The following is a 288358-nucleotide window of genomic DNA, read 5'->3' as shown; positions in this document are numbered from 1 at the left end:
GATAATGATCTTATCATCTGCAGAAACCTTTTGGGTAAGGCGGTGCAGGACAGTGTAAAATTTGTCTTTTTCAGCAGGATACTGATCTGATACTGTGTTTTAAATCTAGTCAATGTGGGAAATGGTAATTGAAATCACTATCAATTATTCTGTTTTCAGGCAGCACAAAGGAAAATTATTGTCTATAATAGAATGCAGAACAAATAATGAAAAAAGTACAGGTAGGTGTATTAAGTGATCTCTATATTTTTCTTTTCTCCGGAGAATTGTTACTTGCAAAAGAAAATTTACATTTTTAAACAGTTCTCATGGCTATATTGTGCTTCACCAGCCATCATAGACATGGATCCTCCCTTACCTAGAAAAGTTCTGATCACCAAAAGAAGATGCTCTCATAGGGAAATGAGAATGTAGGAAACGAGATGGTTTTTCCATTGTTGTCCTTCATATGGCACACAAAAAAACCCTTACATTCTGAAGAAAACAAGCATGGAGAATAATTTCTGGTATGTTCTCGTCCACCATGCATACCATGGGCTCTGGGCTTGTCATGTGCAGCCACTTTGCCCCATGACTACTTGGAAGAAATTTGTGGCTGTTCAGAGTTTCATCATCTTCTGCCTAGCAGATACTCTAGTCTCAGAGAAATGCCCTGTGATTTCCCTCAATAAAAGCCAGTGGAAATGCAAGATGAATTCAATCACAGAAGTAAGCTACATGTACAAATTACCTTGATCAGTCAGAATAAAGCTGACAGAGAACTGCTAAAACTTACCTCCTCAAACCAGCAATTAAAGTTTCATTTTGTGCACAAACACACTTATTAAAGTATTATGCAAAATACACACATTTACTGACTATCATCATAGATTATTTTACAAACGGTTAGGTTAAAATAGCCAACATAGACACAAAGAGTGGATTAGTTAATCATATTGTTGATCTTGTATAGATTAATCTCCTGCCATGGTTTTATTTGGAAGTGTAAGGCTAAATTTCTGTATCAAAACTTTAGTTTTCCTAAGCAAAATAATTAGTTGTGAAATATGGAGGACAATCATATCCTTTCCTTTCCTCTACTTTGCATTTGTATCTGACAAAAAAAAAAATGTTTTGTATAAATTTACATATATATTGCATTCATTCAGGAGAAATGTGTAGATTTTCATGAGAAATATATAGCATGTTAAGACAAAAGCTTTAATCAAATGAGATCTGAAATAATATACTCCAGGTCAATGGGAAATTTTGAATACATAAATGGCTGAATCAATTTTAATAATAGAGAAGAGGATGAGGGAATGAATGAAACAAGTGAAAATAAAGAAATAAGGAAATAAAGGAAATAATGAGAAAAAGAGAGAAGTATTTTTTAAAAATCCTTATTTTACACATGACATTACCATGACAAGGTAATTCCATAGCCTTCTACACAGCGTGGATGAACCCAGAGTCATTTTGTTATTGGCTTCCCTCTCTGGGATGGTATGGATCAGGAGGATTACAGAGGGGCCTGGGATTATTACCATTGCTCTCACAAACTATCACCAAAACTAGATGTGTGTTAGTGCTACATGGATGTTCCTCTGCTGATTGGGCAGGTCATTTGAAGGACTGTTCTAGGGCATCCTCAGCTGGTTGTTTCATGTTGCACCATTTGGGATGTGTGGGAGGAAGCAGGTCCAGGTGAGAAGCTCTTACTCAGCCAGAGCAGCCAGAGAAACACAGTCCCTTAGTGGAGCTCTCTCTGTGAAAGAGGAGACCTCAAAGTCCAAATAAGTACAAGCTAAATTAAAATTGACCTCATATTCAATTTGATGATCTTGGTGGAAAAATAGAAAGGTTCTTAATAGGTACAAATTACATTTGGCTGGGTAGCATCTACAAGGGTCTTGGATCTGGCAGAGAAGGGTGAATGGTGTTTTCTTAGTTTGCAACCATCTCTCTGCCTAATATTTTGTGATATTTCCTCTGAAATGCTAACAATTAATACCCAGGGGTTTTTGTTGATTTTTTTTGTTTTGGTTTTTGTTTGTTTGTTTTTTGTTTGGTTGGGTTTTTTTGCTCGGACTTCTGAATCTGTGAAAAAAATGAAACATGAGCCATGAATACAGTCAGAACAGAAACATATGCTGTTTGTGGTTTTTGTTAGCACCCTGATCACTTATTAGGATTTAACACAATTGATGATCTCAGGTTGCATTTCTTAAGACAGTAACTTTTACACTACAGACTACAAGCACTGTCCTGGCAACCTTCCTTCCTTCCTTCCTTCCTTAAAACAGACTCTGTACAAATGCAGTGGGGAAAGCTTTTTGTGTTTATTCTATCAGTCTAAACTGTTTCTCCTTTATTATATATCCCTTTTCCTTCTGCTTTCCTTTTACAACCCCCACTTTCAAGAATTATTTTTAAAATTCAAGGGTTTTTTTGTTTGTTTGGAGGATTTTTTAAGCTATTTCTAATAGATCATATTTGCTTTCCTGGATTGAAATAAAAAAATATAGAGATCAAGAGGTGTCATTCTGCAGCTCGGAGGTATAAATCAGTAATTAAAGCCCACTAGTTTTGAAAGATAGTAAATTATATGAGAAATAAGCACATAAAATGCAGGAAAGGCTTCTTTTCAGAAAGCGTTACCAAATAAAGCAGTAGACTTGCAGAAAAGAAAACATGATTGAGTCATGTTTCTTTTGAGGACAGACAAAATATGTTACCAATTTTTTAGAGTTAGTTTTAGAGTTTTGTTTATGAATGCCATTGTATTTAATTTCCTGCTAATTAAAAATTGTATCGTATATTGAATTTATATTAATAGCACACAGAAAAATAATAAAAGGTAACTAAATTTCATCAAGGAAATAAATGAGAACTTGTAGTCTGGATCATATCACAAACTCCAAAATTTGCTTTGTACAATTAGGGAAGAAATTGTTGCAGGCTTGGCTTTTGAAACCAATGGAGTGCCATGATTTTTTTGTTTTCAGAAAGGTTGATTTTGTATTTAAATGGAAACCACTTCAAACTATCAAGCATTTCAGCGTAAACTGCATTTTCTTCTGAAAAACATTTTACGTCTTATATTTTGAAAATCTCTGTTTGAGAGGTTTACTCTCAGGCACTGCATCTAAAGCCAGCCAGTAACAGAGCAGTACAAAAAAGGGATGGATTCCTGAGAGAAAGCACATTCTTAACCTGTTTGCCTGCTTAATTTGCTCACCTGCAGGTAAACTTGCTCTACAGGCACGCTAACTTGGATGAGTCTAAGCCAGATCTATCCTGAATGCTGAACACCACTTTATCAGAGTGTTCTGCTCAAACTAGTGTGCTCTGTCATGGATCTATGACCTCAGCAGAAAATGACAGCTAGGTCTGTGGGCTCCTTGTGGTAGATGAATGATGTTACTGAAATTCAGTAATCTATTAGAAAAATGAAATATGAATAATTCATATTGCTATTCAACCCTCAGCCCATTACCAATTTGGTATTTTAGCTTTAAAAATGCCTAATGAAGGAAAAGATTAGGAAAATAGTGAATCATTAGCCCTGCTCTGTTGCATAGGGCCTTAGAAGAAGGAAATGTCATTGGCTGTACCTTAATAGAGCAATAACAAAACAATTTTAAATTTTTCCAAAGCTATTTAAAATACATGTTGGTACTTATATAATATTTATTGTTTAGATTTAGCTCTGTAGTAGCACCTGATGAAATTAAAGGTCAGAATCCCAAAGTGCTCTGCATTGTAACAAATATACCATAAGAGACAGTCTTTTCCTCAAATGTCAGTCTAAGTAATCTTGACCAAAAAAAAAAGAGTATAAGGGGGAAAACAGACATTGAAGAGACTCATCCATGCTCATAGAAGTTAGGAGGTCTATGGCAGAACCAAGAGACTCTTCAATCTTCTGGCTGTTAATGCTGCACCTTTTTGAAATTCTTCAAATACTGTTTTGTTTGTTCTTTATAATGTTCTAGGTTTGACTCAAGATTTAAAGAAAAAGCCTTTCCAATAAGAGGGTTAAAGGCAACAGAGTCTCACTGTAACATGGCTCAATCAGCTCCTACTGTTTCCATGGACACACTAGTTAATGTTTGATGTTTTTTGACGGTGTCTTATTAGAAGGTTATTTCAGAGAAAACTGGAAAGGTGACAGGGGAGCAAAACTGGAACTAGAGAAGTACAGGTTCTGTGAAATCCAGTGGAGACTACTGATTTTATATGGGGTATTTATTGCCCAAAGAAAAAGATAGAATTTCTTTTATCTGTTCTAAATATTTTCATCTTTTACCTTTCATCTTTATTTTATTCTGCTGAATTATTTCGTACAAGTGTTTGAGCTCTCATTTAGTTGTGTAAAATGGGATATCTTGTCATCTCATTTTTAATCTCTTTTGATTCTGTAATTTGCAAAGGAGGAAGTAGTAATACCTGAAGTAAGCTCCTGGCAGTGGCTGCAGCCTTTTATGGCCCATGTTCACAGCTATATCCAGTCTCTGATTTCTTCACTGTCATCATTTACAGAATCAAAGGGAGAGTTAGCTTACTTCTGCTCCGTTAAAAAAATCAAAGCAAGTTCATTAAATTATATATACATGTACTTGACAGTTTGTTTTAGATGTTTTACTTTAAAACCCAGTGGAAAGTAGCTTGTTTTGGTATAATTAGCATTTAACTTGCTCCAAAAAAACTAAAAGGATATTGTTTTTTTAAAGTTATTTTTTACATTTCAGACTGCAATGTGGTCTCATTCCCAATATGGTGACAAAAATGAACCTTCCACATCATCTTGCAAAACAAATAAAATCTCACTAACACCTATTTTAATCCTGTAGAGCAAGAGATGATTTATGAGATGTTAAGTCAAGAGCCTTCTAGGGGGACCTAAGAACAGCCTTCCAGTACCTAAAGGGGGCCTACAGGAGAGCTGGAGAGGGACTTTTTACAAGAGCAGGTAATGACAGGACAAGGGGGAATGGCTTTAAATTGAAAATGAGTAGGTTTAAATTGGACATAGGATAAAATTCTTTACTGTGGGAATAGCGAGGCACTGCAACTGGTTGCCTAGAGAAGCTGGGGATGCCCCATCCCTGGCAGTGTTCAAGGCCAGGTCAGATGAGGCTCTGAGCAACCTGGTCTAGTGGAAGGTGTCCCTGCCCAGGGCAGGGGGGTTGGAACCAGATGAACTTTATGGTCCCTTCCAACCCAAACCATTCTATGATTCTATGGTATGATTCTATGACACACAACTCATTGCTCTACTTTGAAGAGCCTTTGAGATAAAAGGAAAAGTGGAAGTAATTGAAGGAGTCAGTATCAAAAAAAATTGTATTTGTATGATAAGATTAAAGATTGAAATTTAGGTATATTTATAGGGCAATGCTATCACAACAATGCCAGATGGGTTATGTTATATTTTGTAATTATTTTTCACAGAGGGTTTTTCTTCCTTCTATTTAAATAGTGAATAACAGTGTTTTTAATACTCTAGCAGCACAGCAATGCATGCCTCCACTTAACAAAAATCAGAAGGTACAGAGGAATGGTGCAGCCTTGCACCATAGATGACACAACATCAATTGCTTCACTTTAGCTCTTTGAATGAAAGCATCAAGTGGGATATGAAGAACTGGGAGACCATGTCCTCACTCAGCAGGAAAGGCCGGTGGGTGACACCTGACTTGTATATTACTGTTGCAGCCACTTTGGGTATAAGCAATATAAGCAGTATCACTCTACTCTAAGAGTTCCATTTTTCTTTGCCCTGCCTTCTTCTCAGCTCTTTCTCCACAGGTGAAGTGGGCTGTTTGGTATTCTCCTTGAACAATTCAGGATGGAAACTTGTTTCTCTGTTGTTTTGAGAGCAGTGGTGAGTTGTTGCAAGAATTCTATCATCAGCCAGGGGAACAAGGAGAAGTAAAAGGTGTTTCCAAGGATGAACCCTGATTCTATATGCTGGACTCACTAGGTCCCTGCAGCCTTGAAATAGCACTCTAAGCATTGAGATGCATACCTTCTCTTCAACATTACCTCTGATTCAAAATAATTTTTGGAGCACTGAACTTCCCCGCCATTGAGGGATATGGGAGTGAGGATCTGTAGTACTGAGCATCCCTTGCCAAGCAGCCAGTGGCAAGGAAGCTCAGGTCTCTGTTGGGAACCTCAGCTATTGAGACAGGCAAGACTAGATGGTGAAATGAGAGACATTGAGTCAATGAAGAGCACAAAGTCATACTAGGTCAGTCATGGCTTCATCCCCCTCCTTCCTCACGAACACAGAAGGTTTGGGCATCCATATAACTCACTAGTTAAAATAACAGTGGTTTAATGGGATAGAGTTTACAGGAAACTGAAATGTGCCTTAATAGGCTGGCTATGTGTGCTCTAGGGACCTTGGATAATTAGGATTTCCTAAGAAAGCAAGACAGCAGAATAATTGCATGATACTTAATGGAACATTTGCCAGCAAGAATTGACCTTGACTTTTCTGGAAACAAATTTTCAGTGCAGTTTCAAAGTGAAACCAAGTCTTTTTGTATTGACTGGGAATATTTGTCAACACTAATTTTAGAAAGGGTAAAATGCTGTATTTCATCTCTTACAAATCTCAAATGCAGAAGATGAAAAATTAAAATCTGAAACAACAAACAGTATGAACAAAGTAGTTAATCTGATCATTTACTGATTTATACACTTTAACTTTTTTTTATTGGAACTCATCAGTAGTTAGAATATTGTCATTTAACAGTGTTGTTTTAAAATAACAAAGAAAAAGACGTTTTTCTGTTGTCACACTGCCTACAATGTCATAGTTATTGCACATAATCAATATTGACCAGTTAAGCAAAAGATTTATTGCATGATAAATTAACATCCTTACCATAGTAACAGTATTTTGCCTATGTCCAAAATACCTGAATTAATTCGTGTCCTTTGGGAAACAACATTTTTTAAATTTACTGTACCTGTTGCTTACAGATTAATAAACATTTCAATAATGTATTTGATTGATGATTGTGATGGATATCATTTTAACCACTGTGATAAATATGAAAGCTAGTCACCATAAAAAAATGAAAATGTAATGAAAGGCAGGGAGGCTTGTAATAAAGGAAGGATAGTAAATGCCAGAAGTGTATTCCTATCAGACATAAATATAGTCATATAAAAGAGCAAAGTTAAATGCTTCAGCATTATTATAATTTCAATTCAGAAAATGAAATGAGATTGCTAACAGCAGCTACTGCTGAAAGGTGGAAGATGGCTAATTAATTTAAACTATCTAACAGTGATCTTAGAAGTTCACCTGGTATCCAGTCTTGTTCCCACTGAAGCCCATAAAAGCAAGATCAAGCTTTGATGGCAGTCCTGATATCAGTATGAAGTTTGCTCTGTTCTAAGGAAACAATTATGAAAGTGTAGTGGTTTGAGCCACCACAGAAACCCAAAATCCAATTTCCAGGCTTCCCCCACCCCTTCCCACAATTTTATCTCAACACCGAAGAGAAACTTTCAGGCAAGAGGCTTCTATAGGGGAAAAGGGGAAGTATATGTACATTTATTTCTATACAAATAAATACTGTACAAGCTAAAAGCAAATATATATAGAATATTACACACTTCTATCAGTCCCTTTGAGCTTCTCCCTCAATTCAGTCCAGGAAAAAACTCTTCAGGCTGATAGGTAACCAGTCTTTCTCTCATGGGAGTGTTCAGAGAACCTGATTCACTCCCCCCACCAACCTCCAGCTGTTTGCTGAAGTCTTTTCTTCCTCACGAAGTCCAAGAAGATAGCTCTGAGTCCTTTCTCCTTGGTTCCGTGCCATCTCTGCTGTGTGATTCTCTCTCTCATACCTCAGTTCTGTGCTGCTGTAGTTTAATTCAGCTTATCACATGTACGCATCTTGGAATCTTCATTCCTCCTCCGAGTTTTCGGGTGTCCTCCGTTTATATCACTGCAAGGACATCCTCCAGGCCTTTCTCTGGTCCGTCTCCAATTTCGCCTGGGGTTATCTCCCTGGCACTGGGCTGCATTCAGCCCATCCACTTTGCTCGGCTCCAATGCCGACCCTCCCCTCCACTTTACAGGGAGAGGTAAAAGAAAAATCCACCTCCACAGTCTAGCTGCAAAGGGGGGGGGGGAGAGGGCTTGGCTGCAAGGCCTGCCTCTCTCCTCTCTCCTCTCTCTCTCTCTCTCTCTCTCTCTCTCTCTCTCTCTCTTTCTCTCTCTCTCTCTCTCCCGCTTACCAGCAGTTTGTGAGTCTCTTCCCTCACAAACACACACTCATTCCAATGCTGCCTCCAACCCTGGCTTAGCCAGAGCTGAGGGCTGCAGGGCCCCCCTTCCCCGGAGGGGAAGAAAGGGGGCCCTGCCACCCCTGGGCCTTCTACACACACACACCCACGCAGCAGCAGACAGACAGACCGATTGCCAACAACTTCCGCCAGTTGTGCATATATGATTTTTCACAGGAGCGAGCAAGACAAGTGGTGATTTGCCCTCCAGGGGAGACTGCCCTGGCACCCAATCACCTCTAGGTCCCCCGGCTCCCAGGGGGGCAATTTTCAAACCATGACTGAAAGTCATAGGAAATGTTAGCCATCTCCAAAGCCTGTGTTTTTCTCATAGCTAGCCTGGGAATGTAGAAATTATTTGCATTACTGCATAGTTAATACTACTATGTAAAAAAACCATTTCCGTCAAAAGTACAAAACTATAGTTATTATAAATGGGATTTTTGACTAATTGAATTTCATCAAATAGCTTTGTTTCCATGGAAATGCATTACTTTTAACAAAATAAAAAGTTCTAAAAGCAGAAAAGCCCTCTCAGACATCCCCGTGTGTCCCAATTCTCCACTAGTCACACAATTCTCATCAAGCTTAATGCAGTTCATCGACAAGACAGACTGCAGTGCCTGTGAGAAACAGAGCAGAGAGCCCAGCCTTAGGGGGTCGTGAGAGGACTGGGTACCTGAGCCACTGCACCAGTAGTTCCCAGGAGACAGTATGGTTGGTTTCACATACAAAAAACAGTTTTCCAGGTCTTAGGTATTGGTGTTGTTGCAATAAAATACTTTTAAAGATGAGATCTAAAAAAAATGGGTAGTCCTAGTAACTGATAATATCGTTTAAAAGCCATACACCCAGCAGGTGACTTAAACCACATGCTTTTTTTTATCTCTGTATCAGCTGTCCCATGCTTGTAGAAAAGTGATTCATTTCCAACCCAGTAGAAATGTGATGATATTGTCCACATAAGTAGCAGAAAGTCATTCATTTCACTGAAGGTAGTTCCATAGCAATGCATTAATCAGTGTTTCTATAGAGTGTTCCATCACCAAAATCAAGTGATGATATGTATAAAAATGAGGAAAAGATTTAACAATACTTTATTCCTCTTTGCAGAAATGACTGTCAAAAATTGTCGTAGTGCTGAATTAGTACTGCAGTATATCATCAGGGATATGAAATATCTTAGCCCTGTAGTTTTTTGTGATTTTGAGGAGAAGAATTTTGCATTTCTAAAAGTTAATTAATTCATTACAGAGAGGAAGTTTGGAAGAAAAAGTTTAAGTGAGTCTACAGCTGGTCCCAGAAATTGGCATAAAGTTAGAAAGAAGCTTCTTTTGAAAAGAAAAATAAGCCAGTATTGTTTCAAAATCATGAGATTCCACTGATTTGTGATAGGTCCACTTTGGTCATACTTGAAAAGGTCAGATAAATATTTAAGGAAAATATTTCAGATGGTCTTTGCAGAATGCTGCCAGTTAGGCCAAATAATAAAAAAAATCTGACACAGCAACCAAAAATCAAAAATGCAGCCAGCCTCCCTGGCATGTTCGCTGAGACAGATGCATTCACAGCAAACGCTGCAAAGATCCACGACTCCTAGCTGTGTCAGAATAAAGTACAGGAATACTGTACTTGGGTACCTGAGCTTCAACGCTTTCCACTTTGAAATCACAAATTGTTAGTCTGAATGCTTTTATTGCTCAAGCTATCAGGTAGGAAGTCAAGTCCCTGGCCATTTAGTACTTCACAAGCCAAAAACACTGTGATCAAGAGAATGTGCAGCTTTAAACACTGAGATTATCACAAAGTAAGCTAAAGTCAAGGATGTTGTACCTGCAGTGGTACTGAAAAATGGCTAAGGTACATAAACCAAATGGAAATGGAAAGAATATGTTGCACACATATAGTCCAATAAGCCAGTGATGATCTCACAATTTCCACACGGTATTCCTTCTAAATTACTATTCATTCTCTTCAAATTTTGCCACTCTTTGCATCCTACAGAGTCTAAAAGAATTATTGGAAGATTTTGCAATAAATATTAAAGGCTGATGAGAATAATGCACATACTAACCAGGAAATAAGTGTGTCACCACTGTAGAAATCATCAATATTCTGCAAGTTGCAGGAGATTTGTTAGAGTATTTTACTGAAGAATATCTCAATACAGAGACACACTTGCAGTAGAGATTCTAATAAAGAGCGAATATTAAACAGAATTAGGCGTATACAAAACACTGAGCACTAAAAATTGTGTCTGCTTTCATAAAGTCATTTATGACCAATGCTGATAGAGCATCTCCCAGGGAAGGTAGCCAGTCATTTCAAAAGCTGTATAAAATAGCAGTCAGAGAGAAGAAAAAAATAAATAAGCTTATGAAATGACAAGCGATGTGCCACTTGCCAGCCTTTGCTGGCTCACAGCATGTACATCACAAGGAGTATACCTCATGTGTAAAAGGACAATACAAATTATATTACAAATACACAAGGTTATATTACAAAACCCCAAAATGAAGTCTACATGAAGCTGGTTTACAAAGCAGTGATACCTGCATATTCTGGCAGTTTCCATCCTCAGCAAGATTTGGAAGTGTTTAACTTCCCTTTAAAAACTGGAAGTTGTTCGCACCCTTCCATCATGGAATAAGTCAGACTCATCCTTCCAAGCAGGGTAGAAGTACTTTATAAAATTGTCCCTCTTGGAGTCTTGACAGTGGAGACAATGGCATTGAACGTAGAGAGCTAATCATGAAGTTCCCACCAGAAATCCTTCACTTATTTTTAGAAACAAATTACTGTGCTGATTTTGTGACTGGGACTTGTGTTTCCTGAATCAAAGTTCTCCACTGGACTTGTTAAAAGCAAAATTACTGTGTATAAATATAGCTAGGAGTCATGCCACTGCAGAAAAACCTGGGAAACACAGGAAGTACTTTTTGTGTATTTATTAAGATTCTGGGTGGATGCATATTACTTCTTGGTAAAATATCAAAAATAGTATTAAGGTGCAAAATGATGATGTAACTCATATGACATCCACATTTTTGAGCAAGACTCTCAGGTCATCTGAGCATCAGCTTCTGAAATACACTTTTTGCTTCCCTCTCTGTGTAGAACAAGGATCCATGAAGGGAGCCTCTGACTTGTATACTTTTTTTTTGCTCGTTTGATGATTTATTGTGGCCAGACAGAAGTAGCTCATTGTGTCATATGCCTCCCCCAAACTATTCTGCAGTTTGGTTTTTTTTTTCCTTTGGCAGTAGAAGTACAGAAAACAGTTCCAGAAATTACATACAGAAAAGGCTAGATAAAGCATTGATTTCTTTTGCTGCTGTTGATGGCCAATACACTGTTTCAAATATGAAAGAAACTATTACAAAAAAATCAAATGAAAAGGAAATGAGAAAATATGAAGAGTGAAGTTTGATGAAAATACAGATGCTACAGTGAAAGGTTTGAAAGAAAATATGATTTTGCAATTACATGCAATTACTTGTGCCTATATACATTAAATTACAAAAGTTGCTATTTTCTTGCAGTTATAAATCAGACAGAACTTATTTATTAGGAATTTTAATTATTCATTTACACACCTTTAGTCACACATAGATTGTATGTTTCTGCTGTACGGCTTTTTGTGATAGATTTTTCATATGAAATAGTCTCTTGGCCATGAACCTAATGGAAAATAAAATATCAATGCCTTCTTAATGTATTCATTCTGCCTTGTAATTGGTATTTACAAGCTAGTGCTTCATTCTCTTTCAGACAAAAAAAAAATATAATGGCAAATATTAAATGCTTCATAATTTGTATGCACCTCTCCTTACCACTGTATTCTTCTCTAGTTTAGAATTTAGCAGTGTGAGCTGTGTGGTAGATGGTTCGGATTGGTTTGCCTTACATTTTTTTCATGGCCTTTTGTTCTTCAGTCACAAATAACTTTTTAGCTTTTTTTTTCATGCTTAAGCAAATATTAACTTGTCAGCTGGTACCTAAATTTCACCAAGCTTTTTCTACTGTGTATAATTTTAAAACTCTTTGATGGCTAAAATGTGTGTCTACTGGAAAATGAATATTACAAACACAGAGTAATGTATTCCAACAGTGAATAATGAATAACTAATAGAAGATATTAAACAAGAAAGATGTCAAAAATGCAGTTTAACTGTCGTTAAAAGATCACACTCTCTTCCCTTCCTCTGTTGCAGACAGTATCCTATAGCCAACAGTAAAACTTGATAATATCATCTTTAGATGTAAAGAGGTGCTACTATTAGTTTCATCTCTTTGAGACAATATTGAAATCCTAATGAATACTAAAGGTTCCTTTGAGTGGTACAGCAATAATCAGATGTATTTGTGACTGAAAATTGCTTACTCTCTGTTTGCACAGATAAAGTAAATTATTCTGATTCTTAAATGACCATTTATTTTATATCTATGTATTCCTATATTCCAGGTACCTAAAAATGTTAAAGATTGTGAAACTAAGAAATCGTCCCTAGAATCTCAGCCCCAAGAGGCTGTAACTACATAGCCTTCCCATGTCTGGGAAGAGGACCACTTCTGAAAAAAATGTCAACTGCGCCTTTGAATCCCTTCTATGGGGTGCTACTTATCTTTGCCCATATCACTGTGACCTTTGGCACAGGAAAAAAATTCTGATTTCTGTGCTTAACAAAGAGCCTCAAGAGCACATTTTGTACCACAGTGAAGAAATGGTGTCATTCCATCACTGGCTCAAAAAGCAGCTGTATGCCATACAGAGGGTTTTTCAGCTTGTTAGAGATTGCAATGGATTCATCCCATGATTCTAGCACTGAGTATTCATCTCTATCAATATTTCTTAAAGGTATCTGTCAAGCTACTAATAATCCAACTACTTTTAATCAAGAAAACAACAGATGATATATTGATGTGTGCCGTAAGGCAGCAGTTAGATCATCTGTGGAGATACAGGGGAATCTGGGCTAAGGTCTGTTCATAGCTTGGTGGGAGAAAAATCTATATCCCCAAAAGATTTCATAGTTAGTGGAATATCAGTTATTCTGGGTGAGGTACCAGCAGATCTGAGCCCTTTGTATGTTGAACAAAAAGATTTATTCAGTTAGAGGCACACAGAAAGAGAACTTTAGAGATGTGCCAAAACTTCATCCATTTTACAGAGCTGGTCTGATCAGCCTTGAGAACAGGTGGCTGAGGGGGGACCTCATCAATGCCTGTAAGTATCAGAAGGGGGGTGTCAAGAGGATTGAGCCAGGCTCTTCGTGGTGGTGCAAACAATAGGATAAGAGGCAAGGGTCAGAAACCAAAGCACAGGAAGTTCCACCTGGATATGAGGAAGAACTTCTTTGCTGAGTCGGTGACTGTGCATTGGAACCAATTGTCCAGAGAGGTTGTGCAGTCTGCCTCACTGAAGATATTCCAGAACCATCTGGACACCATCCTGTGCCATGTGCTCATGACCTCACATGAGCAGGAAGGTTGGACCAGTTAACCCACTGTGGGCCCTTCCAGCTTCACCCATTCCGTGATTCCTGTGGGTTGCTGTTAGGCCTCCTTCCCTGCCCATTTCTAGCCATCCTCCTAGAAACCACAGCTGGGAAAACTTTGTTTTGAAAGACTCAGTAGAAGCTCCTGCTCTCCCCTGCCCTCCCCTGCTCTATCTGTCTGGGGAAAGGATGTCTTAAGGACCTTGTCTTTGCATCTTGTCACAGGTGCACCCTTCTGACAGCCTGGACTAATCTGCTCCAAATTTGTTCTGGGTTGGAACTGCCCTGCCCTGGGACCAGCTCTGTCTGTAAAGGTCCCATTCTTCCTGGTACAATGCCATACCTCAGGACTTCTTTGCCACTTGATATGTTAAATGAAACATATTGCCAGAGATATTACTAAAACTAACAATTACTTCTGTCAACTTGCCCTGTATTTTCAACTATGAGCTTCAACAAAATCTTATTAATAATTAATACCACAGACAAAATAACAGAAATAACTTTAATACATGTTTATACTCCATAGCTTTGAATAATTATCACAGTGAAGCTGTGGAACTCTATAAAAATCTAGTTAAAATAAAAGAAAAAGAGAACTGTATAAGAACTTCAGATTGAGGTCATGTTTCTCATATCAGCCAAAACAGTTCACAGATGTCAGCAATAACCAGAATGCATTTCAGTGGGCCCACCAAAATGAACTGTTTGGTTTGGACAAAGCATCTCTCTGTGAAGCACTGCAATTTAGCAATACTGTTCAGAATAATGATCTGAAAGAAAGTGTTATCTCAATCTCCAGCTGCAGGATAGAAGATTGATGTGAAACAGTTTTACAAATGGAAGTTATTTGAATGAGTGCTACACCACACTCTCCAGACAGCAGTGAAGGTCCACTTGAGCAAGATTTGGACTAGGATCAAATCCTAGTAGAAATCTAGAGGCGATAGTTTGATAGGTGAACAGAGCCTAAAACCTCTGGAAGATGCAGTGAAAATACAGAGGCAATGATTCCATTGCCATGGTATTCCATGGTGATCCATCATGACCTCAATGCTGCCAGGAATAGACAGGACAAGTATTGTCTGTTTAATTTAACACCACCATCTCTAGGGTAGAGGACCTTTAAATTGTGGTCTGAGCATAAGTCTGATGTCTATGTGAGAAGATGAATCAGATCTCTACTATGGTCATACTTCAGCTGTGTTCCCACGAGGACAGCACTATGCAGAGCACACCATCTCCCTCTACATTTGCTGAAGTCATTGACTTGAACTGTGCCCTAGGAAAACGAGGCAAAACCTGTGAGGCTTCTCTCCATGAATCTTATATATGTAAAAAATCACCCAGGAATCCTACTTTTATATGAGTGGACACGTTGAAAACTGTCTTAAGAGACAAAGACCATCGGAGCCTCTTGCTGCCTCATGTAGTCTCAAACACCAGAAAAACCCCAACATTGCTAAGGCTCCTGAAGTCTGACAACATGTCAGTTTAGTTTGAGACAGCTTTTCCTTGATTTATTACACTGCTTTCTGACCCATATGGAGTTCTAAAGGATCAAGAATAGATTCCTCACTAATTCTATCACAGTTTTCAAGCCTCAGGGAAGCATTTCTCCTTCTGAAGTCTCCTTCAAGTCTGCTGTAGAGCTTCCTCAGGAACAAAGCTCACCATTCTTTCTCATTTGCCAATTCTAGTAAGACCATAACCCATGGAAGAAAATAAGGAAGTCTTCTGAAGCTCATCGGTAATTATCATATGAAAATAGAAATTGTCCAATCTAATAAGTTCCAACAATTGTTCATTGATCTGGCAGGGTTTGAGTGTGTATGAAAATTTTGGTGTTTGAAACTTGAAGGTTTTCAGAGCGGTATGTCTCAAGAAATATCAGTTGGGTATATGTATAATTTAATTCAGAACTTCAAAGCTTCTCTATCAGCAGAAACCACTTCAGGAGAGAAGTATTTGTAAGACATTTGAATTATTCCTACAGTACAAATGGACAAAACGAAAACAAGAGGAAAAGGTGAAGTAGAGGAAGAAGGGAACAGGATGATAATAGAAGAGATTAACTAGACGATAATGATGAAAAGCAGATTATAATTTCTGATTATTTCATAACATGTTTTTATATGTATATAGTGCATTACATAAATATAATAATCAATACATTAATACACTGCTGTGATAATTTCTCCTCCTGAATATACTGACTTATGTAAGAATGTTTTAATATGACCGTGTTGCCATTACCTTATTCCCCAAATCACCATTCTGTACACCTGTGGTAGCCTGACATGGGTCTGGTTATCACAATATCTGAAGAAAGGATTATACTTATTCTCTTCATTTTTTGGACTTCTAAAGAGAATCACTAGAAACCAAATCAGGGCAGATAACTTCTGTTTGACTAATTAGAGAACAGATGGGATTAATACGGTTCTGTGTAATACAGAGCTTGCCTTGATATAGAATCTGATCTGTTGCTTAGAGGTGGCTATGAAAGTAAAATGAGTTGCAGGTTAACAGTAAATCAAAAAAAATGTGAAAATAGGGAGATTATCTGCTCTGTGTCTAGAATTGTACCAAAGAGCAGCTACTATAGCTGAGCAAACAGTGTAAAAAATACAACAGTATTTATTTCAACTTGGTTCAAGGTAGCTCACACAGAACATTTTGCATAAGACAAAATCTCTTCTGTCAAAAAGATCATAAAAAGAATGAAAAATAGATTGGTATGAAAGTCATGTAATGAAAGGAAATGGTGTAAAGTGAAAACCATTTTCACTCCTATGACCACTGGAACATAGACATCTTGTAACCAATAGTAACCTGGAAAGAACTGATGTGTTGAATATGTGTTCTGAATATGCAAGGCAGTGAATCAATCAAGCAAAGAATACTTTTTTTTCAAAAGGTATACTGGATATATCAGTGAATTAAACTATATTTTCCTTATGTTGCACTTACAGAAATTCCTTCAGAGAAAAGTATGAGCTTTAATATCATTGCAACTGGTGTTGCAACAGCTAAGACAACAGCGAAAATCCCTGTTGTTTTTTTCCAAACACAGCATCCTTACTTTCTTTTCCAGCTTTCATTGTATGATAATATTTCGAGTTGTTATCAACTCATTTAGTCAAAGAGACGTGATTTCAAGAACCTTTCATCTTGTGCTGCACCACAGGACGTACGCATCCCCAAACCCAGCTCTATAGGAGTTGCATGACCATGGGGAAAAAAGAAGAGAGATCTGTATCTAACAGCTCATGGGCTACATAGAATTAAATACTCCCCTGTTCCTTTTCACACAATTTGTATGTAGAGAAGCAACACAGAAGAAATATTAGCAACCAGTAGAGGTGATTGGAAAGTGTTCCTCCACAGTGAAGAGAATTTTATTATTTCAGTAGTTTTCTCTTTCACATCAGAATTAACATGTCCATAGTTGCCAGAAAACAATGAGATTTATGCTCCTCAGAACACCTGAAACAGCACATTCATTTAGAGTAGGAAAAAGTCAAAACTGAGACACTGGGTTATATCATCCAGAATAGGAATATAAACCCTGCTTTCAGGCATCATAGTTGAGTCTGTTGCCATCAGCCTATGCAAAAAAAAAAAAAAATGGTCTTACTTAACACGAAAATCTTGGCCACAGGAAAGAAATAACTTTTTACCACAAGCGCCAGTAAAAGCAGTCCATGCTACTAGGAGCCTAGGTTTCTATGGGCAGTATATTTAAGCCTCAGCCAGCTCTAGTGCACCAATAATCATTCTGTGCTGGTACAATAACTTGCAGAGGATTATTAAAGCACTGAGCCAGTGCTTTATACAGTTGTGTTTGAAAGGAAAAAAAATGCTATTGCCAGTATAGTTTATTTTATTGGAAAAAATATATAAATTACAGTACAATGCTTCCCTTTCCTGGCACAGGCTGTCTATACAGAAAAAGCATTTGCCACTAGAGCTGCACCAGCTTAGCTACATCAACAAACCTATTGTAATATATAAAATGCCTGAGACAGGCACAATCACTCTGAAAGCTCCTTCTGGGGCAAAGGTAGCCTTCATGGTCTCAATCTGAAATACATTCCTAACTTAATTGCAATTCAGTCTCTATAAAGTAATACATGGCACCACCACAATAGGCAAAATATGTTGAGAATAAAGCAGTCATGGTTACTAAAAAAGCCTGGAATATAAAGTCAAGAACAGGTGAATAAAGTGAACAGTCAAGACGAAATGCTTCATTCAGGTTACTGCCTATGCCTGTTAGTGCATTACTGGTCTTTGCACATGATTTTACCTTGGGAGTCTTTCAGTTAGAAAGCAGGTGGAAATGAAAGAAAAAAATCCTTTAAAAAGCAATTGAGAATGCAGCTTAGAAGACAATATTAATTCAATATTTTCCCCTCCCCTCTGTCTTTGAGTTTCACTGCTTAGTACAACTTCAGATCATAAGAAATTAGACTTTCGTTTAGTTTCCTTTGTCACCTGTCAGAAACAAATACTTCAAGGTCTAATGGAGATGAATAATGGAAATGTCAAGTCTCAGGTATATTCTTAACCAAATGGGTTGACTTCACTTTATTGGAAAACGTGATAAGAGTGTCGTGCAAGTCATTAATAAGTCTCTGGCATATGACCAGTCGTATTTTTCAGGTTTTCATGGAAATGTTTTCAAACATTAAATAAAAGCAGACTCTTAGTAATTTCTGCCTATTGATCCTTCTGTATTTATAACTTCTATTTAAAAAAATATCAGTCAGGAAGTGAGTGAAAACAAAACTAACTGGACTGGGACAACTAATCATACACAATGAGTAACGAACAGTTTAAAAACTCTGCCACTTCTGTGAAAACAGCCTGTACCAGTGGTGAATCAGTAAGAATTACTGTCCATGAGAAGATGCTTTGTTCTCAAAATCCTGCTGAGGGTCAGTGTGTTCCCAAAGTCCAAGATAAAGCAGTTGGGTTTAGAATAGAATGTTCCTTGGCTAAATATTTGTAAACACTTAGGGTCAGATATCATCTGCTTCACTCTAGGCTTGATTACTGAAATCTGTTTCCATAAGGCCCTGAAGAAGGACCAGAACTGTGTAAGCCTTTAAAACATCCCTCATTGCCCATCTATGTCCAGAAAGACCTAAGCTGGAATTTGTGATTCAAGTTCTTTTAAAATTTGGTTTGATGTTTAAATGCTTTTGGAAAACCCCAAGGCACTAACTATGGCCCTGAATAAACTTTTAGGCAATTGTATTGTGTCTGGCTGAGAGGGAGTTCATTTTCCTATAGCAACCCTCACACTACTGTGCTTTGCATTGGTAGCTAGAAAGGTGTTTTGGCTACTGCTGAGCAGAGCTGGCACAGCATCAGCACTCTCTCTTGACATTCCCCTCCATCAAGGGGCTGGGAGGGGACACAAGTTGACCAAAGGGATATTCTATACCATATGATGTCAGTTCAGATATAAAAGCTTAGGAAAGGAGGAGGAAGGGGAAGCATTTGTTATTTACAATATTTGCCTTCAAGAACAACTGCTACATGTGCCGAAGTCCCACTGCTTACTAATGGGAAGTAGAGAATAAACCTTGTTATCTTCCTCTTTGCTGGTGCACACACAAACTTTCACTTTTGCTTTAGTAAACTGCCTTATCTTGAGCTATGAGCCGTTCTCCATTTTATTCTCTCCCCCCTGTCTGACTGGGAAGGAGAGTGATAGAGCAGCTTGGTGGGCACCTGGTGTCCAGCCAAGGTCAACCCACCACAGCAATACAACTTCTGCTGGTTTCCCACTGTCAGAAGGCGTGTGGGGCTATCTTGGATGTGATAAATATAGGGTCATAACAGCAGCCATCCTTTTTCCTCAACAGAGTTGATACACTAGTTGATAGTCCTATGCTTCCCAGAAACACTTTTAAAGGAGGAAATAACTTTCTCTTGTGAAACTATCAGTTGTACTGGTTTGTACTATGAAGTGGGAGAAAGTGTCCTTCCAAGTTCAGTGTGGGAGTCATTCAAAGAAAGGAACCTATAAATGCAATAAATGCATAATAATTATGTGTGAATAAATAAATCAGATTAGTCTAAAATAAATCTTCTCTTTTAAATAAAGTACTTACTTTTTTTAATTACAAAGATCAAATTAAAGAATTTGTAATGAAAGTACTGTCTTGAATCAGAACCATAAATGTCAATGTCGGTAGAAATAACTGTGAAGAGACACATGACAGTACACTCTAGTATCAGAGTTCTAAGAGTGCATCATTTCCTTCTATAAAAAGTTATGATTCACAGCTATGTAAACATGCTTTTCAGAGGAAAGGAAGAATGGTTTCTTCTTCAGGAAGGATATTGAGGTGCTGGAGTAGGTCCAGAGAAGAGCAACAAGGCTGGTGAAGGGACTTGAGCACAAGTCCTATGAGGAGAGGCTGAGGGAGCTGGGGTTGTTCAGCCTGGAGAAGAGGAGGCTCAGGGGAGACCTCGTCACTCTCTACAACTCCCTGAAAGGAGGTTGTAGCCAGGTAGGGGTTGGTCTCTTCTCCCAGGCAACTATCAGTAAAACAAGAGTGCATGATCTTAAGCTGTGCCAGGGGAGGTTTAGGTTAGATATTAGGAAGAAATTCTTTACAAAGAAGGTAATCAGGCATTGGAATGGGCTGCCCAGGGAAGTGGTGAATTCACCATCCCTGGAGGTTTTTAAGATGAGACTGGATGTGGCACTTAGTGCCATGGTCTAGTAACCACAGTGGTGGACTTGATGATCTCAGAGGTCCTTTCCAATCCGGCTGATTCTATGATTCTATGATTTTCAGTTTGTCAGACTGCTCAGGTATAGATCAAAATGAGCCTGCTGAAGCAACAAGAACAACACAAATTTACCTTTATTGGTAACAGTCCACAATATTTATTTTGTTTTCTAAAGAAAAACTGGACTAAAAAAAATTGAGATTTTCAATGTTTTAAATTTTCTGGAGTGTTTCAGGATAAGTTTTGTTTTCCTTTCTTCTGAAAAGAATCACAGATTTGAATGGATATTTGGAGGTCAGTTGGCCTTGACAGTTGCTCAAAGGGCCAACTTTGTTTAGGCTTACATCACTCATCAACAAGAGGAAAAAAGACAAATCTAAAATAAGTTTGAAATCTGACAGGTTGCAATAAAAAATCCCTACAACAAGCAGAAGAACTGATGGGGAAAGTTACAGAGTTAATCCCCAGAGGTAGACAAAGAGTTTATAAACAGCTATAAAATGCACGTATACAAGGTGTGAACTATATTGTAATGATGATATCCTTCTAAAGTGTCATGAAAGACATGTCCAAAGATGTGGTGCAGTATTTCTAGGACTCAGAAAGGTATTTCTGCAAAAAAAGTAGTATACAACAGGGTCATTCAGCAGCTGGGAGGCATTGACATACCACAGTCATTTAATAAGCTTACAACATGTTGTTCCACCTCTAAACCTCAGATTTGTCATCTCATTTAATACAATAGGAGGGTTGGGTTGTTGTCTTATAAAATGGGGAGCAGAACACTTATTCCATTCTTCTAAATGCAAGGTTTTTTTGACTGTCTATGAAATTATTACATTTTGTTCATTTTAAACAATTCACAACAAACAGTGCTCTATGAGGCATCAGGCACTAGAAACCTCCAGTGGCTGCTAAAACCAGCAATCGTAACAAATATATTGGAAGTATGGCTATGCTAGAAACTTGCAAAATTTTGCAAAAGCTACTAAATATTCAGATTCCTTTTTCTTTTTTTTTCTCTTTTAACAGACTTTATTCCTGGTCAAAGCTGAATATAAATCTACAAAACAAGGGAAGGCTGATATTAGAATAGTGTATACGTGTCTGGTAAGTGTTTTAGGTAAAAGATACTAAAAGATGTGGAAAAAGATGGGAGAAAATGCTTGCAAAAAACTATAGGGTTGAACTCAGGTCTGGAATAAAAATACCTTACACTGACAGATTTAGAGCATACAATTTGTTGAGTCTGTCAGAAGAAACAGGAACTGGAACATAATTATAGCATGGAACTGCTTTGACAGGAAGAAAATAAGTACAAACACCTTTATAATCTCCAAAAAAAAGTACACCAACAAACAGCTGTTGTGGGCTGAAGTTAAGCAAATTAACATCTAAAAATCCAGCCTATATTTTTTAATTCACCTTCCAAACGAAAGGAATTGTATTGTGTCTGTCTTATCTGTCTGTCTATCTGTTTGTGCTTGAGTGTCTTGATAAATTGCCACCACATTTGGCACAGAAGTAGATTCATTATCTCAGAAGTCCTGTCTTAGAAATTACTAAGTCTCTGCACGATGCCAGAAAATAAGCAACTAGAACAGAAAGACTGTAGATTCTCCCCAAGGAGGGAAAGACACTCACTCAGCTCCCATCAGACACTAACAAATGCCTACTGGAAGAGTTGCTATCCATAAGCTCTAACTATAAGGAAAAGCTTATACTACAGCTTACATGCTACTAGACACTGAAGAATCTGAATTAGAGTTAAAAGTCCATAGGAACACAAGATGTCATTTCTTCTTGCAGAACTAAAACAGCTAAAAATTAGGATGATTAAACTCTGGAGAAAATTAGGCAGGTAAGAAATGCACCCCCTTAATTTATCAGTATTGCCTATGAGGTCACATCAGGTTAGGTTTTTTATATTTGCAAAGTAAGAGCATTTCTCCTGAACAGTCTCATATCTACACCAAATGGAATATCAAAGGATAGAGAAATGGAAAAAAGAAGCATCACAATTGAAGAGTCATTATGCCGTTTAAAAAGGTATAAGCTGTGCTTCTCTGAAAGGGGCTAGAAAAAATAGGACAATGGGCTATTGCCCATCTCAGTGAGATGTGTAGTCACGCACTGTAGTGCAAGACTGTAGTTAAGCTGTGGCTCATGTACTGCCCTCAGGTTTTCCTATGCACAGTGTATACACACTGCACATGATACACCTGGAAACAGGCAGCATCTGAACTGCAAATGTCTGGCAAAAAAGGTTTGCTGTACTCTTGTGTTCATGATTTAACTACAAATAGAGTCATAAAGGAATAAAAAGCTACTTTGTATAACCAATAGGTCAATGATAGGGGCACTCACCTGAAAGGTGAAGTACATAGCCAAATCTCTGTTGTGTCTGATTTAGAGCAAGGATCTTCACATGGCTTTTGCATCCCACTGAACGGTCCTGACCTGTAAATTTTAAAGACAGATTCACACTTTCCGTGTCTTCTCTCAGGTCAAAATTGTATTTAACTGCAAATTGCATCCAAATGCAATAACATCGGACATGAAGATTGCAAGGGAGATCTTACCCTGGGAAGACAAAGACTTAGTCTCAACTTTCAAATAGATCTCCCACAGCTCAGTTGAACACTTCAGCTGTTGGCTTGAGCAGGCTGCTAGGTGTGGTGTCACTTCTCTATCGCTTATGGAGGGTCTGATCCAGCTCTGAAGATGCCTATCAAATAAGACCTTGCAGATTACGAGACAAGGAGTGTCCAGTTTCAAGATCTTACCAAGATTTGCAGATGTGGATTTGACTGTGTGACTGTTTGCAAACTGCTATCAGGGACAACACTTCACATTCCTGGTTAACTGACAGTAAAGACAAGCCTTTTCAGCAACACAGTGGTGCATAAATATCGTACAAAGGCCAAAAAGCTACAGAGGCTGCCAAAGTTGTGAAACACATGGCATCTCCTCACTTGACACATCCCGAGACATTCTCCAGTATTGCACTGCATCACCTGAAATTTCATGTTAAATTAGTTCTTCCCAGAATACCTGTATTGTTCCTGAGGTATAGCTTTCCAAGAGACAGCTTCCTGATCTATCAGATGCTCTGCATTCGCAGTTGTGAGATTTTTGGCTCACTCTTTGGCTGCACTGAAATATTTCCTGCATGAATAAGCCAAATTTACTAAATATTTGAAAATGCCCTAAGGGAGCATTTAATCCTTATCATTATCTGTCTATAAAGTGTCTCATCCATGCATTGTATCAACTCAGATGATAGGTATATTTTTAAGATGATTGAAGACAGTACAGAACAGCATCCAGTCTCATCTGAATAGCATCACTACCCCTTGAAAACCCTTTGGTTCATGATTCCCTTTGACAGTTGCTTTGTGGAATTTTCTAGTTAGTGAGTTCTTAATCTATTTAATATGTGTATGAGTGACAATTATAATTCACCAATTGTTAAGTTTACCAACCAAACTTACAGTTTTCTCAGAGTGAACTCAGCATCATCATAGTCCTAGATTTTATAAAGATCCCTTACTCATTGTTATTAGAATGAACTGTTAGGTGAATTGATCCAAAAAGTCTTAAGTGGTTAATAGACTTCATTCCAAACACTCACTTGTAACAATAGCAATGAGGTTTCATACCTGTTAACCTTGAAGACCAATGTTTGCTTTACAGCCCCCTTTGTTTATCTTTCAACATTGTTCACTTCCAGTTTCACAGGTCATTCACTGACAAATACCTAGGGAACATTGCTATTGGAGAACTGTAAAATACCGAAGTAAAAAATCTGTGTTGCTAGGAAAAAATGGACATTTTAAGCCTAAAATGTTTTCTGATTTGAAGTAGAGACTATTTAGCTCTACTGTGTGGTCATTTTCCTTTGCCAAAATAGTATTTTAACAAGCTTCTCTCACAAACCATTAGGCTCCCAGATACTAGTTCTAAGTTTTCCACACACCTTGAAATATATGAAGAGAACAAATAGAATATTCATTTTATGCATCATGAGAGCTTGAAAGGAAGCACAGCAGAAAAAACAAAGAAACAGGAAGTGTATTACGAGTGTGGATTATTGTATTTTGCTGGTCCGGGATGTTAGTAGTGCCATCAAACAAAAGTGATTCCATCTAATGGGAGAGTTGCCTGCACACATGTTATAGGGCACATTTAACCAGTTAAGATATAAGGGGCATTATTTTAACAAAACTTTATGGAGATTGCCATTAAAATTGAAAAATAACTATACAAAGAAGAAACAAAAAAAGAAAACTAAAGGTCTTAGATAGCTGCCTCTTTTTTTCCCCAAGTGTTACTTTTTCCCAGATGATTGCCCAAATTAACCCACTTGGCTCACCACAATGAATTTTTCAAAAGGATCAGCTGATATGAGAATGTCAGTACTTTCTCTTCAGTGTTCCTAATGATGTCCAACAAAAAATACTGATGATATTTCCACAGTCACTAACAGCAGCCAGAGGATTCTTGGCAAAGCTTTAAATTATTGACTGAAAAGAGATCAGAAACCATTGTGCAGCACTCAGCAGCAACTGGTTGGAAAGATCTGATAAGTGTCAGTAAGGGTTAGATCAGGTCCAGCTTGCCTTTATAGTGTAATCAAAGTCCTATCTCAAAGTTTTGTCACAGCTCCTATATGAATGACAGCAACAATCTATTTTCATACAGATTTGTAGCAAGATTGCAGCCAAAAGACCAGAGCATTTGGGGCTTTCTTCCTCCTCTGATTGGGAGGTAGCGGTTTGTTTCACAGACTACTGATTTCTTTGCAACAGCAGTTCCATTAATATCTGTCTCTGCTTAAAAGGTTGTGCTTACCCCAGCCAAGAGCAAAATCAAACAGAAAAGGAAATAACACTGAAGATCTATCTGTGTGAATATTCCTCTCTATTTTTTTTTATAATAACAATGAAGAACAGCAGAAGCAATTTTTTCTTGCTATCAGTTTGACCTAATACAAACCAAGTGCTTATGGAAGAAATATAGTATTAGCTATCCAAGCATGCATTCAGCCTAGTTTGTTCGCTCCTGTGCCCTGGAAAAACACAGTGCACAAATGCAAACACAACTGTTTGAGAACTGGAAGTATCTCATGTACACGGATGGGTAGTAGTAACATGGAGAAAAGTATGCTCAAAAATGCATTTAACCTTCTTCTTGTCACCCTTCTCTGGAACACTGGCTTCACAGACGTTTATGACCCTCCCAAAGCAATGCACACAAATACTCGTGGAAGAAGCTTTGGTTGCAAAAATTTTCAAAGAAATGAGAGTCCTAGTACATGGCAATGTGCATCAGGCCTTGCAGCTTTCTGAGACATAAATGTAAGACACACTTACAGAAAATGAAAAGGAGAAAGAAAACACTCAGGTAGGGAAATTAGGATACTGTTTTATTTTCAAAATATAAATAAATTCTCTAATATCACTTTCATAATTTTTTATTGTCCTTGTACATTATCTCCAGTGGCACAAATGAAGTAACTCTAAATTTATAACAGAAGACACATAGCTTTGGCATTGAATTGGAAGCCAATGGAGAATTTCTTTTTATATATTTTCATGGGAGCATTTTCTCATGAGGCATTTATGAATTGATATTGAAATCTATTTGTGGATTTGGGAATCACTTGGCGAGGTAACAGAAGACCTCACTGATAGATCCTATTCTTGGATTACGGTAGTATTACAAAAATATTGTTGACAGAAGATGGTAAATGTCAGTATTCTCTTCAGTGCTTCTTTCTCTCTTGCACACAGAAATTGCCAGCTCTCTTTGTGGCTGCTCCTGTCTCCACAGTTCTTCAAAAGGCAGAGCTAAGGTAGGTAGAGAAAGGACAGGACTGAAGTCATATAAAGCTGCTACTATGTGGTTCCCATGGAACTTTTCCAATGGTGCAATTTGTTGTACTGTCCATTCCAGATATGACCTTGAAGACCTCTTCTTGTGGGATGGTATGAACAGCAGTAAAGAATACTTTCCACAGAGTGTGTGAAAATCCCTTAATTTCCCAATAGAAATTTACACTATCTTTACAGGCAATGGCAAATAGTCTAAGATAATGAAGAATCAGGGTTATTAGATTTCATAATGTCCATTTAGGCATGACTTCTGACCATGTGAGTCTCAGTATAGGGCTTGGTTTGTGACAGGTTTCTGAACTTTTTCTGGACTAATGACATTCTTTAGCACCATTGACCTAAAATGTTAATGGAGTTTTGTAAATTTTTCAAAATAACATTTTTGTATTACTACTATTTATTTTTAAAGTTTTCACAGAAAGAGATGAGTTTTTGTAAAAATCTTTCCCCTTATCTCTGTATGTGAAAGCATTCTCAGACATGATCCTTTTAGTAAATTTTCTATTAACCTATGCAGTCTCATTAGAATGCTTTATACACAGGTCTTGCTTGATTAGTTATATTGCAGCAAGCTGTCTTACCTCTGTGATTAACAAATAAATATTAAACCACCTTAGTCCCAAGGTATGTTACTATATTATTAATGGTTCTTGTTTGCCTGACCTTATAAAAACATAGTTGATTTTGTTGTTCCAAATAAGTATAAATAATTCAAGAAAGTGTTTTTCTAAGCAGGTTATTACCTACAAGGATGTAGCTTTTAAGACAGCCTTTAGTATAAAATATGTATAACTGCCACATATATTATTAACAGGTACCCAAAATTGTTAGCACAGTACCTTATTACCAGAAAAACAAATCAGAATTCTGGTATGGAATACTGCATCAGAAGAGATAGGTGAAAGTAGACAGTTTTTTTCTTAAATGTATCTGCTTTCCATTCATGGGAATTTAAACAAACATCAGTGTAAGGACTTCACGGTATATTGTCTCATTGTTATAAGTTTAGCTATAGCAGGAGAAAATAAGAACTTGTCTCACAGAAAAGGGAACATAAAATCATGCCTCACTGGAAGGGAAAATAAGCATATTTGCCATCAAGAGGACAATCTGCTATTTCATTTCTTTGATGCAGTTCATATTACGATGGTTACAGTGTCAGGATTAATTAGACCAGAGGGTGGTGTAAATGCCAAAAGAAGAAGTTGCTGTACATCTGTTCTAATTTATCTCGTGGATGTTCCTTCAGTGAGTAAGTGAAGAATGTGACTTGGGCCATCTGTGACCCAGTTAGAGAGAGCAGGATGGCCTGTTGCCTTGCGGGTGCCAGGACAGGAGCTTGACAAGAAGGTCAAATAATGGCCTGAAGAGTACTGGGGAATTTTGACTCATATGCAAACCTGTCACTGGAGGTAGGAGAGACTCTCAGGTGACCCCGGTGCCCTTGAAAGGGAACTAAAAACTGGATCTTCTCAGGCAATCCTCTCTAGGTTAATCTTCAGCGTATTAGCAAATGAACAGACACATTGATAAGTGTCCATTTATGGATGCAGAAATAGTGCCAGGAAGAAAGCCACTCAGAATCCCTATGGGAGGAGGAAAACGTGTTCTCTTAAAACATCTTTCAACAGGACTTAAAACACCCAATAGTAAAGAAGAAAAGATGGGAGATGACTCTTTTTAAAGATTCAATGTAAGTTTAATATTGACCTGTACTTTCAGCATAAATTTTATAAAAATGAGATGGGGGTGCTTTGCAACATGATATAATGAACAATGAGCAAAAGCTGTGTGTATTTGATTGGCTGTCTATGAATTTGAAAGAAAAAAGCAGACAAAATGAGTTAGCAGAAATTCCTTATTTGGTTTTCTAATGTTGGGCCATACAGAACTTGGGGAATAATGGTGAGGAAAATAGTAAAATCGTAGTCACCCTGAATATATGTCTTACATTCAGCTGCCTTACAGGTGCCAAAATTCAGTTAAATTGGGCCAGTAAGAATCTTTTTAGATTGTTCTCATCTGGTAATGATTAATAAAAATACTGAGAGTCAAAACAAAAGATATTGGGACAAAACAGAAAAGATTGAAAAACAATGATTTTAAAAAAAACAAACCATGTGAAACTGAGAAATTGTTACATAAACAGGCAACTAGAGATGAGTTTGTAGTAAGCAATAATGGCCGTCAGAAAGTCAGTGCAATTTTCTGTTCAATAAGCTAAAGGATCACATCCCAGGGTTTTCACTTTCCTCCATGTGTTAGGAAAGAATTTAGAAGGTATAATTAACATTTGTGGTTCTACATGGATTAGCTGAAGAGAAAAAAATAGTACAACGATGGAAAGGAATCAACTAATAAGGCTGTAATGCCAATAGGAGAAAGCAAGGTACTAAATTTTGTCAAAAAAACAATTTAAAAAAAAAAGAAAAAAAAGAGAGGGACAGTTTTTAATAAGGTATCCCCATGAATGGGCATAACTACAAAGGAACAAGATTCAAAACACTTAAGGATATGAAAAAAAGGTGGAGAAGAGCATAAATTACATGAAGCAGCAGGAAATTTAAGGATCAGTGTTGTGAAAAAGTGTCCCCCAAGTGGAGCCTGTGAAAGTGAAGAACAGCCTTTTCAGCAACTGCTGAACCATAAAAAGCTCCAAAGAAAGCATTAAAAAGACAGTCTGATGGAGTTAACAAGCTTTCATTATAGGTAGCTAAGCTAAATAATACATAACCAGAGGTCATTTCCACCACTATACTACACTAATTTTCTCTAGATCTTCACTTAATCGAACTAATGAAAAGTTGAAACTTTTATTCAAAAGCACATTGAAACAGATAGACTTAAAATTGTTCCAGGTAGCTGCTGCTTAACTATTAATTTGCTTTACTAGTACTACTGAGCAAAAGGATTAATAAAAGATTCTACTCAAAGAAAAAAAATGGGAACAATCTCTTGAATCTTGTCATAGGCTCAGAGGTAGAAAACAATCCACCCTTTTTTTCATTAAGGTTCCCAATTCACTCGAACCCCAGCAGCTCTGAATAGCTATGTTATAGTTTTATTCTTAATATCTTCCATGCATCAATAGCTATAATGGAGAGAGATTGATAGAAAGTGGAGATTTAGTAGCAACTCAGCAATTAAATTGCACAACTAGTCTTTCTTCTATTGTTTCCCTGTGGATACAATTCTGTTCATTAATCTGCATGTTGATTATAGCCCCCCGTGATATTGATCTACGTTTCGCAGTCCTGTGTTTGCAAGAACATGTAATTGCTACAGGTAGCTACAGTACTGCATACATGTTGGATTATCGCTGAAATATTTACAGCCAGAAAAAGAAATAAAAATATAGTGGTCCTTAAGCTTCTACACTTTTGCCATGGCAATATTTTCTTTTTCTCTCCACTTGCTATTAATAGAAAGAAAAAATAAACAGATTTAGAAAAAAAGGAAAAAAAACCACAACACAAAACGACCCCTTAGAAGCCATTTGTCTCGGAAAATCTCACAAACAATATTCTGTAATTCTTCAGCCAATTTTAGGTCTTTACAGCAACCTTTTCCTCTTGCTTAGATACCTCTGTGTGGACAAGTACAAGAAGGGTATTATTTGCCATTTATTCTCTGAGACATAGTGAAGGCATTTCTCTTCCTTTTGCATTCCAGTTTATTTTTTGTTCATTTAAAGAATCCACTCTCAGATGAAATAGAACATACTGCTTGAATTGAGCAGTTATTCTATCAGCTGTCCTCTCTGTTCATCTATACCACCGGATAAAAGACTAGAGGTAATAGCTCCTGGCTGGAGGTGGCCCTCACATTGTATCTGTAAGATAATCTAAAAAGTGATGTAGAGGGACAAACTGAAGGACAGACATTTTAAAGTGATTATGAAGGTGTTATAGAAGATATGCAGGAAAGGGAAAGATGAATCTTAACATCGAGGCTGCCTGGAAAAAGCATATAATGTAACAGCATATAACAGCAAAAGAAAAGCAGAATTGGGGTAGTCAAGCATGCGCAACTCAAAAGCCCAATTCTGTCCCTTTGAGAGGTGGCCCAGTATGTCAGCAAGTTTCCTCTGGTGAGGCAGAGGAAATACTCCTGGACTATTTTTCTTCCAGATTTCTCTTGTGATGAAAAGGGAATCACTGCAAAGAAGAAAGAAGTGTTGCTGAAAGGAGAACAGAAGGAAGAAAAATGACTGGAGAGAAGGAAGCAACGGATGGGGGAAAAAAAGGAAACTTGAAATAAATAGAAGCAAAGCACAAAAAACAGAGGAGGGAAAGTAACAACCAGAACAAGGAAAGGTTTTCTGTAATATCTGTCTTTAAGAATGAAGGGCAAACCCGACACAGTACAAAACCAGTTGGATTATCAGTAGGATAGCTATCTATGGTAAGGTACTAGCCCAGTCCTGAAACATTCATACATTTACGTTTTCTTCTGCCCTGAATCAGGAATAAACTGAAAAATCTCTTTTATTTTAATTATTTTTGAGAATTGCTAATAATACTGATACAGGCAATAACCACTAAGTTACAGTGCAGGTGTGAAAATTTGGGGGTTGGCATTCTTGGTTCTACTGGTTTTGTGCAGAGATTTGTACAAGGCTGTCATATATTTATGTGAGTGCCCTATAAGTATAATTCACATACTATGAGATCCTTATGTGAATCTCTTTCAGGGTGATTATTTGCAAAGATTATTCAATATCTTCTTTTGGTGCTATTCCATTTTATATGGATCTAAATTATTTAAAATATGCACTGAGTCAAGAGCTATGTGAAAGCTCTGCTTCACTAGCAATGAAGCTAATAGCTGAGGTGGTTTAAGACCATCTTAATCACTGCTTAACTCAACACTTCATCGGGGATTACAAATCAGGCTTGATTAAACTGAACCCATACTTTGGCCACTGGAGTTCATAGCTTGATGTCTTAATACCAGCAGCCTTTGGCAGAGAGAGAGAACAGGTAACTGTGGGCAGCAGCTTTCTAAGCTGCCAGAGCTGGATCCATCAGAAATTTTCTACCTGAGCATTAATTTTCAACCTGACAGTACTGCCACCCACCTGAGAAGGGACAGTCCCAAATTATATCACTTCCAGAGTTAAAGAGAACAGATATTTACCCCTTGCCTTGCTCAGAAAAACGTCCTATATTTATCAGGAGCTGGTTCTTGTTTTCACTAGCACTTCCTGGGGATTATTGAAAATTTTCCCAGAAAAAGCAGTTTGTTGAAACAGATAAAAATCCGTGGTGTGTTTACACTTCACTGAAGCAGTGTGTCTTGTTTTCTGCTTTCTGCCCAGCTCCCAGAGCATACAGACACCTTGAGCACAACAACAGACAGCTCTAAATGAGCTGGAGATTTTCTATGACAATATTTTTGTTATTAAATGTCTCTCTGTATTTATTTTTTCATTCACTGACTCTCTGATTCATTGCCAGTGATTCTCTGCCAGTGGAAACATCCACCACAGTGCATTGCTAACAGCACTCTGGCTTTAAACTCCAGCCAGACTCCACAGAGCTTAGCCGGCAGGAGCTGCCTGGAAAGTGCACAGGGTTTAGGGTCAGCATGGCTTCTGGGTGCAGCAAGGGCCGTGGCTGGTAGCACCAGAGAGCCAGACCCTGCAGGTGCTCTTTGGTGACAGGAACTGCCAGGGCTTTCACCCACCACTAATGAGCTTCTTCAATTCACACGTAGTTTTAGCTCTCTCCCACTAATTGCATTTTTTTCTCTTTCTAGATATGGTAATTTCCTGAGTTTTCAGCTTCTGTTCTGCATTTGGTTTAACAACTTCTTGTTCCTGCTAATTTTCCTCTGTTTTATTTCAAATCTTCATGACATTTTCCTCAGAGGTCATTTCTTCCTGATGTTTTATATTCAGGCATTCTCATTTGTTGGCCTAATGTTTGTTTCACGAGTCACCACTTGCATTATGATTTCTCTGTTATTGCCTGCATTTTTTTACTGTTATTGCCATTTCCATCAGCCTGACCTTACTCTCTGGGCTGCTGATCTCAGCCTCTAGAGCAGTACTTCCTCTTGACTTTGATCCTAAATTACTTCTTTTGTGTGAGGATCATTCAAGTGGCATTTGGAATTTAGATTTCCTGAGCTTGAAGTTGCAAGAGTAGTTCTTGAGAAAAAAAAGGCCACCCGAATCTGATTAAAGCCAAAAGGGTTGGACAAGCATGCTGCAATTTGTTCCTACATGAATCAGCCGGACAAAGCCATCCTTGCTCCCCCAGCTTCACAGAAGTGCCATGCCATTTTAGCACTGCTGGCAAGCCTCTGACTCCCACTTCCAGTGGCAAACTGCAGGATTAGACACCGTGCAGGGTCAGGATGGTTGACAGAGTATGGCCTGCTGTACACAAAAACATGCACTGTTTTACCTTGGCTACCTCCTTGCTCCTGACAGATGCAGCTTCCACTTCTCTACATTTAATCTTAGCTGTGCTCTGTGTTTTGTCATACAGCCTCTCTATGAATATGCACTTTATCTATCCTTTTATTTTTTATTTTAAATCCTTTTAAAAAACCCCAGCCAGCCTCACACCCGGAAGGTTGATTCACCATCTGTTCGAAGTGAAAAACATCAGGGTAAATAAAATTTGGTAAGGAGGCTTACGGTAAACAGGCCAAATCTTTCTAAAATGTTGGAGGTGATAACGCATCTTAATCATCCAGTTTTCTTTTATTGATCACAGCCATTTGCTTTGAAGGTTTAGTCAGTCCATAATTTTGAAACCTTTGTTCCTTTTCAGCTTAGACTACAGAAGATGTGAGTATGACTGAGAGACTTGAAGAGGGGGGAAGGAGAGTTAACAAGTTGAAGGCATGAGCTTTACATAAAAGCTAGTGTTACATATTTTTCCACATCAAAACACAAGGAATGGGCACTGAAATAACCTAAATATCTTTTTTATAAATAGGTGCCTTAGGGCTAGTGGATTTTAATCCCAGATGTGTGCTGCACATGGGTTGTCTTACCCCAGAAAATCTGACGCTCCTAATGCTTGCACATGTAAGGGCTAATTTTTATGCATTTTTCTGGGGTAGAGAAGTGTCTGGAGTTTTGAAACTAGACCTTAATTTGCAGACTAAAAAAACCAAATCTCAATTTGCCCAGAGTTGTCTTTCCCTTGTTTCCATTTTAAGGGGAGTTTCAGCCCAGAATTTAGAGGATTAAGTTCATCCCTTAATTATTGCAAGTGACCAGGCATTTATCTTCCAGTCTCTAACATATTGAAAATGATGCAATTTACTTGAGAATTTTAAAAAAGAAATCAATATGTTCCCAAGATAAACATACTGTCTCCTTCCTCACACTAGGGAAGCCAGTCAGGGGAAGTTAATTGCCTAGACCCGTCAGTGCGGAGAACAGCATTAATAAATGGGGTGTACTGGCTTGTATAAAGGACAGATGTGAGTTTTCTGCTCCACTGTACGATGAATTAATTCTCTCTCTTTTCTACTTTTTCTCAATCTATATATCATAGTGACCACCGAAGAGCTGCATTTACAGTCATTTTGGCAATGAGTTGCCAGAGAAAAATCCTGGCCACATCTTGTGCTGCATGTCTCCATCCTTATTCCTCAGACTTCATCCTCCTGTTTGATCAGTCTGGAAAAATGCTCAAGCATGAGACATAAATAATGTCTAATCTGAAGATGGGAATAGCTGAGCTGTCTGTCATTTACAGATACATTCTCTTTCACCTTCTCTCCCCTCTGTATTATTACTTAACCATGGGGACTACAGTTTCTGATTCTGTTGTCATCCCCACCAAAAAGCTTGCTGCAGAGAAAAGGTAGGATCCAGAAAAGAGTCCAGATGCAGTTTGGCAAGTCAGCTGGTGCTTCAGGCAACAGCAACTTGGCAAAGGGACTGCATCACTGTCAGCTCTAGTCAAACATGGAGCCATTCAGGACCACTGGCTTTTCACTTGGCTAAGGAAGGGCAAAACAGCACTCATGGCTCTCTGGCTCCCTGGTTTCTGCCCACCAGAGCTTGCACTGTCAAAGATTAGGGCAATTGAGCTTGTCCAGGGGGAAGGAGAGAGCTGGCATGCCTACCAGAGTTGCAAGGCTACTGTGGTAACCCTTCAGATAGCTCTCCTCTTTGTAGACACACTGCAGGCCAATAAAGCTACACATAATTGTGGACAGGAAAGGTATTAACTCAGAACATACTGATTATTTGGTGAGAATTTTCTGAACGGATGTCGTCAGCCGAAGGGGAGCATGGAAGAAGGCAAACTTTATCATATGGACAGGGGAGTTTAGGAGAACCTACCAAAGGAGTTGCTGTGCAGTAGCTATGTAATGTACAGTACTTTTATTCCCAAAGCCAAAGTGATTATCAGGTCCATTACCATTTTAGGGTTCGAACTTCTTCTTTTAGAACTCTTTCATCATTTTAAAAGGCATGACTATAAAATATTACCCTCTCCCTGCTTGTTTCACAGGTTCCATAGCAAAGTAGCCAGACACTATCAAAATATGCTGTTCTAGTAAAATGTAGTTTTATCAGAAAAAAAAGAATTTGTCTAAAATTATAGGAACCTCTCAGTCTGATATGCAGAGGATTTGTGCAGGCTTGGGATTTATGCAAGCACAAATCACATATCATGAGTCATATATACACATATACATATACACACACTCTATAGTATTTTTAAAAAGTCACTGTTTTAACATGTCCTTTTAAAGTTTCTGCTCACTCAGGAAAACATGTACCATTCACATTGATTTATTTGTTATTCTGCTCTAATCCACTGCTCCTCACACACTTGCCATGGTATGTCTGTGTGATCCTGCTACATGTCTGCAGGCTAGATAAGTTGTACAGTATATGTCTTGAGGCATTTACACCACATCACTCTTTCCAGATAATTCAGAATCTACTCTAAAGTCCAGCAAAATAAGTGGAACTCTTGGCAATTATTTTAGTGAAGTCTGGAAGAGGTAATAAGTACAAAGACTCTTTAAAAGATATATTTACAAAGAAATTGCTGAATATATCCATTATACTGTTTGAAGACTAGTCAGTGAAAACATGAAAAAGTCTGTGTCAGAAACACTTGGAAATCTTTTAAAAATTACATTGGTCTTTCTCATGTACTTGTCTATTGCAACACACATAGTTTATTTAAAATTAACCCTCCTCTCATTGCCTCACCTCCTCCTCTCTGCCCCTACCAGTGCTGAAACACTCACGCTAAGGTTTTCTGATGTGAGAGGGCTCAAACTCGCACCTCCCAAAGGTATCAAATTAAAGAGCTGTGGTCACAATTTCTCATTCTACAGAGGAAACATGAACATATCTCAAAGACCATCCTTTTTACCCTCTCATTAACACACAAAGAAATACATACTCACACTGGCATGTATTTCATTACAAACATTGGCCAATTTGTGTTGCTTTCTTTCCCTTTCACATTTCCTTTGGGAAAGTCACTGTCTTAATCTATGTATTTTTATATCCAGTGGGGTTTTTTTATTTAAGATGAGATTGAGTTCATCTTCTGCATAAACATTTTATTTACAGTGTTTTCTCTCTTAGGAAATTATATTAAATTTGAACTCTATAGCTGATAAGCCGTTATACACTGTAGAGTACTTGCTTGACATACACATGCACACACTTGTACATATACAAGGAGATTTTAGCTTTGCTACATATTGGTAGGAAAGAAGTAAATATTGACATTCTAGTAATTTCCCAAAGTCTCCAGTGAGGACTGGCAAGCTGTTGTGACTTGCACTGGACAGAAAAGAAAATTTAGTTGCATCATATAGAAGCGAAACAGTAGTTATCTCCCAACCCTAGGCAATATGTGCACAATAACTGGGCAAATACATCAGTGGGCTTTGTCATGTTTAATGGTACAATTACATCCCGTATTCCTAGAATGCATAGAATTATTAGATTATATTTAAAAAAAATAAACAAAAAAACAACCAAAAACTAGAAAGCCCCTCTTGCCAAAACCTGTAGCATATTGTCTGCAGTATGTCAATCTTTTCCCAAATAAGTAGATGGACTCTTTATAAAATAATTTTGCTTAATTCTAATGCTATGGAAAAGATCATACCTTCTTGCTGTGCCATCCTGCTCAAAATCAAAGCAAAAATTCATCCCATTTATCTTACTCTGATGATATCATTTGTCATTACAGCTCTACCTGTCTGTTGTCCTTCTGAACCATCCATTTTAATTGTTATAATAATTATCAGCCTTTTTATGCATTTTAGTTCTTGCCAAAAATTACAGAGCTATCAGACAATTTAGCTCCTTCCCAGGCCCAGCTCTCCTGATCTTACACAAATTGTAGCTCTGTGCCTTAGGTCATTCTTCAGCTCTCTTTTGAAGTGAAGTGACTCAGGAACAGGAGCCAGGTTGGAGTATAGCCCATAGTTCATAAGCACAGTCAGCCAGCTTTGGCTATCTCAGCCCTAAAAAAATAGCCCAAAAGGCCTTGTACCCCTCCAACTCCATCCTGCATCTCCCTGCCATGCCCTAGGGCCCATAGAACACTAACCACAGAAGAGAAAATGAGAGTAGCCTGGCAGTCCAGAACAAAACCTTGCATTATTCCAGATATTTTCCTTGAACAAAAGAAAATTAACAAAGAAAGCAAGCAGTTATTTCCTGGAACCATAATCATGCTACCCAGAGCCCAGAGGAGACATGAACCCAGTCTGTAGAACAATGAGAATGAATATAAAAGTAGGTATGATTTGGCCTGGGAGCTAGGCACGATTCCCTGCAGCAAATGCTTTTAGCAGTGTGGATGCAGCCTAGAGGTAGAAGATGTCTATCTTCTACCTCCATCTAAGATGTGAAGGTTTCTTGGAAACCAGACTGAACTGTCAATGGAGTTGTCTCCCACAAAGGAATTTTAAGACAACCACAGAAGAAAGGTGTGGATTTTCTGCAAGGCCCTCAAATACCAGTAGCTTCAGAAACTGACTTATCACCCTCAGAGGTAAGATCTTTGGTAACATGAATAGCAGTCATGGAAAAGTTACTTTGGACCTTGACATCATTTATTTCCTCCTGAATCCTTTACTGAGAAAGCTCCGAAGGCAGTCAGGATCTTGCTTCCTCTGTGCCATCATCCAGGGAAGTATCAATCATGGAGATTGCTCCTGGTGGTGAGCAAGAGCACTGTCTTGTCCAGAGAGAGTGAAGGAGCAAATCCAGAGTGAATTGTGGAGGTAGTTTTTGATTGTGTATATTACTGTTCCTTGAAGATTCAGTACAGAGACAATCTCATGTCTAACCATACAAAAATAAAGACAAACACCATTTAAGTTACTACTTGAAATGACCAGCAGTTAAAAAAAGGTCATTGACATTTTGCATTCTCATTTCAGGTGCTTAACTGGGAGAAAATGGAACTTAGGGTTTACTTTGAAAATTGTGAATAATAAAAAATTTGAGTAATTAAATTGTCAGGTTAATCAACAATATTGCAGTAGTTTGAACATAAATGTGTTCTTTCTGCCCTCTGTAATGTTTCCATACTGGTTTAATATCACCGGGTTTCAAAAGATTTTGTATATATAAATGGTGGCATAGACATAAAAATCATGAAGTCCGTTATCTTTACAAATAATGCCCATATAAAACCTATTTATGACTCATCAAAGTAAGATTTGATAATATCCTGAACACTTTCCATATTGTGATTGGTATTCATCTCCCCTCACATACTTGTATCTAGTCTTTTTGCACAAGCAACATATGCAATATATGACCTGACCTAATTTAGATATCCATATTACAATGACATGAACAACACCATGTTTTCCTCCTTTATCTATGAAAAGACTGGATGACTAATTGAGGTATACTTTTCTTATTGTCCCTGTTTGTGTAGTATTAAACTCTAAGTGCCCTAAACAGCTGCATAATGCACAGTCATAACAAAAAATCAAAGTTTAAATTTCGTCTTTATATAACAATAAAATCAGTTTTGAGGGAGTTATGTCATTATCAGTTTTAGGGGGATTATGTGTTACTTGCAATTTATAGATTTAGATCCTTTAAATTGTGTTATTCTTGTTTTGGTAAGTATGAATAAGATCAGTAACAGAATGGTTTTGTACTCTAATATCGTAGGTAATATTTTTGTGCCTTTTAGGACTTTACTTTTTCAAAGCATTTGAATATATAAGCAACCTATGATGACAGCCCTGAGCGTATCTTTGAAGAGAATTTCCCATCATTCACCCAAACCTTATTGCTCTTTGATTCACATCAGGGTTTAATACAGTAAAGCTTGCAACAGATTCCTTCTGGAGGAAACTGAGCCAGAAGATGCACTCCAGCAGCTAACAGGCATTTAGTCCATGGGAGCAGACCTGAGCTACTCTGAAACAAAATTCCTGGTATTAGGTCCAGTTTCTCTGTATAGAGCAGCTGCTCCTGACACACAAACGTGCGCACACACACACACAAGCACATATACAACACTACTTGTCAGTCTTAGCCAGTGACTCACTGTGTCACATTTTAACACTATACACTTCATGTAATGTAATTCTTAACCAAATAATTCTTCTTCTTTGTTTATGTCCATGCGATTAACAACTCTGGCAATTCCTGAAGAAGTGGCATTGCAGTTTTGCTTTACCATAAGTAATTTCCTTCAGTGTAGAGGGACAAAATATATGGACAGCAATCTTTTTGTGAGCCAAGGTGTCAGAATGCAACCTTCAGTTTCCTTTGGTTCAAGTGCTTTTTACCACTTGTATGGCAAAATAATTCATTTTATTAGGAAAACACGATGTTAAGTATTTGTAATGCATTCACACCTCAACCTGAACTTCTGAAACACTTTGCTTCCTTTCCCTCAATTATCCTATCAGTAGTAGAATATATTGCCACTGCTGCGGACTGTGCTTATACGCTCTCCTGTCAGGACTCAGATCACTCAAAATGTGGCACACTGCAGCACAAATTCTGTCTCTCCTTAAAGTAGTTGATCCCTAAAATCTGATTCTACCAGCTGACACCCTTCTCTCTGATGGTATCCATTGTTAATGCAATGGAAAAAATGTGCAGTGCTGTATTTTGACAATATATAGGTACAATCATTCCCCAAATGCCTTCCTTTGGCACTTCAGGCTGTAATTTATCTCATTTGGTTTCTTCTGCACCATATCATGAAGAGTGTGGAATTTCATTCATGAGTTTCAGCATGGTAGCATTTTGTTGCAGACAAGCTTGACAAAGGCTGTTATTACTTTTAGCTTAATTAGACTATTAATATGATTCTTGTGCAGTATTTCAATCACTCATTATTTTGTGTGATTGTTTTCTTTGATTGATTAAATCTCTAGTAATCAAAAATGTTGTATTTTAAGCCTACCACTTATTTTGACTACAATTCATTGTTAGGACTGATCGTTTAATAAATATCTATTGAGCAAGCTGCTCAGAATTCATGAAGTTAGATGGTAGTAGTTTTGTGTAACTCTCCTTCCAGGGAATAAAGAGAAATTTGCAATTAATTTCATGGGAAAAGAAGTAGGACAATGCCTAACAAGCTCTTTTGAATATCATGACTGTTTTGCCCAACAAAATGCAAGCAGAGAGCAATCCCTTTGAAAACTGTTCTCTTAGAGTCCCAGAATTATATGCACAAAGAAAGAAGAAAGAATACATTGAGGATCCCGAGGAAAGAACTCTGTAAGATCTACTCTTGGAGTGCCTGAAATGTATAATAAAAATGTGTCCATAGGCTCTGTAAAATCAACTTGTTTAATTACACTAATAATTGGAAGTAAAAGTTATAATGCCGAAGTGCTGCAGGGCTCGAGATTTCTTTTCATAAAAGTCCTTCTCTAGGGAAGAAGAATATAATTAAAACCTTTGTTTTTACAGAAAGTGTGGAGATCCAAAGAAAAATGGGAGTTTGAAGGAAAGCCATTATTCTTGATCAAAGTTATTTGATAGAAAATGGCAGTCTTCCTTTGCTAAATGTGCCTGCTTACAATGTAAGAAAAATGACTGTATTAACTTTTACTTTGCCATCTTGGTGTAGAAGACAATTGTTGTCTGTGTTGCTTATGATTAAATATTCTGAAATACTACTCTTGGAGGCAGATAACATTCTTTTGGTAAATTGGTTCTGTCTGGTAATGCCAGTCACTGGGAACATTTTAACAACTGCAGTCACAATATCACTGTTATTTCAAGATGCAATAAGTCATCATCCATGATGACATCTACTGTCCTTTGGGTAGGTTGGACTTGAACCCACGGCCTTCACCAGGTGTTAGTTAATGTAGGCTATAAACATCCAATGGGCTCAGTTGGTCTTTCAAAAGGAAAATGTGAACTAGGGCTTTTCTGCCCTTCACAAAATGTGAAAAAGTGTCCTTGAAGATTACCCCCAAGACAAACATATCTTTGAATTTGGCCTTAAACAGAAGTGGAATTCATTGAAATGATAATATTAGCATGTGAGTCCTCAAGGAGAGTAATTTCAGAATCACAGAATATTCTGAGTTGGAAAGGACTCACGAGGACCTTCAAGTCCAACTCTTAAGTGAATGGCCCGTAGAGGGATTGAACCCACAACCTTGACATTATTAGCATCAATTTCTAACCACAAGTCTTCTACAGAGACTCTGGAACAAGAAAGATTCAATTAAGAACTTGAAAATTACTATAGTATGAAGTTCACAGAATCACAGAATATGCCGAGTTGGAAGGCACCCATGAGGATCATCAAATCCAACTCCTGGCCCTGCACAGGAACATCCACAGGAGTCACACCATGTGCCTGAGGGTATCATCCAGATGCTTTTTGAACTCTGTCAGCCTTGGTGCTGTGACCACTCCCCTGGGGAGCCTATTCCAGGGCCCAACCACCCCCTTGGTGAAGAACCTCTTTCTAATATCCAACTTAAATCTCCCCAACACAACTTCAGGGCATTCCCTCAGCTTCTGTCACTGGTCACCAGAAAGAAGAGATCAGTGCCTGCCCCTCCTCTTCCCCTCCCAAGGAAGTTGTAGACTGCAATGAGGTCTCCCTTCAGTCTCCTCTTCTCCAGGCTGAACAGACCAAGTGACCTCAGCCGCTCCTCATACGGCTTCCCCTCAAGGCCCTTCACTGTCTTCATTGCCCTCTTTTGGACACTCTCTAATAGCTTTGTATCTTTCTTATATTGTGGTGCCAGAACTGCACACAATATTCAAGGTAAGACTGCACCAGTGCAGAGCAGAGCAGGACAATTCCCTCCCTTGACCACTTGACCTCCCCTCCTAGGACACGGTTAGCCCTCCTGGCTGTCAAGGCACTGTTGACTCATATTCAACTTGCTGTTGACAAGATTAGACTAGAAATATGAGCAAAATAATTGTAAACATCACGTGAGAACTGCCTGTGAGCAGTCTGAAGATCCTTGGTTCTGAGGCAGAATGCAGAAAAGTAGCTGCTCATTTGTCCTGTTATGAAAGCAACATAGTTAGCTTAGAACTATCTATAATAACACTTGTGTGGCTACAGTGCAAGCATACACTTTGATAGAAAGCCAGAAAGAGTTTTTAAATGAAGGAATTATCATAATTCTGATAGTGCTTTGAAGTGTTTCTCTGATCAGCAGCACTGCTCTTCCTGTGAGATCTCTAACCACTGAAATTATTGCTGCTTTGTCAAAACACTCTGGTTTGAAACAGATCACCCCGACTCTGGAAGAGGTGCTCTGCCATTGGATTTCTTTGTTTCTATTTTTCCCAAGGGAAAATGTGCAAAGATTTGGTAGGTATCTCCCTCAATGATGCTGGTGTCTCTTTCAGGTTGCTGTGGGGACCAACCGACTGAGAATCAACAGTGCCAAAAATTGTGTGAGTAACAGATGAAATTGTCAAAAAGTTACTAGTAGCTAAGTTGAACCATAAAAACAAAGTTAACTGGTAGTTCCACAGCAGAAATAGACCTCAGCCACCTTTTTCATTGACATATTTGGCAAATTCTAGGGGTGTCCAACCCTGAGGCCAGGAAGCAAGACCACAGAACTGGCTGCGAGCCCACCTCCCCACAGCACTCTGTGTCACTGAAAGACATCAGCTTGTCTGTTGCACACCCAGACAATGGCTCATTGGTCACCGGCACAAACTGATGGCAGGAACTCCTGGGAGTAGAGAGGCGGCAGAGGCCTCAGGGAGGGCAGTCCTAAAGCAGCTGCTTTCAATTTCATCTTCAGTCACAGCCTGGTTGGTGCCCTGTGCCTCTCTGAGAATACTGGGCATAAGCTCCCCCTCAACGCAGACTGTCTACAGGTAAAACCTCCTTTTCTAGGCCTCTGCCAGCAGAAGTAAATTTCAGTGGCAGCGCTTTTCCCGTGCCTAGTCTGTTTTGACTTTCCCAGAGACATTGCTCAGCATCCTCTCCATCTTCTTTGTAAAGCATGATGAAAAATTCTCACATTAGAAGGTATCTGAGAAGGTCGACTATTCAGGTTAATTAACAGTTCCTCAGTCAGCATAGCCACACATAGCTCTTATACATTCCTATTTTGCTAGAGTTACATCCTCCAAGGCCGATGCCTCTGCCAGTGATCAAGTATCTGAATTATTTTAATTTTCTCCAGTGATTTCTATTGACCATTTTCAGAAAATATATTACTCCTGATTCAAGCTCTGGATAGTGGTTTAAATCACAATTCTGTTATAACAATATTTTGAAACATTAATGTTAAATATGGAAATATTACCAAAAAAATATGGAGCATGTAATTACAAACACAATCAGGATGTTGTTGAATTCACTTACCACATACCTGTCAGACTCCACTCCATCTGGAGATAAGAAATCTCCAGCGTAGTAGCTATTCTTCTACCCCTCAATTTTCACATCTTCTTTTAACTTTCAAGTTAGAAATAGCAGTATTAACATCAGCTGATAAAGACATCATGGTGGTGATGGATGGAGTTCCAGAAACATATACTGGGGATATGACTAATTTCAGAGATTTACATAAATTAGGTAAAGAGGTTGTATTCAGTCTGGTGGAGTCTGTCTTGATCTCCCTCACCAAAGGAATCTCTCTAAGCTATGCAGTAATTTATCAGATGATATGGTAATTAAAGTAGTGTCAGCAAGGCATCTTGGCAGTCTCCACTGAAAATACACTTTGTAAATTTTTGCAGAGATACTGTTATTGCAGCCAGGATTGTCCACAAGAAGGCTGTACAAAGCTGGTAGGCAGAACTGTGATTTTTATTCAACCTACTGATAGATTTGGAGAAGATCCCTAAGACTTCAGGCAAAAAAGCTCTTCTTTAGTTTTGAAACAGAACAACTACAGATAAGTTCAAATTGCTGCTTAACTTAAGATGTGTTAATCAGTAAGACTGGGACAACAGAGCCGTTTGTACCTGAGGTAAAGAAGGGAGCCCTCAGCCATCTTTGAAGAGTGCAGCCCTTGAGCTGACAAGCCAATTACAGAGGGGAGGTAAAAAAAAAAGGCAGCTGCTTTCGCTTCAGGCTGTGAGATGGACTGGAGGGACCACAGTACTACACTGCGTCAGCAAATGTGCCTCAGAAGCCTGGGGATCCTACGAAATGCTTCGAAGGTCAGTTGTGTCCCTGTTGCACTGTGTTCTTTTGTAGAACACTTTGCATGAACATAAAGAGGTTGGGGAAGTGTTAACCTTCTGTTTCAATGTCAATATTAGTGACAGCTGGATAACAACTGCATCAGTAACAGCCTTGCCAACACACAAGGAAATTTTGGCAGATATGAGAAGGAAACTAGTATTACAAGTGGTACATAGCAAGTCATCATCTTCTTGCCCATCACAACATGTTAAAACAAGACAAATTTGAATTCACAAAACAACTTCTATCAAAGGCTCTCCAAACTTTTTCCCACTTTACAATACTCAGACCTCCCAATATCCCTTGGGGGGAAAGTATTATTATGCAAAGACTAAATGACTTGCATTCTGCTAGGGATAAATGATTTGCCTAAAGACACAGAGCAAATCAGTGGCTTTGATTTATAGCTCTGATCCGGCCTGACTGCAAGGGAAGACTTTTCTGGATTCACACAGAGTCCCACTGAAGTCTCCAGCCCCACTGGAGAAAGAGTCAGTGCAGGGTCAGAATCCACCAGAGTCTCAGTACTCAATCTAGGAGAAGGCAGTCACTCTTTTTCTTGCCCAAGGTACTGTTTGCAGAGTAATGCCTGCACTGTCTTTGCATTATGCATTTGATAGGAAAATTAAAAGAATATAATAAGAATACTAAAATGTTATAATGTATGTTTATATGCATTGCCAGTCTTCTTAAAATTGTGTTTGAGCAATCTAGCTCTATTATTTCTTGTTTCTATAGAACGCTTTACTAGCTAATTTTGCAAGTATGTCTGATCAGGCTCATTTAATTCATCATTTTTGTTTGACTCATTAATCTCTGCCTCTGCTTTGAAAGATAATCTGCATTTAATGGCTATGTTATGTAACACGCAGCAAGCCAGGAATATTTTGCACACTTTCATAGGGCAATATTGTAATGTGTCACCAGATTTATCTATGCATCAAGATCTCATTTTTAAGATGCTCAAAGTGTTTTCAATTACCAATAGGCTGAGTTTCTGAGCACTGCTGTAATTTGTTCCTGGGAGGGTCTGAGGGTTAGAAATCAGAGTCATGTAAGAGTGTTTCAAGGTATAACCACAATCACACACAAAGAAAAATGCAAAGATAAGAATAGATTAGAATTAAATTATAAGCTTTATATATTTTTATCGATACTTACTCACCCCAAAGCTACCACTTCTGGCAATCACTAGGTTAAGATTGACCATGGGGTGATTTCAGACCCTGGTAGCAGGGACAGTAAGTCCAGACCTTCCCATTCCCCCTGCTTCTTGCAGTTCCCAGTAAGGACAGCATGGTCCTTGCAACTCTGCTATTGGCAGGTAGGTACAATCCAAGTACAGTGGCAGATGTCAATCTACACACCTTTTACCTAACAAGTGAAGGTGTTTGATGTTCTTCAAACACCTTTTAAAGACACAAACTGACAGCAGCTGGAGAAATTTAATGATGCAACTGAGCAGTAAATCTGGCCCACTATTGATTTCAATTCACTCTTTGTAAGGTTTTCTAGACTGTAGAGGTAATGGCAGCACCGAGAGGGTATTTGCAGAGCACTCACCTGGGTCTGGCATTCCTTTTTTTTAACTTCATCCCATTATTCTTACTGGAGGATTCACCCTGTTCATTCTAGGAAATTTGGGATAGCTAAGCTATGGGCACTTCTTCTTTGCCCTTCGTATTACATCTAAAGGCCCATATTACCTTAACTTACATAAGGATCCAAACATTAAACACATAAATGATCAAAATACTTCAAGATAACATTGCAAATACTCTTATAGGCATTAGGACTCTTCTTATCTTTAGATATAATCATAGGAACTTCCTCTCCTTTAATACATTTAGGTTACTCATAGACTGGTTTAGTGATTGCTCTTTCATTTAAGATTTTCTCAGTTTTCTTATACCTATTCAGTGTAAATAGAAATTTTTTATTTTCATGAGGACTGAATTTCATTAACAAGTTGAGACATCTAATTAGAGCAATCAATTACCATCCCTTTAAACCCTGTTTTGTTTCTCATCTTGAATTCATTCCTATTTCTTAAATTCTTTCTGAGAATGAAAAACTATATCCAAAAAACTATATCAAACCAAAATTGGTAGATAAAGATTCTTTGCTCAATGACATTATGCTTTACAGTGTGATCCAATAGTAGTACTTGCTCATTTTGGTACTATAACTCATTGCAAACCTGTACTTGCTTTGCTCTGTCAGTTCCTCTAGGCTATTTTGCACTGATACTATTGAGATTTCCCCATTCTATGGAGTAACTGACATCTTGAATGATTTTTCCCAGAAGAATTTGCCTGCATTTAGTGGTGAATCTTATTGCTATCCTTAATAAAATTCTTTGGGTAAGGTCTCATAAATTTTCCCTGTTGTTACTGTTGTTAACAAGTCTGTCACTCTGTACATTTCATTAAGAGGCTGCTTTTTCCTTCCTTTCTGAGAAATCATTAATGAAGATAATAAAACTTGAGCAAACCCAGACATTCACTAGATATCTCAACCAGGTCTTACAGATTCCCACTTCTCATTATCTTTAGTTAACAGTTCTTCAGACAACTTCACTTTATGTGAACATGTTTGTTCCCTGGCCAATTTGAATTAATTTGGAAAGCTGCTGTCAAATGCTTTATTAAAATCCAAATAAATGATAGCTACTGGTCTGAATTCATCCAATAGTCTTCCAATTTTATCAAAAAAGCAATCATCTAGTTTATCTTACAAGCTCTGTACTTGGGAAATTCACGTTACTTAATACTGTTGCTTTCATTATCTTCCAGAACTCCAGAAATGCCCTTTTTTCCCCAACACTTTTTCTTCAGCAACCTAATGATCAAAGTTAGACTTATTAAAATTATTGCCCCTTATTAAAGGGCAACACTATGGCTGTCAAATATACATAACCATTGTATGTTGTCACACCCAATATTCTGAAGACAAGTAGTACGTAGTAATTGTTCCATTTCTACTCTGCCACTTGCCTACTATGTTTCTAATAATGGTTTGAAGTATGTGTAGAGGCTGCTTTTTGCTTGGTCAAAGGCAATAGTTTGTCTTTCTACATTATTTCCAGATTATTGACACTGCGCTGTTCCACTTCCGTGCTTCTCTCTCAATATCTTTCTTCACTAATTACTCAGCAGTTTGGTGCCCTTTTCCTGTACCAAATTAAAGTTGCATGTTAACCCAATTCTGTCCAATGCCTTTATTCAAGATCATGAGTACTTTTGTTATTTTTTTACCTTCCTACAATATTTTCTTTCTTCCTTTTTTTTTCCCTACAGCTACCTTGTTCATAACTTATTGCCACTTCACTGTAAAGAAATCATTGCACCACCTTATGTTTGCCACTACATAGTGCTTAAATACTACTACTGTTTTTATGATGTAAGAGATTACAAACTGAAAAGATCTGGACAATGTAAAGGATTTTCTGCACCAGACAACATCTTCCCTGCCAGGGCATCAGAGTCATGAAGAAATGATATTATTCATGAATAAAGGAAACCAGAGCCTTGCTCAGAGACTGCATCTGCTCTCTACCCTCAGAATACTCCAGGAGTTACACTAGTTTTAGCCAAAAGCACTACTCCATGTCTGTTCTTGAGTAATGTCATCAGGAAAAGGTCAAACCCTAAATACATACTAATTAAGTGAACAAAAGCTAATATCTCACATAATGGTGTGGCAAAAAGAGTCTGGGTTTAAATCAGGCTAAAGGGAAGAATCAATTTATGAACTTTGCAGCAATTATCTGCTACCAAATGATTGTCATCTGTGAGAACAGACAGTGTCTATCTTCAAACATCTTGATTGGGATATATTGCTTCCCATCTAACACAAGTGACAAAGATTTTGAAAAAAAAACAAAAACAAAAGTCCTGCTGAGACTCCCTTAGTTTGATGGTTGCTTTTTTGCATTCAGGTTCTGATCAACTCCCTGAGCTGGGCTTCAATCACTAATTTAATTTACAGTAAATGGAGTCAGTTTTTCCCATAAGTTCATCTTTCACTTCAGGTTATGCCTTAACATTTCCTATGTACAATATCCTACTACTGAAATTAATTATATTCATTGTTTCTATCCACCTTACTGCATTAGTTGCATTTTTTATGATGTGGTTTGTTGGTTTTTTCACCATGTTGACTAAAGGATCCTCTACAACTAACTCAGACACAGGCATCTATCTAGCAGACAACTAAACTTAGCAAGTTTGACACACATGGTAGGAGCCAGGCTCTTTTGAAGTAGCGCATTGCACTGCTTTGTCTCAGTTGTTTAAATCTCTCTGGCTTGGCTAAAATGGGACTGGATAGTACATTAATTGAATCATTACTGCGAGGACACATGGAAGTCCCAGTCCCGCTGTGCTTTCAGACCAGTGGATACAATTCTTCTGCCACCAACTCTGATACAAAATAGAAGTTGCTAGCACAATGTAGAGTAAGTGAACAGACTTACTTACCAGCAAGACAAACTCAATCTTGCCCAACTGAGTCAACTCTGTTTATTTGAGTTTATTCACTTGTCTATACATGCCTGCACTTAACTTGCTTGAGTTTGTAGAGCCAATTCTCATTACGCATTTCCTTTAATCTCTTGGTTTTAGCAAATCTCATTGCTTACTTCAATTTTTCAAATGTAGCTTCTATATCAGAAGCTGTAAGTTTAACATGTGTAGGAAGCCAGTAGTAGAATTCTGTCCTCTTATAACTTTAAAAAAATCACTTAGACATTTAAAATGTGTAGCACCATTTTATACTTGATTACAAAGTAGAATTGCTGAACACAAGTGAAATGCTTTTAAAATTGCAATTGGAATTGCGTATCTAATTTTAAAAATATGACCATTTTCCCATTTACTATATGCATTATTTTTGATTATTTAGCCTCCACAGAAATTCCATGTAGCTATATCAATTAAATATTTGCCCATTTTCATTTATTGTACACACAAAAAACAGTAAAATGCAAACCACATCCATGCCTTTGAAACTTTTGTATTAAGCAAGGTCACAGAAGAATGAATTATGTAAAGATAGATGCAGAGAGAGCTTTTATGAACCATGATCCTGATATTTTGTCTTCAGTTTTTTATTCATCTGACTATTTTTCCCAGGCTGAACTATAAGTTACTGAAAAATACTCTCAACAATAAGGAGACTTAAGAAGAACAAAAAAATTCCTGAGTCAACCATTTATCTGCTACTGAATTCTGTGAGCTAATCTTAGTTCAAGCAAGAGCTCCCCTAAGCAGTTCATATAGTTTAATATGGTACAAGTACTCTGGATACATGGTACAGTTTATGGCTTAATTGGTTTTAAAACTAAAGGGAAAAATCTGCAGCTGCAGAGCACACTGGGTGAAACCCTAACCAAGGCTCTTGGCCTGCCAGCCTAAGCCAGTCACAATAAGGCACTAAGAAGCCTTGATCTTTTACTGTTTCTCAAACTCTTCACATTTAGCTGTAACCATCAACCAGTGTTTATCTTCAGCAGAAATAACATCCTACACTTAGTGGTAACTACGGGAGGAATATTTTAAAGTGCATGTTTCATTAATCTTGGCTACTGACAATGTTTTTAACATAAAATATTGAGCTCTCTTCTATTGTGCTGGTTCCACTGGAGATTATTGTTAACTGCTTATCATTAAACTAGGCCTGTTGATGTGAAATAACCCTCTGTAGATAATTTTTTCAGTCTTTTAATTCAGCATTTAGCTCAAAGTGCCTTCTGTGTAAGCTTTTCTCAGAGCCACAATCCCAATTCTTGCTTGTGTCTTGTTTGTTTGGTTTTTTCCTTTCTCATTTGTTTTATCTTTTTTGGCTGGGATCTTCTCTGCTTGTCTTTTATAGCTGCAAAAATCTTCAGAAAACAATCAAGAAAGAACCCCTCCCCAAAGTGCCTCCACTTTCCAAGCTGACGTGTTGTCCTTTGGAGCAATCTACCTGCCTTTAGGGTTACTTACCTGCTTGGGTTAACCTGCTTTTGATATTAACCACACAAAACCTTACAGGCTTTTTGAAAGGGACATAACTGCTCTGACTTCCACTTATATATATGGAAATACATGCTGATTTTGTGCTAAGACTTCTATTATTACATCATTACTCTAACCTCCACAGAAATGTATTCGAAACATATCAATTAGCCAAGCAGATGAGTGCAATGAGAAAAAAGTGTTACATCCGTGACTGTAGAGCAGAAACAATATACACTTTTAATGGATATAAAAGTGTATCTCTGAAAATAATATCATTTCTTTAAAACCATATTTGTGAGCTATTTCATCTTTTTAAGGGCTGGATTCACATTTGTGCTTGTGCCTACTGCAACCTTTTGACAGTTTTATTGTTGAAAAACTCAAGGTACATCTCATAATTGTACCAGGAACATGCATTTATCACTGGCAACAGTTCTGTGCCACATGAAATGAATTACTGTAATAGACACGTCATGTAATAGCATCTTATTATCCTCCCCCACCTCCTCCTCTTTTTCTTAACCTTCTGCAATGAGCAGGTCAAAAATGATGGCAAGTAGAACAGATAAAATGATTCCTGAAAAAGTTCAAGAAGCAAAATGTTGCCTGCTAAAAATAATGCTATAGCAGTACAATGAGTAATTAACACTATGTTCAATACACTACATAATGAAAATGCCACACTAGGGCCTTGAGCCCTAATGCTGCTGTTCAGTCCTAGCAGAGTAGCAGAGAGTGGGGCACTTTGGTGGATCAGGCGCATGATGGTTAGCACCATGGAAGACTAAGGCTCCTAAAATCCTTCTGCCCTAGTTTCTTCACTGCCACCCTCTTATTACTGCTGAGAGGCAAGGCAAAACCTTAAAAATACACCCAGGCTCTACCTGCTGTTCCTACAGTTGCTGTGGCCAGAGAAGCAGACAGGGGAGGAGGTGATCCTCAGGAAAGAGTGCCTGAGGATGCAGTCTCGCCATGACCCTGCTGATGCAGTTCTCACTGAGTCTTCCACCATTAGTTCAGATTCTTATGGGTTGACTTCAGACAAATTGACAGAAACGTAGAGGACGGTATGGGCTAGATCCAGTACAGAGTTTCTGTAGTTTGACATCAGCCCCATGAAGCAAAAAACAACCACTGGTAGGGTGTAGGGTGCCTCCTTTTAATCATTCAGCAATTTCTGTTTACTTTAATTACATTTTGGCCAGAGTAGATGTAGCTGCTAACTCAAAGACTAAGTTTCAACATAATGAGGCTTTAATTTCCCGAGCATATCTTTATTATTTCACATAATTTCAGCCTTACCTTCATTATACTTTTTGAAAAATCTCTTTGTGGTCATTTTCCCATCTCATCCATAAGGCAGCCTCAGTCATGTCATTCTCAATATTGTTTGCCTAACATGGGGTTTACATGCTCAATTCTCAGAAAAGCCAGGATTGTCAACAGCTCACTGAATTGTTTCTTTTTACTCTCCTGACTCTGATAGCAGTGGGACTCTGTGCGGTGCCTTCCATGCTGAAGGTGCAGTTTAAACAAACTAGATATATTTTTGCTATGAATAGGAGGAAGCAGGAAATCAGTCAGCAAAAGCTGATTTTCTGTTATTAAGATAACAAATACTCCTAAGTCAATTTACAAGCCAAAGGCTCTAGCTTCTTTTCCTTCTACACTCTCCAGCTCAGCTGAGAAGCTTTCAAAGCAAATGGGTGACTTTAAAGTTCTGGTTTTACTGAAGACACTGAGCTGAGAGCAAATAAACAGCTCTTCATTTGGTCTTGTATGAAAACGTTCAACTTGAAAGCAGCTCAGCCACTGAACAAAATGCTGCTGATTGCAGTGGCCACAGTGGGGAAGAAACAAGCATGTTCTTTCTGATGTTTGATTCTGAGATGTGCTGCCTGTGGTATTTCAGAGGGAACTGCCATTTCTCCCTCCTCACATTCTCCCAGGGATGCTTCCAAGGTGGTCATGCACTTTGTCTCAACTCATTCAGCACTCATGGGGAGGTACATGTAGCAGAAAAAAAAGGGACAAGGTCCCTTCTAGGAGCAGTACATCCTAGCCTTTTATAGTTTATCTTACATTCCACTATACCCTCTTAATGTGAAAGCTCTCTATTGGCCCACAAGCCTCCTCCTCAGGCCCCCTGAACCTGATCCAGAACTGAACTCAGGAAAATGAGGTATGAAGGGTATGTCTCCATATTCTACTGATACCACATACTGGATGGTCCAAATTCTAGCCTCAGTATAATACAGTGAAGTGTTTAAAGGCAGGACACTATAAATATAGTCATTTAGGCCTCAGCTCTGCTTACCTGGGCTGAAAGCATCAAAGCTGTCTGTTGTGCTTTGCAAAATCAGGACCTTAAAAATTCCCTCCAGCTTTTCAGCAGACTAAGATGTACAGTACAGAAGAAAGCATCTTTATTGTTAACAAAAAAAAAAAAAAAAGACATTCTGGCTTTGAAAGCTGTATTTTGAAAAATACAGGATTGGCTTTTACTCCCAGTGATGTCAATGTCAAAGCTCCAATTGACTTCAGTGTGAACATGATTGTATCCAATGGTTAAATAATTGCACATATTTCACATCTCATTGTTACTGAAAACTGCTCTTCAAAAAAAGGAAAATAATAGCCTGGATTCAAGTATTCTATTAAAAAGTCATTTGAACTGCATTCTAGTTGAAATCACTTTTACCAATGAAAAGATCTTTTTGCTTATTCAGAATTTACATATTGGAAAAGCACACAAGACAGACTTTGCTCTCTATTCCAGTCTTAGTCTTGCCAGTCTTGAAGTGCTTAAGAGTACCTCCAAGCCCAAATTTTGTATTTTTCTGTGGTTCTCTGCTTTCTACTAGTCCCAGCATTTTAATATGTTTTGAAAAATTCTTCATGTCAGAAAATACTTCCTCTTGCATCTTTTTCATTGTAAAACCTCAGTTTATCTACTCAGCATTATGAAACTGTTATCTCAACTGAAACGGGAACACAATCAAAAGGCTCGGCATTATTTATCTTAGTTATTTCTCCACATCAGAAAATTAAGACAGTGATGAATTACGCATTACTATACAAAATTTTATTATCAGAGAAAAAATTCAAATTTTTTCTGCTTAAAATACAGAAGATAAAGTTCCTCTTTAAAAAAAATCCATTTAGTCAGTCCTTAGAGTGGAATAAAAATTTTATGTTGAACATATAGTGGTCCCATATTTATGTAGTCATTTTAAAGGCATATAACAGAAAACACTGTTCTGCTAAACTGAAACAGAAATCCATATATTTTATTTGGCTAATGGTTTCAATTGTAGATTAGTTCTATATTCATTAATTAACATTGTAAGAATAATTCTGCTTTTATTCCAAAATCCTAGGGTGCTCCAAAAAAATGAAAATGTTTGTTGAATCTGGCATTTTAGATATACTGAGAATCAGTAAGCATCTCCCCTCTATATGAAAAATATGTTTTTCTATTAAAAAAAATAGAGAGGAGAGCAGTTGGTTCTATATAAAGTTAAGCTGTGAGTTCAAATTCAGCAAAACCACATCACAATATCGTGCACCCGAAACCTGTGCAGAAACAAGTTTCCACTTAAATCACTTTCCGGAAAGACTAGTTCAGCCATATGCATGAGGTTGCAATGAGTATCCATTAATTTGAAGCACGTGATTAATCCCACAGACAGCAGTGGTCCTGCCTACATGCCTATATATTTGGTTGAGTCTTGGTCAACACAGCCTCACATCCTGCCTTACATTCAACTGTTTTGCTGAGTTGAAACTTTTTGAGTAAGATCTATAAATACAAATAACCAATGAACGCTTTGTCAATGCAAAATATCCAGAACTAGAAGCTATACATGCACATATATATGGTACATAGAGAGAGAAATATGATATTATGCAATCATCTATATTTTCTTTATATGAAAGCGACATTCTGATCTGGCAAACAGACATCTGTGTGAAACCATTTGTGAACGGTATCTAAACCGAACCAATTCCACCTCTTACTTGACAAAGAACTGAATTCCAAAGAATACAGATTTGAGAAGTGATGGAAAAATATGTTCTTCTAATTAGCGTATTCAGAATTAATCTAAAGCTGAGACAGAATTAACAGAGGACTCATCCGTTATAACCAGCATTAACAGCTGCAGGATGACTTCTTTCTTCTTAAAGTGTCAAAAGATCTTACATGTGGAGTGTCTTGGGAAAAGAATGAAATTCATCACCAAACCTTTATTTTCAATAGTATAATCCATTTATGTCATGGACATGTGTGTAGTGGAATAGATAATTAGTTTTCAGAGAACCGATTTACGTTTATCTTCTGCAAAAATAGAGCAACTGGACACCTTTCAACAAAACATCAGACAAGAAGCTACAATCTTTGTTTTTATAAGGCTCTGTGTCTCACCCACATCGAAGCCTGTTGTCTTGCGAACATAACAGCAACATAGCAAAATTACATTTACACATATAATAAAGTTGTCTCTGTACAGGGTAGTTATACAGTAATAACAATGATTTTTCCATCAGAAACTGTCGGAATTTTTTTTTTTTTTTGCAGAGTGTCTAAGTCCAGAGAAGTCCATCTCTGCTGAAATCTATTGTTTGCAGGAGAAGAGAGGGTAGTAGCCACACTTCACAGTACAGTTGTCCAAAAATATTATAAAACTTTATCACATTGGAACCAATCACAAAGTATTATTCCAATGAAAAGCAAAGGAAAACAAAAAACATTTGTCATCCAATATGTGATACTGAAAGCTAGATACAAATACGCAAAAGATCCTGTACACCAGCCGAGCCGTCACCTCAGGGGGCTGTTTTGAGACCAGTGGGTTAGATCCTCAGCTTTAATTCACATTAGTCACTTCAAGGGATCTACCTCACTGCACCAACAGAGGTTCTGCAGCCACACACGTGCTGTCAGTTTGGCTACAGATTACTTTGAAATTACATAAAGGAACATATTAAGTGCAGTGAAACACAACACAGAGAACTGAGACTGCATCTTGGCTCTTGGCATGATCCATTGTATCAAGGCTATCCTTATCAGGCAGATCCAAGTGATCCTACCAAGAAAATGTTGGGGCACTCTAGCAAAAGTCTCCTGGCTCATGACTGTCTGCTGCAGCACAGCCCCTCTGCTCTCACAAAGCTGCTCACCTCTGTGTTCTTTACCAACAACACTGATATTCTTAGGAAATGGCACACACAAAATAAGCAAAGCATTCTGAAATACTATTTGACAAGGTCAGACTTACTTTGCTAGTTACAAATCAGTCAAATATAAATGCCTTTTCTTCTGAGAAAGCACATTTGGTCTGATCCACAGCACTTGCTCATGTGGGTGATTCTCCTTAAAAGCATCTCAATGGCTCCATATGTCTTCTATAAATTCCAACCTCAACTATATTACTATATTCTGAGGTCAAGCTCAGAATCCTCACTGTCAGCATAGACACAAGATAGAACTAAGTGGAACCAGATTCTTCGAAATATACTTGATTTTAAAATTCTGTTCCAATTAGGGCATGTGGCCTTTGGTGAAAAATCCTTCTTCCCCTTCCTTCCCACTGAAAACAAAATTACTCATATCAGCATGGAAAGGAAAAGAGTGTCTATGTTCCTATTTATACCTGAAAATTAATTTTTGACTGTTTGAAATTACTTCTGAAGAACGGACACTAAAATATTCTAGACCTTTACAAATATTTTGGTTAACCCTTTTCAGGTGGGTTAGCCAGAGCTCAGGGCTTATGTTCTTTCTGGGTAACGCAGGTTCACTAGCTGGACCTTTGCTTCCTGCTAGCACAGGGCAATCATATTCATCTCTGAAGATCACCCAGAACCTGTACCCCGCAAACAGACCTTCTGTCCCTCCCACACAGCTGAAAGGGAGTTAGATGGAACCTCTCTGCATTTCAGTGGTTCCCAGCTAGTTTCCTAACCCAGGGGGTCTCATGGCAGTGGCAGGTAATACATCCAGCACTTTTCTGACTGCTCCATCCACAGCTGGGCAAACAGACTCTCTTCAGGCTCCTCCACAGCTGCATGGTCCTTTTACTCTTTCACGCTCATACTGACACTGTGCCAATATACCCTCCTTAGGGCAGGCAGCCTGATATGGTGAGTATTTGTAACAGGAGTGGTGTTAAGTGGATTATATACATAAACCATTTTCAAAGCCACAGCCATTTTCCTCAAAGGAAAAGTTGCACATTTGACTCAAAGTCTATTTTCAGTATCAGCTATGATCATGTGGAAAACCAAAACCTTATGACGCAGGTTTCTAAACAAAGGCACCCTCACCTGCAATTACTGGGTTCACTTAATTCTATCCAAATAGTTAGATTTTTATGGGAAAAATATCTCTATGGAGGATTTTTCACATTCACACACTAACACACACACATAATATATATAATTTTCATTTTTTATTCTTTACTACTAAGGATTTAATTGTATGGTTCGGGATCTTTGCTGTGCAAGTAACCTTCTGCATCATTAGATATGTTTCCTTTGGCACTCTAAATCTCAGTGAAACATCCACAACAGACCAAAAGCTACACGAAATTCATCTTCAGTTTCTAACATAGTACTGGAATTCTTGCTATATTCACTGAAAAGATCATCAAAGGTCACAGATTTGGATGTACTGGAGAAGACACAAAGTTTTTTTATCATAATAAATGTCCAAGTACTCCCAGTAATAGCAGAAGTGACATTTCATTTCAGAAGAATGTTTTCACATTGTTCTGTCCTAGTCACAATTAGTAGCTACTATCATTTTAACAGCTATTAGCAACGGATACATGAATTATTCTACCAGCTACAAAATAATAGGCCGAGATACTTTTAGTTGACAATTTTATAAAAATACAATAGACATTTTGTTATGCTGGCATAGAATCACGTCTATTCATATGTCTTCCTATATGATTTAGGATGACATATCAATTAATAACTGCAAAGGATCCTGAGTCATACAAAGGCTGATTATAGATTCAAGCCTCATCAAATCTCTATAAAATGAACTCAGGGCCTAGGTGAGGTCATGTCCACACTGCATTCACATTTTGCAAGATCTCCTCTCATTGGAAAGGATAACGTAAAATCCTGGATTAGAAAATGCTGAAATGTTTGGAATATTTGGCTTCCTAATCACAATCCAAATGATAAAAATTAGGACCATCTTTAGATAAACGAAGAAAAGGACTGGTAAAGGAGAAAGAAAATCAATGAAATAAATAGATTTTTCTAAGCAGACTGTATTGGAGTTTTCCATGAGGAATCAACTGTTCTTTAACATACAGCTGTGTGGAACTTGTTATTAAAAGAAAAGTCTCTAAAGGCATATAAACAAATGCAGGGTGTTTGAATATCACAGAAAACAGTTTTAATTTTGCTGGATTTAATCCATTTAAATTTAATCCTGATTCAATGTGAAACAGCAAAATACAAAATATAAAAAATAAAATAAAATAAAAGAGAATTATAATGGAAAAGCCTTAGTTAGAGAAATAATACCAACATTACTAGAATACAACAATTATAAGCAACACCTTAATACGTACGTATAATATATACATTTAGGGCTTGATATCTGTGGTAGACCAGTTGCTCAAGGCCACTAAAACATTAATGTACATCCAACACCAGCTAAGTGTGCAAGAATTTCAATTCAAATGATCAAGAGTGGAAATTTCTGTGCACTGTGCAAAATACACAGGCTGTGTATTTTGACTTTAGAATATAGTGTTAGCCTGTCCTGTATCAGTGGGAAGACCAGAAACTTTCATGCACATCCTGAAGACATGTGGTTTAATCTGTGGTTCTGAAAAAGAAAAGTCACCAAAGACAATATGGAATAAAATTGTAAAGGGACAGACCATTTCACACTTCTGTTCACTGAAATCCTCAAAGCCATTCATGTTTGAGGTCTTGGTTTTCTGAATACTCTTTGGATATAATTTTGGCCTTCATTATAGGGTAGAGGTTCTATTAAATAGTATTTGGTTTGCTTTTTTATTACAAAAAAATTTGCATGTGATTTCTCTTAGTAGAAATTAAAAATGTGATGCTACATACTGGCATTGAGGTTGAGTTTGGTCAACCATATAAAATAATACTTTGCACTTTTAAATGCCTTTTATCAGAGGATATTCAAGTGCTTTGCTAACATTAGTCAAGCCTCACAACACCCCTGTGAGGTAGGTAAAATACATAGGAGGAGGAGGATTTCACTCAGTTTTGACACAATATCTCTGGGTATTAGGTTCACTAGCACTGGAACATAGCACAAAGGTTCAGGGCTTACTATAAGGCAAAGAGTTACCGGTACAAGAGCACAGGATTCCCTCTTCTTTTGGTTATGTGAGTCAAGCTAACGTACTACACAGCACAGAACAGCTGAAAAAAAGCCCACGTAAGGATTTCATACACACCCAATCCACAAACAACACCCTCTGCACAGTAAAAGATACACAATGACAGGTGCGAGATGGGTATGACAGCTTAGTTATGGAATGGGTCTACTAGTTCTTGAGGAGCAGACTACAATGGGAATGAGAGCCCAGAAAACAATACTGTCTCCACACAATTCTGAAAATATCTGAAGATGCTTGAGTTTAGTTCTTTTGGCAGTAATGTTTCAAATAACAACTTTCTGGGGATAAGCAACTGCAACCGTAAAGCATGTTGCTAACTTCCATGCTTTGTGAAGGAAACAACCAGATAAAATGGCTGCTCTCTGGTTGGCCACATGTTCCCAATATACAGGGCCAGAATGTGGTCAGATGGTTGGGGTAGGCAGGAATGGGATAAAGAAACACTGTTGCACATTTACATTCTATCTGTGAAGCTGCTGTAATCTGCTTCCTGAAAACCCTCTGTAACTTTGTGGTTTTTTCCTCCACAATGTAGACATGAGAGAGAATTTGGCCCCCATCACTTTTATCCTCAACATTTAGGTTCAGTGGTGTAGACAGTCATTGTACAACTCCACTGGGTTACTGATCTGTCAGATTAAGGATTAAGAAGAAACAAACATGATTAAGAAAACTGTCATCCATCTACAACAGTCTATGTGAAATATAAGGGAAGAGAAAGAAAAACATGTTCTCAATATTACTCAGTACAAATAAACACACATACACACCCCTCACTTTCTCCATATTTCACTTTTCTATGATGGCATAAATGGTACATTCCATATTTGCAGAAGTATTGCCCACATAGAGAATCTGACCTGTCTATCGTACTAAATCACTACAGAGGCTGGTCTACCACATGCAAGACAGCCCTCTTGGGTAATTTTAAGTCTTTGCATGCAAGATATTCTCCCTTTTGTGCTAATTTCCTTTTGAATCTTATGTTTATTCATAATATTTGTGTACTATCAGCTACAAACCTTACTACTACACAGGTTGGGTAACATGGGTGACCCATTGTGAGTATCACTGCCTTGCAAAATAGCTGAGAAGAGGTGGTTCGTGGATTCTGTGAAATAAATGCGAAGTTCCTGTCCAACACTGCACACATTCACACCTAAAACTACACTGTTTCACTGATCAGCAGTTAACAAATATATAATGCAAGGATGATGTCCTCATTTTCTCTCTCTAACCCCCCTCCTTGACCCTTTCTCTTTCTCCTGTCTCTCACTATTTTGCTTATTTAAATATAGGAATATGGTGACTGCAGGTACAACTGGAAACTCAAAAAATGAGCTGGCATCCTTGTAATCATTAAGAGACAATCTGAGTGGTAGATGAATTGGTAGAAAGCAGGAAAGTTGACTTTACATATCATACTGCCCCAAGCTGGAAGCCTTCTGCATTTCCTTTTCCTGGCTTTCCCTTTGTTCATTGAAATACTGATTGTCGCAGAGTCTTTGTGCTTTGTATAATGCCCAACTTTGACGTAACTGGAACTCACATATAAAATGTGGCTGTTTACATAAGCATGCTAAAATACAGGCAGAGACAGTACAAGCATGCACCAAATAGTCTATGAAGGATTTTTTGTTTGTTTTTCTTCAACATTTACATGCATCATTTAATATCATGTTTGGTTCTGTACATTGAGGACTAGATTTCACAAACATTCATGATCTTGTCTGCTGAAAATCTTCTTGACAATTTCACAAGAGCTCAGTGTAAAAAGAAAAACCACAATGAAAAAAGAAAAAATCCTTTATCCCTGCAATCTGATCTTGTCTTGCTGATTTTCATGTCGAACACTTCCAAAATGTCTCTTCTTCTTGCAGTGCGTAATATTAAATGGTCGGCTGAAAAGATAGATTAGTGTGTCAAGGATTTTCTTAGCCAATTGAATAGTTCTTCCTTATAAAGCCTTTGCCACCGCACATTGGCTTCTACTGTTTCCACGGCGCGAGAGAAAGAGACAGCAGCTCCCCCTTCATAACTCTTTATAAAGTTCTTTAGCTGGAAAAAAAGGTTAACAGGTTAAATTTGCAGCAACTAAAGAAAGCAAATATTTCCACTGCACACAAACAAGTCAGGCATTTAGGACAAACCTCGATGATCACTGCAGAAGTAAATGCATTATTGGGTAGAAAGATTTAATAGGAAATGTAATAAGACAGCACACTGCCAATTAGATGTGATGCAATTGCTTCACGTTGCACTGGAAGATATTGACATGTCAGCGCTGGATTGCATTAATATTGTTACCTCCTTCCCTCCTACAGCTCAGCTGCTGCACTGAGTAGATGGCTGCTCTAAAATTTATTTCTACCTAACAAACCAAACTGTGAGCACTGGAACTGCTTCTAATTAAGGTTTATTTGCAAATATCAGCAGAAGGTAGCCCTGATGTCCTTTGGTTTTATCAAGCTTCACAATATATCTAATTTATTTTCATTTGCAGATCCCTTTTGATGATATAATGCAGGTCAGTTGTTGAAAAAAGGAAGGGATGGTTACAGTGTGAAGAGAATGGTAAAATAGCAAGTGGGCACTCATTTGACAATGTTTGAATGCCTGAAACATACCCCTTCCCTTACGAGAAAACTTTGATCTTTTTTCTGCAGACTGAAAACACTCCTGCTGTGTTCTTGTGTATACTCAAATTACAGCACCATCACCTGGATTATTATAGGTAATGGTGGTGTGTTTTAAATTACTGTTCTTTCTAAGTGAGAATTGCAAGGCTGATCTGCATAGTAGATCCCATGTTATGTTGACTTGTATAAAATTAGGTGGCGTTAGCAACTCTTTTGAATAACTAGTGAATTTCTGTTTGCTGGTGACACCAAATTCACCTTGATTATTAAATTCTGACTGCTCTTTGTGTGTGGGCTCAAAGCTGTAAAGGCTGATTCTGCAACTGTCTGATTCCCATCACAGTTAAAAGCATGGAAGGGACCTGCAAACTATCAAAATCAGACTTTACTTGATCTCTGTACTTTTTATACCAAAATATTTACAAAGGTTTAAAAGAAAAACCAGTTTCTTCAAGAGAAATATAAACAGGTAGCTTGCCAATGCTGTCACAGAGGTGGAAACTAACAGTACAAAAGGCTTCCTTGAGCAGGGAAGATGTTCAAATCTGGCCAGCACTGTCATTCCCACCTGGGTAATTTTGAGGAAACCAGCTGCAGCTCTTCCCTAAGTTCCTGAGGCCACTAGACTTGAGTGCAGACAAGTGGTTGGATGCAAAATATCATAATGCAATCAGAGTTCAAGTAATGATGACTGTGCTGCATAAGAACATTGGATCCATTTGGGGCAAGGTTGAGCAGCTGCTAAGCAGGGCTCAGCAAAACTGCACAACTACCTCAGTCAGGACAGATGTTAAGTTAAAATGAGAAATCTTTGCAATCTAAATAATAACTTTGCACTTAGAACAAATTATTCAAGTTAACAGCTTTTCTCACATGGAAAATACCGTAAGCAAGAGAAAAAGAGAGAATACGCTTCTACTTTCAACACTGATGTTTTCAAGGGCTGGCCTCTGCAGCATAAATTAATGTGGATAGAAATATCTCATCTTTAGTTTCTCAACCAATAGTCAAGAGAAAAAAACAAACCTTCACATCCAGCCAAGCACAAAGAGGTGTCTGCACAATCCCCCTCCTGACACCATCTCTACACGCTCGTGTGATTTTGCAATCTGCTCCTCATCCTTGTGCTGCCCAACTGCCTGGACAGCTGGGCCTTCAACTGCAGCTGAGCAACCAGAGTTTCTGGACAACCTTATTACTGTTCCTGCCTGACACCCTGCCTATGACAAATACAGCCCCACATGCAAAAAGTAATTTAAAAATTACCTCTCTTAGTTCTCCTTCAGTATTGAGGAATTCTGTGACCCCACTGACAAGCTTTGAATTCATAAATAATGCTTCTCCATACCTGCAAGGGCAAAAAGAAGATGCACAGAAAATTAGAAAGTAATCATCTGTAGGCAAGCAAAAAGGCATGGGACTGATTCTGGGGAATCAAGGAAATAGTACTGGAACTGGACACTGATATTTCAGTGTTTCATGATAGAACCCTAGACTGAGATGCTCTTGTAGGCTGAAATATTTGTAGTTATTTTAAGTCAGATGCTCTTAAGCAGAATGGGCTTTATTAAAGACACAAATGAGTGCTTCTGAGGAGGGGAGGACCAAACCACGCTTAACAGAACAGCTTTCCATATAATGACACCAAAATACAGATGCCAATGAAGGAGCAGAGCAACAACTACGGAGAAGTATTCCGAGGAACCCTTCTAGCTGTACCATTAAAACAGACTTTTTGAAATGCTGCAGCCTTCTCTGCATTTTTCATTCATCCACCTCATCTACATTACAAATTGCCTCTCAATAAGTGAACTGAATCAAATTTTATTGTTCCAGTACCTGATAATTAAAATAAATAATACTGATAGAGAATAATACTGCTAAAATAATCCCCTGGGCCATGATGTAGCATCTTCAAAGAACCAACCTGGAATGAAAATTTCAAAGCTTGGGCAAGGAATATTTAAAGCCACCAGCAATGATCTTCAGTAGACAGTTGCTTTGAAATTGGCCATTCAAGTCCTCCTGTTCACTTGTTTTTCCAAAAGTTTTTTCAATTCTCCAAATGAAGCATCTGCATGACTCCTGACCAGGCTACTTCTTAAGTCTTACATTTCACATTAAAATAGTTTGTGAGGTTTGTTGATGTGTTTTTTTTTCTTTTAGTCTCTAGCATGAAGAATATAATTCCATTGGAAAACCAAAGTAAGTCTTTTGCTCAAGTTAGATGTCATTCAGCATCGTAAAAACACTTGACAAATAGTCATCCTTACCTGTATCTGCATACACGTCCAAAGCAATATCTAGCTAATCTGAACATGACTGTTTTTAAGATAGAGAATCCAGCTCTCCTGACAGACGTGTAAGTATTACCAATAGACTTCACTGCAATCAAGTTTATCTGGGGAAAGAATTCAGTTCATCCTCCACTTTTACAAACTGATTTATAGAAGAAATTCAAAATTCAAAGTGAAATGAACTAGCACAGGCATGACTTTCTGTTTTGCTTCTATTAATCCCAAATTAATTACCCTTCAATGCTTAGGTATTCTAAGCTACAGTTCTTTCAAAAGGGAGAAAGAAAGAGAAGGAGAGAGATAACCAAAGTGAGAAGGATATAAAGATGAAGAGGGAAGAGAACTAGGTTCTCTTTGATAAGATTCTGTTTTAGGGAAGGTTTACACCATGTTGCTTGTTATCTTGAGCTTGTGTGAGGAGAAACACAGAGGTATCAAAAATCCTACTCCCTGACCACTAATACCTGAATTATTCACGGATATTTCAGCAAGTACATCTCTTTTCCCAAAACCTCAGTCACACTGGCATATATAGACATCCAGAGGCAAACATCTCCTATGGGAAGTACGGATTTCATGGTCCTTAAGCATGTTTAGGCTTTCTAACAAAGCCCTTTATTACTACAGTCTCAGGTTAGACATAATTGACTGTTTGGAAAATTGGAAGCTCCTCTTGATGGGGTCTTTTGACGAGGTTACCAATCCACTTTAGAAAAGTGACCTCATAAAAAGAGCTGCAGGGGTTTTATTTTTCTTGCAGCCTACCGTAGCCACAGTGCAAACAAGAAGTAACAGATTTTTCTCCACTGAAAATGATACCTTCATGCATACCTGTGCTGATTACTGTCCATTAGGCATACTTGGTAAAAAGTCAGCCATTAACAGCAATTTCTATACAAGCTCTGCTGGCAAAAATTCTAGAAAAGTCACCTTCAAAACAGTGTTTTGCAGGTGTGATACAGAAGAATAAATAGGAAAAGTGTTTGGTCTTACAAGTGTCAGTCTTCTCACCCTTAACAGGAAAGACAACAACACTACAGAACTAGGACCTTACATCCCTGAACTCCCTGGAAACACTCTGGAGACACTGGCTCTCCACCTGCACCTTTCCTTCTGTGGATGTAAACCTCCAGTTCTCCACATTTGTACTGGTTTTGCACTTGTGTAAACTCGAGAGGCAGCAAAGTCCATTTACTTTGCACAGATATAAATGCCTTCCCATATAGTGTCAAATTTTCAAATGCTGACAAATGATTCAGCACTTCAGAAGAAGGTAGCTGATGGATTAAATTTTCACACACAGACACACATGTGCACACAGGATGAAAATGCTTTAAGAAGTAGTGCATGCTCAGGTCACAAGAACTCAAGTATAGTATTTTCAATTCTCTTTTTTAAAATCGTAGCAGTCAGTCCCACAGATTTCTTACTAAAGACTTGTTAGGTAACTCAGGTTTTAAGTCACCTTTATAAATTATATGAGTGATTTTGAAGACTTTATCAGTATGTTCTGGACAACATGAATACAAGCATACTATAAAAATATGAAAGGTTAACAAGATTTTGTGGTAATTCTACCTCCTTGACATGCTGTGTTTAAAAATAGGAGGCAATAGCATTATAATTCAATCCCCCTCAGCTATTTCATATTACTACCTGAAACATCAACACCTTTTATAATAGATTAAATGGAAAATACCACTGAGATATGACCTTATTAAATTAATTTTTCATACAATGTGTTTTAATTTTAAATCAAATTAAATACTAAATTATAATTGTAGAAAAAGGATGCCTTGGGACAGAGTATACTTCAATCACTTCAACCATAGAATGGTTGGGGTTGGAAGAGACCTTAAAGGTCACCCAGTTCCAATTCCCCTGCCATGGGCAGGAACACCTTTCACTAGACCAGGTTGCTCCAAGTCCCATCCAACAGTACCTCACCACCCTCACAGTAAAGAATTTCTTCGTATTATCCTGCCCTCTTTCAATTTGAAGACATTACCCCTTGTTCTATCTCTAAAAGTCCTTCCCTAGCTTTCCTGTAGGGCCCTTTTAAGTACTGGAAGGTGCAACAAGGTCTCCCCAGAGCCTTCTCTTCCCCAGGCTGAACATTCCCAACTCTCTCAACATGTCTTCACAGAAGGCATACTCCAGCCCTTAGATCATCTTTGTGGCCGTCCGTGGCACTCTCTCCAAGAGGTTCATGTCCTTCTTGAACTGTAATTCCACAACAAAGCATATATTTTAAAAATGTCCTAGTGTGGTGAGCTTAAATCAGAACCCTAATCATAGAATCGTAGAACATTAAGGGATTGGAATGGACCTTAAAGATCATCTAGTCCCAACTGCTCCTGCCACGTGCAGGGACACCTCTCACCATAACAGGTTGCTCAACCCGGCTTTGAACACTGCCAGGGTTGGGTTATCCACAACCTCCCTGGGTAAGATGTTCCAGTGTCTAACCATCCTCACAGTAAAAAATTTCTTCCTAATATCTAAACTAAATTTCCCCTCTTTCTATTTGTACCCTTTACTCCTTGTCCTATCACTACAGTTCCTGACAAAGAGTCCCTCTCTGACTTTCTGTAGGTACCCTTCAGATACCAGAAAGCTGCTATGAGGTCTCCATGCAACCTCTTCTCCAGGCTGAACAGCCCCAACTCTCTCAGTCTGCCTTTGCAGGTGAGGTTCTTCAACCCTCTTTGTGGCTCTTCTCTGGACTTGCTCCAACAGTTCCATGTCATTCTTATGCTGGGGACACCAGAACTGTATGCAGTACTCCAGGTGAGGTCTTACAAGAGCAGAGTAGAGGGGGAGAACCACCTCCCTTGACCTGCTGGCCAGGTTTCTTTTGATGCAGCCCAGGATTCGACTGGCTTTCTCGGCTGCGAGCACACACTGCCGAATCATGCCGAGTTTTTCATCAACCATCATGGTCAAGTCTTTCTCTGCAGGGCTGTTCTCAGTTCTTTCTCTGCCCAAACTGTAGGTGTGCCTTGGACTGCATGACCCAGATGTAGGACCTCGCATTCTATCATGTCACTGTTTCACTGAACATTAAGGGGCAAAGTATTAGACTAATTCCGCCCTCTCAAAGTCTCACTTAAAAGGTTCTAATCTATGATTACAAAACAATATTATTTTCAATTTACATCACATATGTACAGCTTGCATTAACTGTTTCATTCCACTGCATTGAATCTTTCAGTGATCAATAGAAACTCAACTGGATGTCACTTTCAGAAAAATCAACTGCTACAATCTTCTTGGTGGCTCTGACTTGTGTTTGGAGATCAAACTGAATGAAGACAACACAAAGACAGTGTTGGGCAAAGAAACAGACTGTTATTTTCTTGTTAAAAAAAAGGACAATAACAGGTTTTTGATGAGATCTTGCTGATTGTTAAGAATTCAGATTACACAGTGATGCATTCCACGCAAGCGAAATAAATACAATTCAAATTCTAGGTGAAGTTAAGCTATTTAAAATTGAAACACAAAAAAGATTGGGCATGTGGCATAGTTTTCTAAATATTATCTACTTGTCTACATTGCTTAACCTTGTCCACATCTAAAATCACAAGTGTTGTCAAATGAACAGGCTTACTAAGGCAAAACACGACTACTGCATACGTGTTTACAGCAATACAGATTGTGATAGCTTTATGCCTAAACTCTCTATAAATCCCTGGAGGGACCTGAACAATTATTTGGCATCTGCACTGGGTTGCGTAACAGTAATGTGTCTGCCATTCAGTTTTCATGTAGAAGTCCAATTCCTGGAATAAACACACCAGGAGCAGAGAATTCTTAATTTTTAAACTCTTCAGCCCTCTTAAAGCTTTTTGGAAATGGCTGTCAAAAAGTATGCTCCTGCAATATAAACTTCCAAAACCAATTCCAGCTCAAATTCCAGCCTATTTTCCCAGATGAACTTCTTCTAAAATACCACTATACTCTAAAATATTATCCAAACTGGCATGAACAACTTTCTCAACTTCTAGGAAAGTTGCTCAGTATCTGAGTTTCCTTGACTCTTGATGCTGCGAAACCTCTAGAAAGTTTGTACCTGTATTCATCAGGCACTGGGATTTAGTTCCTTAAATACAGCACCTTAATTATACCATTTCAAATATTCTGTGGTACACTAGTTGGCTCCTCACAAGTCCAGAATGGAACATATCTCCAATACCTTTCCTGCCAACACCATAGGAGTGGCCTGCTGTGGAATGTCTGAAATTCTTGGACACCTGCCTTTAAGAACCCAAGCTTCATTCGAGTTGTGGTCCCTTCTAATCTGTCAGTATCAGATGAGCTGTTGTGCAACCTTTCAGGCCCTCAGGCTGTCCCTAAAGAACTAAAGAAATTAGTCATTCATTGAATTAATATAAAAATCTTCACCAAAAAGCATTTTAAAATGTTGACTGGGCTTCTGAGTACGAGCATGTAGCACTTGTTCAAAGAGAAAGAGAAGCAGGTGTAAGGAGCAACCCCGTCTCCTTTCTGTTCATCTATTTTTAATTCCAAATGTTGCTCCTTTATTACTTGAAACTCACCTGAAACACAGAGTGGAAAGAAAAGGGATGACACTACATTAGCATCCTTTTGAAAATGGAAATGTTTCAAAAAGGGTTTGGGTTTTTTTTTCCACAATTGAAATAACATTCTTAAAAAGATAATTTTTTCTATCAGACTTAAAATCAGAAAAACTACTTTGGGAACTGCTGCTTTTTATCTCTGTAAAAGTAGAACTGCAGCACTTGACATATAGGTAGAATTCATTATCATAAGCACAGACACAATAAAGCAATATATATACAGATGATTGCTAAGAGACAAATGTCTCTATGCATGTGTGTGATAATCCATGAATAAATGCATTTATGACCTATACGTATGTATTTCATATTTAGAGACATCTCTATTTATGCATGAAAAGAGAATGGACTACATTCAGGAACTTACATGAATACATGCGAATTATATCAAGATAAGAAAATGAAAATAAATTTAGATTTTTTATCTTTACCTAGCATTCAATATTTTCCATTTTTCTCTGAAAAATTTCCAAGCAAGATCCCTTCCATGTGGATTTCGAGCTACGTGGATTATCACATCAATTGCATCCTGATCCAGGACAACTTCTGAGTTGAGAGACAAATTCAAAAGTCTAGTGGGGGAAACAAGAAAAAAAATCCTACTTAGTTTCACCAACACAGAGTCTAATATCAGCACATCAGAAAACTCTCAAAAAAAAAAAAACACTGTCAAATGGTTTGTTTAAGTCTCCAAGTGAGTTCAGTGGTTTATTTCTATGATTCCAAAGACTGGACATGTTTATGAATCAGAAAAATCTTGATGTAAAAAGGATCTCAGTACAAGTTGAGTGGAGCTTTATGTATGTATTTTTATGAAATCTCTAAGATCAGACTGGTCAAGACACTTAAATGATATGCTAACAAAAATATCAGCAATTACAGGATTCAAACATTTCCAATGAACATGGGAAAATCTGGAAGTGAAAAGATATAATACGTGTCAATTTTTATATGTATTAATGCAAAAGCATAAGAAGGTTTAAACAGATAGTAAGTCTGTGTTTGAAAAGCAAAGTTCTTTCATTCAGACCAAACCTCAAGTGATGATCCATAAATTTTGAAGTGATTATTGGTAACAGATTCAGATATAAAACATTTTTGTACCTGTTGAGCAAGTTTCTGTCATCACTGCAAGTTAAGGCTTCTAATAATATTTTCTTCTCAGACACTGCTGTGGTGGAATGAAATTTCATCCAAATGAACTCCCATACATCTTCATCCATCAGTGAAACTCCTGTACAGTAGACAATGTCTCTCACATTGAGTGGGATTCTATAAAAGAAATCAGTCATAGCATTGTGGTGAATAATCAGCCTCCTGATATTGGAAACTAAGGAGGAACATTTATGAGACTTCAAAATTAATGTGCAACAGTAATCTTTTTTCTGAAAATTACACTTGCATCTCTTTACTGCCACCAATATCTTCCAGGCCATCCTAATGGACTTTCTAATGGGTAACACATGCTTGCCATTCTTTTCATAATGCTGTCATGTTATCAGGAGACTAGAAAATATGGTCATATAGTTCATCAACACATAATGTGCCACATAACCTACAGGTAACACAAGCTCTCCAAATTAGTACAGGATCTTATCATTCTCTTGCTGGGCTCTATGCCAAATCTGCTCCTCTTATCCTTAATACTGTTTTAGAACAGGAGCTGATCAGACAGAAACTCCTCCTTGCTTGTGCTGAAAAGTGCTCCATCTTCATATAGTAGCATACAAGTAAGGAAGGATGTTCTGTGACAATGCTAGTTAAACAAGGTATTGTCAGGAGTGAAGAAAATAGAAAGATCTGTTCACTTTCTTCAGCATATTAATAACAGTACAAAACCAGCTATGCCACAGGATGGTTGTGAACCGTGATTACTGCTCAATTAATATCAACTCAGACTACAGTTAAATGACAGCTTCTTGAAGACAAATTCAGACCTAGTATAGTATGTGCATATGTATCATTTTCTTCTAAAAAGATCTCAGCTGAGCATTCAATATCCTACCCTGCCTACCCTGTTTATGTTTCCTATACAAGCATAGAAGCTGAAAGTTCTGTGAGCTAAAGGGTATTCCTACAAGTAAAGCTAGACATTTCTCAGAGGAATATGTTTCTGATTTTCAGGAAAAAAAAAGACCACTTTTTGATGGTAAAAATTATACCAAAACACAGTTCTCTAGGTAATAATGGCTGGGCTGAACCACCTCTGGAACTTCATATGCAAGACCTCTTTAGAGAATCTAGAAGTACATACAGTTGCTGTTAATGTCTGTGTAGTAATACAGTGGGACAAAAAATGAAATGACTGCTATAAAACTTGACATCAGAATACACAACAGAGGAGAAAAAAAAGGTTACATCAGTACTTTAATTACAAGAGGATTTCACCAAAGTCTTATACACAAGACTGTGCTAATCCCAGTCAAGAACAAAGAGGTTCTTCTACTCCCATCTATTAATTCTCCAGCAAAAAATTCTTATATTGAAATGGAAAAAGACCTTTCTTTCACTCTGTGATGAACGCCTTTATTAAAAACTTAAGCTGATCTCTTTGGCCATGTTTGAGTCCCTGGAAAATGAAATCAGTGTGGCTTTTTGGCATTTCAAAGTTTTGGTCCCTCTTCAGTACTTCAGAAGGAAGCAGACAAGGTAAGAAACCATATATTGATGATTGTGAAGGGTTACAAACTGTTGCTTCCTCTCTGGGTTAACTGGTCCCAACAACTATGATGGATTCTTAAGAAAAAGAATAAAAAGAATATTTAGCTAAACTGAGGCAAAACTAGGAGGAAAGAAGTGCACTCCTACTACTATGGGCTGAAAAACTTTGGGGAACTAATGCCTCCTGCTTTTTTGTTACGCTTTTTCTGAGCAATAAGAAGTCTTGAGGTTGAGGCAAGCACAGTCCTCAGCTCAGAGGGTGTACCTGCTAGTTCAGATGCAGATGGTCATATGAATTTTGCTTCTGCTGAGCTGACATGGCTCAGGATAGTGCTGCTTTCCTGCAGAATTTTAGCAGAGTTCCTTGCTAACAGAGCCACAAAGGGTTGCCTTAACTATCACTGAGGTATTTTGCATTTGATGGATACAAACACAGATGTTTATTCAGGTCTAAACTCTCCCAAGCAAAACTGAAAGGATGGACAAGAGAAATGTAATCTGTTTAAAAGCTACTAGGAATATGAAACTTTTAACCATGCGCAGGACACACCAGCAATATTGCCTTCTAAAGCAAAATCAGAGGTGCAATGTCTCATCTCTACCATGAACTGCTTTCATCTACACAGGGCAGATTGGTACTACAGTGCAGATCCTGGCATGGTTTGAGGTCTTACTGGTTCTTATCTGACCATCAAATTGCTGTGTGCCTGTTCCAAGCACTGCCAGGCAATCAGCATTGCTATGGTTATGATCACACAGCTCACACAATTCCTACATGTCAAAAAATTCAGTTTCCACAATTCCTCCCCTTGATTCTTCCTATTATCTTCTAAGATTTTTTTTCTCTCAATGTTCAGATGACCTAAAAAGCCTGGCACTGAAAAAAGTTATTAACGCTCCTCAGATTTACCCAGAATCACTAGAATTTGACTCATGTGTGGTCTATGCAATTGCTTCTGTGGTTCCTATAGAAGTGATATGTCAAGACCAAGGAAACAAGAAAATCCTTAAAGTTGAGCAGATCCGTTAAAAGAAATAGGGTTTAAACATACATGGGCAGCAAAGGAAAAAAGTTACCACTTTAACCAGCCTTTCCATACTACTGAGTTTTGATTTTCAAAACACTGAGTTAACATTAGTAAAATGTGAGTTCAGCTGACATTTACAGAATTATCCATGTAAGCTAAGTGTTGAATTTCCATTTCACTGTAATGGAACTTGTACTTCTTACTTGGAAGTCTTATCATTAAGTGCTTGCAGCGATATTTCAAACATTAATGAATATCAACAGTTTATTTTTCTCCTATTTAACATTTCTTTCAAAAAGTGCATGTAAAGGCAAAAGGTATAACTGACTCTATTACATAAAGTTAAGAACACATATTTAAACAAAAGAACTCAAGACATGCCAACATTAAAGGAGCAGATATTTAGCTGCTGCCTTTGTGTTGAATTAACTCAGAATGAGGCTTAAAGTGTTCTAATACCTGCAACACTCAAAACTTTGGGTGAGCAATTACAGTAACATAAATATGCAGCCATATACATATACACCGCCTAGAAGATGAAATTATATTGTCATATTATCCTGATTTTCTAATCACTAAGTTATTTGTTCTTAAAACACAATTTTCTTACTAGCTTATGTCTTTTTTTTTTTTAATAGGGGATTTAATACACTGACAGCAGCCATAAGAACTTATACTAAATCAAAAGGACTAAGGGGTGCTATCCTGACTAGGGAATCAAACAACCCATTGCCCCAAATCTGTCTTGTCATTTGATACCTGAATATGAAGAACAACTGAACCCAGTCAAGCCTTATTTCAATGAAGGAAGAACTTAATATCTTGACACAAACACTAAATCATCTTTTTAGAAGCACATGTAGTTCTTTCTGAGATTTGATAGCAGAAATATTATCTTTGGTTTACTGCAAGACATGCAATTCGGCCAACAGATACTCTAAGGAACTATAAAGCACCTGCAAAAGACAATACTTTTTTGGTTAATTGTCCCATTAATTCAGGTAGGAACTCTAGGCTGGAAGGACTGTCACTCTATGTTTGCCAAGTACAGTCACAGCAGCAGAGGTACCTAGAAGCGGATGTCAAACCCCAGAATGGTGAGCATTCCTCACTTGTGAGGTTTTTTTTTTTTCAAATTTACAGTAAAACATATAAATTCAAGGGCCATCACCAGCAATTTTAACAACAGTGCAGTCAGTAAGCACAGGATCATTTGCATCTCTGGAAAGGAAGGAGGACCTAGGAAAAGTGATGGCGCTGACCCCATGACCATAGTCTAGATGTCACCATGATCCTTGCTAAGAAAACTCTACTGCCACAAAACATGACAAACTACTCTTGTGAGAGGTTTGTAATCAGGACTGTAGACAGGGGATTCTTCTTGTGAAAATGAAAATTGTTTATGAAAGTAAGAATATCCCCAAAGCAATTTCTCATTGCCCCAAAAGAGAGTCCTCTAATTCCATTTTCTCCATTTGTGGGGATTTTTGCTTTCTATCTCTTCCAGCCATTATGGGAGTGTATTTCATCATTATTTAAATATCTGAAATCTCCCCAGTCTACAGATTTTTTAGTATTATAACTTCATGAAAAATGTTGTTCTAAAATTGCAGTTCCCCTTGTTATATTAAACTTTGTCTGGGCCTTCAAGGCTGGTCTCTTTTTTAAAGAGCTAATATGATTGATGGATACTTCAGAAGAATAAAAATAAATGCCTGAGAACATCACTTTAAATGGCTTTTATTTGAATACTGATCCAATTTATTTAACTTTATTTTTCTTGCTTAAGAGATATGATGGTGAGAATGAAATATGTAGCTAGCAGAGCTCGTTTAAAAATTAAACACTTTGGGAAAAAAATTAAAGTTAGAAAAAATTAATTAAAATCGTGCTGTGCCTTTACAGGCATTTTTTTTCAGGATTGAATTATACAGCTCTACAATAGGCTAAGAATAATCTTCTGAGTTATAATTAATTGGTACATACTTGCTCCTATTTAAAGTATGTTCTAACAATTGAAGATACACTTATAAAATCGGACCATAATTGTGTATCTTCTGGGCAAATTGCGTTCTAATTTTTGAAAATGTAAATGCACACTTTAGACAGTTCTTTGATTAAGTAACAAATTTCAACACCATTTAGGGTAGTATTTGACAAAGACAATTAATCAGAAACATTATTTTTGCAACAATTTAACATTTAACTTAACCTTATTTTTCTTGATGACTATATTTATAGTCTTGTTTAATACGTTACAAGGCTCAGATAAGAAATAAGAACAAGGTATTAGTACTTTGTTAGCAGATCTTTAATACAGATTATATTGTAAGGAAGAGCACCACACAAAGTTTATTTTTTAACACATCAGTCCCAAATCTTTCACCCTCATTCTCTATTACAAACTCCAGGAGTCATGCTGCTGGCTCCACCGTGCAGAGAGATGGGATGATCCTCTGCCACAGTACATACCCAGTCTAAAAAGAAAGGGCAGAATTTCCCCTTGAAAATTGAGGCACAGAGCTGTGATAGGCTTCACATTCAGGTGCCTGTCACACATTGAATTTGGGGGACATAACTGAGGATGAGGCTACTGAGGGTGTCTGGGGCAAAGCTATGCGTGGTTCCTGTCCCATGCTTCAAAGCTTCAGGTATCATATAGGTCTGACAGAGGCAGGCAGAGAATACATCATCCCTCAAGTGATGGTTACTTCTATTGTTCCTTTCTGTTCCTATCACAGATACCCCGTAAGTGAATGTGCAACTAGCACGCTCAAGCTCTCCAAGGCTGATTTTAATGACTGAGTGATGAGTTAAGCACTTCTTTGTGAGACTAATCTCTGAGTAAATATGCCTTGTTTTATCCATTCTGGACAGTTTTTGCAATAAAAATACAGTCCTTTCTAATCAACTGATTTGCAAAGTTGTGGAGAGATCATTCCCAAATAATTGGAGACTAATCTATCTAAATTCCAAGGATTGCAAATTAATTACTGCTAATACATAATCACTACACACAGGCTCATTTTATTGTGATGACACACGAAAGTCAGAAAGTAAAAACACTACCTGAACTAGCTGCCCCATAAAGCCCAGTTTTGCCTTTTGAGAGATGACGTCCTCTTCCTATTTAGACATACACCCCAAATGGTCTTTCAGAGCACTAAGTCCTTGATTAACTTGTTCACTCAACAGTGTTTTCTTCCTCCTTAAACAGTTTTATTGACTAAAATGCAAGATTCTACTCAAATGTTGTAACTATCTATTAATTATTAAATCACTTCAGCAACATTGGCTCACATTAGCTGACAAAGCTCCAGTAACATTTCAAAATGCATGAATAGCTATGCCTGAATTCTTTTCAGTAATTAAAACTTCTAGGGGTTGAGAAGGCAGAAGAAGGGATTCATTTTATTGTTTTACATTTATCAGGCACTCATGTGTGAAAAAAATGAAAATAACTCTCATTTTTTCTTGTTTGCTGCTAATGATTTCCAAAAATAGCTGGTGGGCATCAAGCCCTTGAAAAAACCTAGTGCCTTCCAAAAAACTGAAAAAAATAATTAACCTGTTGGGCATGTTCTCACAAATACTTAGGTAGGTGGTTAAACTTAAGTACATTTACAAGTTGTTGCAAGACTGTAGCACTACTGTGTCCGTGAAGCACAGCAATAAAATTACCTATCTCAAGTAATTAGAGAAATAAGGGAGGAGGAAAAGGAAAGAAAAAATTCTCATTTGGAAAAACACTTGATTTTCTATCACCTAAGCCAGACTTCATTGAAATTACATCAACTAATGACTGGTAATTTGTTATCTACTACTCCCTCAGATCTATGGAGAGTTTCATTTATAGACATGTTACAGTCTCCTATACACTTCCGCAATTGTTTTTCTAGTGGCATTTCCACTGAGTAGTTAAAGGTGCCGCCAAGTAAGACCACTGCCAATTCAGGCCAGTGGATGGACATGAATTCATTATTCCGTAGAGGAAACACAAAACCTGAATGAACAAGTAGGGAGGTTCAGGAACTTGCAAATTAGGTTCATTGGTTATCTCTATCTTTCAAATTACGTGATGGAAGACATCTTACTTCATTACTTACGTCTTTCTTAAGACTGATGAGGAATTGATTAGTGTTCCTAACCATCACAGTAATGTACGAGTCTTTGTCATGGCAAACAGAATTCACATTAATACCCTTTAAAATGACATAAAGATGTGTTCTGACTTTAAACCCACAGACCAAACAGGAAAATTCATGGTTTATTCTCTTTCCAGCGATCTCTGGCCCTACCTCAGCACCCCAAGACTTCTCAGAACAATCTGGATAATTAGAGATCAGCACAGATTTAAAATATTTGTATTTGCATTCAGGATTGCCCGTCAGTCTCTACTTCTCTTCATGCATGAAGACAGACAAATGCAAACTTCATTAACCCATGGGCTACAGAATTGTTGCTGACTTTAAGTCTTATTCACTGCAGCAGCCTGCATTCCACTGCAAACTTCATTAAACCTGATCAGAGTGCTTTTGATGGAAGATTAATAGTAGAAATAGTAAAAACTGCATTAAAGCTAAAATCACTTCAAAGTCATATGAAGCCAAGACCAACCAAATGCATTTACTCTTAAGTTTTCTAGGGGCATTGAGGTAATTAGTTAAGGTACTTTGTTTCCATTCAAAAGGCAGCAACCAATAAATAGCAATGGTTAAATTTCTAAAGATGAAAATAAGAGCAAACTGAAAAGGCTATGACTAGCTAGCGCCTTCCCACAGGTCCAGTAACATCTTACAGAAACATTGCCACATAACTGTGTCTGATATAATACTCCCATCTCACTGTTCCACGTTAGCAGAACAGCATCACCATAGCTCTACTAACAGAATCAGAATACAAGTACTCCTTTTTCTGCTGAAGGCGAAATCAGCTGTCTCAGTTCAAAGTAGTTCTCTCACATACTCACATGTTTACATCCTGTTAAACATCCTGTTTAACTTTGCCTCAAGCAAGCATACATCCACAGCCAACTTTGCCAGCAGAAATATGTACGTGGCAACCTGTAGCTGTAACAGTAGCTGGAAGATACTCATGCCTGCACCCACAGACATATTTGCAAAAACATACTCACGTCTATGGATAGGTTATGCTTCGAGTCATCATAGTGTGTATTTGCATGTTACCTGCTATGTTATCTTCTGTCAGGAGTTTACTGAGTGCAGCTCTCCACACATTTTTTCTTGAACCTCAGAAATACACATTTACTCAGCCTAGCCAAGGCAGGAAGTCTGAAAGTGCTAATCCTCTTAGAAACATGTTTTTCTGTCAGAATAGATGCAGTGAAGGTTAAAGGGGTTAACAAGGCTGATTATTAAGCTCAGGCAGGCATGGAATGGTAATTCTGCTAATTTTTCAGGCTGAACCACAATGCTGTTATATCTAAGAAGTGTGAATAATGTATTTCTTCACACATGAAAGCTTCACAGGGATGAGCTTGGTTAAATGAAGATAGAAGCAAACATCTTAATTTTCAGCCAACAGTAGCTTCTCTTGTACAGCATTCTGTTGTTCACTGAATCCCAAACTACATTCCCAAACTACAAAGGAAATTTCAACATGGTTATATGTTTTCTACTCTGTTTGTATTCTTCTGGACATCAACATGAAAGTTTCAAGAGTTTCCATTGCTCCAGTACAGAAGCAGCATATATCCCAATTTAAGAGAGTGAAAATGTTTGCCTTAATTTTAACTAACAAGTCAGAAGAAAATACCGACTTTCAAGCAAAATGTGCTGGACCCATTAGACATTTGAAAAATAAAATTACTCAATTAATTGATTAAATGAATCACTGTAAGACATACCTTGAAGTCTAATCTCAGATTTTCAGTGGAAAGAAATAATCGCTTCTTTTTTAACAAGGAATAAAATATATCAATTCCTAAACTAGTAAAACCAGATGTCTCTTTAGCCTCTTCTAGCTCTGATGCTATGTGTTTGGTTTCCTCCTTGTAGAGTCAAATTTCTGTTTCAGTTACGTTCCCTGTTTTTAAGTTGTGTTTTGCCCTGAAAAAGTGGTAGTAAGCAATACCACCTAAAGCCCTTTGCATACTAAGGAGTTCTGTTATTTCAGCTGCTAAAGCCTCTCTCCCTCAGATGAATGCTCTCATCTTTAGACTGGAAAGCTGTATTCTTTCTCTTGCTAATGAAATAAATGCTGGAGGCAGAACTTCAACTAGAGGAAGAAAGTGTGTTGTAGTGTCTTAAAACTGTCCCAAACACCTCACAGACGGGTCATCAGGCTTGCCTTCTGCATGTGGCAGATACAGGGCTAGGGTACTAAACTGAAGCACAGTAAACTGTTGGAATCTCAGTATTACTGTTTAAAGCAGGGTTGAAGAGCAGCTTCTCTACCAGCTGTGTTTGAAAATAAGTAGTCCTTTTCCTGCTTTAGTGACACTTTTGAAAGGCATCTTTTGCAAGGACCCCATACTCATAGAGAAATCGCCATTAATGTATTCATTTGATACAGGTATCGTTCTACCTGTAGTGCTGAACCCTAAGAGGGACCTTTGTGCTTCACAATCTCATGCTGAGAGGCTCTTCAATGGTGGCTGCCACCAACTTCATTTTTAGAGGTTCCCAAATCCCCTTTTAGGAAGCATAACTCCAAGCATCTGATTGTGCCCTGTGAACCAGGCATCAAAAATGAAGCACTGCAACACCTAAGTCACTTTAGAAATTCAAGTCCTCAGAGCCTCTGACTTTCACCTTCATGCATAGAGGCTAATGTTGCAGATCACATGTAAGTTGTTTTTTTCAGTCATTCCATTAGAAAATCTGCAGTGCCATAGCTAGAAATCTAATGGCTTTTTCAAACAGTGCTGAAAACTCAAAGAGGACCTCTCGCTTTGTGTTATGAATTACCATTATTTTACTTGGTGAACAGTGGAAAATTATTTGCACAGTAAAGAACATATTATGAAGTACAAACACTATTTGATTATTGTGATTATTTCACTTCCTTACAGTGAAGAGTAGATGGTAATTAATTTCTGGACCTACCAGAATAACTATAATTACTAAAAACCACAGCAACCATAGGCATATGCTGGTAAAATAGTTAGATGTTACTGTATTTACTACCTGACACTTTATTCATAATTAAATGCTACAAGTAGAACAGAAAAAACATTTCAAAAGAACTTCTAAAAAGTCATCGATTAAATATGTGGCCAAAAAAAGTTATGAACTTTAGCATTTCTTCAGTACTATTAATTGTATACTCCGTGTTATACTTATTTGAACTAACTGCAGTAACTGCCAGGGAATCAAAAACCTTCTTTACATGATTTACCGCCTGTGCATTTATGTGGTATTTAATACCACATTTTAATTTAACATTACCCTAATTTTCTATTGATTAAAATCTTGGAACACAAGCCTAATTCGATAGTCTCTACTGCTTTGAAGAATTTGTGTTCCTTCCAACATGCACTGCTTGTGAATTAGCACATTGTATGAAACATCTCATGTTCCGGAATAAGGTTTCTGGGAAAGGATGGGTGGAAAAGTTGCAAATTAGCCTTTATTTTTATTCTCATAGTCAAACTCAAATTATATCTGTTTATAGAAATATCTCTGATCTCTCTGGAACACTTTTTTTTGTGTTCTGGCTATGCAAGACCAGGGTTTCTGCAATACATCAGTCAACTACTTGATTCTGTTTCAGAAAAGGGAAGGGCAAAAACAAGAACTTATAGAGTCATTGCTGATGTGGAGTGGAACAGGTAAAGTTAAATATAGTTTCTGTACTTGTCACCAACTTCTCTCACCAGTTGTCAGAGAAGTCTATAGAAAGATGAGCAGCATGAATTTCCCCTTCTTTGTGAGGAAACAAGCTCTGAGGGATTCCTACAGGGTCTGAGGTGGCTGTTTCCAGCAAATTCACAAACAGCTGTTAAGGGCATCAAACTGAGCAAAACGCTTGATCAATGAGAAAGAATACAAAATGGCACCTGTTGGATGTGCTTTCTGCATGTATCTTGTACTTATCTGCTTGCCCTTTGCATTTGAGATAGTTTTTGTCTCTGAAATGCTGTAAGAGGCAGAAGCATGACTCAAACACCATACTAATGAAATTCCGATTCTAGAATCACCATCGTTTTCTTGGTAGAAAAGCAGGGAGAACAGCCATAGCTTTACTTTCAGGTTTCAGCCTAAATTGGTTTAAACTGAGCAAAGGTGCTATGAGGTACCTCTGATTCAGCAAGGATCTGAATGTTCCTGAGAGAAAATTGCCATACCCCTACAAATGTTGTTACTGTGAAACACAAGCTGATTTTATGTCTCCTGAGCTGCTATTACTAGTAGTCTTTGTAATGTTATTTCAATTTAAGTAGATAGGAGAAGAGTCTTGCTCATATATTAGTAACATTCAGGATGTAAGAATGCTCGGAGACTAGCAACTGGTAAATTCTGGAGTGGGGGACTGAACAAATCCCGCAATCTTAAAAAAAACAAACACCACATCTCTTCTTTGCAAGCTGTGCCCCCATTTATCAGCTCATTGTCAACCTCTATTGTGTAATTAGGTTATTTGTTGCAGCTATTTTTCAAAACTCTGCAGTTCCTTTAGAGAAACACACTGTTTTAACTTAGTAGCTATTCTCCTTCTCTGCACTGCTGTTGATGCTTTTATCATAATACTTGTCATATGCTGGCAAACACAATCTTCTGCTACCAAGAATGGCCCCATTGAAAGGCTAAGATGAATCTTCAGATGGCTCCTTAAATTTATTCCTTTCCTATCTTGCTGTTGCTAGTAAAGCCATAAGCTTGTGTTTTGTTGTTTGGGTTTTTTTTCTGATGCCTCCTTTCTCAATCCTATTGGAAACGACGAAGACCAGGGCAGGTAGCTTTGCAGGGTGACAGCTTTTTAACACTGAATAATCGATTGATGTGCATGCTAATAGGTAATGCTAGGTTTGACTAACTAATTTTGCAAATGAATATCTAAGTAAATTACTTTTGCAGACTGTTTCCAATGATTGTTTCTCTTTAATCGCCTCTTTGAATAGCTTCATACTGATTGTTGCTGATGCTGCTAAGTATTCATATAAAACCCTCGGGTATATATTTCTTAGTAAATATATCTGGTATCATCACACACAAGAAAATCGTTCCCCTCACACACACCTTACTTAAAGGTACATAGTCATAGCTTCAAGCTCACTTTTTTCCCAAAAGTTTCAAAGCCATATAGGAATGCAATTTCCCTTCATGCTCAATTCATGGCTGGTTTTAAAAGTCACTCAGATACTTATGTAACTGGGTATGCCTCTGAAGGATTTTTAAAGATTACAAAGACAGACAGAGATATTATAATTGCAAACAAACACCTGATTAGCCCAAGATGTCTTTGAAAAATCCTGCATGCTTATATGGCTATAGAGATATGATCCTTTTGCAGAGCTAACACAAGACTGGGACTAACAATGAGAGACCTTTTTTTTTATCTTTCCTTTCTTATTTGAAAGTAAAATATTCTCCTTTAAACCAAAGTATCATGCAATGTAAAAATGGATACAGTGCAAATACTTCCACACCCACATTCCACATAATCAGAAAATTCATTATTCTTTCTCAAGAAGTTGTGGTCTTAACCTATACTTTGCACTTATCTCATTGTCCATAGATCACTACATACTTTAATATTTGTATTTTCAGTAATTTAATATTTCTTAGATGCTTGCCTTTAAAAGATAAACTTCATACACTATCCATGGCCCATGTTGTCTTGCCTCAGCTGAATAAACCTGTATCTGGACAGTCTTACATATGAGTTGTCAAACCGCTATAGTGCTGCTAACGCTGAAGGCATCACCTATCATATTATCTGCTCTCTGAAACCTTTCATGAGCTTCTCCATGTATTCCTGAATCACATTAATTTCCAAGTCTTCATCCTTAAATACTGCATAACATTTCTCTCATACACATTGTTACATCTCCTTCCTTCCTTCTCAGTCCTTCTGCCTCTAACCTCTCTCACTTCTTTAATAACTTAGCACCTTCTCTTCTCTTGCCCTGACATAGGTTTCATGTTTGTCTGCTAATGTGCTGTCACTCATCTTTCTCTCTTTAAATCCCTCCTTAAAACCCATCTTCTGACCTTCTGGCATAGAATTATCTGACAATAATTTATCAGGAGTGAGCAGAGTCTACGTGGGTGTCCCCTCCACCCACTCGTACATGCAAAGTCAAATAATTCATTCTGAAACCCCACAGACATTTTTAAATGACAGCCAGCAACCTCTGCTTCCTCCTGTACCATTCCGCCAAACAGGGCAGGGCAGACAGGGGCAAGCAGGAGAGGAAGAGCATGCCAGCTGTATTGCCTCTCAGTAGGAGAAATGTAAGATACACATTTCAGTTCCACTTACCGGTTCCTATTGCTAGAAATCCAATCCGAGATTAATGTTGCAGCCTGCTGGTGACAGTGTTTGTTACCAAAGCTGCAGGCCAACATGATGACTTCCCGACGCAACTCTCTGTCCAAATTAAAGAAAGCAATAAAGTTTCATTAATGAATGTGTTTGAATGTTTACAAAAAGCTATTTCTTATAACAGTGACAGCAACCGGCAGTCAGGCAACATATCAAAGATAATCAGCTTTACAAATCTCAGTTTCAACTTTATGCCTTCAGCTGCTGCAACAATTAAAGAAAGGTTGTGGACCAAAACCAGCCCCCATTTACACTTAGGCACTTTTCCTAATCTCCATGGTCACTTCAGTCCAAGTTCTTAAATATCCAATGCAGTCAGATATTAAGTTAGGGCTTAGGAAATCATGTTGTCCCAACTTAGGAAAGAAGAATTCATCTCATCTTTCTGCTCTCCCTCTAACCCAGAAAGGAAAAACAGAAGGGCAACAGAGCTAGGGGATTATGACATGCTGAAGATGACACTAAATTTTAGGAGGGTGCATTATTTCAACTACATTTCACAAATAAACAATAAAAAAAGAAATATAACAGTACTCATGTTGGTAGGATGCTTGAACAAGTGATTTGTTTAAATTGTTCATTGGCCATCCAAGCTTCAGATACATTGATGCAACTTGTCTTAAAATATACTCCTGAGGGGAAAAAGAAAAATATATTTAATGCTAACCATCATGTTTTTTTTTACTTGAAATTGAAATACTACTGACTATTGAGGTTTAACCCCTTTACCCTCAAAAAATAATGTCCAACTCCAAAGATTTTGATTTGCATTTAGCAAAGCAACTTGTCCACTTATAATCCCCCTTCACTGCTAGAGTAAGAATCAATCTGTAGAACAGCTATTTGATTAGATGCCTAGTATAAGACAATTTATTGTTAAAAAATCCATGAATTTCAAAAGTTTATTACATGCTATTTTGCAGTCACAATACACAGCTGAAAAATTGCAAGAGTGTCAATAGCTTAATTTTTACTCTATGGCCAATCTGGACTACATCTTGAATGTTCACTTTTAAAAGAACATTGTTTTAATATCCATAGCCATAGCAAAAACATTATCTGGGTACAGTCAATTGCCTTTGGAATACATAACAATGTGGCTGCAAATAAGCTTTGCACACTTAATGACACTATGCTATAAGTTTAGGTTCCCAGTATGCTTAAAGAACAAAATAAGCCCAAGATCTATTTTAGTGAATTCTACTATTTACACAAGAGACATACTTACATATTCTGAGCAGTTTTAAAGAAAACCACTGTCATTGTATTCAGCGTAATCTTTTGCCAGTGGAATTCAACATTTTGAAAAAGAGAACTGAGATATACAGAACTGCATATGAGAGCATCTATTTTATCATTGTAGATGCATGGGCATGTATAGATGACAACACATAAGAAAATTCATAGTGCAGCTTTTTCTAGCAGATACGTTATTCTGTGACTAAAAAGACTTTTTATTTCCTCTGCTATCACCTCTGCTTTCAAAATTCCTATCCGTAGTGATAAAACATAACCTAGCTGTGAATTTTACTGGTTTTATTTATTAAAATTGTGTTTTCTTTACACAACCAAGTTTGAAAGTGAAACAGGTTCCTAAGAATTTTTCTGTGCAGTTAACAACAGACTAAATATGCATATCATTTCAACATCATTTTACATTATGGCTCTGGTTTCATGTAGACCTACACTGTAGGTTCATAAAAATTTCCATGTGTCCTTATTAATCTGTAGTATATGTTCCACAAAAATAATTTTCCATGTCATCAGGTACCTCTGTGTATATGTGTGCGTGTGTGTACTTGATGATCCTTGTGGGTCCCTTTCAACTCAACATATTCTGTGATTCTGTAATATATATGTATGTGCTTCTACATACATACATACATAAATCCAGCTACTTCTAACTTCCTGCTGTCTGAGCATGGTGTGTACGGTCACACACACACACAAACAAATATACATTTAACAAGAAGCATCCTTATAGCATTTCAGGCTTTAAAAAGTTCCTCCATTTGAAGTCTTTATAACATTACATAAAGTTACTGTATGTTGGCCATTGAAAATACGTAGACTACATAAAATTCACAGTGAATAAAAAACCTAAGAGTTCGTAATAGTTACTGGCTGCGGTCAAATCTCCTGTACTTCATAAATGATGCTTCAGTGTAGCTATGATTTTTTTTACTATTTCAGATAACATGCTAAATATTTGTCATGTCTATCTTAATTATCTACTGTGAACTGTTACTGATGTCCCTTCAGATGCAATTATGAATGGGCTTTGACTCAGTGGTGATCTAATTCTTGTTAATTAAGGGAACTGCATTCAATTCACTATGGATTTTTTGATGAAATAATGCCTACAAATCTTTGCTTCAGTTGCATGTGTTCTGTTCAGTTGTGCCTGCATTTGGTGTTGCTGAGCCTGTGCATCAACCTAAATATCACCATGGGGCTCCTCAAAAGAGAAAATCTGGAAATAGAATACTTTGGCTTTTTTAAGTGAAATACTTTGTCATAACATTTTACAGGAGGGATAATTACCTTTCCCTCTACATGCCTCAAATAACAGTTATCACTGTTCAAATGCAAATGCACCAAAGCTTGATAATTGCTATGTTTAAATAAAGAATAATTAGGAAGAAAGTTAATATCCCTAGGTCATTTACAGTATCTGAATAAGGAACGGTTCAAGTCTTGGCAATAAAAGGAGAGAGTAAGAGGAGAAAGGAAGAAAAGCAAAAAAGGAAGGAAGAACAGACTGACGAAGAGAGGGAGGGGAAGAAAGAGAGGAAGAATTAGAGGAAGAAAGAGAGGAAGACTGTATGTCTTACATTGAAGATGTTGTAGTTTTCTGTGCGGTCCAGCAGTTTATCTAGAGGATAAAGAGCTCGGCTAGCAGCGTGCCAAGGCAGAAAATCTTTTTCCTCTGAAAGGTATCTGATAATCTCCAAAGGAATATTCTGAGGCAAATAACCAGCTCTGCACAATAAAAGAAGTTAGTATTAAATTGGTTTTCAGAAGACACACAATGAGGCAAAAATTACTTTTTTTTTTCCAAATGAAATTAAAATGCATAAAAACATGATAAACTCATCACACTTCAATGATATGAAAGTCAACCTTATAAAAATCAGCAACTTGCAGTCTCTCCCAACACATGCAAGCATATTGAATTGATGAAGCAAGGCATGAACACATATGAAAGAAAACTAGACAAGCTACCCCTACCTTGTAGGGATAGCTTGTGGTTATAAAAGACATGAACAAAAAGTAACTGACTTCAAGAAAAAAAAAACAACAAATCAAAACAAACAGAAGGTGTTGCTTTCCTGATTTGTAAGATAGAAAGCTGTCTGCATAAAATCAACAATCCAAGGCATTTTGCTTCAGAGAACATTTTTACTGGCTATGGACAATTGGAAAGAACCAGTGGTGAAGAAGCAGCTTTAGTTTTAGTTGTTCTCCAGACTCATTTCTCTCTCCTTTAGAGTTGCCTTGTCTTCTACCACCTTAAGTCACTTTGGAATGATTTATCCAGTGGCATCACTGTGGTTAAGGATGTTTCAGCACTTTCCACAATTTGTGGAAAAAACTAGGTTTTTCCAGATGTTTATAAACCAAGTGGTTAGAATTCTGTCCCATTCTTTTACAGTCACAAAAGACCTCTCCCTGAAGGGGAAAGAGTTTAGGAGGGGGGTAGGAAGGTTTAATTAATAGCATTGCAAGTAAAATGCAATACAGACACAAGCATTTGAAAGCTACTTTTAAAAACCAAGTACAGAAAACATCAAGCTTTAGGTTTTGCTCTCATTTTGTTTTTCAGAACAGCATTTTTTCTTAACTATCCAGATTGCAAAAACAAAGTACAACCCTGTGGGTGTGAACTTTCCAGAAACACATGGTCTATTCTTCGCCTGATGGATGTGTTTAAATCCAAAAGGAGTCATTTATCTGCCTAGAGAGGAAATAATGATTCTGTTTTCATTAAACACTTAAAATCAGCAAGGTGAATTCCAGAAACTTCAATATAACATAGGCTAAACTATTATATAGCTTCATAGACTAGTTTTTCTCCTTGGTTGTAAATATTCCTTTAATTTCCATCAATGTCTGGGGAGGAAATGCATGCTTACAGCAAACAAATAAAACTACACACATTATTTCAGAAATTGACCCATACACACATGTTAATATAAATTATCTCAGTTGTAATTGTATATAAAAACTACCTTGCTGAAATACTTGAAATAGATTGTTTTTTTGCAATGTGCATTGCATCTTGCAGGCCTTTGTTTTTCACACTCTCTATTGGAACAATTACACTTTGTTCCCTTCATGTTCTCAGCAAAGGAGTTCATGTGACAGTTTTCAAAAGTATCCATCCCATGTCATTATGATGACCCACCCTCCAGTCTGCTTGTCCATGTCATCTTTCTCCACATTTTGTCAGCTCTGTTTTCAACTCCTGTTACAGCACATACTCAAGCAAGAAAAACAAGATCACTTGGGGAGATCACTGTGTCAACTAAGGAACTGAGCAGATATGAAATGACAGTGCTGGAGCTTTTAGAGTAGGTGGTGGACAAAGTTCATTACATCTGAAGACAGGTTACTTCATTTTATAGGTCTCTCTTATTTCTGAAGCAACAGAATATCAGTAAGATGAGTTCTAGGTCATAATACTTTGTAGAGATTTGTAAACATAATTAATGGAGCCAGAAGCACGCTGGACTGATTGCAGTTAAAAATCTCGGATATAATGTTAGCAAAGAGGTAAATTAGCTTGAAGTTGCATATATATAATCAGTTCCTAATGGGATTTGTGATTATTTTTACTGATAATTTGATTGACATGAGAAAGTGTAGAGTAAGGAACAAGAAGAATAGCTCTAGGAAACATGCTGCTTAAGGAATAAACAGATTAATGCTTATTATAGCTGCACTAATGGACATTTACGTTCATGTTCTGAAATTAAATCTATCAATACTAAGCGTAAAAAGAAAATCACCACTGAAAAACAGATTATTTCTTTTTCAGCTTAACTTCTCCATAAAGACACATAAGAAGTGAACTCAGAGAAATCGATCTCTTATCCTGAGTTCTTCAGAGGTTCCTAATGAGTTTCAAAATCGTGATTCTTGGCTGATAGTACTCATCCTGTTCATAGCAGAAGCTGTTACTCTCATCACTCACTGCTTCTAACTTCCAAATTTATCAGCCCATTCAATTCTGCCTCTCTCACCCCCTGACCCCCCACTTTTCCTATTGTTTCCCCCTAAGAGTAGAGTGCAACTTACAAAAACAGATCAGGGCAAAGTGTGAGTTTTTTCTGTTTGCTCCTGACCCTCCTTTTCTTTATGGGAATGACCCTTGAAGAGCTTACGCACAGTATCATGAAAATCACACCCCTACACAGACATCAACAAACCAGTCCCAAGAGAAGGGATGGGGACGAGGGGAGGTTTTTTGGGGATGACGTTATTATATAAATGACAACAAATTCATCACTTCAGACCATGATTTTGAGGAAAAGTGGTTATGGTTGCTACAGTCAATGTTAAACTCTCTGTCAGCACAAGCTGGGCAGTACAGATGCTAGGCTGGACCTCTGAGGGAACTTGAGCAGAGGCAAATCTAAAATCTTCTTACAGTGGCAGTTAAGACAGAAGCATTGGAGAAAACACAAGTGCTTCAGGAACTTTACTTTGGCGGAATGTCCTTTATTGTACAGATGCTACAGAAAACCATGACAGCTCTATTCTTTTACCCTCAGCCACTAAGCCATGTTTATGAACTTCTTATTCCAAATATACTGTGCTACCAGACTATTTGTCATTAAATAGCTTCTGTCAAGAGGTAATGATAAGTACATTCATTGTGTCACCTTTTTGTGTAAAAAGTGGCATATGCTATAAATTATTAACTGTATACTACAGTTTTAAAAGCTTGAGGAGTATTTTCTTCCCCCCCTCCCAAAAAAAAAATCACACCAAAACCAACGAAAGAGTTTAGTAAGTGTATAAGGGTAAGGCCAAATACTAATTTTTGGCATTTGTAGTTGAGAAAATAGAATATAAGGAGAAATTCTCACACGAGCATAAAAGAGATAAACCATGAATGATAAAACGCATTAAAGGTTTTAGGACTTGTGTGAAGTGTCCTGGGAGGTACCATGACTACCATGGCAAGAAGGTCAGCAGAAGACAGAATCTAAACCAATCACCATGACTGTGTGGTGAGCTATACTCCAGTATTCTGCAACTTCACAAAGCACAGCAGCTGGTTTCTTAAGCTGTGTATTTTAGTATAAGCATATTCTTTTACTTTACACTGAAAGCTTGTCCAGTGCTAGGAGTGACATCAAGACTCCTCTTTCCCAAGGAATACTGCATTGAGCAAGATGCACTGGCTCACTTCAACAATGGCAAATCACCCATTGCTAGGATCCTCCTTCACTAGCCTGGAAGAACTAGGTTCAAGGATGGTTACACAGGATCTGGTCAGCAAAAGCATTTATGAAGCAGGATAATAACCAAAATGAGGGAAGAAGGCAGAACAGAGAATGAATTCGTTACAGAGTATCTCTGTAAACTTTGTTGGAAAAACATAGACCTGTAAAAATGTTGAACAGAAATGTTTAACACTTATAATAAGAAAAGTTATATATAAAAGTTATTATAATAAGAACCTTCCCATCAAAGGGAAAAACATAAAACAATTTCCCTGTCATATAATTGCCTGGAAATATTCACTCAAAGGTACTACAGAGTATAAGATAAGCTTAGTACATACTATACACAAGCAGCTTGATTTATTACTCTCTCTTCCAACAAAGTTACTGGAAGGTCAGTGACAGAAATCCTTATTTTTCTTGTGTCTTTTTAGCCATCAATCATATTGCTATCCTTAAGTCCAGCAAAATTACTATCAGATATTGCCTGTCAAAGTCCAAATGCATGAGAGTCAGGGCTAAGAGACAAGGTTCTTTTCTAGCTTAGCCATCTTGGAGAAAAATTGGAATATTGTCTGCCACTTGGAGAATAGCTGATTATGGGCTATACTGGAACCAGGAAACAAACAAACACCTCAGAAATACCATGATGTCCAAACTTATTTCTGGTCTAAAACAGTCACACTGGTTTTTTAGGTATGTCTCCAGTAGCCACCTGAGTATCTTAGCAAGCATGTACCTACAACCAAAAAAATTCTGTAGGGGAATCTGGTACAGTTTTGGCAAGTACCTTAACAGATAAAAAAGTCAAATAAAACAGTATTGATGCGTAAATAGTGGTTGAATGCATACTGATGTTCAGGTAAAACATTTCTCAAGGGCAATGTTAAACAGTTTACAAAACTTCACTTATAGTGTCTGAAATTAAAAGAACCTTAAGAGCTCATCTAGTCTCTCCCTACCCAAAACACACTCATACCAGTGCCATTCCTGACAGAAATTGGTCTAGTTTTGTTTATATAGGTCTCTAGTGATGGATATCCTAGGAACACTACAATTTCAGTACTCCTCTGCCAAGAGGCATGATTAAGAATAGCATAGTTCTGGTCTTTTTCCCTGTAAGTTTTCACAGAAGAGTACCAACAGGTCCATTTCATGTTCTAAAATGAACTGTTGTTCATGTAGCTTCATTATAAACTACATAAAGTAGACATCCCTCTTTATTGTATTTTAGATAAGAGCATTTTGATTCACATCATGGATCATAGAGAAAGCAGCCTAGACTTCAAACAGAGCCTCTACAAGCCATCTCAAAGCCAGCTTTCTCCATACCGAGTCATTTAAAACACATGACTACAAAAGCAAAATTTAACCAAAAAGATCACATTTGAGACATTTCATTGCTATATCCATTTTATATAATTGTCCTTACCCATAAGTTTATCAGAATGTCAATCAATCTGTAGCCATTCCTACACATGAGAGCATGTGTTAGAAACACAGCACCACATGAGGTTTTTCTAATTATCTGTGTTCCTAATTTCACAGTTGCCTGCCGAGCTAAAGAGGAGGACAGAACAGGAACACGGACTGGCAAAAAGATCTGGTTCAGTTATTAGGAACATTAGCCCTAGACAAACATCCTGGTTCAGCAGGTTTTTCATGCCTAAGGAGGCTGCTGATGAACTGTAGTGAAAAGGTGATATCTCATTTTTATGACAAGTACAGAGGTGGAAAAAGACCTTTCTAAAGTTATATATATATATATATATATTAAGTGGCTTATGATATCTTATAATATCATAAGCACCAACCCTTAGCAAGGTACTATCCCGCTTACACTGAAGAAGTTGGCAGGGTGGCCATTGCTGCAGAGAAAAGAGGCAATGAACAGAACAAGAAAGTACTGAACATGGTAATGAAATATCCCTCAAAAGAATTCCCGTTAAAATCTCATAGCAATCAAAAATAATCTTTAAATTACATGAGCCTTTAATGAGTCAGATAAAAGCAGAACATCTAGATTATATTATGAAACATCAGTGTGTATTCAGCTGCATTCTGACCTTGATTTGTTCTTTACACTGAGTCGCTGAACTTATGGACAGATCCCAGCACATTCATATTCCCCTTAGGGACCAAGTACCAAATGGTAGTGTAATTGCCAAGGGAAAATTATTACTCTGTTCTGAATTATTTCTATCATAAATCCAGCACCAGTCAAACAGACTCTGTTAAAAAAATGACAGGGTTGCCGTACAGTGATGAGAGTCCCACACACAAGGGCATCATAAATCCTTTGGTCCCACCACCCAACAAAGTCATTTTAAGTCTTGTGTTTAAATCAAAATTAGAAAATCCAAGCTGGCAGCAAACTGGTCTGCATTGTTGAAACAATGGAAATGAGGTGATTTACTTGCCGCTGGTTTAAAACTCCCACTGCCTTGTCTGTTTCTCATGGAATATGTAAAATATGACAGGCTTTTTTCCTGGGTAATTTTGAAGGGGTAAAAAGCAGCTCTTCAGAACGCAGATGTGCAACTCAGATTAACATCAGTTCTGTTTCTGTGCATGTGCAATATATGAATAATTAGACTCTACTCATTAACTCCTAAAGGAACAGTTTAAAGTAAGTTAGGATTCTTATTAATTGATTAATTGATTGTTTTACCTTAACAGTCAAGTGTGTGGATTAGAATAACTCCCAGAGAAACTTGGTGCCAATGAACATTCACATTTAACTGTATAAAGCTTTTTCACTTCTTCTGGACCTATCAAGGATTGGTGTCCCTATTGATGTATTCAGCATATTCTTTCCTACAGTGCTTTAACAGCAGTTCCTCGACAGCTGAGTAAAAACAGGTATGTTGAACCCTGACATGTAAAAGAAGCTTTGAGCAAGATGACCCATACAACAGACCCATACAACAACTCTTGTAGTCACAGATTTCACCTTCAACTTCTGCAAGACTGGGATGCCAAAGATTAAAAACTTATGATGACTGACATCCATGTGCAACCACGGAAGCTAGAGAAAGAATGTTTTCTCATAGAAAACTAATGGGCAATCTGTAAAAAAGGCCTTGTGATCTCCAGTATCAAAGAATAATTTACCTCATCCTCCCCAACCAGGGTTGGGCTGACTTAGGACCATGTAAAGGACTCTGCTTTTCTAAGACAAGCAAAGTGACTTAATGGAGGTACTATGATCTGTAATAGCTATGAACTTCCAGATAAACAGGACAGGAATGCACATCTGCTCTTTGAAAAATACAACAGCAACATTTGGCTTACAAGCTCATTTTAAGAACGACATTTAATTAGCATTCAATCGCTCCAATTTTAAAGGATTCAGAGAGTATGACAGTTTTAAGTGAAGCCTGCTTATTATTATGTTTTCTTACATGCAAAATATTTGAGGACTCTTCAAGTGGCATTCAACTCCATACAAGAGCATTTGAATCATTCTACAAAGAATAGTTCAGGTTCAATGTAATTATCAGAGTATAATGTGGCTTAAATTATCTTGCATAATTTAAGAGTTGACACATAAGCATGTTAATTTGAACTAGTCACCTTTCTTGAAAATAGAAAAAAAAAAATTCAAGCCCCTCTTTTGTAAAAATGCAAAAAAAAATCCTTCAAACTGTAGTTCAGAATCTCTTCTTTCCTCTTCTTCCCCATATGAAAAAAAATTATTAAAAAAAGAGTAGTGCAAGATGAAAAAGAAATAAACTTACTGCTAAAAATAAAGGCTACGCAGTCAGGTATGTTATGTTTTTCATCATTACGAAACCATGATTTTTGAGAAGTATGTAATTTACACAGTTAAATTAACTAAAGAAATTTGAATGTATTTCGGGGGCTAATAGACATCAATTTCAGATGATTCAATTATTATAAGTGTTATTTATTTTCTTTCTTGATGATTTTGTTGGAAAGGGTAGAATGAAACAGCTCTTCTATTCATTAAGTTGTCAACGGGTGATGGTATCTATGAGAGTATGTTTGAGCAAAACCAAAATTAAGTTAGTTTATTATTATGCACAATACTTTTTCATCACTCTCTTTTTTCCTGGTCTAATGTTCATAATTTGCATATCAGTCAGCCAAGTGAAATATTTGTTTAAAAGCTAGAAACTTCATATGGAAAGCACAGAAGCCTGATCTTGAAAATACACATACACTCCAAATTTTCTTTGCCAGAATATCTACAGAATTGGACATTCTTTCTCTGAAGGCAACTCCCTATAAAAATATTTATCATGAAATATTCTCTGAAATTCACATAAACCCTCATCTTTCATTTTGCGAGAAAGCAGACACAAACAATTTAAGTGATTTTACCAAGATCACCTAGGAAGGCTACAGCAGAAATACCATCTCAGGTTTTTCTAGTCTCTATGCAGTGCCTTAGTCATAACACAGTCCTTCCTGTCATTTATTGCTTGATTTCTGCGCAAGCATACTTCTAGCCGAGGAGGAAGGAGCTAATCTATTGTAACATTCAAGCAGATAGAGCATACAAAGACAAAGACCAGACCTCCCCTAGACAACAATTCTGGCCAACAGCAACTGGATAAGCACAAAAAGTAGGATCATTGCTGAGAAGCAATGGTGCACTCAGGTGAAAGCAGTAGGCAAAGAAGTGAATAGCCTATGGTCGCAGACTATTTTGTTTATGCTGATGAGGCATCTGTATTGTCTTTTCTATTTAGAAAAGTTGGTTCATGCCTTTTATTCATATATCTTTTGTTGATACTGGGAAAGGAGAAGGTATTTAGAGCAGCACTTCCAGCTTTTCAGGGTGGCTTATATTTGCTACCTTGACCAAGTTAGCAGAAAGGTCTTTTTGTCCTCTATACTAGTCCTGTCAGACTCTCAGAAAGAAAAGTAATAGGATTCTGGGATGAGGGTAAGGAGTCAAGGAGTCAAACAAGCTGCTTATTTTGAGAGGACAGGTGAGGGAGGTAAAGAAAGGGCTGATCAGGCAGCTGTGGAGAAGAAAAAGGGGTCTGTAGATGAGACAAAGGCACAAGGAATGGGTGTTTGCCAGGTGTGAGAGGATAGAGCCTCCACAGAATGGCACAGGTTGTGAGGCTCTACAAAGACTTCCCCCTGCCCCACCAACACAAAGATTCCTGAAGTCATATTTGCACTTCTTAGCTCGTTTCCAATACTTAAAGTTGCTAAGAAGCCTTCAGCAAGCTCCACTCATGACACTCCTCTTCTTGTTTAACCTCAAACTCAAGTTAAGTGCTTTCTTGAAGCATAATTCAGACACAGTTTAATTAACGTTTCCAAAACAAGTTTCACAAACTGTTCCCCACCTCTGTCATTACACAGCAGTCTCTGGCACTGCAACATGGATAGATCCATACCAAGCTGACTTCAGAGACCAACTTGAACAGCGACAATGAGTTAACAACCATTAGCTAAAAATAATTCTTTCACTCCCTTGCAACCGGAGTCAAGTTTTCCTGATAGTTTATTTTGGATTTGGCCAAGAATAGAGTTAATGTAGCTTACAGAATAAAACAATTAGTGCTATAATAGCTCAGAAGTAATAGAAATAATTGAAGCATAGGCAAATGTTGCAGGGACGTGACAAGACCAAGACCTACCCATGCACTAAAAACTCTGCAGCCAGATCTATAGGGCTGGTTTTTAGTATGTGCTGAAGAGTCTTCTCCAACTTCTTCCCTGGCTTTCAGCAAGTATTTCTATTTTCCAGGATGCTCTCACAGCACCAGCACTTCCCTGGAATGTGCTGTACAAATTGTTTTACTGCTTTTAGCTATGTAAGAGGATCAGATGCACAAATGATACATACTACAAAAGCAGAATTAACTTTTAGCGTGCTTAGTCTCAGGAATTGCTTTGATTCTTCTTGTACGAACACATGCAAATGTTATCTCCACATAACAAAATGTGTATCTCCACATAAAGCAGATATCAAGGCTGTGCTATGTCAGAGAACATATGGACTGACACACAGCATATGGAATGAATGACGGCTACCTTAAAATAATTGTAGCTTTCTATTTTCTCTAAAAAAAGGCACAGCTGCTCAGACCCACTGAGAGATATTTATGTCAAAGGAAACCAAACCACTTCCATAGGAAGCCACACCTAAATCAATTGCTAGTGAACCATCACCAAAATTTGCCTGACAGTGAATGGGAGTTACTGTCACATTTGCTGAAATAATTTAGATGAGACCTCATTTATTAAAATAGTAAATCTATATCACTATTAATCAAGTGTGATACAAATTATTGATCTAATACTCGATCCCTTAGCTGGTACTCAGAGGCACTAATTAAAGGACCTCTATAACCTATCTGTTGTTTGTCTCTGTGTTGAACTATCAGAAAATGCAATTGGGAGTAAAGATGAAGGCTGGAGTTAAACTCCAGTTTACTCATTTAAATGGACCCTATATAATTGTTTATGAATAACCCAACAAAACAAGGTCAACAACCCTGAATAATCGCTGTTTAGATATTGAAACATTTTGAAGTACATTAATTGGGCTAGATGAGAACCTCTATCTTTGTCACCTACCTATTATCCAGCCCCAGCAATTAAATGCCTTGACTTCTCCTGACATTACACTGAACAGGACTTGAAGTAAAACAAACAAGTGTAACATGGAAGCAATTAGTTCACATACCTTGAAATACTTCAAATGCTACAATAAATGAAATCTTAATCTCTAAGGAAGGAAAATAACAATGAAGATCACTTCAACTCCATAGTATAGTTTTGTTATGCACGTATTTCAACCATAAATTTCAATAAAACATTCCTCTAATTTAGTGGTAATAATTCTGGCTTTTATATGGAAGTGTATGAATTACAGGCTTGGTTACAAGGTAACTCTCAGTTTCCAGAAATAAGATCAGCTAATCATTAAGCGTGGTGGTGCTGCCTCAGGTAGTTAGTTGAATGGATAAAATGTTTTTGCCTACATGTCAAGACTCCATATCCAGGAATTAACTTAAGGAACAGGGAGAGGGTTGGCTTTGATTTGTTTCCCCTTTTTTTTTTCTTTTTTTTTTTTTAAGAAACATAAAATAAGGGGTCCTAATGATGTGATTTTCCAGATCCAAAAGGCTATACTTGATTAACTAAGACTTACTTTTAAAATTAATTTGCCTTTACAAGTTGTTCAGAAAATTATATGGAGTCAGCGTTAGCTTACTTCGGTATTTTACTTCTGGAATCAACCTTGGAGTCAAATGCACCAGATGTTAAAGATAAATTTGTGTCAAGGGGGATAATTTGGATTTATATATTGAAGAGTAGGTTGGCACTGCCTTTTCCCTTGCCCTCAGACTTTGGTTTTCTAGAGTCAGCAGAACTCACAGTTTGGAAAGAAGCAAGGCAAAAGGAATTGATTAACAGCAGGAAAACAATCATTATAACTCATCATATATCTGTTCACACAAGGATCCTGGTTTTGGTCTGGTGTATGAAATTCTGAGAGGAACACTTATGAAGGCCATCTACAACATGACATGAACTAAGTGACAGGGAAGTCACTTAGTTCACAGATAATTCTGAAGGTATATTTTTGTTGTTTTTCATTTCTGACACAGTTCCCTATATTTGTCAAGTCTACAGGGGCAAGCTACATCTAAAGAGACTATAGCTCACTCTCCCCCTAATCTGTGCAAGGAAATTGACAGCACTCCAACACAGTCATCCATCCTTGGAGTGTAAGAACAATTATTTAACAACACAGCTTCATGCTTTCTCATTCAGTGCTTCAAGAACTGGAAACAACAATAACTATTTTAGGTGACAGTAAAATAGATATTGCCAGTCACATCTGGTCCAACACTGATTAACATTAAATACAAACCAGACCTATTTCTTTCACATAATATCGGATTAAGTCAACCAGTTTAATGAGGGAAATCTTTTACGAAGATTTAGAGCCCATCAAGGAAGAACCAGGAGTGACACAACACTCCTGACATTAAGTGAGTGATTTATCTTATCCTATATGGTTAAGTAGTTTTGAGAGGTCAGGTGCATGTTTCTCTCCATTAACTGTCAGTGCACTACAAGGTGAGAATGTCAGATTTACAGGTCTACCTTTGGGATGCCTAAAGTAAAATGGAAGGCATCCCACCTCTCATACTCCCTAACTGATCACTTATACTAAGGAAAGAGAAAGACAGGAGAAGTTGATGGCATTACTCACACTTAAAACAGTGGGATCTTTGTTATTTATTGTGACATTGCTTATTGGAGCTATCTGAACTGACCTCTGCTTTGTTTAAGCTTAGAAGAGAACCACAGTTCTATTTGTCTTCTCTCAGCTTCTCAGTTTTCTTAGTCAACATTTACTAGTACATTTATTAGAATCAACATATTTTCAAACTGTACTGAAACTTCATACAAAGCAAAAGATAAAGGATCTTAAAGAAGAAGGGAAGAGGGATTGCCAAGGTGTTATTCTTGCTCAAGAATGCGGGGCATAAATTTCCCTAAGCTACGTTACTGCCAAGGCTACAGCTTTCCAGATCTTAAGGGTGTGTGCATGCACTACCACTGAAAACAGAATTATGCTTAAAAATCTAGAAAACAAGCAGGTTGTAACTTTCTTTTGTGGTTATTATTCCACTTAACTCTCCTTGATGTGTTATGTTAACCAAATTACACCAAGAAGGAAGATGAAGGAATGTATTTCCATGTAAAATGGGCAAAAAATTATGACATTAAAGTTATAGAGCTTAAAATATTCCTTGGTAGTAACAATTCATTTATGTTTTTTATTTTTGAGAAATCATTATGCTGGACAGTAAAAGGATAATAAACCTTTTGAAGGAATGAAATCAAAAACACCTTTAAAAAAATAAAATGTGCTGCTCCAAAATAATTTATATGAGCAATTTTTTTCATATTTCTCGACATCTAAATATTATTAAATTCTATTAAAGAGAAGACCAGTATTTGTTCCACAAACAAAATCAACTAGCAGTAAAACTACATAGAAATAATCATATTAGGACCTACCATATTAGGATAGTGAAAAAATTGAGTTAAATCCTTTTCGTGTTATCTGTATCAAGTTCAACAACACCTTAGAGAGTACTGTAGAAGTTTCTAAGAAATACAGTCTCTTCAGTACAGTAAAAAGAACTGTTTATATTAGAAATTATTTTTAAAAGGACCAGTATGAATTTAAGTAGTTATGTTTTAATTTTGGAATTCTTTTATCACTGAAAATAATAGCTAGGGATTAAAGTATGTATTCCACAGTTCTGTCTCTCAAAATATGTATATTTATAGTTGTAGACAAGAAGATAACACATCATTGCAACTAGGAACCAAAACTGAGGGCTGAAATACTGTTAAAAACAGGCAGTCTTCTCAGAAGTCAGGTCTGAACTACCAATTACTGCCTCTATGCCTGGTCAATAAGGTTACTCACCTTTTCTCATGTCACAGTCAAAGACAAGTGTATGCATTTAATCTCCCCATCACGTAATGTCATATGGGCAGGGAGAAATGCACATTGTGCAATGCAGACAAGACTGAATCAGCACTGGATCCACAAGGCAGGTAACATCCAAACCATGGTACTGTTCCAAAAGAAAGTGAGGCAACTTTCTGCACTGTGCCTTGCAGCCAAGGGAGGGAAAGCTAAGATGCTTTTAGGCTGACAGTGGTCTTCTAAACACTGAATTTTTGAGAAAATTGAAAGAGTCTGTGTGATTCTGATAGCCCTCAGAGCTTGTTTTAGGATCACTGCTCTGTCACATCACGGCATCAGACAGTGCAGAGGCAGCTGCACCACCCTGCAGCACCAGGCTGCAATTCCCCATTGCTTGTCCCAGCAAGAGCTTTTCCATCTGCTTTCTTACTCCAAGAAGTTCAGATGCTTTGCCATCAAGGCCTGCCCCCAACACACTGCTAACAGTCTCTTAATGCCTCCCTAGTCCTAGTTATCATAAAGGAGCAGAGCAAGGATTAGGCCTACTCCTGGTCTTTCTTCATCAGGGAGAAGGGAAATGAAAAAAAAAAAATCAAGCTCTTCTTAAAAAGTTACCATATCGTCAATTGTCCAATCAGATTGACTTCAGCATCACTATAACTGGGTTGTTTTTTTTTAAATAGGAAAGATGAAAGCAGAATAACATAAAAACGATCAATAAAAAGTATACCCTAGATGGCAAGTTTAGCCAGGTCCACATATCTTATTGCTACTCTTGAAGTACAGAGTATAAATCCTCTGTTTGCAAACATATAGATCTTTCCTCCATCCAGCCTGGCTTGTAAGGCACATACACAAGGTAACACTACAGGACTCTGGAAACAGGAATCTAGCTACATATCCCTAATGGAAGAATGTTTCCTCATAAGTGATATCCATGTATGCACATATGTATATATGTAAATCTATAGCTCTATTACTTTTTTCTATGGTGCACGAGTAGCAAAAGCAACAGTAGTCTGCTGCAGCTCATCGTTATTAAAAGAATAAAATTGTAAATTATGAACTTAAAAAATATTACTGATGCAATGTTCCCAGGCAACTCAAGAATCAAAAAGTTGCAAATGTTTCACAACTTTCCTCTCATTTTACACTTTCGCTACCAACGTATTCGATGTCCGGATTTCAAAATGGGGACAATTCCATTGCCTCAATTTGTAAAGAAGGCACTAGCTAACAGCACTCTGACCATAGTAAAATTCAAAATGCTGTATAAATGCTGTACAAATTCCAGAAATGCTCAATGGAACTGCTTTTCCATTCTGTGTGAAAAGCATCACACAGAAAAAAAGTCTGTTCCAGCAGATTACAAGAAAAGAAAGATATTGGGAAAATGATATAACAATACAAGTGTAGTGGGTTTCTGCGGTTGGGTTTTGGTAGTGGCGGGGGGGGTGTGTGCTACAGGGGTGGCTTCTGTTAGAAGCTGCTAGAAGCTTCCCCTGTCCTGTGGAGCCAATGCCAGCCGGCTACAGGACGGATTTGCTGCCGCTGGCCAAGGCCAAGCCATCAGCAATGATAGTAACGCCTCTGTGATAACATATTTAAGAATAGAAGGTTGTGGCGCAGAAAGAATTCCAGCCAGGGAAGAGTAGAGCAAGAACATGGGAACAACAATGTAGACACCAAGGTCAGTGCAGAAGGAGGGGGAGGAGGTGCTCCAGGCGCTGGAGCTGAGGCCCCTGCAGCCCGTGGTGAAGACCATGGTGGAGCAGCTGTGCCCCTGAAGCTCATGGAGGACCATCAGGGTGCAGAGACCCACCTGCAGCCCATGGAGGAGCCCATGCTGGAGCAGGTGAATGCATGAAGGAGGCTGTGACCCTGTGGGAGGCCCAAGATGAAGCAGGGTCCTGCTGGAGACCTGCAGCCCATGGAGACGGAAGCCCACGCTGCAGCAGGTTTTTCCCGGGTAGGACTTGTGGCACCTGTGGGAGACCCACGTTGGTACGGCTCATTCAGGAAGGACTGCACCCCATGGAGGAGTGACCCACGGGACAGCAGTTTGGGAAGAACTGCTGCCTGAGGGATGGACTCACACTGGAAAGGTCCATCAGGGACTGTCTCCCTTGGGAGGGAACCCACAGGAGCAGGGGAAGGACTCCTCTCCCTGAGCAGCAGCAGAAACAACAACTGACCATAACCCCCATTCCCCGTCCCCCTGCACTGCTGGGGGGGGGAGGAGGGAGAACATGGAAAGAAGGAGGTGTGAGGGGAAGGTGGTTTTAAAACTGTTTTATTTTTCACTCTTTGGCTCTTATCCTGTTAGTAATAAACTTAAGTACTATCCCCACTTTGAGTCTGTTTTGCCCATGAAGGTAATCAGTAACCGACCTCTCCCAGCTCTTAACTCATGAATCCTTAGCTGTTTTTTTCTCTCTCCTCTGTCCAGTTGCAGAGAAAGAGTGAGAGAGTGGCCTTAGTGGGTACTGGGCATCCGGCCAGAGTCAACCCACTACAACAAGTCAGGGCAAAAAAAAATTACTGAAGCTTAAAGGTGCCTTCCATAACAAATTAAACACACCACAAGGGTCAGTTATAAAAAAAAAAAAAAGGAGAGGCAGGGCATTAGGGAGAAACAGAAGAAAAAACCTTCATTCATTAGAGAAAGAGGAAAGAGATTATTTATCTTCAAAGTGTAAAATTGAACTTGCTGCAAAATTGATCAGATACCTTCAGATTCGGAAATACCCTATGGCAATTATTGATCAAGAGGAGTGAATGTGCCACAGACCAGGTTTATGTGCCACAAAAATAAAGGGGAGAGGGGACGCAAAAGAACTTCCGTATGTTTAAGACATTTAAGTTTGAAGCACACTCAACTGCTGAGTTAACGGTTGCACGAGTTATTGGAGCAATGTGTATGAGGATAGATGATCTTCAGGAAAACGTACCTGGCTAGATTGAATGCATCATCGATCAAGCTTGCTCGATTACTGACAGAGATAACCTGTGAGGGCCAAGCACAAAAATTGAACCATTTAGGGTGATGGAACAGTGAAGGTTCACCTATGAAAGCAGATTTTAGGGATGAAAAGAGGAGCTTACTTCGTGGTTCCTTGTTAGCTGATTAATTAGCAGCCTCCAATTCCTAATATCATAATTAACTCTAAAGTAGCCAGTCTGGTTGATGTTCCCCAGCAACCAACTTGCCTCTTCGAAAGCAGGAATTCTGTGGTGTTCTGGAAACAAAGAACAAAAAGGGAAGGGGTTTTGGTTTTAAATTTAAAAATTATAAAGACATATCAGTTAAATTTTCTCCTTCTTTAAGTATACATGAAGGCAGTAAAATTAAGTGAAAGACTAACAAAAACATTGTGCTTGATTAACAATAATCTCCTTTATCTGTTCTGATGTAGAGAGATGCCAGCTGACATTTCCATGGGGACCTTTTACCCACACAGAATTCCAAGTATGTTTTTTTTCCCCTGGAAAATATTATTTACATGAGAAGTACATATCTTAAGTCTGGTACCCTGATTCTGGTGATGCTAAAACAGCTTTCTACAACTGTAACTCAAATAATTCAACAGATGTGTTATAGAGAGAAGACTAAACCTGTGATTAAAAAAATAAATTCCTAAGTGTTTCTGCATGCATTTGATGAAGCTTTTACATTGGATTCTAAATTAAAGTATTTCCAGTTGTACAGCTTCTAGCTACTAACCACTGAGAGGCTTCTCTTTAGAGCTAGAACCTTATATCAACTAACCTGTTCTTCATCTTTCCCCTCATTTTAAGTAATCACTCGGGGCAGAAAGTCTAAATTTATTACAGTATTTCTACAGTCAAGCATTCCACAACTATTTGCAGGACTAGGGATTTCAACAACAAAAACACACTGAACTCACAACACACACTTTTGTTTCACTATGGAAAGAATCACCATAGGATGAAGCCTCATGCTTCAATGTTTCTTGAAGAAGTCTTCAATCTAGTAAATTATTCTGAAAAAACTAATCATGAACCAGAACTCACTAAAAATTCCAAAACTTTTTTTTTACTATAATAAAATTAGTTTGTACATTGTTGAAGGAACAGTTTTCTCATGCATTTTTAAAAATAAAAAAGAAATATATAAAATTTGTTTTAAATGTAATTCCATCAGGGAATTGCTTAGTATGCTTGAATTCCCTAAAAGTAACGATCAGGAAAAAAGTTAACAACATGGTCTCTACAATTCGCACATGTTATCTAGTACACAGATTTACTAAAGAAAATGATTTGTTTCAGTCTTTCTTATAAAAAAAGTAATTTCTGAGTAAATAATAGATGACTAGGACCACAAATAAAAGTTATGCTTCTCCCTCAACTAAGCAAACCCACAAATAACTATTATTTTAAGGTGCAACAAATACAAAGATCAGCAAGACTCCAATCTTAAAGACACATAATTATATGTGCAAATTCGTGGAGCTGTATCATGCACCCAAATTTAGACAAAAAGCTGCAGGATTAGAAAATAAAGTCTTCGTCTCTCCTAGGGAGTTCTGAAATCATTAAAACATCTTAAAAATACACTTCTTAGAAATATTAAGCCCAGAATAACACAGTTGTTGCCTACTCTATTCAATTGTTATTGCTCCTTTAGGGTTTGTCTAACAGATTCATATCAGCTCAATTTAATTACTCTATATAAACAAATGAGAAAAAAAATACAGACCCCCAGGTTTAGTTAAAATAATCTGTGGTAAAGCACCAAGTGGACACATTCTTTAGGAGCCAAGATATCCTGCAGAAATCAGACTGAGAAAATCAGAATAAAGTCCTACAACTCTGTGGACTTCCAAAGCATTCATACTGTCAAAGCACCTAAGCTGCTTTTGCCACACAGTCTGATTTCGAACAAGGTTGTAACACTGTGTGTCCCTTCTTCCACAGGGGTCTGATAAACACTGGGCTGTGCAGCTCAGTCCTTAGCAAACTCTCTTAGACTGCTATACTGAAGTTGCTCCTCTGTTTAAACCCTTTTTTCACTGGACCCAACATCAGAACCACCCCACTGCACCATGCTACTTAGAGAAGACTTGAATCCTGTTTCCTGTGTAACCTTATAAAAACATTACTGTAGAAATATTATATGAGATTGTAACAATTTACACCATAGTGATAAAGGCATTTGCTTAGAGCAGATTTGGATCAAATACCTCCTGTAAAAAAAGGGAGAGAAGAAATTTGAATCTGGATCTACCCCATCCTATTTATTTTTCCCAGTATGGTGCTTTGAATACAGCCTGTCACCCCTAAATATCAGCTATATTCTTTATCAACATAGTGGGTTTCTTAATAGAAACAGAAAAAAGTACACACTTCTGTATCTAGGAGACACTGCTGAGGGAAAGGATGACTTTAAGAGTTTCTCTGGTTTTTTAGGGGCATACTGCCATGGTAGGATCAGGAGCAGGCTGCTCATGCTGGGCAGAAAATCCTATCACCTTAATGCAGCACAGCCTTCAGCCCATGTTCTTCAGTTGCAAACTAACCTCTAAATATCACCATTCCTGAAAGCAGCTATTTGTGACTGCTTAATCCCCACACCTTTATGATACTACCTAAAAGCATACCAAATGGCCTATAAGCCCTTCTTAAGCATTATCTGGGTAAATAAATTCATTAAATGGAAATTTTCAAAATCAGATGTAAAAAAAATACATACCCTTTTTCTTGTTTCAGTACTTGTATTAAATTTTCACCTCTGAAGTGAAGAAATTACTTCTGCTTTAAGAGTATTGAATGGTACTTGCCAGTCAAATATGACAAGTTCTAAATAACCTATTTCATAAGTAACAGCTGTGCAACATCCCCAACACACATGGCATTAAAGGAGAATATCTTTCAGAAGCTTGATGGCATTATTGCTGTTTTGGTATTATTTTTTGGTAAGACTGCTCATGTGTTGACTTTCTGCTGAAATATGGAACAGGAATCTTTCACGTCTTCCCAGCTCATATAAAAAGGTGGTTATTTCAAGGAGCTACCTGATGCATGTGCTTCACACAATTCTATATTATTTAGTAGAATTTCATATTTGTGTTTGTCAATAAAAGAAATTCTTTGTTTTGGTGATTACAGCACTAAAAATGTCTATACACCTGGGTAATGTCTCCACTTACGAAAAACACGTTTATTAGTCTCCTGTTAAAAGTATTATAGTTAGGGAAAAGGTAGTAATTCAGTGTTAAATCCTGTATTAGAACACTCATGACTTTCTAAACAACAACAAAGACTTAATTTAGAATGAAATCTATCTTTGATGGTTTTAGTTCACCTCTTAAAATTCAATCTAAAATATATAGCCAGTTGTATTTGAGATTTAAGGTAATTTTTTTTTAATCTTCTTCCATCAGAAAGTGCTTTTCCATGGTCGTGTTTTCTCTGGATGCCTCAGAAAACAACACTGCTCTGAAACTTCCAGTTTTGCCACATACATATAGGAAATATTTACAAGGAAATGTTTAAGTTTTGTGACATTTGTTTTGAAGTAAGAAAATCAGCCAGGGTCTTATTCCCAGTTTCTCTGCTCTCAAAGTGTGAGACAGTCCTCCAGCTGGTGCTACCTGCGTGTGGCTTGAAATTCTGTGCTCTCCCAGCTCTTGAGCAACTTCAACTCCATCAAAACCAGCAAAAATGATGAAAGTCTGCTCCTCCACACGGTAATCCAAGCACCATGTAAGGCAGGTCTGGGAGAAGGGTACTCCTCTGCAAGACTATGTCAATGCTGCCAAGAGCATGGGCTAAACACAGTTCCACTACCATTTCAAATGTTCAGACTCACAGTTGTTATTTTAACTCTTCATTTTATACAGCCCCTAGCATACTAAGAAATTGGGTTATGCTGGGAGAACTGACTCCATTTTACTGCAAAAATAACTGCACAAGTGTAGCAAAATTCTATGTCAAGAACAGAAAGTGAATTTTTTCTGGCAAATAAAAACGTTCCATGAGGAAATTCATCATAATCAAAATATTTTGTGAAAAGATACTGACTAACTAAATTCTACAGATCTTCTTGCAAGAACTTTTCATATGGGGAGAAGGAAACCAGAAAAAAAAAGTTCTGTCTCACTTGCCACGTAGCCATAGCTCCATGTTGAAAGAAAATGTTTTGGTATAGGGAATAACACAATAAATGAAGGACATCATGAAATATGATCAATATGATGAAGTTCTATCTCACATAATCTTTCCTCAGACTACCTTTCCATCCATTAACATTCCTATATGATGGAACTGCTAATGTCTAAGGTGATACACAGTGTAAGCAGCAGTCTTCTGTTCGGATCTTTGCTCAGCTGCTGGGAAAAGGGGAGTGATTCTGACTCACTCTGTCAAAATTATACCAGGATAATGGGTCTTGTATTCCTGGTCCTCACTATGGCTGGCTAAAGCTTAAAGCAGGACCTATATATTTATTTTACTTCACAGTGCTTCTCTTCCTCCTGCTTTTGAAAGATACAAGAGTGGAGTCTGGAAGCAATACAGGTAAAGCTCAGTAGAGCTGTGTCTCCAAAAGGAAAAAAAAAAAGATATTTTTCTAAAGCTACAACTAATGCTCTCTTCCCCGGTGAGCAGCTAGCAAACCCCAGCTCAGAAGTATCTGTCTCCTACAAAACACTTCATGGAGAGGAATCTGATGGTCAAGTGGCTTACAGTTAAAGTAGAGATTTATCTAATAGGAGGTGGCATAGTAAATTGGGACTTGTTGTTGGAAGTCAATTTCCGTGTTGAACTTCCTTTCCCCCACCTCATGGCAATTCTGAGGAGATACTTAGAGCAGTCTGAATGGCACTCATTTTATCAGAGGCAGAGAAGTTCATCAGAGGAATATTTCCCCAGAATATAACAAATCAGTCAACAAACAGGAGGTGGGGATGGAAAGGACAGACTGTAAAGCTGTGTCAGTCAGTTCAGCAACACTTGCTGAGTTGCATGGAGATGTTTCCTACTTGGAGACTGAGCACCAGAACAATGATGCCCAGGGAACAGCAAGTCTGCCTTTATCAAAAGCCCTGCTCGCCTGTTGAAAATGGATGCTACGTAAACCTCCTCACTTGAGGTCATGGTCAGTTCTTCTGCATTTGCAGAAACATTACAGGTGAGCCTGTGCTTCCACACTTAGTATGCCTTCAGCAGCAATTGCCAACACTTCCCACAAGCCACAGTCATCTTGTGGGAGTGTAATGGGTTCAAAGCCAGTCCTTGACTTTTTACCCACTACTTTTGGGGGACCCCAAAATGCTGTGGATACATGGTTATAGATTATTACAGCAACCACAAAAGAGGCAACTTATCTAGGAGAAACAGAAACAAGCCCTGGGTTTATGACAAAGCAGAAGTTTGTAACACCAATGATTTCCCCAGTGGCAGTGAAATTTATCATTTAGCAGATCTGCAAGACTGAGGCACAAAGAGCATTGCAGCCACCTTAGTGTGATATCTCTGACCTCAGCATGGATAGGAAGGTTAATCATGAGATGTCTCCTTTGTGACTGGTTTACACTCACTTGAAGCAGAACAGCCTCATCCATGGCTATAGGGAGTGAACAGGCAAAAGGTGGTGGTGAACTTTGCAGAACTCTGAGAGCAAACAAGACAGGTCCATTTCACACACCGGACAAACTAAGCGAGTAAAATGGTCATCATCTGGTGGCTGGTTTATGAACTGATGAGTACAAACATGGTTACAAAAATGCCACGGCTCACCGAGTAAGGAGAAGAGAGACTGGCAGAAGCACTTGGAAAATGAAAAGCTTCCAAAACTATAACTACGTACCTTCCACAAACAGGTGGGAAGAGATATATTGAAAATTAAACATCTTAGAGACAATGAACTTCATCAGACAGTTGCCAAGGTCTGGCATTGTCTTCCCTACAGGATTTGCTGCAAAGAACAATTAATTACATCTCAAAAAAGACACTCCATAGCTGTAATTTCCAGAGCAGGCCTTTACTTTAGTGTTGTGAAGACTGGACAGAATTAGCACTGTTGCCAGCAGCTGGGATGATCTGCAGTTATCTGAACTAATCCTGCTCAGCATATTGAACAATCACTTATCTGCACGCTCACTATCTCTGGTATAGAGCCAGGCACTGACAGAATGAGTAGAGAGCAGCAACTCAATCACCCTACATTCATGTGGCTCTCACAAAACTGGATAGCAACCTCTTATCCCTTGTTCATGAAAATGCCAATTGGCATCCTACAATACCTTGATGAGGTCACAGACTCAAAAAGGATGCAAAAATCAGCAGTTCTCTCTCTTGCCTTTCTGGATGTACACAAAGGAAAAGACTCTTCCATCAGTAAATAACCATCCCAGGTGAACTCTAGTGCAAGGCAGGGAATTTACTCCCCTAGGTTACTGTTATTTGAAATACTAGAAAAAAGGAATATTTCTTGATGGCAATATATGTAGCTATTTCAAAATTGCCATGGTTTCATTTCTTTCAGATAACCCACAGACAAGGTTAATTTTATTTAAAAATTTAAGTGATATGCCAAGATATCATAATGGTAGTCATTAATTTGAACCCTCTTCACTATTGGCAGCAGAAATGAGGTCTGTGATCACTAATACATGGCAAACAAAAGAGAGCTGTTCATTACCTCCTATCCACTCTTAAGGTTACACTGGAAGCTCTTCCAGCATGACAGTTTGGTTAAAAAGAAGGAATTGCCTACTCTTTCCTCAAAGGGCATGGAAACCATCCTAATGAACAGCATTTATTCCAAACTTGATTTGATTATCTCATTCAATTATACTCACTTGAAGAACAATGTGACCACTCCCAATCTTTCAAATGTCCTTTGGAGTAGTTTGTTTCACCTCCAGCTTGCAGAGTTGTTCCCAGACTACTCACTGGGACAACACTGAAACTGTGTCCTCTGTACAACAGAACGTCTTCATGATTCTTCCGGTCCACAAAAATTAATCCTGGGAACTGTCCTTTGGAGTCTCAGAATCCCTCCCACATCCCCACAAAACAAACATACTAGCTGCAGAAAAACTCCAGGAGTAACACAAAATCCTCTATACCAGCCTCAATACATAACAGCATGTACAATGAATCATACATTGAGTACATTCAGGGATGTTCTTACTGACTTTTTTATGTCAAGGAATTCTCCAGCTGAACTAGATAACAATAAGTAGAAGCAAGAGAACATGCTTGATGTAGTCATAAGTTTACAGCCTCATTTTCAATGAGGCACAGTAAGTGAATGAGTGAGTGAAAGTAATGAGGACGAACAAGGATAATGGCAATAGATCACAGTGCCATTGATTTGCTCTACAGGAGACAGATGACTCAGAAAGGTTCCTCTTTAATTTCTATATAGTAGCCACCCCAAAATAATTGCTTACACTGGCCGTCATTAATTTGTTGATTTCTTGAAGGCATTCCAATAGGAACAGGAGATCTTAAAAGAGTGGGTAGCAGTTTTATGGACTTGTTCCTCCGCAGCACTCTGCATGTAAAAAGCAATGAGGAACCATCTGTGTAGATAACAGTGATATAATGAACTTTGAAGGCAGGAGCGAAGGGAAGGAGGCATGCATGTGCAACCTAATGAGATGAGATGAGGTGATCAACTCTCTCTGAAGTCAGTGGGAACCTTTCTAATAACTTCAGTGAGAGTTCAGTCAAGCCCTAAAGGACAGAAGTAGAGCAAGTCATTAACGCAGGCTGTGAAAGTGCAAACAGGTTTTGAAGTATTTCAGAGATGTTCGTATTAAAAAGTATGGCCAATGTAGTAAGTTTCTGAGAAGTGAAGCAGCATCTCTATGCTCTTACTAGAGTATGTTTCCCAGGTATGAAAAGTGCCCTGGTCACAGGCAGATTTCTAGATCATTATATCATGGGAGTAGTATAAAACATGTTGCTTTCTCATAGGCTGCAAATGATCAGGGTAAAGAAACACATACCTTATACCACTAGAAATTTGGGGTACTCAGATTTCTACTGACCACGCACCATTCATCTCCATTCCTACTGGCTACTGAGCTCTATGTGACTAATATATTATGGTAACATAAAAGAGGAAAAGAAGTCTCACACAGGTTTGACACTCTCCCCTCTCCCAATAAATTTCTATCAGAGGGAAACCTCTATACCCTTCTAATTTTACAGGAAGAGATCAGTTCTCCCTGTACAGCCCATGTGTCAAGGGGATGCATGGATCCTTCTTTTCCCTTCCATATAATCCTTCTATTCAAGTCTCCATATGTCTTCCCTCACTCTCTTCAATTCCAGTCCAAAATTGTCAGACAATGTAGCATGAAGTGCTAAGGAAAGAAATATTTCAGGACATTGCTATGGCAGGATTCCTTTTTTTTTAAGATAATAAAAAAACACTGGTATCTAGCACCCACTGTCCTCAGGACAATAACTACTACTGTTATGATCATGTAGGAACCGAGGAAGAAGAAGATAAGTAATAAGTAGAATAATGCACTTTTGAGGTCCAGCGTATGGTTATCTAATAGAGAGAACAAATACTTTTGATAGATCAATAAGGAAAATTTTAGTAACAGCAAACATTTCTTAGCCCTGGTTCAGACCACAGATCAGAGTCAAAAATGATAGAATTCTAAATTTACTAAATCATACTCATCAGATGCTTTGCTATAAAATAATACATTTAACTTTCACCAATCAATAAATGAATTGCATTCATCAACGATTTGATATGTGTTGCCAAATATAAGATACTTAGCATTTAGGTACATATTTCTACGTAAAAGTTTTACATCATACTGTCTAAATTCTGCAATAATTATAAATCTAGCTTGTTGCTCATCTTCCATTCCTCCTCCCTCCCTTCCCAGCTCTCCTTTTTTTTTGTAATTCATTTTAAGTAGTTAAACCTGGGTGCAGAGCAACTAAACAATTATCTAGGATCAATTCCAAAGAAACAGTTGAGAAAAACACAAGTATGCTTTATGAGATTCCACTGGGAGGAAAGTTTATTTTTACCTGATTTGTTAGACACCCATATAATTGCCTCTGATGAGATGTGGCTCGTATTTCCTACTGCAATTGTTAATGGAATCTGCCACAAGTAGCTGCAAGACAAAGGAGGGGGAATCTAAGAACAAAAATACTGAACTGATTCTTCTCACAGCAATCAGGGATCATGTCAAAGAAATCAAAACACAATTTTAGTAGCACTGTAAAGATCTGTGGATTCTAAGAAGTTACTCTGATTTTGAAATGCATTTGCTTTTAGCAATAAAACAATGAAAAAGTCATTCATTTAAAAAAACCCCTAAATTATATTTTACATTTTTCACACACTATCATTATATGAGGACTTTTTTGCAAGGCTTTTCCTAATTTTACAAAATGATTCGCAAAAGAGGAAATAATGATTTCTCATATAAAGAAGAACACTTTTTTATATTTACTTAGAAAAAGAGTACCAGTTTAAAGATAACATACTCTTCTATCAACTTCTGAAAAAGCTACAATTGGCCTTCCTTGCTGCTGGTTTATAAAAACAAAATGAATGGGATGGATCTCCACTTCTTTGCACCATTTATTATCATCTATGCATATGCAAACTTGACAAAACTTGCTGCATGTGGTTTGGTGATATACTGGTATAATCAGACCCCAAATTCCTTATAGGGTATTAAAAATTGTTTCTCATTTGGAGCAAATGTTAAATTTACCTAAAATTTTTATATAACATCTTTATCTTAATAAGCAGAAATTGACTGTATGAAATCAATTTTTGGGGGGTGGTGTTTGTAATTTTTGTAATTCAGTGCATCAGGCTTCTGGATAAGTGGAAAGGAGCAAAACCAATTGTTTTTTTAGCACCATAGGGTAGTTTTGCAATGCTGTGTACTAGCAGGAGAGAAGCTGATGCTGACATCAAGAACTGGCCCACACTTGCACTATTTTAATGCAATCAGTCAAAAATTATATACTTGGTAACACAGTGGTAGTATACAGTTATATCTGAGTTGAGGCCATTCTCTTGCCATGCTGCCTTGCTTAACTGCATAAATACTCCCCCTAGACCACCTACTCAAAGACCAGCAAAGGTACCACCTGTATCATTACTGAGTGCTTTCCCTTGACTGGTTTACAAAATGATGTGGCAGGCCTGTCAGGGAAATGTCCACTCTTTCACTGACTGGTGAAATGGTACTTTTGAGAGTTCAGGAATAGAGGTCATGAAGACATGCAGGAATTCATCCTTTCTGTCCTCTCCCCAAAAATCGGCTTTATCAGTGTGCCCACTCCTTGTGCTGGACATTGACACACTCCATAGCACGGCCAGCAGAAAAGAATGTCCACTGGTGCACTAGCTTCTGCAGTTCTCTATCTGGGGTCCTCACACAAAGTTACCCTCCTTGTAGGCTTAACCAATATTCTGGACTGTGAATTGGAGCAATGAGATGAAAGTGTGTTTTGTGTCCTGCTGCTTCTGCTACAGTGTCAGTAATTTCTGGGTTCAACAGGTGAGGGCACTCAGAGAATGCTGCAAAGTGATGCACCAGATTATATTCACTACTCTCTTAACTACCTTATACCTTACTAGACATTCACTGGTGTCTGTCCAAAAAAACTCCTTGGAAATATATCACCTTTAAAAACATATCCAGTTCTAAATACTTGGTTCTCCAGAATGAAAAAGATGCTGGAAAACTGTGATTGAGAAAAACAAGGCAAAATTTGCATAAAGCTTTTACATTATTTGAAAGAACAGGAACACTGGAATATGAAAAAATTAAAAACTGCATTTGCATGGAATTTTTATAACCTTTCAACTCCTACTGAAAAAGCTAAACTGCAAAATAAAAGATACAGAGAGCTGCCTATGTAGCTGATTTAAGCATATATATACACATTCACAAATATTCATGTATGAACATACACAGGGACACCTGTTATTTTCAGAAGGAATTTCATAGAAATGTATTTTGCACATTGCAGTATCTATACAGAGAAGAATTTTATATTACTTGACATTATTTTGCCTCCAATTAAGATAAATCCCATTGAAATAAGGACAGATCCCTCTCTGAAAGGTGATCCAGCTGTCACAAAAGCTACTCCTCCTCAGAAAATATGTGTGGATTTAGTTAGGGAGATTAGTACTGGCAAATTTAACTTTTATCTCCCCAATATGAGAGACCTGATGTTCTTGGTGCTCTCCAGAACCTCCAAATCTCACTCTCTTGGCTACTAGTTTCCCAGGTGAACCACAGGTTTCCTTTTAATAGGCATCTCCAGAAACACATTTTTCCTACTTCATTGCTGCTGTTCTCTCTGTTTATGTTTTCTCATTCCATTTTTCTTCATTCTCAGAGAAACTTCTGCTGCTGTTGCAGAAGAAGCTGTGGCCAACTTTTTCTATGTATGTGAGAGAGACATATCTGGCTCACATTTCAAGAAGACAGCTTCCACTCACTGAGTGATCTGTACAGACTTTGTTCTCCAGGTGTGACTGGGAAGAGGTAAACTTTGTTTGCACTTTTCTATCACAGTATTCTGCTTTACAGAGAAAAGAGGAAAAAGGGGGCCCACTCGCCTGTTTTCCTCCTGCTTTGTCTATGAGTAGTGTAGACCTATTATTTATATTTTGGGAGCACCACCAGTGTGCTCTCAGTATGTATTTGTCATTAAAAAAGAAAAGGCAAGGTTCCTGGCATTTTCAGATTTTGCACACCTCTTCAACTACTTTTTCACATTAATGAATGTTTTTGCTGAGATGTAAACCCATACATTTTCAAGATTCATCTTCCCAGTAACCATAATGTGCCAAGCTTCATGTAGGCGTCAGCTGGCACTGGTGAAATCCCAACCATCATCTTCTGTGACTCGGTTTCTCTGGCATTAATTCAATTGTGCAAGGTGATGTCAACCGAGCTGCCACAGGGTATTTGAGACATCTGCCATGGGCTGTTAGATATGACAGAGCACCTAAGGATGCTCCCACCCTTGTAATGGCAGCACAAGGCAAAGTAAGATACCTTAGAGAACTTTGAATGGCACCAGTCATCTGTGCAAGCAACTAAATGGGTCTCTCCCTCCACTCGATGTTGACAATGAGACCTTTCATAATTAAACCTGAGTTTCCCAAGAAAACTTTTCAAAACCAAGCTGCTTGTAAGAAAAAGAAGTATTTAAAACTGCTGCAACATTTTATAACTACTGTTTTAAATAAGAACTTTCAGTTTGCTGATTCAAAAAATGCAGGGAGAAGTTAAAATGACTGAAACTGAAATGTAAGGTAGTGAAATTACAGAACTGAAACGAATGTTCTAAACTAATTTTTCCCCAATTTTTGATTTGATTTTTGTCCTGATTCAATAGAGGGAAATGTTTTGATATGTTGAAAATTTCTGTGGGATGGGAATCCATTACTTGTTCATTGGTAACACTTACTAATCTTTGTAAAGTATTTTGAGAACATAATCTTAAGACCTTATATCACTGAGGGATATGATTAAAGCTATTTAACACAGAGCGAGGCATAAAAATAGTTCAAGAGTAAAAAGCATGAAACGAGAATCCAAGAGTACTGACTGGTTAAAACACCTACCTCCTTTTTTTTGCCACCAGAACTTAATAGCCAAAATGCCAACTCAGTCTTTTCAGTTAAAGATAACAGTCTGGTACATCCAGAGGGGGTGAAGATGAGAAACAGGGAGCAAGAACTCCTTGGCATTAGTTTCCTGTTCTCAGCTCTCTCCAGATGGAAATGCTGAAATCTCATGTACACACACATATCTTAGGTGAGCAGCACTGTGTCTGAGGAGGGGATGCTTTCCCAGTGTGGCCTTTGCAAACATTGGTGATTCCCTGAATAAGTTAGGATGCTGATAAGCATTTCTTATTAAGGGAATATTTTGCTATGAGCCATCTGCATGAACTCCTGTTGTTCAGATTTCAGGGACAAAAGAACACAAAAGCAAAGTAATGAGAAAATCTGACCTTTTGGAAAGCAAGTTAATCTTATAGAACAAAAATTAAGATTTGAAGATTTGTACTTTTCCTTTGGTTGAATACCTGGCTGAGCTCCAGAGACATATACAAACAGTGGCTAGTAAAAGATGCATTTAGCTGCATGACTGCAAAAGTTTCTGGCTAATAACCTTAATGCTTATTATAAATTAAAAGGTACACAAAGTTGATAATATGAACTAAGTAAAGGATTGTGTGACATTAGGACATTAAATAAATATAGAACAAAGAGAGTAGAGATCTCTCATTTCTACTTGCCAAGACAAGTGCGATTTCTGTCAGCAAGGTTTGGAAGGTTTAGGCTACTGCTTCATAGTAGCTGGTATGGGGGTATTTTTTGGACTTGTGCTGAAAACAGTATTGGTAACACAGGGAAGTTTTAGCTATTGCTGAGCAGTGCCTACACAGCATCAAGGCCATTTCTGCCTCTCATCCCACCCTACCGGTAAGGAGTCTTGGGGTGCACAAGAAGTTGGGAAGGGGCACAGCTGGGACAACTGACCCCAACTGACCCAAGAAATATTCCATACTATATGATATCATGCTCAGTATGTAAAGCTGGGGGAAGAAGGAGAAAGTGGGGATATTTGGAGTGACTGCATTTGTCTTCCCAAGTAACTGTTATGCATGATGGAGCCTGGCTTTCCTGGGTATGGCTGAATAACCGCCTACCCATGGAAAGTGGTGAGTAAATTCCCTGTTTTGCTTTGCTTGTGCACACAGATTTTGCTTTCTCTATTAAGCAGTCTTTATCTCAAGCCACGAGTTTTCTCACTTTTACTCTTCCAGTTCTCTTCCCCCATTCCAATGAGGGAAGTGAGCGAGTGGCTGCATGGGGCTTAGTTGATGGCTGGGGTTGAACCACAATATAAGTCAAAAGAAAGCCTTTGTTTTCAGTGAATTCTGAATGTTAACATAGTGAAGGTTCGAAGATAATTTATTATTAACAGAAAACCTGAAAGTGTATTCAACTAATGTACAAAATTATGAGCTTTGTTGCAGTGATATCTGGAAGCATTTATTCCTAGGCTGAGATAAGGTGGTCATGGGAAACAAGTGAAAGTTGTTGAACAGCAGAACAGCTTTCGAGCTTCCCACTACAGAAAGAGACTATACATGAAGCAGAAATCAGCAGGATACAATTTTGTAAGCCACACTTTCTAGAGAGATTGTGTTGGGAAAGATAATTTAAAAGCATCATAGAGATTTTCCCAGGTTATTATATAGTATAGTACATCATTCAGTAAGAAGTAATTCAGGTTTCGGGGAAGCTCATGTGAATATTACAGGAAATCACATACTTTTATTAAGTGTGATTCTACAGATTGTTAGTTCTGTTTAATGGATAAGAAGCTGACAATATATTCATATTGTGAATATCATTCTCACAAGACTGAAGAACACAGAGATTTCATTAGATTTAATACGTGCCAGTAAAGCGATTGTAGGCTTTGCCCAGAGGCATAACACAACAGAATATGATGTTATTCCCTCTCTCATAAGTATTACACCTCCTACACTGAGACAGGGTGTCAAGGGATTCCTTGTACTCTGTCAGCATGGAAGATGGCACATAGGAAGGGGAGATTTTACTAACTTTGTAGCTAAGACAAATACAAGATGAAAAATGGATCAGGAAGAACAACGTCAAGTAACTGAGATCCACTAAACACAGCTTGAGGTATTCACTGGTCATCTGCATATGCCCAGTGTGATCTTAATTCCTGTGTTCAGAGTAAGAACAAGAAGTTTAGTACAAACAACAATGAGAAACAGGTGAATAACACTGGTAAGGTAACTGATTAAGTTGGATTCCCTACAAGGGGGATGAAAGAGCACACAACAGCAGACTTTTTCATCAAGTTACATATCACAGTTAGCCAACATGAATTCAGAAAGGACAGTACGTAGTAACTGGAAAAGGCCTGCTGGTGTCTGAATCACACAGGACTTTCACGAGTCCTGCAGACAGAGAATTTCTGACTGCAGCACTGTATGCAGTGCAGAAACAAAACAGCAGGGCACAGTTAAGTGTGACACACATCACATTAATTGTAGGATGCATATCAAAGGTTTGCTGGACTTAAGCAAAATGAGGAAAGGAAATAGTGCTAACATTGGGATCCTGGGGCTACAATGGTACTGTCCTCACCCAAGACTAACAGATAGGGGTCCTAAGACTAACAGATGGGTCAACAATTAAAAGGTAAGCTAAGGCACAAAAAAAAGGGACAGAGAAGTGAACAACACTGACTACATGACCAACCAGAAAAAGATGGGAAGAAAAAGGTTTTGGAAGTGCTTACTCTAAGATCATTCTGCACTCTGCTGGGCAGAGGAGCTTCTTGCCCCTTTTACAAAACTTCGGTGGACTTTGATGGGGTCTGTGAATTAAGGACAGTGTTCCAGTATAATCTTTAAGGAGCTGTATCTTCCTGTAATACAGACTGTAATTTTTTTCATCCAGGGATCCAGACATAATTAACTTAATGTGCAATGTAATACACAGTACTGTGTAAGCAGATAACAAAATTCCAAATGAGGCACGTGTTACTTAAAAATTAGCAGTCTTCGTGTTACCTTCTATACCAAATACTATCAAAACCTAACTAAGCTTTTTGTATCAGTTCCGCTCTTCTTTCTCACTAATGCCTCACCTATGGAGGAATTCAATTTTTTAGTCAGACCAATCTACCAACCAAAACAACCCAATGGGGTCAGATCTTGATAGGTGCTGCCAGGCAGAGAATGGCTTCGCCACCTGGTAGATCTGAATGGGCTCCACACCTGAGGTGTCAGTTTTTTAAGAGTATTTCAAGTTTTTAATAGAAGTGAACTTAACAGATGTCTCATGGATGAACAGAAATCAATTTACAGAGCAGTCTTGCCTCTTAACTACTTGGAGATTTTCAAAGGCTCTGATTGGATGCACAGTTGAATACAGCTAATATACATTTCAGAGGGAAGCCAAACTCAGGATTTTGAGAGGTATTTGGAATTGTGAGACTTTCATATTTTAAATACAAATTATACTTAACTACACACATGGATGAAACTATGGATAATCTTTATAGTTTGGAGAAATATTTAACATTGCATAAGAGTGACTAGGAAACATATTTTAGTCTTGAGAGTGAGTTCTGCCTCAATACAGCTGCTAATTTTATGTATTTGTCTATTATGTATGCTTTCATTTAGAAACACATATTTAAAAAGGTGATCATATTGGTATACTCTAAATGAAGGGCTGATAGCTGTTTCTAAGAACAACGTCTAGGATCCTTTAGGTTTTTTCCTGTATAAGGATATAAATACAAAGATACAGAGGGAAAAGTATTTTCAATGTCAGCATGGTGAAACATATTTTAGAGGCATGTATTTCAATACAATCATTGACACAACAATTCCTTTGTGGTCATAACAGTGATTAACATGGCTAACAGCAATGTGTTAAAGAGGCAGATTTTTTGGTTTTCCTTTACTTTGACATAGTCCTAATTCCTTCTTTACAAGAATCTTTGGAATAATTTTTGACAACAAGTAAATCCTAGAGCTGACAAAAGAAAAAAGGGGGAAAAATTACATTCTCCAAGAGTCTTATGCCCAATATAATGCCTTTACCAATGTAATGACAACACAAATTCCTAAACATAAGAAAAGGATTCAGTGCTGTAACAGCAGTCCTAGCATGAAAGAGTTCAAGTGTGGCTCTGCACTGTGAGTCTGCCTCAAGAAGACAGCCTACATAGTCTGTTAGAAAACAGCTGTATGTCTTTGGCATCCTATCTAACTTTGGTCTGGCTGCCTTTGTAATGGAAGACACAAAGTAATTTAAATTAGTAAATTTAAATTAAATTACCCAGTTTGAAAAGAAAAAAATGCATTGTCTGATAATATAATATAATATAATATAATTATAATTATCTGATTACCAAACCTTCTATAAAGTTCTGTGTAATATTAGCTTAATATTTCATCCAAAAAAAATTATAAAGCAGGCGGTTATAAATATTATGAAGCTCTCTAAAACTGACTCATTTCAGTGCCAGTGCTAGCTGCGTACCTTACTAAATCTAGAAAAATGTTGTGGGCAAAGAACAAATACTACAAATTCTTTGTCAGTACATGCTGTCTCCTTCCTGCCTAACACTACCTTTTTTACAGCAAAACACAAAACGCTTCATTTTAGAAATTGACAAGCAACCTTAGGTGCTGAATCAAAGATGGATACAAAGAAGCTGGGTTTAAGCAGTTTTAACTGTCTATACCAACAGCTGCCTCTTCACCCTGCAGTAACAGCTCTTAATCTCTCCAGCATCCTCTGTTCCGTCTTGCACCAGTGCAAAACATCCTTGCAGAATTGCACATGTGGTGCTGATCATGCAAACCCCATCTCTGTGTTGTCGTTCACCCATGAGCATAGCCCCTTGACTAGAGTGCAGGTGTGAGATTTCTCTGAATGGAACAGAAGGATGAGTTATGGGCTGAGAAGGGACTGCCCTAGCAGGAATAAGAGTAGCATTTTAGCTATGCTTACAATCCTCCAATATGTTCTCAGAGACTTTGTACTAAGCATTTTTCAGCATATTCCAATGTTCAGTTCTGATTTTTCCTCTGAATAATGTAGTTTTAAGCAAAATCAAAATACAATTCCTATGATTGTTTCTCTTTCCTCAGTAAACTTCCCTAAGAGTCCCCCACCAAAGTATCTCCTCCATAAAATCTAAGATTCGACTATTGAGTTTGAAGGCTCACACAAAGACATAAGGAAAAGAAACCCATTATCAGCAACTTAAAAAAGCAGAAGGAAGAAAACATAAAAACCAGAGCATGTCAGAAGCTTTATCCTCTGATCAACAATGGGGAACTCACATCTCTGACTTCTAAAAAGCCATTTATCCACCCTCATCCCTCCTATAAAACTTGGCTCTGCCAAATGCTGTCTGGGCTTTCCCCAGTCTGCTCTTCACTTCACTAAAGCCCCCACCTTAAACATCATTTCCCTCATACTCCATATTCGCCTGTTCGAGCTATACAACTTTAATGCTCCAAATTCCAGCTCATGTCTGCATCCTGCTATGCAGCGTCCCCTCTCTTACCCCCTGCTTGTTAAGCAGCTCCCCACCAGCACTGCTCCCCTTATTCTCCTCTTCACCTCCCCACTTCACTCTACATTATAACATAGTTCTGCCCTCAAGTACATGCTTCTTCTCTCAGCATGGAATTGATTTAATTAATGTGAGTTAATTAACTAGTTTGGGTATCTAGGAATTCCTGAGAGTTAGTATTAGCAAATAAGATGAGAAAAGTGACACATTTTGGAGTGATAATAAAATGCAGTAGCAGCTTTTCCCTGTCAGCCTAGCTTCTGTCAGGATACCAGTGCTGCCACTGCACAGGAAGCAATGACACAAAACACTTCTTTAGCATTCTGCAAATTCTAACACTAAAAGTTGCCCATATACTAACATGCCAGAGCATCCTGGAAGTTTCCCAGTGAGAGAAGTTTCTTGCAAATAGAAGCTGTGAAATAGTTTTGGAAATAAAGCGCTAAATTAGAATTGGTATTTCTGAGATCTTTGCAAGCAGCAAAATCATAATCTTGCTGGACACATGAGCACAGATATGTACAGGAACAGATTTTAAAAGCACTTCCTATTCTGATTTAAAAAAATATGCAACAATCAGAAAAGCCTCTAAAAAATGAAAAGGCAACACAAAAAATGGTACTTTCTAGTGGCCTTTATGTTAAAAAAAAATCATATTTCAATAAGTAGAGCACAGCACAAGGGCTGGGCTGGCAAACACCAACACCCAACAGCAAAAGCACTCTTCTGGCACATGCTGAGGCATGCAGGCTTACTCCAGGTCACTCACAGAGGCAGCCCTTGCGCCCACTCCTTTGGAGCAGTAGCACTCTGCACAGCACTGTCCTCTCTCAGGCTGCTGGGGTCAAGGACTGTCCCAATACCCATCAAAGGACAAGATCAATTGGTGTCACAGACCTGGCCTCTGCTCCAGTGCACATGTGAAGAGAAGAAGAGCCCCACGGTTTTCCTCTGCAAGAAAAAGTATTTTCAAGTCCCTGATTGACTAGCTAAAAAAAATGGTTAAATCAGTATCTGGCAGTGTTCACACACAGTTCTGTGATCCACTAAGGGCTCTTGATTTTTTCATCTCGTTTCTGTTAATTCCATTTCCTCTGTGTCTAATACACCGTACCTTCCTTTCCTGGAGCCTGTTCCCTTCATCATTATTACAGCTGATATAGGGGTACTGAGGTCAATCCAAATGAACTAGGGTACCACATCTACTCCCTAGGTAGCAACACAAAAGTTGTTTCTGGTACAAATGCTGACACAAGCATAATGTTTCAGGTATAGCAAAGATGAAAGGCATAGCAAGAAAACACTTAGAGGACATGAGAAAATGGAAGATTAGAGGATACTTCCCAGAGACAGGGAGGTAAATGAGCACTTCTTTTTCTATTTATATTTTGTTAGCCCTCTTTCCTCAGTTTATGGAATAATATTTGTCCATATTATGGTCCTTTTTTATTACCTAATTAATACTACATATGCTACATTAATCCACAATTGCTCTAAGAACATCTCATAGATACTAATCAGCATTCCCCTTGTGCTCCTAAAATTTTGTTTTGTGTTTAACCAGCTCCTTAGTTTAACCACTCCTAAGTGGACAGAGTAAGTTCCCCATCACTGCTCAAGTGACAACATCCTACAACTGAATAAGAATATACATGGTGATATCCAAACACAGCTATGCTTTTACTATGCAAATAATTACCAGTAAAGGGGACAAGCACAGCCCTTTTTCTGCAAAGCCTGAACAAATAAATGAACTTTGTGCAGGAATTCAGAAGAGACCTGAATGGAAATAAATTCTGAATTTAATCATTCATCTTGGAGTGACTGCTGAGCAGCTCTGCCATCCATTGTAAAGCCTTTCAGCTGTCATAATTACTACACAGTGTTAGGCCCATGAGCCTGTACAGCTCTAGTTTTGATGGTCATGTTCCTGGCTTGCACCATTCGACCGAATTTTCCCTAGTTCCAGTACATGGAGAAAGGCATAGAGGATTACTACACCATAGCACGTATGAATATCCTGTTCATATCCCAATTTGTACATCTTCCTTTTTTCTCTTTCCTCACAGCTAGCTGTGTTCAACACCCAGTAAGACACTTGCCTTTAGGATATTATCATGAACAAGCAAAGATTAGCTATGGAAACTGCATGCATGATAAGAACACTGTATAAATGAATATTATGCCAGCAACATTAACTTAATTATTTTGATAACATTAGAAAGGTTATTTCTCCACTTTTGAAGATACAAACTCTATATATTTTTAAAAGGCAAAACATACCCACAACCAGAAAGCTTTGGTCTGCTCTTCAATTGAGTATATAAAAGGTTTATGGATTTCATCAAAACTGGTTAGTTTATTGCCTAGACCACAGATTATTTTTCATAAAATTTCTTGTCATATCTGTGAGCCATTCTTGTAATGATGGATGAGACTAGTGCCTCAAAATCATCATTTTCTGTCAGCAGGGAAACCCAGTGAACCCTGTCAGATGTAATATCACCTTCTCCCCTGTAGCCTTATAATGTAAGGGCATAAACCATTCTCACAGAGGTATACAGGAGTCCAGGACCAAACCTACACTTAAATAAAGGATTTTTATTTGGGGGTAGAATATGAATTATACAGTTATTATAGGAGTTTTAAAGTTTTGCTTGGATAAGTTGAAATTTCTACTGAAGCATTGTACCAACCATACGCTTTGACATTCAAATCAAAGCTGGTGATTTTGGCCATACTAAGGAATGACATTTCTAGAAAGAGTGTCTGTCACTGTTAGTTTTATTTTCTCATAAAATGAGAACTATGGATCATGTGACTGTGTAAGTGTCAAGCAAAATCTGTGTTCAGTTTGCAAAGAAATGAAATTGTATGCCTTCTATAATTTCAGGCCAAATATTAGAGCTTAGCATGCCCTACAGTCAATTCTATACACAGAGTTAAATCACAGTTTATATATGTATGGCTGTTGAAACACATTTCTTTGCAGGTATAAAGACATGGAGCCCAAATATACATGAGATTGGAAAATCAACTATATGTAATCATTCTCTTCTGTAGAAGAATTAAAGATACTTACAATAATAGATTAGGCATCAACCACTGCCAAAGGTATCAACAACTTTTACTTTTACCATTTATCACTTAGAAAAATCTGCTTGCTGTTTCTGTATTCCTCTACATGATTTCAGAGAGAAAAATTACACATGCAGCTTCACTTTCATTTTTAACAGTTAATTGCTGCATAAATACCTAGCATAAAGAAAAGCACAGACATTTTATAAAACTAAAATGGTTCTGAAATACTTGGTTGACTCTTTATTTACATTTCTTATGCAGTAGATACATCTGAAAGACCTACTCTAAAGTGACTCTTTCTAAAGTACGGCAAAGTTAAATTTGCCTAGAGAGCACCTGAACCAGAAATTTAAACTCCTCATCATTTTGAAGGCAATAGAATTGACATTTATTGCTTTGCCATACCAAACTACAGCCCCACCTCTGGATAACTAAAGACTATATGGCAGATGGATGCTTTAAGAGTCTTCCCTGGAGCCTTCCAGTGCAAACCGTATTGTCTGTTTAGATGATAAACTCCTGGAAAGGCCTGGACCTGTACATTTTTCTGTGTTTTGTGCAGCTCTACTCTTTATGGTGTTTAAAATGATCATCAAAATTTATCCATAGTTAAACTACCCTAAGGAAGCCAATGTTGCCTGCCTTGCAAGACCATGACCTCAAATGTGGCATAAACAATATTTGCTCCCCATTATTTATAGTGCCTACTATGGCTCCCCAGGAAGCCAGGCGTATAATGCCTAAATTCATAGGTCATTCAGGGGAGATAAGTACCAACTTTATTGGACTGTGAATGAGGCCACTGATATGTAACACCTCCAATGACTGTACGTTGATGAGATAGATAGATAGATAGATAGATAGATAGATAGATCTCATCATCAAACATCAGCAAACCCAGTAGTGCTTAATGTCCCTCAATGTGCTCTTTCCATTCCAGTTATCACCCCTCTTGGTGTACCTGTAGAAAAGCTGTATCATGTCATACAAAGCTCAGCTCTTTCAATGTTAAAAACCAAGGTAGAGTAATGCATCATGAATTATCAAATGGCCACACAGTAATGTGATTTTCCCTGTCTACTGCTACCACAGTAACTGAAGTAATAGTGACTTCTCCAGTGGGGGGAAAAAAAAAGATATCACACAAAAAAAACCCTGAAAAATATCTAGGTCATTGCTGGCTAAAAGATTAAGTTTATTTTCAGTATGTCAGTCTTGCTTTTTACTTAATATGTCAATATGAAAGGACATTAATGACACAGAGCCATTGTACATATCTAGCCACGTGTTCCTGTGGGCAGTGCACGAACAAATTGCATGGTCAGTTTTATAACACTCCAGGCACCGATTTATAACTAAGCCATAAGACTTTATTGTAAGTTGATGGATATTTTTTGAAAGGTGAATGGCATAGGTAAGTTTCACCTTTTGCTAAATGTATATAGTTCCTGTTCTTTTCTATTTATACTTACATAATATGACTTTCAAATAATTTCAACTGGGAAGCGGCAAATTAACCTTGCCTTCTAACTGGCTGGAGTAAATAATTCATCTGTAAAGCTTTCCTTGGGCAAGGGCCTTCCCATTAGTGGTTAAAAGGACATGGAAGCACAGAAAAAAACAAATCCAAAGAGGGAAAAGAAGGGCAAAGAGGCTTGCCCAAGGAGATACACATATGTACTGTACTGCCTGTTAGGACACTAAATTCCTGGCAGGGCTCATGTTGGTATCTTTCTTTGTGCTTTCTGTAGCAGTAAATCTTATTTCCAATATTTAGAAATAATAATTGTGATAAAATCTGTGGACAAAATCTCCCAAGAAACCCAGCAGAAGTTGCCCTGCTGGTGTAGAATAATACTGTTTCACATATTGCAAGATACAGTTTAAATTATGAATTAATGTCACATATGAAAATAAAATTAATCTAATTCTCACCTGTACTGGGTTAGCATGGCAAGGTTTTGGTAGCAGGAGTGTTACAGGGGTGGCTTCTGTGAGAAGCTGCCAGAAGCTTCCCCCATATCCAACAGAGCCAGTGCCAGCCAGCTCCAAGATCAATCCAGTGCTGGCCAAGGTCAAGCACATAAGTGACAGTGGTAGTGCTTCTGGGGTAATATGGGGAAAATACTGCTGGGAAAGAGCAGTTGGAGAAAGGAGAATATGTGAGAGGAACAGCCCTGCAGACACTGAGGTCAGTGGAGAAGGAGTGGGAGGAGGTGCTCCAGGTGCCAGAACAGAGGTTCCCCTGCAGTCCATGGTGCAGACTATGGTGAGACAGCTGTGCCCCTGCAGCCCATGGAGGTCCACGGTGGAGCAGAGATCCACCTGCAGCCTGTAGGGGACCCCACACTGGAGCAGACCTCCACTTGAGAAGGAAGGAGCAGCAGAGACAATGAGTGATGAACTGACTGCAGGCCCCATTCCTATTACCCTGCACTGCTGGGGGTAAGGAGGTAGAGAAAATCAGAAGTGAAGTTAAGCCTGGAAAGAGGAAGGGTTGGGGGGAAGATATTTTAAGATTTCATTGTATTTATATGGTACCCTTCTCTAATTTGATTGGAAATAATTTTATTTTTTTTTCCCCCAAGTCAAGTCTGTTTTGCCTGTAACAATAACTGGTGACTGATCTCTCCCTGTGCTTATCTCGATCCATGAGTCTTTCTCAGCTCAGCTGAGAAGGGGAGTGATAGAGCAGCTTTGGTGGGCACTTGGCATCCAGCCAGGTCAACCTACCACATCACTCCTGATTTCATTTACACACCCAGTAGTCTTTACACATGAAATACAGCAGCAGTTATTTCAATCAATACTGAATACCTAGAAAATCTATTTAAGAAAGTCTCTGCAATACCTAAAAGGCTTAACATATCTGTTTTAGTCAATCAAAAAACTAATAATCTCTGCTCTTCTGATTAGTAAAATTCACTCACATTACATTACACATATATACACTTGGACAAAAGAAATTTTCAGGTGAATAAGGGAGAATCTCTCTCCTGCTGCACTGAACAGTGAGTCATGAACACTTTCAACACTCCACCTTCAGTTGTTTTATCTCTTTTTCAAAAAGGAAATCATTTCAGCCCAGAACTTAAACAGATGTTTAATACCCTCCTAGTTTGCTCCAATACAGCCAGAAAAACAACTATTTACTCTGTGTCATGTTTGAGTTCCATAATATTCATGTTCTAGAAAAGGATAATAAGCTTCTAAACACTTTCCAATAAATGTAACTATAATTTTAGGCCTTCCTCAACAGGAATATTCTACGAGCTCCAGACATGTCAACCAAAATTTCATATTAAATTTTAATAATTTAAATCTACTGGACAAACACAGAGTATTTCAGGTTGACAGTGCGTCCTCTTTCCCAGCAACATTAACAGGTCAACACAGAAACTTCAAAGGCTATCTTGCAATTCTCTATCATAAGCTCTATATTCTCAGCCTTAAAATACGATGCCAAAACTGCTTTAAACAATGAGGATTCTCCAGGATCAGCCAGGAATGTCAGCTTGTCTCTGGAATGAAGGAAGTGTGTGGAGTCAGCTGGGAGCAGGAAAAAAACAATATAAGTGGAAAAAGGGTAGAGGCAGAGATGCCGATTTCAGCCAATGTTACAGTTCCCATAGGACCAGTTCAGCTGGCTTCAAAAATGAAACCGCTAGAACCCCCTGCCTTGTACAGAGGTCCAGTTCAGCTCCTGACTGTTTCCCAAGTCAAGCAAAGTATGTATCTGACACACATTTACATCTGTCTACTCAATGTATTAGCATGGAGAGGTCCACTCCAAACAATTTCTTAAAAAGAAGTATCAGACCTTACAACCACATTCCAAATTACTTCATGGAGTGTGACAAAATCAAAAGAAAAGGAGAGGAAACAGATGTGTGATGAAAGATGCTGTCACAGAGAACTGTCAGGATGCAAATGGGAAATTTTTTTCAATTCTTTTAACTAGCCTCAACTTTACAGTTCAAACGGAAGGGTCACCACATGCTATTGATACCAAGCAAAGCTCAGATTTCTAAAGAGCCATCTTCACATAAAGCACTTACTTAAACTATTACAGCTTCTTGAAAGATATTGAGAAATATAAGTACCTGTTGTCTCCACGAGAAGGATCCTTGGGTTTAGCATCACTATCATAAACAAAACGCTCTTGGGAGATGACTATGATGTTGTCTGTAGTTTCATTTCCCAAGATAGTGATAACAGGATAACCCATCTGTAGTGTCCATTGATCCATTACTTCTTGGATATTTACCGATTTTCCAACCCTTTTTAAAGCCTTGAAGGAAAAAGAAAAGTTTCAATACATTGAAGCAGTATCATCACCCAACACGTAAAATTTTTATTTTTTTTTTGGTGCTGGAGATCATAACTGGTTTTGGAGGTTGAAATAACCATCACATGTGTGTGCAGACACACACGGATGTTTACACCCAATACACACACTACATAACTGAACCAAAAGCCTCTGTACTTCTTAAAAATAAATATTGAGTAATCTTAACAGAGAGGAGAGTGACAGTCAGAAAATCATGTTTCCCACATCACTCAGGCACCTGCTTTACAGGATTTTAACAACAGCCACAGAAATACTGGGTGGCTGTCTCCAAAATATATTCCTGACCAGCTAAGTTTAAAAAAGTGTTAGTTGATCTAGGGCACCTCCAACAAGGCACATTTGAAGGGCTCTAAATTAACAGAGCTCTTCTGCTCTGAAAATCAAATGACTAGTTATTTGAAAATATTGTCCCTTATGTCCAAAGGGAGGCTGTGTATTCCAAGATATCCCCTGCTGCTTCATAAACTGCACCTGTCATAACACATGGAGGATTAATGTGTTCATATTTGATTCTACACGTCAATAAAAATGCTGGTTTACAAGTGGATTTTCAGCTGAAATACAAAGAGATACTACCAAGTCTCATGGGAGGTGAGACTTGGCATGAGGAGAATGACAGGCATCATTTGTTCTTCAGTTACGGAAATGTTCCTAGCTGTCAAACACAGTCCGAGATCACAGACCGAGCAACCTCTGATGAATACAAGCAGAAGATGTCTTCAGAACTGAAGCTGCAATTGGAACAAAGTGGCTGACAACAAACGCATTTACAGCTGAGGCAAACAGAATTAGCTGTAACAATAGATATGAGCATACAGTATAGCCATAGTGGTTACAGACCAAAATACAGTCTCATTTTTGTTCTACTTTATTAGCTGTGTATTCTGCAGTTCTTTCAAGACTACATACATCCCTCTGACCTTCCATCACCCAGAACTGTCCCAAAGGCTTTAACAGAGAAAAGCACCAGGTGAGAAGCAAAAAAGACTTTTGCAGTGGCATTCAGCTTCAGATTAAGACATAGATTTAAAAGCCTGACTGTGTATTACATGTCTCAACTCATTAGCAGTCAGTACAGACATAGGACTTGGTTCAGTTGCCCACATGTATGTGGTTAATGTCATTTGACCTTTACCTGCCACTTCAGAAGAGCACAGATTTCTCCATATATCATATAACATAATTTAACAATTATGTTAAATTGATTAGACACACCTTAATGTCTTGGACATCCTACTGCACCTATTCTGGCCCTAGTTGCCTATATTTGAGCAACTATTTCAAGTCCTTAGTCAACAGTCAGAAGTTCAGGCTCTTTATAAAATAATCATATAATGGCTGGTCAACTGAATTGCTCTCTATGCTGTGCTGACTCTATTGACTAGATTTCTGAGACTCCAGTTGTTCCTATTCACCAAGTATCAAATGACACGTCCTAAAATACTCAACGCATTCTTTCAGAACTGGTGTACCTACAATGGACATGCTTATATCATGTGGCAGCTGGTAGTCAGGCAGGATAAACTAAGGTAAACACTATTAGAAGTCTATGAATGGGCAACTTAAGACTCACTGAGAACAACTGGAGCTTGGACACCTAGCTTACATGTACACACCTGCTTGTCTAGATAAATGCAGATGTCTTGACCTCCAGCTGAAATCTAGCTTTGATGTCAATAGTTACAATTAGATTGCCATGTTCTATATGGCTTGGGCTGGTACTTATCCAAAGCTCCCTGACTGTACTCTGCATTGCCTTGTACTCTGTCTTTATTTCTGGAGAAGTCCCAGACCAGCTCAGATTAGCCCCATAGAGAAGAAATTCAGGCAGGCTTGGCTCACTTTATGAAACTTATACTCTTTCCTTATAAATCCCCAGACCAGGCTCTAGAAACACAAGCCAAGTCTTTTGCAGCTTATGGGCCTCAGCATGCTGCCACTGAAGTCAATGACAGCAGATTCCATGAAGAAGTATCTTTCACTACACACCAGTGACATAGCACATGCAAAAAAATATATTCTAACATAACAAAGAATAGAAATGCTGCAAAAAACCATATTTTAATATTGCTACTAGGTTAACTCAAATGGAATTTCTTGGCATCAATTTTTGTATTTATTCTGGGGTTTGAAGACCTCAATATGCACTATTCACTTCTAACCTCATCAAGAAAAATAGCACAGTAAATTCCTGCTTATCCCTTAGTGCAATAGATAAAAGCATTTTACCTTTGACAATGTGTTCCAGAGATCATTTCTGGCTGCATTGCCATACTTGTGAATGGTTAAATAGTCCTACAGAAATAAAATAAAAATACAAAGCAGTATTACTGTACACAAGCCAAACAGCTAGAGCTGTGAATCACTGCTATTAGAAGTTAAATCACATCAATGCTTGCATTTGTTAGAAATCTAGAAATATACAATATGTTCATCCTAAGGGAATAAATAAACAGTTTCTTAAGCTAGTTTGCAATGCAAAAATTGTTGCTAAAAATTTCATTTACAATATTCAATGTTCTTTTCTGTGTAGGTCAATCTATAAACTGAATATTTTGAATATCTATTTAAGATAGATGTCTAATCTTAGAAGGGATTCCTAGATAATTCTCAGCAATGAAAGGAAAAGCTGCTGAAACCCAGTTCCAATTGCCATTTTAGCAGGTCATTCTGCATCTAGTGTCAAAAATTTACTCACTCAGATGACTGTTGAATTCATTACAAAAGATTTAACTGAAAACAGCCTATCTATCTGAACTACAAACTCCTATCTAGGGAGATCCTGGCCCTTCAATGTCAAAATACACCATACTGGCAACTGGGGCTGTAACGGGTTATCACAAAGACTCACCATGACAAGGAGCAGTAGAGGACAGGTGACAGGAACCCAACTCAGTGATTGAGCACAGGTACCTACATGCATATTTTCACTCCATACATGACAGAATCTGAGGAGGGTATAAACTGAATGCTTGCACTTATTCCACCACAGTTTCAATAACTGAGGTCCATTCTTCCCCCATAACAACCAGTAAGATAATTCCTGATAAGCTTCCATCATATTAAAGTAACTTCCCAAATTAATAGTTTAATCATATGACCAGCTTAGGTCTAGGTCTTTCAGACATAAAACACTTCCTATTTTAAATGACTTCTCAAGAGACAACACTGTTTTTTCCTGCTATCCTATGTCCCTAGACAACAGCTCATGTAGTTACAGAAGTGAAATTTAGCAGTGATTATTTGAATAATATACATTTCAAGCATTTTAATTGGAAGAATTAAGTGCAAAAACACATCAGAGGTTGTAAATCAATTGGTTCTCCTGCATTTGAATTTCTACCATCTTCACTTTACAAACCCTAGAAGACAAACCCTAATTTACAGCACAATGATAAAACTGGGACAAATCTGCTGACTGTGCTTTGTGTGAAGTAAGATACTTTGGGAATAATTAGTATTTGGAAAACAAATTTTCTGATACACAAATTGTAGCACCTGTGACAGATTTAGCTTTTGTCAGCCAACTCATAGTAAGACAAGCAGCAACTCCCATTTAATCACAAACTAGGAAGGCTAAATGAGAACACCGACTCTGTAAATGCAGTGCTGAGTCTTAACAATGTCATGAGACTAACTCGGAAAAAAGACAGTATTATATAGTCTGCATCTATAGCACTCAGGGCTTCCATTTTGTCTAAAAATACAGAATCACTTAAGGCACAGTGAAATATTTAATAACTTCCAAAGCTAAAGAAGTTGAATTGCAAATTAGAAAGCTAAAATAGGAATAAACAAAAGTAGGACAAGGTAAATAAATAACAACAAATATACAATCCGCATTCTAAGCAGTACAAGAAAATGCTGCATATATTGTTCCTTCTGAGAGATGCTTTCAGAATTGTTACAGAGCAAAATAAAATGGGCGGAACACTTGAGGACTCCATGCTTACCAATCTACCATTGGACATTTTATTTGATTTTTGCATTTTGCTTTCAGGAAGACTGCAAAGAGACTAAATACTTCCGCCCTTTTCTTTTGGGTTTTGTTTAGTTCGTTTTTTTCCTCCCAATACACAGATTGGGAGGTTTAAATGTGGCTTGTCAGTCAGTTAAAAATTTATTATCCTCCAATCTAACATGTTTATCTCACAAAGGAAAACAAAAGGAATCCTAACCTTTACAATGAAATAAGAAAATACAATGAGAAACACAACATCCAAGTACAATCCTGGTACCATACAGGTAATCATCAATTTTTTCATTATTTTATGAAATAAAAATTGCATCAAGACCTTAAATATAGCATCACACTAGGACTGCTGTCAAAAGCATACTACACAAAAAACAGTCCTAAGTGACACAGGCTTTCAGTAATAAATCTACAATGCAATCCCAAATCTTAGTGCACTTTCTACAGGCACCAAAAGGCTTCTGAAGCAGGTCCCATGAAATATCCTCATATATCCTGTTTTCAACAATAACCAGTAGCAGGCACCTGGAAAGGGTATAAAACTGGAAAAGCATACAGTGGTACCCCCCTAGAATGCTCTTCCATCATCCAGCACTTCATGGCACAAGAAGTCCTGAGCAGATTAGTATCCTTGTATTCAATAGTTATCTTCCATGAATTTGGCTGGTTGCCTTCTGAACCTATATAAGTGTTTAGCATTTGCAACATCTTATGAAAAATCATTTCCCACTTTGGTGATCTGTTGTGTCAAGGTTCCTCTTTCAAACACCTGCCCGTCTGCTGGTTTTATCTGCTGCTTCCTAGTCCTGGCACTAAAAGACATAGTGCATTACTGTTCCCTACGTCACTCACCCCAAGCCATCCATGCTTTTACAGATCTGTATTGAATGTGTCTCCCTCAGAGAGCTTGGTTTTATACTGAACACTGCCAGATCCAACCACCTCCAGCTCTGCTGCAAAGTTCCACTTTGTTACCACCTCCCCAGCTGCTGACTCCAAAGATAGCTAGGGTTTCTATGATCCAGCATGAACTTTCATTACCAGATTATCAACCTCTCTTGAAGTATCTTCCATGGACAGCACTCAACTTAAAAAATAAGATAAAAGGCTTACATGTATCACCATCCAATACATATCAGGAAGTAGTAAAACAAGAGCCAAAGATGTGTACACACCCCACTTGTCCGTTCTAAGGATAGAACAAGCAGGAACCTAATGCATTTTTCCTCCTGGAGACCCATATCTAAGTCTTAAGTAGCTTGCAAAGAGGCAGAATGTACGCTCTCATTCACAGTAATTCTCCAGGGCAGGAGTATTAACCACCCCTTTGCCCGCACATTCAATAGAAAAACCAAAGCAAATAGAAGAGAGATGCAAGCCACAGAACAGAAAAGGAGAATGACATTGAAAACACAGCTGTCTGAATCTCAGCTGCGCTCAGCACAGCTCCAAAGGAGGCAAAGTGACTTAAAGCTACTTATTTATAAACACATATGCCCAAAACCATCTGGCTGCAAGGCTGCTTCCCATCATAAACTTGCAAGTCTATCACCCACAAAAGCTGCTCCATCAACTGGAGTATGCTGGAGCACGAAGATACACATTAGCCACCTTCCTTTCAGCTATAACCCTACAGTATGTGTAAGGACAAAAGATGGCATGAAAATCTTAACAATTCAAGATTAAAGAGTGCTCTTGTACAACTCTTCCTTTCTCCTTCACTGTAATGCTGCCCCTAAATTTCTTTTTTGTCATGGGGAAAGTAGAAAGACCCTAGTGCAGCATCACTCAACATGAAAATTAATCAAACACACACACAAAAATGATCATTTGGGTTTACGTTTCCAGTAAGCATCCACTTGTAATATTCTTCCTAATTTCCTGGCGTTAAAATATGAAGCCACTCTTTGCCAAAACAAGTACTGGAATACGATCCATTCACCTCTATCAATAAAAAATTTAATCAGACAATGCGGTTTTCTGACACATGTTTTAGCAATTTCTAACATCAAACAAAAAACCAAATAAATAAATAAATATCCTGAATCTGTCATACCATGAAAACTCAGTCCATTTACTGCACAACAAAAATATAAGTTTTTTTAAGAAATCCCAAAAGATTTAGATTGTAGTATAATATGTTGTCAAAGAATAATCTTAATACCCCCACAAAAAAAATTAATAGGCTCATTGCTTTTGAAATTATTACTTGAAATCTGAAGCAGATAAATTGAACAGTCATAAAAATATAGTCAAAAGTGCTAAAGAATTTTGAAAGATGTTTTAAGTAATGCTGTATTGATTAAGCTTGCAGGCCTTTCATTGTATTAGATTTTTTTAAGAAAAGGAGATTATTTAAAAGGAAAAAGTCTTTCATATGTTTGCAATATTAATTTGCAATATTAGCTAGGAATTGAGCCTCTTCATTTCAAAAAAATGAACCTCCCCACCATCCAAATATGATAATGCTCACAACCAATAAAAGGTAGTGACTGATAAATACCAAGAGGTTAAACAGCTGTAAAGGGGGAACAAGTCTCCAAACACGCATCTTACTTTCAGAGGAGAATTTAGATCTATAACCAGGAACTGAAATATCAATTCTAGGACCAAACTCCTTTCTCAGTTAATCTGTATAAAGTTGATTGGTTGGCTGAAGGAACAGCTCCTGTCCTGACTTTCATGAGTGGTGCTGAGATCTGCAACAGACGGGCATTGAATAACTTATTTTTTCTCCTAAAGGTAACTGGGAAATTCCACTATCTATATAAGTGAGGAAAAAGTAGCAAACTATTTTGGTCTCAAATTCTTGTGGCTATGTTCCTCCTTTCTCAGGACTCAGGAAACAGCAGACTTGCCTCTACTTTTCTTTTGTATATTTCATTTCTACTCCTCGGTACACATCTTCCTCCCTTCAGCCTACAATATGTTCTTATTGAATGGTTTTATACATGACTGCTGTATATCACTGAAGATTTAAAGCTACAAATAAAAGCATTTAGTTCAGGTGGAAACCAGGCTCTAAGGCTCCTGGTATCAAATCCAGTATGTTTGTTTTCCTAGAAATTTGTATACTTAAGCCACCACACACTGACAGATGCTGACTCACTGACTATAACATGTCATCTTTTTCCTCCCTTCCCTCACACTACTAACATCAAAGTTGCTATTGCATATTACCTTGACATTGCCTAGCATTCAAATAAAAAAGTTTGGGCAAGGGTCAGAGGGAGGAAAATACTGCATATGTTTGCAAAGGTGAGTGACAAACAAGGAAGAGTGAGAATCAATGGTAAAGTGCTACCAGCAAGCTACAAAGCAGTGAATATCCCCATAAGAGAGGAAGACTACTGAATAGAAAAGCTAAAATAGTCAAGTAGGTTTAACAGTATTTTTCAGCTGTACAACAGACTAACCCTTGAGAAACTGCCTTAAGGAAGAGAAGTGACCACCTTCCTGGCTGGGCAGTCAGGCAAGCAGCAGAGCAGGTAATATAAATAAAGAGTAGGTAAATTCACCTTATTGGTCATGGCAAACATTGTGTAAGGCAAATTAGATGGGGGTTAACTCTATTTGTGTCAAGAATTAATTTGTACCAGTGAGTCAAGCTGCACAGCTACCTCCAAACTGAAAAAACCACTTGTGATCAGACCACTTATCAAAGCACTGCTGCAATGCCAGCTAAGAAAAACCTTGGAAACAGATTTTTCTAGGTCAAGTAAGCCAAACAAGTGCTTTACTTTCTACATAGTTATAGTAAAAGTGCCCAAAACTGCTTCCAGGCAGTCTTGTAAAAACTGCCCACCTACAGAATACACTAGAGTCATAGAATATACTTCTGCCAGAGTTCTACCAGAGTATCAAAAATGTTGATATTCTTCCTATACTTCTACTGTTGCATTGAAATGTGTTCCTACTACAAAAAATTAAGTTATTCAGAAGCTAAGAATTTAACTAACTAGAAAAGCATTTCAACCTACAATAACAAAAAACAGCATCAAAATGATATTGAAACAGCAAGCACACAAGGAGTATAAAGTCACGCCTGCAGATAGTAAGCACAACTATGTAGATAGTCCTTACCTAGTACTAAAATTATCACATCTGTTTTCTATACAGACACAGCACCAAATACAGTCCTGTATCTTCCCAGAGCTACAGTTTGATGATATTTCAGTGGTACAGCCAGACCAAGTACTTTCCACAACCTCTGATGCTCCTTGGCCCCATCCCCCTGTTTGTGATGCTACTTTGCAAACTAGATCTCTAAAATGGCCTGTATAGGAAGTAAAGCTAATGTTCTGCACTAAGGACACTTTTCCTTCCTTTACCAAGGAGGACTACAAACTCTTTCACTGGTATAAATGAAGTGGTGCTGGGTGGCCATGCATGGATGTGAATGAGCAGCTGGAGGCAGCACTGAGGAAAACAGAATGGTGGTTTCCTAAGCCAGTGTCCAGTTCAAGTATGGGCCAAGAATTATGAAGAGACTAGACAGAAAGATACACAGTGGTGACTTCAGAAGACAGCTAAGATATCAATGTATCACATTTAAGGGAAACAAAAATTTTATTTCAAAGTGCATTTTTCTAAAAGTGATGCATGAATGTTCTTTTCAAATGTTTAAGTAATGGTTGATGGTGTTGTTTCTCATCAATAAGCTAATTTTCACAATGAATTAGTTAACCTTCATTAAAACTTATGTGTGGATGCTGCATTCAGAATTGAAGTATACTAAACTCAGAAACTTCAAGTCACAATGACACACTATCAGGAATCAAAGAAAGAGAAATGACATTTAACTTCTGTTTTGAAAGTGCCCACATGGGGCTACAATGATGTTTAACTAAACCAATTACAATTCCTACCTTCTTCTGCTTTGAATGAACTTTTGTGTAACCCTGTTTAAAATGTCCCCTACCAGGAACTTCTTAGCTAACTTCTAGTTCAAACTCACAAATAGGTAAAAAGAACTTAAAAAAAAGCCTGAGAGGTGTAAAACATACTTCAGTCGTCATGCAAGAATTCACTTCATCTGTGTTTTGCCTTCTCTTGGGGCTACTATCTCAGTCGACACTCAAAATACTAGGGAAGGAATTCAGTGGAATCCTATCACTGCACACCAGCTGAAATTCCAGCCCTTCATTTTCAAAAAGTATATTTAGACTTTTTTCACACACAACAGTGATATAATGCTCACAATCAGCAGCAACTGGAAAATATCCACTGTCAACATGTCATATCTGCAATTAAATCATTATATCCAAACAGCAAGCTAAAACTACTAATCAGGAAGAGTGAACCTGGAATCACACATAGAAATAAATCTTAATTTTCTCTGGAGCCAATGATGCTGAATGGGCCACATAATTATAGTATTTTACTTTGTCCTTTTTCCTTTGTAATTCATGATACTCCCATTTGCTATAAAAATAATAAGATCAGCAGAACTGAAATTTCTGGCATTATATGGGTGAATGAGATTTTTAACATTGATTTCATTGGGAGAAGAAACAGGGAAATGTTGAGAGTATCTCATCCATGGTATTGTATAGTATAATATTCATTTAGAGGATCCAGAGAGGATCTGTGCCCTGTTCCATCCACAGTGAGAAACTAGTAAGAGAAAGGAGGCAAGAGTCATCATTAAATCAATGGGATTGTTTTCTTTGCTCTACCCACTTCTTGTTGATAAGAGACCAGTACTGTAAATCAGAAGTAAGCCAACTAAATCAACATGGCTCTGTCATTTTAATTCCAATTTGAAGAAAACTTCAAATGACTGTAAGGAACTCAATTTTGCAATTAATAATCTTCTGCAGTGCAAATCAGTGAAACCAATCTGAATAGGATATCTAAAACAGATTCAAAATTTGTATTCAGGCAAATTTCCAGTTACTCTAAAATATATCCTGCTTTCCTGAGAATCCTTATTAAAATATCAGACATATTAAATTGAGAGGTTTGTTTCCCTTGTATAATTCAGCTTCACCTTATGGCTACTAACATGAAGAGGGAGGAGGTTCCATTTTGAAACATAGTAACAGCAGTTGAAGTCTGGTGGCAAAGCAGTTTGCAAGTGAAGTCTAAAGAGAACAATTAGAAGGACTGAATAGTCAGTGCATAGCAGAGTCTGATGGTATCTGCTGTGCAGTGAGACACCTGCTAGTATGTTAAGCTTGGCTGTAAAGAAAAATGTATTTGCTGTATTATTTGGTAATAGTACTAAACTACTGATCTAAGGACAAATCTTACAGAAATAAAGCACCCTCTGAAATTAAACTGCATATATTTGACTGAATTTGTAAATTCATTTTAGTTCTGCCTTGTTTGGTTGTATAATACACTTCAACCTAAAAGCACACATTGCTCAATAAATATAGTCTTAGTGCACACAAAAAAATGATGGAATGTTTTCCAGAGACATTTGGATGGCACCTGCTAATTGTGACTATTTGGCTGCTCATTTCTCTGCATTAACTTGAACTATGCCCAGAGAAGTGGAAAGAGTGAAGCTCTGATTTTGCTTATAAGTTATCTGTTGTTGGTATCAAGTGAGTGAATGTTTCTCATGGTGCAAAAGACCTTCATACAATACAGTCCCTAGAGTTGCACTTTTTTTTTCCATTTTGCAAAATGAAGACACCTTAAAAATCATTAGCCCTAACATCTTGCTATATGCTACTGTGTCTACCTAGCTACACTAACTGAGCTTTAAATGTACATAGAGAAAGGAAAAGGAAGAGGAAGGGAAAGAGGAGAAGGGAGGAGGAGGAGGAAGAGAAAGAGAAGAAAAAGGAGGAGGAGAAAGTTTTCACAACGACATGTTTTGTCCATCAGGGATTCAGCTTTTTTTCTGAATGTCCTCTACTAGGCTAAACTGAAGTAGGTTTATTTCATTTCTGATGTGTATTATGTGTTAACTGGGAGTTCAATCCTGCAATACTTGTGCTGAAAACACTCACTGACTTCTGAAGAGCTAATGGAAATTCTGCATAAGAGGTGCAGTACTGCACACAAACTGTGTTACTTACAGTGCCCTATGAAGTCCACTGAGCTCATAGCAACAGCGGCAAGGTTGGCACTGAGGTCCTATCAGGAAAACATTTTCTTAAATAGCTGCTCAGCCTGCTGACATTATCTGAGGATTCATAACTATCATTCTTATTCTTAATAATTCCCATAATAAAAATGAAGGAGAAAATAGTCGTAACTGAATTTCACATGCAACAAAATAGAAGCTCACTGGAGGCACACTAAGTGAATACCTCTGTAGTATCTGTAATATGACTGATTCTAACATTGCCATAAAGGGCAATCCTGTTCTGAGAAAACAAACTTTGTTTATATGTAGTTTGTATACTAATTGTTTTTCTTTTTGTAAGAAGCTTTAGCAACACAATAATTTTATCCTAGCTGACGAACATCATGACTTCCTCCTAATGAAGGCAACGCCATCTGTAACCTTGCTCTGAACGCGGGCACTGGGGACACCACTGGCTTTGAGGTTCAGCAGCACCTACCATTACCACTCTTTATAACTCTCCCTGCTAGGACCTCCAATATGGCCAAAGTGTAGTTTGACCTGAAATCCTACTTTCAAAAAGTCCACCTCAGATTGAATTCTTCTCCAAAATTTCAGTCAATACCAGGCAGTACTGAAAAATATTACATTTTACCTTTTTTTGTCACTCTTTCCTTTGAAAAGCTCTGCTGTCCTCATTCACTGGAGCACAGCTCTAAATGTCAGAAGGAAAGTGATCTTGTTTCAGGAAAATGATTTTTCATAGCACTGATCCATTTTAGGCAACTCAGCAGCTACAAGAGTCCTTCTCTCTCTGCACCAACAGCTCAAACCTGCTTAAGCTCAGAGAGAAATCCTGGCCCTGAAGCAGAAAGCAAAGAGCCCATGTCTCCCTTCTCTTGGCAATCCCTGACAGTTCGGGAAGAAAATTGCCTGCTCCAAATGCTCCAGGAACACAAAGCAGAGCAGAAAGAATGGAAAGGAGTTAATGTAACCAAACAGGAATATTCTGCTAATGCATCATTTTAGAAAAAAGTTGCCTTTGCACAGCAGCTATGTTATATAGGGCAAAAACCACCAGCACTCATGATGGCTGCTCTAATGGTGGGTGCATTACATTCAGCCCTGTTGATGTTCGACTTCCAGTTAGATAATCGATAAACTGTAGAACTATAGATAAATCAAATACCTCAACTCTGTCTGTGGATTGGCTTCTTGCACACCAAGTAAAAAAATACATTTCAGGAAAACACTGTGGTCTGATTTCTAGCAGAGCTGGACCATGTGACTGAACCTGATGTGAGGTCTGTTCTGAATACCTGAAATGGTTTATAATACTAAATACTTTAACAGAACATCTTCTTGTGTTTCAAAATAGACATCTAAATTTCATGGATCTTTTTCTTTTACTCACATTTGTCCAATTTCCCCTCAAATGTACAGGCACTCCATTGTCATTGATTTGTTTAAAGCAACGTTAATTGAATTATCAACATTTTCTGGAGGTCCACCTTGGTGCCTCTGCAGGTTGAGCTGCAGCCACGCTGTGTGCTCACAGTTGACAATGAAGCCAGTGGAAGCTGTGCTTTGAACACATAAACTCTATGAGCTGCAACTCATAGAAATTTCTTACACAAGAGACTGACCTACTGTCTTTTACTGACCTGTGTAAGGTGGAAAAAGCTACAGCAATTCAGTCCATAACAGTGAATTCCTTTAACAAATGTTAACCAAAATCAAGAGTGATGTAAATTAGAAACAATAAGAAATGCTGAGGGGCCAGAAAAGGCGAAAAATGTTAAAAATCTCCTATGGCATGCAGTTTAGAAAACAGTGATGTCAGCTCCTATGAGATTTCCTATGACTTGTTATGTCCTGCTTTTAACGTGCTCAAGTTCTCAACAACTGTTCGTAGAAGTGAGACAGTTTAAAATATAAAGGGATCAGTGGCAACTAACTTAAGGACAGTTAATAACCAGAACATCCATGGTGATACTCTGATGTTCACTGAGGTCATACGCTCTGTCCTCTTCTAAACAAGAGGAGATGGGTGCAGAATCAACTGAAAAATACTTTATTCAACATCTAGTAAATGCACGAGCTGCGACACCAGAGGTACTCTAGCTGTAAAGATACTCCTGCCTGGTGGCAAAAGGTACATCCTCCCACTGAAAAAAGAAAGACTTCAGGTAGTTCCATGTGCACTGCTGATCTGAGGATAGCATCACAGCTCATTGCTTCACTGACCCTGATCCTAAGGTGCCTGATTTTTTGTTCACTTGTTTTTACAGATCTTTTATGTTTTTACAGAAAACTCTTGAAAGACATCTCTAATGATGTCTCTTAGAAACAGCACACAGCTAACTATTGTGAATTGGCAATAAAGATACAATAAACAGGTATGATAAAATGGGTACACTCTTTAATATACTCTGTAAAAAATAGATTCTTAAATAATACAGTGGAAATAGACGAATATAATTCATGTACCACTAGATTCTTGGACAGAAGCAGCAAACAACATGAAAAATAGCATATTAGAGCTTTCTTTTACACCTCAAAAGTTTCTGATAGGGTTTCACATAGACTATTCAAATTCACAATTCAAATAGAACACATACATGCACATTGTAGGTGTCTAAAACAGGAAATACTAAGCAGTATGGATGAAAGAAAGTCTAAATAGCCAACAATATGATAATAAAAAGTGACTGAAATCTGAACCTTGCTGTATTTAACAGCCTGCATGTCACACTTCCCCAGATAGCTCCTGAGAAAGGCTGACCAATTTGTTTCAATACGGTGGCCACTCTACAGCACCAAAAAAGACAGCATATATCCAAAGCACCGTATGGAAATTCTTCTTCCAAATGTACAATGTGGAGCCTGAAGTACAAAAGCAGTGAATTTATCACAGAAGCAGAGATTCCTACAGTAACTAATTCAAACTGCTGATGATGCACTAAATCAGAGTGAGTGATGAACACATACATAGCAGCAAGTGAAGTTCAAAAGGATACAGATCTATGTGATCAATGAGCTGCCACATAGCAAATGAAATGCAGTGTTGACAAACGTAGTAATAGAGATGAGTCTCCAAAATAATCAAACAAAATATAAGAACATTTGAATAAACTAGTGCAGAAATGTCTCATCACAGAACCGGAGGTGCCTCTTTAAACGCATCTAACCACCAGAACTTCAAATCACTGGTTCTTTTCTCTATATTTAATATGAAAAAAAACCAAACCACTTGAAGAAGTGCATAAAACAAAGCAGTAAAACCTTCCCAAAAGTGTAATACAGTGACACCAGTCATGTAAGCAACCATCTATTTCAAGAACACAGAATTGTAACAACAGAATACAGAAGAAAATCTCACACAAATCTAGTATCATATTGCACGTTACCACCATATTGCACGTTATGATGATCGCATGATAAGGCCAATCTATGGCTTCTTCCTCTATCAATCTGTGCAGCTCAGAAACATAATCAGAGCCAGTGGTGCTGACCAAGCCTCTTCATACTCTAAGCGCTGTCTCACCTGATTAATGGCATTTTGACTGAAAAGCAACGCTATTTTGTAAGAAGAGTACCAGCATTGTGATGTGCACTTCTTGAATTTTCCTGGAGCGTAAGAAACTGCACATCATGAAAGATGACAGAACTTTTAAAAATACAGGAAACACCTACTGTGAAAAGGAAAGATTTATTAGATATTTTCTACAAAAATAATAGCTGTGACTTTCTTGTGTGCAGGTGTTACCAGCTATGGCTACTACTGTCATTATTCAATTATTCATTACAGCCAATGTTCTCCTTTGGTTCTGTCTATGGAGTGCTATTAGGAAAACAGTGAGAATGTTCTGTCTGTTTCTTACTAAATCTTCTGTTTGAAAATGTCATATTCAAGACACCACGTCTTTGAAAGGCTTCCTGGAAATCATACCTTCACTAGAGTCTCTTGGCTGCAGCTTTACTGTGGAAATTCCACATTATAATCAAAAGGCTTTCCACAGTATATTTACCATTACAGGAACAGGCGAGTTATTCTTGACAGATATGAATGTCTCTAAAGACATCTATCTGTAAAACTGAGCATCTCTACCACAATTTTACTTTCTTGCAGACTTCTCGATAGAACAGTTTGCTGAACTGTTACGAATCATGTGCACATTCACACTTTTGCTTCAGATCATATGTTAAAAAATATTCACCAAAGAGCCCCATTCTCCTTCATCAACTTTTCTTTTTAACATGATTGTTTTCTGTGACTATAAGGGATTTTTCACCCCCAAGCTATCTCGATCTGCTTTTCAAAAAGTCCACCTACCAGGTGACAGCATGTGACTAGATTAAGAATAAAAGAGGAAGTGGACAAAAACGGTAGCAATCCTATTTACTTTTTGCTCTAAACCTTATCTTTTCCTCTCCTTAACCCAAAGATTACCACATCTGTTGAAGTTTCCCTTATATAAAAGCCCTAATTCTGTAGGTCTTAATAAGACGATGAATCATACCTTGATTTTGATGAAACCAGAAACAATGCATAGACAAATAAAGGGCTACTCATTTGGTTTATGCTAGTTTAATAAAATTACAAGATTATTGTTTTTTATCATCTTTTAAACACTTAAGGACATAGCTAATACACTAAAAAGAACTGAAACAATATTAATACTGACTGGAAATATAATACAGTGGAGAGGTAACAATATAGGAGGTTCCTAGAGTGTGTGGAAGATAACTTCCTGATAGAACTTGTGAGTAAGCCAACTGGAAAAGGTCCACTGCTGGATCTCTCATTTGTCAACAGAGAAAGACTGGCAGGTGATATGATAATTGGAGAACATCTTGGGCACAGTGATTATGAAATGATAGAGTTTTCAATTCTAGGAGAAGTAAGGAGAGGGGTCACTAGAACTGTCAACTGGCCTATTTACGACATTGGTTAAGAGATCCCCTTGGCAGGCAGTCCTGAAATATAAAAGAGTCCAGGAAAGAAAGAAATCTTCAAGGTGCCAGAGTAGTCCACCCCCATGTGCTGAAAGATGAGCCAGCAGGGAACACCACCAGCCTGGATGCACAGAGAGCTTTGTCTGCAGCTTGGATGAAAAAAGAGAGTTTATGACCTTTGGAAAAAGGGGCAAGCAACTCAGGAGGGCTACAAGGATGTTGTGAAGTTATGCTGGCAGAAAACTAGAAGGACCAAAGCCCAAGTAGAACTTAACCTAGCCACTTCTGTAAAATACAATAAAAAATGTTTATATAAATATAGAACAAAAGGATAGCTAAAGACAATCTCCATGCTTTGTGGGATATGGGGAAAAACATAGAGACAAAGAATAAGGAAAAGGTTGAGGTACTTAATGCCTTCTTTTACTCGGTCTTTCATAGTAAGACCAATTGTTCTTTGGGTACCCAGCCCCCTGAGCTGGAAGACAGGGAGGGAGAGCAGAATTGAAGCATCAGTTATCTAAGGGAAAATGGTCAGTTATCTGCTACACCTCTTAGATACACCCAAAGGTACTGAGGGAGCTGGCAGAAGTGCTTACCAAGCCACTTTCCATCACTTACCAGTAGTTCTGGTTAACCAGGGAGGTCCCAGACAACTGGAAGTTAGCAAATGTGACACCCATCTACAAGAAGGAGTGTAAGAAGAATACAGGGAATTACAGGCCTCTCAGTCTGACCTCTGATAGGGAAGGTCATGGGCCAGCTCATCTTGAGGGCTATCACACAGCATGTGCAGGACAATCATGGGATCAGGCCTCCCCAGCATGTGTGTACGAAAGGCAGGTCCTGTTTGACCAACCTGATCTTCTATGACTAGGTGACACACTTTGTGGAGGGAAAGGCTGTGCATTTTTTCTACCTGGACTTTAGTAAAGTCTTTGATACCATTTCCCACAGCATTCTCTCTGGGAAAACTGGCTTCAGAGGTATTTCAGAACTCAGTTACTCAGCAAGCCATTAAAATAATACAGGAAAAAGGAACCATCAAGTGCACTTTCACAGTATTTGTTATTTGAAGAGATTTATAAATAGTAGTAATACTTGATTTTGCAGCTATCCTCAAGAATGGCCATTTAGTCGAACACTAGAATTCCATGTTAAAACAGGATTCAAGGTAACACAATGCTAGATCCCAAGTGATGGTACCAAGCTAAAGAGCTAAAATGCCTAAACCAGTGCACAACAGAAAGGGTAAACTAGTCCTCCAGTTTCCCTTATCATTAGCAAAGCTATAGGCTCCCAACTGTACAGTGCAGGAACACTATTTTGTTAGGTTCACAAAATATAAATAATTAAATGATTGACAGATATTTCCAATTGTACAATTTTTAGCTTATGAAAAAGCTTATGAACTTTAGGTTTTATTTTGTTCAACTTGCAGACATACACATGGAAAATCTCTATCTGGATTTCAAACCATTTTTAGTTAAAATCATCATCTTCCTACTGAACTGATGCCAAGACTTTCACTAGTCAGATTTTAAGAGTTAGATTTTTCACAGACTTTCATTAGCAAACAGAAGAGTTTCTAATTAGAAGAGAATCAGTGAAAATAGAATTAATAGGAAACCATTCAAATCAAAAAACAGAGCTCCATTACAACTTTATAGTAATTATGATTAATCTCTGCATAGCTACTCTTTGATCTGAACTTTTTTTCTCAGTTTATTTCAGGAAAACTTGCACATTGTTATTTCTCAGGTAAACATAGAAAAAAACAGGAAAACAGGGTTTGAGATGTATGCACTAAAACTTTTCCTTCCCTGAGCGACACACTTCATTGGGAAAAAGTGCTATTGAATTCCTCTATGAATGGATCTGCGCAGTTAAAAGTTTCTGGCTGGAATATGGAGTTTGCTGGACTAAGGACAGAAGCCTTACTGGCTTAAATGAGATGAGAGTTTTACCCTTAACATACACAAGATTTTAGGAAGGATACTTTTGATTTAAAGACTCATCTGGATGAGAAACTTATCTAACTCATCTGACCTGGTGTTACAACTAAGAAAATGATCCAACTGGGTCCTGTGAGTAAGTTATGCCGCAAACCCTGGATGTCCTGTAAACCCTCCAAAAAGCTGTATTTCCCCAGCAAATTTCCTTTCATTGCTTTTTCATGGAACACACCTCTCTGACATGACCAATGCATTCATTTAATTTTTGTTCTATATTTTATCTTCCAATTTATTTTGGTTAGAGGTAGAATTTTTCTGTTAAAAAATGACCTGATCCTAGACATAGTTTATTTAAATTTCAAAATGAAAAGCTTACTAAGAACAGATAAGATTGATTGCTCTTTCCAACTTAGCATAATTGTATTTCAGGTGAACATCAATTTACTTTAAAGGACACTTCTAAGTAGCAGGCTGCATCATACATAATTCATCAATCACAGCTGCCTTTAACATGATTTACTCAAGCAGATTTCAATGGAATAGAGGGAGTCACATTGTTTTTTATGCTTTGGCTTGTTTGCTTTTAAATAGTTTACGAAATGCTCATTTGTGCTGAATTATTGCTGAAAAGAGTTCATCCTTGGTAATCAGCATGTTGAATTTCTTTCTCTTTGTATAGAAATGTTACCTCTCTAAATTTCTTTTAAAAAGTAGAGTGAATTTTCAAAACATCATTAGGGCAGAGAGCACTCCATGCTCATCAAAGGTAAAAATAAAGCTCAAGGATTTTGCTATGGAGGAAGGGATGGCAAAAATATTTATCTGAAAAGCATTATTGGTTTTAGGGCTGTGTATTTTCTAGTCAGCTTGATACTGTTATTATTTGCTAGACCAGCAGTCAAATGTAGGCGAAGAGTAGCTACTTCCTCAGCTAGTCCTTTATGCAGTTGTCACATGGATAAAATGGCTTCTACGTGGCTATGTACACAAAACAGACACAAAGCCATGTGCCAATTAGAGTGCAATCACTTCATACACCAAGAAATATAGGTGAAACAGGTGGCACTACAATGTGTGTTACACTACTCAGCATCTTCCATCAAATTCAGTTCAGGGACATGGTGGTGCCTCAGATGGTCCCGAAGTAAAGAAACATTTCCACAAACAAATATACAAAACTATACAAATATAGCTTCAAAAGAAAAAAGAGAGAGCAAGAGAAAAGACAGAAATGCCTTTACTTACTTGTAAGCCCATTTGAAACACAGAGTGACCCATAAAGTTAGCCAACATTCTAATTAGAGCTGCACCCTGTGGGAAATAATGGAAAAACAAAGAAGTTACCGGTTTTGAATGTCAATATAATACAATAATAACAATCTGAATTAGGCATTTCCATCCAACAGTATCATCCTGGAAACCTGTGACTAATATAATCTTTATTTGTGCTGGAATGAAAAAGAGAGAGAGAAGACAATGCAAATGCTTACAAAGAAAAGTAAGGAAGCAAACCGATATTGTTAATATCCTGTCCCATATACTGAATATAGCATAGGTGACAAAACACACATGCTCCCTGCTGGAGCATGGATGTGTCAGGTCCACAGCTGGTTGACCCCAGCCCTTCTGTGCACCTGCAGAAATGCCCAGTTTTAAATGAGAGCAAAAAAATAATGTCCATGCCAAACTCTACCTCAGTGATTATTCATAATATTTTAATCTCCATTACACTACTGTACATCAGGATTTAGTGATACTACTTTCCTTTGTAAAAGCCTTCAAGATCTGATGACTGGAAGTGAATCATTTCCATATGAGTTTTATAAGATGTGGATATATATATTTGACTTACTAATAGCCAGCTTATTTTCCAGACTCTCATGCAAAGAGGTAAGTACTTGTCTAGCACTCTTTCTCTGCTTATACCAGTTCTTATCCATTTGCCCCTTCAGGCAAAGCACAGAGATCTAAAAGACAGGTGATTCTAATTCTCAGTACTTACTGCAAGAAACAGACAGATACTTGCCAGAGTAGCTTTTTTTAAGGTGTCCTTTTTGTATTTTCTCACTCTCTCTCAGAAACACAATTGCTGTATATTTTCTCCCTGCATAAGTGCTCTCTTTCAAGCAGAAATACCTTTGCAGATCTGATTTGACAATTTAGCTGTAATATCCCACTCTGCAATCTAATTTCAAGACAACCAGTCTTCTAATCCCATTAATCAAATGTTATACTTAGTACTGATCACTGCATGAGAGGGAGGACGCTTGTGATTTCAAGTCAGTGAATCAAAGGCTGTAAGAAAACATGACAATAGAACTCTACAACCTCAGCAGGAGATGAAGGTTCAGGAATTAGCTTAACACTCAATTAGAAAATAATAATTAAAAAAAAGAGATAAACATTTCATAGACTCAAAAATTCACAGATTCTAAAGCCAAAAGGACTATTACAACAATGTAATCTGATTTCTGCATTAATAGAGGTCAAACAGTAATTTAAGCAAAAACCCTATGGCTTCTTTTTACACAACAGCATCTATTTCAGGAAGATTCAAGAACAGGAAAATGTTTCATAGTACTACATAATGTGTCACAACTAATATTTACTCTCACAGTGAAAATACGTACCTTTTTACTAATTTGAATTTATCTAGCTTCACTAATTCGAATATATCTAGCCTCAGCTTTCAAAACAGAACTTTATGTCTTTTCCTGCTAGATTAAAGTTCAGGGTATTTTGGGGATTTAACAGTTGTCCAATTTTCAGACCATTTTATACATGTTCCACTCATTTTTTACATAGTGACTATCTTTTAAGTATTGAAGGGATCATCCGTAATAAAAAACATTTGAAATAATGACATAAATCAAAAATATTTGTAAATTAATAGTAAATTTTAAGAAAATACAGGTTCTTCATATAGGCAACAACAACAAATACTGTATAGTTAGCAAAGTAATGGAAGGAAAAAAAAATTGAGGAGATGTGTGCAGTTGCAATAGGAATTGAATAGTGCATAAACCAAAACACAGCATTTACATTATTAACATTAGGCTATGTTACGGTGGTATATAATCTTACTGGAAGACCAATCATGTCTGGAACACACAGCAGAATAGAAAATAATTCCTGTCAAAATAGATTATTACCTGAACACACAAGACCAGAGGTCAGGAAGCATTATTGCCCTTATTTTACTAGAGGAACAGAATGAGTAAACTTCTCAGAGACATTTAAGCAGATAAACAGCAGATAAATCTGTTTAAGCAGACAAACAGAAGATTAAAAATATCTAATAAATAGATAAATTCTATTAATCCTGTAAGTAACGGGCAGGGCAGCCCAAAACATCTGTAGCAGAATGAAAAAAAAAAAAACAAACCATAAAATACAAAAGGGATCAATCAAAATCCTTAACAAGAAGATATTTTTCCATTCATCACACATCCCTTTTCCTAATCACTTGTTAGTATTCCAGGATGCCCTTGTTTCTTTCTCACAGTTTATATTTCACACAGTAGCAAAGACATATATTTATATAGGCAACTTAACTCTACTGATTTCTCTGAAAAGTAAGCAAGTAAATACTCCCATTTAATCTTGCCCATTGAGTCTATTTTTCTATCCAGATACCACGAACTATCACATGTAAAGAAATCATAGAATTAGTCTCATAGGTAACATTTAGACACACATTGGAAGGACTGTGGCTGGCCTTTATACAGAAAACAAAATGAAAAAGCAAGCAAAGACTGAATAGCAGAGTCAATGCACAGAGGCAGGACTATTCTCTCAAGATAGACCTCTTTTCACAGCTTCTTTAGAAGTACTTTCTACCAATTAATTACCTTCAGGAAACCCAGAAACCGTACTTATAGCTTCCAGAACAATATGCTTGTCCCAGTTCTGTCATCTTCCCCACTCAGCGAAAGCAAAAGTTTTCTTGACTTATTTAAGGAAGCAAAGGGATTCTAAAGAAAAATGGGAAAACAAAAAAACAGAGACCCTCGAGAGGGAAAAAGTGTCTGGGAGAGAAGGGAAGAGAAACAGGAGCAAACGCAGCCCTTGGTGTGGAGGGAAAAGAAATGGGAGGAAACCACTCATTTCACCTTTCTTGCACTTTTGAGAGCAGGCAGAACAGAGAACAATGATACATTTGTAAGAAAAGCAGAAGCAATCAATACATTCAGAGCTCTGGGAAGGGAAAGATACGGCAGCAAACACCGGCACTCTGACTGGAGAGGAAGAGAAATAGGTTTGCAGGTAGAAGGATAAAAAGCTAGAGATATTAAGGTATAAAGGAGCTTCCTAAAAGGAGGAGTTTGGAAGATGACCCTAACCAGAGGGTTATGGGAGGCAAAGAAGGTATGTGCAGTAAGTTCAGTTAGAGGCACAATGGCTATAACGACCCATAGCCTTGAGGTCGTCTGAATGGCCCAGAGTGCTCACATTTTCACTGCCTACCTGCCTGCCAAGCAGTGAACTGGATGGAGTCCAGAGGACCTATGGTGCCATACCTTCAGAAGAATCACAACGAATCTCTCCTGCTGCAGAGGACGCCCTTTGGAACCTGGCAGCATCACTCTCTGAACACCCTGGCATGCAAGCAGTCTGCCCTCCACTTCACTTCCAAGGCCACTTCTGCTCGGCCAACATTTGTCCAACCGAGAAACAATGTATGGAGTCTTGAGAAACAAACTTGCCTCTCCTATGGTGCAGAATGGCTATTTATTGATGATTTAAGTGCTTTCCTCCAGGTAGTGGATGAGTCAGTACCTTGTCAAGAGGTAAAGCATATTGGTTTAAGAGGTTTGGTGGAAAGCAATTCTTTCCTATTCAAAAAACCATACCTCTGTTCCTGTCAGTGTAAAATCTAACTCACCTTAAGCCATTGTACCATATCTTAATATGTCTACTCAGACAAATACACTAGTTATTAATTCAGTGATTAATGGCACTGCCTGGCTCTGGTGAAGCACTGCTTATTAGCAGATCTCAGAAGTGCTCTGTTAGACATTGATTCCAATATTCTGCTAATTAAAGGGAAACCGTGGCACACTATAGTGAAATCATTTGCCAAAGATACCCAGCATGCTCCTTGCATAACCTATGACACAGTTGAAGCTTCCTCAGACTCAGCACTGTGCCTCCATGGCTATAGGAAAGGAAGGTAGAACATATTGGCTACTACAGGGAAATTAAGTGCTCCTACAGCCCTTTTTTGCATAGTGCTCTTGAGAAAAGGCATGCTCCTGGGCAATGAGCCAACAGTGCCTGAAGGGATGGAAGTTTATGCTCTTTCTTTCCCTAAAGAAACTTGACACTCGCATCATGGTAAACACAATGCATAAGAAAAATTAGGGGTAAAATTCCTTTATATGTAAACTGAACATGTCTTTGAAATCTACAAAATCCAGACACAGTTAAGGTATTCAGTTTAATTTTCTCCACGCCATCATAAAATAATGTGATTGAAACTTGACCTCAGATTAGTTGTAACTAATTTTTAAAGACCCACTCCTCCTCTGGCATCACTACAGATCACAATTACTGTACCTGTGACTACAGTTACTTTAGTCCTTTAGACTTCTCTTACAGTCAATGGGCTACACTTCATCTAATCTTAAAGTAGACCTCAGATCAGAATAAGCACCCATCTCTTGTAATTCACACCAAAAGTAGCCTTGAGTGACTACCTCATATGTAGTACCATATGTACCACATCTGCACTGCAGACATCTAAAGTGCACTGTCCAAAAAGACCATACAGAGACTGGTTCCCCACTGTGCAGGGAAGAGAATTTCTGAATTGTGAAGATACAAAACTGGTGTGAAACCATCCTTTTGTATATACACAGTCAAATAACATATATTTTGCTTTATTCTACATGCCATACTTTTATATAAGAAGACCAGCAAAGGCCCTGAAGAGAGGGCAGAGTGCTTGCTAGCTGAAAGTGGATGCTCTATACTGAGCAGACAACAAAGAAAAGCACTTGAAATGAAGAATTGGTGAAGAAGTTGCAGTGAATGGAACAAGATAAAAATAAGCAAACCAGCACATAAGGTTATGCAGAAGGCAGCAGGCACAGACAAGGGGCCGCGTGTGAAGAGATACGAATAAGCTGGAAACTCATTCATCATTATTCTTTGAAGAACCAAAAATTATGTCAGTATTCTAAAAAGCTCTCAAGAGAGAAAAATACCAGCAACAAAACAGAAAGCATGAACTACAGGTCACTCTTGTAAGGGTGAAATAACTGATTATTTTGTAAATGCGTTAAAGAGTGGGGGAAGGAAAAGAGTTCATAAAAAAGAGATCAGAAAAAGCATAGCTCTTTCATCCTCCTTCCCACCAAAACTTTTCATTTCTTTCCTGTAACATCAATTTCTTTTTCCTTTTGGTTGTGCTTTTGTTGGTTTTGTTTTAACCATAGGATTGAGATTCATCTGAGTGCAATCGCATACACTGTAGCTAACTGATATTTTTTCAGTTGCAGACAGCTGAGCCAGCTGCCTAGACCCCCTTTAAAGGCAATGAAGACAGGAGCAAGCACTTCAGTTCACCCTGGTTCATCTCATCCAAAGACATGCATCTAAAATAGGACTGATGAATTTCACCCTAAAGGTGCCTGTTTGGCACATCACTGATGATAAAGGGAGATGAGAGGACTACTCAGTTACAGGAGTCTACACAGTGAATATCTCAAGTGAGGTGATATGAATCTCTCTGAAGATATTTCATCCTGTAACTTACAAAGCAACATTAGAAAACATGGAAGAGTAAATAGTGGAAAAACACCTCCTTGAGTTTGCAAAGTCTGAGACACCAGCTGGCAGGCTTACCTATCAATTTATCTCATATAACATCAAATATCAATCACACCGATTAGACAGAGCTCAATTTATTTCTTCTTCACCGAACATCCACCTTGCCATCCTTCTTTAAGAATTAAAGCTGTTTAATTTAGTTCAGAATGATCCTTTTCATGAAACAAAAATCAGGAAATATCCTGGTATGAAAAACACCACCGTGGTATCCAAGGTGTAAGAAGGGAGTGAGATGCTGAGGAGAGGAGCATTGGGCTACCAACAAAAGTTATATAACTGAAATTCTAAAAAAGAAATTTAATATGTCAATTTTCCACAAAACCTTCACACATCCAGTTTGCTTTTTCTTCTCTCATTTAAAAAACAAAACCAAAACCAATATTGAATATGGGTGATTTATTAACATTCTTCTATTGTGCAGCAGTCAGTTCAAAATCAGTCTTGATTAATATGTAAGAGCACCACTTGTTTTTCAAATACAGTGGGACACAAATAGAAGACCTACTGTTATTTTTCTGTGTGATGTGTACCTGAAATTAAAGATAAGGTTACTTTCTCTCTAGCTAAAGGAAATGTGAATTACTCTATCCTCTGCCTCAATTACCTAAATGCTATTTGTATTGTTAGAACCATTATTAGCAACAGTAAGTTCTTATAATCATCTTCATTGATTAGAACAAAATTCAGACCACATACAGGCACCCACAAAGGCATCATTATTTCATAAAGACCTCCTGATTTAAGATGAGAATCACTATACAAAGTTTCACGGCTACTAGTATATACCTGATATATACTAGTATTAGGGGTTTTTTAATGAATCAGTCACAGTACACACACGTTAAACAGTTCTCTCCTTAAACTATTTACCTGAGCTATAGGCAAGGTGCCTTGTCAAAGACATCTTACAAAACCCAGTAATTACTGACTCCACCTCAAGAACTCTATCTGATTAGTAAGACAGAATCTCTCTTTGCAGCATATAGGTTGCTTTTTTTCTTTAAAATGCTGAATATATTTTTACAGTTCTCCATCAAATAGAAGCCTAAGGATATTCACAATCAAATAGGTTCTTAAGCAAATGAGTATCACTTCATTTCAGTTCAAAGTTCCCGAATTCGTACATTATTCTTTATTTCCCAAAATTGTGGATAATTCTGTGAGTCTCAGTTCATTTCAAATATTAGAAGATCATGTAAACAAGCACTCATACAAAGAATGCACATTTGTACTTCAATTTTGTAATGCGAACACTAGCCAACAAGTAATATCCAAGTCACGTTTTTCAAAATAATCATTCTTTGTTGGTACTAAGCAACCACAGCTGGATGCTCCATGAAATTTAGCTTATTGACAAAAACACAGCATGAAATAAAAGTCAGAGAATAATGTACATCAAACATGTAGCAAAAATGTGACATTTTAAAAAGAACTTGTACATAAAATTAAAAAACCCACCAGAAATGAAATCTGTTGAATCTTGGAGATACTTAACAGAAAAAAATATGTTTTGACTAAGTTGCATCTGCAGAATTGGCTGAAACGTAGACACACAGAATAGTGTATATATATGTAAGGGAACTATTTAAAAACTTGGTCAACTGATCTGCTGTGTTACACTACATGCAGTGCACTGAGTTAACTGAATTGTTACCCTCAGCACGATAAAGAAGAGGATAAAGAGATGTAAGAAGTCTGACTGCAATGTCCGTTGAGCAGCTGGTCTGACCTTAAGCAAATCAACACGCATTCCCTAGTTCTCCTGTGTGAACAACTGAAAACTGGGTAACCACTTTCAAATTCAGGTGTTACACTTTAGTTGCATTTCCTTAAGCATACATATTCATCATACATTCTTGCTTTTCTCATTTTCCCTCAAAGGGAGAAGTCCAGTCATTCCTCAGCTCCCATTCAGAAGTTTATACTGAAATGTATTTTATTTTCCTACCTTTGTCATCTAAACAGTCTTTCATGGTACATGGCCTTACTCTGATGGTTGTGGAATAAGAGTGTCCTCTTCATGACATCAGTTAAAACACGATACTGTGGCAGGCTCCAGAGAGACCTTTCCTAAAGTACTTCTATGGAGTTGTAAGAGCAGAGATAATTGCAAAGGCTTCTCTGGAATTCTTCAGCTGTCTCTATCAAAAATATCTCATCTCTGAGAACTGCAGAAGTATTCAATAAGAAATTCTTTTCAGGGAATTAATTACATTGTATCATGAGTCATCAGCACTAAATTCCTCTTTCATTTTCAGAAACCTAACACTGTAATACAACAGCATAGCTCTTTTCTGTATTCTCCAATGGCACCTCTAAATATTACAAGAAAAAAATGAAGCTTAATGAATGTGAATTTGATAAGTGTGAATGCTCTTTATTTGATTAGGATAACAGAACATATTTGTTTAAATGAGTAAACACATGCCTATGATTTCCTTCCTGTGGCAGAAATGTAAAACGTTTAAATAAATTCTTAGAGGCTTTCCCTTTGGAAAGCCCACATAAAAGCCATAAGAAGTAAGGAAGAAGATAGGTAGATGCAGGTTACGCAGCACACAAGTACAAAATGTCACAATATGAGACTATCCTGAGGGTCTTAGTCCAGGCCATTGCTTAGTGACACACTGAAGTACCTTAAGCACACAAGCAATCGAACTTAAATTCCACAGCCTACACACATAAAATTGAACAAATAACTATGTACTTAGCTAAATGTGGGTCTGATCAGTTCCCCTGCACTTTGTAATAAATTGTTAAAAAGGGAATACATTCATTAAAAGGAGCCCAAACAAAACCATCCCTAACTGCTTTTAACAATACAGACCAGAAAAAAAAAATCAAGTCATTTAATTCATCTTCTTTATTTTTTAAAGCAATAGAATTTCCAATTGATATTTGCTTATCAAGCAGTGCACACTCACAAATTATTGTGCTGCTGATACTCAGCAATGAAAACAAGATATACTTTAATAAAGAAAGTAAGCTTACACTATTTTTAAAACTTTATTAACAGCATGGGTAAGCCAGTATCTTTAAAATCAGCGAATACACCTACAAACTTGTAATATACTGTGCTAAATCCTCAAAGATGCATAAAGGGATTTTATGTTGGTTTTATAGAATAAAAGGCCATTTATCTGATGCCAAAACACCACTGAAAAAGCAACATTATATTCAAGGAGAGCTTTTCACTTGGAAATCATAATCATTTTCTATTCTGACAAACACAGCTGTTCTAAGGCTGGATAATACCAAAATGGTCAGATGGTACAATGGCTTTGGTGAAATGCTTGTCTTAGACATAAATTCCATTGCAAATTTTAAGAACATGACACAAAGAATAAAATTCAGGGGTAAATGACCATAACTAATCATGCTCTTCAGGTGGATATTGTCACATCATTTTCTTTGAATAATAAAATGTTAGCCATCATCCAGACAAAATGCTATCAGGACTCAATTTACAACAGGAGTTTTATTTCCCACCACCACCAGAATCTCTCTTAAATGTTCTGACACCAATGACAAGGACAAAGGCACATCATACTTTTTCATTAACTGCTTCTATATGGAAATCTTGAAGAAAAAAAATATTTTTTTCAGTTCGCTAAATACCACATAAGAATCTCAATCCATTTGCCTAAGACTGATTTGCAACTGACTATAACTAAACCTGTAATTCTACTTTCTCTCTGTTAATGCCTCCTTTAAGCTTCATAAATTATCTGGTACTTACACATATGTTTAAAAACCAACAGCAACAACAACAAAACTGTGCCAGAGGCTGTTCCAGAGAGTTCCCTCCTGAATAGAAGTCCTGCAGGATCATATTTTGATCAAAATATTGACCATAGTCTTACATCAAGTTTTTTGTTCCTTTTACTCTATCTCATTATCTCCACTTCATTTTCTATTTCTAATTCTTACTATTTGCTCCAAGTTACTTTAACACTTGTAATTGTTGCTCTTCTTTTACTGATCTAAACTAGGATGTATATCAGCAAAATCAGTCCTTGCCTTTACACAGGCATTGTTTTTTGGACTCCTTCAGGGGAAAAAAAAAACAGATGCTACCTGTAACTTCCTGCTTTGCCCTTTGCTGAAAATCACAGAATCACAGAATATGCTGAGTTGGAAGGGGCCCACAAGGATCAAGTCCAACTCTTAGCCCTGCACAACATCATCCCCAGGACTCACACCATGTGCCTGAGAGTATCATCCAAGTGCTTCTTGAACTCTGTCAGCCCTGATGCTGTGATCACTGCCCTCAGGAGCCTGTTACAGTACCCAACCAAAAGGTGAAGAACCTCTTTCTAATATCCAACCCAAACCTCCCCTGACACAACTTCTGTCATTCCCTCGAGTCCTGTCACTCATCACCACACAGAAGAGATCAGTGCCCATCCCTCCTCTTCCCCTCACAAGGAACTTGTAGACTGCTGTGAGGTCTCGTCCAGGCTGAACAAACCAAGTGACCTCAGCCGCTCCTCCCACAGCTTCCCCTCAAGGCCCTTCACCATCTTCATTGCCCTCCTTTGGACATTCTCTAAGAGTTTAATATCTTTCTTATATTGCAGTGCCCCAAACTGCACACAATATTCAAGGTGAGGCCGCCCCAGTGCAGAGCAAAGCGGGACAATCCTCTCCCTTGAACGGCTGGCGATGCTCTGCCTGATGCCCTCCAGGACACAGTTGGCCCTCCTGGCTGCCAGGGCACTGCTGACTCAGATTCAACTTGCCATCAACCAGGACCGCCAGGGCCCTTTCCGTGGCACTGCTTTCCAGCGCCTCATTCCCCAGTCTGGGAGACGAACATCCAGGGTTGCCCCATTCCAGGTGCAGAATCTGGCACTTCCACTTATTGAACTTCATATGGTTGGTGATTGCCCAGTCCTCTGATTTGTCAAGGTCTCTCTGCAGGGCCTCCCTGCCTTTGAGAGAGTCAACAGCTCCTCCCAGCTTTGTGTCATCTGCAGACTTGCTTAGTATCCCTTCCAGTCCTGTGTCCAAGCCATTTATGAAGATGTTGAAGAGCACAGGGCCTAAGATGGAGCCCGTGGAACCCCACTAGTGACAGGTCACCAGTCTGATGTTAGCCCACTCACTATTACCCTCTGTGCTCCACCCCTGAGCCAATTGCTCATCCACCACATGATGTGTTTATCCAGCTGTGTGCTGGACATTTTGTCCAGAAGGATCCTGTGAGAGACAGCATTCAAAGCTTTACTGAAATGCAAAAGATGACATCACCTGGCTTCCCTTGATCAGCTAGGTGGGTTACCTTGTCATAGAAGGAAATCAGATTTGATAAGCAGGACTTTTCTCTCATGAAGTCGAGCTAGCTGTGACCTATGACAGCGTTGTCTTTCAGGTGTTTTTCAATACTTCCCAGAATAATCTTCTCCAGAACTTTACCAAGCACTGAAGTAAAACGACCATTAAAAAGTAGAAACAGAGAAGCATTTCAGGAACTCTGTTGCATAGGCTGGTGTACCTCCATATATACTTACCTTTATCAACACCTTATGTTGAGCCATAGAAACATCTGAGACACAGATGCACTGTTTTGTTCCTTCTACTCCCTGTTGGGAAAAGAAGGATGGTAGGGCAGTGTTTATATCTACTGTTGCCATTTCTGCTCTGATCACCTTCTCCAGCCCTTTTGCCACCGCCTTTCCATGGGGAACAGGCAGAAGACTTGTACCACAATAGGTCATGTCTTCCCAATCACTCTACCCTGACTAAGCGATCTAGTCTAATGAGTTCTTCTTTAAAGAAATGCTTCTATTAACATTTGTGCTCTATCTTTATTATTTCTAATCAAACTCATATATAATTGTCCCTGGTGTGGGGAACATAACACTCCTGAAGCACTTGTCCATGTGTGGCTGCTTATATCTCACACACAGTGGTTTTTATGTTTTTTCTTCAGAAAATAATATCTTAGCATATACTAAACAGTGTAAAGGGTTAATGACAGTTTTTCCTGCTTGAGTCAGGAAGGTGTGTAGACACCTGAAGAGAGGTATTTTAAGTATCTTGAAGCACCTGCCTAGCTTTATGTACTGGCACCCACTGGATGGACTGGGACAGCCTGTATACTTTAAGTCAGGTACTCTTGGGGCTGCTCTGATCTTGAACCTATAGGTTTCACTGACTGAGTTTTGATGACTTTCATATTGGAAGCAGTAACAACCTGCAGCCTTTTATCTAAACAGAAAGACATTATTTTCATTACAAGATACCTACTCTGTTACAATGCATTAGGAACAAATGGCTCCTGAAAGCACCTTCTTCAATCTGGGCACTGACCTGTTGCACTCACAAGACATGGAAGAGAAATCAGCATCAGGTGAATGTGCACCCAGAAGTTAATGGCACTCACAGACAACATCACAGCTAAATTAAGGAGAACAAAAAGCTCTCCCTTTATACTGCAGTAAGAGAGTGGGTTCTAAAGTCATCTGTATTTTAAGATTTTTAACTAACTGGATACTATCTTATGTTATTGATTTAATTAAGTGAAAAGTTAAAAATAGAACGTATTTTACTATTTATATGCATTTATCTAGTATTTTTTCACTGTTAATGAGCTACTCTCACTATTCTGTAGTCACTTCATAGATGCACATCATCACAATTTCATTGCACTCACGAATGGGTTTTCTTACAAACTAATATTTCTGCTTTTACTGGACAGAATACATGTTTGGAATGGGAGTTCTTTTTGTGGTTTTTTTTATTACAGTGCCAATATCCTTCCTAGTGCCTGAGGAATAGAATTAAAAAGAATGAAGTTTTTGGAGAGCCCTTCTAGTGACTGCATTAGCCCTACTGCTGTTCCACATTCTTGCAGAACATGCTATGCTGTAAATTTTCAGAGAGAATTACACTCAAAAGGGTGAGCAAGCCACTGCTTTCAATTTCTTAAATTCTCCTTTGCCAGAACTGTATATTGTTATTGCAGTACACAGGAAGCCAAGTATTTTTCTCTGTGTAAACTTTTAGTTGAACAGATTTTCTAATGCAGAGTGTTGCTTTAGAGGAGAGGCAGGGAGTATGGTCTCCCTCTATTACTATCAGAAATATATCTTTCTTCCATCACTTGACATAGAAAGCAGGAAAAAGCATTTTTAAAGAAGTGGTATAGAGTTAAGTAGGAAAAGGAAATTATATAGAGAGAGAGGTTTAGGAAATAATTAATTGTTTGCATTATAAAGTCAGAGCCAGTAACTGATCTCACTGCTGAGATTCACTTTGCTTACAGGAAGGAAAAAAAAATAATATTCTTCCCTATTCCGGTCATCTTCCTCCTTGTTTTGATTATTGTTTGTCACTTGCCAAGACATATTCTACTGGGGGTACTTTTACAGTTGCATTCCATTGTATTGGTCTTGCTCTGATTGCTGCCAGAATCTTCAACCAACACCCTTCAAAGCATCCAGCAGGCTGATAGAAACAACTTCAGATATCTGGCTCTCTACAAGTCCTTACATCCCTTCCCTTATCTGGCTGTGGCTGCTCATCTAGCGCTATGACTCCTTTAGTTGTGTCTGGGATCTCTCTCCCACACACTGCTCTGGGTCTGGCTGCTCCCTTTGAGATGCAGCTGCCTTGTTTCTCCATTTTATTACAGCTGGCTGTTCCTCGCTGATTGTTGCTCCTCATGTTTTTCTTGCTGCACTCCCTCCTCTGATGCTGCAGCTCTCCAGGGCTATGATTCCTGTTGTCAGTTATTTCTAGTGTGAAAAGGCTGTCACGCTTTTTGCTTTGATTTAACAATCCTCAGATCCACTCTTGTGTTCAACAGGCTATACTTTCTACTGCACTTGGGATATAAACACTTTTCCCATCATTGTGGGAGGACACTATCTCACTTCCAGCTGCACTAGGAAGACATATCCACTCTCTGATGTAACTTGAGAGCCTTGAATCATCTACCAGTACTGTTTATTAATGAACTATCACGACTTCACATTTTTCTCTACATATTTGTGACCCTAATGGAGGATGACGTGCTCCTATCTGAAGAACGACTAGTATGATGCTTTTAAAAGAGGCAAGCATTACCTTCAACAGCTTTAGTAGAAAAACATCATGTGCTGCCAGGCTGCACTCTGCTTATGGGATTACCTGAATGCCATTCTTCAGGTGTTTGTGTCATGAGATTTCTCAACATGTGCAATCACTGAGGACAAGAAAGTGGAAATGAAAAATATATTCAGCTCTGAGGCATTTAATTAGCACATTTGCAATGGTCATTTCTTTAGTGTATGGAAAGAAAAAGAGGCATATCTTTAAAATGACAGCTGAGTGTCTAAAAGAGATGGGCACTTTAATGGTGTCTAACTGATTTATGCCATCTTGATGACAGTACAGACAATGAAATGATAATGACATTCTATGACTGTCATTTCACTGAACAAAAATTAGATGGGGAAAGTTTCATCATTTCCATATCATGTAGAAAACTGTGAAAAGAGAAAAGAGATCATATGGACAATCCAAAGTCTCAGGGAGCACAAGATGGACATTTAAAAAAAAAAATTAGAAAGAATGAAAAATCAAATTCCACAATGTAGGGGAAAGATACTGCACAACAGTGGTACACTGCTAAAAGACATTTGATTTAAGGCAGCTGAAAAGTCCTCACTGATGGTCCTGATTCAAAGTTTACTAGAGTCACCAGAAAAAAATTTCCAAGAACTTAATATTTTACAGCCATTTAAAAGATCAGTCAACAGACAACCAAAAAGTCATTCCAGAAACACCAGTAGCACTATCCCTTCCAGCAGGGCTCATTGTGTAAGTAGGACTTTGAAGCACCTGAAAATATTTAAGCACATACCTGACCAGGTGAAAGCCTTCAGTATAATTTTACAGTTTGGATTTTACATTGGCAGACACCAGAGAGCTAGAAGAATAGGCAAATATTGTAGATATCTAATAAATTAGCTTAATTTCCATAGCTGAAATGTAAGCAACGCATGCATGCATACCAGGTTACATAGGAGTGAAACAATGTAAGATGTACAATACCTTAAATTTGGTCTAATTTATCCTCAGACAGAAACAGTGTCAGGTGTTTGGAGGAAGGTATAGAAACAGTGAAAAGAGCAGCTACAAAGTCAAGTGTGGAAAGTTTCTTCCTATTAGATTTTGCTTGTGTCTAAACCAAAAGGATGAATGGCTACAGAGACTAGTAGAAAGACAAACCATTAGACAGGAAAATGAATAAAAGAGTAGGTATTTTAACCTCTTCACCTATGCAAGTATGAAAGTAAATTCTTCCATTGCCATTCCCCAAGGTGGTTTGCCAGATCTGGTAACTGGGTTCAAAATTTACAGGATCATGCCTTTCTATGAATACATTCAGTGTCACCTAAGGTTTGGGAGGTGGCCATCAGAGAAGCTGAGTGGAGATGCTGCTCTATCCACTGGGCATGGCCCCTGTTACACTGAAAAAGGAAGAAGGACACAAGACAGAGATTGTTCTGTAATCTGCACAGATAACAGACCTATTAGCCTGCATGAAATAGCAAACAGTACACAGATCTGTCCTACTGTCCTATTTTGTCATTTCAGTGTAAATTAAAATTACTTAGGGCCCGGCCCGGAACTCGGGCGCGCGGCACGGCCCAGCCCCGGGCACTCGGGCCCGGCCCCGGACATGGAAAGGAGAAAGAGGGGGGGAGCTTCGCCAGCGCGGACTGTGCCCTCGTGGGAGATAAGAGGGGGAGCCTCAGAGTACACAGAGGAGAAGGACAACTCTAAACCCGGGCAGATGGAGCTCGCTTAGCCCTGTAAGGCCATCCATCTAAGAGAAGGTCACTCTAACTAAACCTACGTCCTGAGGACCTCGCTGCTACCGTCCAAGCTCATTCGGCCCTGGCAGATGAACCTTAGGATTAAAGGGTAGGTTCAGTTCCACGCACACTGTGTCTCACCTAAAAAATCCATTGCGCAGGCTCGAAGGCCTTACCCACATTTGCAAAGCCCTGTAGTGACATCTTCTACAAATGCAGTCACACAAAGATCAAAAGACGAAGGCACATACACCTGCCTCCAAAGGTGTACCCAAATTAACTCTAGCATGCTGGAACATCAGAACCATGCTCGATTCTGCAGATAGCGGACATCCTGAGCGTCGGTCTGCCCTAATTGCCCATGAACTGGCTCGTCTCAGCATCGACATTGCTGCTCTCAGCGAAGTTCGCCTTCACGAGGAAGGCAGCCTTAGAGAACACGGTGCCAGTTACATACTCTTTTGGTCAGGTACACCCAGAACTGAAAAGCATCTCTCAGGAGTCGGCTTCATGATCAAAAACTCTACTGTCCCTAAACTCGAAAATCTGCCGACAGGTCATTCTGACCACATTATCTCCCTATGCCTTCCACTAAACAACAAGCAACACGTTGTCCTCTTTAGTACATATGCCCCAACTCTCCAAGTTGACCCTGCTGAAAAAGATAAATTTTACACCGACCTGCGCTGCCTTACCCAAAAGGTTCCTGCAGATGATAAGATCATTATCCTTGGTGATTTCAATGCCAGAGTAGGAAAGAATTTTCATACCTGGAAAGGAATATTAGGCAAGCATGGTGTTGGAAGCTGCAACGATAATGGTAGACTTCTGCTAGAATTCTGTGCGGAGCAACAGCTCACCATCACTAATACTATCTTTCAGCAGAAAAACAATCTGAAGACAACCTGGATGCATCCCAGATCCAAGCATTGGCACCTCATCGATTATGTCTTGGTGCGACGGAGAGATGTCTGCGATGTCCACCACACCCACGTGATGCCCAGTGCAGAATGCCAAACAGACCATCAGCTTGTGCGCTGTAAAGTTAACCTCAACCTTAAATTCAAACCCAAAAGGGGCAGTATCCCAAGAAGGAGACTCCAAGTTAACAACCTCCAATCAGCCACAGTGAGAAACAAATTCCAGGCTAATCTTCAAACTAGGCTTGAAAGCCATTCCATAGATTCTACAGATACCTCTCCTAAAACACTTTGGCACCATATTAAAAACAACATCCTGCAGTCCTCTGAAGAATCCTTAGGGTTCTCCCTCAAGAAGAACAAGGACTCGTTCTATGAAAACAATCAAGAGATCCAGGAATTGTTGAGGAGGAAGAGAACCGCCCACCAAGCACACCTTGTGCTGCCAACCTGTCACGTAAGAAAAGCAGCCCTTTGCCTTGCATGCAGCAAGCTCCAACAGAAACTCCGTGACATACAGAAAAGTGGTGGACCAATCTAGCTGAAAAAACACAATTATGCGCAGACACGGGTGATCACAGAGGATTCTATGAGGCCCTGTAAACAGCATACGGGTCTACATACCAAGTCTAAAGTCCTCTACTCAGCGCTGATGGTCAAACGCTTCTAACAGATAAAACCTCCATTCTGAATCGATGGTCTGAACACTTTCAAACTCTTTTCAGTACTAGCTGTGTAGTTCAAGACTCAACTATTCAGTCCATCACACAACAACCGATGAAGTATGAATTGGATACTGCCCCCACTTTAGGTGAAACCCTTAAGGCCATACAGCAGGTGAAAATTGACAAGGCAGCTGGGGCTGATGGAATTCCACCTGAAGTCTGGAAACATGGGGCCCTTGCACTCCATGCTAAATTTCATGAGTTTGTGGTGCGCTGTTGGGAACTAGGTGAACTACCTTCAGACCTTCGAGATACAGTCATCATCACCTTATATAAGAAGAAAGGAATTAAATCAGACTGTTCAAATTACCGTGGTATCACTCTGCTCTCCATTGCTGGCAAAATCCTGGCAAGAATACTTTTGAACAGACTAATACCCACTATAGCAGAAGGAATTCTACCTGAAAGCCAATGTGGTTTCAGAGCCAACAGGAGTACCACAGACATGGTATTTATTCTCAGACAACTGCAAGAGAAGTGTAGGGAACAGAACAAAGGTCTCTATGTAACCTTTGTTGACCTCACCAAGGCCTTCAATACTGTGAGCAGAAAAGGTCTATGGCAGATTTTGGAAAGCTTAGGTTGTCCCCCCAAGTTCCTTAAAATGATCATCTCACTCCATGAGGATCAGCACGGCCAAGTCAGATATGGCAACACACTTTCTGAGCCCTTTCTAATAAAGAATGGTGTGAAACAAGGCTGCGTTCTCACATCAACCCTATTCACAGTCTTTTTCAGCATGATGCTCCAAAGGGCCACGGCAGACCTCGAGGGTCAGGACGGTATCTACATTGGATACCGTACTGATGGAAGCCTATTCAACCTAAGGCGACTGAAGGCCCACACTAAGACCTTAAACCATCTTGTCTGGGAGCTGCTCTATGCTGATGACGCCACCCTTGTCGCCAACACAGAAGCAGCTCTGCAGCGTTTAACATCCTGCTTCGCAGACGCTGCTGAGCTCTTTGGGCTGGAAGTCAGCTTGAAGAAGACAGAAGTTCTCTATCAACCTGCACCTCAAGAAGTCTTCCATCATCCCCATATCACCACTGGCCAATCAGAGCTCAAATCAGTCCAGCAGTTTAATTACCTAGGCAGCCTCATCTCCTCAGATGGTAAGATTGACGGAGAGATAGACAACGGGTTAGCAAAGGCATATAGTGCCTTTGGAAAGCTTCATAAAAGAGTTTGGCGAAATAAACACTTGAAGAAAAGTACAAAGATCAGTGTTTACAGAGTCATAGTGCTGTCTACTCTCTTATACGGACCTGAATCATGGGTCATCTACCACCACCACCTGCGAGTCCTAGAACGCTTCCATCAATGCTGCCTCTGTACAATCCTAAACATCCACTGGTCAGACTATGTGACTAACACGTCTGTTCTAGAACAAGCAGCAGTCACAAGTATTGAGGCCATGTTGCTGAGAACACAGCTGTGCTGGGCAGGGCACGTCTCAAGGATGAAGGACCACCGCCTCCCTAAGATCCTGCTTTATGGTGAACTTGCCACCGGCTGCCGCAAGAGAGGAGCCCCGAAGAGAAGATACAAGGACTCCCTGAAACATCATCTCAGCCTTGGTCAGATTGATCAACATAACTGGTCTACTCTGGCCTGCAATTGGGAGCTCTGGAGACACACTATAACACTGCTGATGCTTTTGAGAAAGCACGCAGGATCACTCTCGAGGAGAAAAGACAACGCAGAAAGATTCGTGCCTTGCAGAATATACCACCTAAGGAGTCTTTTTGCTGTGCCATTTGCAACCAGACATGCCTGTCTCATATTGGCCTTTTTAGCCACCAGCGCGCTTGTAACAAACGTGGGTAGAGCCCTCCCCAAATCTTCATTCGTGAAGCCTAGCCATGATGATGAAAAGTACTTAACATTTGCAAAGTGTTCATAAGATGAAGCGTTAAGTATTACTGTTAACTGTGTGATATTACTATTATCATACTAATTAGAAAAATAACTAGCTTGAAATATTAAGATATTGATGTGAGATAAGCCTCTGAACCTACCCAGGTTCACCAGTAAACATATGATTGAAACATTTAAACAATGAGAACATTCAGTAGGCTAAGAGCTGCTGGCTATTATAGCTTAATTGACCAAGAATGATGTTTTCAAAGCTAGCTAAAGGACTTCTGAAAATGTTACTTGGGCTCTTGAGTGACTCCAATATTTTAAAATCTTTCCCTAAGTATTATTGGTTTCTATATTACATTGTAGACCTATTACATGGTCATGTACACACACACACTCTTGCCCATTGTAAAAGGCATAAGATCCTTATCCAGAGGATCAAGGTGAAGTTGTTGCTGTCTAGGAATAACTGATGACTATAAGAGAGGATATACCTCCTTTTTAGCCCAGAATGAGCACTGGATAAACCGGAGGTTCAGTCACCATGTCAGTGCTATGCTGCTGCTGTCTTGCTACAGTCTGTTGTTAGGCAGCTAATGATGCAGAAGATTATCAGATGCAAAGGTGATAGTCAAATGACTCTTGTCATTGGAGAGCTCCCTACAGGAAGGCTGCAGGCAGTAGCAGAGAATAAGCATGTAGTATAATGGAAACCTCCAGCTTTCAGGCCACAGGATAACAGCAAGCCCAGTCATGTGATGGAGGAGGGGAAAGTGTGCAGCCCTCTCACTTCTGCACAGAAGCTGTTCAGTCCAAAAACTGGCCAAAAGACTTTCTATTCATTGAAATAAAATTGGAAATTGCATGAATCTAATACATATTCCTTTGCCAACCCAGGAGGTAGTTTCTCCATTCTCACTGTTCATCAATGACTTGAGTTTTCACAAGCTGACAGAAAAATTCTCATGCATAGAAAAACCAGAAAAAAAATTTAGCTTTAGCCCTTGACAAGTTTTCTAGAGAGTTTCAAAAAGATAAAGACTACACATCCTTATGCTTTTTAAAGTATCTAGCACAATTCAGAGAGTGCCACAAAATAAATAGTAATAAGAAGCACTAAATCTTCTTGCTGGATTCTGACAGCCTCTCAAGTTTATTTATAACATTTAATAACACTTGGTATGTTGAATGGCTAAAATCACTACAATATATTCCAAATATATTCTACATAAATTGGTTTTCCAAGTAGTAGCCACTGTAGAGTATGTAGTTTTACAACAGTATTTGTTTTACAGATGGAACATGATCTTCTGATAGCTACATATCTATATTATAAAGAGATAGATAAGTTTAATTAGTCTCACCTTTTTATAGGCAATCCAGTCAAACACCCTGTCAATGTCTGTGGCTTGCTGCACCTCCTGGGATACTGGATGTGAACTGGCCAACCCATCCAGCAACATCACTTCATGTAGGACATCTGTCAGAAATCTCTGCTTTTCCTGAAATACAGCATATGCAGTAGTATCACAGACAAATACACATTTACAGCAATACCAAAATGATGCACAGTTATCAGAGACAGCTGACTAAAATCAGACCTTCTGGTTTGAATGTAGAACCACCATGACCTCTTACAAATAGAATAAGTATACAGAATAGGTTCAGACCAGATATTTTGCTGCAATGAAACTTGACTGAAATTAAATGAATCAAAATGTATCTGGAGGTGCAGAATGCAATGTTGATTAGGACTTTTCATTCACAGTTAAAAAGGGTGAGGAGAGAGGCAAAATGGCACAGTCTTCAATCACAAAAAGAGATGGATGCTACAAGTCATTGAGCTCATTTCATATGCAGATACAAAAATTTTTGACAGAGGTAGGTAAATACAATTACTACTGCTTTATTTAGCCAAGTTTAAGTTACTTGGCTCCTAGTGCCAAGTTCACATGGCAGGTCGACATGAGACAGGACAATGAACAGAGCTCATAGCAGTGTCACAGCAGATGCCTGCACTGTCTTTCATAATTCTGGTATAGAAATCCCTTCTCCTCAAGAGCTTGAGTCCTATACAAACTTTGTAACTTCCACCTGAAGGAAACCATTATTATCTCTCTTTACAAGTGGAAAAACAGCTGCATGTACAAGTTAAATGATATAGTCAAAGTCACATCAGAGGCAGGTGCAAACCCCAACATACGAATTTGTTTCTATACCTTCTACTGATTGCAGATTGTATGTCAAAACTGCGCCTATTCACTCTGGCAGCAACATTAATGAAACATTCCTGTATACTCTATGAACTGTGCTGCACTCATTATTACAGCACAATTAGATGGGGCTTTTTCAGCTGAGAAATGACACAGCTTAAAAACTCCTCATATTGCATTCATGTAGATGTCTGTAATCCTGTGTCAAGAAGAGCTTCATTTACTTTCTTTTTCAAGTCACAAATAAATGCAAAGAGTTAATTAAAAACTATGGAAAGTTTAAATGAGATTTTTTCACCCTGAAATGATGTATCTCAAACTTCATCTAAATTTTAACAGTTCCTGAATTAACGTCAACCTACTGCCATAATATAAAGAAACTCTAAGGAATGCTGCATTTTTTTCAAAAGCCACCTTGATGTCCTCAGATAAAATAACCACACAATTACATAATAAATTCTATGTTTAATTTCTTGTGTGGTAAGGTTTTGGTATCAATGTGTTAATTTAAATTATTTTTGTAAGACAGTCAAAAAGCTCTTCCAGTGCTGATCCATCTGGAAATAAACTTTTATGTTAAAATTCATTAGAGCACAAGAAATGTACATTAGAACACAAGAAATGTACCTTGAGCTGACTGTATATTCAGGCAATTAAAAACACAGGATGCAGGAAAGCCAATTACCTAACACACTCTCAGTGTTCTCAGCTGGCTGCATGAGGTAAGGTTTGTGAAGGGAAAAGCAATGTCTTGTTCATATTATTGTTAATTTCTAAATTTTCTCGGGCATATGCAGATAGTAACTGCCCTTTTTTAATGGGGAAAAAAATGTAGGGAAACAATTATTATGACAGTCCTACTCAGTAGAAAACTGCAGAGCTGTAAAGGATTGTAGACATTTTGGTTACACTTCACTTTCATTCTCCATTAGTCAGTAACAAAGTCCCAGTTTCAACAGATGTATGATATCACGGAATCACAGAACGTGCTAAGTTGGAAGGGACCCACAAGGATCATTGAGTCCAACCCTTAGCCCTGCACAACATCATCCCCAGGACTCACACCATGTGCCTGAGAGTATCATCCAAGTGCTTCTTGAACTCTGTCAGCCCTGATGCTGTGATCACTGCCCTCAGGAGCCTGTTACAGTACCCAACCAAAAGGTGAAGAACCTCTTTCTAATATCCAACCTAAACCTCCCCTGACACAACTTCAGGCCATTCCCTCGAGTCCTGTCACTCATCACCACACAGAAGAGATCAGTGCCTACCCCTCCTCTTCCCCTCACAAGGAACTTGTAGACTGCTGTGAGGTCTCCCTTAAGTCTCATCCAGGTTGAACAGATGGGTGACCTCAGCCACTCCTCACATGGCCTCCCTTCAAGGCCCTTCACCATCCTCACTGCCTTCCTTTGGACACTCTCTAATAGCTTCATATCTTTCTTATACTGCAGTGCCCCAAACTGCACACAATATTCAAGGTGAGGCTGCTCCAGTGCAGAGCAGAGCGGGACAATCCCATCCCTCAACCACCTGGCAATGTTTTGCCTGATGCCCCCAGGACACAGTTGACCCTCCTGGCTGCCAGGGCACACCGCATACCTGTATGTTACCCACACAGGTGTAAGCACGCAGAGGTATGGACCTGCCTCCAAATTCAAGTTTGGATATCACAACTGACAAACAGTTGCATGAATGGATTGTTACTGTTCGGAATTAACTCCTTAAAAGGATGCTGGATAATCACAAATTAATACCTTAAATACAGAGCCTGGAATCAAGGAAATGAGCACATGAGAAACATAAAGTGAAGATTTAAGAAGAAAAATACAAAACATACAAAAAGGACAGGCTACATTTCCATTTTCTGTTTGTTTCTTTGGTTATGTCCTGCAGGACTGAAAACAAGCATTTTAGACTCGTGATTGTTCATTCAAGTTACAACAGCTGAAAAGTCTTTCCTGAAATTTATGGCAGACCATCAAACTGGGATACAAATGGAATAGTTAGTGTGCCTCCAAAAATACAACCCTACAGTTTAGTGAGAATTAAGAAGGCTTTTGACCTTTAAAGTTAAATTTATTGAACTAAAAGGATTTCCAAAACATTCCCACCTTTTCCCTTTACTACAAAGCCTCTGAGAACAAATTTGAAAATGAGACTCAAATATACTTCCAGGAGGCGCAGAGATAAGTTTGCTGGTTAACAAGGGGCCTGCAGCTTGAAGAGGCAACAGGAGGCAGAAATGTAGAAAGAAACTAAAACTGCCTTAATTTTATTGCAGATACACTACCTCAGCTGTTGAAGTCCTGGCATCACATTAAGGGGAAAAGGCTAACACATGCGACCAAACTGCTTATACTGATAGAAGAGGGTCTTTTATTCCCTAGCTATCTTACCCCATGCAGTACAGTGGAATTGATCTCTTTTAACTAATACCTACAGGAGTAAAGAAACACCTAGCATAGAAATTGTAAAGGAAATCAATCTTGGAATGTGTTTAATGAGACCAGCAAGATGTCAAGATGATAGGTGACAGGTCTGCAGCTACACATGAAATAATGACAGAATGTTGTTCAAGATAACCGTCCTCTGAGGGAGTTCAACCGCAAGAGAAAAGCCAAAGACTGTGATCCACCCGTAAGGAAAAGAGGCTTCAGGTGAGTCTTGCAGCCAGGCTTGGAAAGTGTTGGTAGCCGCACGTAAGTGCAATGTTGTGCAATGCTAACAGAGGGCCAAGGGCTCTGAGCAGGAGTTGGTATTGCAGCACAGAAGTTTGAAATAAGGACAGAGCTGCTTCCACACAAATTTGAGCCTTCATTTAAAGGCAAAGAGGAAGCACCTCTGCTTCCTATCTTCCTACTGCACACTTTGAGTCCCAACTCTTCATCTCCTCTCCTCAGAGGTTTCCTTGAACTGTGGATAGTCAGTGTCTGGGACACCAGACCTGTGTTCAGAAGAAAAGACATGACAATTATTTCCAGTTGCTTTCCTTCTTTCTCTGTAGAATGCTTCCAGGTGCAGACACTGAAGTATTGTTATCAGATGAACATGTCTTTCAAATATTTACATTTTCTGACTATTTTTCAAACATCTGTGGTCACTAGATTCAAGTATTTGTCACTTCATAGGAATGACTTCTTTCAGTGCTTGCCAATAAGACCTCCTCTGCTTTGTACAGGGTTTTCCTGAAAGGCTTATCCTTTCTCTGTGCTCTCTCCTCCTTAGCCAACATTTCAATTCACCTCGTTCTAGGGAGAAAGGTTTACGGAAAGGTAGTGGTCACTCTTTGTAGTGGTCACTCTTTGTGTATTCATCTTCAATAAGGTGCCCACCATTCAACTCTAAATGGAGAGAAAGCAATTGTGAAATAATGTTTTTGGCAGAAAAGTACCTTCAAGAGACATTAAAAATTTATTGTGCATAATAGGATAACAATGATGTAATGGAGAGGGTTATTGCTGCTGATTTTACAATATCATATCAAGGCATAATGTAAGAGTACAAGTTAGCATGACAATAATGTAATACTTAAGTCATATAAAAATAATTTCTAAAAATTAATATGAAATACCTGGGAAAAGAACTAAAATGGAAAAAAAAAAAAAAAAGGAAAACATCCACCAGCAAAATAAAAGGAACAGCATAATGAAAGCCAAAACTGATAATTAGCATGCAGAAGAGATCAAAGGCCTCAATATTAAAAGCATCGCCTTTGTTCTGGGACAGCCATTTGAACACATTATGGACTGAGAAATCTATATGAATAAAGCTTAACATTGGTGTGCAAATCTGCAAATGATTTTCCTGACAAATTTTCTGAAAATATCTTCTTCAAAATTTAGAGCTTTACTAGCCATCAAGAATACAAAGGAGTTAAGTGATCTTTAATGCCTGAGAAAACAAGCATTTGCAAGACAAAAACCTTGGGTTTGTAGAGAAAGTGCCCCCTAGGGAAAAAGAAATAGAGGCAAATTTTGAAAGCTATCAAAGAACACCAACATACACACCACCATCAGTTGAGTTCTAATAAAATATATTTCAGGGTGAAGCTAGACAAACCAGAGGAATAACATCTATGAGCAAACCTAGGGTTCAGTAAAATACATTAAGGCCAGATTAGATCCACAGAGGGCCAAAAGCAAGTTCTTTCTGTCTACATGCTTATAAATCCTAAGCTGTCATAACACAATCTCACCAGTACTTGCAAAGGAAAGCAATGTTTCTTTCTCTCTTCACAAGAGTAATTTTTTTGTAAATATCTTTTGCAGCTTACAGACTGCTTTTTTTTAAAATTTACATCTCTGCATGTGTGCTTTAATTATGTGTACAGTTTGTTGAAGGAGACCTGAAACAGATTCTATATTTATCAGCTGTGAACATGTCACAGTTCCATGTTTACCTTCATAACCCTCTTTTCTGCATTTTCAGTCAAAGACCTTGCAAAATTTCTGTCCCCGTACTTGAAAAATTTTCACACTGACTGACAATTTTTGTTGTTATAAAACAAGGTAGATGTTCTAGGAGGTCATAGTTAAGGAAGACCAACAGCTTTGAGTATCAGCAAGGAGAACTGGATATGTATTGTCTTTTCAATAAATGCCAAATCAGATGCTCATGACCACTTGCTTACGTTGCCAAGCAGAAGGGTAGTCGATTTGGAGTTTTTAAGCAATTTCACCAGCTACTTCAACTTCTGTTTCCTCTCTCTGCTTTGTTTATCAGATATAGCTTTTATTTGGTTGTACACCAGATGCATTACAAAGTATGAAGCATATCCTCTAATTCAAAGTCCACAGAAGAAATCTGCAGAGGAAAATCATCTCAATTCAAGAAATAGTAAATAATACTTAAATGAAAAGTGGCTTCAAGATGTGGTTGGTATACTGAGTCAACTTCCAGCAACAACTGCCAGAGGTCACCAGCAATGAGGTATTGCACACCTAGATTCTGTTGCAACCTGAAAGTGATGAGATTCAGTGAGCTAAGCCGTGAAGAAACCACAGATGTTTTACAGGCACTCCAAAAATTACTTATCAATTATCAGTTTGTGCTCCAAGTTACTGTATACTGCCACAATTTTAAAATAAACAGTGGTAGCATACTCAGAATTGCTGAAAATTTGAGAAACAGTCTTTCAGTTAAGAATGCCCTCAAATATGCAACTAAACTGTACCATTGAACTTCCCATATCAACTATGTTTCCTGATGAAGTGCATATTCTTGTTTCAGAAGGGCAATCCTGCAGTGCGTCCTTGCCTTGAGGCAAAAGTTGCTGTAAAGTTTTTATCTCATTTTACTGAAGACAAGGGGTTACTAATTCAAAATTATGTGAAATTCAGCCAGGTGACTTAAGTTTTTTTCTGAAACTAAACCATCTAAAGCCTGAACTCAGAAGATTTGAACTCACATGACCCTAAAGCTCTCATCATTATGTCATTTAAACTGCTATCTCAAGATGAGCAGAAAATGACACAAAGAAAGAAGAGACAGTGACATTCTCCAAACCTGTACTTAATCTCTTGAATAAATGTTTCTTCTAAATGCTGATATTCACTTATGTCTGACCTCTAACTGTTAAGAGTTAACTGCTCAAATTTAAGAACTCCATATATTAATTTACCTTGCTAGAGCATTAAAAAAACTCACCTGTGTTCAGGAAGACCATGTGGAGATGGAAATTCATTTTCTTAGTTATAAGCAAAATTTAGTATAAGGACTTCTTAACTGGTATATATAAAAAGGGCTAGTAATAAGCAAACAGAAGACCTTGCACCTTACCTTTACAATCTCTTTTTTCCTGCCAAAGTCAATTATACATGAGATTCTAGTTAATTTTACATTGAAAGCTTCCCCCATCGTTGAGTTAAAACAGAAAATCACACAAGGACTGACTTCACTGCGTAGTTACTGGAGGAAAAACATTCCATGTGGTATTAATTGAAGGCTTACTTTACACCAGCATGGGGAGCCTTTAACCAAAAAAGAAAACGTGAAAGTAGTTTTAAAAAACGAGAGGCTGAATCTCACTCAATGCTGAGCCAGCATGATATTTATGTTGGGTTCGGAAGGATCAAGCAGGCTACAGCTCAGGTGCGAAATGCCAAAATAATAATGAAATAAATCAAAAAGGCTCACATCTTAAGTCTACCTCAAAACTTATATTATTTTCTGGGGTTTCTATGAGTCAAACAATGCCTCAGAAATCTTTACAGATGGAGGCAAACACTTTAGGAGGCAATGTGAGTTAAAGTACATAAAAGATATACATGTGTCTAATGGCTGCATTCGCTTTTATCATTTCAACCAAGTCAATGAGAAAGATAGGCAATTAAGATAATTTATCAATGTTTTGCTTATTTTGAAACAGAAATGTTGTTATGCAATCTCATTATTATTTTCAACTGTCTGTAGTAATGGCAGGATTGTCCATACTGTGGAACCTAATAATGTAAAGGAAACATGATTCACTTTAAGAAACAGGAAAGATGCCCTTCTATGTAGACACAAAGTTTTTAATTTAATACTAAGAAAAATTCTGACAAATATGATCATCCTTACTTATAAAAGTAGTAAGCAGACAAGAAAGCGGGAGATCCCAGAGCATCAATGGATCAAGAAGACGTAGGATTCAAAGTTTTGCTGATATACTACACCTTGACTCTGTCAATAAGGTTGTCAGCAAAGCAAACTTCTATATAATAAAGAAAAGGGAGAAGGCAGCGGGGGTCTGTGAAATGCTTTCTCAGCATCAAGCCAGGTACTGACTGCTAAAGTATTTGATGCTCGTTTGACGGATGTAAGGGCATATTACATGTCAGTAATTCCTGCTGTCACCTACCCCAATGCCACAGACATTCAAGGACAAATATGATGGTTCCTTCTACCAGAAAACAAGAAGGCAAAAGATCAGACAATAAATTCCTGTATCTGCAAGCCTCAGCTGAATTCCTTCCTTTACAGAGCCACATGCAAAAGATTTCAAGATAACGAGAGAAACAATCCAAGAGGAAGACGGAATATATAGCTGCAAACACGCCTCTGAAAGGAAGGTGATCAGGGTAGATAGATAGAGCTATGAAGTAGAAATTACCAGAATGTAGGTTTCTGCTACAATTTTTTCTTTTCTCTGATCCTAAAACTAGCAGAGGCCCCTTCCACAGAGGTGAGATTACCTTGAATCGGTCATTCTCATCTCTTTCTAAGTTATGAAGTAGCAACAGCCAGGGAATTCACATGGAGATGACTACCCTGAGCACACATCATGAAGCGAAATTCTCTAATCTCTTAGCAGAGACAGCTTTCTTTCTAAAATTATCCTGACAACACAGAAACAATTGATTAAACTTCCAAGACTTTAAGAATGAGATCTAAGACTAAGAATTTGAGGCATTTCGGAATAAGAATTTTAAAAAACTCTTAATTTGAGGGACAGATAGGCAAGAGGATGAAATGGGAAGAATGGTGAAATCCTTTCCATGGAAAATGTCTAACAACTGTATAGCAGAGACAGATTTCCTGCAAAATCAAATTTAGCTTCATCTGGTAAAAAGTAACATGCAGACTTATTTTTCAGCTGAAGGAAGGAAATGAGAATTTTTAGCTTTCATTTGAAGTAACTTAAATTTGAAAAAGGATATTAAGACCAGTGGTCACGAAGCTTCTCAGCACAGAAAACTCATCTTTCTCTTTTAAAACCTGCAAAACTTCATTCACTTCCTTGGAAGAGTTCTGATGTATCTTGCATTAACTGCAATGGATAATAGACACCTCCATCAGAATGCCTCTTCATTCTGTTCTTCACCCAAAATTTTAATAGGAGGATCCAGTACATAATGATGGCAAGTGTTTAATAAGGACTGGATTTCCTTTCTCATTAAGATAATGCAAGCCTGATGAAGTATGTAAATGCCTTCTGGACAAAACAAGAAATTTTAGACCTGTTGGAATGCTCAGTAAAGTGTTACAGCTCCATGACAGGTTCAGTCACTGTTACTTATTAGTCTTTCCTGCTGTAAAAGAGTCTATAAAACAAGTGAAGAAAAACACATATAAAGGAAGAACCTCAGAAGGAAAAGAAATATTTAAGCAAGCTGAAGAACCTAGAGAAGAAAGAGAAGCCATGAAACGTGTTTCAGGAAAAAAAACATGGATTTCTGCTTTGTGCAGAACTCGGTGCTGTTGGTTTAGGTTACAATGGTGTGTTATAATGGTGTGAACATGCCTAACAGATAACTCTCCTCCAGATTCTCAGCTTCAGCCATACCAAGACTACAAACGTCAAATAAGATGGACTCTGAAAAACACTCAGCTCTGCTAAAAGAGAAGCATCTTCAGACAAGTACTAGCAAACTTCAGGGGCTTATGAGCCTTAATGATGGAAGTTTATGTGTCTGTAGCCTATAAACATTGAACAACTTAGGTAGGAAGCTGTGGATAGATCCATTTTTTTCAGATGTATCCATACTGCCCAAGTTGCATTTCCAAACAAAAGTCCTTTTTCTGCAATGGACTACCAGTCTTCTGCTCTACACTTATTCAAAAGAAAATGTGAAAAAAAGTCTTTAGTAAACTGAAAAGAAGCTGAATTCGACATTTTAGTCCATGGGCTTCTTGAGGAAACTTTCAAGGTTAACACTTCAGAACTACAAGAGAAAGAAGTTAACTATATAACTTTCCCAATTCTTTAGAAATAAAGAGGATTTTGGTATATCACCATTTTCCTGATGCAAAGACCTGTGGTAACATACACCATAATGTTTTCTTTTATTTTTATTTCACGGGTATGACGTACTGCTGAGAAAACACTACCCGCAATGCTGGAATATTGCACTGTTTAGCCATCATTACAGAAAATCAACCTTGTAGTTGTGGTTTTTGCAACTGATTCATGAAGCTTGTACCGCATTCTTCACTTTTCAAAAAACAATAAGTTTTTGGAACAGTTTTTCTTTTTTTTCTACATGCTCACTTTAATTTTTTCAAGTTTCCAAATGTCAGTCACTGTGATCTAAACAGCAAATGCATTTTATACCAATAACAAACACCAGCAAGCCTAATTTCAGTAACTGTAACTTTTGCTTCCTCTTCCTACAATCTCTGTAATGAGGCTGAAACACGACAGTATTGATTCCTTCTCTAGTCTGCAAAAGAATGCAGCATGTTTAAATGTTTAACTCATTAAGAGAATCTTCTCATTTTCTAATTATTTAAATATGTCAATACGGTCATTTTTCTATCAAAGGCCATAGCTACTCAAAGCCTTATGAACAGTTTATGTCTACCTTCTTTTTAATTTAAGGAAAAGCTTGACAGATCAATATTTTTTCAGGCACAGCAGTATTTCTCTAGTTAATTCTAATTTATGCAGCACATTTCTGATTTCCCAGTTTAACTACCATACCTTGTTCAAGCCATTCACTTTGCCTGTATTCTGCTAAGATGCCAAGATTTCATGTGATGGGCATGTCATTTGCATAACAGTGAAGATTATATTAATTCCACAGAAATGTCAAGCAAATGTACTATATTCCAAATATTTTCTAAAGCAAAGTTATTCTGAATTTGTTAGACTGATAATGTGAAGAACAATTGACTGATGATTTGAAGATAAAATTCAACATATAAATGTTGTCATCTACGACACTTCACTATGCTAGAATCAAAAAGGCTTGCCAGATTTCATTGCAGTCATAATTAGAATCATTACATTGTAATTCAGGTTGTGTTCTTCATAAATATGAACAGAATGAGTTTTAATATAGCCAAAGCCAGGTAAATCCAACAAGCCTACGTATGCAAGACAGATGTCAGTACAGATAAAGATTTGTTTCCCTTTTCATAATGCAATTATAGACCAAAATTGACACCTTAAAGAAAAAATTACCATACTACAAAAAATTCAAATTTCACAAGAAGCAGACATAAAGCAAGAGTACCTGTATACAACTATTTTCAAAAATTAGCTTTAACTCACAATTATAGCATCTTCATTTCATGGTATACAAAAATTAATGGGATAAGAATACTCAATAAATCATCCAGAAATCAGAAAAAGAAAATTTCAGAAGTTAGTTTGCAAGAGTCTAAGCAAAACATCCAAGCTCCAACAAATTTCCATCAAACAATCAGGATTTATAATAAATATTTTGCCACTTAATTAAGTACCTATAAACATAAAAGGTTAGCAAACAAAAACATGTCTCCAATGGACAACAAAATCTCTATAGAAACCTTCAACAGGGTTCATACAAAATTTCCTTCTACTGAGGTCTCGTATCTCTTGTTTTTCTTATAAATATAATACAGCTAGATTACAGCAATACGTATAAACTAGACCTTACTGGGTACAATGTGATTCAACAGAAGAATTTCAAAATAATGTACCAGCACAGAATTTCCAGTGTGCCCTCAGAGAGCTCCTTTATTTGCACACCAGTTGACAAAGCATGTTCAACCGCATACAGCCAGAAATCATACTGAAAGCTAGATTCTCAACTCATATACTCCATGTTAATTTATGCTGCTAGATAGCCAAACAATAGCAGGAAGATAAAAAGAATAAACTTAGGGAGAGAACAGAATATTGTCAGAAAAAATATGATCCGTTTTATAGAATGTTTTGTGAAACATTTCTTTCCAATTTATCTTGTAGATAAAATTCAACCATATCAATGTTTTAAAAAATGGTCCAAGTTAAATCATAACCGCTTTAATCTAAAATATTTCTGAGCAGAGAGACAGTAGCCATTTTAATGCTGGGTTATGACAGACATGACATTATTTCCTTTGCAATAAATTGAACACTTTTGGAATGCTGTCAAATTATTTCACACCTAGTGATTTTGTTTCATTCAACATCTGATACTTGCATGCATCATTTGGTATTTTTCAGCAGTCCTTTTCTATAACAGAAGCAGGAGTATAACAGCAAAGCAACTTTTCTGTGGAGTTTCCACATTAACAAAATAGAACTGACTTACCATGTTCCACCCTGGGTAGAGGTAGTCTGTCCCAACAAATTCAAAATAGTGAGCAAAACCTTCTTTCAACCACACATCCTCCCACCAAACTGGAGTCACAAGGTCACCAAACCACTGCAAAGAAAAGTTCAAATGCACGACCTTTAGGAAACCATGTTTGCATATATTTCATTTATAAAGAACACATTCTCCACAAGTTTTAATAAAAACAGTAGTATACACCACCCACTGAAACTCAACTGTTTTTTTCATGTGCTAATTAATTCAGCCTTTACAGGATGTATAAGTTAATGAAGTAAAACATTAGAAAAGAAGAAGTGGGGAAAAGAAGCGTTTGGGACAGTATTCACAATGTCAACTTTAGTTATCTGAAGTAGATGCTCACCTAGGTTTAAGGGACTAACATACACACTGGACATAAAAAGGCTTCTAACTTGAATATTCTGATCCATTACCTGGTAACATCACTATGGATAGTATGAAAACTGAAAAACTGGGAAAACATTCCCCACCTCAGACCTAAATTTTAGCACTTCTTTCTCCACAATGTTTGCCCACTAAGATTTACAATACTAGCGATGCTCCTCTCAGGTCTTCTAAGGAAACCAGTTTTATATAATAATGCCATCTTTCTGTGAGTTGGACTCAGATGCCTAAAAGCAGGTAGTTGATGCCACTTAGAGAACATACTAGGGTATCTGAGATACCCACACAGGCCTAGAAAACTTCATAGAGGACTTACAGGAGAATTGCAGCCTTCTCAAACAGCAACTAGAAGCAGAGGTACCTGAAACTGCATAGGCCACCAATGTATATGCAAAGGAAGCCTACTTGAGGGTTGACTGCCTTTCCCATTCCCCCAGGTCACTCCTCAATTTGCCCTACTGACTTCAATCTAATTTAGCAAGAAGGACAGAAATCTCAAGGATAATTAAACTCCTATGAAAGCACATAAAGATCATCATCTGAAAAGAGGAGAAGAGCTGGAACTGAGGGTGAGGCAAGAACATATCCATTAGATACTCCTCTTAGTAAGCCATCAACAGACACAGTACAGGGCATGCGGGTGTCAGAGGGATTTTACACAGAGCTGAGATGACCATTGGAAGATGAACGAGGACAAGAATTCAAAGGAAATCAGATGTCATAAATTCTTCTGCTCATGGATGACCCTGTTTAAATAATTGTAATGGCCCTATGTAACCTGAATCACTGTAACACCAGTGGTAGGAGTAGAAACATATACGCTATTATGAAAACATATTTCATACTCTCTGTAGCACTGTTTTTGCCCAACAAATACCAAAACTTTGTTTCAGTAAAATTATGTCAGTTTTCTCATAATATGAATAAAAATGAGAATAATTAATAATCAACAGAAATAATTTTGAGCTTTCATGTGTTTGCAAGCTCTAAAAATACACAGAAAGGGAGCAGAAATTAAGTATTCCACAGGCAGAGACTCAGATTAGAGCAGAAGAGCTGCTGCTGAACTATAATGAGAGTGAAGAATGAATGAAAGTGGAGTTGGCCAATAAGTAGTTTGCTTTCATGACATCTGGCTTGTTTGAAGGCTTTGTCTCGGACCTGAATGAAAGGTCTTTCTTCTGTGCATGTCTTTGCAGAGTGAGAAAAGTGCCAAGGAAGGATCAATGCTGCAATGAGGATCCCTAGCGAAGTGAACACTAGTGCTTCAAAGAACACACAAGCAGGAAGATTACCAGATTGCCACACAAGGTTCAGTAAATAGGATTTGAATGAAAAAAATGAAGCAAAACGTGACTATGAATGTCACTAACAACCAACTTAAAAATTTAGGGAGAAAAGATGAGGTTGATAAAAGTTATATTCATACACTAAGTGAAGCTAAAATTAATGCACACTCAGTGAGCATAATGTAGTTGAAGGCTACCAATAAATTAACTCTCTATAGGGCTGCCAAAGATAGATCCTGTTCTTAAGAACATTCAACTGAAAAGACAAAGAAATATTGGAAATATATTAATGTAGCTAATGCATCTTCAGAATTTGAAATGTTGAAATGAATATAACTTTCATACATCGAGGAGTATGACAGTTATATTCATACCAGAATAGGTTGATTAAATGATTTGTGACAACAGACTAGACACAATAGCATAGAGTTTATTTCTTGAATTGCAAGAGAACTGCTGAACAAATATGAAACAAGTAATAGTCATTTTGTACTATGACTATTCAGAGAGAGATTAAAAAAAATAAAGGTTGTAAAGTTCATAATACCTGTAACTTGAATTAATAAGGTTAGTTTCTGACGCCATAAAAGAGAATTTGTTATATTCCTTTGTGAGTTTTCTGGGTTTATTTATTACTGATACAACTACTCATACAATTAAAACAATTTGTTTAATTATGCACCTAAAGGAAGAAATGTTTTACAGTCATTAAACCAGCATATCCATATGAAAATGTAGGGAATTTGCTTAACTAGTCTTGAACAGTATCAGAGAGAGTTACGGATGCCAGAGACAGAGCAGTACCAGAGGCCGCAAGTAAGAAAGCCAAATTTTCCAGCAGAAAGGTGCTATTGTCTTCACAGGTGTTACATATCTGAAAGGAAAACTGTAAGTAAAGCATTTTATTTCTTAAAGTATTTATTTGTGTATTTGACTATAAACACTATCTGCCTGGAATGATGATCATAACTTCATTTTTATTTTAAAATTTATTGATTACATAAATTTCTCATCCCCCTCAAGTATTAGGTTCGACCTGACATGCAGAAGATACTTATTTTACAGATACACTGAGAGGACACTCTTTCCTATATGCTTCCTTTACAGATTATTTAAAAAAATGTTGATTTAGAAGTTTGAAATTTCCTTTCAGCTTTCATGCCTCTTTAACTCAATCTGTCACACCAAGTTTTGTTCTCAGGTGGGAAAACTATCACAAAAATGATGGTGCATAAATTCGAATGAATCTTCCTTCAAAGACTGTATGTGGGACTGATCTGTGATACGCCCATAAAACTGATTACTACCCTAATTAGAATTATTTTAATAAATTATGGTAATTATTTTGAGCTATAAAATTAAGCTGCTAGAAATATGTGTGTTTTGAACAATATCTCTCTTATGGTTTGGGGCTTGGAAGAGAAGGTTTTATGCCAAAACAATCATTCTTTCACTTATTAATTTTTGTAATTAACAAAATGTTCTAAAAGAACACTCAAGCTAAAATATCAAAAATAGCAACCTACAAAATGACGAAACCAAAGCTACCTACTTAACTGTAATCCGTCTCTCCTAAAACGTGCCTAAAATAAATACCTGGTCAAGCATGATAAAGTCAACTGTGAAGAAACTCGACACAAAATTCTTTCTTACACACTTTTCACCTGTATTTTGAGAGCCACAGAATTTGTCTTTTTGCAATGCTGTCTCATTTTCTATCTGTCCTGAAGATTGTACTCAAGCATTAATACCCAGCAGGTTTGGGAATTACAATTTTAAACAGGTAAATCTAAAGGCAATAATCTCATTTTTCAATATTCATCTGGTTTTTTCAATCTTGGAAACAACATTAGCAAAGCAATTGCTCTGCTACTTGAAGTAACAGGGGTCTCATACAGATCAGTTTACTACATGCTCAGATATGTTCCATAAGTCTTAAAGTCATGGGTTTAAAGTCAGGGAAAATGGACGATGACAAAATTCTTAAAAAAAAAAAAATAGAAAAAAGAATGTTTTCTTATGAGAGTTCCATTTCCTCTTAACTGAAATTAAAAAAAAAAATCAACAAATAAAAAGGCAAAACTGGAGATGTGGATTCTACTTCTAGCTGCACCAGAAGTGATTTTGGTTAAACTCTGTTACCCTATGTGTAAAATTGAGTGAAGGGGTGGAATATTCATGTGTCACCACAGGTTAGCAAGTGAGATCCTTCACAGCAAAAGACAATGAAAAATGCAGTGAATAATTAACAATTAAACAGCAGAGGCAAGAAATCCTGGACCCAACCAGGTCTCAGTTCAGGACATTTCAATTAAGATAGTATTGTTTAGAGTTCCTGCTCTGAAGTTTCCTTGAGGGAGTATGAGTAAGATAAAAGCAGACAAAATTACTAAATAAAGACAATACTGTGATGGAGGTGCTAGACAGTATTTTGCAGCTCATATTTTTTGAGGGTTTCTCCCTCAAAAATTTATTTGCAGATGAACAATCATACTCTGTGTGACTCAATTCTGCATCTAAAAAGTAGAAATAATGTTTCTTTCACCTGAATATTTTCTATCTTGTCTAGTTATCCAGTGAAGCAGCTAAGCAAAGAGCTGATCTGCAAGATACTGAAACAGAAACAGCAGCAACAGGAATAGAGGAAGCTACATTTAATTAAGCAAACAGCACTGGAAGTAATATCCACATAGACACCAAGTAAACCTTCTCATTTGCTATTTTAAGGTCACTTAAAAGCACTTTATGACCACATTTCTACCCTAAAATAAATTCAGTTACAGTTTTCACCCACTTCACGGTCCTCTGACATTCCCAGAAGAATGTAAAAAGGCTTCAGTTTCAATGAGAATCAAATAAACAAATTTGGAATGTTACTGATGTGATAATTGCCCACATCTGAAGTACAAATTGCTCTGGAAGCAGAGGAAATTATCAAAGCAGTGCAAAGAATAACTGGAAGTAATGAAATTACTTCACAAAAACCAAGACTTAAAGCTGAACTTAGAAAAAGGTATTGACCATCAGATTTAATCAAAAGGTTTTAAGGGAAGTCACGTAACCCTGTAATCAGGAGCACTGAACCTGGCTTTACAAACACACCACATGGAAGAATCTAATACTAGCAAGAGCCGGGATTTGATGATCTAATGTGTGTTTTCCTCGCCTGATTCCCAAGGCACTGTAATTTTTCTAGCTGAACAGTGTGCTACCCTATTGTAATGCACAATAAAGAGCTTATAACAAAATCAGATGATCATATCAAGATCAAACCAGCAATAACATTCAAAAAAAAAAATTCATGTTGTAGTTAAGCACTTCATATTCATCGACAGATTTAATGTGAAACATTAATATGAACATTAACCAAACATTATTATTTCCAGGTTCATCTGCCAGAACTCCATTACAATGGTTCCCTTTTACATGGTATTTCTTATTTGCAGAAAGTGTTAAGAATTTGCATTGCCTTTAAAGAACACTGTGTAAAGTCACAGATGTAAGCCATGGTGATTACACAGTAGGATTTCATTCATTTTAACCTGAAGGCTATGATTATGCCTCTTATGAGTGTAAGAAAGCGTTGCCTGCCCCTGTAGCAAATTTCTTCAGTAATATCTGCATTCAACTCAATATTACTAAACACTTGTAATGTGTTCAGTTTGAGATAAGAAGATGGGGAAAACATAAAATAAATTGTAATATGGGTTTATTATTTTAAGTTTTCTTATTGACACAATAGTTTCTGTACACATAAAGACTTGATTATCCACCAACAGTGAACACACAGTGGGTTAAAAAAGAAAAGAAAAAAAATATAACTATGTGTATATATGATGGAAGAAGCTGATTACCAAATTGAGCCAAACGGTTTTTTTGACATGAACATGAAATTCAGGATGAATCTGCTGTAGTTCTACAATGAATAACTTTTTACAGCTATCACATGTTTATTCTATTCTACACACCAGCAACAAACACAGAGACACAAACATACGTTATATAATCATACAGAAGACAGGGAAGTTGTTCATTGCTACTAATTTTTTCCTCTATGCCCATTTTGAGTCTTCACAGTTTCTGTATTGTAGGGATGTGTCTTACAGACCTCTGTGTTATTTGGATTTCAATACAATGGAAGTTGCAGTTGTCCATACATACAACACAAATTAATTTTCAGTTTTAAAAAGGAATGCACGGTTTCTGACATTAAGATCAAATATGTGAACACCTTTAATACCTGATGACATAGCTCATGTACAATGACCATGGTGACATCCAGTAGGTACAATATAGAAGAAATGCTTGGATCTAGCAGTATCCTCTGCTCCACAAAAACACTCAGTCCCCAGTTCTCCATAGCAGCATATGGATGCTTAGGCACAGCTAACAGATCTAGAAATAGAAAAAATATATGTTAACTCCTTGTGGGAGCTACTATGCTGAAGAACTATTGTAAGTAAGACCATAAGTCATCACTAAAAGCATTATAAATAACACACATAAAAAACCCCCTTAATTTCAGCTTTCTAGCTATGTTATTTAGGAAATATTAATAAAATATTCATTTTTTTATTTTATGCCAATATCTGCTCACACATGAGCACTATGTTATTGATGTAATACATTATTAGTACTTCTAATTGAAGCTTTATATACAGAATTCAGCTTATTTACAACATCTTATTGATTTATTGCTGGGTTTGATACTGCTTCTCATGTTTACTATACCATATCAATGTGGTAACACAGACTTTTACTGCAAGTATTTTTTATCTTTTCATTAAAGCAACTTCTTCGTGAAAATCTTATACATCAAACTGTATGTAACCCGACATTAAGGAGTGCACTGAAGAAATACTGTTTCATAACAAGAAAAATGGCAAATTATTCAGGATCATCAGTTCTTACAAAACAAGGCATCTTTCAGTGTGCACTATTGCTAACACATCCTCTGGGAACAAGACTGCTGGCAGCCACTTCTCAGCCCCACAGGCTGGAAGTGGGACCATGCACAACTTCAGGAGCACTACTTCAGTTTTGTATTCAGTAAGTGACAAAATATTAGGAAGAAAATGGGAAGGTCCTTCATCACGTAAAAAAAAAGCAACGAGGAATCTCAGTGGCATGAAGTTGAATAAGACAATATTAAAATACATGTGTTAAAAAAATCTTACTGCAGAAGATTGAGAAGGAAATAAATTGACTATCAGTATGGAAAGAAATCCAAAATTACAGTAAATTACCCTAGGGAATAAACCAATACACAACACTGCTTCATGACAAAAAACATTTGAAAGAGTCCAGAAACAACTTGTATGTCTATAAGAAGACCAGTGCAACCCATGTACAAATCAGACAGAATTTTGGAATCTACAATGTCACATCAGCATGGTGCTCCCTCCAGTCAAACTAATTAGCCTGACTTCTTAATTAATTAGCCTGGCTGCCACACTCCTCTCTCATTTGGCTCTATTACTTCTGGTTCCAAAGCTAGTTCATTGGCAGTTATCACATGTAGTATACATGTAGGTGGTAGTTCACTGGGTGGGATAAAAGATCTCTGGGCTGACTTCCTAATCTGAACAAGAAAAATTCTGACCTACTTATTCTAAATAATACTCTAAATTATATCACAGCACTGACATATCTCCAAAGGTTGTCTGTTTTGGCTTGCTGAAGTGTGGTAGAATTGGCTTGGAGAACAAACAGACTGCAGGAGCTCTACTCCAGGATTCACAGGAAGTTGCCACTAAAATATTGGGAATGGAGAATTTGGGTGTATTCTGGCATTCCCAAAAAGGGCCTGATGCAAGAAGCACAAAAATACCAGCCTCCTAGCACAAGCGAAGAGGCAGTCTAGCAGATACTTCCAAATACAAGCAAAGTAAAAATATCCAAATCACAGAGACATACTACAAAAGCTAAAGAATAAGTAATTTATAGAAAAGCAGACACTAGAATAAAAGCATAATTAAAGAAACTAAAGCAAAAATCCAAAACATGCTGTTCAAGATTAGACATGCGAGTAAATTCAAAATTACATGCTTTCCTTTTCTTTTTCAGTTGAAGCTCGAACTGTACTAATTTTCTAGAGTAACTGCAATTTGTTATAAATGACATGCAAAATGAAAAACTCGTGTCTGAAGGTATAAAGATGGGGAAAAAAAGGGACACAAAGGCTACTGGGTGAAATCACTGAAGTTAACAGCAAATCTTCATTGACATTAAATAGGGATCTCTCCCATTCTCAACTCTGTAAAGAAAGCCATATCTCCATAACTTCTCCTACAGCAATTAAACCACCCTTCAAAAGGCGTCTTCAGAAGATGAATACAGAGAGACTCTGTTCTTATTTACCCCAACTAATTTTTCAGCAATTCCCCTCAAATTAGCAAAGAGACAGAACAAAAACTAGCACAAAAGTAAAACCAGTTTCCTACTTTTTACTGATCCTTTTGTTTCTTTTCTCTCCTTTGGGTCCATTTGTAGTTTTTGGTCTTTCTTGCCAGTCATAATGTATAGATTTTGTCAGTGTCAGACAGTTATAAACTGGAATAACTCTCTGGAACTGGGAAACAAGGGTGAGGTCTCACACTAAACTCCTTTACAGCTAATTATAGACTGTCTTTCACCATTTGTGTCATTGGTATTGGTCTGCTGGTTTAGACTGATACTTTATAGCACTGACATACCAATAAAACCTTCCAATTTGACAGACAGATAACTGCCTTGCAGGTAGGCAACCACAGAGGGATATTCTAAATCACTTTCATCCAACACAGCCTCATTGCTCTGCAAACCTGAAAACTCCTCTCATGCATTGGCTAATGCTTAAAGGGCTTTTCCAAACAAAGAAAACAAAACAGATAACCCCGTCAGTTTCCAGAATGTTAAGCTCTGCAGGTAATATGACCATACCAATAATGTTGAATGAATATGAGCACACTACCTTTTCCTAGTGCAGGGACTGATACACTGCACTTTAATGCCAAAGAAGAGACTTAATATCCAGTGACTGACAGAATGGACCCTGAACATAGTCATTGTCATAAAATCTTTTGCTTCTGATTGTCCACATCTAACCTGAGTATGCAAGTCTTGATGTTAGTTTTTGAGTGGTTGGTCTTTGATTGCTCCAAAAACTTCTACTACCTTTAAATAAAATTCCAAACACATTTGGTTTTGTGGTAAAAGACACAATAATCTATATCTTTCTCTGGGGAGGAATAAATGTTTGATTTCAGAGGAACAATGTTTGATGTTCAAGTCTCAACATGAGAATTTGTATTTCCCTCTCTTTATCACACCATTAGAGCCCTGAGGAAGGTATCCTGTGCTCCTGGAGGTGACATCTGTCAAGGTTTCGGTGTCATTTTTAAGGAGTAAGGTAGAAAAGGAGGAGTGATGATACACATTTTGATTGAAATATCACTCACACATATCACTGTGCAAAAGTGTTCTGCACTGACTGCAAAATGGGAACTACTAAATATATAACAGTTTGTGTATGTGCTGCATCCAGTCACTCTGCACACTATTTAATTAAATTCTTTGTAAAGCACTTGTGAATGTTTGATTATGTGGATATTGCTGGAGAAATAGAAATGTGTGTTATTGCTTGCAGAGAATAATATCCTCATGCATCATAAAACTGTTACTTGAGATTTCCTGATACAGTAGCGCAGAGTCCTGTGTAGTGCTGGAATAATAAAGGGTTTCCACCTCCTGGCCTTCACAGAGACTAAATTCATGACCAAGAAGTAAAAACTATATGGCTAAAATAAAATCACCAGACAAAAATGTGTTGGAATTTCACACTAACATGCTATACTGGTACAATTATTTGAATTCAAGGATAGCCTTTGGACTTTTAAAAATCTATTTCTGTGTGAATCTCATGGAAAAAAAATCAAGTTACAAAAACTGTACACACCTCAACAGCTGCTTTTGTTACCAAACATTTAATTAAGACATCATAACTATGTGAGTTTACATCAAAATATAATCCTTTGACATTATTAGTAAGTTATCATCATAGTGCAAAATGGAAATTAGCGACTTTGTGACCAACACCTAAGTTGGTCACAAAGTTGTAGTGGTTTGAACCAGGTTTTCTCCCTGAAACTAAGAAAGTGGTAACCCCCAGGGGGTGGTGACCCTTGGGGCTTTACCCAATCAATGCTCCTGCAAAATATAAACATATCTCTGGAGACCGGAAGAGAAGCAGTAGTACTCTGGTGAGAAGAAGAGGTGGCCATGTTGTAGAGGCCACGAGGAGAAGGGGCTCCGGCCCCTTAGGGGGCTTTGCCCCCCCCAGCCCCCGGTTGGGGAGCTGCAGGGACTCGGAATGGTGTTGAAGCTGGGCTGAGTGCCTGCGGCTAGGAACTGGGGGAGTTTTCTCCCCTGTAAGTAGAAGTGGGAGACGCTGGGAGCAGCGACGGAGCAGCAGCGGAGACAGCAGCGTCCGAAGAGCAGTGGCAAAGAGCCAACTGATAAGGACCAAAAGGAGCAACACAAGCCGGTATGCAGCTAAGGCAGACACAGAGGTGTCTGAGGAGAAGGAAAAGCAGCAACAGGACAAGAGAACCAAGCCAGCAGCAGGAACAGAGTTTCGCGGGGTAAGAACTGGATAAACCAAAACCCCCAAACTCGCTAGAGACCCCTCCGAGAAAGAGGAGGGGGTGGTGGACTGAGAGGAGTCCTAAAGTGCAATATGCACTGCTGAGAGGAGCTAGGAAGCTCATGGCCTCCTGAGAGATAAGCCAGGACGGCCGAAGGAATGTGTGTGTGTGGGGGGTGACCTTGGCCCCCCCTGCTCCAGCTTCAGAGAAGCTGGCAGCCATCTTTGAGCCAGAGCATGGGAGCTCTGCACAGGGGCTTGATTTCCCCTGAGGATACCAGACCGTCACGGAGACCCCGGTGCTTCGCGATATGACCATGGTGTAGCGGCCGTGTCTGGGGTTACGCAGCCCATGGAAAGACCCCTTGTTTGGAGACGGGGGCCGAGAGAGACTTGGAAACCTCCCTCGTGTGTGCTGGCAGAGAGCCAGCAACTGTTTCTGGTGGAAGAGAAGAAGAGAGCCTGCTGCCTAGAGAGGAAGACCTGCTGCTCACAGACTGGAAGGGGTCTTTTCTTCTTCTTCTCTCCTGGACTTTTATTTGGAGGGAGAAGAGATTTGGCCCATTGTAAATATTATTGTCATGGTAGAGATAGATATAGAGTTAAGATTGTTTGTAATGTATTATAGTATTTATTCACGTGTATAGTCTTTGTAATATATTCCTTCCCCCCATATTGAGTCTCGTGTTTTTGTCTGGAAAACCCATCTCACATGGGGTTGAGATGTGGGTGGGGGGCTAGGAATCAGAATTGGATTTTGGGCCTGCTGAAACCATGACAAAAGCGAATACACATTTGATGGTTTTTTTATCTCTGAACTTAGTATCTGTGCAATTTTCACAGATGATACTGTTTTTTCTTTTTTTCCACTCACTTATGATATTTTCTAGGCAGTTAAAAATGCTTAAATTCCCCAACCACACAACCGGGAACATCACTCTTGTTTTAAATGAGAGCAGAGGTAGAACTGAATAGGATTAAAAGCAAAACGAGATCCAACTCTCTTACAGAGGGTACCCTGAATTTGAGAGTCCTTTTCTCCTCCTTTATTATCCTACTCTTTTTCAAACATCAAAGAATCTTTTCCACCACTGTGATTCCACTATATTTAACCACCTCCATTTGAAGTTGGACAAGGATACTGGTTTAACAGACACACATCCTTAATATACATATAAATACGACACGGACAGAGAGACATCCACATCTACATTTACTAACATTATGTACTGCAATCTTATTTGGTTTAACTGTTGGTTGTAATGTAACCAAGGACTAGATACTGCAGAACATATGACAGTATTGAATTTCAAATACTCAAGGTAGCTGTTATAAAGCATCTACTAAGGGAAAAAAATAAGTAGATATGTGAACGATTTCTGCAAATCTTCAGTTAGCATACACGAGAAGTCTCCCAAATAAATATGAGACCCCTGAAACACTTGTAAATGAGAACATACAGTGACAAACAAGAATTTTCTGTCAAACATCTTTATACACATATTTTACTTAATAAACCCAGGAGGCACAGAGATAAACTGTTCACTGCATGAACTCCATGTTTTTCCCTTATAATCCCTATTTTTATTACAAAAATGACACTACAAAAATAACTTGAATTTACCTACATGACCCTCACGACATTTTTTTCATTCATTTCTTCAGAGAGGCGTTTTGCAAAATATCAGGTGCAGATATCATGCTCCCAGAATTTCCTTTTTTTTGACAAAAAAATTCAAAAAATTAAGAGGAAGCATGGACTAATATCAGCTTCTTTTATTCCTACCATAAGTAGGGGGGTTGCCCTTTTCTAATGCTGCATAATGTAATGAATAGCTTTATTAAATCTCTCTAAAGGTCTGGTGCAATTTCTTAAATGAATGTTGTTTACCAAAAAAACAAAAAAAAAAAGAACTATTTACTAGAAGGGTTTATATTTCTGCCACTCAGATTCCTTAGTTAAAGTCATTTCTTTTACTAAGTAGAAAATGCTTTTCTATAGCACAATACCATTTAATGATTTATGTAAATTTTAAGGAACAAGCCAATTACAAAAAGTGACAGCTGTGGTTAAAAAACATGAAGTCAAACAGTAGTTATTGTAAGGAATATCCGAATTTTCTACTGATAAAGAACTACTGATATAAGTACTTACAAGAAACATCTAAATTGGCTACTTTATTTTCTGCATCATTTTATTAGTATATGGTAAAGATGTTTGTTCTGGAAAACCAAGTTATTCTTCTATATTCTTTCATCTCCTTAAAAAAATATTGTGGGGAGTGTGGATCAGGAAGCAACACAATGGGATGACACACCAAAAAGCCCAAATATCCCAGGGCTGGTGAGAGCTCTCTGAAGCCAACATTCACCTTGAGACACCTGATTTTTAGAAAATATTAAGTGCATGTTTCCTGAAAACTAAGCCAATTTAGTATTTCACTTCTGGCAATTAGAACCTAGTTATCCTAAATTAGCTGTCTTTAAACTTAATAGTATTCATCTGTCTCATCTAAGTACATGCAAAGTATTCAAACACACAGAAGTTGCACATAACCTGGATAGCACCCCCATGGGAAGTTTTCAACTGTTTCTGTTTACCCAACGCTTACTCTGGCACCCATCAGTTTTTATCTCTGGAACTATACCACCAATATTCTTCTGTAAGCATGACACTTACCAACCCCCATGGACGTTAGCCTGCAGAGTTAATGCAAAGGTCTAAACTGTTTGCCATTATTTCAGTTAAATCAGATGGCTTGTGGCAGACCCTGAGGAGAAATCACTGACACACAGCAGTTTATTGCTGGGTTTTTTATTGCTTCTTATTGCTGTACAAAGTATTACTTAACATTAACTGACATAAACAATGGATGGATTCACAGAGTGTTTGATACAAATAGCAGATGTTTAATGCAATCCAAGCAGGGAAAAAAATTGTGAGAGAAAGCTGGGGAGGGTAAGGAGAGAGAATAAGCAGAAACTCAGAAAGCAAAAATTTTTCTATTTTTTCAAGTAACTGAGCCTTGACACTGGGAGATGGTTAGTTTACAGTTTAAGAAAATAAAATGGAAATCAGTTGATTTTATTTGATATGCATATTATTAAATATGCAAACTTTCAATTTTGATACCCCCAATCTATAGTTCTATAGATCATGTTATTTCAAAGTATATCAAAAGATTCATTAAAATAAAAAATTAATGCAATCACCCATTGAGGATGAATTGCACATCATCTTGGTTGTATCGATCTTCACATGAACAATGCCCTTCTTTTAAAATAATATCTGGACAAATCATTATGAATTCCTGTACAACATCAAACGAGGAAAAACAATCCTTCTCTAAGTTTCTTTTTAAATATAAACTTTTTTTGCCAGTCTTCAGTTTAATATGGGAATTCAAAACTCAGACACGTGAGGAGTTGTACAGATCAAACTGAGACAGAGACTGAAATCAGCTCAGGTTTCTGTTACTCCAAGATACAGTGGTAGTACCATAAATGCATCCCCTACAGTATGTACAGAACAGATGAACAGAGAAAACACATTCCAACTCTCAACACTGAAATATCTGGAGAGAGGAAAAAGCAAGAAATACTTTTGTTGCCTTTATAAATACTGTATCTAACGTAAATACTAAGAGGACTGACATGATGGAAAATTGCCAACAGCCATTTTCCTACCACCAGAGTTAATAGAGCATGAGGATTCTATGGTTGAAAACAACACGCCACTGATTACTGAGCACTTTCAGTATGAATGCTGCTGCAAAGAAAATGATCAAGTGCCACTGCCATACTCCTTCTCTTTGCTGGAAAACCAAGGTGCAGGTACACAGAAAACTCCAGAAATCCTACTTAAGAGTAGTAATGAGGTAAAATAAATTTTCTCATCTGGCATATATAAAAATTATTTTCATCACAGTAACAAAGACATGAATGTTTTCATAAATACAATACTCTATACACCAAGATTTACCTCTTTTATGTTTGTTTTAAAGTGAGATCGCATTCACAGGTGATAGGCACAGTTTAACAGTGAAACTAGAAATAGGAATTTTGGGAAGACAGGCAGGTATTTCTCATTACTAGCATCTTAAAAATATGTATCATGATATTCCACCTGGAGATAAAATTACATAATACAGATAATCATATTCACTGCATCTGAAGGCCATGTTATTGTGGGGACTGTATCTGTTTATCTTCTCCTCCAGAGTAAGATGAAGAAATACAAATGGTCTGTCCTGGAGAGCTCCTGAGATACTGTTTTTAGGTCTTGCTGTTTATCCTAAGCCCTAGAATAAAGTGTATCTTACATTCTTATGCTAATTCTTTAGATAATATAAGGATAAAATTTTACTATGTTAATAGTAAAAATACAAATCTATTAGTCAGTTTATTTAATACACAATTTTAATAAAAGAAACAATAACTTTCTGTGACATAGCACAAAAGGCCCATCATCATGAATTCTAGAGAAACACAAATAACAGAGGACTCATTTTGTCCTCATGCAAGTTCAAACTCTCCCCTCCCCGCTCATGCCCAAGGATGTAACCACTTAAACTAAGTCTTGTCACAGACTCCATATTCACAAGCGGCTCAAAGTACACCTGATGGGTCAAAATACAAAAGTCAAAGGTGAACTTCTTGGTGCATTTAGACATCCTACAGAGATTTAAGTAAGTGAATTTACTACTTCGTTCTATTATGAATCAGCACGGTCACAGGCTGCCAGTCATGTGCTGTGTAGCTACTCATAAGAGATGAAAAATCACAGTTAAAAAGCAGATGTGCAAGATCATGACACAAAAAAATCATCCCTCTCTACATAGTTAATCCATATTTTCCACAGTAAAATACAGCACCAAGACCTGAATCTTGAAGAAGCTTCACTTCCCTGATGCAGGAGGGCTAAGCAATGGGCTTCATTCAGCCCACATCCTGTTATGCAGAGGCAGGCAGTAATAATGTGTCTAAATAAAGAGGGTCCTTTTTAAGTTACTCCTCAATGCCAAATGGTTATCAGCAGGGGGAAAAAAAAGAAAAGTCATTAAAAGAAATTACCAGGATGGAAAAGCAGAATAGCTGAAACCTTCACCAGAGTTGAAAATCCCTCTTAGCATGGAAAACAATGGGAAGAGACAGAAATGGTGCTTCATTCTGCACCTAGAAGAAACTTATACTAGTGAAGAGAAAGGCAATAATTAGAAAATAGCCTTATTTCTGACAATTGTGGTTTCAGACATACTTGAAGTATTTAACAGTTTCAATTAACTCAAAGAGTAAAACCCAAACATGAAAATCTATTACAAAAATGGAATACTGCAAACTATGCAAAAATAAAACTCCAGAAAGAAATATTTGTGATACATTTAAGAGAGGCTGGTGACCAATACAAAGTGAATCGTGCTACTTAAGTTTGGCAAGGAGCTAACCAGATCTGAGAACATTAGAGGTTGGGACAGGCCTCGGACAAGTATTTGAAGAATAGAATAGACTATCGAGGGACTCAGAAAAAAAGCAGAGCCTGACAAACGACAGGCATCATCTAGTCCAGAACAAAGTTTATAGAGATCAGTCAGATCTCTGACATAGTGAGCAAGATTGATAATCCAATATCCCACCAGAAAATAAACCCAAGATAGACAATCATCCAGAGCTCAGAGAACATGTGGAGCTGCACACACAGTGACAGCCTGGACAAGTGACAGTCCTTGTCAGTGTGGGGGAAGAAATACTGAAAAGGTGATGGACTAAATCTCTTCACCAATGAAGGGACCATACTGACAAAGGAGATGATGACAGCAACACTAACTCCTACTAGTATTTCCTGAGTACTTTTATGATACACAAGTAGGTATTGTATTGCTATACTTTTGTATATAATATGCCTTGTTAGTTTCCTTAAATCACATTTAAGCCAAATTCAGGTATTTCCATTCAGTCATACATTTTATCAGTAACTTTCAAAACTGAAAAAGCTGCTGAATGCTTACAAAAGTTACCACCAAACAGAAAAATGTATGTTTAATGTAGTTACATTGATCCATAATTACATCCATATTGAGCTGGTACTGCCAAGTGGGTAATCACAGCTCAGGTCCTTGTGCACACCTTATGTTTCATGTTTTCCCAATCATCAAAACATTATTCAGAAGTTCTGGTCTAAGAATTCATCTGCAAGAGATACAACATAAAAAGGTACATCTTCCTTTGCTTTTGCACACAAAAGAACTCATGTAAAACTGAAACTTTTTTTTCATTGCCTACAAGAGGAGATATTTTGAGAAGTCATTGATATCAAGTATTTCTGTTAGATGAATATGCAAAATTCAGGCAGATGCCATTTGAAAAGGTTATGCATTCATCTTGTGATGGCACAGACAGTATATCAAGTTTTACTGAGTAACAATTCATATGGGAAAAACCAGGAAGAGAGAGTGGCAAGAGGCTTTGGACAACTTTGAAAAGACTAAAAAAATGCCAAGCTAGAAATACACACACAAACAAAAAAAAAAAAAAGCATAAAGGACATATATTGGAAGTACTATAATGGAAGTACAGAGATCAGGCAAAGCATGAGGGTGGCGTTATCATCATGTCCAGTCAATAGAAATGATACTGAGATTCCTTGGAACAATGGATTATATTACCGAACTTGTGCCAAATGTAGGGTGGTTTTTTTTAAATCAACAACTACTGTAACCACTCTTGAGAAATCCTGTTTACAGACATCAGAGCAATCCATGAAAAGGCAACAAGAACTGAAAAAGATAGATAAAGAGATCTCCCTGTAATCCCACAGCCAATTCAGAAACAGTATGACAGGAAACGTAAAACTAAATTCTTGAAGTACCTTTAATATGGCATCAGGGCAGTCCTCTAACAGAATCACACAATGGTTGGGACTGGAAAGGACTTCTAGAAGTCATCTTGTGCAACCCCCCTGCTCAAGCAGGGCCATCAAAAGCCAGTTGTGCAACATTATATCCAGATGGCTTTTGAATACTCTAAGGATTGAGACACTCTCTGAGCAACTCTATGACAGTGCCCGGTCATCCTCATCGAAAAAAAGTTATCCGAAGTTCAGAGGGAGCCTCCCATGTTTCAGTTCATACCCATTGCCTCTTGTCCTGTCCCCACACACCACTGAAAAGTGCCTGGCATCATCTTCTTTGCACCCTTCTTTCAGGTATTCATGCACATTGATGAAATTCCCCGAGCCTTTTGTTCTCCAGGATGAACAGTCACTGGCAAACAAGTGAAGAGTTAGACACTGTCTATCCCAACAACAAAAAAGGGTATCTATCTATAGGGTATGGATTACACCATTTATTAATGTGTGTCCTTTTTGACTTCTTAACTATTAAATCTCAAACTCTCAAATTTAGTTCTTCAACATAAATTGAAAAAAAGAGAGTCAGGTTTTCTGGTTTTTCAACTTCATGGTGAACAAGTCATGGAACTAAACCAAAGAGAATAAATTAACATACATCAAACATTATTCTTCCAATAGCACAAGAAGCTATAACAACCAAAACCTGATAAAACACTTGAACGTTCTTTTTTTTATAGGGTTAGTAGATTATCCTTACAAATCTAGTAGTGCTTTAAGATTTCATCAAACAATTTGAACATTACCTCAAATTTAAGTTAACAAAATAGAATACAGATGAGTCAAGCCCCCACAAATCCACTACAACTTACAATCCGAGTTCAAAAGCGAATGTTATGCTTAAAATCTTATTAAAATTACATCTTAAATAACAGCATTTTGCACATTTTTACTAATATATTTTCAGTAAAATATTTTTCTGTTAGTGTGCATGTTTGACTTAGAATGCTATCCTGGTGTAAACACAGAACTCGTCATGGCCAAATGAAATAATTGTTTTCTGTACTCAACAGTCATAAGAATTGCAAAGAATTATTCCTACTTTTCTCCATATATTTTGCATTTCAGAAATTGCAGGGTGATGACCAAAGAACTAAGAAAGTAGCTTGGAACACCATAAAAGCACTAGCTTGAGCTAAAGAAAGACTGGATTACTTCCAAAGAAATAAAGATACAGTGCTGGTGGAACTGAAAGATCCTGCCTCAGAGTACCAAGAAATGTAGTGGGGAAAAAGAGTTGAAATAGATGAGAAACACAGACAAACTGAGAAACAAGTCAAAGAAATGAAAAGTTTGCCTGAGACAGACAGTAAGTAAGGGTTGAGAAGCTGAGGAAATGTTGTCAAAGGGACTATCAATAAAAACAGGAGAAACATTTTAAGAGGATAAAGAGGGAGCAAGTGAACCCACCTTGCTAGGACACATCTCGAACTCATTCCAGTAAGGTTTTGCAGATCTTTAATGCAGAGAACACAAAAAAACAAGAATCTCTGGAAAAGCCCATCCACTGCTCAAGTATAATGAACTGAAGGAGCTGAAGGTTCATGACGTATTGAAATAACTCACTTCACCAACTATTGGGTTATTAAATACAGATGTCAACAACCTAGATGTTCATGCACTCTGCCTTTTAGAACTCTACATAGCCAGAAGGGCTACAGATAAGTTCTCAAGAACTCTGGAAATGAAAAAAGCCTTGGGAAAACTGTAGCTTGACAAGCACTGAAGGACAGGACTAACCTGTTCTCCTTCTTTGACAAGGTGACCCATTTAGAGGATGAGGGAAAAGCTGTGGATGTTGTCTACCTGGATGTCAGTAAGGCCTTTGACACCATCTCCCACAGCATTCATCTGGACAAGCCAGCTGCTCATGGTGTGGATGGATGCACTGTTCACTGGGTAAAATACTGGCTGGATGGCCAAGTGGTGGTGAATAGAGTTACATCCAGACAATGACCAGTGGGGTTCCCTAGCACTCAGAATTTGGGCCAGTTCTGTTTAATATCTTTATTGATTACCTGAAAGAGGGGATCAAATGTACCCTCAGTCAGTTTGCAGATGACACCAAGTTGGGTAGTTGTGTGGATCTACTGGAGGGTAGGAAGGCTCTGCAGAGGGATCCATGGACCAAGGTCAATTGCATGACGTTCAACAAGGCCAAGTGCCGCATCCTGTATTTGGGTCACAACAACCCCATGCCATGCTACAGGCTTGGAGCAGAGTGGCTGGAAAGCTGCCCAGCAGAAAAGGACCTGGGGGTGCTGGTCAACAGCAGTTGAACATGATCCAGCAGTGTGCTTGGGTGGCCAAGAAGGCCAAAGGCATCCTGGCCTGTATCAGAAATAGTGTGGCCAGCAGGACTAGGGAAGTGATCATCCCTCTGGACTCAGCACTGATGAGGCTGCACCTCAAGTACTGTGTCCAGTTTTGAGCCCCTCAGAACAAGAAGGACATTGAGGCACTGAAGCACGTCTAGAGAAGGGCAATGGAGCTGGTAATGGGGCTGGAGAACAAGTCTGATGGGGAGCAGCTGAGGGAGCTGGGGTTGTTTAGTCTGGAGGAAAGAAGGTTCAGGGGAGACCTTATTCCTCTCTACAACTACCTAAAAGGAGTTTGTACTCATCTGGGGGTCAGTCTCTTCTCCCAAGGGACATGTGACAGGACATGAGGAAATGCCCTCAAGTTGTGGCAGGGGAGTTTTAGTTTGGGTATTAGGAAAAAATTCTTCACTGAAAGTGTGGTCAGGCATTGGAACAGGCTGCCCAGAGAAGTGGTGGGATCACCACTCCTGGAACTGTGGAAAAAATGTGTGAATGTGGCACTTGGGGATAAGGTTTAGTGGTGAACATGGCAGTGCTGGGTTAACAGTTGGACTTGACGATATCACAGGTCTTTTCCAACCTTAACGATTCTATGATTCTATTAAACAGCTTTACATGGTGAAACTGTATTTGAGAGCAAATTATATACACAAAATGCAGTGACACAGAGAATTGTGTAACCACATGAGTATCAAAGATGTTGAAGGAAAACCAGCAGTTAAGCTGAACAAGGTAAAGAAGCCATAAGAAGAAATTTGAGTAAAGTAAACATAAAGCAGACAGAAACTCAGTATGACCAATTGCATCTGCCACCTACAGAAGCTGAGAATTTTCCTGATCAGTCCCTGGCAAAAAGAAAGATACCAAAACAGACATAGCACATTCTTCTAAAATAGCACTATTTGTCCAAGTACAATCTTGTTTATGCCCCATGTTACAGCGTGGCATTACAAAGTCATGGAAATAACAAATATCTGTTCTCAGTACTACTAGCCCACTGAATACATAAACTTTTCCAATTATACAGAAATCAGAATGGTTTTCCTGAGCAGAATTCCATTCTCTGCATCATAGGTTTAAACATTAAAGTTATATTAAAGTTATATTAAAGAACTATAACAAAGTTAGGTTCACAAACCTCATCAAAACTTCATAACCAATTACTAATTTACATTAAAATGATATAGGTTTTATTTTAAAGTGTTTCTGTTATTATGACTTTTCTGTTAGAATCATAATTTTTCCATACCATCTTGTTTCACTTATATCTACAGAAAAAAACAATTTCTGATCATTCCACTTAAAAGTAAAAAATCCAGTTAAATATTTTGCTGGATTGGTAATGTTTGATGAAGACTATGACTGAGTATACAGGCTTTTATTTTCAGAAAATATAAGAATAACTTGCACGAAACAAGCATTGTAATGTCTATTAGAAGAAAGAATAATCTGCTAGATCTTCAGTATAATGAAAGACACAAAAGAACAACTGGTATGGGATCAGGATCTAATAGTCCCTGAATATAGGAAGTCTTGTTTTGACTCTATCAATATAGTCGAGAGTATACAGCTAATTCAATGTGCACCATGGAAACATTCTTAAAAATCTTAATAATACCATGCAGAGGACCATTGCAATCCTATAGTGAACTTAGTAAGGCAGGATGCCAAGTCATCAAATCATCTGCAAGATTCACACTGAAGTCTTTGAACCAAGTTCTCCTTTGCACTGAAGACGTAATCTCCTCCTAAAAGACAGACAATAAAACAGTCTAAATGAAACAGTGTTTTCATGTGGTTCCTGGTCCCTTTTCAGTGCTGGAACAACATAAATCAGATTGCTTGTTCAAATGTAAATCAGAATCAAAAGGACTAGGACTTGCTTACAGTAAATGATTAAGTATGTGGGAGATCAAAGTCTAGCGCTTCATTGACATCTGAGAATGCAAATGAGAGATGTAGAAGAAGATGAAGAAAAACAAAGGAGAACTGAGGGATTCTTTCTTGGTGCAAGCATTAAAAATCTACTGTTTTAAACTAAACAACGACAACTGTATCAGTGGAGGAATCCTCTCCTTATCTCATGGCTTTACTTGATGAAAGGTACATTACGGTATTTCTGTAAGAGGTCAATTTGTTTTGGTTTTTTCATGCTACTGTATTCATACTCCTCAAGAAGATATTTTACTCTTTAAGCCAGTTTTGTTCTCTCTCATTTAGTAAACATTGATTTTTTTCTACCCGTCTGCATTTCAAATAGAACTAAAACAAGCAGGGGTGGTTTTGTTTAATACCTTCAAAGGTGCTGAACCTCCTCTGGCTATCTGCAATAAAAATCCACAGCTGTGACTTCTTTATGGATATTAAAATCCCAATTTCTTCTTCTTTAAAGCTTCAATAGTTGTTTAAAAGAAGTGAAATACATCCTTCTTTAAAGATGACAGGAATGCTCCCACACTTTGCATTACCATACATGATCTCAGTACATTCCTACAGCAGTCTGTGCTGCCTGGGGGTTCAGCTTGATGTCAGCTTGAAGGTATGACAGTGATGACCAAAGACAGTCATTTGCAGAGACAAGTTACTAGGGGCTTCAAGAATACCAGCTATCCTGACAGCAAGAAAAAATGAAACACATACTTATTAAAAGGTACTTTTGTCTCTTGCCACAGCTATGTACTGCACAAGGAACTGCTATTTCATTTACAAGTGAAGATTCAGTGTTGCAGTGATGGCACAAATTTTAGTCAATGGAGTAATATGCTTGACAAAGTCATGAAGTACTAGATTATCACCTGCCCTGTAAAACCTCAGCACTTGAAGTAACCAATGCAAAACTTTAGAAGCACCAGATAAAAGATGAAAAATCCCAACCACCACTTTAAGATCCAGAAGAGAACACTCTTCCATTTGGCATTTAACATCCTAGATACCCACCTTTTTCCACAAGCATTCTCTCATAATTTTATATTAACTATTTTTTGTAATAAATTCATGGGTGAGCTTCAATTGAAAATTAAATGTCCAAACACAGTGAATTAATTGTATTCAATCTATAATATACAGAAATTCATAGATTATAGAAATATACTCTAGCAACTAGTGAATAAAGGCAAGGAACACTTATAACAAAAGTTATCACAGAATTTTGCTACTTAGTCTATAGAGTATCAGTCCTTCTTGATAGCAGCAAAGTGTCATTCCTACAGATTTCATCTCTTGAAATGTTTTTCCACAGCCAGAGGAATATCTTGACTTGTATCAGGATGCAATCTGATCACAACAGTACTGCTAAAATCACAGTTAAGAGAGCACATCTCCAGGTACACTAATCCCTGTAATAATTTGGCCTGCTGAAAATCTAAGCTTCTCCAGACATTCCGGCTTCCCCATAACTCTCACTGTCAATCCAGTATAACTATTTCCGCTCAGTGTTATTTGTTAACTTTTCTCCTCTTCTAGAGGCATCTCTAGTGATGCCTCCCTCCCTCTATATCAAAACTCTTTATTCCATTTTTTGCCTATATCAGACTACTGCCTTTCACATCCTTAGGTATATTTGCAATTTTCTGTGTTTGGACACTAGAAGTGAGTAAAGAGAAAACTGAAAAGAGAACTCAATGTCATGTGACTCCCAAGAAAGAAAAGTAGTTGTGTCATCAATCCTCAAAACTCCTTTGGGTGCATGTAATCAAAGACCCAAAGGAAACGCTTATCAGCCTTTCTTATGCAGTATTAGCAATTGCATCTTTTTGCCACCCTGTTAATGCATCACATTGACATGTCAGGAACTTTCCCCTAGGTCACAGTGGCACAGGTCTAGTCTAGTTTTTCTGGTCTAGTCTATTCAATGACATGTGATCAGCTTACCTGGCTCATATGGGAAATTCTGTTTAACATATATCCAGGTACAATGAAAATTTAGACCTCTTGGTCTCCTCTGCTTTCTTTGCAACTTTTGAGGCTTTTACCTTTTGTTCTGATGGTTTTAAGTATCCTGCAAGCAGTTGGCAAGTATTTTGTGGTTTCTATTAGATAGACAGATGACTATAGATGACTATTAAGTAGTCATCTGCAACTGAAGGTGACCAGATTAAGTTCTTCAGTTGGTTTCTTGAAGGTCTGATAATTTTCTATCCCTCCTTCTTCCTCCAGCACAGGATAACAGAAAACTGTACATATATATCTCTGTAATCAGAACTGAGGTTGAAGGTAACACCCTGACATTGACATAAAACCTGCTACTTCATACTCTGTTAAGTACCTTTTTCAGCAGCCTACTGAATTTGTAGGAGTCTGATTGTTACATTGGCTAAAGCAGGACCACTGATCTTTCCTCTTGCTTCCATCAGAATGTGTCTAGAAGAGTGGATCTGCTGCAATGTGCTTTTTCTTGATTATGTCAAGGTTCTGTATAGGTATATGAACTAAGCTAGTGCTGAAGAAGCAGCAGAGTGCTCAGGAAAAACACCAACTTAAAACATACCTGAAGCAGCATTCTTATGCACAGTTCCAGGATACATCTGTCTTTCCTTGGCATAGAAGCCACTTGATGCAGAGCTGTGTCTGCCAGCCCACATAGGAAATATGTTGGAGGTGATTGAATGGCTCACCCAATTATGCTGAACTGGCACATGTTGCCACCTCATTGTAATTTTGCATCAATAAATCAACAGTTAAAAGGTATATAATATAAGGTGACTTGAAGTGGTTGTCATTAATTATGTTCTATCTTTTGCTTAGTAACCACCACAACACAGTCTTCAATAAAACTAATCCTAATTACAATCTGACAAGTTTCCCAAGATTTATTTTAGCATGACAGTTTTGGAAACTACAAGAGCTGTTCATTTCCTTTTTATTTCACATGCATATCCAACAGAGTTACAGTCAGAGATAAACACATACAAAGTACCATTTGAACATCCAGGAAGCAGCAAAGCCAGTGTTAGAAGATACTAGTGTACCCTGAAAATATTAAAAATTAAATTTTTAGTAACAACAGTATCAGCTTCAGAAACTGATAAAAAGGTGGCAACTTCCATCTGATCTCTCATTGGAGCAAACTAATCAAAAATCTCTTCTGTACTTCACTAGAGACTCTGAAAAAAAGGATTTTCTTCTATCTATTTCAAAACAATCTCCTACCACTTTCAATGTGCATCAGAGGTAGTAGTGTCCCTTGCAGGATTTGATGAACCATAGTTCTGCATTAATTCATTTACATTTTTATCTTTCCCTTTAATAAACTCTCTCTGAAGAACCCCCTTAATAATATATTTTGTGCTCTCAAAGTCAAAGACTTTTGGATAAAAATAGGGGAGACTAGAAAGAAGGGAGAGAGAAAATAATTTTTAATTTTAAATTCCATCTCTCAGAATAATTCTCATCTGAACCATTTCAATGTTGTGAAATACACTTTTCTCTTGAAAACAAGGAAATATAAAAAAGGATGTTACTGTTTTTTCCCCCTTAACAAAGAACATTCAGGATGAAATTTTACAGCGGTTGGGGGTGGGAATCAGTCTTCACTACTGAAAGGTACAGCCAAATTTGGAAAGCTCTGTTTATGTAACATAGCTTTATAAACTTTTAATAGTTAGCATATCAGCTAGCTTTCTCAACTCCTATAACCAGGACAGGATCCTTCACTTCTGCAAAAATGACAGTCAGAATGAAATAAAACCTTTAAATTAAAGTGTTACAAGAAGAATTTCATAATTACACTTCAAAATCATGAGTATGCAGTGAACGAGGAAGTGTCACATCTCTCGTTCTCTCAAGTCACTCATACCTGCCACTGTTCCTAGGCAAGGAAGAATCCTTGAATTGGCCCACACCTGTTCTGCCTCAGCTTTGCTAGAAAATAGGTTAGTTAATAAGAAGTGAAAGATAAAATATTTTCTCCACCTTCAGTTTGAAGTGTACATGTACCAGCCTTTTCTATAAATTTTTGTCTTCATAAATCCTAGAGTGGTATCATAATGGCTAGGCTTCGCGAAAAAAGATTTGGGAAGGGCTTTACCCACGTTTGTTACAAGTGCGTTGGTTGCTAAAAAGGCCAATATGAGATTGGCACGTCCGGTTGCAAAAGGCACAGCAGAAAGGCTCCTTAGGTGGTATATTCTGCAAGGCATGATTCTTTCTGCGTTGTCTTTTCTCCTCAAGAGTGATCCTGCGTGCTTTCTCAAAAGCATCAGCAGCGTTATAGATGGTGTGTCTCCAGACCTCCCGATTGGAGGCCAGAGTAGACCAGTTATGTTGATCAACCTAGGGTGGTATATGCTGGAAAAAATGATATAGCATTGGCTGCATAACTTTAACCCTAAAACTGATTTCTGAGAGGTACCAGCCTCAAAAAACACTAATTATCTTACTGCCTAACAAGGAGATTGCAAAAAGCTCCCAAGACCAGGCTTCTTTTCTCAGAAACCCACTCCCACCAGCGCAAAGGCTTTGCGTGTCACTCTGTGCTCTGTTTGCATTGATACTTGGCTGCTATTCAGGACACTGCAGATAATGCCAATTATAGGGGCCACAGACACTGGCAGCATCTACAGAGAAGCCTCTGCTTGATCTCACTTCCAGCACAAGAAGGCTGGCACACCTCATGATCCAGAGTAAAGCAACAGATGGGAAGGAGGGAAGAAGAAAGATAATCAAAGCTGTTCCACGCTGGTTGCTCAGAGGTTGCCAAAACAGGCACTGACAGCAAGTAGCCATAGGGAACTGAGGCAAGCTAAAATCCTCATTTCTCAGCAGGTGCAAAGCAGGGAGACAGCATCCTAGAACAACCCCCTAGGAAGCCCTACATTTTTTCCCCTCTCCCTTCTTTCTTTCTTTTCTCTTAAACAGTTTCATCCTCTAACAAACAAAATTGCCAGTGGCTTTCAACTTACAGCAACAACCTGGAGGCAACTCATGAGTACTTTGTCAACAATGCCAATCCATAAGCCAAAGAAAAAAGACTTCCATTTACAGTTAAAAAAACAGAAAATAGTTGTTTTCTCTGCAAAACAGGCCTAGGAAATGTAAATTGATGCAATCGGGTCCCTAGGGCATTCTGCAATGTAAGAGTTCTGCTCCTGTTCCAGCACTGTAGATCTATCTTTCTCTGTCCCACTCTCCTACACAATTCTACTCTATTTCACTTATGCTTTTATGTACCTCACAGAAGTCACAAAGAATGACTGTGTATGCTCTGGTGTGCAGATATTCACTTAAAATACACATTACCAACCACATGGCAAAGATTTTCTCTTGTTAGCACTGGAAGACACTTTCCAGATTAATTAGTCAAAAACTATTCAATGCCACTTAAAGGGAGAAGCAGTTTTTTTAATGCCCTTGAATGTGGGGTTTAGAGTATTGAACTGATATGGTACTCCAGTACTCCATTTTTCAGGAGCATTACCAGCAACAGGGAGCACATTGAAGTTAACTAGTTATTTTTAAATCAGCCCTAAATAGAGTTAAAGTGAAACAAACATATTCGTTTTCTAAACCCAAACACCAGTTTGCAGTTAAAAAAAAATGTATAATGATGATTTGAAGAGAAGAAAGAAGTACTTTGCCCTTCAACCAGCTTTAGAACTTTCTCCCACACTGTATGGTTTAATTAGTAAGCCAGTAGTTTTTCTGACTGAGAACTGTTATTTTCACATGTGCCCTCTCTTCTCAAGTAGCCTTTTCCCACCCTTCACTAGAAATTAGTCCAAATAACAAGGTAGATTCTTTCTCCTATAACACAGATCTATCATTAGAATTCTTCACTTTTCAGTCTCTCTCACTTACCCATCTTCTGCCAGAAAACCTCTTATTTGTATACATCAATCCAGGCAGGAAGAAATTTAGCACATCCATCCATCTTCTTGCCATATCCTCCTTTTGGTAGTTTTAATGTGAGAGAGGATACCCAAACAGTGCTAGCTGCCTGGACTGGCAATGAGTGAACCCTTAACAAGTTATTTTCTACAAGGCATAAGACTCCCTCCACTGTAGCCTGAACTATTCCATAGTGATAGCCTGACACTGACTGAAACACATTAGCCTCTTATTTTATAGAGAGGTACATAGAGGACATGTGACCCACACAAAAGGCAACATGGTCTTTTGACAGAGAGCAGCTATGGCAGTAACAAGTCTCTTTGGGAGGATAATGAGTTTGAGATGAACTGATCTTAATCCTGTCTGGAAGGTTACACTGATACCCTAACAAATATCTGAAGCTCACTTTGCACCCAGAATCAGAAAATGCAATCCTCATCCCCTCTGGTGACCATATAATTCTTGCATCTTACTTTACCCAAATGCTTCGGTGAGCAGCACCACAGCTGTAAAAAACCTACAGCACAAGCTTATCCCTTTTTTCATTTGTTAGTCTCTCTCTCCCTTCTGCCCTTCCATTCCTGTCAATCAGCAGGTATATTATGTGCTGGAGCAAGAGGGTTTACATATCTTACAAAGTCTCAGATAATCTACTGTAAATGGATGCTTTTATTCATCTGACTCTTACTTTTTACAAGACCTGCAAGGTTCTGGCCTTGATGAGAACTGAAAGCACTCAGTTTTACAAATTAATCTGCCTCCCTAGCAACAGCATGGATTTTATAAGACCCAGCTCTGGGAAAGAACTGCCTGTAGTAAAGCTGGACATGCCCCCTATCAGTACATGAAGCAGAAAGAAACCAAGTGGATTTGGGATAGATGTGGAACTGACACAGCCTGAAAAAGAGAAATAATGCAGTACCTAAAGAATATACACTTGAATCAGTATGATAGTATCTTCCATCATCCCCATATCACCACTGGCCAATCAGAGCTCAAATCAGTCCAGCAGTTTAATTACCTAGGCTGCCTCATCTCCTCGGATGGTAAGATTGACGGAGAGATAGACAACAAGTTAGCAAAGGCATATAGTGCCTTTGGAAAGCTTCATAAAAGAGTTTGGCGAAATAAACACTTGAAGAAAAGTACAAAGATCAGTGTTTACAGAGCCATAGTGCTGTCTACTCTCTTATACGGATCTGAATCTTGGGTCATCTACCGTCATCACCTGCGACTCCTAGAACGCTTCCATCAACACTGTCTCCGTACAATCCTAAACATCCACTGGTCAGATTATGTGACCAATACATCTGTTCTAGAACAAGCACCAATCACAAGCATTGAGGCCATGTTACTGAGAACACAGCTGTGCTGGGAGGACACGTCTCAAGGATGAAGGACGACCGCCTCCCTAAGATCCTGCTTTATCCTGCCACCAGCTGCCACAAGAGGGGAGCCCCGAAGAGAAGATACAAGGACTCCCTGAAAAAACATCTCAGCCTTGGCCATATTGATCATCATAACTGGTCTACTCTGGCCTCCAATCGGGAGGTCTGGAGACACGCTATCTGTAAGGTTGCTGATGCCTTTGAGAAAGCACGCAGAATCACCCCTGAGGAGAAAAGACAACGCAGAAAGAATCATGCCTTGCAGAATATACCACCTAAGGAGTCCTTCTCCTGTGCCTTTTGCAACCGGACGTGCCTATCTCATATTGGCCTTTTTAGTCACCAGCGCACTTGCAACAAAAGTGGGTAGTGTCCTTCCCAAATCTTCGTTCACGAAGCCTAGCCATGATGATTCCATAAAATAGAAGCAACATAATTGATACAATTACTGTTACTTCTGCACCTCAGTAGTGACACCTAATGTAAATGCTGAAACCAGGGCATTCGTATTTTGTGTCTTTCATATTTTTTAAGTAGCTAGTGGTCCTAAGAGGAAATAAGTTACCATGTCATGTTTAAATTGTCAGACTTTCCCTTGATTACAAAGAGCCCTTTTTCTCTGACACTTTTCTCCTTTCTCCTCCAGGCCTCAGGTATGGCACTAAGTCAAAACGTACTCCTTCAAAGCAATGAACTACACATAAGGTCTAGGTTCAGTCTTTCCTACTTGCACATTTTCCTTCCTGCCCACTCCTTACAGACCAATGAAAGCTATTGAGTCCAAGAAGTAAACATCTATTTGTTCAAAGACAGCTCACTCGTTCCTTTACCAAGTAAGGATACATTTACTGTGGAAGAAACAACAAAATTGTACATACAATATTCTATATGGTATGCTTTAAAATTAATGTTTTCATTTTCTTCTGAAAAGCGGTGTAAAATGAAGCATTCATGGCCACAATGAACTTTCAGAAGCTAGACATGAAGTATCCTATCGGTCACCATGACTAGAATTCAGACTTCACAAGATTCACTTCTGTCAAGAAATTCTGAATCCAGAACATTTTCTGGTAGGAATATCAAAAGCAGAAGACTCTAGACATATTTAAACTGGAGTTTGATGACTTGCTTATATAGTTTGCTGTCAAACACGGCAGTAGAACTGCTGTACATTTCCAGGCTGTGTTCCCAGCCTGGAAAGGCTGCATTCCAGGCTGCATTCTCTCAACTTGGCTCTAACAAATCCTGCATTTTCTCCTAAGTTATCATTCTGGGGCTGTTGTCTAACAGTATTTTAGAAAAAATCTCAGATTGGGGAAAGAAAAAAACAACCAGTGTTATTCAGAGATATACTATTTCTGTTTGCCTGTGCTTGTTTATTGGTCACTTATTTGAAGGATGCCAATACCACGTGTGCCAAGTAGAATTAACTGAAGACATTCTTAGTCCTTTCAGAAGCCTGACACCAAAAGAACTGTTCTGCCTGTTTCCTTTAACATATAGTACAAAAAGTAACGGCTTTGATTCCGAAGAGTCTGATTCAAAAATCAACCAGCACAAATAGGCCACGTGCATGCTATAGAAGCACACATGAAAAGCACACAGAAATACGACTAAAACATCTTTCCATCACTTGACATTTCCCGCAATGAACATGGAGGAAAAAAAGTCCCCCATCCTTGAGAGAGAGTTTGGGATGGCTATCCAAGCACTAGAGAAGTGAAATATCAATAGCTGAAGTAACTCTACTTTTGCCTTTTTTCAATCTGTTTCTTTATTGTCTTCCAAAAGGACACCGCAATGAAGGGAACATGCTCCTTGCTGTTCAGAGTGAAGTGACAGTTGGGAGGAAGAACTTACTCACTTGGCACTTCCCCAGATGACACAACTTTTGATCAAAGAATCTACTTCTAGAAATGCTGATTCACTCATGAGTGGGATAACTGAGCAACTGCAGCAGTGATCTACACATGAAACTGGCATTGTCTCCCCCAGTTCAAGGGACACAAAAGGCTACCAAACAATCATGATGCTGTAGAGTAATGTCATTCCTGTACTCATTTCTTCAGATCAGTCAGCAGCCAAAACATGCTGTGAAAGAAAAAGTAGCAAAACCTATCTATCTGAAACCAGAAGAAGCCTTGTTGACTACCTCCTACAGAAACCCAGATGTGAAGTTCAGCCCCCTTCCCTTGAAGCAGCAAGGAGACTCTTGCCTGTTTGCACACAACAACTTGACAGGAGCACCCGATCAGCAAAAGATCTATACTGCAGACAGATCGCTATGTATTTACTTCCTAGGCTATGCAGAAATCGTTAAGTTGCTTCTCCAATCCAGAAAGAAATACAAATTCACGGCTACCATCTACTAATTTAAACCTGGAGTCAGATACTTTGATCACTACAAAGTGAACAGGGATTTGGTGAAATTTGAAGGGGGTTTTGCCATGTGCCATATGGTCTCACCAAATTTCACAATTCTGCCTCTAACATTTAGAAGCAAAATATTAGTCTCTCTCCCAGCAGCCCACCAGGCACCTCATTTTTGCAATGTCACAACCCCAACTAAAACACAAAAGCACAATAAACCTACTTCACATGAACAACATGACCGGTTTAGGAAGCTCATCTACCAGAGCCTCCTACGAGAGTGGGGATCTACTTTCAGAGAAGGACATGAATTCATCCAGCTATTGCACAGAGACTCTGCTGTCTGGAGAATCTTGCTCCCGAGTTTGACACAGGAAGAAACAATCAGTTACTATATATAAAGAGACAGCTTCTTTCTAGGGATTTCTGTAGTGTTTCCCTCCAATAAAGATTGTTTCTAGCTGTAGAAGAAAGCAACAAAGGTCAGACAACATTCTTCGGTCCTAAGCCTAGCATTAAGAGATGGATTAGAGCTTGTGAAGAAATTCTGAATTTATAAAATTGCTTGATAAAAGCAGAGTATAGCTCTTTACGCAGAGAACAGTAGTAAAAAATTGGCTTGCTGTTTCTGCCAGCTCAAAGTTTTGAATCGATGTCTGTGGAAACCATTTCGAGTTTTTCCATTGACTCCTCTGGGCATGGAATCATGCTTCAAACAACCTATATAGCTAAAGTTTCAATTATTTTGCTGTATCTGAAGATTATCCCTTGGGCTTTCCTCTGTGATTATTTCTTCCAGATATTTTTATTCTATCCTAGAAATCATTTAACAAAATAACGTAAATTGTCCACAATGTGATAGAAAAGACAATTTCCTCTCTCAGCCAGTAAAAAGTCAATGGTAAATGATTCTGTCTCTTTTTACATAATTTACTTGGCTTATATCTTTGGATGTCAGTGTACAGGGGCTCCTATACTAGTCCTTCAAGTGACTACAGCCATATCCTTCTCAACAACCTTTTTCACTGCTGTCTTGTCAACATGAGCTTGATGAAAGATCTCAGAGAAAGAGGGGAAAAAAAACAGAGGAAGAACATTTCTCATCTGATTAACAACTTGCTAGCAACAATAAAAATAATGTGTCCCTTTTTACTTCTCCAGATACCTTAACATTGAAAAGTGGTGACTCATTTCAGGCTTACTTGCAAAGGCAAACAAATTTTTAATTACTTAAACTACTTATGCCCTTGCACAGAAATGGCAAGCATGCACAGAAAAACATTTGAAAGCTAATAAAATACCAGTTTGTTGGCAGAAAGCAAAACAAAAACAAAAAAACCACAATCACAGGAAAAATCTTACTCTTAGAAAAGGATCTGACAAAGAACCACACAATGATTCTAAATCTGGTTTAGAGAAATGCTGACTTCAGTCCATTGCTTTTGTATTCTGAATAAATGATTCTCTACACACTTTCATGAGATATTCCCTCATATTAATATGCAAGGTATTGGAGAGGAGGGTATTTATTTGATAAAACATGTTTATTTCCCTTCATGTATCTTTTAAAAATTTAATGTCTATCTTTTAAAAATTCCTAGGGTCCACAAGAATCTTTCTCAGCAGCTTATTTTAACCTGCGTCATTTCAACAAGCTGATTTACGGCAGTATCTAATAACGATTTTAATGGCCCATGTGTGGGGAGAATGGGAATAAGCAGAAATAGGCAGAGCTGCTTCATAATCCAGACTTTTCCTGAAGCTGTCAATGTATGGTATAATCACACCCCAAAACGAAGTCTGAGAGGACCCAACAGGGAAGACTTCCCAGATTTGTGGACTCAAAAAGAGACAGTGGATTCAAAAGCGCAAGTGAAGTGTTCTTTTCAGTCTGGAAAGCAAACTTATTTTTTCTTTAATTTGAATAATCTAAGATTTGGTCCTTAAGGCAGTAATTTCAAGGAAACCCTAGTGATGATGAAAAGGCTTACTGGTCTGTTACTCTTGCTACTGATATTTGTATTTCCAGGACGGGAAAATCCTGTTGTACAGAGCCATACTACACTGAAGTGCTCTCCAAAAGAGCCAGAGATTCCTCAGGCAGGTGTCAGTTGAGAAGGTGACCCCAAAGAGTTGTACCATTCACCAACACGAACATTGCTACTCATAGATCTCTAACAGTATAACACATCAATTAGCAGATCACCTTTTTATGAACTGCACATGCACTTCAGTATAATTTGCAGTTTACTTGTCATGAAGGCAGCAACACAAACCAGGAATTCAGCTAACGATTTGAGAGGAAAAGACTACTTACAACTGAAAATCCATATCAAAAATTCCATCAAACACAAGTGAAAGTAAACTCTGTCTGAAGCACCTTACATTAAATGAATTATTTTACAAAATTCTTATTTCCTATTGAAGGAAATAAAAAAAAATTATTTCTTCTGCAACCAGGTATCAGGAAAGAGGTGATTGAAATTTGTCATATGTACTGCTCATATTTTTGCAATGAAAGCTTACTCTAGTCAATTGCAAACCCCTACCCTCCAAGTTTTTTCCATTCTTTTGAATTATAAACCTCAGCACAATCAATACAAAAAAAGGTCAGCTTACACGTTTGTTCAAAAGGGAGGTCTCTTGCAAGTAAAAAAAAAATGCATTGCATCTATTTCAGCTTTTTCTTCATTTATATTTTATTACATGAATTTTAAACATTTCTTCTGAAAGCACTTTGGTATTGACATCTGTTAGCTACCAAACATTCTGTACATTTAATATCACTGCAGATAGAAATCACCTGTTGGCATCTCCCAGCTATGTATTTAAAACTTCAGGGCAAAAAGGTACTTATGTAAGTTTTGAGTCAGTAAAAAATAACCACGTACTTAAATTCAAACACGTGACTTGTTGAAATTGTTCCTGAATTGAAATCTCCACTGGCAAATTATTCATTTGAATGTATAGGGTTGCACAACTCTTCCTTTTCTATTATGTTCTTACTGAAAAAATAGCTATTTTCTATGTCCATTGAAGGTGTGCCAGTTAACAGGCTAAAAAAACCCCACTGGATACATTTCAAAACTACCTTTCTTCCAAAAATGTCTACTGCTATTTGAAAAGCAAAAATCAATAGTATTATTTTTAATCACAAAATACAAGAATGTTTTTCCAATTGTTATTCAGTGGGAATTTTTTTAACATATTTGGATATCACTCTACACTCTAATGTTGCCTATTCCAGAAAATCCCTTTAGCAACACTGATAATCTTTTTATGAATAAAATTTGCAAGTTCTTATAAAACCTACAACCTCATATCCATTGTCCTCCATAATGTCAAATATTTCTGGTCACAAAGATATTGTTCCAGCCTTACCCATCACCATATGAAAATATATATGGGATATAATTTATTCTGCCATTTATGGTACAACATAAGACTTTCATTTCATATTCTATACTATATATATTCAATAGACAATATACAGAAATTCTGGGCATCTGACAGTATCATTTCATTTAAGAAAAAATGAGACTACAAATAGTATTTTATTTGAACTATAGAATATAGGTTGGATAAGAGTGAGTAATGACAGATTTTATAGCACTTCAGTGTTGACTTAATCACTTATTATTCTGAAGCAATTTTGGCTTAGTGGGGTTTTAGATGTTGGAGACTCATTGATTTACACTATTTGTGAAATTTCACCAAATATAAGTATTCAGACTTATGCCTCCCCAGATAGGCAACTATTTAAAGGCATGACATGGCGAAGGACTTCTTTGGGTTTATTTCATCATATTGCAAAAGGAGAATTGAGTTGGTCGGAAGCAGAACATCAAGAACTGAATTAAAAGATGGTTTTACCAACAAGACAGCCTCTGGTTGTGCCTAGACATGTTTGATTGATGATAACTGATAGGACTACAGCCTAGTTGAGGCAGCCCACAACACACAAATGTGCTGTTAGTAGCGTGGTACATTAATCAATAGAGATGAGTATAAAAAAATCTAAAATCTGATCTCAGTATGTTTTACTTAGTTTTTGACCACAAGTAATGGAAAATTTAAGCAAAAACCCATATGCACTGATCATACACTATACCTTAATTGTACATTCAGAACTCTTGTTTTAAAAAACTTTTTGTCTACAGAAATACAGAATAAGAAAACTCCCCAATCTTGTCTTCTAAAATTGTGTAATATTTTTGCTTTGGATAGCAAACTGGAAAAGAAAAGAAATTAACTTTTGTTAATTACATCAAGATCTAAAAGAAACATAAAGGAAGACAATGCAGTCTGATTCAATTGAATAAAATATCTTAACTAAAAACATTCTAAATCAGATTTATGCTAATTTCAAGGCTTAAATGAGACATCTTTTTAAGATCAAGCAGACAGAATATTATCTTCATGTCTGAAATCATCTTTTTAAAGTATATGTTTAGGTGCAACCCCATAAAGTCCCACTTAATGACATTTGGGATTATGGATTTATTTGGACTTTATCTCGGGTGTTTGGTTTGCCAGATAGACTGAACTGTTGAATCTGGGGATACTAGCCTCTCTACACTACTATGTTAAGTTCTGCATCCCTGCCAACATGATTGTGAAGGAGGTGTAGTTGTAGCACACAACAGCATATAAATAACCTTTTGTTTACCTTCTCTGCTCTCAACAATATTTTTATATCCACTGGAGCTGTTCTAACACTGAACCTATCTCTCCATCTTTAAACCTGAATGTGCAGCTTTTCTCTATTACAACAATCTTTGCTTGACATCTTCCTTTCATGTTTTTATACATTGTGATGAGCATTGAAATGGGGAATCCCAAGTGCTGTTAGACTAGAAATTCAGTTCGTGGTTGGAGAGCTGCCAGGAGCTGGGATGAGTTGCAGATTTGAGAATCAATATGAACTGCCTGACTTTACATGTGAGCTACCACCTGGTTGTCCTTGGTACTCAGTATGCATACTTGATTTACGTTGTGAGATAAATAAAGGAACGGGGGGAAATCCTTTTTCATCTCTATTTTAACTGCTAGAGAAAAATTCTTTTTAAATAATACGTATCTCAGTATATTGCTAAAACCCATTAAAACTTTATTGCATTTTGAGTACACAGAACTTTTAAATTTGAAGTAAATCTCAGATGATAGTTTTAAACACTCAGGTACAGGATTTAGCTTCAGCTTCCTGTTAACTGAGTCTGAAAACCATAGTACACCATAGAAAAGTATCACATACAAATGAGAAAACACCCTGACTCAGAGGCCATTGCCATCCTAAAATGGCACACCCAGAAAGACCAGAAGAAGATGACAGAGGCAATCAGCCCTATAATTATGACACTCGGCAACCAGTCTACAAAGTCAATCCTCCCCAGACAGAAAAAGGAGATTAGGATTAGATTTAGAAGTAAAACTCAGTGATCTGCATAAAGAAAAGTGTAAGCCAAGGATCTAATATTTCCTTATTATAAAATCCAATGTGTGTATCTGCTGTTTCATTTTTCACTAACTCTGCTACAACAAGAAAGAAGGAATCTTTGCAGGGGTACCTTTGTGATATAGATTATACCACAAATGCAACCCATTCACGCTGAAACAATGCAGCATACTCTATGCATTTGAGAATGCATCCCCTGTAACAGATTTGTGAGAGGATGATGAAGACACCTTTTCTTTATTAGGGTACTCCACACACACCTCTAAAAAAGTGTCAATCATGAGAAAAGGCCTACATCAGAGGTGAGGTTTTAGCAACTTGAAGAAAGGCATTATCCCATATAGCTGATGATAGATGGATAAATTCATTCAAAAAAGCTTTTAAATATACGTGAGCGGTTCTACATTTTAACACCATGAACCAATACCAACATTACCAGGAATTTTCCATCTCCACACAAAGAAAAAGTAACACCATTCTGGACTTCTTCATAATCCTTAGGTCAAAACGCCCTGACCCTGGATGAGAAGGCAAATTTCTAGCTAGGAGTGTTAAAATGGGTTTCAGTGAAGCTCGCCAGTCTTACAGATCAAAGAACATGCTGTCGAAAGACTAGTTCTGCATGGAATTACCTTCCAAAATATAAAATAGCTTGCTTGTCAAGTCAAAAGTTTTGATATGGAGACATTTATATTATCTCTAGCCCTCTTATCTCTCTGTAGGAGCCCTCTTCCTAAATATGAATATTGAAAGGGAAATAATTTTACAGCTTCTATATCTGTCAACTTTTACTTATAGCCATTGGTGGTAGAGTACAAGACAGTTCTTTCTGTCCAGATGAGTTGACTCTGCCACCTTTATTTTGCTAAGAGATGGCAACCAGAGCCTTTCTGATGCTGAGGTCCCTGATTTAGATAACACAGTGTCATGGTTCGAGAGTCCCAAAATCCAATGCCCTAGTTCTAGCCCCCCTCCCACATCTCAACCCAGTGTGAGATGGGTTTCCAGACACCACACGAGATTCAAAATGGGGGGAAAGGGATATATTACAATACACTGTACAAATAATTATAGTACACTACATACACAATCTCAACTATCTCTACCATGACATATAGTATTTACAATGGATCAAATCACTTCTCCCTTCCAAATAAAAGTCCAGGAGGGAAGAAGGAGAAAGATCCTTTCCTCTCTCAGAGCAGCAAGTCTTTCTAGGGCAGCAGTTTCTCTCTCTCTCTTCCATGCAGCAATTGTGGCTGGATCTCTGCCAGTACACACGAGGGGGTCTCCAAGCCCCTCGGCCCTTCGATGCAGGCAAAGGGTCTTATCTTCTGTGGGCTGTGTTCACCAGGACAAAGGTCACGTCACCACATCATATCGCAAAGCAAAGGGGTCTTTGCGACGGTCCTTATCTTCAGGGGATCCAAGCCCCTTGCAGAGCTCCTGTGCTCTGACTCAAGACTGCCAGCTTAGCAGTACGGGGGGGATCAAGGTCACCCCCCTCCGCATTCCTTTGGCCATCCTGGCTCAGCTGTCAGGACGCCTGAGCTTCTTAGCTCCTCTCTGCAGTGCATACTGCACTCCAAGACCCTTTCAAGTAAGAGTCCATCATCCTCCTCTCTCTCGGAGGGGTCTCCAGGGAGTTTGGGGAGTTTTGGTGCCGTCCTTACCCCAAAAACCTCTCTCTCTCTCTGTAGTGGCTTAGTCCTGCTCTCTGCTGCTCTCTCATCCTCCATCAGAGATCTCTGTGTCTTCTCCTCGGCTGCATGCCGGCTCTGCAGTTTCTTCTTATCTCTTGGCTCTCTGCCCTCCGTACACTGCTGCTTCTGCTGCTGCCGCTTCTGCTGTCCACAGTGGAGGAAACTCCTCCAGCTCTCAGCTACAGAACTCGGCCCAGTTTAACACAGTTCCAAGTTCCTGCAGCCCCCATCCAGGGGCTGGGAGGGGGCCAGAGTCCCCAAGGGGCTCCTGCCCCTGCCTCATGGCTTTCACAACATGGCTTCTTCTTCTCCAACAACTACTACAACTCTTCTCTTCTGGTCTAAGTGTGATAATGTTTATATTTCGCAGGAGCGCTCATTGGCTCAAACCCCAAGGGTCACCACCCCCTGGGGTTTACCATTTTTATAACTCTAGGGGGGAAAACTGTTTCCCCCCACCACACACAGATACAACATACATTAAAACTTTAGGAGTTACTTTGGAATTACGCTTAACTTTACATTGCTGTACCATCTGTGACTATAATCTTCCCAGGGTTATAGTTTCATGCATACTGGCATGCACCCATAGGCCAGCACTAGCAGCTTCTCAGCAGTGCAACTAAACTGTGGGACCAGCCTGAAAAACAGCTCTCTAGAAAGAGCTGGTTAAAAATAACCCCAAAAAAATCAAAGGGAAGAAAATGACTTTACACCACTGAAGTTAATGTCTTATGAAACTGCATGTAGGACAGAGTCTGCTTGCCTGATGAGAAAGTACTGCAGTGATGATGTCTAAGTGGAGAAGGCAGCTAGAAAAAGGTCAGAAGACTTCTGAAATGTGGGACAGCTAGCCCACAGCCAGTGACCCATCTTCACCATGGGATCCTCAGATAAAAGCCTGAAAACAAGCACCCTTAATGTCACTGCCCCAATGTTTAACCCCAGCCAGCAGACAAACACGATGCAGCCCCTTACTCACACCCACCAGAGGGACTGGGGAGAGAATCAGAAAAGTAAAAGCTTGAAAATCCATGAGCTGAGATAAAGACAGTTTGGTAGTGAAACCAAAAGCCATGCACACAAGCTAAGCAAAACAAGGAATTAATTCACTGCTTCCCTAGGGCACGCAGGTGTTCAGCCAGTTCATGTCCAGGACAACAGGGCCCCATTACACATAATGGTTACTTGGGAAGACAAATGCCATCACTTTGAACATTCCCCCCCTCCCTCCTTTCCCCTACTTTATATGCTGAGTATGATGTCATATGGTCTGGAATATCCCTTCGATCAGTTGGGGTCACCTGTCCTGGCTGTGTCTCCTCCCAATCTCCCATGCACCCCCAGTCTCCTTGCCAGCGTGTCAGTAAAAAAAAAAACAGAAAAGGCCCTGGCTCTGTGTAAGCCCTGCTCAGTAATAACAAAAACATGCCTGTGTTATGAACACAGTCCCATACTAGACACCATGAAGAAAATTAACTCTACACCAGCAAAACCCAGCACACCTGATCTTCTAGTTATCCACATGTCCAAACTCATCTCATGGTTGTAAGTAAGATTCCCTGTTTCCAGACTCCCTATCCTGTGGTGCACACTTCTTGGTTCCATGTTCAGACTTAGACCCTTTACTCAGGACAGCAGAAAGGTGGGAACTATAGCTTGAGAGAGCCTCCATAAAAGTCTGGCACCTGCTAACTGGAATTTTATCTATAGATACATGTTCTTACAACCTTAACTATAGGATTACCATCATAAAATACAGTCAGGAAAATACATACATAAGCTTGCATGTATCTATGTGTACATATGTATGGTTGAAAAGATAGATTAATATTAAAAGAAACATTCACAGACAAATATTTGTACAATTTTGAGAGGTTAGAACTACTTGTAGGAAGATATGCTTTTATAATTTAAAATTACATTATATTCACTTGTAGTGTTATTTTTCTCCATTTCACTATGGCTACACTAAATTGTTCTCCAGCTGTGTACTTGGATTTGACCATTTTTTACTCCATATCAGAGTCATCACAGCAATTGTATTTTGATTGCAAAGAGCAAGCAATTTTTTCCTCTTTTGTTTTGGGGTTTTTTTAAGAAATAGACTGGCAGAGATAAAACAGCGAATTCTTCTGGGGCTGGACTTCCATTCGGCTGTCCCCAAATACAATATAAGCATTACAGAAAGCTGTCTGTTCATCGTTGCTCTGATGGACTTAGAGCAATTTTGAATATCCTTTCATATCACCTGACAACATTCTTGTCTTTGGAAGGTCTTATTAAGAGCTACACTAGATCATTTTGCTATCAATCATAACTTGTACAGTTCACATCCTTTTAATCACTTGGAAACTGTTGTACGGTTTCTACAGAAAAACCTGGAGAGATGGCATGAAGCATAAAACTGCATTTCTAATGCATGTTTGTTACTGAGTAACAGCCTGCTTCTTCATAAAATTCAATTGTCTGTCATTACCATAAGACAGAAGTAAACCTTAAAACATTTCAAGAATATGGAGAAGAGATGCTTAGGAAATCATTTTTACTTTAGCAGTGAAAAGACATGTAATGCATTTTTCTATGTATCTAAGTTACGACTGATAGTTTTCTGAAGCTTTATATATTTCCACACCTGATAATTAGCACCTTAGGAAGAACAACTCAGACCAGTTTTAAAGCAAGAAATATTACATCCACTTGTATGTCCCTCACATGAATCTTAATCTTCAATACTTTAATTAGAGAAGGATGCAAGTTCCAGCTGCCTTCTGTTTCAATGCATACTCAAATTCTATCTGACAAGTAAACATTTTATACAGGTCTGATCAGCAAAACGTCCCTGCCTTCACCTCTCAACACTCTTTGGCTTTTGGCTGTGCCTCTATATAGGACAACAGAACTGTGCTGCTTCTCCATTTCCAAAATGCATTGTGTGAAGAGACAGTAGTGATTACAATACGCATGTACTACAACCACAATGGAAACATCTCACGTGTTTTCATATGAGGAATTCAACCACTGACTTCTGTTACTGCTTGGGAGTCACATCATAAACACAGCCATGTGTAATTAAAGTTCTGTCAAATTACCTGTGCTTTTACATCATGACTTTCAAAGGAAATCTAGTGTCATAGTGTTCATGATACAGCAAACCCCCTACTGAATAAAATACATAAGGAATTCTTTTTGCATAATCCACTCCACTGATAAGTCCCCAATTGTTGCAGAGCTCAGAGATCAGTTACAAAGACACAAACTCCGGGACTATTTGGAAACAATTTCTAAGGACTTATCTGAGGCCCCCAGAGACACAGCAACAGTTGCAGAAACTGATGACAAGGGTCTCCAGAATATACTTCTAAGTTCTTTTCTGCATCTGGCCCCTTGTCTCCCACTCCCACCCACTCCAAGGTTCAATTGCCCAGTAACGTACAACAGCAGAACTATGCTCAGCTTTGCCAAAGCCGAACACACTAGGAGAAAAACAGACTTGATTTTTCTAGACTAAAACACTGCCCAAGTTTAATTTCAGTGAGGAGTAGCATATGACAAGGAACATATTTTTTAGTTGAACAGTGGGAGTTGTTCGAGCTTAATACACTTTCTGAAGTGCGCTATCACTATGACAAATACACATCTTCATGAGGACAGCTCTGTTAGAAGTGTTACCGAAGAGAATCAGAGAGAGTGAAGGAAATAGCAGTCTTCACAGACCTGTTCCTGAATCAGGAAATGTTATGGTTTAAATACACAAGCAGACGGCATTTAAATAAATTAGAAGAAAAGGAGAATTCATATACAGCAAGAAAGAACACAGAAAGCAAGTTTAGCAGTACCTGCAGAAATCTCCACAGCATTTTTATTAAGTGATTCTTTCAATGTCCATTTACCATTTTAAGATGCTTGCCAGCAAGCAGGAAGCAGGGATTGGGGTGTGGGGGGAGGGTGGGAAGGAGGGGGTGGAAGATGTACAGTGACAATTCACTTGTTCAAATGAAAGTCGTTCAGCCATCTTAAAATTTCCATCTTTACAACGAAAATCATTGGTTTCCTTAATGCAAAAATGAAGTTGCTTCAGGCATGGAGCTGCAAACGTAGCATAATTCATTGTGTTAGGATATCTTTTCAGTTACAAAAAGCAAAAGCAATAAAAGGTGAGCACATACATTCTTTTGAATTTCAGTAGCTTACAGAAACTAGCTAGTACAGGTGGAAGGTTTATAACTAAGCCAGCAGAATCTAGGCAGAAGAAATAGGTTTATTCAGCTCTGTAGCACACATTTTTTCACATCTTTTGTATGAACAGAAATCTCTAGCCTACTTAAGTCCCACTTTAATGTGTTATGATCTTTTTCAAGACACTGTCATAATCTCTTGAAAGAAACTCCCCATGCTCTTCACTGATATATGAAAATGTATCTTCTTTACGTTTGTATCTATAGGGGTTTTTTACAGTACAGAAGAAAGATGTGAAAGCTCATTTTTACACATCTACATAGAGACTTTTAACTATTTCTAATATTCAGGACATTTTCAGTAGGCAGTAACTTTTTTGTAACTCTCACTGCAGCAGTAATGCACACCTCTTACATTTACTAGGAAGAATGTGAGCTGTATAGATTAGTGTGTGTCTGTGTGTGTGTATACTTCCCTTATCTATTTTCTTTATGGCATGAGGTCCATGGTGAAGGAGAAAGTCCTTAGTAGGGACAATTATGGAGGTGTCATGATCTTGGTGTTACGCTGGGTGGGAATAAGGTAACATTTAAAAAAATACATATATGCATACCTCAAGACAAACATACAAAAATAAACAAAAGCAAATACAAATCAGTTTCAGTGAGGTAGTGGGCAAAGTGCTTTCTCATGAGTTGTGCCTAGCGAAACTTCTGTTTCTCAAAGTAATATATTTGCTGCCCTCATATCAGCATCTAATGGAAAACAAACTTTGTCACGATACCATCTGGAGAGCATAACAAACTACCCCAAAGGAGCACAATCCTTCTAAAACTGAAAACATGGAGAGTTAATAGGAATGTTTCTCCAGTGCTGCAGGGAAAAAAACCAAAACAAACAAATAAACAAAAACCAGAAACCCACTTGTTTTCATTCTCATTTAAGTTTAGCAATGATACTGATATGAAAAAATGAATAAAATCACATATTCTTTGAAGTCCAAATAATCAGCATTAAACTGATGGCAGTGTTTTTGAAATTGCTGTGAAAACAATAGCTATCTCTGCAAAAGGAGTAACACAATGCAACTATTGTTGAAATCGCCTTTTGGTCTTTTTTTCATGGAAGTTGTCATTCCAGCCATTCAGAGGCTTTGAATAAGGAGGGCAAGGAGCTAGGCAAACCTCAACAGCTCTAAGTGCCTTGAATGAGGAAAAGATGCAGGAGAAATGTCTTTTAAGGCTTTCTTGCCTGCCTTGACCAAGGAAATAGGCTATACTGGTGTTGCTCTGTGACTTTCAGGCTAACTAAAATTGTGCTTCTGAAAGATGAGTCTGAACAGGCTTTGTCATGACATTAGCTCTTCCATGGTTCTGGCAAGCCAACACAGCAACTATAGGGTCCAACAAGCATAACACTAGGCAGGGTGAAAACTGGTACAGAAGACACGTTTTTAGACAGGACTGGAAAAAAGATTCCATTGTATTAATTTATAGTTCCTGTTAGACTCATTTGAACTTGTTTCTGAGTCCAGCCTGAAACTGAGCCTTCTTCATACTTAAAATCAAACGGGAGAGGCCAAAAACCACAACACTGAATGAGAAAATACTACTGAAAGAAATTGCTGCTGCTGAAGTATGTAAAACTTCTCAATTCACACCAAAAATTCTTGAAGAATAACAGAATTGTCCTGTACTCAAACCATACATGTTAAAAAAAAGTTTGAGTGAACTATGTTTGTGTTTGATGTGGACAGTACCCTAATCTGCCACTTTTTTTTCCTCACCAGCACAATACCTTGATGTTACTGAGCTTCACTCTTCAGGAAAGCCTCTACTTCACATGTAAGACAGAAAAAACAGAAGTCACCATAGTATCCTTGTTCTTCCCTGCCCTCCACTTGAAACTGCAGAGTTAAATGAAAACTGGAACCCTCATGAACTGAACTTGAAATTATCTTTATTTACAGTTTGTCATATGACTATGAACCAAAATTACAGAAAGTTCAGTAAGTCCTCAGTAAACTCTTATATTTACTCAAATGGTGTCTTTATGAACACGTTACTATTATTTCATCAGCTTTGTTTGGGAATATGCAGTTCTCTTGAAGGTGCTGTTTAAACAACACTCACTGTATATAACTATACGTTTCATTAGGTCAATAACAGTCTTTTCCACCAAAAGACAATAAACTTGAGCAGATCGTGTAACCTTTCTGTACTGTTTCAGATGTAGAGGGTATTGGGTTTCTACCTCAGTTCTGAGAGAAAAGGCCACTACTTTCTCCTCACTACTCTAATTGATATAGACCAACCACGTTACCTACTTCGTTCAAACTAAATGCTATAGTACAATTTTCAAAAGAAAAAAAAATTCCTGGTTTAGCCCATCCTTCTACAATCCAATCTTCCTACACATTGCACAAGGATTCACACATCCCTCTTCTTAAGCACCATCTAAATCTAACACAGTATCCTCAGTGATATAATTCATCTTTTTTCCAAACTCTTCTATGTTTGTTTTTCCACTATGCAACTCTGAGCTCTGTCTGCATGTTAACTTTCATAGTGCCATACCATGCACAGAAAGCAACTCTCTAAGTATCCTAACATACAGACCCTACCCTATAATAAAAACCACTGTTCCCATTGCCTATTCAAACATGAAGTTCATTGTGGACACAAGGCCTAAGCTTTTTTCTACGTACACTCCCTTAAGACAAAGCTACAGTTGCTGGTGTAAAAGGTTTCAGCTGCTGGTCAAAGTCTCTGATGAACCCTGTCAACTGTCATACCTAACAGGTGATCAAAAATGTTCTGCAAACTCTCTTAAAAATAAAGGGAGTTCAAAAGCTGGACATGGTCAAGAGGATCCTGATCCCCACAATACTATTTTGCAAGAGATATCAATACTACCCTTATTCATAAGTGAATGTTTCTGGTCAAGAACAGTATGATTAAGATAACAAAAAGACAATCACTAGCAGCCCTGAAGAAGACAATCAGGGATGAGAGCTCTGCTCAAGCAGAGTGAAAGGAGCTATAATGAAAACTACTTACCCACAGCTATCTAGAAAGTATTTTGAATTCATGTGCTTTTAGGCATTTAACTGTCTCATACCAACAGAAGTTCACACAGTTTTCTGATGATTCCCATAACTTCTGTGGAGTTTCTGTCTGCCAGAGATCTTAACCTCATTTTATAAATCCTACAGAAGGATTCACCTCATCTTTTAGCCATTTATGAATCAGAGATCAAATTTAAACTACCCAGATTAGTTTCCTCTCTCTGTAGTCAACAGAGATACCTTTACTGGTACCTCTGCACTGAAGATCTTTTTCCTCCCAACTCATGATAAAATGTATCATTTTCTGAAGGCATCTAGTTTCTCACAAGGTAGAGAACTAAGAATAGATACTGCAGAAATTCAGCACACCCACTTCTACATTGGTACTAACTGCTCAAATGACATACTGAAGAGCAGCTTAGGGAAAATCTATTTACATTCAGATGAAGGATTCTCTTGGCTCAAAAATGCCCTGTCATTTCCAGGGAATCTTCGACATCCTATTACCCTCTCATAACAGCATCACCCACTTTTTTTTTCTTTTTTTTTTTAATTACTCATTTAAAAGCAAAGCTGATTTAACTGAGTAGCCAGTGGGGACAGTGTCAGATTCGGTCATCTTCTTTTTACTATGGCCTGACTGAACTGCTACTGGCAATAGCGCTCCTATCTGAACACTTTCCTTGTTTGAGAGGTACAGCTTCTCTACATATCACAAAAAGAGGAGAGGAAAATGACTAAATAATGAAAGGAAAACGTTTTATTCAGAAGAGGATTGTTTCCACCAGGGTCCATTCATCTTCTATACTAAGCTGCTTTATTCCCATACATATCCCATCTCCTGCAAACAATATCACACTTGCCATGCCAAGGCAACAGAGAGAGATCAAGTCCCCCTTAACAAACTTCCAAAATCTGATACAATGCCTACTGTGAGCTGTATTAAACTCATTAATGGAAATAATTGGTTTACCACTAAAAATAGTTTAAAGCAATACAGTAAGTCCTAAGTGATGGCTATTTTTTCCTTTCTTTCTTAATATCTTACTGTAGATTGATTTCCTATGCGGTTTGTTTCAGCCTAGTAACTCATAGTTCCTTCTCATATTTCAAAGCATTGTTATGAGAAAATTCATTGCTTTTCCCTATGGCTAGAGCTGGAATTTCCCCCCCTCCCCGGTGTCCTGATCGGTTGCTGTTTTGGAGTACTCATACCCTAGAAATTAAAAGAAAAAAGGAAAAAAAAAAAAAAAAAAAGAAAAAATACACCACAACCAGCACACTCCAAATCTCAAAACAGAATCTTTATAAAGGCCCAGGAAGAAGTGACATAGTTCATTCTGTGTAGGAATGACCTGTATCAACAAATAGTCCTCTGTGTGCAGAAGTATTATGCTTCTTTCAAGTAGTTGGTCAAAGAAAATAGTAGGCTTCAATTCTCCTGCCTAAACATGGGTGACAACCCAAATTGAGATGCTCAAAGTTATTTAAAAAAAAAAAAAAAAAAGCCATATGAAACTGTCAAGTATGGGCCAGCCATGGCCCAACAGGATCTCATCTGGAGGCCAGCAGAAGCACCAGCTAAGAGTTCTCAGGATACCCCATGGCACTTAACAGCACTTAAATCAAAATTAACAGTTAATCACTAGTGCTCACAGCAAGTCACCTGGCCAACATACAACAGCATCCTAACACTTATTCTGGGCCTGCAATGACTCACATGGCAGCAGCAGTCTCTCTCACCAAAATATTAACTGTCAACAATCAGGGAATGGAGCACAGGTCCATGAGTTTCATTTAGAAATCAGAACAGTCCCTTGTTAAACTTCTTCTTTCTAATGGCTGAGCTATTTTTTACATCATAAGCAAGAGTTAAAATTCTTCAGCGACACACTTTAAAAACCAAATCCTGTTCTCCTAAAGTACTCCAAGAGCAAATGTTAATGGTCCAATCTTGTCTTCCACTGTGCAGCATGTTCACTAAACCCCTTGGAAAATTGTTTTCTGAGACTTTGCATTCACAACCTCAAAGCATTTTAAGCAGCATAATGAAAACAAGACCATATAATTCTTGCATGAACCAGGTAATTAGTACCTGAAACATACCTATAAGGGGAAAAAACCAAACCAAATAAAAAAAAAATCCACATAAAATATATCAGATGAAATTCCAAAGTTTACTGTACAGCAAATCTACAGAAAAAGAGTTTAAGAAGTCTGGGAACGTATTTCTCTTGGGGGTGCTGGTGGATTTTCTCCCATGGAGCACCTTCCCAAGTACTTGTCCACATCTCTCTGGACTTTTATAATCTTTTTGCATCTACCATCTCTTTTGATAAGGAATTGCACAAATCTACCACCTGCTCCACTAACAGTGATCTTTTTGTGTTCTTTGGACCTGCCACCTGCTAACGACACTGGGCGACCCTACAGTCTTGACTGGAAAACGCAGTCAGCCCTTACACTTCAAATCATTCACAACTGTCCACATGTAAAGAGTGCTTGATTACCTTATCATTCCCGCTTATGTGACTTTTTCTCTGACCTTTGAAGACTCCATTTTGATGTGGGTTTTTGGCTTGGTTTTCTTTTTTCCTTTTAAATTTCTAAGCTGTGTGTACTTCAAAAGAGCAACTGGTCAGGGCTCCAGAGGGAAAAATTCAAGACTATTCCAGCCTTGAAGATCCTCATAAGAAAAAACTCTATGCCTACAAAGCATTTTTTGTGTATTACAAACTGGGTTAAAAATAATTATGTGATATAAATACAGAAATATTTTATATTCACCAGCCATAGGAACACAATTAAAAACCCTTCTGCATATCTTTTTAGATTAAATAAAACCCAATACTTTATCTACCCATCATTTTAACTAGTGTTTATAATGATATTATAGTCTTGGGAAAATCTAGGTTTTTTAAAAGATCTGACACATTTTTTAGACATTAAATTCATATAAAAATTATTGGTTTGAAACCCTACACAAGCACCTTCCAGTTCAGAGTATGATGTGGGGGGAAAAAAGCACAGACCTACAAGCTAAGTAGAACTTTTAACTGTGGAAATTGGTGACTCAATTCCCAATTCACATTCATTAGCAGACTTCACATCAATTGGTAAACAAATCTATTGTTCCAGGGCATTCAGAAGCCAGTACAGGCCATATAAGATCTAAAAAAATCTTCGCCACAGCCATCTGACTGCATGTAAGCACAATATGAAAGTCTAGTCAAAAACAGTCAGGAGTCAAGAGTGTCAGGAGAAAGTGGTTCCTGTAGAGAACACTAGCCAATTTATTACAAAATCAGATGAGGAGCACTAGTTTCAAGTGCCAAGGATCCTTGGAAATGGACCTCAATGAATAAGAAGGGAACAAATTAACATAGATCTCTCTGATATAGCAATACATCTGAGGAGCCTAAATGTCCTCAGATACTCCTACCGTAGAGTTCAAATGGACCACATAGATGACCAAGTGCTTTGCCAAGGCTTGTAGGCCCCTTTTCCAGGGAGGATCACCTGTGGTTGCAACTGTAACACTCACATCCCCCCAGCATTACACCACTGACGCTAACAGTGTGACACTCAGTAGTTAGTACAGCACCTGCAGAGTAAACTGCCCAATATTTCAACAACAGAATTATTTTGTAAACATAAATTGTGCTTTCAAACAAAATTATTATATTTGCCTAAGTTCAGTTTTGCTAGAGCTGGACAATAGATGAAACAATTTTTTTTTTAAACATCTATGTTTGAAATGGAATATTTTCTACAAAACTGATGCTGACATTAAAAAGCTTTCTGAAGTACATTCTTCATTTTTCACTTCCACTTTCACATTTGGAAGTGAAATGAAAAACTTCTAAAATGTCCCACAAAAACATTATCATTTTTCTTAAAACCTTAATAAAGTATTCAATCTTTTGCAGAAGTGACAGCAATGAATCAGGTGAGTGTCCTAAGCCTGACAAGCCCAGGTGCATTTTCAGTATCAACATATCTTCCTATGCACATGATTTTTCCACTGCTGTAGCTAATGTTGTTTTGACTTTTCATTTAGAAAATTCTTTAATACTGCTGCAAAATCCCTATCATAATAGACTACAGTGTTGCCATTTTTAGTCCTTCTATTCATCCATCAGACTGTTTTTCCTACCCTTCAATTTTCCAGTTTAAAAAAAAATAAAAATTCAGTACTCTTTCAGGTTAAAGACAACAGCACATGCTTAAATATAACAATCAGTGATTGGATGAACTGGGAACAAATATACCTGTATTCTTATGTAAAAAAAAATTTCAAAAATATTTACATCACTGAGAGAGTTTTTAAACTTTTCTTCCTATATTTACAATATATAAATTTAACCTTATTGTCATACACAAAACTTTTGAAATTATTCTCTATAGTATCACTACAGAACAGCTAAAGTTTTCAAGCAGTATTTCCTATTAACAATTTCACTACAAATACTTCACAAAAAACCACAATTTTACTTGTGACTGTGCCTTCTGTTTTTTTCCATAAAGATCTAAACTGGAACACACTCATTTCCAATCAAATATTTTTAAAAGATAATGTCACAGCATAATGACAATAAATACAGTATGCTGAGTTTAAAGACCATATGTTGCAATTTTGAAAGATACTCTGAAGCAGATACAGCCACTACTGTCTGCTGCTAGCTGGCATCCTCAATAAACTACCTGAAATAATGATGTTTGGATGTTCTGATGTTTTGATGGAACTAGATGGTCTTTAAGGTCCCTTCCAACCCAAGCCATTCTGTTTCATCTTTTATATTCATCTTTTATATTATAATCAAGTTCTTGATTATTTTTCCCTGCTAAACTTTTGGACCCTGTAAGTCTATAACTTCCTTTACAAATCATCATTACATACCTGAAGTCATGTATGAAAGCATACACAGAAAGTTTGTGCATATCATCATGCAATACCCTCATCTAGCAACATCAATTACTTTATCCATCTCCTACACCATTAGCTGAAAGTCTAATAAAAGCTACTCAGCAGGCAAGGGATTTAATGAAATAAACCTAAAGTTCCTGGGAGGAACCTGTGGTTCCAACTCTAACACTTCTGATCAAATAGAAGCTCTCTTTCTGCTGCTGAGCAATAGATTTTTCCGGATCTTGATCAAACATACTCCAAAGGAGAGAGGGCGTAATAATATGGTGTAAGGTATTTAAGTGTGTAGGAGAAAAACTAATTGTGGGAAAAGGGAAGATGAGAAGAAATTATTTTTAAAATGTAATAGAAATTTCTAGGTCACAGCAAAACAAGTTCACAGCAATTCTTTCAATAAGCAACAAGACAATTACGCTTGTCTACTAATCATCATTAATAAACCACATAAGCCATAAAAAAAACCAACAAAAACCCCCAGTCTTGCACTGTTACAGGTTCCCAGTCTCCACAAATATTTTCACTTCTGTTCCCCATCTAAGGCTGAGGCACCAAGATACAAATATTGCAGAACAAATATCTCCCAGTGGCTATCTAATGGGAGTAAGGACCAAAATAGACACTATCAAAAAAAAAAAAATCCCCACCAACCCACATAACAGTGGAAGGTCTCAAGTTCTCTACCCCTTGTCTAACAAACATAAGTACTGTCTGCTTCCTGATCTTTTCAGTTCCAGGATGGAGAAGGAACAATTTGGCTTCCATTCCTCTGCAAGGAAAAATTCCTTATTGATTCTTCTAAATTAACACAAATATTTCTTACCTTGAAATGTAATACATTACAATCTTAAAATTCCTTTAAAATAACTGACTTAATCTCTCATTTCTGGACAAACTTCACATTCTGCAGAAAATCTTACCTAATTTTGGCAGGGAATAGGGCACTTTAAAATAATCTTCATAAAACTCAATGAGACTCCTTGTAATATTTAGAGCATAGTCCCCCGATCCTCTTCTGATTGCATCAGGCCTTGCATATAACCGTACCTGTTAAAAAACAAAGCAAAAGACCAATCATTTCAGCATCTGCCTTTTAAATCTATCATATCTGCAGAGATGAATTATCCTAAGGTTGCTGTGACGTGGCGGGATTATTACCTTAAAGCCAAATATGACTGTCGTACATTTCTCAAAACATGTCATAGCTGAAAACCAGGACTACCACAATTAAAGTTACAAAGTTTAGAAGTCACAACCTCCTAATTGCTTGTGTTGCCAAATAAAAAACTTAACACTCCTTGCATCAAAATAAATATTTGAAGAAAATGTGTTTGCTAGAGATATGATGGGAGAGTGGATTAGTATAATGGTTCTCTGCCTACACTGAATGTAGGCAGGATGCAGTGACTCAGTAGGAGAGAAGTTCATGGTTTGTTAAAGGCACATTATATCAAGCCCTGAAAATATTAGTAGACTGTGAAGAAAAGAAAATAATCATTCTCTTTTCTCTGGCAGTGACACAGTTACCCTCGATGAGCTTTGGGAAGACTGCAAAAACAACCATTTATAAGCTCATTCATGTACACAAACAATTAACATTCCTGAAACCTCCTTGACTGCTTCAGGCCTCTGTTTTCAGAAAGCAGTAAATCAAAGCTGTTTAAACAAGCTACAGACTGCTCTGTTCAGTATAAAACAGCTCACATATTTGACTACCTGGAGTGAACCAACTGAAAAGAACTCACCTTCATAATTCTGCATTCAAGTCTGACCCTGATTAAGAAGGTAGCAGAAAGCACTTCTTGGTTTTTCCCTCTTCCCTGTCCTTACAGTCCTTAACGCTTCTTTAGTGCAAACACAACATACAGCCAAGAACTGCTACCCAAGAAAGGGACAGAAAGGAGAGCCACTTTTCACTCTCCCTCCTCATTCGCCTGATGAAAGTAGTGTGTGCTTTGTCTCTAAAAACTGTGGCAGAAGGTCTCTCCCCACCGTACATAACGACTTGACACAAATGAGACTCTATTAAATGTCAGTCCTAATACATTCTGTGGTAGGATTAAATCCCAGTCAGGGTTCTGAGGAAAGCAGTAGGGTAGAAATCAGAAAACAGCAATGCAAACATGAGGGAGAAATGTCAGCTTTGGGATGTTTCTAAACACTATTATGCGATTTTTTGCTTCAGTGAAAGCATTACCAAGTATTGCTTTACTACTGAAAGTAACCAGTTCAGTTATCCAAGTGGAAATCAGATATCAAATATTGTACCTATCAATTCTGTTGTAACCCGCTATCTCTTTGTTTTCAGTATGCAGACACACTATTTGCTTCATTACAGTGCCCATCTTTAATCTTTGTGTTGTATTAGACTCAGCGCACCATCAATCATACATAGTTATCACTTGCAATGTAAAACAGGTAATGATGTAACCTAATGAGATACGTAATAAAGCAGACTTCCTATAATCACCACCTGAAAGCATATAAACCATAATCTGAATCCCTCCAAGTCACTATTTTTGTTTATTGCTTCCTTTCAAAGTTAACAGTAGCATGTACATTAAATGTTCCCTTATCTGCTAAATTAAATATATTTTTTAACAAAATAGATATTAACCACAGAGATGCTAATCCAAATGTTTCGAAACCTTCAGTTTGTTGAAGGATGTTAAGAATCACAATTAGATTTGTGATGAACACTGTTTTGTATCATTAAACCTTTATACACAATTTTGCATAATTGCTTTACTGGCACAGCTGACTGTACCAGCAAATTAGGAAAAAAAAAGAGTCAGCCAACCAACTATGCAAAAAATCATTCAATTTGACAGTGGCCAAATGCGTCCATAATAATAAATATGACAACTGAAGAGAAGAAAATAATAGGTAGATACAAGAAAAATCAAGGTTCAATTTATTGCATTACAATGTGTGTCTTTTGGCAAATGCAGAAAAGGTATTTAATAGTGTCTGAGATAGAGCCAAGGTATCAAAGCTCAAAAACTACAATGCTGCAAATGTTCATTTGTCTCCTGCCTAACACTAAATACGGTTTTATTTTGCCCGTAAAGTTTCCCTCTGCCTCTCTGCCTGCCCAGAACAGCTCTGGACTGCCAGGGCCCCATGGCTCATACCAAGGTCACCCCCAAGCTGGAATACACTTCAGAAATTACCTGTGCCTTTGTCCAGGTCTCTCAGGGATTTTGAGGCAACAGGTATTGCCAAAGCAGCCAGATATCTTCAAATGTTGGGTCTGCTTCTGCTTTTCACCCAACAACCACTGAACATGAAATACATGGAGGAACCTTAGACACACCATCACAGGCCTATCCCTGGCCTCAGAAAATTCCCTGTTGGTTAGCAGAGGGCAGGGACAGAGGGCTACCACAGGGGACAATCTGGACATTCTGCCTGCCCGGTTAGCTGTTTTGGATGACACTTTCTGAGGTGTCATTCACAACATAAGGAGCTTGGTCCAGAGGTCAGTCTAAAGTCTGGCACCTATAAGCTCGAAATTGAAGTCCACTAACTTTCACACACTGATGTCTTTTAATGTGTATGGGCTTACTTTGACCATAAGATATCTTACTGCCAAATCCATCAAATAGGGATTATATTATTTCCTTAGCTTATAAGATTCTGAGCTTAAAGTAATAAAGACTGTAAAGTCTTCGTATACTGCTCCAAAGAGGAGTTTAAGTAAATAAAGCAGAATGAAGATTAAGATATGAGATTTGTTTAGAATAAATTGCTTGCTGGTTTAGTATTTTCATTTCAAAAGGCAGGTAAGTTGTGTTGCTTTAACTGTGTTGGACTGAACAATAATGCCTAATTATCACATACTTTCCCACAGACTGTTTGATGACTATACTAAGAATTCTATTTTACAATAATTTAAATAAGAGAAAAAACAAAATCTTCTGCAGGGTCAGGCCTAAATATGATAAATAAAAGCACTGCATGTTCTCCTACAAAAGATAAATAGGTTTTTTGCTTAGGTGCACAGTTCATCACTCACTGCAATGGCACCTACTACCCTGCAAATATCATTGATGCTCTTTTTCATAATCTTTGCAAGATTAGGTTAGACTATAATTTTCATGTAAGAAAGTAAACAAAGAGAAACTAATAATAATTCTGGGTGCCATTCTGGACACCTCTCAATGTCAAGTATACTTAACAGTTTTGTTCCACATACTTAAAGCACTGTTCCAATTATATCTTACTGCAGTGGTGAACACTTTATACAGCTTTGAGTCTAGCCACAAGTGCCATAGTTTGGGCACTAGGAAAATCAGCAACACATGATTAATGACTAAATGAGACTGTGTCAGTTTATGTGATTTACTTGGCATCCCATAGCAACTCTGCAGTGGCAGAGAGGAAATTCAAAGCAGGCATTCAGCCTCACTGCCACCTAACAACCTGCACCATGCACCCTTCGTATTTGGGAATTACTAAGGTAGGGGCTCTTCAGACAACACGCATATTCACAGCACACTGGTGGTATTCTGATGCAGTGTAGTTCCCTGTGTGCCTCAATGACAAAAATATCAGAAAAATATTATGAGGAATCATATTCATAATGACACTGTCACAATACCTAAGAATATAACAAAGTTCACACAATTAACCTAAATTCTGGAGGTTTTCCTTAGCTCCTTTATACCTACATTTGCAACCACTACCAATTTTTCAACAGAAGTTCTGATTACTAAGAAAAAGAAATACAGGTCTTTCTTTCTCTCTCAAATGGAACCAGGCTGACCACCCCCTTCCAACCACAAATTTGAGCAAGTAGGTTTGCACCTTCAGCCCTACAACCCAGACCTCCCTGTTATAAGACACAGCTGTTAATAACTCTAGAAGTTACTAGAGATCCCAAATGAAATCGCTGCAATGTATATTTTCTCATTCTTTTCTGAAGTGGGCAAAAATATGAGTTGTTTCCTCTTGTTTGCCTTCCAGAAGCCCTCAAGAAGTTTCACAAGAACTTTATTTAAAGACAATACTCAACTACGCTCAGATAATATCTCGAGAAAATCAACCTAAAAGATTACTTCAAAAATATTAGCAACCTAATTCAAGTCCTTGGAATTATTTTGGCAGCATTATCAAAAAAAAATTAAAACATTCCTGAAATTTGTATGCTAAATTCCACGTATTTTATAAGTGATCAATAGCCTACTGCTCTGTAGTTAGTCAAAAGTATTTGCTGTATAAAACAGTGTACTTTTACAAACAATTTGTACATTTTGCAACATTTTCTGTAGTCTTTTTTAATATTTCAGCATTTGTTACGTAAGTCAAAGAAATTTTAAAAATATTTGTAACACCAGGTTGCCAGAAGAGATGAACATGATTGTAAAATGAAAACTGTTTCCCATAGTGAGGGACAGTAACGATATATGCTAAGAAATGTGCAACATATTTAAAACCTAACTGAAGTCAGGTTAATAACTACAGTGCATGAGAAAAACCTTCCTGTCTACAGCAGGTAAAAATTATCCATCAAAAAGAAAGTTAGCAGTTAAAAAGAAAAGTGCTTTCCTTGTCTTATTCCTTGTCGTGGTTTGAGACCCCAAAAATCCAATTCCCAAGTCCAAGCCCCCCTCCCACAACTCACCCCGGTGTGAGAGGGATTTTCCAGACACAACACAAGACTCAATATGGGGGGAAGGGAATTATATTACAATCACTACACAAAAAAAATATTATAATACATTATATACACAATCCTAACTATCTCTCCTATGATAAACCAGTATTTACATTGGATCGAATCTCTTTTCCCTCCAATAAAAGTCCAGAAGGGAAGAAGGAAAAGATCCCTTCCACCTTTAGGGCAGCAGTCTCTCCTGCTCAATGCAGCAGCTGTAGCTGGATTGTTGTAGCTGGATCTCTATCTCCATTACACACAAGGGGGGTCTCCTCTCACCCCTCTCGGTCCTTCGACTCCAAGCAAAGGTCTCTCCCGTGGACTGCGATAGCTGGGACAAAGGCTCGCCTCACCACGTCATATCACAAAGTGCAGGGGTCTTTGTGACAGTCCCTTTCCTCAGGGGATTTAAGTTCCCCCTGAGTCAGAACGTTAGGGCAGCTTTCAGTTCAGTCTTTGCCTTAAGCGTTCTATCAGAGCTCCCGTGCTCTGTCTCAGTCTGCCAGCCTGGCAGCAGCGGGGGGACAGGGCCCTCCTCCGCATTGCTGAGTGCTGTCTCTGCCACCACTCCTGCTGCCCACTCACAGTGGAGAAAGACTCCCAGCTTTTCAGTTACAGACCTCGGTCCAGTTTAACACTGTTTCCAAGTTTCTGCAACCCCATCTGGGGGGGGCTGGGGGGCCATGGTCCCCAGCAGGGCTCCTGCCCCTTCTCCCCTCGTAGTCTCAGAACATAGCCACTTCTTCTCCAACTACCTCATCATCCTTCTTTTCCAGTCTGGTGATATGTTTAAATTTTGCAGGGGCACTGATTGGATCAACCCCAAGGGACACCACCCCCTCGGGGGTTACCATTTTTTTAACTCCAGGGGGAAAAACATCTTTTTTCCCCACCACATTATTTCAGAGTGCTTAAAAAAATATGAAATACACAAGATACAATGAGTAAAATTCTGATAAGTACGATTGTAGATAGCAACAAATATCTTTATTTCGGGAGAATAGTATATTCACTAAAAATGTTTCTACTGTACCAAAGGCTAGTGATAATTTCAGCACATAATAAACAGAGGAATGGGTTCAAAAGAAGTAAAACTCTTCTGTTTTGACATGTTAAAATCACTACTTTTTTCTTTACTTTTTTTTTGGCATTAAAATTTAAGTGTGTGAAAAAGTATAGAATGAAAGGGATGAAGAATGGTGTAGTGGATTGACCTTGCCTGGATGCCAGGTGCCCACCAACCCACTGTATCACTCTTCTTCCCAGTCAGACAGGGGAGAGAGAATAAGATGGAAAATGAGTCACAGGTTGAGATAAGGCAGTTTACTATAGCAAAAGTGAAAGTTTTGTGCACGCACAAGCAAAGAGGAAAATAACCAGGTTTATTCTCTACTTCCCATTAGCAAATGATGTCCGGCCACTTCCCAGGGAGCAGGGCTTCAGCACATGTAGTGGTTTCTCAGCAGGCAAACATTGTAAACAATGAATGTCCCCCCCTTCCTCCTCCTTTCCACAGCTTTTATACCTGAGCTGATGTCATATGGTATTGAATATGCCCTTGGTCAGTTTGGGTCAGCTGGCCTACTTGTGTCCCCTCCCAGGATCTTGCCCTCAATTTGGGTGGGAGGAATGTTACAGTGCTGATGCTGTGCTCAGCAATAGCCAAAACACTGGTGCATTATCAACACCTTTCTAGATACCAATGCAAAGCACAGCACTGTGAGGGCTGCTGGGAAATTAACTCCATCCTAGCCAGATCCAATACAAATGGTAAGGAAAAACATGCAGTCATTTTTTCACATTACATGAAATACTTCAGGTCAAACCAAAGGGTTCTGCAATGCAAGTAGGAGGAATATGGAATATATTCAACATTTTGATCATGGAAATAAAAAGTAAAACTCATTACTTAGACATGCCTAATTGCAAAGAGACTGTTGTCCAACCATCTATCCTAGAGGAATTCACTAAAGATAAAGGAAGACCAGCGAGAACCACAGTATGCTCTCCCTCTGGCACTAGAAGGCAGCACTAAAAACCTTTGTGAGAAGTGTCATAAGCCTGTCAACCTACTTTCCCAGAGAATTAAGGAAGTTGACAACCTGGCAGAAATCAGGATGTTACAGTAAGAAGTTTGCAGGCCTGCAGAACCAGAGCCCATCACCTACTTTAGAATTTTTATGCACTTACACATTTGAAGTCTACTCTTGAAGACATTATTCTCTATGCCACCTTCTAGTTCATGTGTGCATTCCCTTTGAAACATTCTTAGAATGATGTTATCTTTTTAGTGTCACCTAAAGACATTTTTAATCTTTTATTTATTGTTACGGTACAGTTTGCTGATCACAATAATCCCATATAATAGTCTGCATTCATTCTGCAAGGCAACTTTCCTTTAAATGTTTAGCCATCTTTTCCATGTTTTAAGAACCACTCCAACTGCCATCCTCTATACCCTGGGGGAAATCACACCTCACTGGATGCGAAATACTGCTCCAAGGAAATGAAGTGCACCTCTATTTTAGCAAGAATAGACTTGTGAATGCAGATGGTTCATTGGGCTCTAACGGCCTAAAACAACACCCACTGACTTCAACTGAATGACTCTTGTTAATTACGGGGGCAAGAGACACAACTGGTCCTGCCGCTGGGCTAGGGACACTTCTGCCAAGGCAGCCTTCACCAACAGCATCCACCATGTCTACCATCCATGTTTTTAGATCACTGCTTGAACAGTCCTTGTTATGCAGTTGCACAGGGAAAAAAAAAAAAAAACACAAACAAAACAAAAAAAAAAAACCAGTCCTTTAAATGGCTGTACTTTGGTCATGGCCACTAATAGCTCAAATCAAGAGAGACAGGACTGGATTGTATGTTTCTATCTCATGTACTATAAGGAAAATGGCTCTCTGAATCTTGAAAACAGCCTGATGCAGAATATACACAGCAGTAATCATTTGCTGCGTCAGGTACAAGGCCAGCTTTGTACAGCATAGAGAATAATGTCTTCAAGAGTAGGATTCAAATGTATAAGTGCATATATAGTTCTAAAGTACAAGGTACATCAGGTGCAAGGTCAGGACAAGGGGAGATGATGCATATATAATCCTAACCCTTGCTTCACATCATCTGATACCCCAGACATTGCCACCCACATCACTAAACAAAACCACTCCTGAAGGCACCCACATCCATGGAGAGCCTTTCCTCAGCCCTGAATGCTGTCACATTACATATGCCTGTGGAACCAAAAGAGATCTGAATCTCTCCCTCATTTACCTCGGCACTATTGCAGTATCTCTCCAAGCAAACATGGCTAATGTTCCAAGCATGGCATACATCTATTTTCCTAATGTCTCAATGTCCCCTCCACCTTTTTTCTGTCTTTGTTCTGTTTTGCTACATGTACTTAAGTCTGAACAGACTGGGAGCAAATGGGGGTATGGAAATGGAGCAAAAGTCTGCCGATAACCTTAGATCTTGTTTTCTCAGGCAAGCATGGGAATCAACACAGGAATTCACTTCACAATTAATGATAGTTACCCTTCCCACCTACTTCACAGAGAATTACTGTCAGGTGTTATAAAGCAGCTTAGAATGCTTTCCCGTTATGAAACAGATGTTTCTGCACATCAACTGGTGTCAGCAAAGCCATTCTGGGAATAATGTCTGTCCTTTAATCCCTTTCTCAAAGCCAGCAGACTCCACACTAAGCACTGTTCTTGGGATGCCCCTCCAAACTAGCTCCAGTCCTCTGTGTGACTATATCCATGGGCTCAGCCCAGCACTGGTGCATCTGGGATCCCACAGTGATTTAAAAATCTCAGTTCAGAAAGGGCTTATGCATAAGTTCAATTTTAAATATGTGTTTAACCTCAAACATGCCTTTACATGTTATAGTTACAGAAGACCCTAACATTTCAAAAGAGCAGCCACTTACAAACTTTATAAAGGGGGACAAAACAGTCTTCTGCTCTTTATTTCAAGATCTGTAATACTTCAGCAGCGACACCCTCAGCTAAAAAACACATGCATTGCCTCTGTCCCTAAAAGCTTCAATTTACTTGATAATCTGAGATCTCTTTTATCATTATTTTGCTCACTATTTTAGGCACAGGTATTGCTTTTATTATTGTTACAGAGATAAAAATACGGTCACATTACGCATTCAATATAGCAGACAGATTCCTGGATCCAACAGTCTTGGCTGCAAACTCCCTGCATCACTTCTGCAAACAAGGCATTGCATCTCAAATGGGTTTTTAAATGTGATAAATTCAAAATAAATAACGCTTCACTACATACGCAAACAAGCTACAGGCCAGATTCCACTAAGAATGTGCATGGATTGTTTCACATGTGCACATAACTCCACACATTTTGTGCGTGCTCAAATGCAATAAATTTTACAATGGTGACAAGGGAAGAAGAGAGAGAGGTAGCTGTAGTGAAATATCAATTCTGCTGTAGTGAACATAGTTAAATGTGATAATAGGAAGAAATGACAGAAGAATGTCTTGTTTCAATCTCCTATTCATTATTCATCATGGACAATACTCAAAAAAGACTGCATGGTACTGAAATGTGCTTACTGAATACCGAAGGGACAGCTCATTTTTATAAGGAGATTACTCCAAACTGAGTAGTCATATACAGCACTGCACCGAGCCCTAAATATTTTAATAAATTTGGGAATTTTTTTTAAAGGTAGCTGAAACCAATGAGCATTCAATGACCTGATACTTCCTAAGGAAACAGCTTTGCTAGAGATTGAATGAAATTTGTTTAAAGTAAACAAACACTGTCTTTGAATCCTCATTCAAGACTGTTTTAACAAACTAGTTAAAATAAGAGAAGCCATCAATAAAAAAAAGTTTATATGATAGAAATGGTCACTGAGGGAATAGAGAGATGTCTCAGGAAACTAAACGCAAGCATTGTGGTACCTGAACACTGTTGCAGGGCAAGGGGAAAGAGGCTTTGAACAGACATAGTAGATCATAGAATCATAGAATCAACTGGATTGGAAAAGACCTCTGAGATCATCAAGTCCAGCCCTTGATCCAATACTGCCATGGTTACTAGACAGTGGCACTAAATGCCACATCCAGTCTCATCTTAAAAACCTCCAGGGATGGTGAATCCACCACCTCCCTGGGCAGCCCATTCCAGTGTCTGATTACTCTCTCTGTAAAAAATTTCTTCCTAATATCCAACCTAAACTTCCCCTGGCACAGCTTAAGATCGTGCCCTCTTGTCCTATTGCTGGTTGCCTAGAAGAAGAGATCAACGTCCACTTGGCTACAACCTCCTTTCAGGGAGTTGTAGAGAGTGATGAGGTGTCCACTGAGCTTCCTCTTCTCCAGGCTAAACAACCCCAGCTCCCTCAGCCTCTCCTCATAGGACTCGTGCTCGAGTCCCTTCACCAGCCTCACTGCTCTTCTCTGGACTCGCTCCTCATTATCCTTCCTGAACTGAGGGGCCCAGAGTGGGGGTGGTGTGGCCTCACCAGCACTGAGTACAGGGGAAGAATCCCTGGTCCTGCTGGCCACACCGTTCCTGATACAGGTCAGGATGCCATTCACCTTCTTGGCCACCTGGGCACACTGCTGGTTCATGTTCAGCTTCCTGTCAATGCAAACTCTCAGGTCCCTTTCTGCTTGGCTGCTCTCCAGCCACTCTGTGCCCAGCCTGTAGCGCTGCATGGGGTTGTCGTGGTCAAAGTGCAGGACCAGGCACTTGGCCTTGTTGAACCTCATCCCATTGGAATCAGACCATCTCTCCAGCTTGTCCCTCTGAAGGTCCCTCTGCAGAGCCCTCCTGCCTTCCAGCAGATCAACACTCCCCCCCAACTTGGTGTCATCTGCAAATCTGCCAATGGTACACTCAATCCCCTCATCCAGATCATCAATAAAAATATTAAGTAGAACTGGGCCCAATGCTGATCCCTGGGGGACACCACTAGTGACCGGCTGCCAACTGGATGCAGCATCGTTCACCACCACTCTCTGGGCCCAGCCCTCCAGCCAGTTCCTAACCCAGCACAGAGTGCACCTGTCCAAGGTGTGGGCTGCCAGGTTTTGCAGGAGTATGCTGTGGGAGACGGTGTCAAAGGCTTTGCTGAAAGGCTTTGTGGTCCAGGTAGACCACATCCACAGCCTTCCCCTCATCCACCAGGCAGGTCACCTGATCATAAAAGGAGATCAGATTGGTCAGACAGGACCTGCCCTTCCTAAACCCCTGCTGGCTGGGTCTGATCCCTTGTCCATCCTGTAGGTGCTGTGTGATTGCACTGAGGATGATCTGCTCCATAACCTTGCCAGTCACTGAGGTCAGGCTGACAGGCCCGTAGTTTCCCGGGTTCTCCTTGCAGCCCTTTTTGTGGATTGGCATGACATTCACCAACTTCCAATCAGCTGGGACCTCCCCAGTGAGCCAGGACTGTCGGTAAATGATGGAGAGTGGCTTGGCGAGCTCTTCTGCCAGCTCCCCCATCACCCTAGGATGGATCCCATATGGTCCCACAGACTTGTGAGAATCCAAGTGGCTTAGCAGGTCGCTAACTGTTTCCTCCAGGATGTCCAGATGTTCCTAGAGAAAACCTTGCAGCATGACCCTCAAGGAGAAAGAATTGAGAGAAACTTAGGGGGTTCCAAGTGACAGTGGACAAATGCAGGATATGAAGCAAAAAGATTTGTCAGGTATTTTCAGAGTTGTGAGAACGGGGGAAGAGCTTTGTGCAGCCCCTTTCTAAATAAACGTGACCACACGGGACAAGCATCTAGTTGCCTCATCAATTTCTCATCTGAACCAAAACAAATGTGACTGCTCCAGCCAAAGGTGCAACAATGTATTCTACCAGGAGGAAAAACTGTCATGCAGACATGCTACAATTTCTAACTTGAGATCATAAAATACTTTGGAAAGTTAATGAGCTGCACTCACATATAAATCCAACCAGTGCTCAACTAGCATACAATAAAATACTGACTATGTCACTGACCACAGTGCCATTAAGATTAATTTAGAGCACTTAGAATCTGTATCATCTTGTTGAAATGGCTCAGAGACAGAAAGTGAACATGTTAACAACTAATGTAGAGCAAATGTAATTACAGACACCATTTCATAGCCATTTCAGTCAGCCAAGACTGCCACGATCTCACCATCATATACTCAGTCATTCAGCCTCGACTCTCCTATTACACCAGCACTAGAGTTCATCTCTTCTCACAGCAACCTGTCAGCCAGATGAGTCAGCTAACTATGCCAACCAGATGGGTAGTGTCCAGACAACCCAGCTTCCTCACCTGGATACCCATCAGTTCAGTGCTAGAGATAGTAAGAAAAAACATTTGTGGAGAGAAGAGAGGACCATGACAGACTGGTTACAGATAAATTTCAGTTATTACAGAACTTCAGCCTAGGAGGAAGGTTCAAGTTCTTCTGAAGTGCTATTGTGGGTAATTCAGTGCCTAAACTGTTGAAATTCCCAGTGCTTAAAGTTCCTGCCAGTTCTCTGTAGAAGGTGAAAAATCAGCATAGTTTTAAGAAACAAAGCACAAAGATTTACATTATTTACCTATTACACATACAAACTCTGTATCACAACCCCAGAGGTAGGATGATGTGGGAATGGTTTTTTCCTCCAGAAAAAAATCTGCAGCAGATGTATTCCCAGGGTTAACATCAATTTTTATTTCCTTTGGTTGGATTGGGATTGGATTGAGTTCTCTTATTCCAAGTACTATTTATTGGCTATCTTATAGGCAAAGCATTCACACCACACATCATTCATAAATGATATTTCCCTACTTTTGGACTTTAAAAAAGTTATAGAAGTACACAAGTTTAAAGAAAGTGCTAACAAGTGACCTACAATGTTCAGCAGCTCTATAGCATGCCTGATTTTACCTAGTTAGAGACTGCTCTGTCACAAGCGCACAGATGTTACCTTCAAGTGATTCCATTTGAAATGATAATATGAAAACATTGTAACTGCTGATTTATATTTTGGCAGCGTCTAGAGACTCAATATGACAACAAAGTTCCCCTGTGCTTAGTTGACTATACAAATAGGAGCAAGAGATGTTTGTTATTCTCAATCTTCCTGTCTAGAGAGTAAAAGGTAAAACATGAGGAAAATGAACTGTTATCATCTTCATTTTATAATGAAAGATGAAGAAAGATGGGCTTAATATCAGGAAGGAAATCTGAAAAAGAGTCAGAAATAGAACTTGAATATCCTCACTGAGCTAAACTGATAAATCATCTTTTCCTAATAAATCATCAAATTACTATTCCTAAAACACATTTTCTAGAAAACAGCACCTTTTCCATTACAAATTTAAAAAAAAAAAAAAAAAAGAAAAATCCTGTTTTCAGGTTCCTCAGTCACAACATGTTTTTCAAAAACCAGACCCAAACTTTATTCCACACTGTAGACTTGTACCCCTGAAATTGCTTAACTCAGAAGACATTCCGAAAACTGAGGTTCCCCATATTGACTTGTGTAAGAGTAACCATTCCACTCCCATAATAACACCTTTTGTAAAGTAAAATTCATATCACAACCAAAAACAGGTTACAGCAATAAGAGTAGCAACCATATTAACAGCGAGAGCTCCTTCAGGCTAAAAACTTGTTTGAGCAAAGAGACAAACAATTAGGCCAGTGAAAACAAAAACCATAAACCATGAAATAGGGAAACAAGAAATCAAATTTTTTGTATGGACACACTAAAATCCACTAAAAAGCTTCATTAAAAGCTCTGGTTCTGATTCTCAACTAATATTTCAAATGTTTTTTAAAAATCTCCAAACTGACAGAACAATGGAAAAATGAAAAAAAAAAAGCTAAATGTGCTAATAATATTCAAACACTTTTGCTCAACTAGCCCCTGACAAAACCATGGACAGAATGAGCACTTCAGTCAAAGAAGATATATTAGAAAAGAGGCTGCCATCTACCATTAATGTCTTCAACTGGAAGGATTCCAGTCCCCTTCTGAGAACACCAATCTCAGTGTAAAATATGAGAACTAAAAAAAAAAAAAAAAATTCAAAGGCAAACTACATTACAAATAGAGAAAGCAAAATAGAAGGGCTGAATTAACTAGAATATTAATCCTATTTCAAGACTCCCATCTGAGAAAGATCAAGGCCACAACAAGGAATCACAGTGATTAACCACCTAAGCATTAGCCAGCAGAGACATAGATGAGAAGTGGCAGATTATATACACACAAAAAATCTGAACTGGCAAACAGAGGTTTTTGCACCTTAAGACAGGAGAAGCTGCAAAATTCAAGTACTCTGACATATACAAATGGGATAAGAAGACTCTAAAGCATGCTGGTTTTAATCTACAGAACACACATTAATATGTGAATTGTTTCAATTAAATAAAATACTATGAAATTTTTAACTGCAGGGTTATTCATCAAATCCCTTCCAATATACGAAATGCTCAGATGTCTATGATTATGAAAAAATATCTTTGCACATTTTGTCATTCAAATTACCTTCCTCATCTTAAAACTTCCACTACTCAGGACATAGTTCCTATTAGGAACATGCGAGTTAATCTGTGATATCCTCTGCCTGCCTACGGAAAAGGTCAATTTGCTAACAATGCTTTCTCATCACAGTTCAAACACAGCATCTGGTTTACATCTTAACAGCCAGCCAGCCAGCTAACCAGCTGAGGTTAAACTAGATCTGGATGAATATCACACAAGTTTCCAAAAGCAAAACAATCTGGTGAGAGCTGATTTCTTCATTCATATCAATGTGCTGGTTAGCATTAGATTAAAAGAGCATGTTTAGGACAGGATCATTTCCAAGAATAAAGAGAGTTAAAACCCCTGCTTACAAAAAAAAGTCAAGTCAATTCCTTCTCCAGGAAGCTCACTAGGACAAAGCAACAACAGGGTCCAATGGATTATGGAAAGATGGACAGAAAATTTTCTGAAACGTGGGTATCAAGCACAGTGGTCATAATGCAGACAAAACAGAAGTCCCATTAAAGGTTTAAGTCCTAAATAGCATGTTAATTATGGAAATACGAAGACAGAAACATTTTTACCACAATCAATACTTCAGTTCCTACCATAATAAAACAGACTGCACAGGTATGGTCCTTTGCTGACAGGGGAGCAGATCGCTGTTGTTTGAACAATCCTTCCTTCCCTTTTCCTAGCTGATGAAGAAAGCTATTCCCCTGCTTAGCTTCCAGCTGACATTCACATCAATATAACAGCTTCATTAGTCTCTCTCTTTTTAGCACTTCTTAGAGTCTAAGATAGCATTCCCTCTCATGAGACATACCCTGACTGCACAGCAAGGTAAACTTTTAAAATGGAAGCCTTTATTTGCTCTCGTCGTATCTCTACCCACAACATAAACTGTGTCTACAACTGAAGGTTCTTCATATTAACAAGCATTAAGAACAATTACTACGGCAATATCAACAGTGCACGGGCAGCAAGAGCATTTGTGCACTTTAGCACGTACTGACACAAGAAAATGCAAATTTTTGGAAGCTTCCACGGGGTATAAACACCGCAAAGGATAAAACAGAACTTTGCAAGGAAGGTTTCTCCAGGTTTAGCATATCAGAACAGGACCTCAAATATCCTTTCTTCCAAAGTTTCTGGTGCTTGAGTGTTGTTGGCAGGATAACAGAAGAAAAGATTCTGTCATGCAGTTTGTGTACTCTTAATTATGTGCAACAAAGTATCAGTGAGGACTGGAATCCCTGAGCTTGAAAACTTCATTTCCCTAAGAGGCAAACTGTCACTAATGTCAAGAGGATCTGGAAACACTATTAAAAACAGAAGGGGACTGAAGGAACTAGGCTAAGAAAATTAAAATAATTAAAAGTAGATGGTCTTCAGATCAGTCTGTGAAGGAAAACAGTACCTGAAGTTTCTAAGAAAAACACTTGTTTAAATATCACTGACAAATATTCTGCTGCCATTTTCACCTAAAGCTCTCAAGTAGAGGCTACTGCCTTTAAAATATCTACTACACTTTTCCCATGAGGATCTTCAAAGATGTCATTTTCTATTAGGCAGAGCAAAGGGAGGGGGGGAAAGATGAGGAAGTAAGAAAGAGATCCCAGGGAGAAGCATTGTTGCCAGATTGCATGCTCACAGTGCTGATTGACTCCTTAAATGGAAGGCCAAAGCTTAAAATGTTCCCTCATTCAAGGACCAATCAATCTCATTGACAGCACCCCAAGGGATTAAGGCTACAAGACAGCCAGTCTTCAGCTGCCGTACTTCAGGGACTCCCAAACACTACCCAGCCAGATGCTGTTCTCAAGCACCTCCGTGCATTGCACTTACACATCCAAACAGGTTTTCTGACTTTTACAGCTGCATTTGACCATTGCCCAGCTTGCTCATGAAAAAAATATAAGAAAGTTCAGTAGATAGAGATGATGTTAAACAATCATGAGAGAATTTCACCTCTGGGGTTTTTCCTAACAAAATGAAAGGGCCTCATTACTTACGAAAAAGAAACCCAAACTAACAACAAGATCATTGCAGGCCTGTAGGTGGTGAGCTAGGAAAACGGTAAGCTTTTGAAGACACATGGAGATGTGAGCAACTTCAGCAGCAGCCTGGATCATGCTTGTGAGGAGAGCTCCTCTTGGTAGCAGAGCGTGACATAGAAGAGCTAGCAGGTGCACCGGCATTGCTGGGCTTTACAGTCCAGCATTGCTCAGAGACACGTGTATGGCAGAGGTAGAGCTGGGTCTGGTCTAATAAACCTTGACTTACAACACAGAAAATTACCTGGGACACGATGCTCTGCCTGACATTGCTATCCCACTCTCCATTCCAGATCCCATTAAGGGATCCTCATGCTGTACTTGCACTGTACTCCACTGAGAATTACTCATCTCTCCCTAAAAAGAACAGATGTGCTTCATTCATTTTACACTAACAAAGGAATGGGGTCAAATATGAGGTATGTAATAGCTGTAAGTCAGCTGAACAGCTATTGTTCTCCACATTCTTCCCCATTATTTTCTGTATTTGGACACCAAAACACAGACCCCAAAGCAGCAGCAAAGGCTGCTCCAATGACCCTCTCTGACCCAAGTTTCACTGATGCACTTGCACACTCTTCAAAGCACACTCAAGACCCTGAGAAATTACTCATATTTGAATGTTGATTTTTACTGTCATTTCTGCTGTACACACAAAACCAGAGCTCCCAATAGGTTTGTATATTGTAACCTAATCTGAAAAGAAAAAAGAGGTCTGGTTCAGAAGTTTCCTGTACACTTGAGGATTCCAAGATTCATACACTGAAATGAAGAAGCTGGAGAGGAACAACCCAGAAAGCAAGTGTATTTTTAGCTCTACAAGATGTTTGCAGGTCATTTGCAGTCATTTTGAGTCATGATAAACAGTCAATAGGACACTATACTAATATGAAATGCTATCCAGAATGTTGAATTTTAACTCGGAGAGAAGGGATTTCATTATTGCTGTTATTGTGATTATTATATTACTATATTGCAAATACATGCAATATAGTAACATAAATACTCAGCATCCATGATTATACAGTCTGTGATTCCACAGTCAGCTATTCAAAAAGAAAATTCCAGCTTGCAAACAGTTTGCAGATGTTCAAGATTTCATTAAAAATACATTGTCAGATCCAATCGGGAACAAAATGCAAGTTTGCAAAAGTCTTTCAAAGTTGTTGTGAATTCCTTTTTGCATTTTGATTCAAGTATAGGCATATTCTAAAATGAATTCTGTTTCAGAAAATTCTTGAAACATTAATATTGTTTGAAAATAAAACAGAAAAGATACTTTTATTATTTCTTTTGATAAAATGAAAATTATAAGTTTGCCAAAACTATTTTTTTTACCACTACTACTTTCAATTACCATGTAACCTGATCATGTAGATACCACCACTATAGTCTATAACTGTCAGTGGTAACTCTTCTTTCACAACCCTGAGGTTCAGTGGCCTGCATGCTAAGGTCCAGCTCTGGTATTGCCTAGCTGTATAACTACTGAAAAAGAGCTACAAGAAAGTCTGGAGGCAGATAAAACCAAGAAAATGACAGAGCTTAAGATTATCAAAACATCATCACTAGCTCAGGAGTTCAAGAAGCAAACACCAACACAAAGGTATAAAACCACAGAGACTGTTTAGCAGGCCCCACTGGGAATCACCACAGTATTGTTAGAGCTGGTGGGAGATGGCAGCTCAGCAACACAGCATCTACTGAAAGGAGCCACACAGGACAATCCTCCCCAGCCAATGCCTGCCAGGCCAGCAAAGACTGTGAGCAATGGTGAGCACACTAACACTGAGTCCAGCAGCTCATTAGCTCCTAGGTATCTTTTGTGTGCATTATCAAACAAATAATTGCTTCACACTAAGGTGAACATACCCTATGTGCAGAATCCTTTGATACCCAGCCCAAACAACCTAACAGGGGTTTTTACAGGCCTTACTTTGGCAACAACAAAATTCCGTTACTGGAAAAGCCAATGACTGAGAGGGCACTAAACATGTAAATCATACTCATGATTTCACAGAACCAGGACATCTACTCCCCCTCCAACCAACTAATAACAAAGTAATTTATCTTTATATAAATAAAAGAATAAAATAAAAAAAGAATGTGTTTTATTTAAAACACTGTCTAGGGTTAACCATACTGGGCAATTGTGCGTTGCCAAGCACTGATTTGATTTTCATTATATGGCACTGACAGCAAAGTCATTTATCTGTTCTGCTCACAGTCTCCTTTTATCTTTTTCTTATGCTTCTGTATTTTTACTCTATCCTGCAGTGTAGCTGAATGCTGATGAGCAGAAAATGGTACAAAACCACAGACAGTCTCTTTCAAATTAAAAGTTCAGGTATGAAAAATCCAACATTTTCCATTTTGGAGTTCCCAAAGAAGCTGTATATTTGGCAATGTCCAGCCATATAAAGATCAGTTAAATACATCACTAGCTGTCCTCCTCTAGAGTATATGATGTTTCATTCATGGTTCTAATATGCTCCCCATTGAGAAATTATCTTCCTGTCACTGCAGCCTTGGATGTTTAAATAAAAAATAGAGCAAACAATGGAAAAGCAGTTTTCCACATATCAGATCAATAATTTTTACAATTTTTTTTGCATTCACCTTGTTATATTTGTAGATTACTAGCATTCCATAAAAATAAGGAAAAATAGAAACATAAAGAAGAAACAAATCTTCCCAGTGTTATGGTACTTAGCCTTTAAATGTGTTAGCATCTCACCAGGGATGTGCATATAACTGACTTTTTTATCAATTCACCAGCTGAACTTGCCATTCTTAGTTTGCTAGTATTGAATCAAGGTTGCCTTAATCCTGTTTCTCACCAAAACAAAACCGAAGTATTTAATGTCATGAGGGACAATACATTCCTCTTGAAATAAAGTGGAATATTACATTTCTAAAGATTTATTCAAAAAACAAATGTAACAGAATTACAGTCAAAACATTATAGTTTATGGTTAGTGATGCTTCATAAAGCAGCACTTTAGTTGCATTTCAGGTTCTACAGATCTCTATGTTGTGCATGACTGTATACCAGAGAGTATCTGTACCTCCACTGTGAGGCAATGGTAGTCTTGTTCAACAGTGTTAATAAAACCTCAAGAGGGATTCATAATATTCCAAAACAGATACACTGACTAAAATGCACTCAGAAGAGTTAAAGATGATGGTCAATCTCACCACAGCAATTGCAAGTGCTAATGTTACTAGATTTCTCACACAGCAGTGACCTGAACCATAATTACACCCATGACTTCCAGCAATAGCCTTCATATTCTCTGTTCACCTGTTTAGGCATATATATGATCACACTATCAGAATCTTTTTCAGCAAAACTTTTTGGTAGAGTTCCATCAAAGTTCCCTGCCACAAAACAAAACAGAACATGCAACTGCCATTTTCTTGTTAGTCATGAACACTTCTGCCACACCAGCAGAGACAAGCAGTAAGGAATGTGTCCAGAACTGACAAGGACAAATAAGCAGAAAACTGTGCAGTCTGCACAGAATTATTCAAAATAGTCATATGTACAAAATGCTGCTGGTGAATCTCACATGAACGAGTAGCTGGTTGGTAAAACAGCAGAAGAAATTCAACATCAGTAAGTGCAAAGAAAGGTAAACAGGAAAAAATAACCTTAACTATGCAGACACAGTAATAGTCTAAATTAGCTATAGCTCAGGGAAGAACTCTTGGAGTCACTGTGGACAGCTCTCTGAAAATGCCAATTCAATGTTCAGCAGATATTCAATAGGCAAACACAAAGTTACAACTGTTTAAGGAAAGAATAAAACCCAAAACGTTATTATGCCACAGAACAAACTCAAGCATATAAACTCTGAGCACTCTAGGCAGTTGTGGCACCACCCCTCTCTTTTGCTCAGTGTTTCAAACAGGCATTGGAGAACTTTAAAGGCACAGAGAAAGGTGATAAGAATAAGAAGAGATGGGAAGTGAATCCCATACAAGGAGAGATTAAGTACTTTTGAGTTCTGAAAAAGGACAGCTAAACCATCTATAGAATCAGGACTGGTACACAAAAGCGAATGAAGAACCACCAGCCACTGATCATTACAGAAAAAGAAGAGAGCAGCCAATGAAAATGTGGAACAAATGCATTTAAGTAAACAAGACGTAAGTAAAATACAGATCTTGTTGCCACCAATTGTCAGAGAGCACAAAATGGAACAGCTTCCAACATGGATAATGTACATTCACAGAGAGCAGGTCCTTTGGTAGATACTAAACTATTGGTCCATGTATAACTCCAGGTCAGGGCCACTGACAATTGGAGGCTGGGAGTAATACTCCACTGGTTGTCATCTCTAAACTGCTCTCCACACAGGATACAGTAAAATATTTTCCTCTGTGGCTGTTATTACATTAGGTATGTTGTGGTTTTTTCCAAATACTGGGAAACAAAACATGTCAGTAAATTAATATGATTCGAAGGCCAGCTCTGGCTGTGGGTCCCTTGAACAGTGCCTCTTCCTTGTGGATAACACATGACTTTTTCCTCCAGCTACAGTGACCAACACAGCCAGACTCCAGGAAATAACTGATAATGGATTCTTAATAATCAGGAAGGTGAGGTTCATATAGAGAAACGGTAACATCATCTCACTCCTCTGAAGGATCTCATTTGTAATTCACACATACCAAGCACTGGCATTAACTTCTTCACCTGAGTAATAACGACAGCAGCTTGGATGTAAAAGAGTGACACCTCCACAAGTCATCAAGAGTGGCAAAAAACTCATAGAGAGTTTTATATTGTTCTTACTCCACAGTTACGATGGCATATCACTAAAAAGGACAGCCACACGTTCCCTCCTCCTCCCAGATTAGATCCATGGACTACCTACACACTGGATGAGATGGTTCGGTCAAAAGGTTATTAAATTTTTTTGTTAGTTTCCATTTGGATTAGTGCAGTGAACAGGCTTACTGTCCAGCCACAGATCACTAGATTTGACAGAAACAATACAGCAAAAGTGTGCAGGCAAGGGAGGGGGAAGGATGACACAAGTCTGTTCAGTAGCAGCTTTCAGCTACACTGCTTTACCCACAATGTTAAAATGCAACCTATGGTACAGTAGCCCTATTTGAACTCGGTCTGCTGAATAAAAAACATACAAGTCCTTGGACCTAAAAGACAGTGAGTCTGAAGTAACTAGATGTCACAAAGCAGGAAAGGACATGAAAATCTGTGGTTACAGGTTGTTAGGTAGAGAGGAGCTTGTCCCAGTTCAGGTGACAGAGCTCAATAAATATGGAAAACCACTTCAACTTGTAAATGTTAATTGTAATTACTACAACGGTTCAGCTTAATGAAAACATCCCAGCATCAGTAAATCCCGTCTGCAGTTGAAAGGAAGCATCTTTCAGAACAGATAGATTCTGCAAGGGAAATCAGTTTTGTTTGTTTCTGGACTTACTCATGTAGGTACTGGAAGGTATCATTGTACTGGTGAGTTCAGTTAGGGAACAGACTGTATAATTACACATATTTAAACACTTCAAATGCTGCTAAAGCAAAAATGTACATAAAAAACAGTACTCAGAATATTTCTTCTTAGCCATCAACTCCTGAATAACAGAACTGTGAAACCATGCAAGTCTACACTACCAGCTGCACTATGATTCATGGATCCTTTTAATCCTCACAGTACTTCATGGTAGTATAATCATTCCTAGTCATGTGTGATTCATCAAAGTATTTTGTAGTAAAGACAAATGTTATAATATGCCCTATTGTAACCATGCAAATCACATATCTTCATTTCCATACCTAAATTATGCTTTCGCTGAACTTTTTCTGCTGCTCAAGCAGCTCTCACATACCAAGCTAGTTAGGCATTTCAAAGTTGTTTCATAGCAAGGAATCCCAAGTTTTCTTCTTTCACTTTCTCAAGCCTCTTCATGCTTTACACATCACTGTTTTGAAAAGGTTTGCACTAGGTTCTTAACTCTAAGCTACCACCCTATCTCCTCTGTATGCCTCACATGTTTCCTGTGGCCAGAAGTTAATGTAAGTTACTTGTATGTACTGTCACTCGGCAGACAAACCTTCACACAAAAACTTCACACAGCAACTCTGAACGACAGGTCCTTTGTGGATCATCACAAGCCAAGCAATACAGAGACACAAGGAAAAGTTTCAAACTTCCTTTTTCTACATCAAGATATCATATTCCCAAGGAATTCATCTTTCTGCTCTCTTGGAGCCTATTAACTTTAACAATAGATGTAATATTTTTTAGTAGAAACCTTAATACAGTCTTAGAACTGCTCATATTAACTGTCTAAATTTCCAGTTCAAACCTAATGGTTTTGGCTGAAGAATAAACGTTAAACAGCTCTAAATGTTTTCTAAATAGAAAACAAGTACAAACCACCACTCCACATTTCACAGGTAAAACAGCAGCTCACAATAAAGATCAAATACAACCAGAGCACAGGATGATAACAGGCTTCCAATGAAGGGCAGAATGTTACCACTGCCTTTGTTGGTGCTTATCACAGATAGGTGATATAATAAAACTACTGTGGACTGAAATAAATCAAATACTCCCTGTGACCACTATGCTCTCTTACCCTAGAACTGCATATTTAACATTTAAAACATATGGATTGCTAAGGAATCAAAAACAAAGGTTAATGATGAGAAGAAAACCAAGTTTGGGATTCAATCCCTTTCCATCCTCCAAACCCAGTTAGCAGAATTTCAGTAACACGAAGAGAATATTCCTTTAGTCTAGGGGGGGAAAAAAACAAAAACATGTCTTCTCTGATGCAGCAGTGACAAAAAATATATTATTTTATAAGTATTTATTTATATGTATAAATAAATATATATATTTATATAATACATATATTCCAAGTATTTATTTTATTAATGCATATGCATTCATACATATGACTTTAAATGAACTTTAAATGACTTTAAATCTTATCACTCATTGGCATTCCCATTTGGGCTTCTATCTAAAAAACTGACATCTATCTATCAGACAAAAAACTATCAAACTTTTACACCATGTATAAATCAGTTTCCCTTTTTTCCCCTGGTATTTCAAGGGCAATAATAAACTTACAACAACATTTTCAAATTTTAAACATATAGGAACACTTTTCAGTAAAACAAAGCACAGCATGATGTACTGTTGTTCAACCACGGAGTGTGACTTATTTAGCCAGGGGATTGGAAAATGTGGTATGCAAATGATTCAGTAGCTATACTTCTTTCTTCAAAATTCTTCCATAGGAATTCACTTCTCTTTTTCCTTCTCCACTTTTTATTTCTTCCACCTTTTATTCTCCTCTTCTTTTATCTTTATTAACTAAGGTACTACTTGCTGTCCTGAGGATACAAACTCTTAATTGAGATTCCAAGCTGCTGTGACTACCAAACCATCACCACTCTCAGGAGGGAAGAAAGTGTGGATACTCCCAGAGGTAAATGCTAATAACCACCTTTTGCTTCTTATCCCATCCCCCCCCCCAGCAATTTCAAATAAATAAAATATTAATCTTCTCATTTTGTCCCACATTGCCCCACTGCATGCTGTGAAAAAAAATGCATGGCTAAATATTTTTCATGATAATCCACTGTGGGATAACTTTTTTTAATATACTTTAGGTCATTTACTCTTCAAAGAAAAACATAATCTGCTTTCAAATTATGCTGTTTCAAATACAAAGATAACAGGCTCAGTTCTCATTTCTGACTGCTCTTGCTATGTCTCAACAGCATGCAGCAGCCAGAAAGCTCCCAGGCAGGAGCAGTAGAGGATCTCCTAGGGGTACCATTCAGTGGAAGCAGGCCAACAAAGCTGGTTCTCTGGCACCTTCCCCCACCTCATTGCATGAGAGGGGTGCCAGGGGATGGGGTCACGTGCTGAGCTTGAGCAGTTGGACAGCCACAACAACCGCTACAAGACGGAATAAACTTGAGAATGAGAGCATTGCCCTGTGCAAACAACACCCTTGCAGAGAGGCAGGGAAAGACATGTCAAGTCAGGTTAGACCCTGGAAAGCACATTTATAGAATCATAGAACATGCTGAGTTGAAAGGGACCCATCAGGATCAAAGAGTCCAATTCCTGGCCCTAGGCAGGACACCCCAAGAATCATAGGATGTGTCTGAGAGCGTCCAAATTCTCCTTGAACTCAGACAGGCTTGGTGCTGTGACCACTTTCCTGAGAAGCCTGTCCCAGTGCTCATGCACACTCGGGTGAAAAATTTTTTCCTAATATGTAACCTAAAGCTCCCCTGACTCAGTTTCATGCCATTTCCTCAAGTCCTGTCACTGGTCACAACAGTAAAGAGATCAGTGCCTGCCCCTCTGCTTCCCCCAGTGAGGATGCTGAAGACCAATGAGGTTTCCCCTCAGTCTCCTCTTCTCCAGGCTGAACAAACCAAGCAACCTCAGCTACTCTTCATAAGGCTTACCCTCCAGACCCTTCACCATCCTCACAGTCCTCCTTTGGAAATTCTCTAAGAGCTTAACGTCAATTTTATATTGTGGCACCCAAGAGCAGAGTAGAGTGGGACAATCACCTGCCTTGACTGGCTGGCGATGCTTTGCCTGATGCCCCCAGGACATGGTTGGCCCTCCTGGCTGCCAGGGCACTGCTGACTCATATTCAACTTCCTGTTGACCAGGACCTCCAGCTCCCTTTCCAAGGCACTGCTTTCCAGCCTCTCGTTCCATTCTGCCACATGACTAGAAAAATCTTCAGAAGAGGTACCTGAAGTGTGAAAGAACCCCAACGGAAGAACAAAAGAGCTTTGTTAACCCTACAGACACCTTAGTAGAAAATCAAATTGACTAGGTTCTCTACTTGTAAAAAAGGGGGTAAACACCATAAACCTCCAGGCAGCAAGAAGTACTGGGACAAAGGCAAAAATAAGATGGCATTTGTGCAGATTTTCCAACACTAAAACAACAAGTAAAGGCAAGTCTAAAGGCTAAACATTACAGACACCTGACTGTCGGAAAAGGAGGGGTTGGGCTCCCAACAGGTATGAATCTCTGAAAATAGTGGTTACTTTCCTACCACTGGCTATAAAAACTGGGAACAAACAGGCTAAGTTTCTTGTTCCTGTATGAAAAATATGATTAAAATTTAGCTAAACCCTGGTGGAGACACAGGTCTATAAACAAATAAAAGTACACATCATTCTCCTCCCTCAGGAATAGTGTTATCTGTCACTCAACTGGATGTCAACTAAGTCACCTGCCTCAGTAATCCATTTTCACTGCACAGAGTGCAGTTACTACAGTAGGTATACAGGATAACACTGCTTTGACTGACAGATGTTCAGGCTGGTGCAGGAATGTGTTAACCTTTACGTTGTTCTGGAGTAAGATACCTCCTACAGATTATGTGGCACTTGTTTTTGCTTTTATAGCAAGAGCATGACTCTTATGGAAACATGTTAATAGTCAGAAAGCAGAATTCATGTTGATGACAAGGACAGAGACCATAACAAATAAGTTAATGAAGTCAAATATGACAGCAGAATATGAGGCATAAGGAGACATGAAACAACAGAATACAAAAAGCAGAGTACAGCTCGGGTGTTCAGTCTTTACTGTGAGTTGTATTGTCACACTACATACTAGTAAGCATATGCTCATTAGCACATGAAAGGAAAAGGAAAGATAGTCTCTCCTTTACATCTCACTCCTTCCCCTGCTTGTAATGTTGAAAATGGGAGGAACTGCAGAGACTTCACACTACTTTACTCTGGGCAAATAGCTGGGAAGGAGTGGAAAGTACTAAGAGTCTCAGACCTTTCTTTCTTTTCATTAGCCAGCAGAGACCTCAGATGAAGCAACTACAGGCTGAACTGCTCCTGAATGTACAGAATTACGATTAGGATACTGTTCTGACAACCATCAGGCAAAGAATCACATGTGCTGCCTCTCTCATTCTCCTCAGGCAAGCTATAAACCTACAAAATAGCCACAAATTAAGAAACTGATTTTGCTTTTTGACAGTCTTCTTGCTACTACATACGAAGTACACCACTGCCCCCAGATACTTACAGGTGATCTTCCTACCAAAACCAAAACAAAACAATGTTCCCAAACTCAAGTCTTTCAATTCAATAGTATTATTTGCAGACTGCAGCTGGGTACTTATGTTAATAAAACAAATATCACATTTAAATACAGCATGTACTACAAGTGCTGACGGAGAGAATTTTTTTAAAGTAGTAAGCACAATGCATGTTCAGTGTTTTCCTAGCGTATTCGACTTGCAAATTCAACCAGAAATCAATAACAATGGATTGCAAGTTTGCAATTTATGTTTTTAACAGATTCCCTGGCATATTCAGTTTAGCATGGATGCTGATCACATAGGGTTTTGTTTGTTTGTAGCACATTTTGTAGCTATAGTATTTAAAAATTAATAAACTAGAAGTCATTTTCAATATATAAACCTGAAGCAGAATGGGTAAACAAATACTGATTCAGTCAATCTGAAAAGGCTATGATTTCTTTGGATTATTATTGTATTACATTACAGTTTCCTACATAACTAAAATAATGCACAATAGTAAGCACTGAACTGAGTAAAAGATACTTGTAGAACCAGCCTTTGTTGTTACTACAAAGAAAACTTCATACAGGAAAAAGAAAGCACAAACACACCTATCCACGTTCATATGTGTGTGTGTTTTTCTAGCTCAACATAATCACATACTTCTCAACACATTCTTTGTAACATGCATTTTTTTTAACTGTTTGATGAAAACTATTCTGGGGAAGGCAAGACTGGTACATTTGTAATAAAGACCAAAAATGAATGGGCATCATCATATCACTATGAAATCTGAGGACATATAAAGATTAAACATTACAAATCTGCATCGGACTAGGCTTCAGAAATATGTCTGGTGTTTCCTGTGTCAGCTGTTACCTGTCTATCAGATACATGTGTGGCCTCCCAGTGGTAAGTGATGGGCTAACAAAAGTTACTTTGCTGGGCTTCAAAAGTAGAGCACAACTCTGGAGCTGTACTAAATTCAGGTTGAGGAGGAAGAAAACTTAATTTTAATTGAGGACTAATCCTACTTTTGATAGCTAAATCATTCTGCTGTAACCAATATGCTCACCCACAAAGAATTATCTCATGTATAATTGCTTCAATACTGATTAATAAATAATAACTGATGAAGAGACTTTGCTGGCAATCACTAACCAGCAGCTGAAGAGAGGGCCTAAGGAAGAGCCTTAGGCCTTTAATCCAGGTTGTCATTAGCTGAGAGAAATTGCCTGGTTTTGAGGTCATTCCTATTAAATAAAAATATTAATACATTTTTCAAATAATTTTCTAGAAGCTACAGGCTGAACTGCACAAAATGTAGTTATTATTTTAGACAGAAACTGATATTTTCTTTTTTTTCTAGGAACTAACAAATGACAAAACTCACTGGGAAAAAAAGTTATTTTGGTGTTCAACCTGGGTTTTTTTCTTATTTTTAGACTATTAATAAAAGTCAGCTTGTTAGTCTCCTCAGACTGACCCCCACACTGCAGATGAGGGAATGCCCAGCACAGCTGCCCAGCATCTCATGGATTGCTAGAAACACTATACTACTTCCAGTCATCCTGTCTTAAGGACATGGATAAAACCATGGTCTCCCATGGTGCTGGAACTAAACCAACATGAGCTGTTGGACACACACCAATTCTGACCTAAGTCTGCTTATTTGACTCTGTTCTCTAGCCCTTCCTGGATAAAAATGATTTTTCACTTGTGCAGAATCAAGCAACTATTACTGCATAGATCCCATTTTTGAGACCACTATACCTTTTTGTGTGATACTGAGCCAAACTGAGTGAGCCCCCAAGCACATGCTTGAGATAATTCAGTGCCAGGACATTTATGCAGGCTCTCTTTAAGCCAGAGAGCACTATGGAAACAGTAATTATCTTATTTTCCTTTAGCCAAATTATTAGAGCTCCTCCTGATTGGCCAGCATAAGACTTAAATGTACTGCAAAGTATTGAAGTAAGATCTTTAACCAGGAGCTTGTGATCTCTAATTACATCTTAGATAAAGTAATAACAAAATAAAAGCAGTGCAATAAAGGTTGGCCTTATTGTGGTATGATTCTTATCATAAGAACTTCCTTAGCCTCAAGGTCTTTTTCTGTATTATGGCAAATTACTCAGCACTGATGACTCTACAGTAATGTTTAATACAGCTGAAACCAAGACATACCAGCTTGCAGAGGTCTCTTCAAAATGGAATGCACATGGGCTCAGTCAGACAGTGGAGGTTCTGCCCTGAGCAGCTGACCTGGCTGCTGTCAGCCACACAACGCCAGCCCTGCAGCACACGCTGCAACCATTTTGGAATAGAAGCGGGAGTAGGAAAAGTGAAATCACACAAAATTCTTCTTAAGGCACTGTGTTCCATCAGCATTCTTCCTCCCACTCACCACCACCCAGCCAGATAGCCACTTTCTTTCACAGCTGCTCATTCCCATCTGCTCTGGCACTGTCTGCACTTGTCTCTTTAAACCCCTGCACCCAGAATTCCTCTTGATTCCACTCCTTTCCACACACTTTTTTTTTTAGCAGATACTCCCCCTGACAAGAGAGCTGCCAGTTGGCATTTTATTTCCATACCTATCTCCACATCCCATCCACAGCAAAAAAAGTGGTAGAATGGGAATCACCCCAAAACATCTCTTTCCAGCACTACGTTCATCTCAATTGATACACTGTGCTTTGTCCCTGAGTGCCCACTCCTTCCACTAACTGAAAAGAGAAAGAATTAGCAGGGGATAAAAAGGAATTAAAATAACTTACGAGACAGTGAAAAGCCATGCAGGATATAGTGAGTTTCCATGTTCACCTGACAAAGGAATGAGAAACAGAGGCTTTGAAGAACAGAAGCACAGCTAAACATGAAGTACCGTGAAAATTAATCCAAACGGGAAAAAATAAAGCAACAATAGTAGGAAAAGGCCTGGTGAATTGAAACCACAGCTAAAGACAATAATGAAAGAAAGAGACACAGACATGATGTAACATACAATACAATCCAGCCAGCAATATTTTGTTTTAAAGAATTATTGAGAAAGAATATATATAAGAGGTATGATTAGGAAATGCAACGTAAGAGTAGAACCAAGCAAATATATGGAGGTAAGTGGAGTTTTCTGGATTATCATACTGTGCAAAGATGACACAGATCCCGTGATTTTCACCAACTACAGCTCACACCTGCTAGAGCCATACAATGATCAGCTAAGCTTGCTTGTAAGGGCATTCCTCCTCCCTCCATACCGCATTACCTCAAGCACTACCCTGGTAGAACTATACTGCTCCCTAGACCACAGCAACATAGATGACTGCACCACAACCCTTTCCACAGGAACAAAGCCCCTGCCCAAAGACAAAAGCAGTTGCAATGATTTCCTGTAATCCCAGATTAATCTAAAAAACATATTATATATCTGTAATGCATACAAAAAAGGCAGTTCTGCTTTTAAATTACCTACTCTGGATGGGATTCTGATCAGATCTATATGGACTAAAGAGTTATGCTAATGATTTATGTCCACTGAGCTGTGCTCCTAGAAAATAACTGTTTGTCTTAATTGTAAATTAATTTTAGTATATGAAATATAGAACATCTTCATGTCTCCAAGAATTATATAGGATATGGAAAAATTACTGTTTTGATTGGCTACCTAAGCTTTCCAAAAGTCAGTTTCTATTTATAATTTGACTTGTATTGAATGTCACACTTAAACTAATGTTAAACTAATTTTGAGGTCTTTGAAAAACTGAACAGCTAACACTTAAGCAGTTTTGAGGAACAAAACTGCTTTTAATCTCACAGTTATTTCTGTTCCTCTCAGAGTTTATACACTCTTAACCACGGCATTTTATTAATACTGGTCAGCTGGAAAAGAGGTGAGATTTTAATCATTACCATGCTGTCAAAATTTGAAAGGACAGCCCCCTGCCCTCAAAATGTTTTGTGAATCAAAACCAGGTTTAGGCATGTGCCAAAAGAAAAGCAAAAGTATATGCAGTGTGAAGCCTTTTAGATGTCTACAATATGTCTACAAAATAAATATACATTGCCTTAATTGAATTGAAGATAGATTCACCAATGCAAGAAATTGCTTATCATGATGCTTCAATTGAAGGTTTGTTTAATTTTCCTGAAAATCCATTCATTTTTAGAAGCAAACTTACTTTTATTGTACATTTATATTAACTGCCACAGGAATAACTATATTTTAACGAAAAAGTGGCTTTGAAGGAAACCAAGAAGTTGAAAATTGCATGTGCAAGGATTCAGTCATTTTCAAATTCAGCCAGTAGTGTCCATGAACTCCTGGTACTGCAACACAAGAGACTCAAAGAGATGGATTACCTCAGCAATTCAACTGAAAGGACACAGTTCTGAACTAAAGTGCTTGTTGTGAGTTCATACCTTAAAAAATACTCTTCCAACAAAACTGAACCATGATTAAACATGATCAGATCCCAAATGGACTGAAAAATAGCAGGATATATTTAACCAATAACCCAGTGTGAACTATTCTGGTATTCCTGGGCAGTAATGTCCCTATCACAGAGGTATATTATGAAAAACAAGAGCTAAAACTCTAGACTAACCAAACTATCTCAAACTATCTCAATCTACGTAGGCTCTAGTAGCCACAAATTCCTAACAAATACTTGGATTTTCTCTTCAGATCTGTGTTAAACCTGAAGTCATGAGACCAGTTTTGCCAAACACAAGAGCGGCAGAAAGTTACCAACTGGTATCTATAAGACATGAGTGTGCCTTTTTCTTCAGGTTACCAAACATATTCAAGCAGCAAAAGTCTGCAGGATATGAGCTCTGAACAACACTACAAGAAAATTAGTTAAAGAGAAAGTAGGTTTTATGTTTCAAACTGATGATGGTCCTAAGGCCCATCCCCCATGTTTCATACAGTTGCTGACACTAATGTTGAAAGCCAAAGTGCTTGCAGCTGGTTCTCCGATGGGCCCAGGACACTTCAGAGTGAGATAACAACGTAGCATAACGTAGCAAAAATTTCCAAGCATTACTCTGTATTAGAACCCAAGGAACATGAGACCTACCTACCAGAGTATACACCAAACAACTTCCATCTTATTAGAGCCCTCAGTGTTTTCTAAAGTTGAAAACTACCAGGCATTCTTAGCTTCAGGTTAAATCCTTCACCAGGTAAAGTACATTATAATGAAAATCATCAAATCCTACCTGAATTGAAGCCTGTTCCCATATCAGTTGAAAACAAGTGAGAAACAGCCTGATACCTCTACCCTGTTCTACTAGGCCAGTGAACACTCCTCTTTATCAGTGAGTGTAGTGATAGGACGAGGAGTAACAGTTTCAAACTGAAAGAGGGTATGATTAGATATTACGAAGAAATTCTTTACTGTGAGGGTGGTGAGACACTTGAATGGGTTGCCCACAAAAGCTGTGAATACCCCATCCATGGATGTGCTCAAGGACAGGTTGGATGGGGCTTTTGAGCAACCTGATCTAGTGGAAATTGTCGCTGTCCATGGTAGGGGGGGTTGGAACTAGATGGTCTTTATGGTCTCTTCCAACCCAAACCATTCTATGATTCTATGAGTATTACAAAGTCAGAGGCAACCAGTTTCTCATCCCAAGAGCAATAGAAATTGTACAAATATTTAATCTGCTAGAAGCAAGACTAAGAACCAGGCATCCACTTCTCCTTCCTTATTTCTTTACCTTGGCACTTTTGAGTTCCTTTTCTAAATTAATCCAAGAGAATTACTGACAAGAGAAACAATCCAGATAAATAAATAAATAAATACATATCATGGGTTGACCACAATAAATAACCCCAAAACCCCACCAAAAATCCAAACCACAAACTCTAAGCCTTTCAGCCATCGAAGGTAATATGAGGACTGCAAGCATGGCCTTGGCAGTTCCCATATCCTTGTACTCATATGTTAAAGCACCTCAAAGAACCACTTCCTAGTCATGCTTCCTCCTCTTGTGGGGCCAGAGAGTAGTGTCATAGTCTGCCAGCCATGGTACAAAAAGGCTGAAGAGGAGTGAAAGACCCCCAGTGTCCTATCTAACTGTTTCAGTGACAAAAACAAGACTTATTTGCTGACCCCTTCAGTATGACGTAAATGAGAGATGCCAATGCAGAGGGGTTTCCTGGTCCACCTTCCATCAGCACAGCCTTAAATCCATGCCAGGGCTCTGGCAGTTGCACAAAAAAACCTGGATTAGAGATGTGTTTTGGTTGAAAACTTACCACATTTTCATTCCTTTTTCAGGTCAGTTTTCAGCCAGATCATATGGCTGTACAGAGGTGAAGGTTGGTACAAGGAAGGTAAAGAATACCTTTGGTTCAGAGAAGATGGGATCAGCTCCCTGCGCAGCAGCACAATGCTTAGGCTGGCTCAAAGTGTTTAAGGATCTGTTTCCCAATATGATCAGCCTGCAGGCCTTCCTCATGCCCCCACATTACAGAACAAAGTCATACAGCATTTGCAAAAGTATAAGGTAAACATCCCTTTGCTCAGGTGCACAGATCAAACTGCTGTCTAGTCCTCTGCTTCCAGAACTAGCTCTGTTTTGTTATTCACAGTAACTAAGAAGGAAGAATTTCTCTGTATGTTCACCTGAAAAATCAAGATGACAGCTCTGTGAAATATTCTATTAAGCTGACAGCATTTCTCAGGTATGTTTTGGCTTGTTATACAGTTTTGAGCTTGCTATTTGTACACAAAACCAAAACTGACATAAATAAAGGTCATGGTCTAACTCCTGGAACCAAGCCATATTAAGAAACAATGGCTTCAGAAAATTAGTGCTTCCATCAACCTCAGGAAGCAGGTAGGTTGCAAAGTCCTGCTTCTGAGCAAGAGATCTAAGATAGAGATTACTGTATCAGCCTCCTGAGCTAGCACACAGCAAACCATAGAACATGTCAGTACTGAAGGAAGGAGACTGGAAACCCTACTACTTTCTCAACCCAGTACTACTGCTTTCTTTTAATAGTCTCATGAACACTGGTATTGAAAAGGCTACAGGAAAAACAAGACAAAACTTCCCAAGAAAACCAAAGTGAAGTGAAATGGCATATTTAAAAGCTTAAAATTTCATCAGACAACCACACCTACTAAGTTAACCAGTTACAAAAAGCCCAAGACAAACCAAAAACTTTAGACAAACCTCCAGAAAAGGTCAGAAACAATACACACCATCATTAAATACACTAGCAAATTTTAGAAATGCTAATCAAGAAAATACTTTAAGTACTTGATGGTATGATCCCCTCTAAAAAGTGAGGGTTTTCAAAGTAGTGAAATGTGTTTGATATATTAGAAATACTTACAACTACTCCACTCCTGGTGACAGTTTCCCGGTATGTAAAATTGCACACTGCCCAAGCTAGGTAATACGTGGACATAAGAGGGGTCTGTGAAAAGTGATCTGTAACCCATCCATCTTCTTCAAAAACAGAAGTTTCAACTGGCATGTTGGACAAAGACAAGTAAGTTGCTTGATGTCTGATACTGATTTTGAAAGTGGCCTTGTAGATGGGCTCATCAAAGCAAGGAAAGGCTTTTCTGGCGTGAGTAGGAGAAAACTGCGTAACAGCAAGAAACCTAGAAAAGCAGCAAACAAAAATAAAAAGTAATTACTAACTGTGCCCAGCACTTGATTCATAAACATACAAATAAGACATTGCTTCACTATTGTGGTTTAGAGGGGGAAAAAATACAACTGTATAACTGCTGAAAACAGTTCAAACAACGGTTTGAACACTGCTTTATCACTTTCTTACTACCTCTACTGCAATGCAATTGATACAAAGTAACGGTCTACAAATTTCATACAAATTTGCAGACACCACAGTGACGTTAAATAAATAACTCCTTGTCTTTTATCAAACTTCAGATTCTAGCGGTATTTTTCATCAATATGTGGGGAAAAAAGTGAGCCACTAGTGATTATACAATGTAAAACAAGCACAGTCCTCAGTTCAAATCAGGATTTAACAGCCTCCGGGGAGTTCACTCTCCCCTAAGAGACTGACAGGGCACTTTGCCTTTCTTTGGGCATGAGAACTTACGGTCACACAGTGCACACAGGAGGGTCGTTGTTTTCCACCGCTGATTAATTCTGTATCAGCTGCACATAGGCCTGGGACACAGTGCTATACAGCACTTCTGTGTCTGTGCATGTCCAAAAACAGTTCTGTGAGCTTTGCCAAATTACAAATGTAAGTAAATGATTAAACAAGCACAAACTATTTCACTGCTCTTCTACATGTGGTTTTCTTTTCTGGAGTATTGTATAGAGAAGAAATAAATATTTTCAGTTAATGAGTCAAATTATTAAAAGATCTCTGAAGGAGGAAAAGATATTTATTATGCCACTGTAGAGAATGGGAAGGCTTTAGCTTGACAATAAAATCTGTAACTGTATACTGTGGAACTAAAGAGATTTTAACCCAGATATAGAAAAGGAAACTTTCTGGGTAGAGACTTATACTTACACATAAAAAGAAAACCCATGTGCAATGATCTTTTTGCAGAAACAAGAAGTTACACTTCAAAGGTTGAATTATGGGGTTTGATAAAAGTATTTTCTAGAGGCGTGCAGAATGAAAAAATTACCATGGGCCAACTATGTAACTGTAAAGGTAGCACATACATAGGCTTTTTAAGTAGTATTGATTCATGTCTCCATGTTCCAAGGTTCCCTCAGTGGAAATAACCGGGCAATTTTAGATACCAGGCAAACATTTATCAAAATTTTAGAGGCTGACTAATCATCTGTTATTCCTCTGAGGGAACAGGATGGGTGGACGGTTTTGATATAATGAAAACGGTGGCACCTATTATTAATCAGTCTATAACCATTATTTTGCAATGTGATACCCTCTAACACTGAGGAAGAAAATAGGTAGCCCATAAGGAAAGTGAAGTATCTAATTAACTTTTTCTAAAACTTCTTGGAGAAAATGAAGAAATAAATTTATTGAAACGTTACACTTTTTTCTTGCACCTGCACCTCGTAGAACTAGATATATGTTTTTCAGTGAATTATCACCTCTTTCAAATAAGGATAATTTTTTAAAAATTTGAAAAATTTTTCCACCACTGAAGCATTTACGATCAGTCTAAAATAAAAAGACTTTTTTGGCTAGCACTTATTGAAGGAACTCATCATACGACATTTTTCTTGACTTGTTACAAAACACGGATTACTAAAACCATAACTCTGCATAAGGTTGCTAAATCTAAGGTTAAAATTTGGTGCTAGGTATTCTAGCGTTAACCCAGAAAAATTCCATATTATCAGTGGATTTGTACTAGTGCAACAAAGTCAAATCAGCCAATTAAATGAAGCAAAGCAACTTAATTTATATATGAAGTATTTCAAGTGGACCTGATTCTGCATTCTAGGCACACTCTAAGCAGCTACAGACATCAACAGAAGCCTCAAGTGAGCATGGAAAACTGTACTGGCCTGTTATTAATACAGCAAGAATGACAAACTTTCCCCTGAAATTAACAATTTTAATGAGTTCCAACATACATGTAAATTTATACTCGGGGAACACCATTTATACTGTGACACTCTCCAAATAAACAATCTTTTCCTTGTTCCCCCTCCCCAGCCTCCCTCTTTAATACTTTTATATTTAATACTCATTAGGCCATTGAAACAATCTCTTCACCAGGTAATAAATCCTGGTAACTTGATAACCCTCGTAAACGCTTAATCATCTGTATTCTCTCAGACAGGTAGATATATATCCACATAGATGTAACTGGGCAAACACTGGGTGGTCAATATTTCATACTAAAAATACATCAACTACCAATAATGGTGATATTTATAACACGAGCATTAGTATCAAACATCAATTTGCTTGTTGTGCCATAAAACAAAACAAACAAAAAGTTAAAACTGCTTCCCAAAACAGAAACATTTATACTTAAAAACCCAAACAAACTAAACCCAAAACATTGTCTCTGTTTATCTACCCGTCTCTGTGTTCAAGTAAAACAAGCAAACTTCTACACCATAATAAAACTGAAGAGCAAGCCGAGTGTTTCATCCATCTCTTTACACACCACTCCGGGCACCAACATTTTTATCTCCAATTCCCAAAAATATGACCATAAAAAGTTTTACTTTAGGGAATGACAGGCTTGCAGCCTGTTTTCTGAGCATACCCACAGCAGTACTTCACCGCTGTTTTAATCCCATCTCATCTATTAAAGGAAGATGTGTTTCCTCAACAACCTATCTATTTTGACATCTTAGTTGTTACAAGACGAAAGAATATGTCTGTTTGTTTTGTCTCTGTGATGTAAGAATTTTTTTTTCCTTTTCATTTATGCCACAGTTTGATGTTCACTTAAATTATGCCTGCATATTTTTACAGTACTCTACAGGAGCTCTGTATTATGTGCCAGTAAATTCTGGCACATAATGCTAAGTAAATTTGTAGCATATCACTTGCATTTTACATCTCAAATACAGTAGAAAAGACTTAAGTCAGAAGCTGCTTTTATGCAGCTGTCAACATTTCAGACTGATTTATGACTTTCACCTGTGAAGACCACAGAAACTAAATTTAGGGAAAAAAATCATAAAGTGAAGGCATTACTATGTTTGTGATACCTCACAGTTACCCAGAGTTATTAGCTCCTCATGTACAACAAAAGTGGAAAAAATGATAGCTTGGACCCTTTTATAGCAACTTTACTCCAATGAGGCTACTGTATTTTAATCAGATACAAAGATGTCAAAAGCTAAAGCCCTGCTGGAACATCAAACTCTCCCAGAGCATGCAAGAAGCCTGTCTGTCTATCATAATAGAAGTTGTCCACATTTAAGGGCCACAAACGGTTATATGTATTACATTATAAAATGGGTTATTAATAAAAATGCAAATTGTTACATTGTAAGAGCACGCTCTGATCAAAGATGTTCCCTGCTTTAGAATGTGTATTATTCACTTTATACTACAGTGAGTCATTAAGCCTGTGCCAGTTGAAAAACACTACTTCTATTTAACACCTGAAACTATAACCACGCAATGATTACAGTTTTAAAAACATTTTACGGAAAGAAATAGAAATGAACTGATGTAAAGAAAAAACATGCCATTGATTTCAATATAGCAATGCTACCTTACATAAGGTAAGGTATCTATCCTTAGATCTTGTATGACTATACTTAGTGTATTAAAAACAAAGCAATTCATATCTGAAAAGTTACACACAGAATACTGGGAAACACATTTTATATTGCCTTCCAGTCTGTGTCTTAAATTACTCTGATGACTGAAAAAGTGAATGGACCTTTTTTTGTTGGTGGTGGTTTTTAAATCTTAACTAGGGAATCTGTATTGAAGTACAGATTGTACAGTAACTCTGAAAAAATGTCACTGCCACACCTATTCGACATTTCAATTACTCCTATACAAAGTCTATATACACAAGAATAATATCTGCTTAAATAACTTCTTGGATTCGTAAAGTGAGTTATACCCCCTGCTGTTAACAGTATTTTGTTTTCTGATTTGCCTATTTCCATACAGGTCTGTGAGAACTCCCAACTATCCTAGTCATTCAATCATCCGTGATAACAGGCATTTTATCCGCATCTTTTCCTACAACCATGCTTTTTCAAATTTCCATTTTATTTCACTTTGATGACAAATTGCAAAAACTTAATTTCAATTCTGCTTGCAGTTCTAACATCAGACTGTTTAAAACTCTCAATAATCATAGTAATGAAAATATGTTTTAATAAAAGGACTTTTAATTTAATTCAGTTAATGAGGATGCTTTTCATGTTTGACTAAGTATTTTTGCCAAGTTCTTCCAACTATAAACTCTTTGTTTCACTTCGCAGTATAAAACAGTAAGATTCAGGAAGAGAAAACCTGTCACTGCAGGTGTTTCATACAAGTTTCAAGAAAGGACGGCTTAAAAATAAACTAATTTTAAAATGATATGCCATGACAGAACCATGAAGCCCATCCCACCTTTCTTTTCTATTGCAAAGCCTGACTGTGGTTAGAAAACTACTTTAAAAAAGAAAGCCTCTGTAACTGCCTAAACGGGGACCTCCACAGTGACCTTGCCTACCATAACAAGGGCCTCGACAGGAACCCAAGGAGATATAACAACATGAGTAAATACTGAATCTTGTTCTGCATGAAAACTAATTAGGTTTGCCCGGTCACAGGGTGTAAACCTGCAGCGACTCAGCTGCAGAAGTGTAAACGTATTCACGTTACGTGAAATCACATCCCACCACGTTTTTGCTTCAGATAATAAAATAAAATCAAACCAGCATAGAAGTCCCGCTGCTGGCAAGGCTGTCACACAAGGGCACACGGCAGCCAAACACGGAGTGTTTATCAAACAGACCCGGAGTCTCCTCTCCGGGCCTGCCCCAACAGGGACCGAGCGGACGGTCTGCTTCACTCTTGCCACCCTGGAAATTGGCTCGTTATCCTCGTCCGTCCGCAAGCCGCGCTGGGGCATCTCCTGACCCGCAGCCTTCCCCGCCCCGGCGGGCGCGCAGGCGGAGCGCTCCGCTCACCTGCCAGCAGCCCCGGCTAACCCCGGCCGAGCCGACCGCACGGCCCCAGGCCGGTCCGCCCCGCTCCGCCCGCCCCCGCTCGCTCCCACGCAGCCTGTCAGCCTCGGCACGCTCCAGCCGCTCTCCCGACACCAGCCGGTGGCGCGGAGCGGGCAAGGACTCACGGTCCCCCAGAGCCTCCGCAGCTCCACCCTGCCAGCGCCAGCCTTAAGGGAACGCCCAGCGAGCGGCGGCAGCGGCAGGCGAGGCCCGGCCTGTGCTTACCGACCGACCGATTGGACTTGGCGGCCGCTCCTCCCCGCCGCAGCCCTTGCCCGGGCGGCTGGCACAGCCCTGCGCCCCTCGGCGGCACCGCCGGGGCCGGGCGGCGCGGAGCCCGCGGCATCACCCGCCGGGCAGCTCCGCGACCGCCGGGTCCTAGCGCCGCCCCGCCCGAAGTTCGGCGCGGGGACTGCCAACTTCGGACCGAGTTGGCGACGCGGCCGCTCCGCTACCTTCGCTCGCCGTGGAGAACGTAGGAGCTGCGGAAGAAGCCCAGCAGTTCGTTCTCGATGAGGGCGTTGTAGATTATCTTGAGGTTGTAACTTCTTTGCACCTCTAGGCTGCGGTTGAGGACCACGACGAACACCTGTGTCTGGGGGTAAAAGAAGGTGCGGGCCACCCGCACGCCGCCGGCCAGCTTGTCCTCGGCCACGCGGACCGCCTCGATGTGCATGCGGTGGGCATGCAGCACGATGTACCGACTGGCGTTGCGCACCTCTAGCTGCACGTTCACCTCCCCGCTGAAGGTGAAGTTCTCCATGAAGGCGCTCAGCATCAGGTTGTAGTGCAGCGGCCGCAGGTGCCGCGGCAGCCGCGGCCGGGCCCAAGGCGGCAACTCCTGCCGCCGCTGCCACTCCTCCTCCTCCTCCTCTTCCTCCGCCGCTTCCCCGCCCCGCGCCTCCTCCTCTGGCTGGCCGGAGGGCTGCCCCGCACCGGGTGGCTGCCGGGCCGCCCCCGAAAGGCTCCCGTTGCCGCTGGCCCGCGGCGGGCCGTCGGCGGCGGCGCCACACTCCTCGAAGCGGACGCTGAGCAGCACGGCGATCATGGTCACCGCCAGCAGCGCTAGGATGGAGACGGCGAAGCCCAGGACCAGCCGCTTGTGCACGGCGATATGCCGCTCCGTGGTGCGGGGTCTTGGCCCCGCCGCCTCGGCCCAGGGTCCCGGCGTCAGTCCCCGGCTGCCGTTCCGCAGGGCGGCCTCCTCCTCGATCATCATGGGGGTGACGGGCGGGCGCTTCTCCCGTTTCTCCTCCAAGGCCATCACGGCAGCGCCGCTCCCGCCTCCCGCGGGGCCGCCGCCACCCGAGGGGGCCCCGAAAGCATGGAAGGCTCCGAGGCAGGGGGGCCCTGAGCCCAGGTGGGACGCACCGCCCCTCACTTCCCGACAAGCCGCATCACCCTGGCCGCCGGGAACCCCGCTGGGGAGCGGCTCCCGGTCGGAGGGACGGGACGAGGTCAGGTCAGGTCGGGCAGGAGGCGGCGGGCGCTCTCCGCCGTCCGGCCGCCGGGGCCGCGCCGCGCAGACAACTTGTGCGGCTTCTGCGGGGCACTTCAGCACATGCCGCCGAGCACACCTCGGCGCCAAGGGGGAGGGCTCTGCCGCCCCGGCCCCCCCGCTAACACCGCCGCCCGCAGGGAGCTCTCTTTTCCCCGCGTCCCGAGCCGCCGGGGCCGGGGTCGGGCTCCTTGCCCGGCCCCAGCAGCACCCGAGCCATGCGCGCCCCGGGGGCGCCGCCGCGCAGATCGGGCCGTCCCCGCGGGGTTCGCCCGGCACCGGAGTGGTGGCACCGGACAGCGGCGTGGGCCGGGCCCGTCCTCCTCTTCCTGCGAGCGGGTCGGGCTCCGGAGAGTCGCTCCTCGCGGCTCCTCTTATTTTCTCTTTCCTGTCTCCTGCAGGTACAGAACAGTCTCCCGGCTGGCTCGAGCAGAGGCGGCTATATATAGGCACCGGGGAGAGGCGAAGGAAGGAAAGGGATGGGAAGGGGGGAGAGGCGGGCAAGCCCCGCCGCCCCTCGGCTTCAGCGGCTGCTCCGGCTGTCGGCGGTGACGGCGGCGCCCCGGGGGAGCGGGCGGGGGCGGGAGGCGGGGGCGACGCGGGGATGAGGGAGGCTTTTCTCCGGTGTGTCACACGCGGCGGCTCCGGGGGAGGTCGCTGAGGCGGCGGCGGGAGCCCCGGCCGGGGCGGGCGTAGAGCGAGGGCCGGGCAGCCGCCGGGGACGGGGCGGCTGCAAAGCCTCCGAGCCGCAGGACTGCCCGGGATTACACGCAAATGCGTGTGCTCGCCACATAAATATTGAACGCCCTTACTGTGTCGTATTTATAGAGACTTAATAAAGAGCCGCCGACTACGTGTTTGGACGACAATAGTGCTGTCATACTAACGTGGGGATGGAGCTCAGAAAAGGATAAATACTCCTACTTAAATCGATAGGATTAATATGCCGAGAAAAAAATCGCCCCGTAAGCTCTGGCTGGAACTCTCAGAAATCCCCCTGCCGTTACTCCACGGACCCAGGACTGCCGGTGCTGAGCCCCGCTCCTCAGCTGGAGGGATTTTAAGGATATGTTAAATGCTGCCTGGGGTAATACAGCAACGCTTCGCTTGAGTAGCCCTTGGAGAGAGCCCTGGTCTAGAAAACTGAATCAGCCCACTTCTTCCACCTGTCCCCAAACTTTTGCGTGTAGGGACTGCAGAAACACAGAATTAATATATACAGCGAGGATGTAGATCAATGTCTGAAAGCATCTCTGTTCCCCTTATTTTGCTTGCATACTTCAAAACCTGCCTCTGTTCATTTTCTATTTTGAAGCTCTTTAGCTCCAGTCTTGTAAGCAGTTACAGATGTCTCTATCCACGGCATTCAGTCCTGTGGAATCCACAGCAATATATGCTGTATGTCAAGTTAAACGCATACATAACAATTTGCAGGGTAAAGGCCTTATTTTCCATAGTGAAGAAAAAAGAAAAAAAAATAAAAATCAAGTCCTACACTTCTTTCATAAGCCAAGCAATTCTGCAGAGTTTCATGAAATGTGATGTATTAGCCATTTCACTTCAAGAGAAAATGCCTGATCTGTTTTCCCTGAATCTACGACATCTTCTAGAAATGTTACATCACTTTGCACGCTGTTGTAGAATACGAATGATCACTTACTGACACTCAAACAAATTTTAAGTCTAAGGATTACCGGTTTAAATATAAGGAATTTACTACCCTCTGTATGTACTCCTTATATTTCCTTATATAGTCCTATAGAAGGATTGTATTTAGCTTTACAGTCCCTGGAAGGAAATGAGCACAGCCTAAAAAATGTTTGTGATCTTAACTATTCTTAATTTTAAGTATGGTGATACACTTGCTAATTGTGTTTGTACGTCCTAGGAGGACTAAGATTTTGCTCCATAACTGGCATTCCCGCATATTTCCTCTGGTGATATTTGACTGCCCACCTGTTATAACAGGGCAAAGAACAAAAACATTTTATTATCCAAAAATAGCCTTCATTATTTACTGACTAAAGTTTGAGGCAGAAAGGTAGAAAACTATTGCTATGTGATTTGGGGGAAAAAAAAGGAACAAACTGACACAGCAAACTAACAAAGCTACAGGTTTAAAATGTCAGTTTCTATATGTTTCATTAAACCCTTTAAAAGTGGGCACATTGTCTGAGTGCTTTTAAGATTTTGTATGCAGGCTGTCAGTATCAGGCATTAGTAAGATAGGCAGTGTTTCCCTCTATCGCTCTCTGCATTTGATTTTTAAGTTATGTTGTTCCCATCAGCAGTGCATGGAGACATTCAGGCAAAGATGTGATTCAAGAGTAGAAGTAGCCTAGAATACAGTGGAACAGTTTGTGTCATTTATAAATATTTTTAATTTTTAATCACATTTTTAATTAAATGCAATTGAATAGTTACAGCTTTCACAGTTTAAGGTTTTTTGAAGCCTTCTCAGAAAAGCAGTGAGTGGCAGGCAGTTGGGCTAACCAGCCCTGCCACTTTAAAGGGGGATGTACAACTGCATGTGTGACAGTACGGGAACATCATTCTGGCCTTCTTGATGTACAAATAACAGCCTCAGCCAAGGGAGTCAATCACACAACTTAGCTTTGAGAATATTGGTCTATAAATTGAAGGGCCACTACTGGGAGAGGGTACGTAAAAGGTTTAAGGTGCATGCTAGTAAGAAGCCATGAGGCTGACTCCTTTTAAGCCAGGTTGAAATGGCACTCAAAATACTGGCATAAGGCATGAGTGATGGGAGTTAAGGCTGTTTATATTCACCTCCAACTTTCATCATTGCTCAAACAGAGCAGTGAGAGGTTTCCAACCCCTCTCCACCTCTCTTTGGGCTTCTTGTCAGTCTGGGGACTTACAATAAGAAGGTTCAGCTAGGTACTGTGTTAAATAGCTCATGTCCCTCAACTCATCCATCATTCTAAAACTTCACATTACTAGATTAACCTCTTCTTCATATTAGTAATGACAGGTTTCTAAAACGTAGCTTGACCAGATACAGGTCAAGGGAGGTATTAACTTACTAATTTGTTCTCAAATACTACTCTCTGCATGTAGTTCTGTGTACAGACTGATACATAGCCTTTTGCTGAGAAAATACAAAGGCATGGGGCTCCCGAAAAGCAACATGTGTACATCTGGGGAAAATTCTTGTTTTTTCATTTGTCCACAGTTACAAACATAGACGTGGATTGCAACTCCTTTGGTCTTTCTGCAAAGACTGTTGGAAAATACATCGAATCATTGATCATTTTTTCGGTAAAATCCTGATGATGACTCCCTGTTGTTCAAAATTTCCCGTAGGCCATCAACATGTTGTATGCAATCTCATTTTATGAGCTTATAGCTTAGAGTTTCACATACTCATACAAAATATGAGTATGTCTCACCTTAACTGAATTGCTATGAAGATGGCCCTCCCTAGACAAGTATCAGAAGAAACATGTATCTACTTCAGACAGCACAGTTTCCGATTCTATACCAGCTTGTAGCATGGCTAGTAAAGAGCTGATGAGGGACCCCCATAAAGCTGTAGTTTATGTTACGTTAAGATTGCACACAACACCTCTCAGTATTCCCACTGGTGCTTTACAGTCTTGGAAGAAAAACTGTGTAAATGAGCAACCTCACTATATATCATGCAGCTGGGTACAGTTCAGCCAAACTGGGGATCAGGACATTACAGTTTTCTGAGTCTGCCCAACTATTGCTGCTTTTTAACTCGAGTGATCCATCCTTCATTCTGGGTATAGCAGAGGTTTACAGACAGACTTTATCATACTGACTCCATTCACAAAAAAGCCAAACCAACCAACCAAACATAAAACAAAAAACAAACAAACAAAAAATCCCAAATATGGTAAGGGGCTCAAAAAATGTCCTTCTATACAAAGATGAAAATCAATAGGAATTTATATTGGGAAGAATTTCAGGGGGAAAATACTGCATCAGCCCACATCAGTCAGTGCTCCACTGATCCTTTCAACCTCATTCAGGCATTTCTCTGGTCATAGTTGGATTCTCCTTGTATACTTCAAAGTCAAGGTTACCCATAGGTCTTAACCCATCCTATTTAAGTCCTAAAGTGGACTACAATTCATAGCCTGCAAACATGTTGGTCAAAAAACATCAATAAGGTGACCTCTGAAAGTATTATGAACTATTCACTTCTCACAGACACAGATACACGTGGCCGTTACTTAAAGACCAAGTATGGGCTGACTGTTTCCAAGCCACACAGGTTATCAGTGAAGCAAAGAGGAAATTATCAGTCCATCATCACTGGCTTTTCAGTTGTGACTAATTCCCCAAAGAAGTGACGCTGCCATACAGAGGACAGATGAGTCCTCTCGAGGCTTACAAATAGGCCAAAGGGAGTGGATTGGGACAGTGGTCCTACTTTTAGTGGGTTTGGCATTGGGTTTGGTTTGGTTTGGGGTTTTTTTCCAGAAGACATTTTCAGGAACATGTCAGGTTTAACATATGGCACTGGGGAATACACCTGCTGTTTAGTTTAAAAATCACTGCTAAGAAAAATGCTATAGGAAAGACTTTCTAATTAAAAGTGAAAACACTGGATTGTAGAACAAGCTGACACACAGTGATTTGTGCTGGCTTAAACATACAAAGAAAAGCAACATTCCTTCCTTTGTTTTCTGCTCCTTCACCCGCATGTCACCTGTATAAATGACCTTCTTTCTTACTTGAGTTCATTGGCATTAAGTGCTATTTATGTTTAGTTTATAATTAGAGATGTCCAGATGACTAGGTAAGGCTTTATCTTAGACAGGTTTTGTTTTTCCTTTTCTAAAGGAACAGATATATGAGGAAGGGGCTTGGTGCTGGTCTGTGCTGTGAGTAAAGTCCTATCTAATGAGAAGCTGGAAGTTTGCAACAGGATAGAGAGGCTCCCTAGTAATCTGGATTCTTCTCTTCCCCTCCTTCCTTTCTGTCTTATCATCACCTCTTTGTTTTCTGTCACCTCTCAAGTTGGAGGGAACATCAGAGGAGGCATCAATAGAGTGTTGCTCTGTACACCACCAGGCCCCCAGTAACCCCCTGCTGCTTCCCATTTACCTTGTGCTTTGAAATCATACCATCGCCACCCTTTGTTGTGAAATTTTCTTCCTTTATATTTCAATCCTTTTAAACTACTCAGTACTGTCCTACAAAGTCATAATACTCTCTTTTCCCCCCAAAACTCAGCATTTTCTTTCTCATGTTTTAGGATAAAAATATCTACTTTCATATGAGAAATAAACATTTGAAATTTTCAATTTAGGTGGCTGAGATACATTCTTTTCCCCAGATGTTCTGTTTTCATGTTTATCCACATCTCCTCAGCAAGTGATTTTTCTTTTCTTTGTTTCATTTCTTTTTCTTCATTTCAGCAGTAATTTAAGAAGGAAAGCAAGTATCCTCATTCTCCACTAGCAAGTTTTACTTAAAGTATATTTCAATATCTTTACAACGTGAGGATTTTTTTCAGCGTTTTTAAACACAGCTTCTTGAAGACATTTTTTTTCCATGCATGAACCATTTCAATTCCACAAGTTCAATAATGCCATGTTGTTAGTAGTGGAATGCATAGCATAGATATAATACTGTTTGTTTCTTTCACTGAGTAATTACACTTAAAACTGGCTAATTGGAATCAATTAATAGTAAGAAGTTAGTCTCAGGGGGAGAAGAAGAATTATTTATGGAAACTCCAGACTATATAAGGAACCAACATTTCCACACCTAGATTGTGTCTTATCTGCTGCACTTTTTCATTAAAAAATACAAGGACCGTGATAGTGGGCAAGGCAAGTGTTTACTTCCATTAAAATTTAGATTACACCACATTTTTTAAAACATCTGTAGATAATCTCTTCATCCATTTAACTCTAAAATACATATTCAGACTTCTGGTACTGGATTTCAATACAGGATTTCAGTACAGTTTATTGCATTTTGTAAAGCATTATAAATATCCGATGCTCTTTTGTTTCTGTCAGTATCCCATTCCCAGGGCAAAAATACAGATGTTTCCTCATGAGTCTCCTGATTCAGCTAAGCTAGAGCGTTCCAACTTATGCAGGAATACCTGTGCTTTACAATTGCCTCCTCAGGCCCATATTTGTGTCCAGGAGACATTATATGAATATGTGAATGTATTTTGTCAGCTCCACCATAACCATTTGCATCCTGCTACAGACTCCCTGAGTAATTGTAAGGATATGAACAGATCTTCACCTTCACTCTTCACTGATCACCTACACTGATCTTCACAATCAAAATACCATAGGGGTTTGTGATTTGCCAAATGTCTTGGATAAGCATCAAATAGGCAATTTTTGCAGAAATGTGGCCAAAATTTAACAGCTGTGGGAAATACAGTCCGCAACAATCCTTCAAGAAGAATGATCTGTAAAAACAATCACAAGCATCTACAAACAGAATCACTGTGAGATTCCTCAGTCCAAATGCTGACTGATCCCAAATTTTCTCTAAATAAAGACTGTAAGGAAAAGGTCAGGGTGTGTTTAAGGTTGCTGTGATTTTATAATTGATTACAACAAAGCACTTTGGTATATGCTGAAATATGGCTTTCTTTGGGCTAGCCTTTAAAATGGAGCAAGTGCCAAAGGGGAGTCATAAACAGGGGGGACAAATTATGAAGGGGAAGAGGAATTCAGCTGACTGGGGAAGATCATTTGCCTCAGTGCAATTCTTGGCCAAAATTTGTCTGGGTTTGATTTTACTGAGATCCCAAGGATTGGATACTTCCATTTCCTTACACAATGAATAATGTGAACCAATTGAACGAGGTATTTGAATGTAGAATACCAGTTATTGATTAAAAAGCAAAACCAAAAACAAGACAAGTAACTGTTCACAGCGATAAAACTAATCTAAATGCATCAGCAGCACTTAAACTTTAACCTATGTTTGAAATACATGAAAATATCCTACTTAGTAATAATTCTAGATTCCATTCTTTCAAGCTACCTGTGGGTCACTCTTGATTTCCATATTGTAAATTTGCAATTTTATTAAGCATCAAAATACATTACCAATATATCTGATCATTTGATGGGCCTCAAAGCACACTACCAGGTATTCTGTAACACCACTCAACTCACAGAAAATATTTCATTATAGTTATAAGGGTTTTTTGTTCTCAGTGCATTGGTACTATTCTGAGTTTGTCTCTGCAAGTAAACTCCTGCCCCCTATCGCCCTTAATGGTGCTGATGCCATAGGCACACATCTCAGAGGGATTAAAAATATTATAGCTATTTTGGCTATAAAGAGATTACTCAGATGCATTGTTTTTCACTATGTTCAGGTCATCAGTCTCAAGAACAGTCATGGCTGCTACTTTCTTGTTAGAAAAGTGTTAATCTGACCACTCACGTATAACTTGGATCTCAAAAGGAGTTTCACAATTAAGATGCTTTTGGTGAGAATTCATACCCATCATCAAAGTGGGAAGATTTAACCCCTGTTGGTATAAAATTCATTATCATAGAACCCTATTGTTTCAAATAATTTGTTTATGAAATAAAACCAGAGCGCTGAACAGCAAAGGCAGAAAAATTAAATAATCACAACATTCCAGTAGAAAATTCATTCACATTGTAGACGATAAATAATTCCTTGTGTCATATCTCTTATAAACATGACTAATGACTGAAAAGAAATTTTCAGTTTTTAGTTCATTTGAATTCCTTTATTCCTTAGAGAAGAAAATTAATTAACTACGTTTTGGTCACAATTATCCTCCTTAAGATTCTGGAGCTGTGATAAGTAGATGACCTACGTCTCATTCATTCTCTTAAAAACTTAACTTTTGATGTGGGACAGGGGCAATGAACCATCTTTGCTGCTTTAAGGCTTTTCACAAAATAAAATTTAACTGACAATAAAGGAAGCGTGCTCCTAATTAAAATAATATTGATTCAGCATATGGTATTGTGCCTTTGGTTTTCACTTTTTATTAGCCAAGTTGTCACTTTTCTCTTTAGTGCCACCTTGTGGGTCAGCCAGTTATGAAAGCACAAAAATCTCTCCTGCACTAAAAATAATTGGATCTGGCATTCAGAGCATCATGGGGAAAGGGGGAGGTTGTGGTTTAGGGGTTTAGAGTATCTCTTTTTTAAGAAAAAAAACCAATAATGTATGAAGAAAATGGTTTCTATTCATTTATAATAGGTATGCAAGAAGACAGGACAATCTCTCTGGGATTGAAAGTAATGGGATCTACAGAAAAAAAAAATCAATGTTCATTTACAGGATAATCATCAAACTTACCTTGGAAAATGTAAGTGGCAACCTCTGACTTGTGTGATTTTTGCCACAAGAAAAATGCTTCTGTATCTTACTGCCATTATTTTTGCAACACCTTTTCAAGAGAAGTAAAGCTAGATAATTGTAAACTCCCACTAATCCTACTTTCAGAAAAGATGAATGATCAGATACAGCATCATAACATACGTGCTTGTGAAATTCAAGGTGGATTTGCACACAGCAGCTTCAGATTCTCCTGATAAAGCACAGAAATTCAAAAACATATCTAAAAATTAAAAGTGTCAGGGGACATGTGTACTGCAAAGGACATTCAGACCAAGACTTGGCTGCACTGTGGTGACAATAAGTTTTTTCTTATACCGCACTAATAACTCAGCTGTCCTCTCACCTTACAGAATGGCACAAACACATCCTCATTCATTTCTTGAAGGAATTATGGACAGTGGAATTATGGTCAGTTTGTCTTCTTGAAAGGAGCAGAGAGAATGTTTCTGATATCTAATTTTTAAAGAGCCCTTTTTGTTACTTTTATTAATCATTTTGTTAGTTTTCTTAATGCTGGCAACTTTGAAAGCTACAAGAAATAATTTTTTCTATATTATAAGCCCCCAAATAAAACATCTTTGTTTTATTCTGCATACACATTAAAAGCACTTTAAGCTTACAAATTCTGGTTTTTAGGTAGCCAGCTCCTTTGCATTCTCTCTTACCAAACACAGATTTATAAAGGAAAATGTCATCCCTGAAAATCTCTTAAATTTGATCAAGTAGTCATATATAAGATAATCTTGCTGGTAAGGAGAGGGGTGATTTTAAATAGTAGCTGTAAGGTAAACATATGCAGGTATTCTTCCCAAGAATGCCAAAGCTGTTGAAGGATTAAAAAAAAGGTTTTTTTCAGATGCAAGGACCACTTTTTTATGATAGTGCATGCATTGGGTCCCACAGGCAAAAGGCAAAGCCCCTCCTCCTCCAAGGCTTTTTGTATCTTCTCTCTCTCCTCCCCCACTCTCTCTGGCCCAAGGAGGCCTTGTACATTTCTGCAAACATGTTATCTCTCTGCATACCAGAGAGCAAGGCCGAGAACTTCTCTTGCAATGCTGGGCAGGGGGAAAGCATTGAAACTGCCTTTGAGAAAGAGCCACCACTTTTGGCAGAAAGCCTTCCTAACAAAGTGAGTTCTAACTTCCCGTTACAAATTCTTCCAGAAATGTATCTATTGCTAAGTAGCTCTTGAGTTGTAGTGAAATCAGATTTCATCCTTAAGATATATGATAAGGACAAGTGATAGAAAATATAAGACAGTGGAAAATGCAGTTTCCCATGATCATATATAGCCATTACTTAGATGGAAAGAGACTAAGGAGTTGCACAGGAGCATATGCCCAGTAGGGCATTGAGGTTCAGTGAAATTTTCCGAAGATAAAAAGCCCCATAAACTCTCCTACCGACAAGTAGGTAGGTGTCCAGCAATTTCTCTGAGTCTTAAATAAGTTCAAACAGAGTAAATTCAGTTCAAGCAGTAGGAAGGATGGTCCAACAGGCAGCTCACTAGCCCAGACTGTAGAAAACTCAGCAACTGACTTCCCAGTACAGTCACAGCCTTCTTCCATAACCCCTGTATTCCTGTACCCTTTGCTAACATCATCCCTCCAGACAGTGCAAAAGCCTTTGAGGAAAAGAGTTATTAATGACTGTATGGTGTCTGGATGCTACATCCCATGAAAACACTGAGATAGCAATGTCTTGGACAGCCTATCATGTTCCAAAATTTGCTGTGAGCTGAAAAGCCACCCACTGCAAAATACTGATGGGCAAATGCTTCTCTACTGAGAAGACGAAGGGGGGAAAGGAGTTGCAATCAGGTTGAGTGAAGAATGACACACAACAAGTGAGAGAGGTTTCACCCTGTGCTCACATCTCAGCAATTGCTGAGGATACAGCTGTAGAGACAGCTGTCTCTGCATGACTCCACGATGCATCAGTTATTCATTTCACTCTTTTCCCTCCCAAACCTTCACATAGACCAGACTATGATCAGTTACCAGATGCTTCTACATAGTTACCTGCACCAGAAGACGTACACTGGTAACCTGCCTCCCTGAAAGTTGCACTTACTGGACTGAGAAATGGCCACATGCTTAAAAATGGGATTTGAATATATGTTGGGGGGGGGGGAGTTATACACATGGAATCTTGAAATTCTGAAAAAGCATCAGTGAAATTTAAATGTGAGAGTGACTGTAATGGCATAAAACAAATACTCTAAAGAAAGAAGTAATGGGATACCCAGGACTGCAACCATTGTTCACACAGAAGGTCCTTGTACTATTTTGGGGAAGTACTTAATAGAACCGCATTCCATTTTCTATGAGGGGTTTTTAGCCTCTGCTACATCAGAAACAATATACATGCACCACCAGCTAAGCTTCTGCCAGGCCAGTCTCCTATGAGACACACCAAGTGTGATGTCCCTCAGCCCCAGCTGGGTGCAGTCCGACCATCTCACCAGCAGCTACGCTCACAACTAGCCAGGTCCCATGAGGCAAACAGTTACAGAATCCAGACCCCAGTTTTCAGGAATGTGTCCATCTTGCCTGCCCCACTCCTCAGACAGATGTTTTCTCATATACCTTCCTTCCTGAAGAAGCTGCTCAATTTGCTTTTGAGAAGTTATGTACATAAACAATTTTGTACAAGTTCTCCAGACCCCAGGAAATTCCAATTTTAACATTATATGGATATGCAGATGGCAAACTTAATTTTCCTAGATTGCAGGATAGAGAAGACTAGCAGTGTCACTCTCCTTCAGCAAACACCGGAGCCTTGCCTTTGCAGTATTTTTAATATGTCTATATAGCACAGCATCACCGGGAAGAGCAGTGATCCAGCTGAGGTAAAGAGGTTTAGCTGCTTCAAACACCATGCTGTTCAGACTGTTCCAACATGTTTTTCAGCGAGATTACCTGCACAAGAGCAAGCACCACACAGTTGTCACACAGTGCTGTCGTCAGAGGTAGCCTCAGGGTCTCCGCAGAGCACCGAGCTGTACTGCACAGCTCAATGTCACTGAGACAGCATAAGCCTACTCTAAGCAGCAGAAGCCTGCTGTACATGCTTGCAGTGAAGACAAGCATCCCCATCCCATGCCACCTTATCCTACCATAGCGGTACCATCCCTCACAGATAACAAACAGCTCAAAGTCACACCCATTAGATGCAAGGGGTTGCAAACTCAGTTATGAGCCCCTACTCTAACTTCAGACACTCTAGCCTAGCCCATTCAGGTGGGAGCAGGGATTTCCTTAACTGTTCTTTCCTGCTAGCTTTAGAGCATGCAATAGCAGATCATCCCTCCATACCTCTCCTTCTTCTCTTGCAACTTCCTAGCTCCCTGCTTGGCAGTCTTCCACTCCACGTAGCTTTTCCCACCACTCCTGTCAGCCTGTATCTCTGAAGCCTCTCCAGGGCAGCCTGCAGCCTCACCATTTGCTGCTCCATGATGCCCAGGCATCTGTCTCTTACAGCAGCTGGTTTAGATCCACAGCTTGATCTCAGCTAGTGGAGGTAATGAAGCCATTCATTAACCCTTTCTTAAGCTATGGGCAGGCATGGTGTATTCATTCCATCTCAGTAACTGAGAGGTTTAGGAGCATCTGTAGGTTATCATTCCACATATGGGTCAGCACGAAGGAGTCCAGGTGCCAATGGGCTTTACAGACACATCTTTACCAACAGCAGAAAGAAGGTTAAATCCGGGTGAGATTTTGGAAGGAGTGTCTTCTTTTTACGAATATCCTTTTGTCTTCCTCTCCTCCCCAAAGCTGATGCTTTTTGCTTCAACCACTTCATCCTACTTTAACTCCCCTGTCAGTGTCCAGATATCTCACCTCAGTTTTAGTCTCCATTCCTCAGACTCCTCATCACAGCATCAATCTCCTGGAACACCTCAGTGCTGAAAATCATAAAGTGACATTTACAAATAAAATTTTTATGTGAGATTTCCAATGACATCTCAGATCTCAGCAAAAGGGCCTAAGTCTTTGTACTGCAAAAATATAGCAAAGCGACTTTTTTTCTGTAATTTTGATTCTGAAATGCATCATCCTAGAGTACAGTTTAAATATAAACAGAAAACACTGCTCAGTTGTCTCTCAGAATTAACTTTCTCAAGAAATATTTTTAAGGCTCACAAATCATGTGCAAGGCCTTTTTCCAAAGGAGAATTTTTCTTGAATCCATTTAGTAGTTGAAGGTTGTGTCATATGTCACTGGAAAGGTAATTTTTCCTAGTTTATGAAAAATGCCTTGAATTTGACTTTGCTGTCACAGGGGAATAATGATATCTATACAGGTAATAAACTGGCACCCAGAGATTGCTATTGGTAGCTTTGCAAGAAGTATACAATTTTATGGAGGATGATAGGAAGCAACGGGGTGAATTAATATCAAATATGCAATTTATTTCTATAATGTCTACATGACTCAGGTTTCCAGCATTTGTAATATTCTTTTAAATATTAATAGTTAAAGCATAACAAACAGAAGATCATTTTAGAGGAACTAATGCACAGCTCTGTAAATTCAGTAAACGATGGCTATTAATGTTGTCTTTTGTCTTCCAGACAGAAAATCAAAGCTATTTAAATTAAAGGATGCATATAAAATCAATGTATGTTGATAAGGTGTGCACATTAACGATAATGTTTGCAAACATTCTCTGTAGCTTGCATATATAATCTTCTCTTTCTGGAGAAAAGAAGCTCCTTAAATTATTTTTTTCCTTTGTTTTCTTTAAATTATTAATTTTTAAGCTTGTATGGTAGAAGTCAAGAGGAGGCTGTAGTGGCACAGGTGTTATGGTGTCACAGCCACATGCGCTCTTGGATGAGTGGGATGTACCCATACAGCCTGTTTGGCCAGGCTGAGGCTGGGAGCTGAGGAAGCTGATTCATGGTGCTGAGCTAAGATTTGGACCCAGGGAGGCCCCACAGCTGAGGCCAGCCAACCTTCGCCCCACTGCCAGGGAATGACCACCGCCAGCCCCTGCCTCTAGCCAAGACCCTCACCAGCCCGTGGGATGCTTCCTAATGTCACACTCCTGGGTAGTTGGTTACAACCATGGGTTTGATCACCAAATGATTGGAGCATAGGGTAGCAAGTCAGGCCCCCATGCCTTAGCTGGAGGCAGCCGATCACTGTTCATACGGTGTGCAAGTCCCATGGCATAAGCGCTGGAGATTGAGTCCAGGGTAAGAGGAGTGAAGTGAAGGTGCTGGCTGAGTGGAAAACAGGCAAACAAGAACACAAATGTAGGCTGAGACTACGATCAAACGCGCAAAATAGGCCTAGATTTAGCTTAAGAAGTGATTATTGAAATCCTATGTGGTGTGCTGAACACGCAGTCTTGGCTCATGACAGCTACAGTAGAGAATTAACAAACCAAAAAGAAGCAAGAATAAACTGGTGATTTTTTTTTTTAGTTATTACTATCTATCCATTCAGCACATCCATACTTGCACCCACATTGTGTATTTAAAACCAGTTAGATTAAAACCAGAGAATGATCCATGTAACCACTATTCATTCCACATGGAGTGGTCCAGCTAAGCCTTGTAGCTGGCTCCATAAGCCTCAGCCTTAACATTCATCATATTTAGCTGTGGTCTATGCAGGTGTAAAAATCCACACACACCAACTTGCAACAAGTTCGGAGGCCAGACTTCCAATGCAGAACATTTGTCCCTAGGCCCTCTGCTATCAAAAATATTATGGAAAGAATGAAAATAGAATGAGATGGCCTTTTGTAAGTCATTGAATCAGAAGGAATCTGAAACATCCTGGGAAGCCACTTTGACAGAATCAAAACAGAGGACATACAAGGCATCGTTCCTCAAAAAAAAGGGGCTCTGTTGGCTGTGGGCAATGGCACTGCAGGATGTCATTACTGGGGCGTGCACAGAAAGGCACTGACACTGAGGTAGCTTCCCAGAGTAGAAACTTCCCAGCAGGTTTTGGGGAGGGCTTCAGCCCAAATACATAGAAGATAAACACACTAGATACAACCATATCAATAGGAAGAATCTGGTTTTTTTTCAGTTTCTGCATGGGCTGAAGTCCCTTTTACTTCAAAGCAAATGTTTCCCAAATAAAAACCTCAGAATTGATCTTCTGAAAAGCTTCTGTCATATAAATAATTCCACCTTAAGAAAACCATGACAGGTCGATTCATCTGTGGTCAAATTTACTGGAAATATCTGAAACACAATATGTATTTTTCAGTGAGATATTCAGGAAAAAAATTCCATGTTCCCATGTCAGCACTAAAGCTTAAGAATTTTATTCCTAGGATAACCAGGAATGCTCTGTTGCCTCCCAAACTTGAGACCAGTCACATAAGCAAAATATTGGATTTCACTTTCAAAGGTGCCACTTTAAAAGAGATGATTTGACAGGAAAGTTGAATCAGCCTTTCTCTCCTTGGCAAGGTGCCTAATGTGGTATAGAAAAAAGGGTTACACCTGTTTAGAAGGCAGCTGAACCAAAAGGCTTATTGCAGAAATAGAAGGGGATGCTCAATAAGAATGAGAACCTGAATCATCATTGTCAGGAGCTTGACTGGGTGGTAGGAACAGGGGCGCAATGGAAAAGTCACAGCCGCATAATCGATGCCACATCTAAGGCATATCACAGACTGCAGTTTATTTTATTGCTATCTTCTTGTACTACCTCCCCAACTCAAGATAAGTATAATAATTATCATCTAAAAGAGTATTTTTCCCAGTGCCAAATATCGAAAATAATTTCTTACAAATGACTTCCTGTTCAATAAAGATTAATTAAGGAAATTATGTAAAAAATATACTCTTCGGTAGAATATGCTAAATACAAAGAAAACAATGCATCCTTTTGGACAGATTCTATTGACAATAATCCTCAACACCACCATTTCCAGCAGATATAAGACCTGTCACTTACAAAGTAGCCACTAAATTAAATTGCAGATTTCTCCCTCATCTGTTAAAATGCATTCCTATGGCAGATGTAAAGTTCAAAATCAATTTGAGCTTTGCCAGTGGCTCCAAAATGAACGGTCATGCACATAACTTCATATGATGACATTTAAAGTGTGCACAGATACACCCAACTCACACAAACTTTAAATCTTGTATTTAAAAAGAATTGAGGAAAAGTATGAACTATATCATACACTTTCCCAAGACTGCTACAAGGAATAGCAGACAGTTTAAAGTGAAAACAAAATTATTCTATGCCTTTGTTCACAAACCAGAAAAATATTCACATTATGTGACCATAAAGCTCTCTATGGACAAAGCAGTATTATTGTAATGGTAATTGTATTTAGCATTCAATTAAAATTTGTGTGCTTTTAATTCTGAGTACAATGTATAAACAGATATTTTGGGGGAGGAGGGAGAAGAAAGGAGAATTAAACTGTGTCAGATTTAGTATATACAAAGGTTTGGCATAAAATTGTTCCAGTCTTGGTTAGGACTTTTTGGAGCTACTATAAGCATATGTGTAAGTTAATAATGCTAAGGAATACAAAAGCAAACCAGTAGTACCATTCACTTTTCTCCTCATAAATTGAAGTATTTCCTCTCCTGTGCTTTTGTATTTGGTTCTTCATAAACCTTTTCTGAATATCTGAGGGGATTATTCGTGTCCATTAATTTTCTAATTTTATCCGTCAAATATACTCTCCAATTTCCTTTACTTTTTAGTAAGACTATGCACAAACATACAGATCACTGGAAATTGCTTCTGGAGGATGCTATAATAGATGCTTGTCAGGTATATAATATGAAAAAATGTTTGTTTATTTCTGCATGTAATCTGACACGATTAGGATACTACAAAGTAGAATATAATCTGTGTCCTGTGTCTCCTGAGGTCCTCTGAAGAACCTGAACACTATGCAACTCTTTACTTTCTCTGCCATTTTTTTTTCCGAAGGAAGTTATTATATCTTGATTATAAAAAAATATTTTTACAGGAAGTGTTTTCTCCTCAACAGCATTAAACCTTATTAGCCTTTGGTAATGGTCTTTTCTAAAGGGCAATTAATGTGTGACCAGTAGCTGCTCCAAGGAAAATGGGACAGTGGTTTTAATGTATAAGCAAATTGCATAAAATACCCTTTATCTTTGTAATCAGGTTTCTCATTAGTGCACATTTCACTAGCTGTCAGCACCCCAGACACGTCAGCTGGCCGTCGACCATCCTTTGGCACACGCTATCTGAAGCCCTTAAGATGGACAACTTCTCAACTGCGTTGGTTTTGAAATCCAAAATAGCGATTATGCAATTCTTAGAGATTTCAGTAATAATGAGTCACAAAGTGACAGAATCTGGGATGAACCAGAGTGGTAGAAGGGTCAAGTGAAAATAATTAAGATGTCTTTCTGCATAGCTGCTTGGTCCAAAACCTCGTGGGTCAGAGGAGACATTGTAAACTGATCATTGTCTCTTTGCCTTTGGAATTAGTTCTGTTGGCATGATCAGATTGTAGGAGGGCAAGCATGAATCATGTAGTTGTACTCATCAAACTACCAGGCTTAGTGCTTAGTCTAATCAATGAGGAGTGAAGATCCAAACTGTCCTCAGCATGACTGACTTCCAGGTCAGGTGTTTGGAAAAAGGATGATGTTCTATGTAGCACAACCCTGCTCATTCACCTGGGCTGCCAAAGCTTCATATGCACCTGAACACACTGACAAAGAGCATGGGGCTTACTCTTTGCTTTACTTTTGTAACTTCAATCCACCAAGCTGGAAGAAAATTGATAGTAAGTTTCTTTTACTTTCCAGATGAAAAGTCTACATAATTATGTCAGCATCCTTGAAAAATAATGCTTCAGTTTTATAAAGTATTTCAGAAATCTGAGATTTTGAGCCAATTCCAATATTGGACTTTTACAACACCCACACCCACCTACCCTGTTATCAGCTTGATACAGTAGCTGCAAAGCAGTGTAGGAAGATAGAAACAACTGCTATTTATTTTGAATACTCTTAGTTGATTTCTTCCTTATTCTTTATTCTCTCTCTCTTTCAAATGAGTCTTTTATCATTCTGGGATATGATAATCCACTTTTACAACTTTAAACTGTCTCACACCTTCGCTCTTTTTTTTCTCCCTTGTAATATATATTACACAAGTAATGTGCATTGTGGAATATTAGGCAATTCTCTGTTTCTTTGCTAGGTTAAAGAATGATACACTTTTTCAATTTATTTTCAATGAAAGTTAGGAAATGGCAGCTGTATTTGTTTTGTACTATGTAAAATGAATGATAATGGTTTACCAGCTGATTTATTTATTTCTGTTCTTTCCACACTGTGCTACAATGTAAAATGTTAGTCAGGTTTAGCTTGGAAGAACTATACTTGACTATAACAAGTCCTTTGCTTTTGAAATTTAAAAGTATAAAAATAAATAACAGTAATTTCTGGGGAGAATAAACTTTTTCCAAAGGCTTAAATCTACACAGGGTTATCCTAACTATTCCTTACAGATCTGTAAGAATGCAGTGAAAGGGATGTTTTACAGGGCTTCCAGGATTATGGAGAGGTTGCTCATCTATCTTCAAATATGTAGGCATGATTAAAAAGAGATGAACTGTTTCTTTTATGTTTAAGAAATGGTTTAGATTTTTTTCTGTAATTGCCTTAATGTCAATCAAAATGATATAAAAGTCTTAAAAGGAAAAATGTATAAGATGTATTAAAACAACTCTATTAATAATATATGGATTGACAGAAGAGGTTGTGAGAAGGCTGAGGAGGGACATTACAATTTCCTGTCAAAAACTCTTCCTGCACAGAGAGTTTTTCTTCTCATATGACAATACCAAAAATTACTTCTCTTCAACAGATCTTCCAGATGAGGTGTCAGAGGAAGTAAGACAACTATACTACAGTCAAAACCATAGATTTGCTGCAGTACTGCTACAGTCAGCTTAGCAATGTTGTTATCTCTGTGCTCATGGGACTCTGGCCTGGGTATCAAAGAGCTAATTTAAGTGCAGCCTATATGCTTATACTCAAAACTTTGATACTAAACACTTCCCTGGAGCATGTGTTTTCCCAAAAAGGATTCAGATCCATATCTCCCAAAATAAATCATAAGGTAATATT

The 288358-nt window shown here is 38.5% G+C and overlaps 1 protein-coding gene across 2 annotated transcripts; it reads right to left on the bottom strand.

Annotated features, from left to right (window-relative positions):
• Positions 1-54326: 54326 nt before the first annotated feature.
• Positions 54327-269645, bottom strand: TRHDE (thyrotropin releasing hormone degrading enzyme). 2 transcript variants are annotated; one of them, XM_027679720.1, is made up of 19 exons: positions 268837-269645; positions 263100-263373; positions 229374-229500; positions 183933-184087; positions 177978-178091; positions 166147-166284; positions 145874-145939; positions 128947-129012; positions 126470-126657; positions 110173-110261; positions 101245-101378; positions 101091-101146; positions 85068-85215; positions 82768-82865; positions 82171-82278; positions 69140-69307; positions 68467-68607; positions 62401-62482; positions 54327-60553 (listed from the first exon to the last, which is right to left on the bottom strand). In XM_027679720.1, exons 1-19 carry the CDS (start codon positions 269643-269645, stop codon positions 60410-60412), a joined length of 3105 nt encoding a protein of 1034 aa, XP_027535521.1. In that variant the 3' UTR covers positions 54327-60409. The 2 variants fall into 2 exon arrangements, with proteins under 2 accessions (XP_027535521.1, XP_027535522.1); XM_027679721.1 differs by lacking the exon at positions 166147-166284 and having other exon boundaries at positions 268837-269643.
• Between the last annotated feature and the right edge of the window lie 18713 nt (positions 269646-288358).

This window comes from Neopelma chrysocephalum, unplaced genomic scaffold (assembly GCF_003984885.1).
Source record: "Neopelma chrysocephalum unplaced genomic scaffold, ASM398488v2 Primary Assembly neopelma1_59, whole genome shotgun sequence".
Classification (NCBI taxonomy): domain Eukaryota; kingdom Metazoa; phylum Chordata; class Aves; order Passeriformes; family Pipridae; genus Neopelma; species Neopelma chrysocephalum.
The sequence above is the reverse complement of the archived record's forward strand: the minus strand, read 5'-3'. Positions and strand labels throughout refer to the sequence as shown.

Coding starts and splice junctions, on each gene's coding strand:
- TRHDE (XM_027679720.1), bottom strand. CDS start 269,645: ATGGCCTTGGAGGAGAAACGGGAGAAGCGCCCGCCCGTCACCCCCATG. Junction 82,866..85,067: donor AAAACTACAACATCTTCAAT/GTAAGACATACA, acceptor TTTTCCCCTCAG/GAGTATATTTTAAGACAAGT. Junction 68,608..69,139: donor GACAGAAACTTGCTCAACAG/GTACAAAAATGT, acceptor TTCCCCCACTAG/ACTTTTGAATTTGTCTCTCA.